The sequence below is a fragment of the Fusarium phalaenopsidis genome, assembly GCF_050370095.1.
Source record: "Fusarium phalaenopsidis strain FUZ10S chromosome Unknown contig_32298, whole genome shotgun sequence".
Classification (NCBI taxonomy): domain Eukaryota; kingdom Fungi; phylum Ascomycota; class Sordariomycetes; order Hypocreales; family Nectriaceae; genus Fusarium; species Fusarium phalaenopsidis.
The window spans coordinates 1,071,450-1,294,966 of record NW_028145407.1 but is presented as its reverse complement, the minus strand read 5'-3'; the positions used below and the strand labels follow the sequence as shown (position 1 = coordinate 1,294,966).

Genomic DNA, 223,517 nt, shown 5'->3' with positions numbered 1-223,517 from the left:
TGTGTACGCCAGCACAGTGGAGCAAGATTTCATCGAGGACGTGAAGAAAGCGCCCTTGAACCAACGGGCGTGGGTGCTTCAGGAGCGCGCACTATCACGTCGAGTCATCCATTTCACCAGTAACCAGATCTACTGGGAGTGCAGATCAGTAATTCGGGATGGATGCCTGTGTAATGCATGGAGGTGAGTCTGTTGCCCCTGATCCCCTCCGCACGCTTCCACCGAATCAATATATGTTATAATTAGAAATTTTCGAAACATTCAGTATATTCTGTTCAATACGTGCACATTTGATTGGATTGCTGACTGGGGATTGCGTTTGAATATTCACTTACTGGCGCTACTAGGCACTTGAACTGGCTAGGCGATTCGGATTTCCCTCGCACCGCATCACGACTTGACCCCAGTCTTTCGGACTCAATATTTGAAGACATCTTCATGACCTATTCGGGCCTCGGCATTACTAAACTAGAAGATAGGCCAATCGCTATTTCGGGGCTTGAATCCCGACTGGCGAAATTCTGCCGGACAAAAAGCGTGTTCGGCATATTCGCGGACCACCTTCACAGAAGTCTGCTAAGGAAGCGCTCCGGGGAGGTGATGACGCCGATAAGGTTCGAGAAACAGCGCGTACCATCATGGTCTTGGATGGCCTACTCAGGGAGAATCGAGTATGGGAGTCAGCGTGGCTGGCTCAAACAAAGTGAAAATTTGCGATTGCATGGCGACATCGCGTTGGGCGTAGACTGCCTGGAAGTCCTGGCCCCAGTTGCGCTGATCTCACAGGGTCTTCACGTAGGGAAGGACGAAACTCTCAGGGTCACGAAAAGTGGAAGCGTGGTTGGATGGATGAGATTCGACCAAGGCGGCGAGGAAGACATTCGAGCCTTGCACTGTGTGGTAATTGGCGAAGGGGAAACAGGTTGGGAGGATTATGTTGGCACCTCCTGGTCCGAAAGACTACCGCCTGACAAGTTCTTCTTCGTCTTGCTAGTGGTTCCTGCTCGCCCAGGGCCAAGGGAAAACCAGGAGGCTTACGAGAGACATGGTGTGGGGGTAGTTTTGGCGGCGTATGTATCATCACGCGATACAAGTTCCAAGGCAGTGGTGGTTTGAAGAATCTTCTGAATGCGTGTCAGCAAGGGATTTCGAGCAGGATCGGTCGTGTTAGAGTAGTTGTAGTCCACGGCCGGGCGGCTGTGGCTGTATGAATGCGTTCAGACCTTCTCTGCCAGAGACGGCTGGAAGCTCGTTTCTGAGCTGTCGCGACCGGGGAATTCTTCGCCGAAGAAGCCCTGTAGCTTCTGCCAACCACCTCTCGCGAGGGACAAGGGAGTAGGGGACAGGGTTCGGGGGCGGAGCGCTAGGTAGTGTGGCCCTCGCCAGCTACGGTCATTTACAACTTGTTACGTAGATTGAACTCAGTCTTCTTCATTTAACAATAGATGAAACCCTTCAGCAGCAGCTCGGATGCTTCACTATATAAGCGCATAAAAGAATTCCTCGTCTGGAAGACGTCCCCTACTACACGTTTCCAAAGATTCCTTGGGTTGTTGTTATCTTTGTGAGTAAACCCACAAACCCGCCAACCAAACACATCACACCACTGAATACTGAAACTTGAAAGAATCCTCCATACTTGTCAATCAGTGCTCCGTTCACAGGTGGGCCAATAAGGGCCGCAAAAGAACTGAGCGCCATCCCCATCCCCATATATGTCCCATTGTCGCGAGAGTCCTTTGTCACAAGACTAAAGGCTGCAGATGCTCCAGAGATAATCGTGCCCGAAGTGAAACCAAAGACGATAGCGTAAACAATCAGCGTGGGTGTGCTTTTGGTCTCGTTTAGGCAGAAGATGACGATGCCAGTGCTGAGCCCACCCAGTGCATACATATTCAGCCGCCCATACTTGTCAGCGAGAACACCTGGGATGATCCGACCAAAGGTTGAGGCCGCGTTGGTTATTGCCAGCAAATACGAGGCCAATGCTGGCTTCATGCCCCTTGTCACGGCGTATGTCGGAATGAAGAACAAGGGAGTGAACATGCCGAGGAACATGAAGAACAGCGAGCTTATCAGGAAAAGATACCTCTTGTTCTTAAACGCTTCAACAATGAAGAAGGATGTTGTCCTCGGCGGCAGGCGTGGTTTGACCGTCAAGCATGAGAACCCCATCAGCGGTATCATGACGAACCCCATGATACGGACTGACCAGCCGAATCCAATAGAGGAGTCGTTCAACATTTTGGACAAGGCGATTGGAAACACGACTCCGCCGATCGAGGAGCCGGAGACGACGACTCCAAACGCAGCAGCTCGTTTCTTGTAGAAGTATTGTGAAACAGCTGCAAACGCAGGAAGCTGCATAAATGCCATAGCTACGCCCATGAGTACGCCTTGTGCGAGCATGAACTGCCAATACTTAGTACAGAGACTAGTCATCATGGTGGCGAATATATAACACAGGGCGGCGGGTCGAATAACCTTTCATTGTTAATGTAAGCTTCATATCAACTGCCTGTCATGTTCTAGAACTTACCTTCACCCCAAAACGATCGAACATAGGCCCTCCTACGGCACCTGCGGCGAACTGGATGAAGGTCGACATGGATCCAATCCAGGCTACCTTATCGGCTGACTCTCCACGGAGTTGGTGAGTCATGTAGTACTCTTGCAGGACTCCAAAAGAATTGGCAAATCCAAGGCACGAGAAGAAGATGCATGCACCTCCAGTGGCCACAAGCCAGGCTTGCAGGCCACCATCCGGCACTTCTCCAGTGTGATTGGCATTAGAGGGTTCGGAAGAGATGCCCTTTTCTCCTGAATCAGTACCATTAGCGGAGTTGCTGCTGTGGCTTTCGTCTTGGTTGTGATTGCGGAGGTTGGTAGTCGACATGTTGTAAGTGGTGAGAAGGATAGGAGGTAGAATCAAACAATAATAAGTTGCCTAGTGAAAAGTCCTTATATGAGTAGGTACTGAAGATGAAGAACTACAAACATTCACAACCAAGATCCTTTTGCCATTTTATACGACTCTCGATCAAGAGAGATTCGGAGATGCAGTCCCCTAACTGTCGGCCAGAATCGGGGTGGAGCCGGAGTCAGGGATCGGAGTCGGCAAATGGCGGACCATAGTGACCCAAAGCGCAATTCCTGCCCCATCTCTTCCGCCTGAGTTGTCGCAAACATCAACATCAATGCAAGAACGTGTGTCAATCAGCATCGGGGTTGGGATTTCCGCTCCGTCTTAACGGACCGTAGCTCTTTCGTCTGAGGTCAATCGCTTACGCTCTTCAGAGTTTCATTTGTTCTCTCGGTCTGGATTAGCCCGAACCCCTGCCAACAACCTCCATCAAGATCTCAGCGATGAGTGAACCCGAACGTCGCCGCAGACGGCCAGCCGTGTACGCCAAACGTTCTCAAAAACTCTCGTCTACTAATCCGTTGCGTATTGCTTTAGTTCATGCTCTCTTTGCAGAAAACGCAAGATTCGGTGCAACCGAGAGGTGCCTTGCAGCAACTGCGTACGCTCCAGAAACGATGCTTGCATCTATGAGAACCACCCTCTCCAGGTGCGAGGTCGAGGCTTTGAACTCGGCCACTCTGTTTCGCACAATGCACCCACCATATCTACAGAGGTCCATGATGCATTCATGCCGACATCCCAGGATCAAGCCTCCAACACGAGCAGCGCTTCGACAGCTCCTAGTCATTCCGCAACACCTTTGGAGCCCACATTGACAAGCGCGTCTATTTTACCTACTCCACCATCCAGCCAAGATGTCGAGGCATTGAGGTCCAGAATTCGTCAACTAGAAGACCAGCTATCAAGGGGCCATCCGGGGTCCTCCCAGTCGATGGTTTCGACGCCCACCTCGAACATAGAAACAACATCATCACGAATAGGCGGCACCTTTCATTTTTACTCCGAAAGTCACATATTCGGTCGAGCTTTGCCTATCACACGTGGGATCTCACATAAAACCCGCCTTTTTGGGCAAAGCCATTTTGTCTACACAATGACGTTGGTGAGTGTGGTCATCTCTCCCGTGATACTAAACTAACAACTACCAGCTCAAGGATATGCACGAGATGCTTGAGAAATATGCGCATGGAAATTCTCCTATTGTCACCTACTTAATCAAGTGCAAGGCTTTGGCAAGGCTCATCAAGGCGCGCCGAGCACCTCCTTGGCCAACATCTTTGACGACTCAACTGCCCCCCAGAAGGGTCACAGATGAGCTCGTCGAATGCTACCTACGAACTACAGAGAGAGTCTACCGAATCCTCCATGTCCCGACTTTCCGAAAACAGTACGAGGCTCTGTATACCTCCCAAGACGATCCCGACCGATCTTTTCTCGTTCAGTTGAAGCTCGTGCTGGCTTTAGGGGCTGTTACCTACGACGAAAAGTTCTTGATGCGCGTATCGGCTGTCCGATGGATCTATGAGGCACAAGCCTGGGTTTCGGAACCAGAATTCAAGTCACGGTTGGGCATCCAGTACCTACAAACCAACATCTTGCTGTTGCTTGCTCGAGAGATGGTGCAGGTCAGTGGTGAGTCCCCTTGGGTTGCCGCTGGTTCGCTGTACAGAACCGCCGTGTCGATGGGCCTACATAGAGACCCTGTGCATCTGTCGAAGAGAACAAGGTTCGTTTCAGAGATGCGCCGACGCTTGTGGAACACTATTCTTGAGATTTCTCTACAGTCCAGCCTATCTTCTGGAAGTCCTCCGCTCATATCTCTGGATGATTTCGACACCGAGCCTCCCGGTAATTTTGATGATGATCAGCTTTTGGCAGACGATCCTGCGCCCCGGCCGGAACACGAGTTCACGGAGCTATCCATCGCCAGAGCCTTACGAAAAACGTTCCCAGATCGCCTCAATGTTGCCAAACTTCTAAACAACATCGGTTCCCAGGGAAGTTACGAGGAAACCTTACGAATCGATGCAGAACTCAGGGCTTCTTATAGGGCCTTGACCCAAACCCTTCACGGCTGTAAATCAACTCCCGGACGCTCGCCATCCCAATTTGAGCTATGTGCGGTAGACTTCATCATGCGTCGTTATGTCTCAGCCCTCCATTTCCCCTTCCTCGGCCCGTCACTCCACGAGACATGTTACGCCTTCTCCCGCAAGGTGTCAGTCGAAGCCTCGTTCAAACTCTGGTGCGCGGCATACCCTCGCTCCTCTGAGTCTTCCCTCGATACGCACTCCGACAATGGTATATTTCCTTCAAGCCGTTACGAATTCTCACGTTACACGATATGCGGTTTTGGTTTCTTTCGAACAGTGGCTTGGCAGGCCAGCCTCATCATAGCAATCGAGCTAAAGAATCAACTTCAAGAGGAAGAAAGCTTATGCCCAGCGCCGTTAAGATCAGACTTTCTATGTGCTCTAGAAGATTCAAAGACTTGGTCACTACGGTGCATCGAGGCCGGGGAGACCAACATAAAGGGTTACCTTGGAATTAACGTGGCAGCTGCGCAAATCCAAGGTCTCCTGCAGGGCCTTTCAGGGGATGCCTTGGCCGAATTCATGATCAGAGCTGGAGAGGCAGCCGAGGAGAGATGTCTGCCCATACTGGAATCTGCAGCAGCGGAGATGGAAACGGATGAAGTCGACCAAAGCCAGCTGCCCTCGAATGCAGTGTTTGACTTTGGTGAGGATTGGGACTTTATGGTAAGTTGGAGTCAGAGATCTCAAACTCCACGGGTTACTAACAAGCTGTTTAGATGTCTAATGGTATCTTTGATCCTGGTGACGGTGACCCCATGGCTTGGATGCTCTGATAAACCAATGCAATAACCCTCTCATTACCTCGACGGTAGTAGACACTAGTCATCACTTGAGGGTTGTTGATTGGATACCAAGACTATAATTCGTCTTGTTTCTCAGAGCTTTCAAACAGAGGAAGCTAATGGGCGAGTTAAACGTTTGTTGGGATAGTGTAAACCATCTGTCAAACTGGGTATCGAATTTCTTAAACCTAAATAAGTACCAACGCTAGTGCGAATTTCACATTAAGGCCTTCATAGCCTAATCTTTGCCTTGAGTAGAGCCAGAGCCTTCGAGTTGTTCTGGTTGATGAGCAACGAAATCAACTCGTTGCTCAGCATGATGGCCTCCAGCTCACCAGTGGTACCATCATTTCCTGGTTTGTCGCGAGACACTTTCTTTGCCTTCGAGTAGTATTCAAGCGCCAGGTAGTTGATACCCAAGAGTTGGTACAAGCGTCCAATGTTGTAATATGCCTCGGCTTTGGTGAAACCGTTGTTTTCCCCTTGATTCATTGATCCGAGTTCGGCGTATCGTGACAAGAAGGACTGCCCTTGCAGAAGCAGGTATTGACGATTGGTGGATTGACGCTTGAGACCGTAATGAACATACGCCAAACCCAGACTGAGGTTGACCATCGAATTATCAGGGTCCAATGCACGAGAACGGAGAAAGTAGCCTGCAAGGAAACATTAGTCTGTATCCTTTTGTTTTCGAAGTTCGGGCCATACCAAGTGCGTATGTGTAACTCGTGGAGGTGAACAGAATGTGCCCATAAAGCATGAGAACACAAGCATCAAGGGCCACCTCTGTACCTTCACCTGCGGCCGCCTTTGCCACGCTCTCTGTGTGGGCATCATCCATTGCTTTGATCTGTCGAAGCAGATACTTCTGGGCCGGTCCTGAAGTGTACCAAGAAACAGGAGATTGGCAAAGATTTGAAAGAAGGGCAAACATCCGATACGAGTCGGACATTGCACCCTCCCTCATCAACTGGCGGGCTGTCGCCACACATCGTTCTTCGTCACTTGTGTAGATAGCACAAACTAATCATATTAGCAACCTCAACCAAGACAGTTTTATCATTAACTTACCACTCCAGGCGACGTAGATCATGAAGCCATGTTCTGGCGCCTGGAAAGCTGTAGAGTCCCGGGCTGCCTCGCAAACCTGATATGCCTCGTCGCGTCGGTGTGCGATGGCCAGTCCAATAGCATAGTCGAGGAACAGATATAGCCAGTTGTTGAAGGAAATTCCCTGATGAGCATCGAGCTCCGATGTTCCCGCCTCACGGCCCTCGTGCCCAGGATGGGGAGCAAGAGCTGCATACAAGGTCAGTGTCCTGCACCTAACGGTCTTGATTTGTCACAGGCAGCCAGAACTTACTTCTTGCGAGTCTTTCGTACATCTGAGCCAGTTCCGTCTGCGGCTTATCCGCTTCATTCTGTTGGAGACTTTTCGGACCGAGGAAATGCAGGTATTTGTCCCAGGTGTAGAACTTCTTTAGTGATCGGAAGTCGTCCACAAGCTCTTTAGAGGATGCCATCCAAGCAGGGATGAGGTCGTTCCGACCTTCTCGTATCTGTTTCCGCAGGTCTTGGACAACCTCATACTGCTCAGCCAGCTTCACAGCGCGAGCCTGCTCCTCTTGACGACGTTTATCGGCGCCTGCTAGTCGCTTCGGTCGGTATCTTCGCGGAATAAGACGCCTACCAGATGCATCCGTCCTCCGAGGCACAGCCCCGGTTCGACGCGGGACCCGCCGATTTTGCTGGGCAGGCACTGCCGCTTGGCTCTGGTCACTGTCAAGATTTTGGTCTCGTGCTTCCCTGAGAGCCAGTGCCTCGGCAGCGAGAATCAAGGCCTCTTCGTCCTCTCTGGCCTTTTCATACATGTTGGCTAGCTCAATACGGGCATCGATCTGGTCTTCGTCAGCGTCGATGGCAGCGAGAAAGTATTCCTCTGCAGTTGCGTTCTCCCCCATCGCGGAATGGCATCGTCCCAGCTGTAGTAGAATGGTTGCGTCGGGGTCTCCAGGCAGATCTCGCAGAATTTGGTAGTATGAGATAGCGAGGGGAGTATGGCCTCGGTGGGCCAGTTCTTCAGCCATATCAAAGGCCATGAAGGGGAAATCGCTAGCAAACTCCTTTGTGTGTTCTAGTACAGGATCAAACCACCATAGATGTCTCTGTTGAGCCATGTCAGCATCTCTTCCAGCCCAATAACAAGATCACTCACCATGGCCTCATCTTCATCACCAAGGCGAAATCTATAGATGGCCAGTCGAGCACGGAGATCCCATGGAAACGATTGGCCGTAGAGTTCGGGACTCCAGGCTCCGGCTGTATACTCTGGAACATAGAGTCGTCGTTCATCATCTCCGTCCCACTCACGGTCATCCGACTGCCAGTTGTCCCAAAAGGTCTCGGCATCGCGACCCAGCAGCCACCTGGATAATGACTTGGCTTGGTAAATGGCGTCTTGATAGCGGCCAGTTGCAGCAAAAAGATCCACGTAAATCCCGATATCGTGCCAAGGGGCTTGCATGCCAGTTGAAGGATCTGATTTTTCATGGTCAAAGAACCGCTTGTAAGCGGCGATCGCGCTGGGAACAGCTGTATCGGCTTGTTTGTTGTCTAAGCATGCCTCTGCAAGCTTTCTAACGATCTCTAGATCGTAGGGGCGGTGCTTGAGTACGGTTTTGTAATCAGAAATCGCGGCCGCGAGATGACCTTGCCTATGACAGACCAAGCCCTTGCCAAGTCTGGCATCGATATTCGTGTGATCGGCTCTCAGAGCAGCTGAATAGCAGAGCCTTGCTGTATTGAGATTTCCCGCCTCATCGTCTCCAATTGTATCCAACGCAAAAGATGCACACTGGAGCCAACCGCTGACATCCTTGGGTCGAAGATGAGCAGCATAGACCATGGCCGACAGGGCCTTGCTCAAGTCGCCTTGTTCCCGAAAGATGGATGACAAGGTTGTCCATGCTTGATGAGTCTCCGCATTGATTCGGATGACTTCGAATACAAGATCTAAAGCGCGAGAGTAGTCGCCACTAAGAAAGGCCTGGTTCACTTTGGATAGACGTGCCGTGATATCTCCTCGAGGTTTTGCAGCTTTTCGCGGGCCTCGAGCTCCTCTTCCACGATAGCCTGCGCGAGTTGCGCCTGAGGGGACAACTTCATCGCGTTGGGTCGCCAGGAACTCTCGAACAGACTCGTCGAACTTGGCAATATCGCCCTCCAGCTCCTCCAAATCGGAGTCCGCATCCGAGGCATCACTCTCTTGCCTACTAACCGTTAGTATGAGAGCCCATATCGTTACTTTTTGAAGTCAATAGCAACCTCTCCATGAAGTCCTGATTCATCGATGCAGCCATTCAAAACCAGTAATGATACGGTTTTCGAACTTTGTGGCGGAAGCGAAAGGTGGTTGTTCTCAAGGTTTGCTCTGAAGTGAAAGATGTTTGCAGCCCTGGCGCACAACGTGTGGCTATACTGTGGCGGTAGGCTGTGGCTCGGCTAGCAAGCACGTGAGGACCTGATCCTCCACCAGCACCCAAGGTCAACGACGATGTCATGTCAACCAAGCAAGAGATCTGAGACCAGGATTTAAATATTGAAACAAATTCAGAATTAAACAAAAGACGTTACTATCTACTACATAATCGCTCGTAGAAACTCGTAGTTTTCATGGTTCAAAATAAGAGTTGATCCGAGTACAATCGTCCACCTATTCACGCGCGCCTACAGTCCGTATGAAGCCGCGGAATCCACAAAACACCCAATATTGTAAAGAAGATGACCAAAGCACATTGATTTTTTGCAGGTCTCCGTATTTGCATGCCTGGTTCCAGTGGTCCTAGCCCAGTTTTCCGTCGGCCTTGGCTTCTACAATACGGGTTAGTTCATGACTTCGATCCAGCATGTTCTGGAAAGCACTTACCCTTGACCTGATCAAAGACCTTGAGCATCTTTCGGCGCGCTCCAAGAGCGTTAACACCGCGCTCCTCCAAAGCCTTGTCGTCCAACTCAATGAGCTCCGTCCACTTCATATCCTTCAGGTTGTCGGTATACTTATGAAGACGGAGGCTACGAAGCCAGCTTGGGATGTCCTGCAAGAGAGTTGGGTCCGTCGGGTCCTCTGGAGGCTTGGAGCTGCCTCGTCGTCCACGAGGGGACCGTCCGCGGACCATATCCGAGTGATCCGACAAGTAACCTTCGTGACCGCTCACACTCAGTCCTCCCAGGCTGACAGCCTGTAGACCATTGCTCATCAACGGTGAAGCTCCGTCATAAGCGCTCAGGAAACCGTTGTTCTGCGGCGAAGTAAACGGAGCCATATGGGGCAATCCAGTTTGCAGGGCAAGTCCAGGAGAGCTGGGTCTCGAGCGCTGGCTACCCAAGTTCATGCTCTGTTGGGCCTGGAGGGCCATGAGCTGCTCCCGGCTGAGGACTTGGCCGTGTTCGTTGATCATAACGACGTTGGCGCTGGGAAGGTTAATTCCAGGCTGAGGACCAGCAGAGATCGGGGCCTGGGCATTTCCAGGTGCACCGTCGTTGGATCTAGTGCGACGGTATTTGCGAACGTCATCCAATGCAAATCGGTTGTTGACCGTAGAAAGGGCTGCAAGCTTCATGGCAGTAGCATTGGCAACCATATCCGCTTGCGTTCCACCAGTGTTGGCGGTGTTGAAGGTACCAGTCATAGGCGTGTTCACCATCGAGGCCCAGTTGCCACTGCTGGCATTGTATGGGGAGAGCAGCGGCAGATCCGCAGGGTTCTTCTCGGGCGCAGTGAGCGTCGTGCTCTGAATTGTGTTGTTGCTTGACAGCTGAGGACGGGGGGATCGAAGGCCACTCGACGGTGCCGGCTGCACAAACTGGCCCATGGGAGCCTGGGTGGCCGAACCCTTGGCGCTTGGCTGATCTGCATTGCCAGTGCTGTTCCAAGGCGAAGGAGAGCTGACAGGACCAGCGTCACGGTTGTCCTGAGGTGCGCTGATGGACGGGGCAGCCATCGATGAGCGGGGATCCAGGGCAGCGCTGTTGCGATTCGAAGACGGGGGGTTACCCGTCTGCTGGGTGAACTTGGCCTTCTCGGTAGCAATGGCAGCAGCAGCATCGGGAAACATGGCGCTAATGGTAGATGGGTCTAGGCCCGAATGTCGCTTGTTAGACGGTGCGATAACCGAGTTACGCGACATGGAATTGCGGGCGGAATCTACATTCAGCTTATTCATGGCATCGCTGAGGCGATTCGACATAGGGTCTATCATGACGTTCCAGGTCAGTCGAGGCGCAATTCGGGTGACGTGGTATCAAACAAACCTTTGTCGAAGCTTGCAGGGGAGAGGACCCCTGACATGGGATGGTTCTTCCCCATCTGCTGGAGGACCTGAATGAAGAAGCGGATCTGGACCTGGGTTGTCTGCTGCAAGAGAGCATACAAGGCGGCAGTGCGCTCCGCCTCGCTCAGGACGCGGAACCATTGCTCAATGGCGCTGAGCTCGTCCTTGAAATCTTGATCCAAGGTGGCAGCAGCCATCTCCTCGAGTGTAGTCTCGTACTGGTCAATGTCGGCGATCCACTGCTGCGCAATCTTGTCCTGCGAATCGGACTCCGAGTTGCCTGGGCCCAGGCTCTGCTGGGCCTGACCATAGAAGTCCGACGAGGGCCGGATGCGACTGGCCGGCGATGGGCCGGTGAGAGCAGCCATATCGGCAGATGCGCGAAGCGAATGGCCAGAGCCAACGGCTCTGGAGGAGGGAGGTCGCAGGGTCGAGGCAGTATTAGCCTCGGGCGTGCTGTTTCTGTTTCCAATGACGTGGTTTCCAGACATGTTGAGCATTATCGAAGCGGAAAGGTCTCGGCGGGAGATCGGTGCGAAAAAAGGTGTTGCGCGCAGACTCGTGGATGACGGCGGCAAGCAAAGATGTTACACAAGAATCGTGTCTCGACTCCTGCAGTGACCGGCTGACCTCAAAGGAGTTTGGACTTGAAGTAGGGCAGCAAATTATGGCATTTCTGCCGGCGAAGAGCAGCGCTGTGGGTGAGGTTAGCAAAGAGGGTTGGTTCAGTAGGTTGTCAAAGGGCCACCCTGTTGGGAAGGCCTGCCAGTCTGGTACGACTTAGAGGCGCCCGCCTGGAAGGGAGAGGGGGAGAATCATACCGAGTTAAACGATGCAGGTGGGCAAAGAAGGGACGAAGTCTGCTTCCAGGCAGGCCACAGATATCCTTATTAAATCCCGCCGCTGTAAAGTACGGACCGGCGTCCTCTAGCGATAATATCGTCAAAGGACAGTGGGATGTCGGAGCAGAGGCTGTTCGTGTTCGTCCTGGACTATTGAAGGCCTCAGCCCCTGTGCTTACCTAAGGGAGTGGTGCCCGCTCAAGGCCAAGCGAACCGACGCCAAACCAAGCCGTGGCCAATGAAAGTTGTTGCCTGAGGCTTTGGAAGACGTGGCAGCGGGGGCTTGTCGGCAGTCCTCGACTGAAACAGAGACAGGGGGGCCAAGAATGGATTCAACAACCCGGCCTTGTATTCGATAAGGGTCATCGCCAAAGGCTTGGATGTTTTTTAGAAGTCGGCAATACTAAATTTGGCATTTATTGCGGATGTACGGAGTACCTAAACTTTACGACGAACTAGAGACCCCGGCCGTTCATCCTGGACAATTAAGCGGATGTTTCATGATTGTGGTTCTTGGATGACGGACGGTGGAAGCGAGAGCAGGGTATGAACCAGCCCCGGAACCATCTGATACCGCTCGCGAACCTGGTCACAAATTGGCAACGGCAAGCGCAAAAAGACGGAATCAGCAAGATATCACGGAAAAATTCACCACGGGATTGCACCAGTGCTTGGGCTAAGTAGTTCAGACGAATCCATGCCGTCTCGTCTACCTCCGTGTTCGTGGAAACATAGCAACACCGTCGGCTCGGGACCATCACAACGCTATTCGCCAGGACATGTTCGCATCAACCACCTTTTCAACAGGCTAACCGCATGGTATTTCCTTCGTCCATTTGCGTAGGTTCTATCGTGTGTGTACCGTAACCGAGCCTTGGGATCGTTCCAATATGACGCCTCCGATTTCCTTTGCCGACATTTTAAGCACTCTCGCGCTTGCCCTCCTTGACCTCCTTCTATTAGGGTTGTTAGCTCGCTGCCTCGCACGGATATTTTCGACTTCGGTCGGAGTGGTGGGCATACCAAGGCCTTCATGTTGCCGTGAAGAGCATGTCGGTGGTTTCGTCGGAACTTGGGGTCAGTGCCCTTCAGCGAGGGGTAACGAGAAGTCTTGGGCTTCTTGATACTGTCCGGGGGTCAGCTATGAACGCATCGTCGAGTCGGAATTTGAGAATGTACCCGTTCCGGTGCGCCTTGCGCGACTGGTTGTGCTGCGAGGAGTTCTTGGACTCTGCAAAGTGTCAGCGATTCAAGTATTGACCAGCATCTTCATTCCCAGTTTGCACGTACTCGCCATTGCTGCTGTAGTTTCCCTGTGTCGGACGGAGACGGATCACGGAGTTGCGAAGTGAAAGGCAGATTTGTGTGCGATTTCTTGATGACAAGCCCTAGACGGAAAGAGTTGTGGGGCAGGTTGCTGACATAAGGTGGGTTGAGTTGCCCTGCGTGCCCTGCTCACATGAGTTGTCTGAGTGAGCATGCCTGAGGCTACCCATGCCTGGTGGGTCTGCATGCAGTCTGAGGTTCAGGTCATCGTTGCTTGATGGCGAGAGCAACTAGGTTTAGTGAACAAAGATCATCACATTGAAAAGGTCTGGTCTAATTCTCCTACACTGGGCATTCAAAGGCTGGCTATCGCTCAAAAATTCTAGAAAGGGGGCGGGCAATTCAATAAGTGCTTCTCCGCTATCCAAGTGGACGGTCATTGCTCCCGTTCTTTTGAAGCAAGTGAAATAAATACAACCATTCGTTTCTATTCCCAAGCCCATTCTCCCAAACACCAATACCATCCCTGGTCCTGTTATTCAGTTCGTGGTGGTCACCGGCTTGGCCGCGACGCTGTGCGCCACCGCAGTTGCGGAAGCAGCTGTTGCTTCTGCAGTCTTGCTCAGCTTACTGAAGCGGAGAGACTTGAGATAACGGATGAAGATAATAAACATGAGTTCCACTCTGTGTGAAGATAAGGTTAGCTTTCGTATGAACAAGAGCAGTAATGATACTCACCTCTCCTTTGTGGTCATCAGGATACCCTGCACGAGGAATCCCTTCAAGATTTGGGGACCAATGCCCTTGAAGAGACCCAAGACACCCTCGTGCTGGATAATGAACTTCATCACCTCCACGAAACTGCCGAAAGGCTTGCCATTGCGAGCAGGAGGTGGCTTAGATTGAAGGCCGACCTTGGCTACAATGAGTGGCTGTGTGGCAATCGTTGCCAGAGCCTTGGACATGGCACCCAGGACTGGAGATGGGTTAGATGGAAGCTCTTAGGTGCGTCTAAGCTGCAAACTTACGAAATGCTTCGGCTGGCCTCAAGGTGGTCTTGCCTGGGAAGAAGGTATCCTTGAGTCGTTCATAGGCACCGTAGGTGATGGCGGGATTGACGACAAGCACGAGACTCGCCTTCAGGCCCCGCCACAGACCCGACACACCATCTGGGCCATCGATGACCTCGCGCGCTGTTGCGAGGAGGCCCTTTCGATCCTCCTTTGTGGCTGTCTGCTGACGTGTCGTCACCACGGCGACAGGGATGGTGAAAATCTGGGCGATGGAGCCAGCGACGGCTCCCAGCGCAAGCTCCACGATTGTTGAAGGATGCACGTCTGACCCGCGCGACTTGAAGTACAGAGTCCTGACGATAGTGTACCAGTAGAAGTAGGCAAAATTGGTTGACGCGACACCAAGCAGGGCACCATTCATGCCAGCGTAGAGTCCCTTCACTCCGTCTTCGGCTGTGATGCGCGAAATCGCATCCCATGTGGACTTGTAATGTTGTTCGTCGGCGTCGGTAGAGCCCTTAGCAGCATCGGAACGGACCTGGACTTGAAGTCGAGTCTTGACGCTGCGCAGAGACGGTGTTAGTTGAGGCGACGAGCTTGGGGCAGAAATTTGACTTACATGTCGAGAGGGTATACCAACGCGTTGGCGAGAACAGCACCAGTCGCCCCGGCCACGGCGCGGCCCCAGGGGGAAATTGTAGGCTTCGATTGCGCAGCCATGACGGTCAGTAATGAAGCTTTTCTTGAAGCAGGCGACAGGTGAACGTGTTTCCTCGATCAACGAAGAGGCACAGTTGGCACCAGTGTCTGTCGCGAGCTTAGACTTGATGTTCACCTGGGTCCTGGCATCATTATCAAAAGATAGGGCGGTCCGCGACCGGTCCGGGGCCGAGGTTCATCTGGCACCGGTTTCGGCAAATCGGGGGCCCGTCCCGCCCGTGACTGGCCCGCAATAGGTACCTCGGTTAGTGGCTTAGAGGGGTGAACCCGCGGTTGTGAAAACGCCATACAACGGTGCATCTCGCTCAGAGGGAATACGGATGCCGCTCAACCTCAAACTAAGAATGATGTAAGGAGCCTTTGCATTTTCGTCGTCCACCGAGAATCACCGAACTGTCCCATGTTGATCCATGACGTTGAGGTTTGAGTTGCTCCTTACCTTGGGCCAGGATCACATGGGTTTTAGTCTGTAGGACCTCAAACTGCCTCCTAAGTGCATACTTATTGCATAACGCGCGACAAAATGCTCCGTAACTAGGAGTTCATGTGGTCCTCTGTAGCTTGTGTTTGTGTTGGAAGAGAGCCCTCTCAAGAAAGGAGCTCAGGTGGAGACAAAAAGGGGGCTATGAACACGGCAGCTCAGCCATTGCCAGTTCCTAATGAGCGAACTGCCCCACCGCGGGGTTCTCCAGTCTCGAGCGTGATCTCAGCTCAAACGTCGACTGAGCTTGTATTGTGAGCAACTGGACGCCATGGTTCAGTAAATCGGCGATGGAGAGGAGAGCTCAGGTAAGCCGCACTTGTCGATTTTATTTACCCTGGCCCCCGGCCCCTGTGGTCGGGTACATTCTACGGCAACCTACCACCACACCAGCACCAACGTCATCCGACTAACTCCATTCCAGGCTGCTGAGTCTCTCATCGCAACATCGAGTGGCCAAGCGGCCCTCGATTATGCCATTCAAGCGGCTGATCTATACATGCGAGCAGCTGGAGAGGCCGCTACCAAACGAGATGCTACGCGTCTGCGGCTGAAATGCCAGCAACTCATCACTCAGGCTGAGAGGCTCAAGGCCGCAATCACCGGTCACCAGCCTACACAGCCGCCCAGTCTCCTACAGCGAACCTCACGGCTTCATGGCAACTCCTTCCCTCCCTGGTCAGCTGAGCCTACTGAAAAAGACTTTTCACTCCCCTCGGGCGATGAGCCCTTCACGTAAGGCTGCGTCTCCAGCCACCCTGGACCCAAATAATGCTAAACTGAATTCAGTGACGAATCCACCTTCACATTATCACCCAGGCAGGCCGCTACTTTCGGTGGGTGGAAACGCCCACGAGAGCTTTATGAAAATGGCGGGACAGATGGCGGTGTCTTCATGAACTCGGAAAACGGCTGCGATCTGGTGCAAGACATGACCACCGATTGTTCTGTCGTTGCTAGTCTATGTGCTGCCATGCGCATCTTAACTGGTCGAAACTCAGTAAAGTCGCTGAACTCGCACGTCTTTCACTGCAGCTAACCAGCTTCACTAGGTCCTGTCATCCGTCCTGTTTCCCTTTGACAAAGCCAAGGGTGTCCCCAAATTCTCTCCTTCTGGCAGATATGTTCTTCGGCTACACTTCAACGGTTGCTTCCGTCGTGTCGTGATTGATGAACGTCTCCCAGCTTCGACGACTGATCGAACTCTTTACGTTGTTGATCGACGCAACCCTCAACTGATTTGGCCGGCACTTTTAGAAAAGGCCTATCTCAAAGTGCGAGGAGGCTATGACTTCCCGGGGAGTAACTCGGGCACCGATCTATGGGTGCTCACAGGATGGATTCCCGAACAGCTCTTTCTTCAAAGGTTAGCATTAGCTCCAACCATTTATATCTCTTCTTCCCCTCCCAATAGCTCACCAAGAAGTCCCAACTTACGTTTTCATAGGGAAGATCTTGATATCGACTCAGTGTGGGAGAGAATCAAGGCTGCTCACGACTCTGAAGATGTTGTAGTCACTCTGGGTACGGGACGTATTTCATCTGAAGAGGAGGATGTTCTAGGTCTGATTGGAGAACACGATTACGCCGTTATGGATCTCGACGTCGCTGGTGATAGTCGAAGGCTCTTGGTCAAGAATCCCTGGTGTAATGGCCCGGTCTGGAGAGGAGGTGCTTATCACGCTTCCATTACCGACGATTCGGCCGTACAGCCGACCGATCCCGAGTCCGCAAATTCTCTTCTCGCAGCTGGCTCGTTCTGGATGTCGCTTGAGGATGTCGTCCAACATTTTGAGTCCATGTATCTGAACTGGAATCCCGGGCGCTTCTCCCAACGTCAGGACCACCACTTCAATTGGAAAATGCCATCTCCAAAGCTGGCTTCCTCATTGGTACGCAACCCCCAATATTCACTGCAGTCACCCAAAGGTGGCGAGGTCTGGATTCTTGTCAGCCGTCACTTTATGGATGCCGAGTTGGAAATTGCTCGAAATAGGACCGACACCATGGCGGCGGTCTCCGGACAGCTCGGGTTTATGAGCATCCTAATCTTCGACAACAATGGCCACAGAGTGCAAGTGAGTGATGGTGATCTATACCGGGGGCCATACGTGGACTCGCCCCAGACTCTGGCTCGCCTGGATGCAAGCCCGATGAAACGATATACAATCGTCATTGACCAGCACGAATTTCCTCTTCCAGAGTATACCCTCACTCTTTCGTTCTTCTCACAAGACCCGCTGAGGGTCAAAGAGGCAGGTGACGCAATGACGCACACAAAGGAGATTACAGGCTCGTGGACCAGAAGAACCGCAGGTGGCAACTCAGCATGCACGACATACGGAACAAACCCCCAATTCAAGCTGTCGCTTGCCCAGGCGAGCCCTCTCTCCATTCTGCTCTCAACCGACATGCAAGACGTTCATGTCCACATCGACCTAGTGTGGGCCAAAGGGAAACGAGTTCAGACGCTCAAGGCTCGGGATATCACAGGTTCATCTGGCGAGTATCGCAGGGGCTGCGCAGTGGCAAACATCACCCACGTCGATGCTGGGGTGTACACCCTGGTGTGCTCGACATTCGATGCAGGTCAACTTGCCGACTTTGCCCTCAGGATCTCTTCCATGACGCCCGTGACACTCGAGCCTGTCCCTGCCGATGCTGCTGGAAGACTACGCAAGACCTTGACACCGTTCCAGCTGTCAGACGGGGAAGAGGTCAGGCGGGCGCAGCTCTCAGTGTCCTGGTTGACCCGTATGAGTGTGACTGCACGAAGCGTTATCCAGACAAACCTAGACCCTGGGAGTCGGCCCTCGTCCACGCTAATGGTCCGACTCTCTGTGGTGCATGGCTGGGCTCCGGAGCGAACTACCATCGCGGTTTCTGGCGAGAGCGAATATCAAGAACTCAAGTCAGTGGTGCGAACCCCTGAGCTTGATATGGAGCCTGCTCGACTACAGCGGGAGGGTATGTGGCTAGTGGTTGAGACTATGGGCACGAGCCAGATTGGAGAATGTATTGAACTAGAACTCCATAGCGATGCACCCGTCAATGTTGGCCGCTGGGAACTTGTCTAAATATATGATAACGAGGTCAGCGGCTATGGAGATGACAGTCGAGCATAGTGGCCACAACAGACTAGTTGTACTCAGGGTTACCAAAACAGACTGCATATTGGTAGGATGACTGTTCGAAATCACGTCGTGCGTGTCAAGCTTGGAATATACTATGTGCTACCTCAATCCAACGCCTCTTAGGCGCCAATATGGTACTCCATGAAGGTCGAAAGCAATGAAACCTGACCCAACCGGGTATTTGAAATCCTTAACGCCTTGTCTTGAATCCTCCGCCCACATCACCTTGAGATCTTCCGGCAACGTCCGCAAGCCGTTGCTCATCCAGTCCATGAATCATCAACGTATACTCATACAATGCAAGGGAATAAGAACCTCGTCTGTCTTCAGACGGGCAAAGCCCGGGCAATCGAGAACGGCATTCTGACCCCAGTGCTATGATGGCGGTCCGCGTCTTCTCCGGCCACGATTAGGACCGTCTGGTCGTTGAGCGAGTACATCTCGCAGTAACGGATCGTCCTTGTCTTTATCTACGTGATGGACACGAACATGCCTAAGAGTATCCAGTTAGTTTAAAGCTCAGGACACAGGGCGTCACCAAGACGTCAACTCAGTGTGAGGAAACATACCGTTGTAAATTATCTGGACGAGGGTACTTGTGCTCCCTATCGGGACAAAATGGGCACACATAGCCTGGGGAATCGTGGACCAACCCGTGCCTGATCATCTCGTTTTTGCGCTTGAATCCTTTGCCTCCTTCGCTTCTCGGACACCCCTTCACTGGGCAATAGTGCGGTCGTGCGGATGAATGAACGTTTGCGTGAGAATTGAGAAGATACTGGGTTTGAAAGGGCAAGGCTGTGCATCCCGCAAAATTGCATACGTATGCTCCTGTTCCTGTGGTAGGCTGTGGATTTGTGATTCCATCAATGCTCATGCGGTCGGTAATAGAGACAGAGGTAGCGGGAGTTGAGACAGAATGATCGGTGCTCGGTGTCTCGCCGGCATTGCTACTACTGCTGTAGTCGGTCCCAGGGCGCGGATGTGTATTATTCGCAGCGTGGAAGTGTATACTTGAAGGGCCTGTCGAGTGTGGGGAGAGGGTCCGGAAGCCATCTGGTGAAACGGGAGATGATGGAAGGTTAGTGGATAAGCTAAACCGTGGAAGATTGCCGCCTGGCGATGACGCAGGAAAGGATGTAGCTGGCCCTGAAGGGGCTGCAAGGTCCTTCTCGGGTATACGACCAGGCCCAAGATCCCTAATTTCGCCCAAAGCTGAGCGGAGGGACGGAAGAGACTCTTTTGACTCTCCAGGCGAGACGTACCCGCCATGAAGCGGAGGGAGCGGGCCGCTCGAGGTAAGGTGGGGTGAGGTGACTCGAGGAGCAGAGACATATGCCGCGTGCGTGCCTCCTGCTGGGGATTCATCGTGAATGGATAATTGACCAGTTATATCGGCGATCGATCTAGGAGCTGAGGGTGATATTGGGACAAGCGAAGCGGCTTGAAGAGCATCTGCAGCAAGATGCCGAAGCGAAGGTCGGTTCATGGTGCTATTATCGACGAGCCTCTCTTGACGTGGCTCCTCGTCGAAGCTTTCTTCTTCGGCGGCTAGGCCTTCGCTTCCAGCAAGACGGGCAACATCCGGATCGCGCCCGTTGCCGAGATAAGCTACCAAGACAGCATCCCCTGATGTAGGGCGAACCTTGTGGCGATTAGACTTGTCGCGACCGTCGATGAAGGTGGGACTAAGACTGACTTGAGCTGGAGGGATATCTGGGGGAGGACTCGGAGAGGGCTCGAGTTTGGGACGAAGCGGGGCCATGAGGGGGCTGCCTCGAGGTACGACCTCATCCGGGTCGTATGTGTCGACAACGAAGCCAAATTGTGGTTGTGATGGCTGGTGCTGCTGGTGCTGCGTGGCCGTGGTCATAGTTGTCGCGTCGACGGCGGTCGTTCAACTCGCCATGGCCCCTCACGGGGTGGGAAGCGTGAGGCACAGGAAGGCGGGTTCGCTCGGGATTTTTGATAGGTCGTGATATTTGCGTGTCGGATCTCGCGCCGGAGATGGTGTCGCGGGCAGCGCTCAAGTGCAGGTATCAGACCAGGGCAATTTCGACTAGGCCGATGCTGCAGAATGATGAATCGATCGATCGGCGGAAGACACAGCCACGGTACGCAATCGAGCGGTTGACGAAGGGAAGGGCGCGGCGAGAGGCAGGCGAACTATCCGTGCTGGTTCGCCTTCTGCGAGCGGCCGATGGGTTTGCGATAGAGCGGGTAAAACGAGGCGGTTCAAGGCGATGCCAGAAGATCGAGACAGACTCCGCAGGTGCGAATCGAAAATATGAAGGCGAGGCGACGGTCGATGACAGATATTATAAGCGCCGAATCAAAGACGATTGATTTGCGGTGTAATGCGGTGAATTTGAGGCGGAACGCGATAGTGTGTCAGAGGTGTCGACCAGAGAAGAGTATAATTATCATGCTCGTGAATATGCGCACTATCTCGGAAACTGTCCCTTTATTAAACCGCTGCTCATTTCAAATACGTTTGCGCGATGACTGTGAAGAGGGGAATTCAGAGGGCATCCAACAGTATTCGGAATGGGGTGGAATGGGGATGGTGAGATGGGGCAGGGCAAGTCAAGCGCGAATGTTGAACGAGAAATACCAGGCGGCAGTGAATGCTAACGCCAAGACCTGTAGGTGCGAGTCCACGGAACAAGGTGAGCGAAGGGGTAGGTACCTACCTGATGTATCGAGGTGAATGGCCGACGACGAGTGCGGGTGAGATGAGGCGCGTTGACAGGCGGGATCGTGTACGAGGCGAATTTGAGGGGAGACCACAGTAAATATGGGGGAATTGAGTGTATTTTGCTGTTCCTGGGAGCCCTATCTCTAGCATGCTACTGGATATGGAGTATGCCTCCACTCCTTGACTTGACACCAGATTACGGGGTTTGAAGCAGTTAGAGGAAGCACTTGCCACTACGCAGGAAGGTACAGTAAGTACAGTGCCAGAGACTAACTACCTATTACCTACAGCACTTTACGTACTCGACCGCTTTGTGCCTGCGCCGCGGCTTGATGCTAGGATTGGAAAGTGGGAAAAAGGGACTTGGCCGGGGCTGGGGTCCCGGGGAGGTAAGAAGGCTGGGGCGACGACTTGGATGGGTGATGGATGGAAGATGGGGATGGGGTAAAGGTGGTAATTCGGCCCTTGGCTATCTGTAACATGTGGTAGGTCGGCTGAGAGCAGGGGGTCCCCGGATGGGGCTCTGCTGTTATTGCGGCCGGGGAGGGAAAGAGGGCCGACAGACAGCGGTACTTCTCTGCCAGTCTCCGTCTGGTTGTCTGTCGAGCGTTTAGTCTAGTGCTGGCGACCTGAGGGCGCTAGCTTGGTTATGTACAGCTTGTGCATTATTGACCTGTCCCTAAAATGACCCTTCTCCGCGTCCAGTCAATCTCTTTTTTTCTTGACCGACCTCGCAGGCGTCAAGCGACTGATGCGAGTGATCCCATCGGGACTGTCTGTCACCCACCTCGTGGTATCGCCGACCAAGGTGACACGGAACTCCTTATCCGCCCGGCGTCTTCTCTCCAGCAGCGCTGCGCTGTGCTGATAATTCAGGGCAGAAATGACCTCGACCCCCCGAGCATTGCGTGTTTTTGAATGCAGAGAATGGGTCAAGGGAGCCATGAGCAATGGGGAAATGGAGCAATGGGCAATCGAGCGGATGGAGCAATGGATGCATCCGCCGAGGCCTCCCCCCTCTCTTCCCCACCAGGGTCATCGTCTAAGCCTCAACGTCCACTGCCGTGTCGACATGTGTGTGCGGGTGTGCGCGCGCGAGAGTGTGTGTGATGCGTGCGCGATGCCATGTGGGCTGGGTAGGTAGGTATTCCTGCTTCAGCCGCTTTCTTGCTCCTCAGTTCTCGTCCTCTCGTTTATCTGCTGCTGTTGTTCCTTTTTCCCCGATGATGCGCGCGTCATGGCGGAACCCTTTGCGGCTCACAAGCCTCGGGCCGTACGGAGCGTGCATTCTGTGCTTTTTCTTCCACGCGTGACAACCCACACACCATCCATCCCATCCCATCCCATCCCATCCCATCCCATCTGTCGGCGACGGGACAAAAGAGCCGCTTGATAACCACTGCCCATTTTGACTCAAAAATATGTCGCGCACCCAACGCCCTTCGCGGACTGTCCCGTCAGAGGAACAGCGCATCCGCTAATTGGCCCACCCCCAAGGACCCCAGAGACACGTCTCCACCGCCTGCCCCAGCCGCACGGTGGATTCTGGACGAGGGGAAGTGGATCGAATGTGTGTTGTGGGGTATCTGTCGTACTGTTTGTCATACGTCATTCACACTGTACAGCGTTCAGGGACCTGTCGAGTTGCAGAGACAGCGAAAGCGCTGGCCCGTCATTGGACACTCCACAAACCACCCACAGAAGCGGCTCCCCATCCCGAAGTTCCCATCTTCCGCACCCTTGCCATCCCAGCTTGGGTGACCGACCGCCCATTGCCTTGCCGGCCGCGGGAGATTTCAGCTCTTCAGAGGAAATTGTCGAAATTACCTGCAATGTGTTCTGCCGCAGTCAGCTTCTTCGCCCATATGTCATGTCTGGGTCGTTTCAAGTCTTTGGTCAACCGCCCGCTTCTTCTCATTTAAACCCCTCTTGAAATGGCATCCCACAAGACATGCCGAATGTGGGCGGCATCAGTTGACATCTTGTGCGGCTATTAGGTTCTTCGTCGGGCACGCGAAATTGCTTTGCCTAGACCTAATTCGAGTGTGCCCCGGGTCGCGACTGACTCGGTTACCCCAGAGTGGCTGGAACCCATATCGCATCCAACTGTCAAACGACATTGTCTGGGGATTGAATGAGACGTCCAACTCGAGGGACCGCCAGGGAAATGATCGGTCGGTGTTCTGTAGATCAGCTTGCGTCTGCAGACCATCTTCGGGTACGCACATGCAGTTCATTTCATTAGCAATGATGTACTGAACATGGTGGCAGCCGTTAGCTCCAGCCACGGGTGTGCCTGAAGTGGCCATCAAGCTCATTCCTCTGAACCTTCCCGTCGCTGACAGGCAGGCGCCGAAAATTCGCTACGTATTATCGTATCTCAACGCTCGTATACCACCCAACGTTCTCCCGTGATGCCTTCATCTTTTTGCCGTCTACCTCTGAGCATGGCATCCATTCTCAAAAACTCCGTTACAGAGGCTACCTGCGGCTCATTGTACGACATATTCTCCACCATGGCAGCCGACAAATGCCGTCCATTTGTGCGCCGATGGCGGACCTCCACGCCTTGCCCCGCGCTCAGCTCGTCGCCGAGATTGTGAGAGATTGTGAGGCTTCATTTTCTCAAGGGCTTGACAACGTCGTCCATCCCTGTGAGACATTGGTTGAACCAACTGCATATCGTAAAGCATTGGCATATCTTCATTCCCGCTACGAACATGGCTCTCCCGGAAACAATGAAGGCCGTCGTTTTTGACGGTCTTTACAAAATCTCGGTGCAAGACCGGCAAGTTCCCAAAGGTAAAACCGCTTGATTTCACGCAGACCCTAGCACAAGTAATTATGCATATCTACAGCGGCTACTAACTAACTGCATCAACCTAGTCCGCGATGACCGAGATATTATCATCAAAGTACACGCCGCTGGCCTCTGCGGATCGTGAGTGCTCAATGGATTACCAACTACAACTGCCCTAACCTATACTCATAGCGAGCTTCACATCTATCGAGGCCACCAGCCCTCTGACACTGGCTTCATCATGGGACACGAGTTTACTGGGTCCGTCGTCCAGGTTGGCCCTGCCGTCAAGACCATTAAGATTGGCGATAAAGTCGTCGCCCCATTCACGGCTTCCTGGTAAGTTGATACTGCCATGATGTGTTGCCAAGGTGTCCTGACATAGATCTCTAGCGGCAATTGTTTTTATTGCAACAGCGGCTACTCGGCCCGATGTGTCGAGAGCCAGCTGTTTGGCTGTGAAACTCTTGACGGAGGACAAGCTGAGTATGTGCGAATCCCAATGGCTGACGGGACTGCCGTGAAGGCTCCGGATACCATTTCAGACCAGGCGCTCCTCCTCATGGCCGATATCTTCCCCACTGGGTTCTACGGGGTCAAGAGCGCCATGGAGCTTTGCCCGTTACAAAATGTTCAAGATGCTACCATGGTAGTTATAGGTTGCGGACCCGTTGGGTTGTGTGCTATCCTAGCTGCTACTCATTATAAGCCCCGCCATCTATTCGCCATCGACAGCGTCGAGAGTCGCTTGGAACAGGCCCGGAAGCTTGGTGCTGAGCCTCTCAACTTCGAGAGTGACAGGGCTGGGCTGGAGGCTCGAATCAAGGAGGTGACCAATGGACGCGGAGCTGATATGGTTGTTGAGGTTGTCGGTCAATCACCCGCGTTGAGGACAGCGTTCGACATTGTGCGACCCTTCGGCGCCATCAGCAGCATTGGCGTCCACAACAAGGAGGTACGGCTTCGGCTCAGGACGTTGGTCTAACAGTGAACTGATGATGATTTGTGTAGATTCCGTGGACGGGAGATGACGCATATACGTAAGTTGTCCCAACTTCACGGTCACCTCTGTAGCCGTCGCCGTGAAAGGCTACCAGGCTAACCGTGATGTAGGAAGAACATCCGATTACAGATGGGCCGGTGTCCTGTCCGAAGCGTTTTCCCCGAAGCCCTTAAGCTGCTCGAGCAGAAGCAAGACCTCATCGGGTTTGTGCTCCATCGACTGTCGATATGATCGTTCCCAAGCTAATCATGATGATAGCTTCATGTTTGACCATGTCATGCCCCTCTCACAGGCGCCTGAAGGATACACTCTTTTTGAGCAGCGCAAGACCCAAAAGGTGGTCTTCACCCCCTGATAGATGAGAGAGGATGGAAATGGACGACAATATCAGTTTTGTCGTGGCTTGACCATGCCCTCATGCATGATGTAGTAGACGACAGTGGAATCGTTGTGAACCGTCGCCAGTACGATCCTCTTCTCGCGAGGACCGCTGTTTTCGATAGAGTCAAAGATTTCCGAAAAGGCCTTGATTGTCCAAGTCTCCTCGGGATGTACCGCCAAAACCCACTCCAACTCTGGTGACTGGTCAACAGCCTCTCCTGTGGCCTTTTCGCGGTCTAGGGCAGCAATCTGGTCGTCAGGGTGAATGTAGAGCCGACGGGGAGGCAGGCCCCTGATCAAAGGCCGGCGACCCGTAGTATCTTGAACCTTGAGAGAAGCCCAATCATGCTGGTGCTGGAGGTTGTATAAGACGGTTGAGGTGACGTTGGCAACCGGGTCACTTGAACGATCCATATCGGGCTGGGTAATTTTTCATGCGGTAATGCGACGTGTGCCAAGTGAGCCAAGGAAACAATTCGCGAGTTGAATGGGCCAAGTTTTGCTGAATACGTGGAAGAGGGCGAAGCAGTCGGGGAGGCCGTTAAGAGGGAAAGATACTGGGTCCTATGGTGTGAGAATTTGACAAACGAATGGTGGATGCGAGCGAGGTCCGTCGGAGTCAAAATATAATACGCGTAAAAAAGCGAGACTGATGCAGATCAAGGGCTTGCGAAATTTGGCTTTTATTACGGGTCTGAAGGGTACTTGACTCCGGTGGGGAGAGTACTTTGTCGTGACCTGACACGGAATCTCCCAGCGGCAGTCTGAGAGCCGAATCTTCACTTTCCAATTAAATCCTGGTCTTTGAGCCGCGTGTTCTACCCTCAAAGTAACTGATCGAATCCTCGGCCTTGATGTCGCCCCCGTTTTAAGCTTTCCTTGGTGCTCACCGGCTTGGCGTTATCAGCGACACCGAGAGTCGTCGCCAAGTACCCGGCCCGCGTACGCAAGTAGTGCGGATTAGACTGCAAGCATCGCCCTTTAAAACTGACCCAGTTCCCCGTTGCTGGGTGCGGAGCGCATCATTTCATCATATCACGGCCTCCATTCCCTCTCCTTTGCCATTCCTGCTGCATCTCCAGCTGTCGCCTTTGCTCGCTTCATATCGTCATAATTCATCGTTTCGCATACGTTACCTACACTGCCCAGCCTTGGCTAGGTGGCCAAGGTGACAAGAGAGCACCGCCACGATGTCGCCCCCGAGACGGCCGTCCAATAATGGGACCGAAACCGAAACCGAGCCCTTTCCAACCATCGACGAGACGTCGCCACGCTCAGACAACACAGATCCTCCGTCGCTTGTAGAGAATCGACCGGCTGCCTCTTCATCCTTAAGCGGACGTCTTCGTCGCGTCTCTCAGAGCTTCGAAGTATCAGGCCCTCCTGAGGGTTTCATGGCCGCGACGGGAACCATCGCATCCTCAATCTTCACTCGTCAGGCCGCGCCACGCAGAACCTCGGAGGCTTCTATCCCAATGCAATCGGGTCCCGCCGCCGGTGGTCCATCGAGACAAAGCACATTTCCCGTCGTCAACGAAGAGGCGACCTCTGAGGAAAAGGCTAGCACGAGTGCTGCATCCACGAAGAGAGATGGGGAACCCGACGCTGCTGCGCCGTTCCCCAACGGCTACCATTTCCCTCCCAAGCATACATTTGCTCAGTCGACGAAGACCGGTTTGATCGCCTTTTGGAATTACTTCCTTACGCCTCTGGGCTTCTGTGTTACTATCTATGGCTTGAACGTTGTGGCTTGGGGAGGCATGCTCTTCCTTCTCCTCTGGTATGTATATCATCACCTTCATCATGAATAAGCGCTAATCAATTACAGCAACGCCGCCCCTGCCATGTGCCACCCAACTTGCAACGACATCAACTCCCCCAGACGAAAATGGATTGAATGGGATTCGCAGATCCTCAACGCCCTTTTCTGCGTTACTGGTTTTGGGCTCGCTCCCTGGCGATTTCGCGATCTCTACTTCCTCCTTCAATACCGAGTAAAAAACGATACAGTTGCGCTCCGCCGTCTGGGTGGTATTCACCGAGGATGGTTCCGGCTTCCAGGTTCTGAGGATGTTGACGTTAGCATCGGACCAAAGAATGTCTCCAGCTTACCCGAATTATGTTCATCTATCTCTGTCCCCTTCCCCGAGGATAAGATACCAGACGCTCCCCTCACCGGTCGACGAGCCCCCGCTACACCAGTCTGGAAGATGGATGCTGTCGTTTGGCTGATGGTCTGGAACACCTTTCTCCAGTGCGTCTTGGCCGGCTTCATGTGGGGCTTGAACCGATATGACCGTCCTAGTTGGTCCACTGGTCTTTTCGTGGCACTCGCATGCATCGTCGCCGCTATTGGAGGAATCATGATGTTTATTGAAGGAAAGAAGGTCAAGGGCATCGAAGGAATCCCCATCAGCGAGCAAGACATGCAGCAACTGCAGGAGGACCGCGAAAGGGGCGTTTGGCACTTCAACAACATCAAGGACAAGGACTTGGCGGAGAAGGAACAGAAGAAGGCCAAAAAGTGAATGTCTTTTGGAAAAGCGTGTCCGAAATGGCGTAGGCGCACATTGTCATATTCTTTGGGTAGGTAGTTGTCGCTTCAGATCTTTTACGCAAACATCTACAGAGTATTGTTTTATCGGTTGAACACAAGGGGTCGGAGCCAGGTAGCTCGACATGTCGGTAGCAGACATGCATGTGTCGTGCACCAAACAGATCAGAAAATGAACAAGGAGGATCCAGTCCGTTGCATGTCGTTGCACTCGTGTATGTTGTGATGCCCTTCTGTTAGATAATGGATCACCAGCTGAAACCATGAGTGGCCATCTTGTCCTCGACAGCCAGTCAGCAGACTCAATATAGTGCCGGTGAGCATGCTCATCATTAAGTCTAAACGTGCATAGCATTAATCAAGGCAACTATCAAGGCATCCTTTCACGTTGAACAAGGAGCTTGAGCTGGGTGGTCTCTCTCCTATCACCGTCTTTCGGCCCCCACCGACGTCCGATACGCTGGCCCCGCCTCACGGAGCTACGTGCCTGCCACCTCCGGCCTCATGACGCGCTCCATGTTACCCGCTGCACCCACCGTTCACCTCTATTTAACCTTTGACCTGCCTTGGTCAGTCATCGCCAGCTCTAGCCGCAAACGTGCCCCCGAAAGGCTTCGCCCAAAACTTTTCATCCCCCGCGATCATCTTAGAACCATCTTCAGCGTCTCCACGCTACCCGCCGTCTCTCGAAACCGACATCGCTCCTCCCGACCGCAGGCCCCCGCATCATGGGCCTGGCTTACAACACCTATCTCAACAGCGCCAAAATCTATGGCTGCAAGACGTGCAAGGCGCACCTCGCCAACCACGAAGACATCATAAGTCGAGTATGCACTGGCCCCCCTTCCATCAGCACACCGCCGGGCTTCTTCCCTCGGAGCCAGGATTCGTTAACACCAGGACAGAACTTCCGTGGTCAGCATGGTAAAGCGTATCTCTTCCACAGCGTCGTCAACATCGACACAGGCGCCCCTAACGAGCGCAACATGACGACCGGCCGACACGTCGTTCGCGATATTACATGCCGGCAGTGTAAGGAGACTGTCGGGTGGAAGTATGACAAGGCCTACGAACCCTCCGAAAAGTACAAAGAGGGCAAGTTCATCCTCGAGGCTGAGCTGCTTTGCAATGTCACTTGATGGATCCTCCGTAAGCGAGGGGTTTCGCTGGCGTGATTGTGGACTCAGGTTTGCTATTGTGGCGTCGTCTCTGGGTCCTATCGGTGTCTGGGTCTCTTTTGGATGGAATAGCATTGCTCTTTCACTTGTATGGCGAACGGGGTTTGTACGTTTATTTCAGTGGTTTGATTCAAGCAAATTATTCCTGGTGGTTACATTGAGCTACTCCAATTCACACCAATATCCAACTCCCAATGCGCCGATCCAAACATGCAAATGCCGTATCCGGGAAGCCGATCCGATGTTGCCGGTCTATCATACCAATCTATGATGGTGAGCATGACTTTAGCGGTGCTCGATCGGCTCCTCAGGAAGAAGCTCTTCGATCTCCTCCTCCACCCTCAAGCATTCAAGAGGGGGCTGGACGATGCCGTTGAACAAAAAGGTGAAGTAAACAAGCAGAGCGAATCCAACAATCTGGAGCCACTTGAACGTCTCCCATCCCAAGCCAAGCGAGACGATCCAAATGAACAGAGTCCTGCAAGTGTCGATAGTCGACCTAGAGGTGGCACTGACGCTCCGGGTGACCGAGAGTCCAAAAAAGTTGAAGCCACTGGGTTCGGTTAGTTAAACAAGTATGTGAATGTCAAACAGTAGGCCGCTTACCCAATGCTAATCATGATGAGAATGCTCGAGAGCAAGATCTTCTTGTTCCCAATCATCTGGTGCCAGCCCTCGACCATATCAAAGTAGCCGTACCGGCCGGCGGGGGTGGAGCCGATGGCCGCGTGCAGGACGACCATGGCCAGGACTGTCACAGTGAAGCCGAAAATGCCCTCCCAGCCAACGACCCTGATCGGTTCAATGGGGGAGTTCTCCAGGATCCATTCCTCGAGCACGAACTGGGTCGCCGTAAAAATCTGGGCGCCGGCAATGAGCAGAACGCCAATGACAGCCCTGGCCGCATCAGAAAGGCCGCTGTCTGTGACCGAGTCCTCATTAGGACCGTCCATGGACTGCTCCGGCTTTTCATCTGGCCAAAGAGCACCAGCAAGTCCAACAACTGCCACTCCCAGGACGACACCGACCAGAGAGAGCCATTGGAAGAGGCGGAGGTGGCGCTTGAGGAAGACCACGCTGAAGAGTCCGACAAACAGGACTAAGGCGCCTCGGGTCATTTGATAGATAGAGGCAGCAACCATGAGAAGACCAGCGTTCATCAGGGTGGTTCCGCAGATATCGCAAATCGCGGGCAGCGCAAGCAGTAGGATCCTATGGCCTTTGAGGATAGACCGACCGTTGTTAAGCAGCTTTGTTCTATCATTGCTCTCGATATCGGCGGCAGGGTCGTCATTTTCATTCGTGTCGACTGCCTGGTAGCCCCGTTCCGCTGGTGTTGAAGTGCCGGTGAACCGACGCCAAAGAGCCATGATGCCGACGACGAGCCAGCAGCCCATTTCACCAATGAACATCTGCGCCGTCTGCAGTACAGGCTGGTTGAAGAAGGCACGCTTTCTCGGATTGTCATCGGGATCACAGTTACGGACACATTGATTGTCCTATCCAAAGTTAGCCAAGCTATCGTGAATGGGAGCTCATCGCGTGCGGCGAGGCCGGATGCCGATATCGTCATACCTGATACTTGGTCAACAGGGTGTTGCAAACACCCGTCAGTAGCATCATGGCTACGAGAAATGGGATAAGGCTTCTGGACGCCATGATGAAGGGGCGGCCGGCAAAGGGCGGCCAAGATTCTGTGGTTGATTCTTGTCAAGAGATGATGGGAGATTGACGATGGATGGATGAATGGGAGAGGTAGGTAGCACGGATCGACCACTGGTGGAACAAAGACGGGGGAGCTGATAAGCTCTGGGAGCGTAGGTACGTACTGCACTGCTTGAGGTCCCATGAGAGACTGCCTGGTCCAGGCTCCCGAGGCGCGGCCGAGGCTTGCGTGGTGTTAGTCTGACCCCCGAATGCGGAGGTCTCGCCCCGTTAGTTGCATGCCCTCGCAACAGAATACACGCTCACACCTTAAGGTACTTCCCATTCAGTGCTCCTTCTGGGGCGCCAATGTACACTGATGCGGGAGGCGGAGGGGCCACTGAGCGGGTCTCCCAGCCACCTCTCAACTCGCAGGTGACCTTTGGGAACTCCCAGGCATGTTATTGACCAGCCGAGCATTCTATGTCAGCCCCTTGCTTACTTCAAATACAAGCATTCCCCGAGCTGACTGCCGTTGATTTCACTGCATTCAGCTGAGTCGCTGAGATGCAGTGCCTTAGCTTTGCCACATGCCGCGCCCGACTTGTGGCTGCTTGACGGTGGACCTATGCTTAGATGTGCTTAGCGCCAACATGATGGTCAAGTGATCAATGTTTCTGAGTCAAGGCAGGACAGAGTTGGAGATTGGGTCATCTGCCGACTCATTGGTCACAAGTGCCTACTATCATGAGTGAGAGCTCCAACGATAGAGACAACACATTCACCGTCTCGGGTATCAATGCGCGTCGTCATCCAGTCTCGTTTGAAACGCGAACTACGCAATGACGCATCAAGGTGCAACCGAGCGACACCTCAGATTCCAATAGTCCTGTGAGGAATTGAGCTCAACCTCCACTATACCAGCGCGCAACTGGTGCAACGTGGACGAGCCCTGCACTTTCAACACCGAAGCCTCATGGACAATACTTCCTAGGACCATGAGTGATACGAATTAAAGAAATCATTCCACGTTGGGAGTGCCCATTACAGCCTTGTAGCTGGCCCGCAAAAGAGCGTATATACCACCTCGATCTAAAAGTACAAGTACATGAGAATTGATCTGATAATTGATCCTTGCTTAGCAAGACGTCCCAGATGGACAAGAAGATCTCAAGCACGTGTAAGTGCTAGAGCTGAGAAATGAGAGCTTTGGTAAGCTCGATAGTTCGGGAGACCGATCGTCGGGGAACTTAAACTGATTGGCAGAGACATCAAACTCCCCAACACCGTTCACTTGCTCATTCATTTACCACGTAAATGCTTCCTCGATAAAGTCGATGCTGGATCGGTCCTGGCGGTTCCGCACGGCAAGGCGGACCTCGTCGCTCAGAGCACCGGGACCACAAACGGTGACAACCATGGCACCAACCTGATGCTCCTGCTCCATAGCCAGCAGTGTGTTGATGTTGGGTCGTCCCGGGAACATCTGCACAGTCGACGAAGGGCTGTGAATTTCCTTGGTAGATCGTGGCTGGCTGACGAAGAGCATGATTCGGAGGATATCCCTTCTCTTTTCCATGCCCAGAATCTCGGTCATCCAGGGGCGGATCCACTCGAGGTGTTCAGGGCTCTGGATTGTCCAGACGAGCAAGATTCTTCGAGTCGCCACAGTGCCCTCGTTGTATCCATTGACCAGGTGCTTGATGTAGGGAACAGGATGGGTGACGCCCACTCCACCAGCGAACAGAACAACGGTACCGTAAGAGTCGAACGAGTGATGGCCGCCGTAGGGGCCTTCGGCGAAGCAGGTAGTCTCCAATCTCCCACCGGGGGCGACGAGAGCCTTCTGGTACAGAGTGTTGGTCATTCCAGTCCTGGCACGGATGATGAAGGAGACTCGCTGCTGCTGCATCGCCAGCAGATCCTGGTTCGTGCTCGCTAGCCTCTCATTCTTAGGGTCATCAACACCGTCATACCAGGCAACCGAGAAAGGGTGAGACTGCCACAAGCTGATCGATGGGATGTAGAGGTAGGCGTGCTGTCCAGGCTTGGCATTCCAGGGGCGGGCTAGAGTCGTGGTCAAGCGAACAGCGTTTCCGGGGAGTGCTTCGATAACGGTCCTAGAGCGTGAGCCACCAACGTGAGAGCGAATGATACGCCACAGACGCCAGGTTCGGTCGAAACTCCAAAGAGCTATGGCGGCATACAGGTAGCAGAGCCATCGGTAAAGAGATTCCTTGGCCACAAGGTGGTAGTACAGGCCAACAACGGCGGTGACAGCGACGAGAATGTGGAGAAGCTTGAAGGTCTCATAGAAGGCGTGTCGAAGCGGGCTGGAGGCCTGGATACCGAGGAAAACGAAGGCGCAGGTGGCCTGATAGGAGTAAGTAACTTGACCAAACTGGCTACAAACTGACATATAGTCAGTTCTCACTCGAGGTGGGGCCAACTCACGATGAATCCTGGAAGGATAAAGGCTCCTGAAGGAACGGTGAACGTCCAGCCTGATCCGGCATAGTAGGCAAGAGTGTGTGCAACGGCCTCAAGAATGACAATACGGCCGAACCAGCGGTGAATCAAGTTGTAAGTGTCAAACGAGATGTTCAAGAGCGGGATGAGAGGGTTGTTTCGTCCAGCTAGCAGGAAAAGGGGGACCTGATATTCAGTCAGCCAGACTCCGGGCTGCCACACAAGCCAAGATCAATGATACACTGATCTAGATGCTTCATAGACCTGACAAGAGGGCCATACCATGTTGACAGTGGAAAGAACACCAGTTCGGTTGCGGATAACACCGGCAACCGCCGACATTTCACCATCGAAAGGGATATCGACGACACACCAGGCGACATTGGAGGCGAAGTAGGCGATGAGGAAGAGAAGCTGGAAACGAGTGGGCAGAGTACCGACGTTGATAGCGCGGCTGAGCTGGATCTCGCGGTTGTGTCTCTTGCTAACGACGGGGGCGTAGAGCAGGTGGCGCTTGAGAGCGGAAACGTTGGGTGAAGGAATGGCAAAGTAGCGCTGCTTATCGTTGTGCAGGCAGGAAACATGTCGGGTGAGCTTGATGATGCGTTCGCAGACCTTCCAAATGATGACAGCGACCGAGACTGCACCGCAGACGATCATGAGATAGTCGGAGAGCTTCGTGTTGACGGCCTCGGCGGCATCCTTGGCGGCCTGCTGTTCGGGGGTGAGCTTGTAAGCTGCCCGGGGCAGCAAAGAGTTTCCGGCACTCATTGCGGCGATAGAAGAGAAACGAAACGGAAGGAGAGGACGAAGTGAAACAACAACAAGGAGAAGAAACAAGGTGTAGAGAGAAATGGAAACCTCCCCGGGAGGAACGAAATGACGACGGCGGGCGAGGGGAGGAAAGAAAAGAAGAGAAGAAGAGAACCTGCCACGGCGGGAAAAGGAGCGTAAATAGGAAGTGAATGGATGGAAGCCAGCTCTGAGCCGTCTCTGGGAATGAACAGACGACAGAGAGATGCGGAGGTTTGCCGTGAGCAAGGGTCAAGAATTAAAAGCACGGGCAGGCATGGGTATGGGTATGGTATTGAAGAAAAAAAAAATGGACCGTAAATAAATTCCCCAGCAATCATGGCACAAGCAGATCATGCCTGCCCTCATGTTGCATACCTCCAGCTGCGAGGACGCGTACTGGCAGTATCAGTGAGCCGCCTGCGTCGCAGTGACAGCCCCTTGCTTTTCTCTCTCTTGTGCTGGTTTCTCAGCTTGCCTTCGTCCCATCATACACACACACGCAGGCACACGCAACCGGTAGCGCGGGACCCAGTTCCAGCTGGGGCCACTAACTAGGCCGGGCTCAGGGGTGGTTTCAAGATGCCCATCGAGAAAAAATCAAGATTGCTTCTACCGAGCCGGTTATTGGTCTGCCCAACCTCTGCCACCTATGGCTCTCGCAGCTAGCCAGCGTCTACAGAAGCAGGGAGGGATGGGCGCCGCCTCCGAGTGGCGGACGGACCTCCGAGAGTGGCGGGGCGGGATGGGGTCCTGAAACAAGGGCATTCCCCGGCATCTGGGCGTTTGTGGCGCGTCCTTGGGCATGATGTTAAAACGCACCTCAATCTAAGCTGCTGCTTTGCTTCTGAGGTGGCCGAGGCCAACGGAAAAATTATCTCGAGTGCGGTGCATACAGGTGTGGCCTGTGCGACAATTCGAGATGCATACGCGTGCCGTGTGTGAGCCCTCTCCGATAGGTACTAAAACGAGCAACATGGGCCAATTGCAGATCCCGTCTCAGAGAATTGCTTCGCGAGCTTCACGGGGAACAGGAACGGCGGTTTCAAGTGGCTCCAGCCCCACAATGACAGATGCTGTCGTAACCAAGACTTGGGCCCCTGAGGCGAGGGGGATGCTGTCCAGTCAAGGCCTGAGACAGACACTGAGACGTGCAATGATTCGCGGCGGCCAGACGAGCCTCAATTCAAACTTTGTTTTGATTGTAATTGTGTTATCAAGCCACTCAGGGCATCCCAAGCTCGTCGTCGTCCCAGTCAAGCCCGGCCGGCAGATGCATATCTTCATCTTGCTTCTCCGATCTGCCCCTGCCGAGCTTTTCGGACCTGGCCCCTTGACGGGCCCGTGTGCTGCCCGCGCGCTTGATCCTCTTCATCACTTTTACGGTCGTTGTGCCTCCGCTCCTGCTGCTTTTGTTCCCACCGTTCGTGCTTCCTCTGGGATCCCCAGTATAGATCCCAATCCCCCGTGCTGGTAGCCGGGCCTTGACCCCGTTGCAGTCCTCCATCTGTGCGCAACCGCCAAGCTCATCCTCGCTATCTTCCATGTCCATGTCCATGACCGTGGTTACGCTCGTATCATGCTCCTCCTCCCCATCGGTGGTGCCCGCCTTGTCGTCATCGTCCTTATCCTCGTCGCTCCCCACCGAGCTGCTTCTGTCGCATCTGGCACTGCTACTTTGGACGGGCCCGTTCCATCTAGGGCCGTTGACCCGGTCTCGTCCATCTTGGTGTAGATCTGTGCCCCTTTGGCCCCTCGCTTCCCGTTTATTCTGATGCTGTCTCGGCTCGCCTCCTATCTTTGGCTCAGGGCTGGGGAGCACCCATTCGCCAATGCCCTCTTCCCATCGCCAGCCTGAAAACATGGTGGTCGTCTCCAGAGTGCCCTTGCCCGCTGCGGGAAGGCTCTCAGCAAAAGCAACATCTCGGAGGTCCTTTGTTTTCTGCGCCAAAACAAAGGCCCCGTCCGATCTCAAACCGTCGTGAAACCAATCGGGAAGCCCAAGACCATCAAGAGTTGCACATATCTCCGATAAGACATCGTGACACGCTAGTCCACATGCTCGTCCCCGATATTGCGCAACGAAGCAGGCCATCAAGAGTGTTTGTCGGTATTGCCATCGGGACGGCGTTCCGTTTCCAACTGTCAACAATCTGGCGCACTCCTGACTCGCCTGTTGTTTCGCTGTCAGATCGATGACATCGCTGTCGATCATAGCCGTAGCAATGAATCGTGCTAGAGCGAGAATAAAGAGACCATTGCTTCGAAACGCTCCACGACGCTTCTGTTGCTGAACCACGCAACACTCGAGCACGTGTAACATCCGTCGAGCACCTTGTCTCCTCCGCGGTCCTGGGGTGTCGCACCTCTCGGTACCTAGTGTCCACGCTGCCGCTGTCAGTGCAGCAAGGACACTCACCAAGGTCTGCTGTTCTGGATTTTTCTCTGTCCCTGTTTTCTTGCCCTCGTGCAACACTAGTTGGTCGATAGCTGTACAGATAAAGTCGATGGCTGAGGGCGCTGGGCTGCTGCTGTTTAAAACTTCGATGCCTCGAGTCCAGACAACCTGAAATGCCCTTGATGTCAACCAACTCAGCGATAGCTTTTTAGTACGGACAAGGCTTGAGAGGCACTCAAAAGATGCACCGAATGAAGGTTGGCTATGCAGGCTTTTGACTATAACGCCTAGTGGCTGAACCGTGCTGCTTTCCACAAGGGTGCTTGATGAGCTGCGAGGCGCCGCCAGGGGGCAATCGAGGCTTGATACGAGCCGTGCCGCTTCCTCGCTGGACTCGAGACTGATGCAAAGCTCCGCTAGCAGTCGTACAAAGGGAGGCTCAAATAACCCCTCTGATACAGCTCCGGCCAGGAGAGACAAGGCATGTGCCCGGACGACCAGTTTCAACGGTTTCCAGCCGAGACCTGTCGCACCAAAGCCCTCAAGTTGTCCGTAGAGTTCTGTCGATGCCTTGGATGACTCCCATTTGAACCTGGTGCCTTCTTCCTCTGCGATCTGCTCGTCCCAAGCCTCTATGGCGGCCAAAGCAGCCGGAACCTTCTGGAGACACATGCCTAGAAGCGATTTGGGGTGAGTTATCTGCGATAGCGGTTCGGTCGATCGAAGTAAAGTGTTCATCCATCCAAAAATGGCCTCGTAGATTCGAAATTGGCTCTCAGGGACGATCCGGCGGAGGGATTGTAGGTCGGCAACAAGAGATGACGAAGACGGGTTCGCTGATTCGGACTTGGTAGGCAATGGCTGAGATGTTGCTGACTGCTCGCGAAACTTCCGCAGCAAGGGCGTAGGGAAGTCAACCCGTCCCTCCCCTGGCGATGAGCGGTCGATCTTCATCGCACCGAGAGTGCGGACGGAACGAGGAGGCGTAGATAGTTCTGCTGTTGTGGGCTTTGTCTGTACTGGAGCCGAACGGCGTCTTCCATATGTGTAGCGCACTCGTTTTCGGGCTCCTGTGGCGTTGTCATCGGTGTTGGGTCGTTTCGTTCGAGTGCTTGTTGTCCGTTGTTGGGCTTCGTTGACAAGCTTTCGTAGGGCTACCAAGCGACATTGGAGTTGACGTAGGAGCCGCTGACATCGTGCTGCAGTCCAAGGTTGAGACTTGTCCCCTGTTGAGCCTCCAGCCATGATGCGATGGGCTGACGGCGAGGGGACAGTAAGGGCTGGCTCCTCCATTCTGATATGGATGCCAATATCCTAATGAACAGAAACTCGAATGTAATAGCGAAAGATTAACGCTTAAGAGGTGAAAAGAAGATTCTTTAATAAGATCAAAAGCAGTTGACGATAAACCCTGGACAGATGATGAGTGCTATCATGAGTTGTTGTGGGTGGGATAAAGAACTGTGGTCATGGCCAGTATCCATGTTTACTTTCTTCCGTTCCTGGCCTAGCGCTACCGAGAAGCATCTGGGGATCCAGCCGCCGGCCTCGGTGGATGCGCCGGCGCGGGCCCTACCCAGGAATACCCGGACTGTACCTTGGATACCCGCAGCATCGCTAAGAAAAAAGAGGTATTTTTTCTGTCGCGTGCCCAATGCCCGGGTACTCCCAGAGTCCGGACTGTAATGCCGGGGCATTGCCGCCGCACCACAACTCCAATAGCCGTCAATTTTTTTTCCTCCTCCCCTTCGTCCCGTCACTCCATCCATCTTTTTACTTGCATCGACGAACAACGTCGTTTCAATTGTTTCCCTCTTCTGCCAGTGCATATCCCATGCCTGGTTTTCCCCCTCCTTCACCTCGTTCCATCTCCCCCTTGTCCGTTTAATTTCTCCTACCCCTCCATTTTCAACATGGCTTCAGACCCTACTCCTCCCACTCCCGCGCACGGTACGTATTTGATGCACAAACTAGACCGCCCTTGTCAATGCCTGTCAAGTCCAGGGTCTTGTTAAGTCCTGGGCTTGCTAATTGAACATGCTCTCGGTTCTACTACTGCTTTGCCCATTGCCATTGCTGCTTTTGCCGTGAGCGGGGAGCTAATTCGTCTTGTAGTGGATGCGTCCGAGGAGCCCGAGAACACCATGGCGGCCGAAGCTCCAGACGTCGATGCCGGCGCTGAAGGTACCTTGCATTGTGCCTCTCAATGACGATTAGAATGGCATGTCTAACGCGTCTACAGCTTTATTAACTCTCACCATCATCCTGCCCGACGCCAAGGCCAGCAAGATGCAGATCATGGTCCGTCATTCGGCTTAACTGGACCCCTCCACGACCCCCCGCTCACCAAGATATTCAGGTGTCGTCTCAAGAACAGGTTCATGAGGTCCGCCAGTCCATCATCGACCTTCCGTCCGCCTTCCAGTACACATGCTTCCACCTCGAGTTTAACGGCGAGAAGATCAACGACTTCATTCCCCTCGCCGAGATTCCTGACCTGAGCGCAACTCCCGAGTTCCACCTCGTTCAGGACCCATACACCGAGAAAGAGGCTCGCATCCACCTTGTGCGCATTCGAGAGCTCATTGGTGCCGCCGGTGACCGATCAGACACAACCCAAGGCCTGCTTCCCGGTCTGTCCCTCTTCGAGACTGTCGCCAGCGAAGCCCAGGGCAGCACTGAGGAGTCTACTGAGGAGCTGCCCATCAAGGACTACGACTTCCAAGCCGTGCCCTCACTTACCAGCTTGGTTCCCCAGCCCACCGAGCCGGCTCCCAAGACGGTGAAACAGATCGCTCTGTCGTCCTGGAACCCCCCTCCTCCTCACCTGCGACAACGAGGTCACCTGCTCTACCTCGTCGTCACCACTACCGAGGGTGAGCAATATCAGATCACCTCCCACGTCTCCGGCTTCTTCGTCAACAAGTCTTCCAACGCCAAGTTTGACCCCTTTCCTCGGCCAGCGCCCAAGGGCCAGTCCGCTCACTCGCTGCTGAGCTTGATCGAGCTTATTTCACCTTCTTTCACCAACACCTTTACCCAGCTCCAGGAGTACAACAACCAGCGAGACCCTCTTGCAACCTTCCAGATTACCAACGCCATCCCGGCAGCTCCTTGGGTGGTGCCTTCACCTAGCTCATCTCTGTGCACACATCTCCCCGATCCTACGCGATCTCAAGAGACTTATCTGCTCGCTGGCGTCGAGAACACCGACACTCTTCGCGATTGGAACGAGGAGTTCCAGTCGGCCAAGGAGCTTCCTCGTGAGACTGTGCAGGACAGAGTCTTCCGTGAGCGCCTGATCTCGAAGCTTTTCGCCGACTACAATGATGCTGCCACCCGTGGCGCTGTCATGGTTGCCCGTGGCGAGATTGCTCCCCTGAACCCTACAGAGTGCAAGGACGCCCAGATCTTTGTCTACAACAACATTTTTTTCTCCTTTGGTGCTGATGGTGTAGGTACTTTCACTTCCGAGGGAGGTGATGAAGCTGCTCGAGTCGCCACCGGCAAGGATGTTGCTGGCGTCAAGCTTGTTAACCAGCTCGATATTGAGGGACTCTTCACTCCCGCCACCGTGGTTGTCGACTATGTCGGAAAGCGAATTGTCGGACAGAGCATTGTGCCTGGAATCTTCAAGCAGCGCGAGCCCGGTGAGAACCAGATCGATTATGGTGCGGTGGACGGAAAGGATATTGTCGCTGCTGACGAGCGATTCGCCCCTGGCTTTGCCCAGCTTTCCAAGGCGCTCAAGGTCAAGAAGCACCCTGTTTGGGACAAGGAGGGCAAGCGATTTGACCTGGAGGCTAGCGTGGAGACCAAGGGTTTGATGGGTACCGATGGCCGCAAGTATGTGCTGGACCTCTACCGCATCAGCCCTCTCGATATTGCTTGGCTTGACGAGGATGGTCTCCCTGAGGATGGCGACGCCTACCCTCACCGGATGACTGTCCTGCGACCTGAGCTTGTCGACTCTTTTGGACGATACAAGATGAAGCAGTGGGTGGACAAGGAACTCGCTCGTAGGGCCGAGGAGAAGAAGCAAGTCGAAGAAGCCAAGGAGAACAAGGAAGAGAAGGATGGTGAAGAGAAGGAGGAGAAGGAGGAGAAGGAGGAGAAGGAGGAGAAGGAAGGCGAAGACGAGGCTTCCAAGGCTGAGAAGAACCTGCCTGATCTTTCCGACTTCAAGTTCTCGCTCAACCCTGACGCTTTCAGCGGCCAAGTGCCTCAGACCGAGGAGGAGAAGGCCGAATTTGCCGCCGATGAGGCGGAAGTCAGGGCAGCCGGCGCCTATCTGCGCGAGCAGGTTATCCCTGAGTTGCTCCGCGAGCTCTCCGATTCCGATATCAGCTTCCCCATGGACGGCCAGTCCCTGAGCCGACTCCTGCACAAGCGTGGTATCAACGTGAGGTATCTGGGCAAGGTGGCCGAGCTCACTAATGACGGCCGGCTGCGCTGCCTGCGCGAGATTTGCGTCCAGGACATGGTTGCTCGTGCTTTCAAGCACCTGTCTGCCGTGTACCTCCGCCATCTGCCTGTGCCTATCGTCCCTGCTTGCACTGCGCACCTCCTCAACTGCCTTCTTGGCCACAAGTTCAACTCCAAGCCTGTCGCTGAGATCGACCCTTCTCTGCGAACTCTCTACGCTGATGCTGATCTCTCTTTCGAGAAGGTCACTCCCGAGAGCCTTCGGGAAGACATTGAGGAGCAGATTCTCAAGCGATTCCGATATGAGCTCGATGAGGACTGGCACAACCAGTTCCGCCCTGTTCAGCTCCTCCGTGAGGTGTGCCTGAAGATCGGTATTCAGGTCCAGGCCAAGGACTACGCTTTCGCCCCTGAGGCGGCGGCTGCCACCCCTGCCCCAGCTCCCAAGGCCCCTCAGCCTGCCGCCAACGGTCAGACCAACGGCGAGTCCAGCAAGAAGAAGAAGAAGAACAAGGCCCGTGACTCTTCTCCTCTCGAGGCTGCCGCTTCCACCAACGTCCACACCTTCAGCGTTGACGACGTTGTTGATCTGGTCCCCCTGATCAAGGACTCTTGCCCTCGCAGCGCCCTTGCCGAGGAGGCTCTCGAGGCCGGTCGTATCTCCATCCTCCAGAATCAGAAGAAGCTTGGCCAGGAGCTCCTGTTGGAGTCTCTGTCTCTGCATGAGCAGATCTACGGAATTCTGCACCCCGAGGTGGCTCGCGTCTACAACAGCCTGTCAATGCTGTATTACCAGCTTGATGACAAGGAGGCTGCTGTTGAGCTTGCCCGCAAGGCCATCATCGTCGCCGAGCGAACTGTCGGTGTTGACTCGGCTGAGACCCTTCTCAACTACCTCAACCTGAGCCTGTTCCTTCACCAGGTTGGCGACAGCAAGGGCGCTCTGGTGTACTCCAAGCACGCCCTGAAGATGTGGAAGGTCATCTATGGCCCTGGCCACCCCGACTCCATCACCACTATCAACAACGCCGCCGTGATGCTGCAGCATCTCAAGGCTTACCACGAGTCCAGGCTCTGGTTCGAGGAGTCACTTCGAGTGTGCGAGTCTGTCTTTGGCAAGCAGTCAGTCAACTCCGCCACTCTGCTCTTCCAGCTGGCACAGGCTCTTGCCCTTGACCGCGACTCTAAGGGAGCCGTCAACCGCATGCGCGAGTCCTACAACGTCTTCCTTGCCGAGCTCGGACCCGAGGATAAGAACACCAAGGAGGCCGAGAGCTGGCTGGAGCAGCTCACCCAGAACGCTGTCTCCATCGCCAAGCACGCCAAGGATGTTGCTGCTCGCCGACTCCGATCCGGAATCCGATTCAACGCAACCGCCTCTCAGGCGCAGGCGCAGAACGCGGCGGCCCCCGGACGCCCTGGCCCGGGTGCGCAGGTCGACTCCCGCAGCATTGATGAGCTCATCAAGTTCATCGAGGGTGGCGAGCAGGGGGCTAAGAGCTCCAAGAAGCGACCTAGCCGTGGAAACCCTAAGAGGCGAGGTCAGGCTGGTGCCCGATAAAGGTCACGCACGACTGTTTACGAAGATCTCTATGATGCTCCATGTGGCTGAGATATTGGCTCGCCGCTGTGTACAAGTAGATGGGCGGGAAAGTAAAACAAAAAAGGCATTCTGTATATTGTGGTAGTTGGCTGGTATGGATACGGAAAATGGACCTTTGAGGTGGGCATGGGATGGCGGATGGACGGCGGCGTGGTCAAACATACTTGCATCTCGAGGCGCGGTTCCAACTTATGTATATATGACACAAAAAAAAGGCTCTAGGCCGCTGGGCGAGGACGATCTTCACTCTTACACATGGCGATATTCAACTCTGGGCGTGGTTTGCCCGTTCTTTTTTGCATACCATCTACCACTATGAACTCGCGAGTGAACCCATATTGGCAGCATGCACGCATTGTGAGCAATACGCCAGCCAACCTAACTCAAATCCCTGACCCAGCATGTATTCATCAGTGCATTCCATTCGTCTCCGTGACACATTCTCAGTACGCCAGTAATCAGGGACCACCTCGCAGTAGGCCAGGCAGCTCAAAATGTACATGGTTCAAAGACCAGCTCCGACCCCTTCCCGTTATACAAAAAACCAATAAGACCTAGTTATGAACATTTTACATACGCCCTTCCAAAATGGATGCGCCTCTCCCGACGGGTGCGTGGTAAGAACCAATACTCTGAAAGCCCCTAGAAGCATCATGTTAGCTTGTGATCAGAGTGACGATTGAGCACTTCAAAACGTACTTGCTAAGATCAAACCCTCCTTCCTCCTCGACTTCAGCTGGTTCAGTGACCGGGTGTGGGCTGGACCTTTGGCGACGTGATGGACTACTTGGAGGAGATTTGTTTCCACGGGGAGGACTGCTGCTCTGTGGTGGCAGGTCACCACCAGCCTTTGTGGGACTTATGTCATAACCCCCAAGCGGTTTGAGAGGAGTGCTGCCAATGTCTGCGTACTTCCAGAAAGGTGCTGGTGAACTTGTCGGCATATGTTGACTGGGTCGCTGTGCTGTACTTGGAGGCGCGAGTTTAGGATGGACTCTTGGTGGTGCGGGTGTGACGAAGGATCCCCCGTCTTCTTGATACGAAGAGGTGAGCGTGGGTGACTGAGGTTGGTATACTGAGAATGGCGAATCCCTTCCGGGGGTCTTCCTGGGGCGGGGCAGTGGACTTCCGTCGATAGTTAGAGTGGCGTTTCTCCCAAATGATCGATCAGATGGCCGGTCCGGAGTCGATTGTGCGACCGGTAGCGATGACCTTGGAGGTGGTGAAGCTGGGGGCGAGGCTCTTCGCTTGCGAGCAGAGGGAGGCTCTCTTGATGCCATATCCCTGGGACCATGGGTGATGTAGGCGAGCTGGCTGGGGGACGAGGGCGCAGACGATCCACGATGGCCGCCGCGACCAACACGATAGGCATTCCGCACCATCTCCTCTCTAACTTCTGGGACAATTTGCCATTTCATGCCCTTGCCCGGCTCGTCTGTGGACCGAGCTACTTTGTCGAACGCCTTATTCAGAGACAGATTATGTCGGATCGAGTTCTAGGACTAGTCAGCAACCGAATGAGGGGTAGGCCCTTAGGACAGTTCTCACCTGCCAACCAGCAGCTTGCTGGTGACGATAGTAAGCGTAAGTGTTTGTAATGTATGTATAGATGCCATTCAAATTGAGCTTCCCGTCGGGCGCGTTCAGGATGGCTTGTGTTATCATCTGAGCGTAGCTGTATTGGGGCTTAATGTGCTGATTCTCGTCCTGGCTTAGGTCTACTCCGTTGGCCCCGATCATTACGGCCGGAGTGCTTGCGGCTGGTGATTTCGAATGGCTTTGAGCTGACGGTGGCGTGCCTGGGCGCTTGTATTCCGGCGGGGCCGGGGCGATGAGGGGTTGCCGGCGTGATGATCGCGACTGGGGTGAGTCTGCACTGAGGCCGGCGCGTTGGAGGAATACGGGGTGGACGTTGAGAGGGGAGATCTCGGTAGGAAGAACGAACATCATCTCGACGTTGCCAATCTCGATGACTTCTCCGCTGGTGAGAGGGTGGGCGTGACCAGCCTTGAGCGGTTGGTTATCCACCTTGGCACCGTTGCGGCCTTTGACACGGAGGAACCACCTCTCATCTTTGGACTCGAAAGAGATGGTAGCGTGTTCACGCGACACCATCTTGCTGGGGCCCAGATCAATGTGTACTTGGTCATCGTCGTCGGCTCCGGAGGCGGCGGCGTGGGATGCATGCGAGGTTTCGGGTGCTCGGCCGATATTCACGACCAACTTGGTGATGTAAAAGGTCCAGTCCTGGGCAGTAACCTTGGCGTAGGCCTTGACTCCGTCTCCGTTGGCCTGGTGGATAGCATTTGCGTGGTCTTTGCTGGCCTGTACAGGCTGGTTCCGGAGGTGCTGTGCGATCTGGGACACCAGTTGGTCGCCGTCGGGCGCGGGGGGTTCTTCCTCTTCTTGGACCTGCGTGAGAAGCTCAGTTGTCAGCGGGAGCGTGCGGGCAAGGCTGAGGCCGCGATCAAGGCAAGGCGCAGCCAGGCAGACGTTTCGTTTGCAACATACCTTCTTGCGACGCTTTGCTGGGCGGGTAGGTGAAGACTCTTGGATCTCGGCGGGTGATGTGGCAGCTGCTTTACGCGGTTCGCGACGAGCCCTGGAGGCCCTCTTGGCCGAGGGCGGCATGATGCAAAGGCCGCGAGAGTGCAGCTGCAAAGAGAGGATGCGTGATGGACAAAGGACAGAGTTGAAAGACGCAGCCGACGACAGTTTTCTCCTTGAACCTGTTTTCCGTCGCCCTTGGGGTCGCTATGGGGATGTGGGATGAGTCGTGTCGTCAATCAATGTATCGCCAACTATAGCAAATAAAATGCCCTTTAAAGTTCGTACCGCGTTTTCGCGTTGTACTTAGTGTCAGTAAGTGGCAGGGCCGTGACAGGGCAGGCGGGCTGGGATGTGGGTTCACGCCCCGGTCAATCGCATACTCGGACCCCGCTCAGTGCATGTCGGCCACTCACGGCACCACACCAGCAGCACGGTCAGCAGAGAATGAGGGCTGAGAGTGGCTGCATTTGCCTGTAAGGGGGCGCCAGTGCGGGCGAGCGTCAGCGGGAAAGCAGGCGGTTGGATGGTGCGCCAAGACTGATGTCTTACGTGCGTCTCAGGGGATCAGTGTCACTTAAGTGAATATCGCGAGACGATTTGCCTGCGATGTGATGCAATACAATATTTTTTATCGCAAGCCCAGCCTCGTGCATGTCACTCATTCATCGTGACTATTCAGGGCAAATTCGCAAGAGGAAAATAAGCACCAAGGGAGCCCCTCATTGCGCATGCATTGAGAAATATTTGTTTTCCAAATAAATTGCCTGATTTGGTAGTTCCCTCTTCCACTTTAGCAGCCCGGTACAGAGGCGCACAAAATTCGAGGTCAGACGTACTGTACTCAGGAGTTGGACCCACTCTTCAAGCATTGGGATTCTGCCACCACCGCGTTTGTGCAGCCTCGCCGCGCCTCGTAATAGCCAGTCCGAAGCGACTCTCTCACTCTGAGTTGCTCAACCTCGCTGTCCTCTTCACACCACAACAAATACCCGCGATATCCTGTTTCTTAGGCCATCCCTTACCTCCTTCAACCAGCCATCGCCAGTATTCGTTTACATACCAGAGTCCCAGCGCCCTCGCCTGCACGGCGTCTCCCTTGCGCTACCCTTGGAGAGAGGCTTGAAGGCCTGGGCTGCAGCAGAGTACCGCTGCCTTCAATCACACCAGCTGAATCGCTCCCTCGACCACGCCTTGGCTTCCAAGCTCTTCGTCATCACGCCGACCTCGATCCCTGCTCCGATCGCTCCCACCCTGACGTTCCTCACCTCCGGCGCCGAATTCGCCGACCTCGACAGGTGCCTCTTGCGCCGAAGCCATGACTACCGATCAGGCTTACGGCGTCACGCCGCCCATCTCGTCACAGCTCCCTACCGATGCGGAATTGCGTGCCACTGATGCTCTCCTCGAGGAGCTGAAGCGTCAGAAGACATTTGAGAGTCCGGCAGACACGGCTAAGAGGTAGGTTTCGATGGTGTTGTGCAAATTCTAGCACGGGGACTGACAAATTTGGCTGTAGAGAGGAAGTTCTCGCGTCGATTCAAAATATCACCAACGCGTTCATCCGTCAAGTCGCTCAAGAGAAAGAACCCAAGAACGATGTCCTCATCCGCAATGCGCGAGGCAGGGTCTTCACCTACGGCAGCTACCGACTTGGTGTTTACGGCCCAGGATCCGATATCGATACCCTCATCGTTGCGCCCAAATACGTCACTCGGGACGACTACTTCAAATACTTTCCCGATCTGCTCGTTTCAATGGCCCCCAAAGATGCCATCACCGGACTGGCCGTTGTGACAGACGCCTTTGTGCCCATTATCAAATTTGAGTACTCTGGCATAAGCATTGACTTGATTTTCTCTAGGATCATCCAGAAACAGCTCCCTCCCGAATTCAAGGATCTCAAGGACTCGGGCCTACTACGCGGGTTGGACGAGGCAGAGCTGCGATCGCTCAACGGAACACGAGTGACGGACGAAATCCTGACATTGGTACCCGAGCAGAGCACCTTCAAGCTTGCGTTGCGCGCCATCAAGCTCTGGGCACAACGACGCGCCGTCTACGCCAACATCATGGGTTTCCCTGGTGGTGTAGCTTGGGCAATGCTTGTCGCACGTGTCTGCCAGCTCTACCCCAAAGCCACGCCATCCGTCATCGTCAACAAGTTCTTCCTCGTCATAAGCCAGTGGCGCTGGCCGCAACCTGTGCTTCTCAAGCCCATCGAGAATGGGCCACTTCCCGTCCGAGTCTGGAACCCAAGAGTAGGTCAAGAGTCTTGTCAGCGATGCCCCCAAGAGCCCATTTCTAATCCTGCCTTAGCTATACAAGGGAGATTCGTTTCATCTGATGCCTGTCATCACCCCGGCCTATCCCTCCATGTGTGCAACTTTCAATATCACTCGATCCTCTATGAGGGTCATTAACAGAGAGCTTCAGCGAGCGCTCCAGATATCCGAAAGCATCATGGTGGGCAAGCGTCCTTGGAGTGATCTCTTCGTCAAGCACACTTTCTTCACACAGGGTTACAAGTATTACATCTCTGTGATTTCTTCGGCCAAGTCCAAGGAAGACCACAAGATCTGGTCTGGTTACGTTGAATCCAAGGTGCGAATGCTCGTACAGAAGCTGGAACAACATCCATCCATCGCGCTGGCCCATGCATTCAACAAGGGCTATGAGCGTCATCATCGGTGCCATAGCGATAAGGAAATCGCCGCCGTGCAAGACGGCAGCCTTGATTACTTGTGTACAGATAAGACAGAGGAGACGCCTGTGGCCAAATCCGAACCAGCGGTAGCCGAACTGCCCATCAAGCCCGAATCTGAGGAGGACAGCAAGCCCATCAAGTCCGAACCCGAAACGACAGAGAGTGACGGTGTCGCCAAGGTTGAAGCTGTCAAGTCTGAGCCCTCTGATGAAGTCAAGCCTGTGGCACCCGGTGTGACTGACGTCTACACGACAACTCACTACATCGGCCTTGAACTGAGCGGAGGTATGTTTTGAGCGTCTATCCTTGATTGCGGGGATGCTGACTTTGCAGGTGCCAAATCTCTTGATCTATCTTACCAGGTTGAGGAGTTCAAGGAGCTCTGCACCTCGTGGCAGAAGTACAAGGATGAGCTGAAGACGACCGTGTCAATCGGCGTGCAACACGTCCGGAAGTAGGTTGCAACATCACAGCCCAGATACCAGCGCATCCTAGCTTGCTGACTTTCACACAGCTTCAACCTGCCAGATGACGTCTTTGACGCTGACGAGAAGAAGCCCCAAAGAAAGCCTGCGGGCGCTAAGGGCGCGGCAAACGGCAAGAAACGCGGACCTCCAGAGGTATTTAATTCTTGTCGACGCGATCCCCCCTCGGTCGCCAAGATGCGTCGTCGTCGACGGCAAGGCCCCTCAAGCGATGGGACAAACTAATGGATCGATAGGAAAACCCCCCTCCCGCAAAGAGACAACAGGCCTCGGTTGCGGCCGCTGGCTGAGTATACCATCTCGCATCCCCAGAATGTCTTCTTGACAGATGTTGACTCGAAAGAAGTTGACTTGACTCTGTGTGAACCACACAAACACACTCTCGAAATCCTGGCAAGTCCATAAAAGGCTTGGCATCGTGGCTTCACAAGCCAATAACCATACTAACATAAAACAAAAAGAACAAAAAAAAGATAAGGGGGGAAAGACTTTCTCATCTTGACTGATCTGCTTGGCTCGGAGGGCTCGCAGGTGCAGTCACAAATATCAACCCATTGCTGGTGGCATCACGTGAATGACAGGTTGAATAATTCACATTAATACCTATCTCAGCAGAGGCACGCATCGTATCGCGTGCAAAGAGGGCAACTAGCCTAGACGACAGTCGCGCCTTGCGATGACATGACGAGCCCAGGGGGCGGCGTTCCGAGGGCTCCGAGCACTTCTTTTTGAAGCATTTGAGCAATTCCATATTTGCTCCTGTAACTAGGAAGATCGCTTTACTAGATCAATACAAGCGTGTTTGAGGCCTAATGGGCCTCATCAAACTCATTCATCGAGTGTCACGTCGTGTTGCAAAGACCAGTGTGCATGAGTTGCTTGATCCAGCCTGAGATGATCGACGGAATGGATGCCAACCAAAGGCTATTCGCTCTAAACAGCATACCTGTTGGCGGCTGCATCATGAGCACATTGCCATGGGGCCTTGTCATCCATATGGCAACATCCTCTCACAGATCGTCGTCGTCCTCATCGCTGCCACTGAACCAACCTTCCTGGTAGGCATCCGCAAGCTCAGCCAGTCCGTTACTCAGGTCTTCTCTTTCGTTGAGTGCCACGAGCCGTGCTGATTCAGACCGCAAGGTCCTGATCCGCTGTACCATGGAGCTATTGGTGGAAAGGGTGGTCTGCACACCAATGTTGGGTTGCCCTGCGGCTCGAGAATAGATCTGCGGGTAGGCATCCAACAGAGGGAACCGGAGAGATGAATCGTATCTGGGCAATAAGAGTCAGTATGTGTTATCTTGCAGGGCATACAAATGGGTGTTACATACTTGCGAACAACGGGGTTGCCAATGATTGGGCGTTCACCCTGACCGAGGTGTCCAGCTTCATCCCGGTCTGCATTCTCCAGAGGATCCAAGTCTCGGCAGGACAGGATCGCGCCAAATACGTGCTTGTGCGTATCCCATTGTTGAACATGCTGTCTGTTCCACTGTCGTCCTACTTGGAAGAAGTCGACATCGATGCGGCTGTCTTCGGGGGCATCTTTGGTGGTTGCCAGAGACATGTGCATGCTCGCCAGGGGCTGGTTGCCAGCCGCATTCAGACTCTCGGCCAAGTCGTCTAGAGAAGCGGGTTGATCAACAGAGCCCTGTGTCAGACGCGATGGCAGAGTGGCAGTCTCTATTCCTGCCGCCATAAGAGCAGATGTGTGCCATGCCGAGCGGCGATCCATTGACACACCAGCTGACAAGTCATTTTCGGGCAGAGCCAACGGTACCAAAGTCGAGGCTTGGGCACAAAGTTGCTCAACACTATGGGCTAGGTTCGCCAGTCGTAACTGGCGCTTAGCTCTGGGGATGTCGAGCAGGGGACTCTGTAGACCCCAGGTCCAGATGCAGGACTTGGGGAACTCGTCCCGCAGTGACTCAAGATACGAGGACGAGAAGCCACCCCAAGCGTCGTCTATGGTAGTAAACACCTGGATCCCCTGCAACCGGTCGCATTCCTCCGCAAAGGGTCGAAAGTCTCGGTCCACGAGCTCATGCTCCTTGTCGAGGACGGAGAACAGCTCAGTGCCCATGGAGAAGCGCTCAAAGGGCATGGTTGTGGAGTTAAGCTCAAAGTCATAGAGCTGGACCAGAGACCGAGGGTGGAAGAAGACGCGGGAGAAGTCAGACCAGTATCTCACAGTAGAAGTCGTCAGTTGGGGAGGTTCTGTGCCTGCGTCCAGACTTTGCTGGTAGGCGCTGGGGTCGATGGGCGTCTGCTTGTGGACGACAGATTGTCCTGACCTAGGAGTTGTAAGCCTTGGGTCCATGCCCTTCCTGAGCAGCATCTCACCATAGAGAGGCCGCATCAACCTCCGACTCTGCCTCATAGAGGGCATTGATCTTGCGCAGAGAGCCAAAGCCGCCTTTGAGGTCATAGATGACTGTCCGTGGGAGAAATGTTTCAGAGCCATCAGCACCTACGCCGGCTCTCCAGTGAACATTATGATCCACGGGTGACGTTTCGTCCGTTAAATACGTGAAATATGATTCCTAACTTTGTGTTGGTGATGCCTCGTATCTGGGCTCAAAAACTGTTCTTACCTGAGCATTCCAAAAGTGAGTGGCCGCATAGTTACTCAGCTGGCCAAGCTGGAGACTGATAATCTCACGCATCGGATATCGTCAGTATGGAGAGTTAAATGAAATAAATAAGTATATCTCATGCAAAAAGGTCTGGAAATGAAAGGACGAAGCGACAAATATTGCCACCATGCACAGCTCATAAACTCAATAATCAAGCATTTTCACATGGTGTTTCCATAATCTTACCCTACACAAACGCATTTGGGTGGGTGGGAAAATACGGCATTTTGTTAGCTTATCTAATCATGTCACCAGCTGCAAGCACTGTAAAGGTCTAGATGAGGGTAATGAGTATCAATCAACATGTTATCGCGTAATTTGCTGCCTGTAAAACATATCTTGGTGTACCTTATCAAAGACATGATCTCTTAATTGAGCATAGTCAGTCAAGGGAGGCGCATTATGTCATTGGAGAGGTGGCACACTTACACCACCTTGGATATCACGAGACTCAAAAGCAACAACTCACCTCGCACAACGACCACCTATCTACCTCTCTCACCACGAATCACCCTTACAAAACGAATACAAACCTGTATACACAATCACAGCAGGAGAAATGTCCCAAGCCACTCCAGCAGATAGCAATACCGGCAACACCGGGTTCTGGAAGGAGCTCGAGTCTTGGAAGACGCCTGAGGCCAAAGAAGTCGGTCCTCCTGTCGAGGTCGGATCCAAAGCGCCTTGGATGGCCGAGCTTCGCCTTCCAGATGGAAAACCTACTCTGGTCGTCTTCCTCCGTCACTGCGGATGTCCCTGTATGTGTATCCTGATCTCAACCCATACCCGCTAGTATCCGCAGCTCAGCGCTCACCATCAACCAGTCGCCGAAAAAACCTTCAAGTCCCTCGCGACCCTCTCAGAAGAACACCACCAAGTCCACTGCATCGCCGTCTCCCACTCCTCGGCGGAAGCCACAGATCACTGGCTCCCCCAGGTCGGCGGCAGCTGGGACGTGGACGTGATCATTGACGAGGGCCGCGACATTTACGCCAAATGGGGCCTCGGCATCTCCTCGACATGGCACGCCGTGAACCCGGTCACGCTGTGGTCCGTATTCAGCCTCGGGAAGAACGAGGGCATTTGGAACCGGCCGACTGAGAGCGGCTCGCGGTGGCAGACGAGTGGCGCTTTTGCTGTGGACCGTGATGGCACTATCCGATGGGCTCATGTTTCTCGAACAGCGGATGACGTTCCAGATCTCCAGGCTGCGGCCACTGCTCTTGGATTTCCACCCAAAGCCACCAAGAAGTCCCACTGAGACTTGAGTCAAGAACCATCTTGTCCGATATGAACTCGGCAATAGGTCGCGGAGCGTGGGTCCTCATGCCATGGCAACTATAGGTGCACATTTGCATATAAGAGCATTATCTACCTTCGTTGACACAATTCTCGCTAAGGAAGTTCTTGAAAAGGGGCACTGTGGCTCTGCTAATGCGGCGATAGAACCGCTTCCATGTGAGAAGCGACCCCTAGGAAACGTCACTCAGTATTACTGATAGTAAGGGAGATGTGCTCACAGGGAGGACACGGCTTTCTACAGTGTTCAAGGAGGCTGTTCTAGTTGAATAATCTCAGGATTTCTGGCAATACATTCATCATTAAAGCAAGGGCATATGTAGTAATCGGTCCAAAAGAAGTAGTGTATTTGGGGGTATCTTGAAAATCCGGCACACATCGTTTCCAACACCCCTACATTCCATCAGGCTCACAGAGGAACCTGTGCATATCCCGGCCAACATCATTTTCTCGTAGTGATGGCCTTAACAACCACACCCACCCTTAAAGAGGCAACAGCATGTTCAGCTGACCTACCTCCATCCCCATCCTTTTCGTCCCGACAATGGAGCAAACGCCGTCTGCCCAGTTGGAGTGAATTAGTCGAGAAAGAACCAAGCCGATCAAACCGAAACTGCTCACCATCTCCAGCGCAAACATGCCCTTTTGCTTGAGTTTCCCCCCTATCTGCAACAGCCCAAGCGGATCTTGATGAGTAGGCGTCTTGGTGTTTCGCTTCTTCGGTCGTCGTTGCTGGTTCCCGTCCGGGGTAAGTCGTACAAGGGATGACTCGTACGCAGGAGCGTTTGAGTTCGACCTTTCCTCCATCAGATGGTAAAGTCGTTCCGAGTGGAGACTTTGCCGTAAATTGTTGGCCCAGTTGTACAGCTCCAGTCGTTCCCAGCTCTGAGATTGCCGGAAGGGGCGCAGCCTCAAGGCACTCTGAGGAAGGGTTCGAGACACCATGCAACCGCTGGAAAGAGCACTCTGAAGAAGACTATCGCCATGGTCACGGCGCCACTTGACGCATTTAATAGCTGCAGCATGGCGTAGCCGAGCACTACCATCCAGTGAGAAGATGTGGTCGACGAGCCTGCTCAGGTCGGTCGGGACAAGGGGCGGGTTGTATTCCGAGTTCATTAAGACGCTGGCGTCCATGGTATCGTAGTCAGTTTGAGTTTTGGTCGAGATGGCGTACACTCGAGAAGCTTCGTCGGATGGTTCAGGGCCGTCGAAGGAGAAATAGTCGATATTTTCATTGGCCAACTGCTTCGCAACTCGCTGTCTGATGTGCTCAATCTCTTCTGCGGCGAGCTCATCAGCACGTGTTAGGACGGGTATAACGTTGGTCATTCCCTGAGCGTGCTTGATATATTGCACATCCTCCCGTGTAAGACCTAGAATACATTTAGTAGGCTTGGCCATGTTGTCAATGAAGAGACTCACCACTGTGGGGGATAAGATAGAGCAAAGCATCTACAACTGGGACACCTCCAGAGTTTACCAGAGCCAGCAAATCAGAATCCGCCATAGGCTTGCTCATGAGAGATGCCAGGTGAGACTCGACATAATGCAGGTCCCGCCATGGCCCCTATACGAGTTGTCAGCACAGTATATGGTACAGCCGAGATAATGTGAGAGCGTACAGAAGCGCCGTGCTGATGCCTGGGGCTTTCAACAAAGCAAACATTTCTATCCAGGACATCACCAGTAGTTGAGATACGTCTCCGCGTAGTAACTGTGAGGTCAGAGTCGGATCGCCACCATGGATGAGGCCTTGAACTGGCATATGTTTCAGTTGCATGCACTGTGCTGCTGTTCTCTATTGGGTCCATGTGGACGATGTGCTCGCAACGTTGTGCCAAGGTCTTGATGAGTGAGGTTTTACCAATACCTGAAATATGGTTAGTCTCATTCAAATGTCGTTACTTTCATGGCTAGTCATACCGTTCCGACCTGACACCATGATTTTTAGCTTGCCCAGTGACTTGCCCACTTCGGAAAAGGGACGACGGCGTGGCACCGTCAGGCTGGGCATGATTAGCTGAGGGATGGAGTTGTCATGACCCCGGTTGTCAGCCATGCCAGTCTCTGGCAAAGATGCGTCGTCTTGCAGGGAGTCGCTTGGATATTCGATGGAAGGACCAGCAAGTGAATAACTCCGAGAGGAACCACTTAGTACAGATTCGGGTCGTGAGAGGCCGATCAAGGACGGAGTGCTCGATCGTGAAGGGAGAACCAAGGGATCCTGCTCGACTATCGATTCCTCTGATTCCGAGGTTGAAGATGGAACCTTGTCGGTGCGAGCGGGTGAAGGCCTTCGGCGCGGGGTTGACGGCTCGCGTGCGCTACGGCTGCACTTGCGACGATCGGCTTGCTGGCGGAATCTTGGACGAGAGCGATCTCGGCGAGCGTCGAGGTCGGCCTCGCTGGTGATGAAGCACGAGGTGGGAGCAGTCGAGGGGCCGCAGACAAGACTGTCTGGCCGGCCTGGGCGACCCGAGGCTTGGTTATTGAGGGGGTGGTTCGCAGGCAAGACAGGTCTCATGGTGCAGAGGGAGGCGAGCTGGCGCGCGATGCAGGGATGCTGTTGGTGTATATCTGGCAAAGGGAGGGTTGTCCCATCTACAGCACCTCGCCGGCGAGAGACAGTAGCAGGTGGGCAAAGAAGCAGTCAGGAGGAATATCACAGGACGAAGGAGAGCGAGTTGCAGTATTTCGAGTTGAAGTTAAGGAGTTGTCAAGTCAGACACGGGAGATGCGGGAAAGTAGCGTAGCTCGATGACGATGGCTTGATATCGCAAGGGGGTTATGTGATAGCGCTCCAGCTGGGCTGTTAGGAGACACGGGGCATGGGGCGATAAGCCATCTACACCATACTCGGCAGGTGGGGGTGTGTGGGGCCCGACTGAATGGGTGCGCGTGCGCCTATGTCGGCGGCGCCATTCGTACTCTGTTGAGTGATGAGCGTGGCCCGTGACATTGGATCTTCCATCTGGTGTTGAGATTGGCACTCGGTGTGAATAGTTGACACCCTTGCACGCACTATATCGCTGTAGCGGGTCAATAACCTTTCCCCTTTCGCTGTCGGGTCCATCCCTTCGGCCCCTCAGAGGGGCTGCTCTGCTCTCCCCCTCCATCTCAGGCGGCAACTACGAGGAAAGGCTGCGCGAGTCGGAAAGCGACCAGGGCGAGAAAAAAAAGAGGGCGACTTTGCTACTCCGTCACCAACACCAGGCAGCTCCAGGGAGAAGGAAATCATCTCTTGCTTTCTTCTTTGCTAATTTCCTCATTCACGGGACCCCCCGACTTCCCTTTGACACCGTCTACAAGTGTTCGAGTCCCGAGTTCCAACCCAAAAGTCAAAGTCGGTGACACGCCATTCCTCAACCGCCAGCCGAACATCCACCCACCGCTCGCTACCCAAACGTTTGCTATTGCAGCCTCACCCTCTCTTTTATCCACCAGAACCTCTTTGCGCAGGGAGCGATTCATCATGGACGGAAAGCGACATCCCAGCTCGTTCCAGCAGCTCGAGAAGCTCGGCGAGGGTACCTATGCCACGGTGAGTTTGCGCTGATCATTCAAGCTTCAACCCCCCGCCCTTGCCCCATCATCCACCACACCCTGTGTCGCTGCTGGTTTCTTCCTGTACGATGCGCGAAACCAAGAGTCTTGATTGCTGATGCATTACGCGATACAGGTTTTCAAAGGGCGTAACAGGCAAACTGGAGAGCTCGTGGCGCTCAAGGAAATCCATCTCGATTCCGAAGAGGGCACCCCGTCGACCGCCATCCGAGAGATTTCCCTTATGAAGGAGCTCAAGCACGAAAACATTGTTGGACTGCACGATGTTATTCACACCGAGAACAAGCTCATGCTCGTCTTTGAGTACATGGACGGCGATCTTAAAAGATACATGGACACCCACGGTGAGCGAGGCGCCCTCAAGCCTGCCACCATCAAGTCCTTCATGTACCAGCTGCTCAAGGGCATTGACTTCTGCCACCAGAACCGTGTCCTTCACCGCGATCTGAAGCCACAGAACCTGCTCATCAACAGCAAGGGCCTGCTCAAGCTCGGTGACTTTGGCCTCGCCCGCGCCTTTGGTATCCCCGTCAACACCTTCTCCAACGAAGTCGTCACCCTATGGTACCGTGCCCCCGACGTTTTGCTTGGTAGCCGAACATACAACACAAGCATCGACATCTGGTCTGCCGGCTGTATCATGGCCGAAATGTTCACCGGCAGGCCGCTATTCCCTGGAACCACCAATGAGGACCAGATCATCCGCATCTTCCGCATTATGGGGACTCCCACAGAGCGTACCTGGCCCGGCATTACTCAGTTTCCCGAGTACAAGCCGACTTTCCAGATGTACGCCACCCAGGACCTCCGGAACATTCTCCCGGCCATTGACTCAACCGGTATCGATCTGCTGCAAAGGATGCTCCAGCTTCGACCAGAGTTGCGAATCAGTGCCCACGAGGCCCTCCAGCATGCTTGGTTCAGTGATCTGTTGATGCACCCCCAGCAACAACAGCAACAGCAACAGCAAGCTCTTCAGGCACAGGCCCGTGCCTATCCCCAGTCGGTCCCAGGCCAAGGTTTCGACGCCTACTAGATTTTTTGGACAAACCGCAGCGCTTCGGCGGACTCAGCTTGGGCGTATTCACAAATTGCTAGCTCTGTCTATGTACTCACTGTTTAGGCTCCTTGGATCTAGTTGCGTGGATGACACAGCAACCTCAAAACTATGGAATTATTATGTAACGAATGCAAGCACTACGGCGTTCGGGGTCAGCATGGATTAGAAAGGGGCGAGAAAGAAGTTGGATCATGGTGGTTGATTGATGGCAGCGTGGCTGGTGTCGTTATTACTTGCTGTCGTCGTTTGACAACCAACCAGAATCAACTAATATCGAGTTGCGAAGGGCGACTTTGCATTTTCTTTGGCATGGCATGGGATTCTCTTTGCTTCAGCGAACTGGACGAGCTTATTTGTGTTTTGGGATTTTTACTTGTTTCTCTTTTTCTGTTCAGTGTCTATTAACAAGACTCCCATCAACGGGGCTCTTGTATTTCTTCTTGTGAGGATCTTTGGCCCATGTTTCTGCCAGAGCAGCTGTGCCATCCTCTTCGGCTGGGAAGCCTATGCTCTCTCTCAACTTTTCGACTTCGTCCCTTACACGCTTGGCTACGGAGACCCTGAGCTCCCTGGCTTCTGGACTATCCCTGAGCAACTCTGGGTCTCCCTTTTCAACAAGCTTCTTCCATGCCGCTCGCTGGTGGCCAAAGACTTGGTCAACATCTGTTGGCTCACCTATCACTATCCTAACCTTGTTTCCGATGCGTGGTAAGAACCTAGGGAAGCCCCTATCCTCGGCCATGATGTGTTGAGTCCCATGGACGAACATGGGGATGAATTCAGGGGCCGGGTCGCTTTCGAGGATCAAGCGAGATACACCCCACTTGAAGTATCGTAGTCCACTATCCGGACTCTGGTGGCAACAGGCCTCGGGGAAGACGTGAAGCCAGGCATTTCGGTTGGCTGAGAAGGCGGCGGGTGCTGTGAAGCTGTCGACACCATTGGTAGAGAAGAAAAGTGGCTCGGGGACAGGAGGAGCTGGTGTTGAAGGTGGGATTGTGGCCAGAGCCGAGTCTGAGGCTGTTGACCAGGATGATGGAGATGGACCGGAGAGGAGCTTGATAGCTTGAGTCATTGTTGGCTGGTATAAGCCGCCATACGGAGAGTGCCATAACCTATGAGTGGGAAGTACTTGGCCAAGCATGAAGAATGTTGACGTGGCCCTGTACTGATCAGCCTTTGCGCACTCATCGAGGGCTTGGCACTCACTTGTTCTTGAAGCAAATATCGTGGGCGCCGAGGCCCCATCGCATATTAGCACCGTCAAAAGCGTAGCGGAACGGCAAAATGCCCCAGATTAGAGGATCATCGAGTCTAGAGAATGGAATCAATTCATGGTCAGTGAGAGTAAAAAATGTTGCGTTTCAATGAGATTTCACATACACGGCGACATGGTTACACACTGTCAGCAACCCGCGCTCACGGCCTTGAGTTTTCCGCCGCTCTAGCACACCCAGCAATCCATCCAGCCCTCGCACTTCAAGGTCGTTGAGGCCATACATGAACCCTCTCGTAAGCATACTGACACAGCCCATTAGAGCCGTTGAGGTCATGCGCCATGGCAAACTCGGCTGGGCGGGAGGAGGATCGGAGTCGGACATGACGTCGAAGACGGGCTGGCGAGAAACGTGAGCTAGCTCACGCCTCGTCCAGCAGCAATTGAATAGAAGAAACCCCGTTCAATTGGGTGAACCGATCGATTCGAGTTGGCGAGACTGAGTTATACAACAAGTATATAATTGAGAATAGTTCTGCGCGACGGGGAGACGCGGACTCATGACGGACCCACTGCCAACTTTTTCCGGCTTACCCTATAGAATAATGTGCTTCGTCCGGGGGGCAGCTCATCGACGTCTTTCCTCTAACCTCGACATTCATTTCTCTTATATCTCCAACAACAGTTGTTCTGAACTTCAAATTCGCGACGGCGTCCTCTTTAATACCCTTATACTATAATTGACACACGAACCTCCTGATCGCGACATTCAAAAGAACAAGTTCCTCCTTATCCTCGAAGCAAACATCGACGTCACCATACAAAGCGGCTCTCATCATGTCACACAGTACGTTCGATTCCCGCCTTCATCTCGAACCCCCCAGTCGACTAACCATACAAAAGGCAAACGAAACACCTCTCGTCCCGTCTTCACCTCGCACGAGCGCGCCCTCGCGAAATCACACTGGGCGTCGTCCTCAGCCCGTCTCCATCGCGACTCGTTCCTCCCCTTTGGCTCTTGCGGTCTCTGCCTCAACATCGCCCGCGATCCCGTATCCTGCCGTCGCGGCGACATCTTCTGTCGCGAGTGCGCCCTCTCAAACATCCTTACGCAGAAAAAGGACATCAAGCGCGCCGACAAGGCCCGCGCCGCGGCAGAGGAGGAGGCTGCTAAGCTTAGAGCGCTCGAGGACGAGCAGGATCGCGAGCGCACCGTCGCGGATTTTGAATTGACGCAAGCTGGACTGGACCGAAAGAGCAAGGGACCCGTGGCGAAAACGGACGATGCGACTACAGATGCTACAAGTGGCGAGAATGCATTAGCTCTCGTAGGGACGAAGCGCAAGTTCGAGCTTGATCAAGATGAGCTGGATCGCATTGCACGAGAAGACAAAGTCAAAGCGAGAAAAGCACTAGACGACGAAAAGGTGTGCTTTAACAGATGTACCCCCATGTCGCTATCCCTGATTAACAAATGTTTTCTAATACAGGCCGCTAAACCTACGCTCCCTTCCTTCTGGACTCCATCACTTACTCCAGATGCCCAAACAAGTAAACTCCCTCCTGTCGTCAAGAAGGCAAAGACGGTGCCGACTTGCCCGGCATCATCGCCAGACGACGCCCACCCGATAACCATGCAAAACCTCATTACAATCAACTTCAACGAGGAGGAGACCTCGACCGGCAAGCAGAGAACGTGTCCTTCATGTCGCAAGATGCTCACCAACGCCTCCAACCCCATGATGGCTAAGCAATGTGGGCACGTAATGTGCCACAACTGTGTGAAGCAGTTCATGCTCCCGTCCACCAAGAAGTCGTCTTCAGAGGACGACCCGCCCCTGACCTGTTACGTCTGCGACGTGCCTCTGACTTCCAAGTCCCAGAAACATGAAGGAGCCAAGGGCTCCTCGATTCCCGGCCTCGTCGCCCTCCGGTCCGAGGGAACAGGCTTCTCGGCCCGAGGAGCCAGCACCGTGGAGAAGTCGAGTGTTGCCTTCCAATGCTAGTCCATGTCAGACCCAGTCGAGAATCCATCACTTCATCCGCAGTCTTCGTTGCCGTAGGTGAGGTAGCAGTACCATGAACCACACCCGAACGACAAACCTATGAATGACCCCTTTGGTGAGCATTGTTAGGCCATGGCTGAAGAAGCTCTTGAGGAGCTCGGCGCGGAGCCCTGCGTACAATGCTTGCAGGCCCTCGGTTTTGATGATGCGAAGGATGACCCCAAATATGCTCTGGTCCAGGAACTCAACCATCCTTCTTAGGATCCGTTTCGTTTTTGACTTCGCCTCTTGTCCTTTCTCATCCTGCTCTGCCAGGTCGATCGAGCCGCTCGCCATCTGTAGCCGTGTCTTGCCCGTCTGGAAAGGATAGGTGACGGCGGTGGCGGCCGCCTTGCTCGTTGCAGCAATTAAGAAAGCGATCCACGCAATGGGGAAATCTTCTTCCTCCAGTGCTGGGATAATGCGCGCCGCAAGTCGCCGATTGACAAAGAAGGTGATGCTGGGGTTGAGCGTAAGAACCAGGGTAGCTGAATAGCCAGACCACAAGCCAAGGAGACCACCTTCTCGCCGCATTTCAGTCAGGATCTCCCTAAGCGACTGCTCGTCCCCCAACATCTGCTTTCGAGTGACCACGTTGGAGATGGGAGTGGTTAGGGCTCGAGCGCAGGCGCCTGCAACAGCGCCAATAGCAAGTTCCTCGAGAACTTTTGGCGTCCGGTCTCGTCGACGTAGGTAGTTGTAGAACCCAAAGAATAGAAAGCTGTCCAAGACAGACTTGGCCACGCTCGTCCCCAGACCACTGTATAGGGCCTTGGTCCCTCCTTCATTTGCCGCAATTCCTTTGAAGGCGGCAATGATTCCATCGTAGTCGCCGGTAGTGTCTGCAGTCTTGCGTTGCGCTTTGAGCCGGGTCGTTATCAGATCGAGCGGGTAGAGAGACGAGGTCGATATAGCTGTCCCGATGGAGCCTGAAACGGCATGGCCAAGGGCATTGAGGGCCTGTTTGGATGACATCGCAACGGTGCGCGCTGTCTCGACTGTTTGATCAGTGTTGAATCAATGTCGTTATTTTTTTCTTCCAAGGGCACACGCGGTCGCGTGCGTGATGAGAACCAGCGATCGCGAGCTGCGAGTTGCAAGGGTGGTCGGCTCGCCGCCATTTGAGTACGACGTCATAGCCTAGCGCCAATCTGACTGCACCTCGGCGCCGCCCATTCTGGACTCGCATGTGACGTTTGTCCGAGGTATGGAAAAAAGACGACTTGAGACAAACGAAGATGCCTAAATGTCAATATAGGTCTAGATAAGCCTTAGATAGAGCTACGATGAGTCGTTTGCTCTGGTTGTTCGAAGTATGAATCCAAGCTTGAAACCAGCGAAGCTCTCCCGGTGGGGACATGTAGTCGATTATCCTGTCTGGCGATCGTCGTCCTGCTCGATGCTTTCCAGAATATGGTCCACTTCATCGTCGAAAAGATCATAGCTCGAGCTTTGGGGGCCTTCTGGAAGTGACTGTGCGCTGAGATTGGCTTATCTTCAGACCCTATGCCCTACTCGAGACAGAGGCCTGCCGTTGGGGAGTAAACGTTGCCGATGTTCGTGCCCCGAATCCCACAACTCCTAGGTCCAGCTCCCCTGGAGCGTCCTCACTCTCCTGCAGTCCAGGATGGCCCTCGGGGAGTTTTTGCGCACCGAAGCCACTCACGGCGAAGATGTTGGTTCTGCCACCATTTGTAGCCATCTGAAGCTGTTCGTGCAGCCTGGCAAGCTGGTACTGACGTTTGATCGGCGCGAAGGTGGGCTGCGGAATCACGGGCTGGGGTTTCCAAGTAGCCAGAGCGCCCATCACGGCGGATGTTTCCTCATCCGAGTCGACAGGACCGTTATTTGCGTCGTCCTCGTCCTCTATGGGAGCATTGGCGTCGAGTGCTGCCTCTGGATAGGGGAAAGGAACAACGATTAGCCGCGTCTTTCGATGACTAGGTAGGAGTTGATGGGGACTCACTTTGCTGTTTTGCTTGGTTCTTCTTCTGGTAGGCAGCAAGAAGCATATCGTATGGTAGAGATCTGCCAGCAACAGCACGTTTGGCGCCCATACTGTGACTCTTACATGTCAAGGACCTCGCACAAGGCTGCCCGTTGGGTAATATAACACCACATTGTCGCTCCACGTCCACGGGGCCTGGTGTATATGGTTAGCTGATCCTCCAAAAAATGTGTCGTAGGATTCTTACCTTTTGGTTTAGGAACCTTGGCCTTTGGCTCGTCCTTCTTCTTCTTCGTCTTAGGCCCCTTGTCTGGATCGCCATCGGCCTTCCGTTTCTTGCCCTTCTTGTCGTCGTCAGGCTTCTTCCCGGCAGCCTTCTTGGCGGTTTTGCTTCCAGTGGCCTTCTTTTCAGCTGATATTCCGTCTTCGTCGCTGTCATCGTCGCCTTTCCCTTCACCATTCTCCTCGTCCTCCTTGCGTGCTTCCTCTTGTCTTGCGGCCTCCTTTGCCCTTTCTCTGGCTTCGCGCGCCTCCTTCTTCTTTTGCGCCTTTTCCTTTTTCACTCGGAGACACTGCGCAATGTGTGCTTTTGCCGCCGTCTTTAGGACGCTCTTCTTACAGTGTTTGCATTGTTGGAGGTCGGGGTTGTCTTCGAGGGGTCGGCCGGTCGCAAACGTTTCGTGCGCATTTTCGTCGAGTTGGTTCACTACAGGGCCTGGCGAAGGCGCTCCTGTAGGTGAAGAGGTGCCGTTCTTCTTCTTATCTTTGGCTCAATTAGTCCCTTGTGCCCTGAGAGCTTAGACACGACATCGGGTCATACCTTCCGCAACACTACCGTCCCTCCAGTTTCCCGGCTTGCTGTGTTTGGGCGGGAGCTTCTTTAGCTTGACGACTCCATTCTTCTTCTTCTTCGATGCAACCTTGATCGTGCCGTCCTCGCCTACATGATGCGCTTAGCATAACTTCGTCACGCGCCTGTGGCAAGTCGCGTTACCTTTGCGAGCGTCAGACCCCATACTGGGCAGGGAGCGATGTACTGAAGTTGTTGGGCTTCGAGCGATGAGGATGAGTCGATCCGGGAGAGTTTGCAGTTGGATATAATGATGATCGAGAAACGTGAGATGTCCTCGGGATGGTCGTTACGATAAGGCTATGTGTTGAAGTGGAGTTGACTGTGACATGGCAGCCTTGCGGAAGCGGCTGCAAGTAATGCACGTGCTAACCCTGCGGGCCGCACTATTTCTCCGGGGGTCTAGTCAGGTCCCACTGGGGAAACAAGCCTTTTCTGGGTATTTAATGGCGATTGTTAAGAGAGAAATGCCACGTTTGCTGCTGCTGGTTTTGGAGATTTTGCGAGGGAAGAATTTATCTCTTGCGATGAGGTTTAGCCAACTCGGAAGAAGGTTTGCTGAGACCACCGCAACCCCATCACGTGGGATGAGCTTATACTGGTGCCTGGCATTTCCTCGACCCGCGTGCCTATTTACAATTTACAACCTTATTGATACTATTACGGTATAATTTGTAGCGGCTGCAAACCTTGTTAATGAGTTCTTGTGTTTTTATAACTTTAGGATAAGCTTTAGTTGTACCGCTGCTGTGCTATTTCTGTTGAGTTGCTCTCCTAGGCCATCATCAAGACTTTCAATCAAGAGGACAATACCAATTTGATACTGTGTTCTTATGCCGTGGATGGGTATTGTTTGTTTCCCATCTGCTTGCTTAGGTACCTAGTTTGGACACTTACATGGTTGTGAACTCGTCAAGTATGAACCCCACATGCATTGCAGGACTGTCGCGTTTGCAATCCATCTTGATCGTGCCTAAGACCCATCGGGCTTGCTCAAGGCAAGTACTCGGTCGCAATCCATTTTATACAGTCCTTTTTGTGGCGGTTGATCAAAAAGTTATCGCTTGGAGCATCATAGCTATGAGCTGTGGTGGTCATGTCTCGTCTTCTTTTATTTTCCTATATACCCTTCGTCATGTCATAAAGCTGATATTCGACAATGAGGATTTACTAAATGCAGCCTCATTCACACTGATGCCAAGTAACCGAGCCAATATGCTAAAAATACATGCCAAAAGATGGCCCCCTGAAGCCAGTAGCGGAGTTGCAGCAACCCAACAAATGAAGATAGTATTGTGCCCACATCCTGTCAAACCAGGCCATAACAGGCCGTGTCCCAAACAACTCAACGCCTGAGAAAGCACATAACACTCTAAACGTCGCCGACTGTGGTACAGCTTCCAGCTTCACGACCCTCACGGAAGCTCCTGATGCCCATGCCTGAACCACCGTCCCCAACCCCCAAAAAATCACCAAGAATATGCGCCAGATTGTGCACCCAAAAACCCTCAGCCGATGCCATGCCCTTTACCTGACCCCCTTTGCCCTGCCTTTATTCATATCATTTTCTGGTTTTACCTTGACCGAGTCTCGATGTGATCTCATAGAGTCCATCATGCACTTGGCATGGAGGATGCCTAGATCGCTCCAAATGCACTCCATCACCCCAATAGCCCAATCCCAATATGTATCCAAAGAGCCAGGGCCACAAGCAGCAGCCTGTAGGTGGAAAAGAACGATCGGAAGACCAGCCGAACCTGAGCCTGCTCCTCCCATATTCTCCACTGGTATCGCGAATTTGTCGGTAAGGAGGGGGTGTCGCCAGTGTGTCGGTGTGCTGATGAGAGTATCTCGAGCCAGGAGCCGAACTACCTCGAGCCGATTTTTGTATTCGGATGTCGTGACCAACGGTGAACTAGATAACGGGTGACTCGTGATGAAGTCTGCAATGATCCGGTTGAGCAAGGTCCTCGCCCAGCGGTAGTGACCCCACATTCGGGCGACAAACATATCGAAGTAGATGTGGTATTCGCCCTCGAAAACTGCGGCAGGGGGGAGATCGTCTGTTTTCTCGGTGTGAAATCGCCATGTTGGTCCGAGTTTGCGGTCCCATTCCGCAAATGCGGCGTCGATGTCCAAAAGCTGCTTCAGCGTCGAGGTTGTATGTGGCCGACCATCGCTGAGAACATATGTCTGAATATGTGTCGATAGTTCGATAAAGCGGCAAATCAACATGCCTAGGTCGGCAGCTGGCCGATCGGGGGGGTCAAGAAGAGCATAACTGAACGTAATCCACTCATAGAACGGAGCAGGCAGAGGAGTAGCCGACATTTGCGCGGGGATGAACTGTGGAGGATTTATCAGTCGAGCGTTCGAGAAGTGTTGCGTAGATGCAACTCACAAGGCAATAGCACATCTGTAACATAGCCCGAATACCAAGGGAGGCTACTTCCGGTATAGGTAGCCATCTCCGTAGCAGAGCAACACCTCCCATCACATGAGCATGTACGTGGGCGATGTTCTGGTTTGCTCCCTTCACCAACTGCACAAGGCGGTTAGTCAATGACTTGATGGTAGAGAAAGCACTAGGAGAAAGTGAAAGAATATCAAGCTAACCATGGGGGAGGAAGATGAAGAAAATTCAGGGGTGAGGGCACACACCTCGAACATGGCAAGCATGACGACGGAGCGCATGGTAACCTCAAAGTCCGGCGTCACCGAAGTCTGGATGAGGCGGCCGGTCTGCTTCAGGGCCATTCCATATCTCTGGCGAGCAGTCGTCATCAGATTGTGATCACCCCTGAGATTCGACAAGCTGGCGAGACCGACAGCGGCCATGACATCCTGTACTGCGGGGTCCCATAGCCATTCGGTAGAAGAAAGGTCGCCTGGGGTCTTAGGTTCGTCAGGGTGGCCGATGAGATAGCGGTTGATGTAGAACTGGACTCCCTGTTCTTCGAGGCTCGGGTCGACGGGAGTTGGAAGGCGTAGCGGTGGCACAACGACGACTGGCTGTGCTGCCGAGGTTGAAGAGGAGGTTTGGTGATATGAGTTTGGTGATGGAGGAGTTGGTGGTGACGTTTGATGGCTAACGAGTGACGAAGGAGAAGTTGACCAATATGCGGTGGATGAAGCGCTGGAAGATATCGCCGATGAGGGAGCGGAGTATGGTGCCAGCTTGGTATTAGTCGATGTGGAACACGACAGGGTCGGAACAGAAGAAGCGGCAGACGCAGAAGTTGATGCACTAGATGAGGCTGAAGAGCTGGACGAAGCTTGCGAGGTCATTTCTGAGCCAGATTCGCCAACACCCCATTGCGCGTGTGCCTTTTGCATCACCTTGCTGCTCTCATCGCGAAACATGAGAGACAGCTGGTCGCGATAGCCCGGACACCTCTTGCCGACGCGGATACATTGTGAACACTCTGGTTTTACCTTGTCACACTGAATGATGAACACTAGTCAGCCAAGAAATAGAAAGATTGTGAGAGGGAGTTGTCGGCAATGAGGCTGATAGATGTCATGCGACTGCCTTTGGCGCGATTCAACCGCGACAACGTACCTTGATGCGTCGCGTGCGACAGTTTTGGCAGCCCTGGGAGGCTTTCCCGCAGTACACCATGGTGATCCGGGGTTTTGCGGACAACGACGGCGCCCTGCCGAGAGGTGGACGCCGGCGATCGTCGGTAGAACCGGAGCGGTGAGGTCGGACACACGGAGGAAGCGGAACCGGCGGGGAAACAGCAAGCGGGAGGACTAAGAACCCACGATTCCGAATGCAGACAAGACCCGTAGCGTCGGGAGCGCAAGAGCACCTCTTCAATCAGTCTCCACGGTGAGAAATCCAGCTGTTGACCGAGTTTGAAAGATGGCGTGTTCAGCTTGTCCGCTGCGATTTTTGGAGGCACGCGTCCTGTCAGGCTTGAAACAAGAGGGGCGGCGAATCGTATCGTGAGCCCGCTGAGTGGTCTTGCTGACTGAATGGCCGTCGAGGCGAAGGTCGAAGGATCCGACACAGGCAGAGAGTGAAATTCAGGAGGCCGAAGAACCATTAAAAGAGGCTGCGCCCATCACGAGGAGCCTACGCGATCGAGCGCGCGCAGTTGGAGACCTCGTCCTCGTTGCGACGAACGCCGCCTCAGCCCGCCAGCCACTCACCTTGGGCTCAGACCCAGTCGCTCACAGCGCCTGTGATTGACCCTGCAGCTCACTTCCTCCAGGTGATGGCTAACGCGGATGCACCCAACGTCCTGGCTAGCAGGATGTGTGCGATGGGTCCTTCTCCCGTTCCCCTTGCACTTGCTTGGCCTTCGACCTGCCCGCAGCCCGTTTGGCCGTTGTCGGTACGCTCCCGGATCAATCGCACTCGCTCTCCGTGCAAGCCCGTAATGTTTCCGTCTTTGTTGCGGGGCCCCCGGAGCCCAGCGTGCAGGAGGCGTAAGGGGAGGTATGTAAAGAAGAGGTGCGCGGGGTATGTGGCTATGTGTGGTTTATTATTCGGCACATGTGAGTGAGCCTCGCCTCGCCTAGGTCGCCTGTGATTGCGAAGACACCGAGTCAAGCAAGGGAGCGCACAGGGCCTGGTCTCGTCCAGGTCCAGCTGCGAGCGAATGCGGAGAAGCGAATAGGAGGGCGGGTGATGGTAATCAAAGTGAAGCAGCGAAGAAAGTGCAGTCGCAGAGTAGCAACAGAAGCCAGAAAAGCAAAAGCGCCTCTGAACATGTATAAATTCCAGACGTGGATGCAGGGTCAGGAATGCGCAAAAGGTGAAAGTCGCAGTCCAGACGGAGACGGAGTCGGAAGCCAGGAGGTGCTCGGACTGGCAGTGGACCCGGAGTGACACAGGCACCGCGTCCTCGGAGATGGAGTCCCGCACACCGGCGCAAGCTATGGATGGTATTTGTTTATTTATGTACTGTGTCTATTCTAGACCCCGTCAGCACCAGTGTATGAAGGTGAAGTCGGTGTGAAGGCTGACGATCTCTAACTTGTCACGTCCCATCATGACATCCATCGTCCACTAGCATTGACAATCAAAGATGCCAAACCGCACGGATGTCGATACCGAGACCGCAGGCCGATCCGAGCCTGGAAAAAATCTGCCAGGCTGCTTAAAACTAGACCTTGCGGATACGAACGGAGGAGCTCCTATTCGCACATGAAATACCTGAGGTGGTGAGGGGGGGATCATGTTGGGCGGGACCTGGATGACAGGGACTGCCTGGCCACCAAGACTCGGGAGTGGACATTCTGAGCCATGGAGAATAGGAGGCGGCAGCGGGAGCAAGAGACTACACGAAAAGCACAAGGCTTGAGAGATAGGGGTCAACGAGACTGGTTGACGTGATATATCACAGCCCCAACAAGAGTTCAAGCCTTGATTGTAACATGGTGGCAGAGGCTCAAGAGTCGAGGCGACCTCAAAAGTCAAGGCGAACGAAGTAACCCAACAGGGGTCAGGGCCTTTGATAGCATTCTTATTCCGTGGCCGAAGTCGGGATCTCCTCTTTAATTGTTGATACGGTGAGCGTCCAAGTGCTGACAAGATAAGTATGAGATACGTCTGTGAGATGATGTCCGATCTTCTCACCCTACCCATTCTTTCACCACGAGTCGAGTACAGTACCAAACTTGCGATCCAGACACCCCAGCCATATAACCTGAAACAGACCTCGCAGGCCTCTAGTCGTCACCTGGCTTAATATTGACCAACAACACATCAAATGGGGTCCGGTATCCAGCTTACACGTATACTTTCTCTTGGCACCACGTTCTAGTCTGCCCAAGCGCAGTCGACGATGGCGTTGATATGGCTTCTAGAACCAAAGTCAACATTAGCATCGCATGTCCTTCTCGCAGCCCTACTACCCAAAAAACAACCCTCCAACCGGGAAGCTGATGTGCATTCCCGCCCTTCTCCTGGGGGCCAAGAGCCGGGACTCGGCCGAGCAGGCTCTACAGGGCTGCATGCTCGCCGCTAACACTGACGACGCTCGCTGATTCGCAAGTGTACGACCGCGTTTGATTAACGACCTGGCGGAACGAGACAGGTTAACTGTCTCTGGCTAGATGACGTCCGAGAGCCAATCTCTCTGACACTGTCGCACATGGAAGCGGAACATTTCGCCCTGGAATCGATTCATCGGTGGGTTGAGCCAAGCGTCCTGTGCAGGTCGAGGGTAGGTGAGAGACGTGTATCGCGACATGCGCAAATCATGGTATTGCACATGTATCTTCTGCTCTGACCCTATTGGAATACCTAAAGATGACTCCCTTTATTCTCTAATGTTACAGATCGTGGTTTCTTCACACACTACGAAAACTACAGTGCTGTGCAGTCCGTAGTACATCTTTGTGATGCTCAACTCAAACCGGTCCCCATATGTCGATGACGTACGTAGTTGACGTATCTCGGTCTACCCCAGATCTTTGTGCCCACCTTGGCAGGTCGCCTTTGCTGACCTTGCACCAGAACCAAACATTTCAGCCGCCATCTCCAACACGGGCATGGCCTTGCTTGGTCAAGGGCTCGGTGGAGGGCGGCGTAACGTCATACCCTTTTTATGGAACCGCACTTTACATCATCCATCCAACTCGAATAGCTGAGACCTCCAGGACGCGACGGCTCAACGTGCCAGGACCCTGTTGCATCTGTCGGCCGCGGCGTCATAATCCGTGCCGCCACATACGGGATGATGTTTGTCCTACTCAGCTCTGCCTTGAAGAGGCCCGAATAGCTGTTGAACCGGCATGTGCCGTGTACTGTAGTTACGTGGAGAGCACAGCTGTACAGTACAGTAGCTACACCACCCCTCGCACCAACATCCAAGCCAGCAGGCCTGACGACGTCAGCGCTTGTTAAACCTCCCTTCCTCGATTGTCCTTGACTGTAGATCATTCGAGCTGCATTTAAACTTCAGCTATTCCCGTGATCTTCTCTTCATTTCCATACCACTTCAATTCCTTTTATTATACCCCAGTACGCACTCGATTTGAAACCAGGAAGCACCCACCTTCACCACGCAAGATACCCCGTCAACTTACACAACAATCCGTCTGATACCCAAATTCCTTTATAATCCACCATCAAATACACCATGGAGACCATCAGCAACGCCGCCGCCGCTGCCGCCAAGGCTGTTTGGGGAGAGAACCAGCCCCAGAAGGAGCCCGTCTCTGGAGTCCAGGGTGATACCGCCAAGGGTGAGCCCTACGACGCCGGTAACCTGGGTAAGTTGTCTACTCTTAACACTCCCTAGGCCCCGACCCTTGAAAGACCACCTCGCTAACACCCATTCAAGACACCCCTGCCCAGGAAAAGGTAGAGCAAAACTACAACGAACGGACCCTCGGCCAGGAGGCTTCTGCCCCCAAGACCGCTAGAGTTGAGACACCCTCCGGAGAGGCTGCTGCATTTGGCGCCCAGTCCAAGGATGCCCGGGACACCTCCGCTGGGCAGAACGACACTCGCAACCCGGAGCGTGTGGGTCTAGAGAAGGAGAAGAACACCGACCTCGAGGACGTTGATAACACTTCAGAGGGTAACACCGCTAAGCTGGGCGAGGGTCCCGGTCCCCGCCCTGTTGAGGTCGTCGCCAAGGAGAAGGGGGGCGATGCCGGCCGAGAAAGACCCCAGGAAGGCTTCTCCGAAGCGCCCCGTGAGATCGGCTCCGAGGGTGCTGCTGCTACTTCTTCATCCAAGTCCGAGAACCAGCCCGACCCTGCTCAGGATGAATATGTCCATGCCACTGGCTTCGCTGCTGACGGCGGAGACTTTGACGCCACCAAGCCTGGTGCTGGACGAGAGGCTGACCGTACGTTGACTTCTACCCATGCTTGCTTGATAACTGTCTAACCCTTTCCTAGGCCTCATGGAGGAGAAGGGTGTCCACCTTGGGGAGGAGTCCTCTTCCGGCTCGCACTCGCATAAATCTCACGAGAAGCACTCTCACGATGACAAGCACAAGGACAAGCCCAGCCTGGGCGAGCGCATCAAGGCCAAGCTCCACAAGCACTAAACGAGGAGTGCAGGGCTATGAGAGAAGCATATATGTTGTAATGACGAGAATGATATCCCACACGGCCTCTTTGTATTGCCCTCAGGTTGTTCGCTGTTGATAACCAGGGCCGTGTACATGCAGTTTTACCCACGTTTTAGCTTGAAACCACTCTTTCGAGGTGGTATTGTTCAATGAAGGCTGAGGCACAGGCTGCCTCCTGATTATTCAAAACACCAACACTCGAGATTACGGAGTCATGTGCCATAACTCTGCTGATGCAGGAAATATTGATCCCCCTAATGCAGCTGCTGGAACATCTCGCTTCGCCTCTCGTCACCTTCAGGTTATGCCCAACAGGGCTTGTCGTCCCACCCCGTTGCAACCCCAAGACGGCACGGCGGGCCTGCACGTTCGGGTCGGGGACTGGGGGCAGCATGGATCGAAGCTGGGGTATGGGGTTTCGAGCAAGGGCAATGTTGCATGTTTGTTTCTTCTCAGCCCGGCAGAAGGATCATTAATCCTCAGATAGGTAGTATCATCCGGCTCTATGCGCCATTTCGCCAACCTTTACCCACCCATCCACACTATCTTGTGTATGTCTTCGCAGTCGAGGCATCCTCCGCTCTCCTAGATGCTTGCTTGCTTGCTTCCATCATATCGTATCATTCGACCTTCTCCTAGATCCGTTCAGGTATATTCAATCCTCGTGCGGCCAGCGTACATCGTCCCATTGTCACCATCGGCCACCACTGAGTTTTCCCCTTCCTCCCGTCAATGTTGGACTCGCCTCCTGTGTTGGAGCTCCCCCTTTCCCCTAACGGGCTCATTTCCAGTCCTATTAGTGTGGCTTCCGAGTGTTCACAACCTCATGTCTGAACATGTCGATAAGCCAGGTCATCGAGTAGAGACCACGATCAGAGTTGCCCCCATCAGTCTCGTTGACACTCCCCACTTCAATGTCCCCACGCTCTAGAACCCCTGCTGCCAACATCTACCACACCAACTTCCACGGGCCGTCTCCCGACCAAGTTTCGCTGCGTTGTGCCGCTTCGCGCTCTAACGGGATGTGGGCGGCGCTGCTCACAGCGATGTGCGCCGTGTGCTGTAGCTAATCTCGTCCATCGCTGGTTGTCGGGATCGCGGCTAGGATCACAATCACACCCATCCCGGCTTGTTTCCGATCCATTTCCAAGGTATCGTAACGTGGATAGATGCGGTTGCATCGACGTCTCGGAACAGTTGCAAGGGGGCACTGCTTATAGGAAGCCAGACTCGGCAAGAACCCTGCAAATCAACAACAAGTCAGGTAAGCATTTGTCTCTCTTCATCTTTACCAAGGTCTCCAGGTAACTACTCCTGAAGAGACCTCCGACGCGGAGCCAGCCAGAACGGCTTATCAGAAAAAAGAAGGCACCCCTCCATACGACGCGGGAGTATTCCGCAGTTCAACATACCTCACAATCTTCTCATCCTCTCGCTCACGAGGCTCGACTTGCAGACTCTTGTCATACATCTCGTGCACATCACCAGCTGCCTGCATGTTGTTCAAGATGTAGTCTTGCAGCTCAGGCACCGGCTGCAGTGAGTATCCCACGTTCTGGTACTGCTGAATGTCTCGGATGACCTCAGCAGTCTTAGCACGTTTGGCAAAGTTGATGAGGTTAGTCTTCTTGATGATGGATGGAATACCATCCTCGATAAAGGTCAGGTCGGTTAGATAGACACCTTTGTTGGTTGTGAGCATTGTGATCTATCATCTGCATCCATAGCAAGGGGGGGATCCATACCGAAGAAAGGGATACAGGGGGGGTTGGCCGCATGGAGCGCTTCTCGGTACTCGCCGAAGTTCTTGGTGCTTGCCATGACTCTCCGCATTGACTCCAAGGTGGTGTGCGTTCGCTGGGGCACTTGATCCCATGTACGCTTGAGACGAGCAATGGGTGCGGTACCCAGGGCCGAGATGATGGAGGTTAGTGTGGAGAAGTTGTTGAGCGCACGGCAACGCTGCCTGTGTGTTAGCTTTGTTCCAAGGGGCTCGCTTGCATTCTGCACCACTTACATCGGCAACAGACACGAAGTGCTTGATAACAACCACTCGCTTCTTGACGTCCATCTGCGCTAGGATCATCTCGGCAACCCAGTTGGTCATTTGGTTCGAGTGGAGGATGAGGGCCTTGACGTTGGGGGCCAGATCAGGTTCGCCTTCGCCGATCTTCTTTTGCCAGGTCTTGTTCAAGCACTCAGTGGCCTTGATCTTGCCGTAGAGTCGTGATTCGACTATTGTGAGCTGTCGGGCGAATTCCACCACATCGATATCCAGGAACTTGAGCTTCTTCATGTTCTTTGGCATGATTGGAGTGGGGGTGTTTTGGTTCACCGTCTGGATCATCCTTCGAGCTCCAGCCTCCTTGCCGCTCAATCTCTGATCCAGGACTGCCATCAGAGGTGCCGATCCAGGGGTCTCTGTTGATTTGACGGTATCCTTTGCAAATGTGTAAACGTCCCGGATAAGCTGTTTGGACTCCTCGTTGTATTCTTCCATCCAGAAGTTGTCGAACCAACTCTTGAGGATATTGACCACTCTGAAACGGATGAGTTTCTGCTTTCGGTCTCTCCACATCTCGTAGTCCGCTTGTGTCAGGCCTTCGGGTGGTTGAATCCCAAATCGTTTTACGAGGAGCTCGAAAAGTTCTCGAGCAGAAGTGAAAGAACGGTAGGTGAGGAGGAAGGTGTTGTTGAAGTTCGAGTCAAGCTTGTCATGGCGTGTGAGCTGCTCAACAAGGGCAAGTAGAGAGCCTCCCTTGACGGTAGGTGGCGAGGTCTTGGCATCCCAAGATACTTCATGCTCGAAGTCGAGGAGTAAGAATTCTGGTGTATCCTCTGTGACTGGAACTTGGGGTGAAGGATCTTCGCCAAAGATCTTCTTGACCTTCGAGTAGTCGCCCTTGCGGAAGTTGCCTGGCGCAGGATCTCCTTCGGTGAATGACTGTGATGAAACCAGTGCTGGTCTCACTGGAGCAGTCCTTGACTCTGTTCGTTGGTGTGGGCGGTCGTATGGCATCGTCTCACCTCTTTGTAGAGGTGCCCGGGTGAAAGGTTCCTCGTGAGGCCGTTGGTCCATTTGATGCTGTTGCATATTAATCTGAACTTGTTCAGAGAGAAGTTGTAGAGAGAATCCGATATGCGAGGAGTTTGTTTCCAGTGCTCGTGCGCATGATCGAACATATTCCAGGCGGTTTTCCATCGCTTCACCTCGAACCTCAGTCCATTCATCAGCCAGGGGACCGGCAACGGCTTGGCATCCCAGGATAAGGTCAGAAATGTTGTCATAGAGGCTCTGCTTATGAGTGCCAAAATCGGATAGTTGAGGTGTCTGGAAGCTGTTCCCCAAGGATGACAGATCAATGGACTCAATCATGGCAACCCATTGCCTAAAAGTCTCCAGCACTCTGCCACCTGCAAAACAGACGTTGTTCCCAATCACTTCGTGTCTGTAGGGGGTGATGATCTTTTCTGGCACAACGAGGCTCTTGTCGAGTTCGCGGATGCTGGATACGAGAATGCGCTTCTGTTCATCAAGTCGTTCAAGCAACTTGTTGTCCAAGATAGCTGTTGGCTCCACAACACCCTCATCGTCCTCGAGGAAGTTGGCGGTTATCTCGTCTCGAGGGCCTAGTCCGTTGTTTTGCCAGCTGCCACCAGTCGTGCTGCCAATGACAAAACCAGGGAAGAGACGAGGAATCTCCTCGCCGCGTTGTTGTCGAGCGACTTCCACGTAACTGAACACACCCAGAAGGACACCGTCGGCTTCTTGTAGACATTTCTGGATGGACTCGGCATTGGGCCAGTCGGCGGCAGCAATGTGGGAGGAGATAACGAGCTTCGAGAACTTGGACATCATATCCCGGAAGTGAGGGTAGAGGGCCTTATTTGTTGAGATGATGGATGGCTGACCGGAGTGATTATCGGTGGTTCCAGAGCCAGCGGCCAGGAGTAGTCGTAGGTGATCGGAAATATCCTCGGCTCGTGCTACATATTCTGAGCGATTATTGTTGGTGATGGCCTCACGATACCTGTCGATGGCACGCCTCATGTTGGAAACAAGAAGAGTCCAGCTGAGCGAAGGTGTAGATCCGTCATCGAAGAATGAGCGAGGAACGGTGGCTGTCGTTGGAAGATTATAGGTAGTGCTAGTGAACGAGGTAGCTGAAGCAATGTTTGGAACCTGGCCGGCGGCAAGATGGCCGTTCGGCGAAGTGCCATTTCTTGGGCGACCAATGGGTGATGCGCCATTGATAGAGTCCATGGATGTTGAAGGCGACAGAGCACCGAACGAGGCACGATTCCGGAGCTGCAAGACAAGTGTTAGCGGCTATATCAACTTCGAGCGGGGAATATATGTGTCGTTTAAGCACCTTTGAGCGTCGTGCAAGCCTCGAGGAGTCGCCTTCGGCTTCAGACGCTGAAGTCAGCGACTCGTCGTCTTCGTCCTGAGTTAAGCCGCGCGCCATCATCTCAGGGGGCGGCCTTGTCTTATCAGGGATGTTAACGTTCATTCGGTCTCGCGGGCCGGTCTCGTTTGCGGAAACGGGGGACTCGAGGGGCAGTTCCATGCTGCGATCGCCCGTCATCATGTTGTAGTAGAATAGGCGGCCATCGGGGGTGGCCTGCGGAATCCAGAAGTCGGCTCTCGAGCTGTCGCCTCCATCAGTGCCCTCGAGCGGAAGGCCCACAGGCATATCCTGTTCAGAGTCGTCGTCTTGTTCGTAGTTGTCGTCGTAAATTTCAGCGTCTTCGGCGTCATCCTCAACGTTCTCGAGAGCGCCATTGTGGGCGGCGTCGGGCAGGTCGTCTGGGCTCGTGATGATCTGACAGTAGTTGCTAGGAAACCAGCCTCGAACGCCGTTGATGACACCATCCCACCAGCCGCTCTCGAGCTGGGTGATGACCTGGATGACATCGCCTTCGTGGAAACTGAGACTGGTGCGGTCGTCGGCCTCGTAGTCGTAAAGGGCGCGAACGTACATGGTCCCCATGGGGGCGGTACCGACGATGCCGTTCATGACGCCCCAGGCGGGATCAGCCCGAGTCGAGGAAGAGTGTTGATCGGAGGCTTGAACGGAGGCAGGCGTGATGCGCGCGGACGCGGACGGAGAGTCGCCGGAGGGGTCGTGGATAGTGCGCGAAGAGTGGATACTTGGCGGCACGGCGGCGGTCTGTATCTTGAGCATGTCGGGTTGCGGCGGCCAAGCTCACCTCAGGACATGGTCAAAAGCGGCAGGCCTATCGCTGATCCAAGGATGCCGAGTTTGACGATAGCAATTCGTAGCACGGCAAAGATGGCGCAGCAGCATACCACGAAGCTCGTCTCGTCAGGAGTCGCAGGAGACGCGGGAAGTCGCAGGCTCGCTTGGAAGGCACAGAGAGGAGGACGAGAATCCAGGGGGGGTTAGAGGGGCGACCACACTGGGATCAGGCCTGGATGCGTGTGGTGGGCGAGGGGCTGAGAGGAGGAGGGCGGCGGCGGGCGGTTGGCTGAGACCAGACCAGAATGGACTGAGCAGGTCGGCCGTAGTCGTCAAGGCGCTGCTGCAAAAAGACGGTATAGAAGAGGCAGAGAAAGGCCAGTCAAGGCTACCGCGAGCAGAGGACGATTTGCTGGAGGGCCTACTGGAGAGGCATTGACTTGGCCTCTGGAGATCCGAAGCGGACAGCTCTGGGGTTGCTCAGGCCGTTGTGCGTCGTCTCGGAGCCAGGAAAGGGGAGTTGGAGCTTGTTGTTGCGAGTGTTGAAGTTGATGTGGGAGCAACGGACCCGATCAGAAACTAAGGAGGGGTTCTATTCCGCAGCATCTACCTATGGACACCCATCCATACCCAGCAGCGCGGATGGACACTAACAGCCCAGCTCAGGTTCAGCGACACGACACGACGGGACAGAGGCATTCAGCACTCCACTCCATGAATTTCTCCACTGGAAAATTACCACCTCGCGCCCCGATGAAACCTTTCCTGTCCCTGGATGGACTCTTTTTGGTAACCGGTCGAGTTTCCAAATTTACTACGTACAAAAGTATGAGTGAGGGATCAGCAGCTTGGAGTTTGTGGTGACGCTTCATTGCGCTGGCAGTTGGATCACCCAGATATGACGGGCTCCAAGAAGCTGGAAAGCTAATCGTCGTCAGTCAGCCCAAAGCGCACATCAATACTTCAAGACTCCGATTGCTCCAAGACCGACCAGGTGTCAGTGCTCGTCTCTTCTTGTTATCGAGATTAGACTTGCTGTTTCTGAACCACGGTCCCGACGGCTTGAGGTCGCTTCGCTACCAGGATAACGGAAAATTAGAGGGGACAGCGGAGTTACAACCAGAGGTGGTATCAGAGAGTTACAAACTCCCTGAGGGAGGTATGGTATGCACCTCAAGGTCATTGCTTGCGCTCGGAACCTCAAACACACAGACCACGGGTGGCCATGATTAAGGAGGCGGGGGAGCGGTGCAGAGGACCGCCGATCGCTCGCCTTTCTTCTCTTCTTCTTGAGCTACTCAGGTCTTTATAATTCGCAGAGCGAGTGACCTGCAGACTGCAAGTGATAATGCAACGACAAGTCCATTGTCCAGCCAGCGGCCTCAAGTGACGTGCTGTTGCTTGACGTGCCCATCGTTCATCGCGATGATGTGCGATTCCCGCAGCCCCTCCACCACCACGTCCATGCTCTCCTGATTCCTTGCTCAATCCGGACGGACCCTGCGATGAGTCAGCATCTCAATAGATCCATGACCGGGAAGCTTCCGCGGACGGTGCAATTTACGCCGTAATGCCATGGCGACCAAGTCGCTAACGAGCACCTAACGGGAGGACGTTGCTGTCAGCCTTGTCTCTGCTAATCTCCTGATAGGCGCTCCGTGTCGAGACCGCTGGGTCCCAATCTCGCACTCATCTCCCCGTTTTCTGGACGGACTGGTTGCCTGAGGTTGTGGTCTCGTAACCCGCTTCCCCCACTCTATCGGAGGGCCAACCAGCCTGACCTCCCAGTGTTGACACTGTGCCAGTCGTTTTCCCTTTCCTCCTCTCATTCCCGGTGTGGCTCCCCTGATCAATTGTGCGTCGAATTCGTCCAGGACGCGCAGTTCGATCAAGACTGTTGAGGCCACGGTACGATTAAAACCCAGCTGTGCGCATAAGCTTTGGATCCCAGGGTTGCATCCCGTTGACCGCTTTACGCTTGGCCAGGAGTTGGTATTACGAGAAGGCTGGAGAGAAAACAGCAGCAACTCAAAAAAGACAGAAATCAAAAGAGCAGGAGAAAAAGAACGCCAGTGAATGCACTCCACCATCCATCGTCTTGACACCACGTGGAGCACGCCCCAAACCATGGCTCCCTACTCCGGGAGAGTGCCGCGGACCCGCCCGCTATAGCATCAAGATGGACTAGCCCCGTTGGCGTGGATCATCTAAAAGTCAACCAGCGAGGCGAGTTCGTAACCTTGGTTCTACAAACGCAAGGGTCGGAGAGGAATTTGCCCTGGAGCGTCGCTTCAAACTCCTTCCAAACCTTCACACACTCATGATACCGTTGGAAGAAGCGCAGCATGCACCGTCCCGACCCGGCCCGCTCTCCTGGAGCTAATTCCGATTACCAGTTGCGGACAGATAAACGTCTCGCCCGTTGATGCGCGTCTTTATCGTCAACAGTGCAGGCATAATCATGTGGTTTTCATGCTCCCCCACAAGCTCGGCCCTCGGGTGTTATCTCACTGCAGATGGATAGAAGCCCCTCATTGCCCTCCCTCCTCGAGACGACGACATCCCCCTCCATTTCTCGCCGGGTGGATTTCGCTGTTGGATCCTTTCGGGCGCCAGTGCCGTCCGACCGTTGCGGGGTACGGCAGCATAGAAGGACAAATAGGTTGCAGATCCGAGGGGCCCGGACGCCTTGGAGGGGCTCCAGTAGCGCATCTCCCAGGTTTCCATTCTTCCACAGCGAGATGAACCCTTCTAGCTCGCAATCCGTCGCCCTGGAGCTGACGACTGAGATGGACGTTCGGTTGTACTCCTCGACCAGCGTTACCAAAGCTGCCATTCCTCTGGTTCTCTTGCGCTGTGGCTTGCCCCCTGGCGTTGTGGATACGAGAATGGATCACTCAAGACGCAGCCCTCAGCAAATACGGCAGAAACGGAGCTCATCTCTCACCGTATCTCAGCTTGTCGGTCAGAAGTGAGGCCGAACGGAGGAGTGCCATTGTCCTGGAATGGACCCGTCAATGATCGCTTCTGCTCCTGTCGATCCCGCGGGCTGGATTTATCGTTCATGCCATGGCAGCTTCAATGACGGAGTCATACATGTATTTTCCCGTTGTGGGACCCGTTTGCACCTCTCCAGTGCTTGCCACACTACCCAGACTCTGGTCTCTTTGGCAATCTTTGATTCATCCCTTGCTCCCCTCGGGGAGATATCATTTCCATCGAGAACCCCTATCTTGTGGGAAACGGAACGACCGATAATGGGCGATTGGTGTCTCCCTGGATTGCAAAGAATGTTCACCCAGGGGGGAAATGATCTGTACTTGGCCTCCTCTGGCCCGTGGGACATGGCTCATCCGTGTCTGTTTTCGTTGCTTTGGTTGGATGAAGCGATGTTCCAGAACAGTATGCATGGGTGCCACGGACTGATAGATTGAACCTTGGTGGCTACGGCACATGAAAAAGCTGAAAAGTCCAAGTGTTCCATCCACAGTGATATACCCATAGGCTGGTGATATAAAAAGGTCGATGAAATTACCCCCGATTCTGGAGATTAAAGCGACCCAAGGTCGGTCTAAGCGGCGAGCCGTGTCGATGTGGAACCTGACACTATGCGCGCTCCATCAGTAGACGCAAGTGATACGCCGCAAGCCGCGAACGCGTACAGTGCATATTGTGCCGGCAGACAGGGGGACCCAACGCGAGGCCGGCCGGACAGTCTCACCAGTCTCCCCGTGTAGCCCGTCCCCACCAGGATAGACGTGCTTGACCGGGGAGATTCGCATCAAGTGGGCCGCGGGATGCAAGGCGCGCTCACGACTGGTCATGATCCAAGGCCTTGCGCCGGTGCTCTGGGAACGGGATCTCTTGACAGGCGGCCGTGTCATGACGCTACACCTGAATTGCGCTGGTGGTGGAGGAGGGAGGAGAGCAGTGCTGGGAGGTCGAGGCCGCACAGCGAGGTTGCAAGGCCAGAGCAAGAACAGAAGCTCCCCTCACCAGACAGGCCCGGTGATGTAGTGCTGGAGCTTTCTGGAGCTTCCCCGCCTGATCGCAACAAGCCTGACCTCGAAGATTTGACGATTTTCCGATCACGTTCCCAAGATCTGGCTGCTTCTGGATTCTGGGCCGATGCGCGGCGGCAGGATACTGGTTCTCGTCTCGCCTCTTGCTGTGTCATCGTGGTGGCCAACGATTATGTGCGGTGTCTCGTGCCTCGTTCCTTGCCCTCTGGTCCTCCACGCTCCTTGGTTTGGCTCACACCCCTGCCTCATTGCTGACTGCTCGCTGGTTGTTTCGTGGCCTCGCGCACCCCCTGGTCTCCTGGTTGCCCTTGCCATGAGCCCCGGCTTCTCTCGTCCCCGTGGACTCTCTGGACCGTGGATTTGTGGGCCGTGGGCCTCGGACCGCCAGCCTTTAAGGCGGACTCGACGGATCACGGTGGAGAGCCGTTCCCTGTCCGTCCGGCCAGGTGTCTCGACACCGACATTGACTCCGACTTTTGCTGGCCGTCACCGACTCAAAGATTCGCAGAGAGTCGACATTTTGCCCTTGACCGACGATTTTGCGAATGGGACGGCGCCTGCAACTTTGCGTTAGGGCCTGCAAGAACAAGCAAAACCGCTTCCCCGTCCGGACCCTCATCGGCGGGCATGGTCTCCATCGTGTCCACTGAAGGAGGAAAGAAATCGCAAAGAAAGCAAAAAAGGCGGAGTCAGGGCTTGTGCCGGGTGCAGGAACTCTCAAGCAGGAGCAGAGTGCTGACTGCAAGTATCTGCTGCCTCTCTCGATGCCCAAGAGTACCTCTGAAGGGGAGGGAGCATGTACTTGTGTCTCGTACCTCGAATTGTCGTACCTCGCGTGCCGGCCGTCGTGTCTCGGCCAACGGCCAGTGCTGCTTTAATTGACGGGGCCTGTTGGCCGCTCTCAGGCCAGGTTCTCCTGACAGAATTTTCACCCTCGTCACTCGTCCGCCTTGCCCACAAGCTGAGACGCTGCTCGCTACGTCCGTAAAGGGCTTAGAGGCTGAGGGCTTGAGAGGGACCGGCAATGGTGCCCCTCGTCGCCCCTCCACTGAAATGGCCCCGCTGCTGTGTCAGTGGATCCATCTGGTCGCAGTCCAGCGCAGCGCACTCGTTTGCTGCGTTCCGCCCCAGAGGGCAAAGGGCCCGGTCTTACAGGGGGGTAGGGAGGGGCCAGCCGGCCTGGCACTGCTGATTGCGCGCTGAAGGGTGCTGCTGCATAGCGCTGCATTTGTGCTGTGCTCACTAGCCCAGGTCAACGCGGGCGGCATGCCATCCATCTGGACGAGCATCCATGGATGGTGTCTGGCGGGGTGCTCGGTGTTGCTTTGTGCTGTCCAGTCCAGTTGTGCGCTCGCTGTGCTGGCACGAGTGCCCAGCCTCAGCAAGTGGCTCTCAGCCACCCCTCCTCTCTCCCTCCCTGGGTCGCTTCTTCCTCCCTCGCGGTTTCCTCTTCTTGGTTTTCCAAGTTCCCCTCCTCCCCTCCCCACCCAGAAAATAAGTGCCCCCCAACTCCCGGGTCACTCTCCCCTCCGGATTTCTCCCCCCTCTCTTTCCCGTCCGCCCCTCTAAGTATTCTGCGCCTTCTCCTCGCTTTTCTTCCCTCCTTCTTACATCCCCCCATCACCACCTCACCTCTCAACAATCATCACGCACCAATCCGCCCGTCTCATCCGACCGGTGTACAGCTTCGACAAGGCCATCCAGAGCCCTCAGATATATACCACCCACACAATCCCGCCTTTCCATGATCAACATACAATCATATCCAATGACCATCATTACGCTCGAGTCCACCGCAGTCACCCTTTAAACCCCACGGGAGCGCCGCGCAAGCGAGGAGCTAGCAGTCGAGAGCGAGAGCGAGAGCAACAACCTACGAACCAGACGATATTCAACCATCGTGCTGTCGGGCCCAGCCTAATTGCCCGATTTCCGAGCGCAACTTTGCCGTCGTCCTGTGTCGCCATCCACCCACGGAAACGCGACTTGACTTCGTCGAGATGCCCGGTGCAAGCGTAGCAGTCCTCCCGCCCCCCGCGGCCTCGACAGCGTCCTCGCGAAAGGCCTCGCTGGCACCCGAGCGCAAATACAAGTGCCAGTTCTGCAACCGGGCCTTTAGCAGGAGCGAGCACCGCAGTCGCCATGAACGATCACGTATGTGCCACCCCCTCTCGCCCCTCGTACCAGCCATCACCCCACGTCCCCTCCTTCACACTATCTCGCTCATCCATCCGCTAACCATACCGTAGATACCAAGGAGCGTCCTTTTAAGTGCATGAAGTGCCGGAGTACCTTTGTTCGTCGCGACCTTCTTCTGAGACACGACCGTACTGTCCACGCCAAGGATGGCGGCATTCCCCTTCACAGCGATGGCAAACGCCGAGCCGGCCCCAAGACTCGAGCTATCGGCACACCAGCAAAGTCATCCATCGCCATCGACAGTTCGACGCTAGAGCAGATGGAATCCGGCGCCGACAGTATCTTTGATGTAGAGGCCGCCGCCATGCTCGTGGCAGACCTACACCACAAGGCCACTGCGGCGATGCGCGAAGATCATTCCTACGAGGATAGCCCGTCCATGGCATACTCCCCACACAGCTCCTCAGTCATGGAGTCCACAGTGACATACCCATCTGGCGCCATCGCATTGCCCCAGGTTCAGTGGGACGGCTTCATGTCCCAATCAGTGACCGAGCCCAAGGCGCACTCTATCACTTCAAGCACTTCTGGATCCTTCGAATCCCAGCAATCTTTCGCCAGCGGAACCACCTTGCAACCTAACTCCAACCAGCTTCCTCCCATCGGCGGACAGAACTGCAACGGCCTTGTGCCAGCACTTCAGTCAATGATCAACTCATTACCAAACTCCGCCGCGGGCCCTCCTTCTCCCTGGGTCTCAGAGTCATCAAAGTCCGGTTACAAGGCACCCGAAGTGATGGGAGATGACGAACGGAACGCAATTTTGGATCACATTCGCAGCGCTGACAGCGAGCACGCCATTCCCGAGGGTTTCCGTCTTCCTGGCCTGGGCTCCTTGAACCGTTATCTGTCGACTTATTTCGGTCTCTTCCATCACCACCTGCCATTCCTACACCCCGCTTCTTTCCACCCTACCAAGGTCTCTCCACCATTGTTATTGGCAGTCCTCAGCATCGGCGCCCTCTACGCCTTTGACCAAGAGCAGGCTTACATGCTACACATCGGCTCCAAGGTTCTTGTTAACCAGTTCCTTCAGAGCAAGGAGAACTTCAGCTCTCGCAAGTGCCCTCTGTGGACCATGCAGAGCAATCTCTTGAATATGGTGTTCGCCAGCTGGAGTGGTGACCCCAAGGGTCTTGAATGGACGTGCTCAATTAAGAGTCTCCTTGCCAACATGGTTGCTGGCAACAGGTATGAGCTCAAGCTTCGCCAGGAAGCTCGCGGTACAGCCAAGCCAACTCGCGCTGAGTGGGTTGAGGACGAGGGTTGCCGTCGTACATACTACGCCGTCTACATCTTCTTTGGTCTGCTAACTCTGACCTACAACCACACCCCAGCCATCAGCTTCAGCGAGTTCGAGGACCTTCAACTTCCCTCTACTGAGACGCTGTGGAACTTGCAGGTTTCAGACGAGGCGACATGGCAAGAACACCTCAAGGCGTCGACTACTGTGACCTTTATGGAGGCACACGACAACCTCTTCCAGGGCGAGACTCTCCGATACAGCACATTCGGAACACGCGTCATGATCAATGCTCTCTTCCTCGAGGTTTGGTACCACAAGCGCAGCCCCGAGGCCCTTCAAGACGTGGTTACCGAGTACAAGCTGCGACTCGCACTGGAGACTTGGGAGAAGTCTGTCGACAAGTGCGAACCTGAGGCCTTCCCGGTTCCCATCAGCGCCCCCCACAAGGGCCATCCCTTGATCTTCAACGCTAGGGCCATGTACCGCAACGCCCGCGCCCGTCTCGAAGTTGACTTGAAGGCGGTGCAAGAGGCACTGCGCTACCATGACCCCTATGAGGTTGCCGCAGCCATGACGCACGCTCGGGATCGCGTGAAGCGTTCGAGTGAGATGATCAAGGTCATCGAGGAGTGCTACAACTGCCTCGAAACAGTCGTCTCCCAAGGAGTTCGATGGATCGCGCGTGTATCGCCGACCAACTGGAGTGTGGAGCACGCGCTCTGCGGGATGGATCTGATGATCATCCTGTCGTTGTGGCTGTATCGCCTGGAACATGACGAGGAGCCCGCGACCCAGGAGGAACTGGCCATGTACAACAAGATTCGTCAGCTCTTGATCAAGGAGATTGATGAGAACTACATGTCTCAACTGAGTGCAGTTGTGGCACGACTTTGGGGCTCCATACTTGACGAAGTTGTTGTTTGGGGGTAAGTCCGTTCGTTATCAATATTTGTGACTGTCTAAGTGCTAACGTCTTTTGCAGTATTACACGACTTATGGGCGAGTCTTTCAAATTGCATTCTCAGGCCCTCGTTGGCTATGTCGACGACCCTGAAGCTTCCTCGAATGTCAGCACCCCGTCTATGACCTCCCAGGGGGCGGACGAGGACAGCGTGTACTAAAACTAATCGGCGATGACTGAAACGACATTTCCTTTGTACGCCCATGGCTGGGTTGGGCTTTTCCTTGTCTCCTACGCATATACCTCTCTGTTATTCATTTGGCCTGGTCTGGTCTGGTCCGGTTTGGTTTTCATCGTTCTCTCTGACTTCCTCGTTTCCGGCGCGAAGGGCTCAGGAGGGGGTTGGACTCGTCATCTCTCCTTGCACATCTATTTCCTACGGTTATTTCATTATCTCCTTGGCGATACCCGAGACAGGGCGGGTAATCGCAATGTCCAAAATCTATTGCAGGTCTGTTGGTGGGCACATTGGGTGCCCTTTCTTCGTCTCTCTTTTCCTCAGCATGATTTTAAAGGGTCAAACGGCATTAATCGGGCGGGGGTCAAGGACGGGGATCGGGAAACGGTTTTGACATTGGGCTTGCGCCCCGGACAGAGGGAACTGGATCATTTGCGCAGTGACAGCGCATGCTAATGAACTGCGATGGCAGGATGATTGGCTGGTCCAAGAATGGCTGGTGTCGCCTTCTACTTCCTCTGTTCTATATGCTAAGGCACCTTTATTGTTTTTAATGTCTGCTGGTCTTTCTTTTTCGGCTCGCGACCTGAAGGCTTAGTTCTGCTCTGGTCTTGCTTTGATTTGGCTACGATATTCTCTCTTCTCTTCTCTTCTTCACTGTTAACCTTTTACCTTTTCATCTTTTTTTCCTTTTCCTTTTCTTGCCTTGTCTTTCAGATACCTTGTTCGATATACAGATTGCTTTTGTTTTGCGACCATGTGCAGCGAGAGCGGCATGGACTGGGACACAGCTGAGTATCCATGGACAGGGACCGGTCGCCCAGCACCGCACCGTCGAGAGGAGGCTGGCCCATTCGCTCGTGTAGGCATAGATGATTAGTGTTTGCTTGAATAATCAGCACCTGTCAAACATGACCACTTCGATATTTGTCTTGTGATGTAGGAATGCTATGTTCAATGAGGACGAGGCGTGCCAAAGGGAGGTTGTAGCCGTGCGGGCAGTAACAGACAGCCTGAAGATGGCATAACACAGGGACTTGCCGATCTCAGTTAGTCGTGAAGCTCCGGCAGTGCTGGAGAGAACAGAGCTCCTCTATGCAACACAGTTTGCTAGACCTCCGCCCTCCAACAATACTATAGATAGGTAAGGTAGCTAAGGTCGGGTGATCTTGCCTGCCTTTAATCAAGGCCCTAATTTACATGCCCTTCCCAATCGTGAAGGCTCTGGTGTAGGCAGGTACTACCCAGGCCTAGAAGTGAGTAGGCTTACCTCAAGTCGCTCAACCTCACAGGAAGTTGCCCTCCTTGGCAGCCCGGGATTCATGTCTTGCTCCTCTCTTCAAGTCCATGACTGGAACCCTCTTTGCTTTCAACTTCTAACTCTGAGAGGGATTCAATTTTGACAAAAGGCCAGCGCCAGCCTCTGCCTTCGGATTGACTAGACCCTCTTGATCTTTGTTTGTCATTCCTGTGCCCACTCACGATGTGGTATCCAACGATCCTTCTTGTTGCAGCGAGTCAACTCGTCTCCGGCATCTGCGAGTGTGCATATTCAATTGTAGATCTCGACAACCAGCAACCCATCTTCTTCACAGACTACCTGGAGACCGACTTCACTCGCCTCCCTACCATCTCACAGAACAACGACTGGGTGCGGCAACAGTTTACTGTCTCTGCCGAGGATGGCCGAGGCGATTACGGCAAGGCTTTCAAGCCCGAGAATATTCGAACTCGCATAACAGAAATGAAAGGTCGACAGGACGAAGAAGCTGGCCTCCACCTCCTTGTGGGTAGTGTCATCGATGACCATGGCGCCATCTCAGGGAGTGAACTAGACACCGAGAGACAAGACCTTCACTGGGGGTCATTCCGGGCTGGTATGAAGTTGACGCCGACCAACGGAACATGTGCTGCGTTCTTCTGGGTAGAGTTGACCCGATCCTAGGGATGGGCATTTGCAGCTGACGGGAACTAGTATTTCAACGACACCCAAGAGATTGACATCGAGTTCCTTTCAAGGGAGTTTGACCATGACAAGGGCATCTATCCCGTCAACCTCGTAGTGCAGTCGAAGCAGTCGTTAGAGGGTGGGTATGATGCTAGTAAAACTGGAACTTACAAGAGAGTCAACTTGGATTTCGACCCAACGGATGCCTTTCACGAGTACCGATTCGACTACACACCAAACCGGGTTCTGTTCTACGCTGACAGTAAACTTCTCGCTCGGATGGAGGGGGGGAATATGCCATCGGCTGGTGGTCATCTCATTCTTCAGCATTGGAGCAATGGCAATCAATGGTGGTCAGGGGGGCCGCCAACCGAGGACGCAACAGTCACCGTCAGTTATGTCAAGGCCTACTTTAACTCATCAGAACCCGAACACCAGGAGGGTTCGAGACAAAAATGTTTGGGATTAAAAACAAAAAGCTCGACAGTATGCGCAGTTCCTGACGTGACGGAGCAGAATGCTTCGTCTGGTGGACGCTTCTTTATTGACGACGAGACCTCAGATAAAAAGGATAGGCAAGATGAAAACAATGCTTCAAGCCACGGAATTCGAGGAGCTACGATTGAAAGAGATATTGTGCTGGCTTCTGTAAGCATCTGTATTTTTCTCTCTCTGAAAGCCGGTTGGCATCTACTATGAGAAAGCGGCAAGGGTTGTTCAAGAATCGGGTTGAAGGGGATAGGTGGCTTTGAAGCAAGTTGTAGAGAGTAGTTTGCAATTGAGAGAAACATGTCAAGCCCAAACCTAAATCTCCGAGACAAGAGTATTAGCCGAGCCTGCCTATGTTCAACGCCACACATTCAGCTTGTCTTAGAATTGAGGTGCTGAGGCTGGCTGAGCTATATGGATCTAATGTAAGGGAAAACTTGGAACCAGTGGCAGCTGACGTAGTTGAAACAGGCCGCAGGAGCTGAACGACTTGGTGTCCAACAAAACTGGGCCTAGACCAGGGCAGACAGCTGGACAGGGTCAAGAAGGAGGGGTTTCCAGGTCCATGGATGGAATGGGTATAAAGGTGGTGAGGGGACGATTTGTTGGTAGCGAGTTCATCGCATTCCCAGACACTTGTCAGGTACCCGGATCCATCTACTATCTCCAGCTCATAGAAGTTGGATAGCAATTCGCCTACCATGCCCTCTCCAGAATTTTTAGACATTGTTCTTGAGAACCAAACTGACTCACCGGCACTCTTTGCACACATCACGGGCCGAAATGACAAAGGCGTCGCTGTGCTCCTCGCCGACGGTCAGACGTTGCACCAACCTGCGTCACCCTCCGAGATCCTGCAGCCCGTCGGAGCGGACCATGGGATCCCGATCGGCGGACCCGGGTCGCGGCGCAAGATCCGGATCCCGCGCATGTATGGGGCCCGGATCTGGTTCTGCAAAGGCAAACCGCTGACATTCCTGCTCAACCCTGGGCCGGCTATAGTGGAGCCGTCGGTGATGAACCCGACCGATCCCAACTTTGATGCCGACTGGGGCTTCTGCGAGTTTACCTTCAATGATTTCCAGTTGTTCGTCAATGTGTCATATGTCGATTTTGTGAGCCTCCCGATTGCGCTGAAGCTCGAGAACGAGGCCGGAAAGGTCACACAAATCCCGGGCATGCCAAAGAAGGGTCTTGAAGATGTGTGCGCCGGCCTGCAGCGCCAGGCCGCAAAGGACGGCGCGGGCTGGGAGAAGCTCATCGTCAAGTCAAAGGCTGGGAAGAACATACGAACCTTGAGCCCCAACGCAGGGAGGGAGCTTCACCCGGGTCTGTTGGAGGGTTACTTTGCTCCCGCGGTGGACGCAGCATGGGCCCGATACGAAAAGGAAGATCTAGTGATCAACACACAGTTCGACTGGGGAGACGTCAAGGGTCGCGTTCGTGACGGCAAGCTGGTGTTTAGCAATGTGGGCAAGGACAAGTTGACCTTTTCTTTCTCCAAGCCGTCAACGCGGGACATTCTGTCTTGCAGCACGGGGCCGTTTGCCGCCGGGGAGGGAGTGTCGGCGGCGCAGCTCAATGTCGGGGCCCGGCTCGCGGCGGCGCTCAACCGGGGGACGCTGGCCCGCAACGGCCGGCAGCCGGAGGGGGAGCGGGTGGAGGGTTACTACGCAGATGAGAGTGTAAGGTCAAACCACTACTCTCGAGTTTGTCATGAGGTGACGATCGAGGGGAGGGGGTATGCGTTTCCTTATGACGATGTTGGTGCCACCGATGGAGTTGATCAGTCTGGGTTCTTGAATGACGAGAGGCCCAAGGTGTTGACAATCACTGTTGGAGGGCCAAAGTGAAGGGGATAGAGAGAGGACATAGTGGGAGACAGAGAGAATGGAGGTGAAGACAGGCAGAGAGATAGGAAATGGATGTTGTTGGATAACGTTATAGACCCAGATACAGCCACAATGATTTACATAATGTTTGAAACGTGCACCACCGCCCATTACTAGCAACGTTTCGACAAGGCTTATATCCGTATTCCGTATTTCCCGTAGTCTCGGGTCTGAAGCCATTTCTGTTGGGCTGTTTCGGCACATGGCCGCCGTTGAGCTGCATTAAACTAGGCAGGTCCAAAGACGGGGGAGACGCCTTCCCATCCTTCCACACAATGAAGCACCGCCTCTTCCTCTTCCTTCAAGGCTCTCCTCCTCCATCACAACCAACAAACAGAGGCTGCGTAGATCACGGCCCGAGTCAAACTTGGGGTTATGGGCCCATCTCGTCCAACCACTGCCGGGGTGCCTTCGGTATATGGCGATTCCTCCGTGTCTTGACAGCTATCCATTGGAGCAGGCCAGGCCAGGCAGGACCCATCAGTCCCGCAGCAAGGGTTCTGCTCCTCTTCCTTCTCCTCCGAGGAGCTGGCTCAGATGGCAGAGTGCGTGTCCTAGCCCCCCTCTCAATCTAACTAATTTACTTATGTATCTGCAACGTAGCGTAGGGCTGCGTCCTTCGGCTGCTTTGTTTCTCGTCGGCCGACCAGGGCGGGTACAACGGGTGCTGCGGAACTTGCCTTTGATTCAGCTCATGGACCTTTTTCAACGGCGCTAGGTTTCTGTTTCCTATCGAGGTGGACCCCTGCTGTTGATCAAGGACCGTGGATTGGGCTGCTGCTAGCTTTCTAATGCATGGCCATGAGTGAAGTCGTCCGCACAGCCATGCTTGCGCCTTGCTGCACAACCAACAAAGTTGCACCACATCCATGGCACATCTGATCGTCTTAGGACAGACAGACAGCCCTGGGGCTTTTTGTTCTGTCCTTACAGGGCTGGCTCTTTGTGCAAGTACTTAATCTTATTCATCACTTCCCATCTTTTAACCGTCAACCCATGAACGCCAACTCTCGTCATTCGATTTCTTCACTCTCGTTGAGCTCTTTTGACGATTGACGAATTAAGCCTGGATATGGTCTATGCCATGTTATAGCACTTCGCGGTCTACACCGTCTTCTGGAACTTCCTTTCCCACATCCACCACGCCGAACACCCTGGCTGACAGCCTGCTTTTCTCGTCGTTTATCCCCAACTAGGAACTCGTTGGTCCTCACTGTTACCGCTTTCAGGCTTGCAGACCTGAGACAAGGAAAATATACAGCAAGCAGAGGTCTAGACAACCAACCACCACCAATCAACGTCCATCATGCTACAGACTTGACAGAGCCTCTTCCCTCCGTCTTTTGCTACCCCCCGAGACTCGGCCTTGCAAATACTAGTCAGTCTTGCTTTTCTCACCCATCCGATCTCAGCTGCCCCGCGAGGCGACGCCTCGTTTGTCTGTCGCCATGGTTTACTGCGGGAAGCCCTCAGGGGGCTGTTCAAACTGCCGCCTCCGCAAGATCCGCGTGAGTTAGCCCACCATCGCTGCCCAGTTGATTCCCTACCTCCGGAGTTGCATTTCTCTCACAACCCGCTGGCCCACGTCCGTGCTAACATGAGAATTCTCTCTATCAAGTGTGACCAGAAAGAACCCTCCTGTGGGCAATGCGAGAAGCGAAATCAGGCCTGCCCGGGCTACCGCAACCTCGTCGACCTCATGTTCCGAGATGAGAGCTCTCATGTTATCAACAAGGCCGCCAAGACACGTTCTCGACCAGTTGCTGGGAAAAAGACACAGCCCACCGCCCAAAGTCAAACGTCGACATCTCCGATACCCCTGTCCTCCACCAAATCCTTGTCCAAGTCATCCCCAGTTTTTGTGTCCGAATCAGGTTCCCTTTCCGGCCCTGCGTCCGCTCCCGCTTCCAAGGCTCCGACAAAGCGATCCCGGAAATCTACCACCCGGTGTCGGGCTCCGGTCCTCTCAGCGCTGACAAACAATCCTAGTCCATCAGCCTCCGAGTCTTCAACTGAGAGTCTGGATGATGGCAATGGCCGTTCTTCGGATCAAGCCCTCTTGGGTGACGCTTTGTCCTCTGAGCTTCAAGAACAGGGAACTGCCTTCTTCTTTTCTCGCTACGTGACGGCGGATTATGGCTGGTCTCAGAATTATGCCTTCATGTACGACGTATGGAAGCCCCCAGACTCGAACCAAGCTCGAGTCGATCCAGTGACTGTCAGCATGACAGCTGTTGGTCTCGTAGGGCTATCTCAAGTCACTGGTTGTTCCGAGACTAGGACCCGAGCCCAGCAGAGCTATGCCATTGCCCTCAAGCTAACTCACGACGCCCTTCGCGACCCAGTTGAGGCGGTAAAAGACACTACCATGCTGGCTGTCTTGATCCTTGGTACCTATGAGTTCATCTCTGGATATAGCCCGCATACGATGCGAGCATGGCAGGATCATGTAAGTGGTGCTGCTGCCCTGGCACGCATGAGAGGCCCTGGGCAGTTTCAAACCAAAGCAGGTGTTCGCATGTTCCTCATGCTTTGCCATACTGTTCTCATCAGCTGCATTCAGAGTGGTCTTCCAATGCCGCAGACTTTGATAGACCTCCGGCGAGAGATTCCCCCTGTATATCAATCCGGCGGACCGGCGTGGCTGGTCGCAGAACCCATCTACAGGGCACTGCAGGTTCGGTACGATATCAAGACAGGCAAGCTCGCAACTCTCGACGAGATCGTGGACAAAGTATCTAGCGCCGATGAAGGACTCGCTTCCATTTTCTCCAACCTACCGGAATCGTGGAAGTACCATCATGTCCAGCTGACGCAACCGGATGCTCGAGTCCTCGGAGAGACATGTCATGTCTATCAGGGACTTATTCAATCTACCACATGGAACGTTGCCCGGGGTATACGGATACTTCTGGCCGAAACCATGATCGAGCAGCTCTGCTTAGCCATCAGAGAAGATGATTTATACGCGCTCTCAGATTGCCATCGCAAATCGCTTGCCAAATCGATCACACTGCTGGACATGCTTGGAAAGGCGATTGTAGCCAGCGTTCCTCAACATCTCGGCGTTGTTAGCATTCGGGATGTGCATAATCTCGGGGGAGAAGGGGATGCGGTGGCAGTTCCTGCGAAGAAGCAGATCTGCTGTGCTCGACTTGCCCCCGTTACACATGAAGCGCGAGCCAGGTCCAAATCAGAGCCGACGACCGGCGCCACGGGGTGTCTACCGCTATTCGATCCGACACGGTCCAAAGCTCAGAGCGATAATGCAGAGCGTTTCATGAGCCTCGCAGGGGCCAACCACACTATTGTCTGGCCCTTATACGTCGTTGGCATGTCGTCGGCCTGCACCCCTGAGACGAGACAGTACGCCATCGATAGACTGCAAGTCATCCACAAGGAGACCGCCCTCGAGCAGGCACGAGTCGTCGCAGGACTGTTACAGGAGAAGGTTGCGCCACCTACGATCAGCACGGCGCTGTTGGATGAGCTTCCAGCTGTCGAAATCGGAGCCCTACCTGCCATGGTTTGACTTGCCATCCATTACACAGCCTATCAGCTCGGCACACCCATAATCAACGACCCTGCCTATTATGTTCTATAGTTTCGTATTGTTGTCACACGAACATATGCGACCGGACGTTGGGTATTCACACTATACGCCGTCGCCCTGTCCCTTTAGCAACAATCTCTGAAAGATGAGAAGACTTTGGACAGACATACTAGAGTTTTTAAAGACAATATAATGCAAATCCTTGAAAGAATGGGTGTCGATGTCCTTGTTTACCAGTTGTCAAAGTTTCCGAAGCCTCTCCCCTTGACCTTTTTGCGTGCAGGCTCCTCCCATGTATCAACATCGTCCAGGTCTGCCTCGTTTGCTGTTGATGTGTTTTGCTGTACCGCGGCCTGGAGATACTTCCCAACACTCTCTTTGGCGCCGGTAGACTCGATAGTTCCATCGTTCCGTATCCGCTTGCCGGTCCAGGTCGTCTTATCGTCATCAGTGCCTCCCCTTAAGCGGATCTCCTCCTGTTCCTTAGTCTGACGCTCCTGCTCCTTCTTTTGCGTTTGGAACTCGGCGAATGGGTCGTGAAAGACGACAATGTCCTTGATGACGATCTTGTTGAGGGGTCGGTTAGAACCGTCAGTAGGAACATCCTCCATCTTGGAGAGGACATCGAGATTGGCGACCACGCGGCCAAAGACGGTGTGTTTGCGGTCCAGATGAGGTGTCGGCTTGTATGTAATGAAGAATTGGCTCGAGTTTGTGTTTTTGCCCTTGTTGGCCATTGAGACTAGAGACTGCGTTAGCTTCATGCAAGAGACAAGCTAATGGGTATACTCACTTGTTCCTCGAGCGTTATGAGTATGGGGACCCTCAAACTCGTCATCAAAGTACTTGTTCCAGATACTTTGTCCTCCTCGACCTGTCCCTGACGGATCGCCGCCCTGAATCATAAAGTTGGGGATGTTTCGATGAAAGGCCACGCCCTTGTAAAAGCCCGTCTGCGACAACTTGATAAAGTTCCATACAGCCTTGGGCGCAAACTCTGGATACAGCTCGATGGTGAGGTCGCCCAAGTTGGTTTCTATTCTGGCATAACCTGTCGTCTTGACACGCTTCGGCTTGAGCATGTACTCTTCATCCGTCAGTAGAGCCCTCTCGCCACTCGTTTCAGGCGTTAGCCCTGTGCTTGTGAAGCTGGCGGCGGCCTTTCCCGTGGTATAAGCAGCCGAGTTGGCTGCCAACTTCTTGTCCTTGATCATATTCTGCCTAACAGCGGTAGTTGTAGCAGCAGCGGGCTTGGACAGAGCTGTTGAGCTGCGGTTAACATCGCCACCTTGCTCTCGGGCCTTGCGCGCCTTGTCCACCGCCGCCTTTGCGCGCAAGACCTTGTCGCCCATGCTTCCTAGTGCGTTGGAGTTGATGTTTCCGGCCTTTCGTTCCTCCTCTTGGTCCTTGGTGAGTTGCGCCTCGTGGCCATCCTTCAGGTACTTGAATTGGTCCAAGTTACGACTGGCCGCGTTCTGAGGGTCTTGGAGGGTGATAATGTCGGCGCGTGTAAACTCCTCGTCGCTCACAAGGTCAACCCACATCTTGGCCTTGATGTTCATGCGCTCGACCGTATCCCAAGCAAAGACGTTGGCGGAAGTGTCATGACGGATCGCGACGATGTGTGTGTTGTCGGTAAAGACCTTGTATGTGACGGGGTCGATCAGGTCGCCCTTTCCATCGCTGAGACCAGCTCCGAGCGAGTCTGACTCCGAGTTTCGAGCGAAGTTGAGACGGATCAGGTCCTTCTTCTGCAGGGGCTCGCCGTTGACGGGGTTCTGGTTGGGGTGCTTGTCGAGCCAGGCGCCGATGACCTCAACATCGAAGATGGTACCGTCGGGTGTGCACACGGGGTTCTTGAAGGGCTGAAGGCTGGCGGCGCAAAAGTTGAAGGGGAGGCGACGGAAGGAGGCGTTGCTGTGTTGGTTGCGAGAGGAGGCTCCAGCACCGACGCTGGCGGAGAAGGCGTCAGAAGAAGACCATTCTGAATGGGTGATCTGGAGTGCAATTGGAGTTAGCGAATGCAACTATTGAAATGAGATGATGAAAGCGCTCACATATAGCTTGTCTGTTCCTTTACCCATCGTTGCGTTAATCCAAAACTACCAAGTCAAGAGGATGATCTGCCGTCGATGAAGCTATAAAGATGAATTTCGCATCGCGAATGATGCGCCATGCTAACCATGGTACCTGGGGCTTATCGTTATCGGGACGACTGGCGCGATCGACCAGCCAATGGCAAGGCAGGAGCCTACGGTTTCTCCTGCCGCCGCTGCTGACCTGGCATCACGGGCGGCCAATTACGTATACGTGGATACCAGGGTATCTTGCTCCCTTCAAACCGCGAGGCTCCCTCCTTCTCTAATACCTGCGTCTTCTACATACGAGTCGAGAATCGATACCTTTTTACTTTCGAGATATTCATCGAATTCTTTTGTCTTTAGGACCTCCCCCGTCGCGCAGAAGGATCCCTTTTGGCCGGCTCGACATGCTCCATAAATTGTAGAAGCTGCGACGCCACCACTTAAACGTCCGTCTCGAAGCTCCCTAGCTCTCCCTCTCTGTCCTGTCCTCGCCTCGACCATCATCCAACATCACACTCTCCTATCTCCCCACTACTTGTCCCGAAGCTTCCGCCGCAACAACGACGACGATATATCGAACATGAGGTTCCTCACGGGACTACTCGTGCTGGGCACATCCCTTTGGACTGCTCAAGCCTACGAGGTTGGACTGGTACGGTGCTATCGATCGGATCCTCGGGCGCAAGTTGCTAATGGTCCTTAGAGCGAGAAAGATGGTTACCAGGAGTTCTGCACCGGTAAGCTATATAAATCAAGCTCATCGCGCAATTCGATCTAACATAGACCAGGCATGTATAGCCGAAGCTCATGGGGCGGACCCGTCGATCCCTTCATCCTCACCAAGTTCCTCAACACCAGCCAGTCTAACGACAAAGATCCGATCGCCAGCTTGGTGATATTCGAGTGGAAGGACAGGGGCCTCGTTGGAGTACAGGATCCCGATAACCCCGCCAACGTGAGCATTCGCGCAAATACCCCCCAGTCTCGGCTCTCATCTGACGTATCCATTTAGCGATTTGGAGTCTGCAGGGACGATCTGATCAAGCAAAACTTCTGTAACGAGACCGACAAGGGCAAGTTTATTCTGGCCCCCGACGCCGACAAGAGATCATCAACTTTGATCCTCACCAAGGCCGTCCACCTCAACAAGGCCACCCCGATCAACTATGCCATCAAGAAGACCGGTTACTACTGTGTCTTGACGGGCAAGTACAACACCGAGAAATACGATGCCGTCGTCGAGTACCGCAACGCCTATGGCGAGCTTCAGGCCACACAAATTCCCAAGTTGCCCTTCTATGGTGGAATGACTATCCTATATGCTCTGATCGCCGTCTTCTGGGGCTTCTTGTACTATCAGCATCGTCATGACATCTGTAAGCGCGTCTTTTGACCATTGCGCTGGCTCTTGCGCTAACATATCCTAGTGGCTGTGCAGAACTACATTACAGCCATCTTGATTTTCTTAGTCCTCGAGATGCTCATGACTTGGGGTTTCTATGGTTTGTGACCTGATCCAGAGGTTTACTAGCCTGTGCTGACGCGACTTAGACTACCAAAACCGCAACGGCGCCAACATTGGGTCCAAGGTTTTGCTTACCGTTGTTGGAGTTCTCAATGCGGCCCGAAACTCGTTTTCCTTCTTCCTGCTGCTCATCGTCTGTATGGGCTATGGCGTGGTGAAGCCTACACTTGGTAGAACCATGATTTGGGTCCGATGGCTTGCTGCTGCACACTTCCTGTTTGGACTGGTGTACTCCATCACCAACCTCTCCATCACTCCTGAGACCGCAGGTAAGAACTTATCCTTGACCTTTCCTGGACCATTCTTCTGACATACTCCAGGCCCCTTTATCCTCCTGATTGTGCTCCCCCTGGCTGGCACACTCACTGCCTTCTATGTATGGACACTCAACTCTCTCAACTTCACTCTCAAGGACCTCCGTGAGCGAAAACAGCACGCCAAGGAGGCCATGTACAGGAAGCTTTGGTGGGCCATCCTCATCAGCGTCCTGGTCATCTTTGGATTCTTCTTCTTCAACAGCTTCACCTTTGCCTCTTCCAGCGACCCTGACTTTGTCCCCTTCCACTGGAAGACGCGATGGTTTGTCCTTGATGGCTGGCTGAACATTGTGTACTTGGCGGACGTTGCCTGGATCGCTTACCTCTGGCGCCCTACTGCCAACAACCGCCGCTTCGCCATGAGTGACGAGATCGCCCAGGACGATGACGGCAACTTTGAGATTGGTGACATTGGTGTCCCTGGAGAAGATTCAGACGATGAGGAGGCTCAGTTGGGCAAGCCTCAGAACAACTCGCAGGCTTCCAACGGCCTGTCGTTCTCTAGCTCGTCACAAAGTGCCAGCCAACAACGAAACACTCGCACAGCTCCTCGCGAGTCACTAGAAAACGAGACCATCTTTGCCATTGGCGAGGATGGAGACAAGTTTTCTGATGATGGAAGTGACGACGAGGACGCGAAGCTTGTAAAAGGCAAATAAAAGAAGCCGTAGGGGCAAGGGACAAGATTGCGCATGACTGACAGCTGGCGCATCTTTGTATACAAGTAGGTACCTATGTGATGGGCAACAATTCTGGGACTGGTGAATGAATCGGAAGTTTTTGTGTGTTTTTTGCTCTCTCTCTCTCTCTCTTTTCCATTGTTATCTTGTATGGCCTGGGTTGCGTGACGTGTTACATAGTGAAAAGGATAGAACCTGAATTTTACACGACTCCCTGAGTACCTATACAATCCATACCGATTTTGATGGGTTTACACGATAGTACATGTGTCTTCTTTCCGCCTCTTGAGACACCATTTATGGCCGATATCTTGGCTGATCCGTCATGTCTAAGCATTGACATCGCCTCCAAATCCAACAGGTCGTCTTCGTCCATCGTTCTCTGGTAGAATAGCCAGAGCCTTGTAGAGCTTGCCCATACCATCAGGCCCCTTGTCAACAAGTCTCTTCCACGCTCCATCAATCTTGCCAGCAGTCTCCTTGTCGACGCCAGGGGCCTTGGTCAGCATCTCAGCACGCTCACGAATGCCCATCAGCTCAAGGAAATCCCCCTGGTTAATGGGACCGTGGACCTCGACGCCCTCGCTCGCCAAGGTGGCCACCTCGGCAATGGCAGTAAAGTCGACGTCGGCGCTCAGGTCGACGAGACCTGGGGCGGAAAAGGGGCTCACGCGACGGTGCTGGCGGATGCCGCGGAGGGAATTGATGGGGATGGTGTCAGAGGTGCCGTAGTCAAGGATGAGAGCGGCGCCGCTGGGCTTGGGCTTGGGATGCTGGGGAGAGCCGCCGATGCGAGCGGCAAAATCGGTGGCGTAGATGGAGGCATCTGGGCACACCTCGATGACCGAGTCCGGGACGTTCTTGAGCTTGCGGTACCGGGGTGAAGACTCGGGGAGGAAGCGTGAGTGCCGCGTGGTTCCCGAGGAGAGGATGAGCTGGAACTCGGGGGGAGGCTCATGCTGCTCCGACTTGGGCGTGCCGAGGTCGGCGTGGGTTGCGCCGGGAGGAGTTGGCGATACCATCATCTCGCGCCACTCCATGGTGGGCTTGGTGTCGTGTGACGGCTGCTGTGGTTGAGGAGAGGCGGGGGACTTGCTTTGTGGTAGAGGGGCTGGAGCTGACTGGAAGCTGTGGATGGGGAGGGCGTCAAAGAACTCGTGGGCGATGATGAAGGGTGTCTTGTCGGGTTCTGGACAATATGTTAGAAAGAGTTCGTTATAAGTTGATGAGCGATACTCACCGATGGGAATGGACTTGATAGTGTCCGTCCAAACAATCTGCTTCCCATTATACTTGCTGGGACTATGGAAGCCAGCCTTGGACTCTGATGATGAAGCATCCGGGCCACAGAGAAGCTGCTTCTGGGCGTCCCTCAGCTCGCGACTCGCCTCGACCATGTAGATGGCGTCAATACTGTTTGACATTGCAGGGAACCTCTGGATCGTCTAGAAGCAGATCAGTAACTCTTCTTGAGAATATGACAGAGGCAACCACTCACCCGAAGCATGTCGTCCATCAGAGTACCTCGGCCAGGCCCAACCTCGATGAGCTGCACGCCCTGCTTGGGTCGACCTTGGCTGATCCATTCAGCGAGAAACCAGATACCAATGAGTTCTCCAAAGATCTGAGATATCTCTGGTGATGTCACAAAATCGCCCTTTGCTCCAAACTGATCCCGTCCTTCGCCAATGGCTCCGGTGTAGTAGCCTCCAAGATCGCCCGTCAAGCACATGCGCATGTAGCTCGCCAAAGGAACAGGTCCGGTTGTCTACGATGTCAGCCTGGTTTATATAATTGAGATTTGGCATTCTTACAGAGATGGCCTCAAAGAGCTGCTTGGCCAAAGGCGTAGACCACTTCCTCTCACCCTCACCCTCGCTTTGAAACCGTTGAATAGTCGATGAGAAGCTTCTAGCAGCTCCAAAGCTAGGCCTCTGTACCCAACGACTTCCGCTGAGCCTCGCAAGCGGTCGAGCGCTGAGTGGTCTCATCATCTTCGGGGCCTGTCAATTGTGCAGGGTTTTGGTGAGGTTCTCATTGAGAAGGTGCCGGCAAGCACATGTCAAGCGCCAATGACGATGCTTTTCTTGGAGTTGAACAGCCGCTGCTGATAAGATAAGACAAATTCCCCGAGCTCGCAGGGAAAGCTCGAGCAACCCCAACTCTTTACATGCAATAACACACGAATCGATCGCCTCATTCAGTTTCGAATCTTGGAATAATTGAAGACGGCCTCTTTTACGCTACCGCATCGATCAATCACGCGCTCCATATCCCGTCATGTCAAGCAAGTCGCGGTGGGCAGACACCGAAGAAGACGCCCGTCTCGACGCCAAACTCAAGGAAGAGAAGCGACGCAAAAAGGCAGAAAAGGCCCGCAAGCTCGAGGCGGAGAAGCAAGCGCAGGCCGCAGCTGCCAGAACATCGCTCGACGTCGACGATGACCGGCCTTCGAAGCGACGGAGGATCACGCCCGAACCTGGTGCTGGCGCCAACGAGAAACAACCCCCCGCGAAACTGCTGCGATTTCCTGCCGGTGGCTGGTCCAAGTGCAGGAGCGTCGAGAACTACGAGAAGCTGAACGATATCGAGGAGGGAACCTATGGGTGGGTTGCGCGGGCGACAGACAAGGCTACCGGCAAGGTTGTCGCGCTGAAGCGGTTGAAGCTGGATCCAGCAGATCGGAATGGCCTGCCGGTTACGGGGCTGCGTGAGATCCAGATCTTGAAGGATTCCCAGCATCGCAACATTGTGTCCATGGTGGAGGTTGTCGTGGGAGACGATGTATCACGACCAGACAAGTACGCGCCCTCTCCAACCGTCGAGACATCACAACTAACAAACCCACCTCGCAGTTCCCTATTCCTCGTCCTCGAGTTCGTCGAGCACGACCTCAAGAGCATCCTCGAGGACATGCCCGAGCCCTTCCTCTCCTCCGAGGTCAAGCGCCTCCTCCTCCAGCTCACCTCGGGTATCGCCTACCTCCACGACAACTGGATCCTCCACCGCGACCTCAAGACGTCCAACCTCCTCCTCAACAACCGGGGCCAGCTCAGGATCGCCGACTTTGGCATGGCCCGCTACGTCGGCGACCCCCCTCCCAAGCTCACCCAGCTCGTCGTCACCCTCTGGTACCGTGCCCCGGAGCTCCTCCTCGGCGCAAAGTCCTACGGCGCCGCCGTCGACATGTGGAGTGTCGGGTGCATCTTTGGCGAGCTTCTCACCCGTGAGCCCCTTCTCCAAGGCAAAAACGAAGTCGACCAGGTCTCGCGCATCTTTGAACTCTGCGGCGTTCCCACAGATGAATCTTGGCCAGGCTTCCGTCGTCTGCCAAACGCCCGAACCCTCCGCCTCCCCAAGACGGCTGCCGCATCCGGCTCCGTCGTTCGCGCCCGCTTCCCGGGCCTCACTTCGGCCGGGGCCGGTCTACTAGCCGACCTCCTATCACTAGATCCGGACCGCAGGCCGACGGCGCGCGAGATGCTCCAGCATGAATACTTCCGTCAAGACCCAAAGCCCAAGCCTGAGAGCATGTTCCCCACGTTCCCAAGCAAGGCCGGCCAGGAGCGGCGTCGGCGACAGGAGCCACATGCGCCTGTGCGCGGCCAGGCTGCGTCTTTGGGCGATGTCGACTTTACCGGCATTTTTCAGGGGCGGGATCGGGAAGAGAGGGGAGCTGGATTCCAGCTACGGATGGTGTAAGATGCAAACTCCATATCCAGTCATGATGAAAGTGACAAGGTTGGGAGTTGCCAAACATGTAACGACACATTGTTCTATGCCGACATAAATAACCATATACCCACAAGTAGACTAACGTTAACATGCACCCCATGAACCATCTTCAATAGAAGCCCAAGCCTCATATTGTAGATCCATGTCAGATCACAGCACAATGACGGGGCAATGACGACGACTTGATACCTGTGCCAAATTGTAAAATATTTCCTTGAAAACAAACTGTTTCGTTCGGTAATCCTAAAGACCGACGAGATTAAGATGTATATAGAATCATTACATGATTTACTCTGTGGCGATCAGATCATGAAGCATCCAAATTGGAGTTTTTCCCGTCCTTGAGCGGTACCTTCACCTTAAAATCATCCCTCTACTAACGCCCTCCCCAGAAGCTTCTGAATAGCATGTCCAATGTGAAAAGGGAGCATAATTATGCCCGTTCGATGCTTGCCCGCCGAATGAATACGTGAACCCGAAAAACTAACTCCAAACCAAGCGCGAATACAAGCTGATTATTGCAGACCGAGGCCGGTGACGAACCAGGTGAACGAGGCAATCGTGACCAGAGTCATGGACAGAACCACAGCGATGCCGCCATGGCTGAGACCAGGTGCGCCGTTGCAAACATCGCAAGTCCACTCGCTGTATGGAACGTAGTCTCGGGGGGTGTACATGCCGAACTGGAAGGTCCTGGCAACCGAGAGGTAGCCTGGGTCGGGGACATCGCTGATACCCATATCAGAGTCCTTGATGATGAGAGTGTAAAGGCCAACAACAAGGGGAGCGTTGACATTGTTGGCTTGCTTGCCCGTGTCCCAGGTGTAAGAAGGGTTCTTCTCAAAGGTTGTGTTGGCGGCGAGAGTGTATGTCTCAGCATTGGCAGAGCAACTGACGAGCACGTCGATGGCAGTGGGAGTACCCTTGAGCGAGGTATAGTTCCAGCCAAAGGTGGCATAGTCACCAATCTTGTACAGAGGCGTGGGCTGGAACAAGGTCTCAGGAGTCTGCATGTTCACACCGCCAGCAGGAACATCAAAGGAGTAGCTGGTTCGAGTAGGCTTAGCATCCTTGGTGTTGGTCTTTCCCGTCTCTCCCTTCTTTTTGGTCTCTTTTCCAGTTGCCGAAGTTTCCTCGTCGGTGTTGGTCTTGTCGGACTCCGAGTCATCTGTTCCCGTTTCGACCTTGGCGGTGTTGAGGTTTGTCGTCTTGACCTCCTTGCCAGTCTTGGTGGCCTCTTCCTGGGTTGTGGACTCTTCGTCCGCACGAGGCTCGAGGAAGCCGGTCTCTTGTGGCACTGTGACAAGTTAGTGTCTAATTTTCTCGGGTGCAAGGGTGCTGACGTACGCTCTTGCCGAACCACATCTCTAGCAACGACGATCGAGTCGGATTGGAGGAACCAGTCAGGCCATGCTGCAGTCAGGGGAGCGAGAGATGAGACGCAGACGGCCAGCTGGACGAGGCCCGAGGCGGGACGCATGATGGGCGATGTGGATGGATTTGTCGAGAGAAAAAGGGAGTCGAGGTGGTTTGGGGGAAGTGGCTACAGCGGTCGTAGTCACAGTGCTCTCGATAGAGGTTTACAAGCTTCGATGATGGAGAGTCGAAATGATGATGATGCCGTTGTTATGAATCGTGATGCCGTGTCACAGGAACGAGAATGATGCGAGACAAGCAAAAACGGGTGATCCAAGTCGACAGCAGGAAAAGCGAGTGGTATGCGAATGGCGAAGCGAGTGTAGTAAAATAGCAAAGTGAGAGACAACCAAGCTATGATGGTCGTTGCCGTTGACCTCCAAAACGCTGGAATGGATGAATCTCGAGAAGAATACAGAAGAGAAAAGCGAGAGGACAGGCAGCCTGAGCAAGAAAAGCAAGCGGACAGGGAGCGTGATGGATGGAAGGAAAGGACACGGGAGGGAGGAGCGGAGGATGAACAAGGGAAAGCGTTGGCGTCGTGTTGGCCCAGCAGGAGACCCGGACAGCCCATCCTGAATGAAGGAGCGAGACAGGGGTTGTTTCCCATCCTGCGTTTTCATAGGCTCGCCGTTGCACCAAAGCACTGCCCGGAGGGTACGTACCTCGATTGACTTCGACCAGCGTCTCCTTTTTGGGAGGGGGCCCCGGCCGTTTTTTCTAGTGGACGTCAGCGGTCCGTAGCGGTTTCTCACAGGGCCTCAGTGGCGCTGGCCTCCCACGAGTGTGGTAGCACAGCCTGGTCGAGACTGGCGGACAGCTGAGGAGAAAAAAAAAGAAAACAACAATAAGCGTTCAGCTCTGTCTGACACGGCAACCCCTGATCGAGGTTTATTTATCTGAGCGTATCCATCATTTCTCTACAGCTCTATCATACTTTCTGAGTTGCAGCCTTCCCCTCATCAAGCTCTCACCAAGTCGATGAGTAATGACCACCACGATCGCAGGCCTGTGACCAAGCAAGCGACCGCAGGCAAGTCAGACAGAGTTTCCTGCGTGAGGTGCTGGCTGGCTGGCATGTTCGCGAGCTGGGGCTGGGTTGCGTGTGTGGCCATCTCATCTCCACGGATGGCTGACACCTGTGCCAAATTCGATTGGGTGGCCCGACACGTGATCTCGTGTTGTTCGCTCTCCCCTCCTAAAAATAACCTGTGATCCCGTCTCCCGCTCCCCGCCGTCCCCGTCCCAGGCCGGAGTCCCCTAAACCCAACCCGCTATTCTCGGTAATCATGCACTAAACATGGCTCAGGGTTCCATCAGCAAAGCCAGATTTTCTCTTTTAAGCCGGGCCTTCTTCTTTTTTTGCGGGTGTTCAAGATGGATGGATGCTACCTGTCGTCGTCATCATGTGCTTCTCGTATCCTTTGCTGATCCCAGATGTCGTGTACCACGACAAGAACATGCGCTGCTGCCGAGTGAGAAAAGCCATTTGCCTCTGCCATGCCTTGCCGTGCCGTGCTCTTCCTTGCCCGTTGAAGTCAGGCGCGGGATGACAGCCTGTCTGCTGTCTCGAACTAAAAAGATCCCGCCGTTTGCTAGTCTCTGTCAACCGTTTTAATCCTCCGATGCTCTAAACGCAACCTACCAGGTTACACGCTGCCCGGTGTGATCCGATGGCACGCTATTGACTCAGGTTTGTCGGGACATATCAAAGGTGATTGATGAAGGACGAGTACTTAGATGCCGCTCTTTCCCGTCGTTTCATCGCAGGGGTGATGTGGAAGTTTGGGTTTCATTGCAACGAGACTCGTCCCGCATGTAAAAGAAGCTATCCATACTTTCTGATTTCGATCACATGACAGCGTCAACAGATGTATTGATATCGAGCATCTCTGAGCCATGACTTGTATTCGCCTTTATGATTACCAAGATGAGTGTGCTGAGTATATTCCAGATACCATTGGGTCAACATATTTGATACCAATCATACAGGGTACCTTATCATGTCGCAGCAGGCACATCATCTGCCTCCTCAACTTATATCCAACCATGATGTACAGCTACCCCATGAATCGACTTGTTTGTTATCATAATCCAAAGTAATAAGTTCGAAACTTGCAGATATGATAAAACAAACAAACAAGTGTTTGCTTCACCCGTCCCATCAACTTTATCCATCTGTTCCGTCAATTACCGGGGTCATAAAATGCAAGAGCGACCAACAAAACAAGGCGGCGGATGGCAGATGACAGCTGGCTGCCAGCAGCGGCACGTGGAATTTTCATGCTCCCGGCGTTTGGTTGAACTGATACAAGGCATCAAATTTCTGCCAGTTTGTTTGCTGCTGTCAGGCACTGCCATAGCGCCTCGTCCTCCAGCGGCACCTGGAAGATAAAATCAACACGGGCGCTGCCATCGTTAATTCTCTCCTTTACTTTTCCATATCATCACTTCAAGAGAAAAGGCGTCTTGATCAGTAGTGACCAGGCGTCAACATGAGTTCTATGCAGTAAGTGCCAAGCACCTCACCTTCCTATTTACGAGTGCTTTATCGACACAATCATGCGAATGGCGCTCCTGTAGCAGGAATGACTGGGACTCAGTAACTAACTACCTATTTACTACAGGGACCAGAACGTATGTTCCTTCTCGAGCCAAACCTCATACCGGAATCTTTCCCAGTCACCAAGCTAACCTTCACCCAAGAACTCTCAGGGCCCAGGGGTTTACATCTCTCAAGCAGAATACGATAGACTAGTCAAGATCGCTCAGAGATACGGTATGGCCTCAAGGAATCACAATATTCAGATGCTCACAGAGCTATCAAATACCCCAGAGAAAACATGTCTAACCTTATCTATTAATAGCTTGCCTTCGCCAGAAGCTCGTCAACCAAGGGATCAGTAATGCTGCTCTTGATGTACGTTTTAAGGATCCCAATTACACACTCTCTCCGTGAATAGGCGAATTGTTTCGCCTTCCTGCATATGGAACCCTGCTAACTGGCTCCAGCTGCTGAGCGATCCAGATCCGCTTGCCTCGTCCGGGCATTCTTATCAGCCTAACTCTAGTGGCCACGCATACAATCCTCAAGCACCTCCTTACCAGGGCCATCACCAGACTGAGACCAACAGAGAATGGCCTCATCCCGATACCGACCCCTTCCCAGTCAGTCAGTCGCCGTCTGTTGAATCGCCAACCGAGCCATGGGGCCAGGAACCCAAGTCACCACAGGGTGGCAACCGGTACGATCCCAATCGACGATTGGAGCGCAACGCCCATAGATCAGTCCGGCTGTTCAACCTCCCTTCCGGCGTTAGACGTGGTGATATCACTGCAGTTGTTCGCGGGGGTCCCCTTCTTGAGGTTTATCTTCGCCCGAAGGAGCATACTGCCACTGTGTCGTTCATGTACGGGGATGATGCTGCCGCCTTTCTTGAACGTGCCCGGGAGCATGGCTTGCGCATCCGTGGCGCACCAGTGAGTGACTCGCCATTCCTCTAGGATCCGCATCGACTCACTTTGATAGATCCCCGTGCAATGGAACGAGCAGCAATTTATCCTTGCACCTCATGTCTGCCATCAGATCAGCCGAGGTGCCACTCGCAACTTTGTCATCCGCAACCGGAATCCCAACCTCACTGAGGAGAGCATTCGGGCAGATCTTGCGCATATTCACAATCTCCACGTCCTCAAGGTTGAGTTTTTCAGGGATGAGTGCTACATCAGCACCAACTCGGTCCACAACGCCATCTTTGCACGAAACTGTATGATGAGCCGACTGTAAGTTGATTTGCCCTGAATTACGGCCGTCTATTTCTTAGGTGGCAAAGGAGCTGACAGATGCTCTCCTGCAGTGAATACAAAGGTTCCCATATTGAATGGGCAGCCGATGAATGCGCTCAGCCCCCAAGAAACTTGCCAACACAGACCAAGGGTTCTAGGCCCGGCATCGTGTCGAAGCGTAACTTTTCGAGCGGCTCCGCGTCCTCGAGTCAGGTCGCCAACCGCTTCCAGGTGCTGGATGTGACTGATGACAACGACGAGGATGAAGATGATAGCGAGGATGACTCGGATGACGAGGACTATTACTGATTCCATTAATGTTTGTCTATGTGTCTGCTTCCTGTCGAGGCCTAGATGGAAAGCTCTTTTACGAGATACCCTTGTACGATTTGCCTGGTTTTCAATGGCATTTTAATGTGTTTGAGTTTGAGAAATGAGATTTTGATATGTAAAGCCCCTTTCCGTAGTTGACCCCTTTTGTGCCCCTGGATTCGTGCGTGGTGTCATTCATCAAGGAAAATCTTGGGTTTCCAAAACTCATTGTTCTTGTGGGATTCGAACATTAGATCTCGCTTCTCGGAGTTCGTCCGATCTCTTGATCGACTTGTAGGCATCTAGTCTCAGCCTTATGATCAGTGACCATCCTCCCAACATCAAGTCACCCACATACACACACACACAATATTGATATTGCCAAGGCCTCACCTGTCGATCTCACTTCTACGGAAACAGTCAAGAGAAATGGCAAAAAATAAAGGCCCAACAACGACAGGCGCGCTCCACCACCACGGATCGCACGCTATGGCTTGACAGCCTCAGGTGTACCGCCTTCCTTCAGGTGCTGACGCGCCTTAGGATGTGGATCCTAATCCTCATCACTATCTCGCAAGATATGACCACTCGACCAGTCGGAGCCGCCTTTGTTGTTGGGTGACAGAGGGACGCAGATTTCTGGTATATATACCTACCTTGGTCGGAGTATCCTACGTAGGGTGGTCGGCGCATGCGCAAAGAAGGAGGTGTGATGCGCAATGCCTTGAGGCGTCCTCAACCTCAGTCACTCAACCAACCCACAGCCAATTGAGTTCTGTACTCACGGTTTTCTTTCTGGCATATTTAGCAAGACTTGCAAGATTCATTTGAGTCTTTCAGTGCCATGATCTTCCTTTTGGGCCATTTCGCGCATCTTGGTTGACCCCCTTTCTTCGCCCCTGGCATCTACCATGTACCAGAAGCGACTCGAGCAAAACGCTCTGCACCAGCGACAAGAATGTGAAGGATTATTAGAATAATAGAACCAGAAGATGTGTTATTCATCTCGTTTTTGCGTCATGGTTAAGGATACATGGCCATTGTATCCAAATCCTTGGGCGAACACCAAGCCCCATCGTCAGCACCTCCATTGCGAGCAACACTCTAGCATCCCAGCCTCTTTGAATCACGTTCTTTTAACTTTTTATACATATCTTGAAGAAGCGCCAGTGTCTGATAGGTCTTTCGAAAGACCTGCACTCGCCAGAGCCGGAAAGGGGGAGGCGAGCCCCTCAAACACTCATGTGGTGGGAGTCAGGGGATGTGGAACACACATCAATCAAAGAGAAGCAACAGGATTCGAACCCAAGAACTCTGGCACAAGCAAGACTGAGGCAGGGTGGAGCCTAAGACTGAGGCCTAAAGTCATCCTAAAGCTCAACTCCAAAAAGACGCCATTACGGTGCATCACCACGCCTCATACCTCACCAACTCCCTCAAAAGATGAACTTCAACCACACGTAACACAACCAAAAAGAAGTTTAAAATCCAATGAACATCACCAAAAAGAAGCAAAAAAAAAGAAGCGCGTAGAGGACAGGTGCCTCGGTGACATTGAGCGCTCTCCGAACCCAAGCCCTGATGCATCGACATGCCCACCTTATATCAGCGCACGTCGCCGTCCCCGATGCATCGGCCATCTTGGAGATCGCACCTCGTCAGGAACTGCTGAACAGTCGCCGCTCGGCCACTTTGACGCCTGTCTGTTGAGGTCCCTGTCTTTGGAAGTGATATATAAGGGTATGCGCTCCGGAGCTGGCCTGGCAGTGCCGTGGTGTGCGTGATTCAGGGGGAGGAGGTTATCGGCGAATCAGAAGCATCTGGGATGGAAAGAACCCGTTTGATTGATTAAATCTCCAGTGTGGTCTACTGTGGTTGAATTACAGAAGTTCTTGTGCTTTACATCTCGATCACGCATCCAAGTGTTCATCGGCATGGGCGTGATAATCCAACATCTCCCTGCCTTGGCGTCCGCTATATGTGCAAGCGGGAGAGAATCAGGTCTTCACATTCGAAAGAATTATATTTCTCAAGCTGTCAACATACAGCAATGGCAAAAAACATTATTATCATCTTGTGTAGCCCCTATTTATACACACCCACCAAAGATGTTAGCCACTTGAGGATGCCTCCACTACATTAGAGGATGAACACTATCCTAGAGGCATATGTTATAGTAAATTTGGTGCAATTTTGGAACGTTTTCAGCATGTTCAATGTTCTCTGTCTCGTCGTAGATGCTACTACCCCTAATGACCGTGACGCCAAGCACAAATGCTCGTGAGACTTCCCCAGTTTCAACCATTTTCTAGATTCTTGCTCTTAGGAAATCCAGATGCATTGCGCCTTGCTGATGCGTATAGCCACGCCTCTACCCATATGTGAATATCCAACCGAGGCCACCCCTTAGAAACATTCAAGCACGGAACCTTGACCTGTCACCTTTCGAGCCTAGATTTGTTCACCAACATCTAATCCAACACGGCGGCTGAAAATATTCAATCAATTGCGCCTCAAAGCACACTCAAGTTGCGAGAAATGCATTGTGAGTATCTAGATAGTAGGTAACTAGCCACCTTCGCGACCAAGACAGCAAGACCCCGTTGAATATGCTCCCCCAATCCTAACTATACTCCAACGCATGATAAAACAAAATGCCCAACGTTTGTCTCACCGGTTGGCGCTGTTGGTAACAGACTGCAGGTAGTCTAGCAAAAAGGTGCGCTCCGCGGGTGAAATTGGTGTCTGGCTGCCGCGGCGAGAAGGGGGCAGGTTTCCAAGCCCCGGCTCGCCGGCGCCAGAAGCCAAAGAAGCAAGACGAGATCTCGGCGTTCCCGCGATGACCTCCTTTCCTTTAGCTGCCTCCAAGCTGGCAGGGGATGGTTGTTTTCCAAAGAGAGATAGAAGTTGTCGTTTCTGGTCAGGCCCAGACTCACGACGTTGGTTGAGCGCAGGAAATGACGGTGTGACACCGGGACTGGCTCCCGCCGGCACAGGCTGCAAGTGACCAGCAAGACCACTGGGCGACGCCTGTGAAGTTTGTGGAGATGCTGTGGAGGGCCCGCCAACACGCAGGAACTGGTCATTCTGGCCTCGCTGAAGAATACGGATAGGCTGGGCGGGCTGAGAGGTGGCCGGTCCTTGGGGAAGAGGGCCATGTTGCTGCCCATAATCTGCCCTTCCTTGAGACCCAGGGGTACCAGACTGAGAAGGCCGAGGGTGGATAGACAACGCTTCCAGAGAAATGGACGGGTTAGTGTCTGCGCTGGCTCGCGAGGAAACTTGAGCCTGCCGAGCATCTCCACCTGCTGAACGGAACAATTCGTTCAGCAGGTTTCCAGAAGCAGGCTGACCGCCATGTTGGGGCGCCTGGGCGTGTGGCTGGGCCTGATCCTCCTTGCGAAACATGCCGAGGAGAGCGTTTCGGTGGTTATCGGCGGGCGGCCCAACTTTGGAGCCTGGAAGTTCCTTGGGACTTGGTTGAGAGCGATTGTAGCCACCTAGGATACCAGCTGTATGCGGGGGGACTTGTGGAGGTATCTGCGGTCCGCCAAAGTTGCTGTAAGCAGGTGCTGGATTCTGGCCCTGGTAGCCGGGGTTGGGCATTTGAGGTTGCTGGATGTTCTCTTTGAGCTGAGCTGAAGCGTTTGTACCTTTGAAAGCGTTCAGAAGCGCCATCGACTGTCCGTTCAACTGGGGCTGTCTTGGAGGCTCTACAGGAATCGGGGCTTGTGATGCCTGGTTGGAATATCCATACTGTCCTGTCTGTGGGTTGTTGAATGGCACAGGAGCACCGGGATAGTTGGGCTGATCGCCCTCTTGGAATACGCTCCTGTTGAAAACAGACCTTTCCACCTGAGGAGGAAGTGGCTGGGGATGTACCAAAGGAGCTTGGTTGCTCTTGTACTGCCCCTCAGGAATAGGATATTGTTGGCTGAACGGCTGTTCGTTTCTCGCTTGCTGTGGAGGGGGCATATTCCACCGGGCGACCTGGCTAGGCGAGTAAGGGAACGAGGGAGGTGGTTGCTGAGTGGTGATGGAAGGCATATGGTGATGGTTATGATGATGGGGTGTCCGAGGTTGAGGTGCCTCACCAACCGTCATGTCCAGAGGAGTGTGAGGTTGGTAAGCCCCTGGTTGCGGCACGGCGTCTGCAGGTCCGCCCTTAGCCTGAAGAATAGATAGGAGAGCACTGCCTTTATCCTGTTGAGCAGGAGCTGTAGGTGCCTGCAAGCCCTGAGTGGGTTGCTGTATCTTCAGCAGCCGATGAAGCTCCTGTTCAGCACCTTGATGTGTGTCTATGGCTGGCGCCTGGTCGGCAGTTTCGGCACCGGTGTCGGTCTTCCATGCATCGTCCTCAAGATGAGCTTCGTCAATAGCTCGGTGAGGGTGAGAGCCACTGGCCGCTTTCCTCGCATCAATCTTCTTCTGCGAGACGACCCATTTCTTCAAGGGCACCAAAAACGGAGCAACCATGTAGAACTTGTTAGCGTTGGGAATAGCAGCCGTGTCCTGCTGTTGGTTGTTCTTCCGGCGGAAAGCAGGTAACTCGGACAGGTTGTACCATTGAATCTTGCTGATCTCCTTCCTGGTTTTCGGTTCGAACTTGGTGTCCATCGGGACATTGCGAAAGACGTAGAGCCTCATATGCTGTTCGCGCATTGCAATCTCGATATACTTGGGTCTATGGTCGGTAGGCACCAACCCAGCGGCTCGTAGGTCCAAACCTGTCTCTTCGTAGACTTCTCGAACAGCGCAGTCAAGATCATCCTCATCCTTGTTGATCTTGCCTCGTGGAAAACTCCAGTTGGCGCCCTTCTTCCATCCCTTGACTAGCACAGTCGAGTCCATAGCCTCGTTCAACAAGATAGCACCCCGAACCGGAACTCGGGTCTTGTATTCGAGGAACTCCTCAAATGCCTTGGTGTGGTTTTCGACAGAGAAGTTGGCCAACAAGGGGCAGTGCTGGAAGATGCGAAGGCAAAAGGTGCGCAGCGTCATGGACGGCAGGGTCGGGTCGAGTGGACGAATAAAATCCTCGTAGAACCACTGAGCTTCCTCGACTTGGAAGCATATCCGCGCGACGGAGGAGAGATCCTCCTGCGGGAGGTTGATGATGAAGCGGACGCAGAGGTCGTCCAGCCCTACGGTTTTTGTGTCAGTTCCTGTTTGCAGTTGCGTCGCCAGCAACACATACAATCCTCTAACTGCATCTGTGATTCGGCCATGATAACGAGCTCCCCCAGCGCATACTATGGTGGGATGTCGATTTCCTTGATTTCTTCCTTGTTTCTTTCTTCCTTTCAAGACTTTGCGAGACGGCGATGGGATCGTAGCTGTGAAGGCAAGCTGACCATGGTTGAGGCGCGAGAGCCGGGATGACGCAAAGAAGAACTGCGACAAACGAAAAGACGCGCGCGGTCGTCGGAGTCGCAAGCCGCCAGCCGAAGGAGATGGAACCTTAAGAAAGTGGAAGCGGGTGATGGGGCGCAGCGTTCCTTGTGATATGCGGGGTTCGGGAGACAATTGCTATAGCCGAAATCGTCGACGTTGGATGCGATTTGATGTGTTGTTGTCAGGTTTGACAGCATCGCATCAGACCAGTGAGCCAGCCAGATCACAGACAGACCAGACCAGACCCATCCGCGCCTGCCCCTCTAGAGCTGCCCAACGATCAGAGCTTGGGGGCTGCGCCACCTTTGACAGTACTCGCCACGATTTAGGCGCATACAGCTTGTTGAGAGTGGCGGTGCAGGGCCTGGACTCTGGATCACAGCAAGCTCCCTCCTGTTGCATTGAACGCTTTTCGCGTCGTTTCAGAAAGCCAAGTTTTACGGAGAACGCCAGCGCACGCGTGATCGGCATTGCAGCAGTAGAACGGTTTAGTCTGTGGTGTTGAGCCAGTCAACGCTTCCAGATCGCAAGGGTTCGCCGTGGTTTGCAGGTTCCAGAAGTTTGGGTGGTGCCGTGATGGCTGGAAGGGGCACCAGTAATTACATCATCGCCCAAGGCCTCCGGGCTGCCTCACCGCAGTCATCCCATCATAGGTGCTGTTTAAAAAACCGGTAATCCACGAGGCCGCGCAGCCTTGATTGCACAGGTAGACTAGCATCGATCAAAAAGGCTGGTGTCTCTCTCAAAGAATTCTTGGTTTCTGTGTTTCAACACTGTGCCTCGTTTTTTGGTTCCTGCCACGTTGAATTCGACACAAGCGCCTTGAGAGCAAACGCTCCTGCCAGCCATCGTCCGGCCTTGGTCAGCATCCGATACGAATCAACTATAAAGATAGACCGCGCTTGGCTTTCGAAGCAGAGTTCATATTGGTTCTCATAGACAGCAACCATGACGTCCGCAATCGCCAAGATCGTCACCAAAAAGATTCTGGGGGAAACCATACAGAACAAGTTTGGAACTGAGGTAAGAATCCTTCCTTGGCGCTCACATTCCCCCGCGGTCATGAAGGCTAACCCATGCAGGACCCTTACTTTGAACAAGTCCCGGCCACTCGCCTCAACGGAACGCCAAATGGCAAATTCAAGAAGCGCAAGAAGGCTCTTCCCCCGGGCATCTCTGAGCATGATGGCAAGGTCTTGACCAAGGTTAAGCGTCGAGCTTATCGTCTAGACCTGGCTCTCTTCAGTTGCTGTGGTGTCCGTTTCGGCTGGGGCAGCGCCCTGGGCTTGATCCCTGCGTAAGTTGCCCCTCGTAACCCAGGAAGCATGATGAGACTAACACAGAACCGGATAGCATTGGTGACGTCTTGGACATGCTCATGGCAATTCTCGTCCTGAAGACATGCATGCAAATCGATGGTGGACTTCCAACCTCTGTCAAGGCTAGGATGATGGTCAACATCCTGTTCGATTTTGGCATTGGAATCATCCCATTCATTGGCGACCTTGCTGATGCCGCATTCCGGGCCAATACCCGCAACGCGGCTCTTCTCGAGGCATACCTCCGTGAACAGGGCAAGGAGAACTTGCGCAAGAGTGGACAGCCGTTGCCAGCCGTTGATCCTAGCGACCCAGAACATTTCGATCGATTGCAGATGCAAGATCCGCCCGAATACGTTTCAAGCCCGCCGTCAAGGCATGAATCCATGCCGGATAGACCTCCACGCAGCCGCGAAGGCCGTCACAGTCGTCACCCGAGCCAGCCAGAGCCAGCACGGGTCCGCGAAGGCCGTGGATTCTTTGGTCGCAGCAAGTCTCGGCCGCATGATGTCGAGATGGGCGAGGTTAATTCCGGGTCACGAAACCATCGCCGGTCGTCCCACCGTAGGGACCGACGCTAGACCCCGGATACTCGGAGTTATGCATGATAGAGTCGGAAGAGGGACAGGCTGACGAAACTGGCGGGTCCCTGTGAGTCAGATTCTCAAGGGTTATTCACGATGGACAAGGCGTTTAAGATAATGTTTGCATGGACCACGGCCTTGAGGCGCGTGTGGAATGTATCATGTGTGAATGAGTGATGTACAGTACCAAGCTCTACGACAAGACACGAGTTTAATTGACTAAAGTGGATGCCAGCGCGTGGGTCAGTGTCGACGAATTACATGCGAGAGCAGGATCTGATAAATTTCCTTGGCATTCTGATCGACCGAGCAACTGGAACCAGCGGAACACGAAGAAGCAAAGCGTCAGAGCCTCGAGCCTGAGCCATGAGCTGAGGGATCGGTTTATCCCAACACAACCTAGTTCGAGCCCTGGAATTTCCGTGCCCGGCATAGCTCTAGCAACCGGAGATGCTTGGAGACGCGCCAACCTAGCTGGTATCGTCACATTCGGTCGTCACCGACTCGAATGCGGTGTGACCCTGTGAACGCGTCTCTGGCCATTGGGGGGAGATGCAGAGCCGCGGAAAATTGGCAATTAGACACCATCAGCTCCAGAGACCGATTATTTGGTTTTCCAAGCACTCTAATACACCGTCTCAGAATTGAATCATGTTCTGCGACCCCTTCATGACCTCCACCGCCTCAAGACCTGAGTCGCCCGGGTGAGCTCGGTCCCGCTGGGCGTCATGCCCCAGCTGCAGCCCATTTCGCATTGCCCCAACGACGCGAGATATGTAAGGATGTGCTGATTGATAAACCCGGGCCCCTCCATGACGCCAGTCAACCCTGACCAAGCCTGAATAATCCTCCCTTGCAATGAACGCAGGTACAAGGCAGTGGAGATGGAAAAACAAAAAGTACAGCACTTGACCTTGCCAAAGACGAACGTGAAGCTTGTCGAAACGCGTCTTTACGCGTCCCATTTGGCTCTTCCATGCTGGTGGCTGGAGATTCAGATGGTCTCAGCGGACGTCTTAGCGCCTTGGCGCTGCTGGTCTCTGCCCCGAAAGGCACCGAAAACCCCTGGTTCACCCAGTGACGCGCAGTGACACCCCAGCCGCTAGCGCCTTAATTGACCCACAGGCCCACCACGCAGAGAACTCACCGCGACGCGTTCCGATCCACGTGATAGCGCATCACCGCTATACAAAAGCCCATCCCGTCTGCCTCAGCTCATATTTCGACCAGATCATAAACCACCGCGTCCACATCCTCTCCCTTCAACAGTACACAACGCATACAAAGCCTTTTTCGTGTTTCCGCCTTGTCTTGCCTACATTTCGTTCCATTTCTTCTATTTGACACATACAAACACCACAATGGCTGCGCAAGTCACCCCTTCCAAGCAGGTTAGTGACGTCGACGACGGTTCACCTCTTCTCGTTATACAAGGGCAATTGATAGCTAACATGATTGTCCAACAGGCTGCCTCTGCCATTGAGAACTTCAAGATGGAGTCTCCCGCCAAGAAGCTCGACTTTGGTACCTCCAACAAGGAGAACCAGACCGCCGGTATCGACCTGAAGGCCAAGTGGGAGGAGGTTAAGAGGCAAGAGAAGCAGGTCATCCAGGAGAAGCAGGAGAAGCCCACTGTGGCTCCTGGCATCAAAGCTGAGGAGGCCGATGAGCCTCTTCTCCAAGAGAACCCCCAGCGTTTCGTTCTCTTCCCCATCAAGTACCATGAGGTATGTGACGCGTCCGAGACGCGTAAAGTGGTCCCCACCCTAGACCCCAATACTAACACGCCACAATAGATCTGGCAGATGTACAAGAAGGCCGAGGCCTCTTTCTGGACTGCCGAGGAGATTGATCTGTCCAAGGATCTCCACGACTGGAACAACCGCCTGACCTCTGACGAGCAGTTCTTCATCTCCCACATCCTTGCCTTCTTCGCCGCTTCTGACGGCATTGTCAACGAGAACCTTGTCGAGCGATTCAGCGGCGAGGTCCAGATCCCCGAGGCTCGATGCTTCTACGGCTTCCAGATCATGATGGAGAACATCCACTCCGAGACCTACTCTCTGCTCATTGACACTTACATCAAGGAGCCTTCTCAGCGAACCTACCTCTTCAACGCCATTGAGACCATCCCCTGCATCCGCAAGAAGGCCGACTGGGCTATCCGATGGATCCAGGACAAGGACTCGTCCTTTGCTCAGCGTCTCGTCGCCTTCGCTGCCGTCGAGGGTATCTTCTTCAGCGGTGCCTTTGCTTCCATCTTCTGGCTCAAGAAGCGTGGTCTCATGCCTGGTCTGACCTTCTCTAACGAGCTCATCTCTCGTGATGAGGGTCTTCACACCGACTTTGCATGCCTCCTCCACTCCCACCTCAAGGGCCGTGCTAGCAAGCAAGTCATTCAGGACATCATCACCGATGCCGTCACCATTGAGCAGGAGTTTCTGACTGAGGCTCTCCCCTGTGCCCTTCTCGGCATGAACGCCGACCTCATGAAGCAGTACATCGAGTTCGTCGCTGACCGTCTCCTGGTCGCCCTCGGCAACGAGAAGGTTTACAAGGCCACCAACCCCTTCGACTTCATGGAGAACATCTCCCTGGGTGGCAAGACCAACTTCTTCGAGAAGCGTGTCGGTGACTACCAGAAGGCTGGTGTCCTTCACAGCGCCAACAAGAACACTGAGGAAGAGACACCCAAGGGCGAGAACGGCGGTGACTTCACCTTCGACGAGGACTTCTAAATGTCTCGTCTCACGTCGTTTTCTTTCCTTTGGCCTGGGCCTAGTGGACCCAGGGGTACGCGCACATATGAACATATACCCTGTCTTACTTCCTTTTTTGTTACTCTACACTGAGACGAGCCTCGGGGCAGCGATACTTGGCTAATTACGATCGAGGCCAGTCCTGAAGCTGGATTTGCTCAGACCGGCACAAGGCGTTTGGGGGAATTGAACTTTGGGTGGATGAAAACAGCATTGATGGTTTAATTGTGTTTATGGATGACGATATTACTGTAGCACTCGATTAGAGATGAATTGATTAGATAAATAAGCCTGCAGTTCCTCGTGCCTCGATGCTCTCCGTGATGAAATATGTATGAAGTTGTGTGGTAGGATGCTTTCTAGCTGAAGCCCAGTCAAATATGAAAGTGGATGCCCCGTCATGATTTCAAAAAGAGGTGGTATTTCTCAAAGATGATATTCCTGCGAAGTCGTGTAAATATTCCAGGACTTTAAGGTCAAGATGTGTACTTCTAATCGTGATTTCTTGCGAAATCTATTCGTCATCTCATCAGATATCCGATCTCAGCTCTTTTAAAGATAGCCGTTGTCACTAAGAGCTCGAGTTTTGACTACATCGCTCAACATTTAACCACCTCATTCATTTCTTGCCCTTCTTCTTCTTCTTTCCACCACCACCTCCACTTTGCGCCGCAGGCGGTTGTTGTGACGTCGCGGCCTGCTGCTGCTCCTTCTGCTCCTCCTCACCAGCGTCCGCCATCGCCACCTCGGGCACGTCGGGGACGGCGGCCATGCTCCTCCCCAGGCGGCCGAGGGAGGCGTGCACGAGGCGGGAGACCTCTGCGGCCTTTGTGGTGCGGTACTTGAGGGCCACGCCGCTGACGGGGTCGTACGTCTTGAGGATGAGGCTGCCGCGCGGGGGCTTGGCCGTCGCTGCTGCATCGTCGGGGCGCGAGGGCGCTGGGCTGAGCGAGTACTTTGTGGTGATGCGAGTCTGGAGGGCTTGGTGGTTAGCTATGCGCCGTGGGAGATGAGGACGGTGGGAGGACGTACGGTGGCGGGTCGGGCATCAAGGAGGGCGATGGACTGGTCGAGCCATTCTTGGCTCGTCTTGAAGTAAGGCATTGTTGCGTGTAGCCTCTATGGCCGTCTCGCGGGGACGTCGAGTCGGTGTCGTGTGCGCAATGAGAAGCGCAACTCGGTGAGAATGGGCGTCCGGGCGGGATACGCGAGGACTGATGGGCGGGGCAGCAATTGCCTAATAGTAACAGGCCTCGATCCACTGTCTTTCAATGTGGCAGATTGTTCGTGGCTGTGTGGTCGACGTCGACGTCGTTGCGATGTGGGCTAGAGGAGGAAAGAAGATGGATGAGGTTGGAAGTGGGATATTCATGGTGGGGCTGGGCTTGAGGGGAGAGTTTAGGCGCCACAACACCACAAGAGCCCGGCCTTGTGTGCAACCTTGACGTTTGTTGAGCTTCACATTCAGTATCCGAGCTTACAATATCTCATACTGGAAGTACAAAGTGCAGATAAATAGATATTGATGGCTAAATAATGGGTGCGGCCTCTTCGATTTAACTGTAGTAATTCCTCAAGAGCTTAATGATTACCCATCAAGTATCTCCCCATCATCTTCTGGTGCAATCGGGGTATCCAGTGCCACCAACGGCAGAACAGTATCTCGAACCTCAACGTTCGCCTTCTGAGGGTCCGCCCCATGCTCAATCAAAACCTGGCCAATATCCTGCCGACCCGCCCTCACATAGTGCCACAGGGCAGGGTGTCCGTCAACCACCACATTGATGTTCTTGGCTCGCTGACAGACCATGTGTGCTACCTGAGCCTCCTCCCTCGCATACAGAGGGTTGCTGCCCCTGAGCGTCAGATTCATGATGGGGAGGTGCTCGATGCGTCCTTCGTAGGGGCCCTCGTCGACATCAGCCTCGGCTCCGGCGTCGAGTATAAGCTTCACAACCTCCTGGTTGTGACCTGGCCTGAGCGCATCAGCGAGCAACAGTCTCTTCCTACCCGTGCTCGTATCTATAGGGTTTGGAGAAGCTCCAGCGGCCAGGAGGAGCTTGACAGCTTCAACATGACGAGTCAGAACAGCGTTTTGAAGCGGATTGGTTGTTCCAATCTTTTCTGCGTCAATATCTGCACCGGCTTCTTCGATGAGAAACTTGATAGTCCCTGGGAAATCCTGGATTGTGTGCTCTGCTCTCACAGCACCCTGACCTTGCGACAGGTTGAGTTCGTTCTCCCATTTACGGGCTTCCACTGGACCTAGGGAGATGAGATGGCATAGCGACGTCTCGTCACTGTCATGTGGCTTGATGTTGACGTCGGCTCCCTGTTCGATAAGAAGCCGGGCCTTGATTCCATTAGCCTCTTTACTTCTCTCTGGAACTCGTCTCTGTAACTCACCACGTCCGGGTTGAGCGCGTACGCCAAAGCAGGGAGGTTGGCCCCGTCCAGGGTATTCGGATGCACTCCCTTGCTAATCAGCAGTTCGGCGATGGCAGTATTTCCACGGAGGCAAGCAAGATGCAACAGAGAGGAGGTATCCTTCCAGTGCATGTAGCCATGCGCGGGGGTAATCGCGCGCCTCCTCGTAGCCATACGATAGCGCAAGCTGTATAGGTTGTCGTTGTTAAAAGGCTTCATGAGCTTGGCAGCAAGATCCGTGCAAACATTGGAGAGAGCATCCAACGACCTCTCAGCTGTCCCCAGGGCACCGAACCAGCAGGCCCATTGAAGGGCGATGGGCATGTCCAGATTGCGAGGAAGCTTGAGCGAGTCTGTGACGTCTTGCGAGTAGAGGCGTGGGAGAGTCCGGACAGCCAAGACACGGCATGTTCTCACGATGCGAAACATGGACTTGTAGTAGTCCCGAGACGTTGACAGCTGGTCCAGTATCAGAGCCAGAATCTCGGGAGGCATCACTGCCTGGTTGTCAGCAACTGTAACCTCCATGCGTCTGGCACAACTCACCGGCCAAGTTTGGACGCCCGTCTATTTGATCGCCAGCCTGCTCAGTAACTTGCGGCTCCATGATGAGGTGCCTATATCTTTCAATGGATTAAATAACGAGGTGTGAAGGAGCGAGGATGCTGCCCAAGTTGTCTTATTTGTGGTGGGATAGAGAGAGTAAGCTCGGTTGCGTAGGTTCCAGGTCTCACCAACCCCGACCTATTTTCAAGACCCGATTGGGTAATACTATGGATGCCGGGTCTAGCATGGATGCTTTATTCATTCATACGCAGGTTACAAAGTGGCCTGATAGGGTAAATTCAGGTTTATTGTTGCAAGGTCTATATACAGGCTCTTCCATTACATTCAGTGTCAGTCATCGCATCCCAGATCATGATTCATGGGTATCTATTGTTTTCCTTTCCGTCAAGCGTTCATGGAGATTATTTGTTTTCCAACTTCTCAAACACCCCATCCTATCGCCATCCTGATCTGCTTCCTCATGCATGGGGATCAGGCAGCCAAAACACCAGCTCCTGGTCAGCCGTAGCGAAAAAGTTGAAGCGAGGGTTGAAGCCTAGCACGGATGCCTCCCTCTTATCAGGCAGCGTCCAGTTTGGCTCGAGGACCTTGTTGTCGCCTGGGGTAGCCATGCTATCCCAGACCAACACATCCTTCTTGGAACCGCTGAGGATATAACGGCCATCAGGGGTAAAGCAGCAGTCACCACTGCTCTCAAAAGTAGTTCCATCAGTCGAAGCGCCAGATACTGCCTCGCCAACCGCCAGCCGTCTTGTTCCCCCGTTTGGCTTGCGCAGGTATGCTTTGAGCGTGCCCTCAAAGGCGTCGAGCAGGAAATGTCCATTACCACGGGTTCCAACAAGCAATGATTTTCCATCATTAGAGAACTCGAGTTTTGTCCACCCCTTGACGAGACACTGAGAATCCACCCGCCGGCACTGCTCCACAACATCGACCGTTGCGAAGGGGGCCTTGTCGTAGTTGCGCGCATCATAAAGCAAGACCGTGCCACTGCTTGGGCAGGCCACGGCAAAGACGGTACCAGAAGGGTCGTATGCGGCGAGGTAGGGGGATCGGAGGAATAATTGACCTTGGCAGTTCTTGGTTTGCGTGTCCCATAGGCGCACCGTATTGTCTCGGGAGCAGGAGATGAAATTGTCGCTTCCAGGGTGGACGGACAGGCAAGTTACGCTGCCTTCGTGGCCTTCGAAGTAACGAATGAACGAGTTGTCGTGCGTCGCAAGGTATCGGATCGCATCTAACAGCAAGAATCAGCATTACATGTTCCGCGGAGCCAGCCTGGCGAGGTGAGGTCAGGTACCATTTTGCTTGGTGCTGGCATAGATGATGCTTGAGCCTGTGTGAGTGAACTTGGCGAGCTTGACACCATACTTTTTGCTGAGCAAGCTCTTGTCATGACGACCCTCCTTGACATTGTAGATCTGGATCGTCTCGTCGCTGGCTGAGGTCATAATAAGCTCGCCTTCGTCGTCGAAATCGATCGATAGCACATAGGGCTGAGGGCGTCCGTCCTTGATATCATCGCGGCGAAACAGCTATGGGAAGCGTAGATAGATTAGAACTCAGCCTCGGAAGATGAACAAAGGGTCGTACCTTGGTAGGACGAAAGTTGGATATCACATCGGAGAGGTTGGAGACGGAGGCGGTGGCGCCAATGGTGCGATGAATGTTGAGGGAAGAGCCGTTGGGGGTATTCGACCGGTCGATATCCATAGGCGTGGAAGCCATGGTGGGCTACGAGGCTGCAGGCGCAGATCGAGGTGCTAAGCTATGCCAATGAAGTGAACAGCTCGAGGGACAAAGCCCACGGAGCGCGTGAACGATGCGAGGACCCAATCGCACAGATAGCAAGGGTTGAAGCAAAGAACCAAGGGCTCAGTGGCCCAGTCGCTATGAGTCAAGGTTCTAGCGCATGCGAAGCGTATGTATCGAGCTGGGGGTGACGTCTGGAGGGCGGGTTCGCGGTTACTTTGGCCCGAGTGTGATGGTGTTGATGGATGGAATTGGATCTTTCCGCAGATGGAGCTAACCACGCCGAGAGCCAACGGCAGCAGCTGGAGGGGTGCAGGCAGTCTCAGCGCTGCGGGGTGCAGCCCATAGGCGATGGCCATCGGAATGGAACCTGGAACCTGAAGGCCGCCACGGCTTGCCCGTCAGGCTGTGGACCCCTGAAGAAGCGCTCAGGCATGGAATTAATCCCACTGTAATCCCGCTGCCACAAAGCTCTGTAACATGTCACAAGGTCCTGGGAATCAAGTCTCTAAGCATGGATCTGTCGACTGATGCAATGCATCTCGCTCGAGCGGATGCGATACTGCCTGTAACTGCGAAATGGTCGTGTGCAGTTCAGCACAGGCAGAGAAGCAATCCTACACCCGAATCTACTAAATCGGGTTCCTGGAGCGTCACATCTGCACAACCGCCATGAGCCGTAACAAGCCGAGCTTATCCCAATGGTCAATAGCGCAAGACGAGCCATGTGTTGAATCGCCCACGACAGCTGTTCTGCTGTTCCCCTTGGCCCTAGCGTGGAGTCTTTTCTTCTTCCTCCTTGCTCAACGCTTCACCAAATCAGAGCTCGTCATTTGTCCCCAGTCAAAGGGGGAGTGGTCCTACTGACGCAAGGTGTGTGTGGCCCTCCCCGTGGGCCCGCTTCCTCCCCCGCGAAAATCGCCGCCGAGGTCGGCACCTCGTTTCCCGGCCCCGACCCCGGCGCGGGAACAGCAGCAAAGAAAAAAAAATGCCCCCCCGAGATTGGATCGCGGTTGAGAACAACGGGTACTGCAGGACCGCCAGTACCCAGCCCCAGGCAGGCTTTGGGCATTGAGAGTGTGTGCCCGGGATAGAGGCATTGCATCGGAACGGTTCGCTAGAGATTAGTCGGCTGGATGAGTCCCGATCTTCGTCAGCGGGAGCGTGTCTGACAAAGGCCTTAGTAGATCCCGAGTCAGATATATCCCCTACCTGCCCCCAGTCTCACTCACCCTTCGAGAAGCTTGGTTCGCGTACAGCCCACGTTGTGTACTGTATGTACCTTTTTAGTGTAATTGCGCTGCATGTGGTACCTCTGCGCTGACAATTTCTCGTGCTGCGATAGGGTCCGAAGCCGCCGGTGACGGCGTGAACCCTTCTTTTCTGCGCATCTTCCATCCCAAAACTTCCTCTCGCTTGCTCACTTTTCCTTCTCTGCTCCTTTTAATCTTCTCGGATCTCTTGAGCTCCTCATTGCGGCCAATCGTCGACACAGGTTCTCTCTCCCGAGCTCTCCGACCCCTCTAGGGAACTTTCCCTTCCTCTTCCGCTCGCTTCCCTCTTCCTCTACTCGACCGTTGGCCGCCTCCTTGCGTCTGGAGAGCTCGGGGTCATGTCGACGACCGTTGGGTAAGAATACCTGCCTCAAGCTCGCCAGGATGTCTTCTATGGCATTTGAGGGTTTCTTATTTGCGACTGTGGCCTTTTCTCGTGCTAACCGCGTCCCTCTACAGCGCTTTTATCGCCGGTGGCATCGCCGCTTGCGGCGCCGTCACGGCGACCCATCCTTTTGAGACGGTCAAGATTCGGTAAATTCTAAACCTCCAGAGTCTCGTCGCCCGTCGAATTCAATTCCAGCTGACTTGCGACCTTCCCTTTGTAGCATGCAGTTGCAGGGCGAGCTCCAGAACAAGGGCCACCAGCCTCACCACTACCGCGGCCCGATCCACGGCGTGAGCGTCATTGTGCGCAACGAGGGTGTCCGTCGCATCTACCGCGGCATCGGCGCCGCCTACATCTACCAGGTCCTCCTCAATGGCTGCCGTCTTGGCTTCTACGAGCCCATGCGCCATGGCCTCGCGACTCTCTTCCTCAAGGACGGCAAGGCCCAGAACCTCGGCATCAACATGTTGTGTGGTGCCTCGTCGGGCGTCATCGGCGCCGCTGCCGGCAGCCCCTTCTTCCTCGTCAAGACCCGTCTCCAGAGCTACTCCGAGTTCCGACCAGTTGGTACCCAGCATCATTACCGAGGCGCATGGCATGGTTTCAAGTCCATCTACGGCAGCGAGGGTATCACCGGCCTCTACCGCGGCGTGCGAGCTGCTATGATCCGAACCGCCTTTGGTAGCTCCGTTCAGCTCCCTACCTACTTCTTTGCGAAGCGCCGTCTTGTTCGTCATCTTGGAATGGAAGAGGGTCCCGGTCTGCATCTTGCTTGCAGCGCTATGAGTGGTTTCGTCGTCTGCTGCGTCATGCATCCTCCTGGTTAGTTCTGCCGGTTAAACACTTCTCTACAGTCACTAACGCTCTACTCTTACAGACACGGTAATGTCCCGTCTCTACAACCAAAATGGAAACCTGTACAAGGGCGTTATCGACTGTCTCTCCAAGACAGTTCACTCCGAGGGTCTCTTTGCCCTGTACAAGGGTTTCCTGCCTCATCTCGCCCGAATCCTACCCCACACCATCCTGACGCTCAGTCTGGCGGAGCAGACGAACAAGCTGGTACGCAAGGTCGAGGATCGCATTCTGCCCAGGATGGAAATGGCAGCTTAAGGTGCTGTTGCGGGAGAGTTGAGTCAGGCGAGCGAGGCGAGGTCTGAGGGCCGATTGGATACCAGAGCATAATGGCTCTTGTTACGATAGGAAGGGTGGATATTTCTCGAGTACTATTTTACATGGTCACCTTGGTTAGAAGACGGGAGCATCTGGCATTGCCTACCTTACCTAGGCCATGGATCGGGCAATCAAAAGGCGGCGCGGCGCATCTTGGGGGGTTTTCAGTCATATAGACACAGAGACACCAGAATAAATAACGGTGCTTTTTTTATTGTTCATTTCCAAGCTCCATTTTCATATAAGCCTCTGCTATCCGTGAATGGATCGCTTACAACCATAACACAGCCGGCTCACGCCGCCAGAACCGGACCCGTGGCCGGAATCATCCCCTATGTCGCCCGCCCATCGCGAGTCCCCTTCAGCATCGAGTGACATGCCGCAACTTCCACAGAAACTGTTCCCCTGCGAGCGTTCTAGCTTCCCTGTCGTACGGACCACGTTGGCGACGATACCCGAGTATCCTTCCTCGACGCTTTGAAAGTATCGCGCCATCACCTCCTCGATGCTCATATCCTTGTGCGAGACAACATTGGCTGTGGCGTCCGCCTCATTTAATGGCACAACTTCCTTGAGTGAAGGTACAAGCTCGATGTATTGTAGCATCTCGTTGCGAAAGATCTCTCGCAAGGGATAGTACACGGGAAACTCAAGCCGGCTGGTCTCCTGTATAGCGCCGTTCGGTGTCGCCTCGTACTTGCACACCGTGGTCATGCCATCGGCGACCTGCAGTGGAACTGCAAATCCTCGCCCATTGGCAACCTCCGAAAGTGTCAAGGCGGCGAGGGCTGTGGTGCTGTGGCCGAGCAGAAGTGCTGAGCAAGAGCGCTCTATGGCCGTGTGAAGGAGGAGATGACGGACAAGCTGACGGAGGATGTCGGCGCGCGATGTGACGGTGGGAAGAGCATCGAAGAGCCTCCGGAGACGGGCGGCTGGGTCTTCATCTGGCATACCAGCGTCCAGGGGTATGGTTGACCAGTCTATGCTCTTGACAGAAAGGACATCTGTGAGAGGCACACATTCGAAGGTGGCATGTGGGAAACGCTGACGATACTCATCGAGGAGCTTCCTAGCAGGGGACTCCCCCTGTGGTGGCAGATCCGTGTCGACGTGAACAATAATGGGTTCAAATGGTGATGATGCCTTATTTGTTGAGTGGCGATGGGCTGTTTCATCAAGGATCTGGGCAAGAACACTTGATGAGGGACCAAATGAAAGACCGGCCAAGTATCGGCGATGAACTGGTAACCTTGAGACACGGATGTCTTTATGCATGGCGCCGAGACGCTTGATCATCTTGTTGACGACATACTGAACAAAGCAGTCGCTGTGAGTGAGTCAGAGGGTGCCTCACAACGACAACTTGGAGAAAGGCCTTTGTGAAACTGGGGGGTAGTTACCGGCATGCAGGATCCTTTCGCAGACTAAACGGAGCATTCTCGGCCTTGCACCGCTTGCAAGGCCGGCTGGTGTCGGAGCTGGGCATCGGGGTCGGGGTCGGAGACGGAGACGGGATTCGGGTGGCTTATACAGGGTAGACCGGACTTGTCCGTCACGGACGTTGAATCTTCGAAATAGAGCGTTTAAGGCCTCGTCCGTATAGCATAAGAATTTTATATTCTAGTTCATTGCCTTGAGGGAGGGGTAGAAGTGTTTGATGGGTCGGTTGGGCAGCAAGAAGGCGTGATGGAGTGAAGTTTGTGAAAAGTCGAAATTTTCGCCGCCGCCAACCGCTTGAGCTTACACACACAACAAATGCATCGCAAGAGTCAGTCATCGCCAAGCGTATATCTATATCATTACCAGCAAAACCCATATCAGTAAAAGAAACAGACCTCGTCCTGTGCAACCTTTTCTTCAATAGTTACCAACAAATAGAAAATTGATCATTCTATTATCTTGTCGTACTCAATTACACGTGCAAAAGGCGGCTCACTTGTCTATTCAGTCTCTATGTAGAAGTATTCATTCATTTGAAGGAAACCAAGTCAAGAACACGCCTTGGCTCATATTGCGGTTATAATCTTTGAACTGTAAGGTAGGTAGCTTCAAGCAAAATTATGCACCTACATGTGAGAGAAATATTAACCCTACGAGTTTGGAATCAACAGAGATCGTTCGGCATCTAGCATCTATTTTGTCCTTCAATCGATTCTATGTCGAGTTTGAATGTTATAAGAAGCCCAATATGCTAGTTTCAAGATCCAAACAAGCTGCCAAGTACATGGCCATTGAAGTACTCTCGTTCCTTGTTCCATGCCTTGACCAGAATCTCCTTGCCCACCTTGACCAGCTCGATGTTCTGCTCAGGGGTGCCCCATCCCGGCGTCTGTGAGCCGAAGCAAATCAGGTGAACGCCGACGTGGATGATTGTGCGGTAGGCAAACTCATCGTCGACCGCGCCGTAGCCGTCAGCAAATGCCCTGATCAACCACTCGCCAGCGTCGATATCCTTGTATAGCTTCAGCTGCCATAGTTCGGCAATCATCTGACCCAGGTCGAGGGGTCGGACGCCTAGTTCTGCTAGCTCCCAGTCGACAATTCTGATGGGAGTCTGAGTGCCCTCTTGAATGGAGACATCAGGCAGCAAGACACTATTCTATGATCAGCCATCTTCTAATCAGACATCGTTGCATCTTCGTCCAACTTACTTTCCGGTCCAAAAGTCACCATGAATGACGTTCAGAGCAGCCTCATCCTCGAGTTCCTTAGCAGCCAAATCGCTGATGCCCTGAATAATGTCCCTTGATTCACCAAAAATGGTTGGGTGCTGATCCACCTTCTGCAGTAGCTGCTGATAGTTAATCATGTTCTTAAGAACCTGCATCTCCTTGTTCCCTGCAAAGACTTCTCGAAGCGCAGCTTGCCCAGGCTCCTGGCTCCAGGAGTGGAACGCGCGGAGCCAAGCGCCGAGGCCGTGGCCGAGCTGCTCGCACTGGGACTTGAATAACTCGGGAGTTGGGGCGGCGTAGTGCTTGAGAGCATAGTCCTTGAGGCTGACGGCGTTGGTGAGATACTCTTGGACCTGAGTGTTGGTTTCTTTGTTGAAGTGATACACGGTGGGTGTGGATATGGCGCAGGACGGTGTTGTTGCTGGAGGGAGGGCAGCAAGATGGACGAGAGATTCTTGCTCGACGGCCTGTGGAAGCTATTAGAACGATAATGGAGGTGATTATTTGCACGAGTATACCTACACATCGTGATGTCGTCAGAGGAAAAGCAGGGTTAGTGGCAACATAACCTTCACCCTGTTTAATCACCACACCGTCGGGGTATTCTGAGGAGGGGTTCTCGAGGGTGGCATGATACATGAAGTTGGCAGTACCACCCGAGAGTTTCGTGAGCGACGAGACGGCGAACGGTGTCCCCTGAAGGACCTGTTTCACCTTGTCTTGAATCTCGTTCTCGGTGTTGGCCATGATTGCGGTGTTGGTGTAGTTGGTTGAGAGAGATTCTGTGGGGGTGACACAAACACGGCTCAGAAACAAGTTACTAAGGAATTGGCTGATCCTACAATGGAACTCAAAGGGATGCTTTTGATACAGTGATGCAATTGATATATAGACTTATACCCTACTACTTATATACTGTTTTTCTGAGACTGGATACTGTCAATACGGCCACTGGTGAGTATGTAGCTGCCGGTGATGCCGTAATTTGCAACCAACCAAGCCTGTGATTCGACAATGGCTGCTGGGTCGAACACTCGCCGATGACTCAACAAAAGTCGTCAAAGGGCGTTTGCTAACCAGCAACGGCAAGAAACAAGATGCATGCGCAAACCGAGGAAAATCAGAAGCAGCCGTAGGGTAAGTTAATATCATTGATGGAAGAGCCGCTCATGTTTGCCCCTGTAGCAGCAGTGTTTCGCCTTGTCGCCATGCCCTGAACATCCCCCCCACCGGAATAGTTCGATACGACAGGCGGGCGACAGGGAACAAGGGCCCTTTCGCTCTCATAATAACCGCTAGTTATCGTCTCACAAACCCATGGGTTGGGAGAAGCGCCCTGTATCAGAATTAGCAACCGACCGACCGTCTGGCCGGGCCGGGCCTTGACCTTGGCCGTCCCGTTTTGGGTGTGCGCTCGGCCGGCCACGCGCATGCAGCCGCACGACAGTCATCAATGGAGAGAACTCAAAGTGTCACTGCTTGCTTGCCTGGTCAAACTTACAAAGCCAGGGCGGATCTCCTGGTCTCGGGATGCGCGGACATCCATTGTTCGCTGCCTTGGTCAGCAGCTGCACAGCACAGCCTCTCTTCGTCCCAACATTAGGAAGAAGTCATTCACTGAGCAACCCCCAACGGGCACTGCCCGAAGGATTGGATGTCATCGCCGACGGGTCATGGAGGACGAGGCAAAAGACGTCAACTGGCGGTAGGTACGTAAGACTGATCCCCGGCGGGCGCAACTTGGTCAGGGTCTCGACCTTGCGCCACCTGATGTAATGCCGCCTGGAGCTGGAGCTGGAGCTGGAGGGAGAGAGATCTGCTGGCTTCAACCCCTCATTCTTTGAACTTACGAACACGGGCTCAACGTTCATGCCTAGAGTCGAGTAGAGTTCTCATGTACCGATGCTCCCGTCCGAGCTTGACAAGCCCCAGAGGCGACGCAATCTGCACCCAGAACTGAGCTCTAAAATACAGTAGCCTAGAGCCAGGTAGCTACTGTAATGACAGATTGATCTTGTGACCTGCTTTTCCCGATCTCATTTCTTCATGGCCGATTCACAGTCTGTGACCTTGACGCCGCCTCGTCCGCCCGCATCCGGGTCTGTCGACAAAAAGCACAGAGTGATTCGACACAACCGCCTCCTCGCCGAAACGCCCCGGCCGCAGAAAAGCCTACTTGTACCAATGCATGACGGAGGGTTCCAACAGGTACTCTGGGGGTACGCTGCCCCAAACTGTAAATACTTGACCCAGGGTTCAATTTTAGCAGCGATGCCAAGTATAGCCCTGTCTGGGCGCTCGTGCTGACAAGTACCTGCAGATCTGGGACTTGGCTTTTTTCTTAGCTAGGTTCCAGGTGCTTAGCAGGTCCCCCCCCGTCATTCATTCTGGAGACCATCCTGCGACAAGACAACCTCCGCTTCCATGTCGATCAAAACACCTTCTCCTCCCCTTTCTCTCGTCTCGTCCCGTTTCGTTACATTCTCGACCTTCCTTGCTCAGTAAAAGCCGCATTCTACACTTGACCCTCCAGTTCTTGCATAATCATTCATCCCCTTCATCTCTTCTTGCCACCTCTTTTGCTTCACTTCCAACCTACTTCTCTCTCCTAAATCTTGCTTCTTCAGCTCCTGTTGCTGTGCCTCCGTATTCGTACTCTAATAAACAACAACATCCCCCACGCACGCTGCGACAAACCAAACCAAACCACACCCACTATTAGACTGCGAAACCACTTGATCCAGACTCATCTCACCCGTCTCACCACATACGCTGGTATCACGTTCCACGCCCACCCAAATCGCCGCTTCGTCTTCCACCACCTTCTCTTCTCGTACCTGGATCCATCCTCCGTCCCAACGGTTATAACCCAGCGTCCATTCGCATCCCTGCTTATAACCCCATCCCTTCGACTTCGACGGCCGAGGGGCCAATCCTTCTTGTCGCAACCTTCACCGAGCCTTTTACCTCCATCTACTGCTGATTTCCCGATCGACGACTATAACGATTTTTCGAGCGCTTCAATCTCTTGGTCTACGAATTTTTTGGACATTGCATTACCCTCGACCGTGCTTCCTCCGCGACGTTTCTATCCTGCCTCATGCGCATGGCATCGCTGTCACCCTCAGCCCCGAATTCAAATCATCCAGCTCCAAGCGAATAGTCAACCATGGCCGGAACACTCGTCGAGCGCCCTGTGCCTCAGATGCAGGCTTCACTCAACACCAAGTTCGATTTCTCTGCGCGACCTCGCAGCCATTCCAACATCGAAGCTGCGTTCTCCCCCGTAAACAACGATGGCTGCTTCGACTTTGATCGTGTTGTGAAGAGTGGTTATGTGCAGAAGCGCACCCAAAAGACCAAGGTATGTACTGTCCTGAGCGTTCTCCTTGGCAATGTTCCGAGCATAACCCTCGTGTGCTCCTGACGGGTTGCTCAAGTCCAACTGAGTCTAACCTCTGATTATAGAAGTGGAAGAGCGTCTTCCTTGTGCTACGACCCAACACCATTTCCCTGTACAAGACTGACAAGGAGGACCGTTTGCGACACCAAATCTACCTGTCCGATCTTACTGCCGTCGCCGAACTCAAAGACCCCAAGCACAAGCGCCAGAACGTATTTGGGCTCTTTTCGCCGTCCCGCAACTACCACTTCCAAGCGCAATCTGCCCAGGAAGCCCAGGAATGGATCGCCTTGATTCGAAAGGATGCGCGCATCGACGAGGAGGAAGACGAGATGTTTCTGTCCAGCCCGAGGGTCACGCGACAGTCCCTGGCTGGCATGAACCCAGTCCCTATCAATGGTTCTCTGGATCGACTGGGCGAGAACGAGCGTTTCCTTTCGAGCTCTCCCGAGCCCCTGGCCACGTCAACCTCTAAGTTCGGCACTTCCGGGGGCAGGAGGAGATCATCCATACTCGAATCTTCCGGTTTGTCCGGCGCGGAGTTTGCGTCCCACTCCGATCTTTCCGATACCGAGGGTCTCCGTGTCCAAGATACATCATTCGAAAGCTTCGCCGTTCAGTCGCACACCAGCCTCCCTCCGTCAGGCCCCATTCGCCAGCCGGGCATGGGTATTCGCTCCGCCAGTCAGACCAGCGTGTCCAACATTGACCAGGACCCAGACCGTGTCATCTGGCAGGGCTGGCTCTACTTCTTGCGCAACCGTAGCGGAATGCGCCAGTGGAAGGACATGTGGGCTGTACTCCGCCCCCGTAACCTTATTCTCTACAAGGATGAGTCTGAGTACACAGCTCGCTGGATCCTACCACTTTCCTCGATTGTCAACGTTGTTGACATGGATCCCCTGAGCAAGAACAAAAAGCATTGCCTGCAGGTCATCACCGAGGAGAAGAGCTACCGCTTCTGCGCCCACGACGAGGATGCCCTCGTTCGTTGCATCGGCGCCTTCAAGAGCCTACTCGCCAAGCGCCGTGAACTCGAGGCCCGCGTCGCAGTGGCTTCTTCATGACCAGAGGCCAGTCGACCATGAACAATGAGCAATAAGGCCTATGTGCCACGGGCCTCGACGAAACAGTAGCACTCTTGACGAATTACGACGCCCAACGTTTTCTTGTTTCTGTCTGATAGCGAACTACTTGATCTACTTGTCTACCTTTTGTTTAGCGAGACTGGCAAAAAGAGGAGAGATATCCATGCTTTTGGAGGAGTTTTCTTTTTTGTTTGTTCCCACATAGCGCCTGTCCATACGCAAGACCTGCTTCATTTTGTATCCATAGTACATACCTATCAATGATATCCACCATACCTAGCACCGTTCTCTAGCATTCCCAGAACACACCATGTTTCATAGTCCCAAGATAGCATCCCAGTATCCCAAACGCCGGCCGACTCTCTAATAATGCAATCTCAAGACGGTTACAACGAAACCCAAGCTAGAAATGAACTGTAAAACACCAAGATTACCAAGACGGCAAGACATGCAGGAACGTGTATGGATCGTCGACGCCGGTCGGGCCCAGCGCTCTGGGCGTTGCCGCATGAGCCAAGAAATAATAGCATGCGAGTATGTCACTCCCAGCCTCCAACCGCTCATCAGAGTCGCCTTGGCGTTAGCCGGGAGGGGTGTATGTCTTGGCTTGTTGGCGAATGAAGCGCGAGGGGAGGTGTATCAGTTCTCCCGTAATACGGTCAGTAGTACATTGACTCGCTGACCATCATCCTGGAAGTGATTGAAGATAAGCCTACTCCATCTTGTCAATTCCAAAAAACTCGGCATCGAAATTGCCGTGCTCCATCAAGTTAAACTCGTCGTCGTCATGGTCATTCATCAGGTCTTCGAACGTGGCATCAGCCACTCCATGACCCCCGAGACCGGCACCGGAGTCGATGCTGCCGAAAATATCGTCGTCGTCGAACACCGGGTCAAGGGATTCCGTCTTCATCTCCTGCGAGGCCGCTTGGGTGTCTGTATTTGCTGAAGGCTCTGTCTTGATGGACATATCACCAGAATGTCCTGGCGGTGGTGGTGCGGGGTTCGCCTGGCCACCGGCGTTTGTGGGCAAGAGGTTGTCGAGACCCAGGATATCGTCGTTTCCTTCAGTAGGAGCAAATGTCGTGAGGTCAAACGACGGCTCTTGGGTGGTGGATGGATTCTGTGACTCGTTGTTTGGGGCCAGAGCGAAGCCCATGTTGGTAAAGTTGAGCTCCGAATGAGGCATGTCCCCCGTGAGGTCCATCGTATTGCTGTCCAGAGGCTTTTGGTCCATGTTTGGCATCGGGGCCATTGGTGCCGTTGCGGCTGGAGCAGGGGAGGCGCTGGTTTTGATGTGAGCAGCCTCACCAAGGGGATTGGGATGCATGGGCGCCACGGGCTCGTCCTTCATCATCACATCCTGCTGGCCAACATCCGGGAGTCCCATACCCATATCGGGAAAGGGGGCCACAGGCATGTTGCCTGTCATATCGGCCATGGGTTGAGCAGCGGGAGGGGGTGGTGATGACTCAATATCAATGACCATGGGCGATTTGGACTGAGGCTCAATAGGCTGAGGGGCCTGAGGTGCCGGTATAGGCTGTGGTAGCTGACTCTGCTGCTTTTGTTGTCTCTGTTCCTGTAACCTCTTGAGGTCACGCATCAAGACGGACTTGGAGTTGATCTTTGTGGGCGTGAGTGCGAGTGTCTGGGAAAGGCCAGGCTTTTTGAGGCTCACTCACGATATCCCATTCTAATTCATTCAGGGCAGAATGAAAGGTATGAATGGTGTCGGGCAGTTTAGACTTGAGTGCACCATGAGGCGGTTGCACGCTGCCCTGCGCATCTTTCCGTGAGGCGCGAAGAGCCTTGCCAGTTTGAACAAGCTGGGATATGAGTGGTCAGAAAGAACGGCTCAACAACAAGGCTTAAATCGGAGGTGGGTTTGAGATCCTTACAACGTCGTTGACCATGAGCTGTAGGACGTCCAGCGGGTCCTGGGGTTTTTGGGACGCCATTGTCAAGGTCAAGTAGCCGAGGTGCTTTGAAAAGAGCAGGAGAATAGGCCTTATGAGAAGCCTCCAATTATCTGTTCTTTAAGCACGTCGTAGATCCAAGAGGTTGCAATGCAAGATGGGTTGTTTGTCTTCGAGGTTGAAATCACAAAGGTGAAGACGCGCCCCCAAAGCTTAGGCCATCTAACGAAAGTGAGTTTGGCGGAGCGAAGTCACGTGCGCCCAAGATTCACTGTCTGCACTTGGAAGTTGTTTCACTTCTAGATCGGCTTGTTAGCGAGGAAGGCTTGGATAAGCACATAAGGAAAAGAAATATCTTAGGTATCTTGGATAGCAATGATATAGTGCATATACTTGAACTGGCTAGTTCGCCCTGGTTGTTGGGAATGGTTCCCATGAGAGGAGGGGCGGTGATGATTGTGCATGCGTTTGCCTTTACGGAGCACCTCTGAAATGAATAGTACCGAGTAAACCGGGCATTTTCTTTTTGATATGTCGCTTAGGATTTCGACATGATATACAATCTGTATGAACCCCCACTATTTACGAAAATCTACCAGTGTGATATTATCATCGGGTCGAGGCAAGCAAACGTTGGCAAACGACGACTTCTGACGCCAGCCACCATTCAACGCGGCGCCGGAATATCACTTACCGCTCTTCTGCAAACGACTGGAGAGTTCATCTATTTTCCCGCGGGATATGTTTACCAGGGTTGATATCTGAGGCGGAGAAGTTGTCGAGGCAGACTCCGTCACGCCATTCCTGCTTGATACAGCCATGTTAGTTGACTAGCGCTGGTGCCGTGGGCTGGTTGAAGACACAGCAAAGCCGTTGGAGTTGATCATGTTGGAGAATGGAGTTTGTAAGAGAAGTGGCACAATGAGTTTAGCCATAGCTTATGGCTTCTCGAGGCTAACTACTCACCTTCGTATCCCACTCTTGGCCCTGTCTCGTCGTCGTCAACTCCCGCCCGCTTCTCGACGCCCCATGGTTTGCGCTTGTTGTCTCTCCTCTCACCCCTTCACATCCTTGACCATGTGATCGAATCAAGCGTGAAGAATGTCAGGACAACCAATCACTGGTCATGGCACCTGCAGGGGATGTTGGGTTGGCAGTTGAGGTGGATAGTCGGTAAAGGTCACCGATTGATACCAGGCTGTTAGTATGTGCTGTACTGTATAGAGGACTGTGCGAACTTCCAATGAGTGGTGGTAGTTAATCTGCCCGTGCCCCTCCATCGCCTGCGCGCTTCTTCCTCCCTCTCTTCCCTTGCTTTCCCGCCAGTACTAGGATTCGAAATCTGTCTGTTGGAGCGGCTCTTGCGATTTTCCTTTGGGCTTCGTCTGGTTCCTCTCCTGTGTCCGATTTTTCTTTCTTCCTCATTTCCTCTCCTCGTGCTTTGTCGCTTCTCTCTCGTCCGTCTTCTACTGCGCATCGATCGTTGCTGCAACTGCTACCTAACTCACCACAACTTCTGAGTCTCTCTCGCCGTCCCTCCAACTTCAAATCATCTGGTCGTTGTCTCTCGTGCGGTTGCTGGGCTCCGATTTGTCACGTCAGGTCGCAAGGTACCGCCGCGATTCTTTTGGCTGCCCGTTGAGCGGCTCACCAATCTCCCCCACGTCTCACGTCCACTGGCAACGTCTCGTTGGCTTCCGCTCAAGAAACCCGAGCTCTCGAGCACCCCTCCTCTCCAGCTTCTCTTTGCCCTGCGCTGCGTATCGCATCGCATCGCAAACACTCGGTCCTCTGCGGATTCCTCCCCGAGCTTCTGGGTTTCCGCTCCCACTTCCCGCCTCCCGTCTCCCTCCCGTCGTCAGATCAGACCCCTCTGTGCCCACCGTGTCACTAGCTTCCTCGCCGAGTTGACCCCTGTCCTGTCAAACGCTACAAGGTACATACTGTCACCGACCGCCGACTGCGCTCCACCTCGACCGACCGACTACAGCTCATAGGTAGCCTTACCACCCTATCTCTGTCGTCCATCCTCTCCTGTTCCTCCCCTCCAAACCGCCCGCATCCTCCGACTTCTCCTCCACGACATCCTCGAGAATGGCTGACGCTGGCACTCCCTCCAACACGGCCCAGCTGCCTCCTCCGCCTGAGCCCAATGCTGGTGCCCAGGGCTTTCAAGGCGGCCAGAATGGCAGCCAGGCTCTTCCTCCTCCGCCTCTGCATATCCCTCAGAACACCAACCCGATCCCGACTGCCATCACTTCGCCCAGGTCTGGCGATCAGGGAGGCATCATGTCTCCCACCAGCGCGGGGGGCTTCCGCCGTGCCGCCCCTGAGCCTAACAAGCGCGCCCTCTATGTCGGTGGTTTGGACCAGCGCGTGACAGAGGATGTGTTGCGTCAGATCTTTGAGACTACGGGTCATGTCCAGAACGTCAAGATCATCCCTGACAAGAATGTAAGACCTGAGCCCGTTTCGCCGCGGCCATAGAGCTGGGCGCTACATCATGGAAAAAGAAAAGGCGGGCTAACCAAGAACCTTGCAGGCGCGGGGCTACAACTACGGATTCGTCGAGTACGATGACCCTGGTGCTGCTGAGCGTGCTATGCAGACCCTGAACGGACGACGGGTTCACCAATCGGTAACACATCACTGGCAAACTCGTTGGAGGACCGAAGCTGACACGTAGCGCAGGAAATTCGAGTCAACTGGGCGTATCAGTCAAACACGACAAACAAGGAGGATACTTCCAACCACTTCCACATTTTTGTCGGCGATTTGTCCAACGAGGTCAACGACGAGGTCCTTCTCCAGGCCTTCTCTGCTTTTGGTTCCGTCTCTGAGGCTCGTGTCATGTGGGATATGAAGACCGGTCGTTCTCGAGGTTACGGTTTTGTCGCCTTCCGGGACCGACCTGATGCCGAGAAGGCCCTGAGCTCCATGGACGGCGAATGGCTGGGTTCTCGAGCCATCCGATGCAACTGGGCGAACCAGAAGGGCCAGCCGTCCATGGCTCAGCAGCAGGCCATGCAGGCCATGGGCATGACCCCTACCACTCCCTACGGACACCACCAATTCCCAGCGCATGGCGTCGCTAGTTACGAAGTCATCCTGACCCAAACCCCCAGCTGGCAGACTACCTGCTACGTCGGAAACCTCACCCCTTACACAACCCCCAACGATGTTGTGCCGCTGTTCCAGAACTTTGGCTTTGTCGTCGAGTCGCGATTCCAGGCCGACCGTGGATTTGCTTTCATTAAGATGGACACACACGAGAATGCCGCCATGGCGATCTGCCAAATGAACGGATACAATGTCAACGGCCGACCCCTCAAGTGCAGCGTATGATTTGCCCTACCTAATCAAGCCTCTCCCTGAGGCCACCCATGATTGTACGAGATAGATGACTGACATGTGTTTGCAGTGGGGCAAGGACAAGACGCCCAACCCTCAGGGAGGATTTGACCCTTCTCAGCCATACAGTCCCCAGAGTGCTCAAGCTCCTCAATACCCGGGTACGCCTACCTTTTACCCCCAGTATGGTGGTGAGTGTGAAGCGTGAGCGAGCAGGCAGAGCTTGTAGCTAACAGCGATGGAATAGCCCAGTACGGCGGACAGCCCGGTAACTACGGCGGCCCCCAGACTGGTTCGCCGGCAGGCTACGGAGGATCCCCGATGGGATACGCTGGCCCCCAGAGCGCCGGAGGCTACGGACGGGGCCAGCAGCCCCCCAATGCCGAATGGGCGCAGCCTCGCCCCGGACAAAACTTCAACAACGGATTTGGCGGTTACCAGGCCTAGGAGGCAAAACGAGACCAAAGCAAGACGAGAAGCTAAAAGCCGGACGAAAATGATGACCAGGGATGCAAGTGTTTGTCATTTGAGATAACCATACTCTGGGCATTTCCTCCCTTTGCCTGTTACCCCCCTGTTTTCTTTCCACATTTCCGAGGATTCTTCTCATCAGCTTGTCTTGTTGATATCTATCTGCTGGCATTTTCAAGTTTTACTGCCTTGCCTACAGAAGGGGAATTCTGTCATGTCCCTCCCTTGTTTCTGGGGAAAGAGGTGGTTATGGTTTTCTCTCTGTGTCTCTGTCTCTGTCTCTGTCTCTGTCTCTGTCTCTGTCTGTTTTGCTTACAATCTACTGTATGCATGGATCCATGTTTTTACTTCTCTTCTCTTTTCGTCGACAAAAGTCGGGAGCGCCACATGTTTCTCAAATCTCTCTCTATCTCTCTGTCTGTACGAGCGCTAATCCCAGGATACCATCAACGTTTCACCTTAGCTTTGCGGCATTTGGGTCAGGGACCAGTCTGGCATTTCAATTTTCCCTTATCTGACGAGGTTATGAATGTTCCATCCAAGTCTTGTGTATCTGTCCTGTCAATGGAGCGTCTGATATTTCAGTGGCTGGCGAGGGGGCGGCAATTCCATTCCATGGATCATTATTTGTGTATCTAGCGGCGAGATTTTCTTAACGGATTTTTTCCTTGTCCCCTTTATTTTCATTTTTACCTCGGTACACGGCATGACGGAGAAGCGAGCAAGAAGAAGAAGCCGTTGTAAAATTGACGACCCAAGAGATGGGGAGGCGAGTATGGATGTGGGGAGTGAGAAGGTGCTCAGAGAATGCTACTCTGAACACAAGGGAGTCTCGGGGAGCTTCTACGAGAGGAGGCAACGCAAGATGAAATGAGAGACGAATGAATGAAACAACGATGACGAGGGGCGTTCTTTGGCGAATGCAATGTCATATTCTGAGCCCTGGCCTCGGGATTGTAATGAAAGAAGTGGTCTTAATTAATGCATGGACAACTGAATACCAAGGCAGACAAGGCAGACGCACATGGGGTGGGAGATGGATGCCCAGCTGGAGAGCGCGAGTGTTGTCTGGGTATCTATCTATTCCCTTCTGCACATGATGCAAGAGACCGACTACAACTTGGAGCGATCCAATGGAAGTCATATTCTGATCTGATGCTCGCTGTTGTTGAAGATGGGTTGCGTCTCGTGTCACCAATTGATACCTTGATACCTCACGAATCTGTATTACAACAGGGGTCAAGTTTGACTTCGGAGCTCTTTGAGTGAGACATGTGCAAGTGAAAGACGCAGAAGAAGTTTGGTGAATACCAGCAGTGAGAGAAATGCTTGGAACAGCTGAAAGGTGAATTACCTTGGTCCATCGGCGAGGGCGGGTATGGCATGGACACGAGAGCCACGTACGTTGGGCCGAAGATGGTGAGCTTATGAAACGGGGTTGGGACGATTTATGGGCTGCTTCTGGGGCTTGGGAGGGCCTGGGCGTGAGGTGCCGTGAGGGTTTGCGGGGACCGTTTGGGATTGTGAAACTTGTTTTTCTTGCCCTCGTTCTCTTTCCATGTCTTTATTCTTTTGAATACATGCTCGAGGAAGCAGGGACAAGGACGTCATTGTTGGTTCTTGGTAAGGCTGGCTGGCATCAATCGGGTAGAGATGCTTGCCTGGATGCAGCCGGGGGGACATCATTTGGATTTCTCAAGAACCCTGCTTGGACGTCGTGCCGTGTTGGCAGAGCATTTCCGGATGGACCCAAAGCCAATTCTTTCTTTGGGCAAACTCGATGGAGCTGCTGGTATGACAGAAAACGCAGTGCCAGCAAAGAGGGGGAAGAGAAAATCATGGAGATCGGTTTGCCACGATGTCGGTCAAAATCACCGTTTTGCTGCCACTCTTTCTTGTTCGTCGTGTAGTTATGCCAATCCACGCAAGCATCCCCATCGCGAACGGCGTCAAGCTTGCAGAAAAAAAGGCGCCAGTGAGCGCTGATTCGTGACGACGCACGCATGGAAAAGGGATCGTCTGTCTCTCTTGGCCGCCGACCCATGTTAGTCCGCCGCCGCCGCCCCCTCCTCCCCTTGTGGCCGCCGCAAATCTCCCATCGTTTCTCCAGCAAGGAAGCGGACGAACGAACGAACGAACGAACGAACCTTGCCTGAGTCGGTCCCCCGAGGAGAGGGCTGGGCTGAGCTGGCTGAGGGGCGCGGCTTTTCGGCGGCTGGGCATGGATCAATCCAATGGATCGATTTGCTTGGCTCGGCTCGAGGTTCCAAGGTCAGAAGAGTCAGAAGAGAAAGAGTGAGAGAGGTCCGGGCTTCAAGCCCAACGACGTGAAGCGAAGCGCCCTCTGTCAGCAGCCCAGCCCGGGTACCTGACCGAGGAACGAAGCGAGGGCTTACAGCAGGTTGGAGGGATGATAATCAAGGGTCTTTGGGCATTTATTCCTGCCGGATTGCCTTGTTTTTTTTTCTACGTCTGTTGTCATGTCCCATGCGATTGCGTAAGGGTAGCATGTCTATCAGACCAAGTAGACAGGCGACGTACGTCTTGTATGAGGGTCTGTGTTAGAATGGAGACCTAGGTAGGTATCGTCCCGTCGGCATTTGACAACCACTCGAGATTGGATCGTGGTTGTATCTGCGTGCTGTGTGCACAGAGTCAGTTGGCGCTCTGTTTGGTACTGGACTGGACTGGCTGGACTCCATGGCAGTAACGATATCCTCTGTAATACCTCTACCTAGTCATCAGTGGCTTTTCCCGCCGTGCTCTTGGTATCCATCTCTTGACGTCGTCCTTCTCTCCATTGCTGGATGCCGTCTTTCTCATACTCGGGCCGCCCACTTGCCGCCTTCCTCGTCTGGTCTTGTCTCATCCTTTTTCTCTGAGTGAGGGACAAATTTTGTGTCCCCCGGGTTGGCCGCAGCCGCAGTCTTCTCACCTTGTACCCTCGCATTCTCACATCCGCATCCGCCTCCTCTCGGTCTCGGGCTCTCTCACCATGAGTAGTACATGCGCTTATTAACCTTTCCATTTTACTCCCTTTCCTCTTTTTTATCGATCGAGAACCCCAAAGCCAATCTTGGCGTGCCGTACTGTACCATATCACCACCTTCTCGTCATCTCGCCGCCTCTGCGTCATCCTCGTCTTTACCACCCTCATCCACTGATTGACCGACACACACGCTCTCACGCTTCCCTCCTCTTCCATACCCACCCCCGGGCCTTGGGCCTCCACTGACGACTGCCCAATCCCGCCCCCTCCCGCCCCCAGAGCCAGACAGGACCAGAGCTCCAATTCGTACGTACATACGTGCTGCGCGTGTGCTGTTCTGTTCCGTGCTGGCTGTGCTGTGCTGTTACGGTACTCCATACCTGCCTCTACCTACCTGACCTTGCGCGCTGGCTTGCTGGGCTGGTGGGCTAGTTAGCGGGCACCTCACGCTCTACGCGACCGACGGGACCAGCCTGAACCCAACTCCAACTCCAACTTGGCGACTGCATTACACCCCGACCCAACCAGCAGCAGCAGCCGCCAACCATCCATCCTGTCTACCCAGGTAGCTAGCTACACTACCTAGCTGGGTCAGCCAGCCTCTCCTCCATCTCTTGCTCTCATTTTTTCCCACTCCTTCCTCCATCATTCCCTCGGCGGGATCTTCTCGACGCCGACCTTCATCGACCCAGAGCCGATAACCACGCATTCCCCCATCCCCACTGGCGACGACAATCACAACAACCGCTCCCCCGCCGCCGTTGTCGACCACTTCCTCCGACCACTTCCTCGAACCACCCCGGCGACCACCTTGACGCTGTCGCCTCAGCTGCTCGACTCGGCTTCCGCAGCTGTCAGCGCCATGGATACCCAGTGGCAGGCATATCCCGCCGCAGGCTCGCCCAGCTCCTCGAGAAGACACAACGGCAACTCCCAGGTGCCCCGAGACTACACCTCCCAGCCTCCTCCTCCTGGCGGATACAAGTACGACCAGTACCACGGCGGCGCTCCCGTTCATCCAGGCGCTGCTCCGCCCGCTTCTGCTCCTGCTGGTAACCCGGCCGCCTCCCCCATTGCACCCCCTCAGATGCGCGACGGCAACGGCGACGTTGCCATGCACGATGCTCACGATGCCCACGCGGGCATCAAGTACCCCATGAGGCCCCATCACCAGTCTCACCTGTCGGGCGGCCGTCCCGTCAACCTTCAATCTCCCCAGGAGCCCTCGTCTGCTACCCAGCGATACTCTCCCATGGAGACCTTGTCCCCCACCTCGCCGTATGCGCCCAAGTCGGGTTCCAGCAGCCAGTTCACCAGCCCGACCTCGCAGCGACAATCACCTACACGCCAGGACTACTCTCAGCCTCCTTACTTTCCCAGTGGTCGCCCGCACCAGCCAGGCCAGCAGCTACCTCCCATCAACCCTTACGCGTCTGGAAACCCCCCAGAGGGCTACCCTTCGTCTGTTGTTGCCAACATCGATGGCGCCTTTAACCTAGATCCCAAGTCTCCTCGCAGGCCTGTGCCCGTCAGCAGAGGCCCTGTGCCAGAGTTTAAGAAGCTGAGGGCTCCGTCTGACCTTCACCCCAAGGTCAATTCGCAGCCTCCGTTCCGTCGCGCCAATCCCGAAGGCGGCTTCATCAGCGTAAGTTTTTTGCGGTCTCCCGCTCGTCCGTATCACTCCATGCTTACAGGATTGCGCAGCCTCTTCAAGCTCTGACAGTTCATCTGCCTGCTACATACCGCATTTGCAACCCAAGCTTCAAATACGAATCGTCGCGCAATCCCCGTAGAGTCTTGACCAAGCCTAGTAAAGGTGTCAAGAACGATGGCTACGACAACGAGGACAGCGATTACATTCTCTACGTCAACGACATCCTTGGTTCGGAGGAGGCGGGTCACAAGTATGTCGCAATACGTTCCTCCAACTATCAGGCGCTTAATATTGACCTTTCTAGGAACCGTTACCTCATCCTGGACGTGCTGGGTCAAGGTACCTTTGGTCAGGTTGTTAAGTGTCAGAACCTCAAGACCCAAGAGGTGGTGGCTGTCAAGGTCATCAAGAACCGCACAGCCTACTTCAACCAGAGTATGATGGAGGTTTCAGTACTCGATTTGGTATGCGATGAGAACCCACTGGCCATAGTTCACCAAGACTAACCCTGCAATCAGCTCAACACGAAGCTCGACAAGAACGACGACCATCATCTTCTGCGCTTGAAGGACACATTCATCCACCGTCAACATCTTTGCTTGGTGTTTGAGCTCCTCAGCGTCAACTTGTACGAGCTTATCAAGCAGAACCAGTTCCGAGGACTCAGCACCACTCTGGTCCGCGTCTTTGCTCAGCAGCTTCTCAATGGTCTTGCACTCCTCAACAAGGCCCGCCTGATTCACTGCGATTTGAAGCCCGAAAACATTTTGCTCAAGAATCTCGAGAGCCCTATCATCAAGATTATCGATTTCGGTTCGGCTTGTGACGAGCGACAAACCGTGTACACTTATATCCAGTCCCGATTCTACCGTTCCCCCGAAGTTCTGCTCGGCCTTCCTTATTCCTCCGCTATCGACATGTGGTCCCTGGGCTGTATCGTGGTGGAGCTCTTCCTGGGACTGCCACTGTTCCCAGGTTCGTCCGAGTACAACCAAGTGTCGCGAATCGTCGAGATGCTCGGCAACCCGCCTAACTGGATGATCGAGATGGGCAAGCAAGCTGGTGATTTCTTCGAGAAGAGGCAAGACGAGTTTGGTCGACGGACATATCACCTCAAGAGTATGGAGCAGTACGCCCGCGAGCGCGGTACCAAGGAGCAGCCGAGCAAGAAGTACTTCCAGGCCAACACTCTCCCTGAGATCATCAAGTCGTACCCTATGCCTCGGAAAAACATGAAGCAGAGCGAGATTGATCGAGGTAAGTCCATTGCATGCGGGTACTGCTTCGACAGTTACTGACAGGTACAGAAATGAACAATCGCATCGCTTTCATCGACTTTGTTCGGGGTCTCCTCACTATCAACCCTCTGGAGCGATGGTCACCACAGCAAGCGAAGCTCCATCCTTTCATCACGCAACAAAAGTTTACTGGTCCTTTTGTTCCACCCATGAACCTCAAGTCGAGCTCGCTGAACCGATCACCGGCGCCCGGAACTCAGCAGCAGCAACAAGCCGAAGCACTCAGCAAGCAGCGTGCGCAAGCGGCGCAGGCACAAGCCGCCTCGGCAGCCCAGGGAGCTTACGCCTCGATGAATTCGGGACAGTACTCTCAGTCCGGCCATGTGCAATCGCAGATGTATGGAAACAACTCAATGTATTCTCCTGGAGGCAGTCATGGAAACATGCCCTCAGCGTATGGCCAACAGTCGGGTCAGTATGGACCGATGGTCATGTCCCAGCAGCCTCAACAGATGGCTCAGGGTCAGTATGCGCAAATGCCCCAGCCCAACATGTATCAACAAGGAGGCATGAGGCAGCAACGGCCACGTGCTTCGACCATGGAGCAGCAGCAGAGCGGTATTCCTGCTGCCATCCAACGAGTGGCCAGCCACCTCGATCCCAGTCAACCAATTCGGTTGCAGCCAAGCCCGGCGTACTACCCACCAACTGGAGAGAGCCTGGCAACAGCGGCGGAAAATGCCACTCGAACAGGGGCCGGACGAAGGGGGAGCCGGGTGCAGCAAGGCGGTCGTGGAAACAGGGACTTCATCCGGAACCTGGAGGAGCGTACTCTCGAAGAAGGTTTTATGGGCAACCAGAACACCTGGCATTGAATTGGCCTAACGATGGACTAGATGTCCGCGCCAACCTGTGACTCGAGCGCATCCACTCGCTAGGCGAACATCCGCCCCCGACGTCCGATCACGACGGCATGGCAAACGAGCCAGAGCTCATGGTTGGTAGTTGAGCAAAGCCCTGTGGTAGTTCTAATGAGCTAGGAGCCTCTTTCTCCCCTCCTCGATGCTTGGGGCGCCGACAAGACGAGACCTCAGCCCGTGCCAAATTGACCTCAGCGTGACGCTCACAAGCAAGACGCGGCGGCAGTAGCTCGGGGAAGGAAGTCAGGGGCTTCGAATATCCGTCCGGTTGGGCATTTCGATGCCGAGGACGCTTCCAACATGCCTCAAGCGAGGATCACAGGGGAGCTGGAAAGCACCACATCCGGCCTCCAGTTCGACAGGAGTCGGATGGGAAGAACAGTTGCCTGCGGGATGGACGGGGAGATTTGTTTATGCATGATTTCTTTTGCTTTGACACGAGCGAGGCATGCCTCGACACGGCTGTTATACAACCGGGCACGCTCCCGGTGGTGGCATACTTGATTGTTGTTTGTTTATAGCTTGGGGAGAGGAAGGGCTTGATGACCGAGGGCCGAAACGTTGACGGGGTTGAACGAGATCGGTAGAATGCCGCTCAGATCGCCTGCAGCGATTTTACCCTGGCTGTAGATATTGTTATTTTTGTTTTGGTTTGGTGTACGAGGACAAAGTGCGCTTTGCATAGCAGGAGAGGGAGAGCTTCTTGGGTTGAGATTCCCAATCGTGTAGTTGTACTGGTGCGTTTTGCTGGAAGGGGATGGGTTTCTGGGGTTGAGTCTTGGGAGGATAGGTTACGGTATAAAACATGATGAATTGCCCCTTGCCTATGTTTCACGTCTTGCCTTGGACTACGCCTCTTTCAGCTGAACCTTGGCATCGGTGAATGCCTGTCGCTTGTCTCTATTTCCATCAATTCCAGAATAGCGCTGCGACGGCGCGTAGCATACAAGAGATTGACTCCAAAAACGCCCAGCCCCAATATCACACACCGTGGCCTGCGTGACTGCCCTCAAGCAGACGACCTGGCTTTTCTAATGCTACAAAAGACCCGAATGGCTTCTCCCAAGGACGATTTGAAAGATGAATAGACAAAAACAAAGAATCGAGGTCAGGCGACAGGATCATCACCTTCCGCCACGGCCCCTTTGGCCTCCTCGTCCTCTTCGGTTTCCACCAACAAGCTTGTCGCTATAGAGCTGGTCGGACCGTGAAGAACTGCCGTTGGTGTTGGACGTATCCATCAGGTCGGGAAAGCCCATGGATCCATCTACAATGCTGTCGTTGTTGTTGGGCTTGGGCTGGCGGGTGCTGCGAGGGCCACTAGGGGCGTTGCTGGGGGCGTTGTTTGAGGGGGCCGGTTGGGTGCCACCGATCTTGGGGTAGACCTTGATGATTCTGCCGTCGGCCTGCAGGGAGGAGGTTAGACAAGAACAAGAGATGAATTGGACATGGGGAAACCTACGGTTTTGTCGTTGAAGGTCTCAATAACACGTTCGCCGCCTTCGCGCGATGTAAACGCCATCTCAACAATCATGATGGGTTTCGACTTGACGATCCGGCAGCTCACCATCTCGCCACCCACAGGAGTCATGGCACTCTCGATGTCGGCAGCCGTAGTGCCAGGCGCAAAGTTCTGTGCCATGACCGTAAAAGGGCCCGCGAGGCCTCGGATGGTCATACCCATAGGGCTGCTGCTGGCGGCGCCGGCTGCACCCTTGGGCTTGATGATGTTGACCTGCTGTGGCGCATTGGTCGATGTGTCCATGCGATCGAGGGCAGCGGACAGGCGCGCGGCGCGGCGACCTGCCCTCTTGCCGGCGGCGCCGGGGGCGGTGATGCGGGAGCTCAGGGAGCCGCGATCGTCACCGTTGATGGAGTGGTGTAGGTCATGTGTCCATTCGCCGTTGACGTTGCCCGGAGGGGCGGGGTTTGGCCGGATGCCGATAGACGAGTTGCGCTGCTATAACACGGAGATGGGGTTTAACACGGATCCTTGCGATAGGGCAATGGGAGGGCGTTGACGAGGCCGGTGGGTGAGTGTGTGTGTACCTTCTTGACGCCGACGCGGCTTGCTAGCGATGGGCCGGGGGCGGCCTTGAGCTTCGAGGGTGCGCTCTGGCGGCGGTTCTTGGAGAAGATGCGGTCGGCGAGGGCTTCGTTCCTCTTTCGCTCGCGCCCTGTGAGGGGAAGCCAAGGTTAGATACGATGTTGGAGGTCTGCGGGAGAGCCTTGTTGTCGCTTACCCTCTTGGATGATCTTTTCGAAGTCTGTGGCGACCTTGGCCATGATTGTAGATTTGGCCCGACTGGAGGAATGATATGACAGATGAATGATAGTCCCGAAAAGTCAGGCGAAAAGAAAGGAAGGATGCTCTGAAGACTGATTGTAGATTGTTGCTTGGTGTCTCGAGGAACCTGAAGAAAAGAAACGCTGGTTGGGATTGCGACCGCGAAGCGCGTCTCTAATTGGAGAGTCTGTGTGCTTGGGAATGATGCAGGGGGGAGGGGTGTGACTTTAGGAGACTCGCGAGCGGACCCGCGCGGCTGAGAGACGTCAAGCGCGTGTGGCGCGGTACGTACCTTTTGGGGGGTTTAAGTGATAAGATAAGATAGTGGAATTTTTAGACCCCGGATTTCATGTCAAGCAAGCCTCTGTTGGTACTTGGCTCCCGCCTGCCACCTTCAACAACCAGATTCTAAGATCTTGCTCTGGCCGAGAAGATGCTATCCTACGGTACGTGTTTGCGCAGGACGCTACATGCCGTCCCGCGGCGGAGACCGGCTCTCGAATCGACAACCCTCCTTCAAGCCCGTCCCCTCCGACAGACGATCCGGGCATTCAGCGCTGAAGCCACGACCACAACCTCGCGGATGCCGAGCGGAACGAATGTACTCAAAGCTGAAATTGATCTTGCTGTCAAGGAGCAAGAGGAGGAGAATGGCGTCTCGGAAAAGAAAGCTAGGGAACGACTGGAGCGCAACGTCCTGAAGGAGCTCCATTACCTTCAAGATCCGTACAAGATTGCGGAAAGGGTCCAGGCGGCGCTCGAGAAAGACAAATATGACGAGGCTCTGTTTATGGCGCAGAAGGCTAGCAAGGACTATGCAGTCGTGGTGTCCTGGAACCACTTGATCGGTTACATGTTGAAGAAGCAGCAGCTGCGCAAGGCGATAAAGCTATATAACGAGGTAAGTAACACACATGTAAAGCATTGTCGCCCTGGTACTTTTCTGACTCGGACTCCAGATGAAAAAGCGTGCCCAGGAACCCAACGCTCGAACTTACACCGTCATATTCCGCGGACTTGCCGAATCAGAGCACCCAAAGCTTGCCGTGGCCGAGGCCGTGAGGATATACAACAAGCTTATCACAGATCCTCGCATCACGCCAAACTCGTTTCACCTCAACGCCGTGATCAATGTCTGCAACCGGGCAGGGGACTTGGACTCCATGTTCTCCGTCCTCAACACTATCGACGATGCGCACCGGCCGCCGACGGCTTACACCTACACAACCGTCATTAACGCCCTTCGATACAATGCGGGGACTGGTGTGAAGGACTTGACGGTTACCCAAAAGAAGGCAGATATTGTGGTTGCGATCCGACGCGGCAAGGCCGTGTGGGAGGAGGTCATGGACAGGTGGCGAAAAGGACTCTTGAAAATCGACGAGCCGCTGGTATGCGCCATGATGCGCCTGCTCATGCTGGGTAGCACACGTGAGGAGAAGATGGAGGTATTCGATCTCCTGGAAGAGACGATGGGGATCCCCAACTTGACCAGAAAGGATGATGGCTCAGCCTCGAGCACGAGTGGCAAGAACGCGAGAAATGGCAAGGAAGTTGTTTCAAAGGGCTCACACGCTACCCCCGGCCGCAATACGTTGGCTGGCGTGCTCACAGTTCTGGGAATGGCGCGCCTGAACACGGTTGGTATCAAGTACTGGAACCGCTTGGTACGAGATCACCAGGTCGTGCCAGATCGGGACTGCTGGACGCGCCTGTTTGTCATGCTCAAGGCGGCAAAGGCCAGTGCTCACTGTACCGAAGTCCTCGCCATCATCCCTGACGACTGCATCGACGCCCAATTCTTCCGCATGGCCATGGAGACGTGCATCGCCGACAACATCAACCTCAACGCCATCAAGAACTCGACCCGCGCCCTCGACGCCATGATGAAGCGTCTCCCGGTACCCGATCCCCACACCTTGCGCCTTTACCTCCGGGTCTCCCAAGCCTCCCACTATCACCTGCGCAACCGCTCCAACGAGGGCGACGTCGAGGGCGCCAAGCGTGACTACGGCATGCAGATCGCCCAGGCCCTCGACCGCCTCTGGAAGCCGTACCGCCAGCTCCACGACCATTACTTCAAGGAGGTCAAGGTCGAAAACAAAAAGGACCAGGGCATTCTATACAACCAGCAGCGCGAGGTCATTGCCCTCGCCCGCTTCATGTACGGCTCCTACAACAAGATCATCCAGCAAGAGATGCTTCCCGAGGCGGACCTCAAGGAGATCCGCCCTATCGGCGGCCGCATCAACCGCGAGATCCATGCCTTCTTTCAGGACCGCGAGCTGCACGAGCCCAAACTACGCAAGCTGGGCCGCAAGTCGGCTGAGGATGACATGACGGGTTACCAAAGCCCCTATGAGATCGGCGTCCACTGGGACACGACGGTGGCGGGAAAGCCGCTGGAGCTCGAGAGGGAACCTGGGCCGAGGCGGGACCGCGAGCAGGGCTACAGGCAGAGACGTGACGAGGGGCGTCGTTCTTACAGATCAAAAGATCAAGACTTCCGGGGAGAGCCCCCGAACAACGATGCTCGCGGTCGACGTGCTCCTATCGAGTGGTGATGGACGTCTATATGACTGAATGCCGGTAGAAAATGTGCTGGAAGGCACTGGGACAAACTGGTTGTTGTATAATATCAAGCCATGTATATTAAATGTCGACATGAAGGATAAAGCTAGAGAAAATGGTCGGGCAGGCAAAAAGAAGGCGTTTAAGAGAAGGAGACGGATTTTTGTCGTGTACGATCTGGGGCTGTATGTTTAACACCACTTTCAACTTGGGTGTCTCGACACCACGCACTGAACTGACATAGTATGACTGAATGCATTCTAAATCTAGAAATACTCACAGATAACTTGGTGCCTAGAGCTATTTTTGATATATACATTTTGGTCATCCTAGAACTAATGCATGGTCATACCATTGGATGCCATGGTCTGGAACGGAGATCTCGATTTGTCTGAATCTGTATTGCGATCGAGTAACACACAACTCGGACGAGCTCAGCCTTGGGCCATTGGAGATTGAGAAGCAGCAACCAAATTGCGAGAAGAAGTGAATTTAAAAAGAGCTTTCCTGGGGTTAGTAATGAAAATGTGTTCTTTCTTCTTGCTCGACTTGAGCTAGAAGAGAAGAGACTGGCTTGAATTGATTCCCTTTCTGTGGACATTAAGTGCAAGGATGTCTACCTTGAGAGGAACTAGGCTATCTAGTGAACATGGTTTGGAGTGCCAATGCATTGGTTGTGGGGAGAATGCTCATGTTTTGAGAGCAATATGTCTGATTGTGCAAAGCGCCATACCCCTCCACCACATTAGTTTGGAGTTGCCAAAGAGACACGGTCGGTTGGCACTAACACTGGACAAGTCGCGTAAAGTGGGAGGTCGCGTCACAGCCAATGACGCTAACTCTTTTTGTGCTGACTTCTATCATGGCTGTTTATGCACACGTCGCTTGTGCAATGCAAAGTACCTTTCGTAGAGGGATACTTGAGCGCACCGCCACACTTGTCATCAAGCTCCTATTGGCTGCACCCTCTGTAAAGCACTTTAAGGGAAGCCCCACCATTGACACGGGCAACGCGACAGTGAGAACGCGCCTTGACGCGTTGGCCTGGCCACTTTTCTAATGACGGTTGCCATGCCAGGGGATCGAGGACCTCCACCCTCCACTTCTCATTGCACTGTCAACCATCTCGAAATATTGTCGATATTGACACTGCTCTTTGGACACGATCTCGAATATCTACTGATACAGAAATTCCGAGCCTCATTCCCATTCAATTGCCTTTCTGATATGCCATCGGCCTGAGGCTCGCAGTCGCCATGTCTCACAGGGCCAAGCTCGCAGAGCTCAAGGCCCTTCGCCAGTCCGGCAAGAAGGCCTTTGACAACTACAAGGTCAACGAGGTCGACAACCTCTACGACGAAGTCGACGAAGACGGATACAAGAAGATCGTCCGTGACCGACTAAACGAGGATGACTTTGTCGTCGACGACAACGGCGAGGGTTACGCAGACGACGGCCGAGAAGAGTGGGATCGGGTACAAGCCTACGACTCGGATAGTGAAGAAGAGGCAGTAGTCCGTGGGCGACCTAGCAAAGCTGGTTAGTCCTTCAGCAGAAGCTGCTGCATAGTGCCATGATCCATGTGCTTACAAGACGTGCAGCCAAGAAGAACCGCCAACAGGAGCAAGCAAAGCGAGACGCCAATGACAAGGACATTAGCGAATACTTTACCAAGGGCGCTGGCAGGACACAGCCCAAGCCTAAGGTACATATTCCCTCCGACCATAGATATGTTATTAGCTTCTAATCTGTACCCAGGTTGTTAGAACTAAGGCCGACGACGATTTCCTGACGGATCTACTGGGCGAGGTTGATAACAATATCCCGGCCCCCGCTGTGCGCATCTCGGCGATCGAGAGATCAGGCGGACGCCGCAAGGCCAGGGCACTATCGCCCGCTCCCGAGCCCATCCCCAAGAAGAAGAAGACCCTCGACACTCGGCTACCATCTCCCCTACCCCCAGCTGCTGATGACGACGACGGCTTCATGCCCCCCGCCGCCGACGATATCTCAGATCTCGAAGTTGCCGACATTCCCATGAGTGAAGGACCAGCGCCATCCTCACCCGCCGCCAAAGTCGCTCAGAGAAAGGCTCAGGTTAAGCAGGAGCCCAAGGACGATGAAGACGAGGACATGATGGAAGTTGCCCACGCGGGCACTATCGCTGCAACCAGCGTCAACTTGACGAGTTCGAGGCCGATAAAGAAGATCATCAAGGCGGAATCCTACCCAACCCCTGCCAGCTCTTCTCCCGTCAAAGCCAATGGCGCCGCTGTCGACTCCACATCCTGGAACGCTCTCACAGAAAGGCTCAACGTGGTATCGAGCTCACCAAGTGAGACCAAGGGTATCGGCAAAATCGATCACAAGGACGCCGTCGAGGAAGATGGGAGTCTCAACTTCTTCTGGACAGACTACATGGAAATCAACGGCAGTCTGTGTCTCTTTGGCAAGGTCCTCAACAAGAAGACAAGGTCATACGTCAGCTGCTTTGTCAAGGTTGACAATATCCTGAGAAAACTATACTTCCTGCCCCGGCAGCATCGAGTGCAGGGCGGAGAGGAGACGGGCGAGGAGGTTGAGATGTCTAATGTGTATGACGAAGTCGACGAAATCATGACCAAGATGAAAGTGGGAATGTACAAGATCAAGGCCTGCACCAGGAAGTATGCCTTTGAGCTTCCTGGTGTTCCTAAGGAGGCCCAGTACATGAAGCTTTTGTACCCATACAACAGTAAGTCCCACGCCATCATCATCTCAGGCACTAGCTAACACTTGTTTCTCAGAACCCCCAGTCGACCCAACACCTGGTGAGACTTACTCCCACGTCTTCGGCAGCAATACTGCCCTCTTTGAGCAGTTTGTTCTCTGGAAGAACATTATGGGCCCCTGCTGGCTCAAGATCGAGGACGGTGACTTTGGCAGCATCAAGAACGGCTCACACTGCAAGCTTGAAGTGTTGGCTGAGCATCCCAACATGATTTCTGTCCTCAGCGACTCGGACAACCTTGACGTTCCACCATTGACTCTCATGAGCGTGTCTCTAAGAACTGCCTTCAACTCAAAGGACAACAAGCAGGAGATCCTGGCCATCAGTGCAAGGATATATGAGAAGGTGTCACTTAGTGATACAACGCCAGCAGAGAAGCTCCCATGCCGAACATTCACTGTAATCCGTCCCCATGGTCAAGGATTTCCCCTGGGCTTCGACCAGCTTGCAAGGAAGAGGAATAGGGGTTTGATTGTCCTGAAGAAGCAAGAAGCAGATATTCTGAGCTTTTTCTTGGCTCAGATTGATGTTGCTGACCCCGACGTTATCCTCGGACACCAGTTGGAAGGAGTTGACTACAGTGTGCTTCTCAACCGTCTGCATGAGAAGAAGATTCACCAATGGTCCAGGCTCGGCCGGTTCCGCAGGACCCAATGGCCCCCGTCTATTGGAAAGACTGGCGGCAACGTCTTTGCGGAACGTCAGATCCTCGCTGGTCGTCTTCTCTGTGACCTTGCCAACGACGCTGGCAAGTCTGTCATGTTCAAGTGTCAGTCGTGGAGCTTGACCGAGATGTGTAGTCTGTATCTCGCCGGGGATAACCGACGCCGCGAGTTCGACAATGAGACTGCTCTCAGCACCTGGGCCAAGGAGAAGCAGGGCCTCATGGACTACATCACGCACATGGAGGCAGACACACATTATATCGCTGCTCTCGCCATCAGCGTCCAGATGCTACCCCTGACCAAGGTTCTCACCAACCTGGCAGGTAACTCGTGGGCCCGAACACTCACCGGAACCCGAGCTGAGCGAAACGAGTACATTCTGCTCCATGAGTTCCATCGCAACAAGTACATCTGCCCAGACAAGCAGACCTTCCGGGGCCGGCAACGTGCCGAGGAAGAGCAGCAGGAAGAGGCGGGCGATGCGAAGAAGAAGGACAAGTACAAGGGTGGTCTCGTCTTTGAGCCTGAGAAGGGTCTATACGACAAGTTTGTACTTGTCATGGACTTTAACTCTCTGTACCCGTCCATCATTCAGGAGTTCAACATCTGCTTCACGACCGTGGACAGGACAGCTCCGGTAAGTTGACACTGGTTCTTCTTCCATATTATTTTTCTAACCCCCTATGCAGGCCGAAGATGAGGACGCAGTTCCCGATGTGCCTACCAACCAGGAGCAGGGTATCCTTCCCAGGCTCATTGCCACTCTTGTCAGCAGACGTCGACAAGTAAAGAGTCTCATGAAGGATAAGAAGGCCACGCCTGAAGAGCTGGCTACCTGGGACATCAAGCAACTGGCGTTGAAGCTGACGGCAAACTCCATGTACGGATGTTTGGGCTACACCAAGTCTCGCTTCTATGCCCGACCGCTGGCTGTTTTGACAACCTTCAAGGGTCGTGAGATTCTTCGGAGCACCAAGGAGCTTGCTGAGAGCAAGTCCCTGCAGGTCATCTATGGTGACACTGATTCCGTCATGATCAACGCCAACGTGGACAACGTTGCCGACGCCTTCAAGGTGGGCAACGACTTCAAGAAGGCTGTCAACGACCAGTACAAGCTGCTGGAGATTGACATCGACAACGTCTTCCGCCGCATCCTCCTTCAAGCCAAGAAGAAGTATGCTGCCATCAACCTCGTGGAGAAGGACGGCAAGTTTATCGAGAAGATGGAAGTCAAGGGTCTTGACATGAAGCGTCGAGAATACTGCGCCCTGTCAAAGGAGATCTCCAAGCATCTCCTAGACGAGATTTTGTCTGGAGATGACACAGAAGTCTCTATCGCCCGCATCCACGAGTACTTACGTGACATTGCTGGCAAGATGCGTGAGCAGACGATCCCTGTACCCAAGTACATCATCTATACGCAGCTAGGTAAAGCCCCCAAGGAGTATCCCAACGCCGACTCCATGCCCCAGGTCCAAGTCGCTCTTCGGGAGTTGGCCAAGGGCAGGACGGTCCGCAAGGGTGATGTCATCTCGTACATCATCACGGGCGACAGCAAGAGCTCCGAGCCCGCCCCCAAGCGAGCCTATGCTCCCGGCGACTTGAAGGCGGATCCTACGCTGCTCCCCGATGTTGAATGGTACATCGGCAAGCAGATCTTCCCTCCCGTCGAGCGTCTCTGTGCCAACATTGTCGGTACCTCGACCTCACAGCTGGCAGAGCAGCTCGGACTGGATATCAAGCGGTACAGCTCGTTCCAGACTCAGCAGAACAGTTCGAGCAATGACCTCGAGATCCACCCCCTGGATTCTCAGATCCCCGACGAGGTTCGCTTTGGCGACTGTGCCCGCCTCTCCCTGCGGTGCCGCAAGTGCAAGGCTAGCTCCACATTCGAAGGCCTCGCCGCGTCCCCTGACCGTGTTACTGCGTCTGGCGTCGTCTGCGGTTCCTGCGGTGCCACCATCTCGACCTTGTCCATCGTGGCTCAGCTGGAGCACGCCATCCGCACTCAGACTACCCGCTACTACGAAGGATGGCTTATCTGCGATGACTCTCAGTGCGGCAACCGTACCCGTCAGATGAGTGTCTACGGCACCCGCTGCCTCGGCCCCAAGGGTCTCGCAAGGGATTGCCTGGGCCGCATGCGCTACGAGTACACCGAGAAGGCCATCTACACCCAGCTGCTATACTTTGCTAGCGTGTGGGATGTGGACAAGGCCAAGGCCAAGGCTCAAGCGGCTGACATGTCGAGGCAGGATCGCGAGAACATCCTCGCCCAGGCTGAGCACAACCGCGTGCGCTTCGGCACTGTCAAGGGTGTCGTAGACAAGTACCTCGAAAAGTGTGGCCGGCAATGGGTAGCTATGGACACGCTGTTCTCGAAGCTGGGCTTCAAGCCGCTGGCGTAAGGGCTTGTCTGATGTGTGTTTATATGACGACGGCATGGGAAAGAAAGGCTGCGTGGATCGGCAACCGGCATCAGGAGTCGGAGGAGTCTTGGGCTCATGGGCTTTGGGTACATGTATAGGATGAGTGGGATTGAGGGATTTCATCTACTACACCATGGATTGTAATGAAGGATCGATGCAAGCAAGGCTGTATTGTATGTATAGCAAGCGCGGATGGCGTTTAGGAGTTGAAATAGATGACCTTGCCAAAGAACAGGCAGCCTCATCTAGATGATATGAATGATTGAGTTGGCGTGGCTGTTCAAGTCAAATTATATACATCTGCATATAGACTCGAAGAGCAAGTCTCACAAGATCAAGTTATTTCCCCATCAGTATCGTATCATCGCGTCACCATGCAAGACTTCACAAATATCAGTCGAGAACAGGGTTGAACAAATATGTAGATTTTCCACCACTACCGGCTCATGCTTCCCTAGAAATTAGATGATATACAGCAAATGCATCATAAAAGACCCTTCATCAAAAGCTCGACCAGGTCAACCGCCTCTATACAAAGACACCAAGGGGAAAAGACTGGCTGACCAGTAATGGCCAGACCAGTCTTCTCCTTCTCCCCTTGGCACAATGCATCTGCCCACGAGGCACGGTGACATGAGCCCTATAGTCATCATCAATCATGGTCTTCTTTTGTTATCCCTTCCTTGTCTGCCTGCCTGCCTTGGGTCCTTGAACTTGATGGTTCCGTCGAGGTAGTTGCAACAGCAGCTTCTCGAGGCCAGCAGAGGGCGAGTGAATGCATGGCCAGAAGCTGTCGTCGCGTTCAAGGTGACAAGAGGCTGAACACAGTCCATCTCAACGTCGATGGATTCCCTTTGAACCCTTATCCCTTCCCTTCCCTTCCCTTCCCTTCCCTTCTCCCTCGTTGCTCCGAAAAAAACAAAGATTTTTCAACCTCGAATCCCTTAACACCTCGTCCACCGCCCACCTCCCCTCCCCCCCCACCCTATCGCGTGTGTATGATGTGATGGACGTGACGTAGTGAACGTGACGTTTCTCCACCATCAACACTTCCCCCGTCCATCCTCTTCCGTGCCCCCCCAAAGAAAGCCAGAGACATGCTGGCAAATATCGACATGAAACTGCCTCAAGCCATTAAGCTAGAGATCCTCTGCAATATTAAAGGAACTGAAACACACACGCACACACACGCTGGGGGGGCATGTTCTGTTCAGGAAAAGGGGGGCCAGCCGGAAGAAGGTTGGATGGATGAACGGAGGACGGTGAAGTGAAGACAATCATGATGAAAGAAAATCCCAGTCCGAAAAAGCGTTTCGAAACGTTTGCTATTGCCCCTCGCGGTCGTGAGAGGCTGGTCCGTCTGTCTATTGATTGATTGGGAAAGGTATCATATCATGGGTTCAGAAAAAAATGCGTGTCGTGCGCAACTTTTGGGCCACGTCTGCCGGAAAAGAAAAGCCTGTAAATGCAAGAAACACAGCCCCGCCGCCTAGTCTATTCTGCTCTGCCGAAATGCAAGACACCGAAGGAAGGAGGAATAAGAAGAACAAGCGAGCCTTTTACTCGCTCTCCTTCTTGTCGCTGTCGGCAGGGACAGCCTTGGACATGGCGGGCGAGGCAGACGTAGACGGGGGCGAGGCTGGGTGGTCATTATCCATGTTTGCAAGAAGGCTGTCACATGTTAGCTAAGTCATATATGTTCCCCAAGAATTAAACTCACCTGAAGGTATTAGAGTGTGAGGTGTTCTCCCGAGTGGGAGGAGTGCCAGTACGCGACGAGGCACCCGAGTCTTCGCCAGGTCGGCCGAGGTAGCCACCAGGGCCCATACGTCGGCCGCTGTTGCTGCGAGACGACAGCATCGAGGCGGGACCAAGAGAGATGGGTCCGCTCGAAGTTCGGTTGGCCGAGCCCTTCAGACGGCGCAGGTCGTCCATACCGACCTGGTTGCTGGTCTGGCCACCGTATCCAGACGAGAAGTTGCGAGCATCGCCTCGTCCAGCTGGGGGACGACCACCGCCTCGCTGGTTGCTGCGGGCAGCCTCCTGTGCCTTGGCAGCTTGAGCGGCCTCGGCCTCGGCTCGCACCTCGTCCAGAGTCTTGGGACCCTTGTTGGTCTCCTTGGAAACCCAGTTGGCCTTTCGGAGATCGAGAACATCCATGAGCATGAACTTGAGTCGGCTGGGAAGCTCGGGCATGTCCATCATAGTCTGGATGCGCTGGAAGTAGGCGTCCATCATCGGGCGGCCCTTCTCAGTAGAGTCGAGGTTGGCACCAATGGTGCGGAGCAGCTTGCTAAGCGACTCAATCTCAGCCTCGTCAGGCACCCCGTTATAGTCGACGAGCTTGTGCACACACTCGTGCATGATTCGCTCAGTAAGCATGCCCAGCTTGTACAGCTCACCAATGAACTGAACAAGGCCAAGACCGCGTCGCTTGGCAGCAGCGGCGGCATAGTACTCGTCAGACATGAGGGCAGCCTCGCCAGCCTTCTTGCCATCCTGGTCCTCGGCCTCCTTAGGCTCGGGAAGGTTGACACTCCAGCCACGCTCGAACTCCTCCTGACATCTGTTGAGGAGGTACTTGCGGAAGAGGTTGCCGCCGCTGACAATGTTGCCGTTCTTGTCCTTGATACGCTCATCGCGCACCTCAGGGCTCATGGTCTCAAGCATACGCTTGCAGAACTTGGCATACATGGAAGCCCAGTGAGCCTCGTCAGTCGCCTTCTCAAAGGTGAGTTGAATGACCTGGCGGAGAGTCCGGCCGTCAGACTCGTCCTTGGACTGAGATGCAATGAGCAGGATCTGGTCGGCAATCTTGTCGAACTTCTCAGGTGTCATCTTGTTGAGAGCAGCCTTGACCTTGCGCTGCACCATCTCGGGCTCGAGGTAGCCACTGGCGGCGCTGGCACCAGCCGGACCAACAGCAGCGGCCTTGCTACCCACGCTCGTCGGCTTCCAACCGTTAGCAGTGACAGCAATGGGCTTCAGCTCTTGGCCGGCTGTCAAAGGCATGGTCTTAGCAGCCTGAGCCTCCTTAGCATCGACACCGCGAGGGCGGCCACTACCACCACGGCGGGAGCCAGTGCGGGGAGAGCCGGGCAGGTGAGCCTGTGACGAAGTTCGCTGGATGGGGCCACCAGTAGGGAATCCACTGTTGGAGCGGCCAAAAGAACCAATAGAGCCAGGGCGACCCGAGTTGGACATAGCAAATCGCTGGTCCGAGCTGGTGCCCGCAGGGAGTGTTCGGCCTGGAGGAGCATTGAAGTTGCCCATGCCAGGGAATCCACCGCCAACACTGACGTTGCCGCCACGATGAGAGCCGCCGCGCGCACCGCCAGGAGTGTTGGTCCTCGAACGGTCGCCGTCGCCAATCAGAGACTTGACCTGCTGGCCAAACTCGAGAGAAGGCTGCTCAGTAAACACCTTCTGGAACTGGAGCAAAAAGTTGGCGTCGTACTTGAACGACTTGCCCTTCCTGGCCACAGCTGCGTTAGTAGCTGGGTTGGGGGACATGATGCCAGTTGGGTAAGTGGCCAGCTCATCGACTCTCAAGAAACGGGCCGACTTGAGAGACTGCAGAGCAGCGCTGGGCTGCGCGGGCTCAACAGGCTTGGTGTTGAGGGGGGTCAAGTTGAGAGCAGCGGGCTTGGCTCCACGCTTCTCGTGCTTCTGGGTCGTGGATTCAGCCGCAGAAGCAGGCTTGTCACCGATCTTCATGCTAGCGAGCTTGTCGGTAACCGACTCAACCTTGGCGGCCTCGGGCTCCTTGCCGCTTCGCGCCTGGGCGAGGAGATCAGCAACAGACATGGCAGGCTTGCCAGATGACTCGGTCTGCTGGCGTCGCTTCTCCTTCTCCTCTTCCAGACGTTCCATTTCTCGCTCCTGCTCACGAAGCTTTCGGTCTTCATCGGCCGCATTCTTAACACGGTCCTTCTCCTCCTTAGCCTTAGCAGCAGCCTTCTCGGCCTCGGCCTTCTTGCGATGCTCCTCCTCAGCCTTCTCACGGCGAGCGTCTTCCTCCTCCATCTCACGGATCATGCGCTCAATCTCGTCCTCATCAGGCTCATCCTTCTTGACGGGCTCGGCGGGCTTCTTGGCCTCTTCCTTTGGTTCCTCAACCTTGGGCACAGCCTCGGGAGCCTTCTCCTCGGGGGCAGGCTTACTCTCAGGCTCAGCCTTGACAGCAGGCGTAGGCTCGGCCTTAGTCTCGGCGGGCTTCTCAGCGGGCTTCTCGACCGGCTTCTCAGCAGGCTTCTCAACGGGCTTCTCCTCAACAGGCTTGGGCTTCTCCTCCTTCGGGGGAGCCTGGGTAGCCTGCTTGATCTTTTCCTTCAGCTCATCCTGGATCTCCTTGGCAGTCTTGGGAGTAGCATGGCTGTCAGTGCGGCCGTGAGAGGGGGTAGAAGACTTGGGAGGAGGTGTGGGGGCGGAAGCAGCAACGGGAGGAGTCTTGGACTGCTGGATGCTGGGGGCGGGGGATGAGGGTGTCTTGAAGGCTGAGGTGTCGATCACCTCGCCGGCAGCGTTCTTGATCTGAATGGCGGCGCTCTTCTTAGGCACCTTGACAAAGCTGCTTGCCGTGGGTTGCAGCGAAGACTTCTGGGGCTGAGGAGTAGAGGACACGATGACAGGCTGGTTTTGCTGGTTCGCGCTGGAGGGTCTCTCAGGCTGAGAGGGCGATCGGGACATGCTATGGCTCTGTTGGTGGTAGGGCGGAACAAAGGTCTGGTTATAACCTGGAGAGTTAGCCTGGGGAGGGGCCATGTAGGGCATGTTGTTGTAGGCGTAGGGCATCGACAGAGGTCGTCCGTAAGCGTCCACCTGCTGGGGCTGCGGGGGGTAACCGAAGTTCTGGTTTTTCAAAGTCAGCATGTATTCAAAGAAGCCACCTTCTGGCGACAAGTCGATAGGGCGCTGTTGATCAAGCACAGGAATATGTGCCGGGGGGTTTCTTGTAGAGCTGCAAGACGAGACACGCCAGGTCTTCATGTCGTCCTCACGCCAAGGCTGATCTGTACGTTTACTGAAACGCCGACGCTGGTTGAAGTCGTTGCCATGCATGTCTCGAGTCGAGTCTTGTGGGCGGCCGACCTGAACAGACTTTTCCAGGTCGGTGCGCCGCGACTTGTTCTTTTTTGCATTTTTGGGGGGGTGCTTGTCAACTTGGGGAAAGGGGAACTGTACTTGTTGATGCTGAGGCGCCATGGGAGGCGGGTAGTGGTATTGAGGAGGTGTCTGCATGGCCATGTTGGGCTGCATGCTGGCAGGAGCCATGTTGGGTGTGTTCGGCATCGAGGGCACGAGAGCCGGGCTTCGGGCGGGTTGAGGCGAGTTCGGATACATGGTTCGGGGTTGGGGTTGGAAGGCAGGAGGCATGCCTCGACCTTGACCAGGACCGTTGCGGAATTGGTTGTTGGGGGGGTATCCCATCTGCTGGTTATAATTGTTGCCATGAGGGTTATAGCCCCGGCCACGTCCACCCTGAGGCTGAAAGTTACCTCGGCCGGCACCTTCGCCTTGCGCAGAGTGTCCCGACTCGCGTCGGAAGTGAGCACCGGGCTGTGAGTTTGGATTCGTAGGGACAGAGCCCTGTCTCATGTGGCGCTGCAAGGTTCGAAATGTCAGTACTTATCTACGTCCAAGGTTCATTGATGAAAAGAGGGCCAAAAAGTGGAACACTAACCTCGCCATCGCTACCGAGACTACCAAATGTCATTTGGCCGCTAGCCTGCTGGAGACCGGAAGGAGGTCGGCCACCGCTGGCAGAGGGCTGAGGAATCGGGGAGGGGGAATGAGCAGGCGAGGGAACTCGCGCGTTGTTGCCGGGGATAGGAATGGGAGCAGCACTGCCGGTCTGAGGAGTGCTGTGAGCCATGGCGGGAGAGTCGAAGCCGAACTGGATGCCTGACTTGGCACCGCCGACGGGGCCACCGTTGGCAACGAAGCTGTTGGGGGCGTTGGCAGCCATGGTGACGGAGCTCTTGCGAGAGTGATCAGAACCGTTGAGGTTGGCGCTGCCGCGAGCGACGGCAGGGACAGCGGGGGTGACGGCGGGCTTGCCGTTCACAGGAGACGACGAGGCGCCTTTCGCATTCTGCGCGGAGGACGACGATGAACCGACCACCGCAGGAGGGTGGGATCCGGTTGCGACTATAGGAGCCTGGGCTGTCTTCTTGGGCGCACCTGCAGCGGACGCATAAGAAGGGGCCGTGGTCGCAGGGGTGTTTGTCGCCGGAATGGGGTTCTGCTGGTTGGCAGACGACGTCATATGGGAGTTCGTGGTCGTTCGCGATGGGAGAGTTTGTGGTGTTTTTTTTTTTTGTGGGCGTCGAGGGAGAAAGCGGAACAAGACGACGCCGGGGGCCGGAATTTGTCGAAGACTCGAAGGTGCAGCGGGGCAACTCTTGTTTCGACAAGGACGACGACGATGTAGTCGTTTTTGAAGATCGCGATCAGAGACGGATTCTGCGCGAAGAGAAACGACGGGAAGGGTCGAAGGGGCTGCTCGCGAGGAGAGTCGACGGGAGGCAGGCCGGATCGATCACAGGCGAACAAGGAGTGAAGGTCGTACCGACGAAGAGGGCGCTCGTAGACGTCTGAGACAGGCTACGACCGGCGCGGCGGCGACTAGAAAAGAATAGGAGGGGTGAAGGAGTCTCTGTGGTGATAATGACACAGGACGAGATCCAATGCTGATGCAAATGGAACAGGGTCGGGTGAGGATATTTCCACCGGACCAGGCTGATTGTTGGTGGTGAGGATTTTAGAATCAGCAAAAAATTTTGGGCAGCAGGATATGATATGGAGAGGAAGGGGCGAGGGGGGGAGGGGGAGGGCTAACTCCGAGAGAAAACTTTGGGCTCTGGACACTGTGTGTTGCCGCCCGCTGGGCCGGGCGACTCGGTGGATGATTTAGGGCCTGGTGCGCCTGGCTAGGGGCGCTCAGTCACTGTCGCGACGGCTTGCCATAGAGAGTTTTAGGCTGCATCAGACAGTGTGATTTAATGCCAAGAAGGTACTGAGCACTGTGCGTGGGGACCGCTTCCACGCAAAATGTCTGGGGCGGGCGGGAGGTCCAGCCAGAAAACTGAGGTTAATCAGGGTACATGGCTCGAGGTACCACCAGGAAAATGTCCACCCATCCATCCATTCAATCGAATCCCCCCAGTTTGCTGGCAGAGATAATAGGCCTGCGGTACCTAACCAAAAGAAAGACGCCGCATAATTAACGGGCTCTCCGTCCATTCGCCCACAAAAAGCACTGGCATAGACGCGCGCAGATCCCCACGGGCAGGGCACGCTAACATAGATAAATTACTCTCTGGCCTAAAAGCTGGATAGCCTGAGACATGGGAAATTTCCCAAAATACGTACGTACGCACCCCAAGGCATGGCATGGGCAGCGAGAGAGACCGGAGGCCGGTGGTACCTGATATCAGGGCAGAAAGTGGTACCTGGCCTGGCCCGGCACGTAGGGCGATTCTGCTAAGGTTCAACTTGAACCTTAACATTTCACATGCAAGGTCAGAGCAAAACGTCTTGAAGGTTGTTGGATACCTCGAGTGTAATTTTATTCAACACCAGCCCAGGTAAATCAAACAAGACAATTCTGTTCAAACCATTGATGCAGCAGTTCGTCAACATTGGGTTTGACAACTTCCTTTTCAAATCATGCCATGACTTTTATTTATGGTTTCCCTTACCCAGCAACCACGCAAGGCCAGACATCCGGGACAGATCCCGATGGGCCGGCCGGTAGCCACTATCTCCGAGAAGATACCGCTCTCAGATCATGAACGAGGGCAAGACAATGGGTGATGGAAGCGGTCGTCTCCGAAGAACTGGTCGGCGAGGCTGAGAAATCACGTCAAAGCTTAGTATGACGAATCATCGTCCCCCGGGCATCTACAACCCATCACAGCATGCTGCCCGGGCGATAACTGAACATGCCACAGAACGGATATCCCAGAATCACCCACCTGCGCGCAGGCCCAGGTATCAGGTCAGCCCGCAAGTTCGAGGCGGCAATGAATCATTCTGCAAAGGAGTCAGTGAGTGATGCTGACGAGGAGCACGAGCCTGGGCCAGTCGCTGGCGTTTGCTCTCGAACCAAGCCAAGGTCGACACAGGAACGACACCAGGGAACATCAGGGGTAACAAAGGGAGAGAGGGCAGGTGAGTGAATCGATCTAGAAGGACTCGCTTATCAACGCCGCAAAGACGTAATCTGCCAGTTCCCTTTGCATTTCCCGTCTCAGAGAGAAAGGGGGCATGTTTATGTTTCCCTTGAAGCTTGTGGGGGTTGTACTCGGCGCCAACATCTACACTATCAATCGGTGCCCTTGGATCCTGCGCCACGGGCACAAGAAATAAAAAAGATGACCGCTGCCGCTGCTGCCTCTTTCTTGTCTTCCCAAGCAAGAAAGTAAGTGACTCACCGGCTGCTGGTTCACATCGTTCCGAGCCAGTCAGTCTGCAGCAGTGTCAACTAATCCGGTTTGGATCCCTCCAATCCCCCTCCAGAGACGCATCTCTAAGCGACCCAAGCCTCGATGATGCCTGGCCGTCCCTAACCAACATGCTGCAGCGTTTTCTTGATGACCCATGATTTCTCGTTTATTTTTTTTTTCTTGTTTCCTGAATCGGCAAAGCCCGAAATATCAAAGCATCGGCATCTCTGTGCTGGCAGTAGACATCCATTCGCCCTCGGGGATTTCTTTGCTTTTTCCCAGGCCGATTCTCGCAAGCACCGTCTCCCGGCATTAATATCAAAGACGTCGGGAAAGAGCGCCAGAAGGAAACAAAGAGGCAAAAAAGAGTTTTCTTCTCTTTTCTCCTGCTACACCAACAAGCTTGTTGTAATGACTCGTGACCAACCCTCAAGATGACCCGAAAATGATGACAACATCCACGGCCAAAGAAGCTACCTTTTCTGTCAAGGCCCGAGACACGCAGGACATAACCCGCTCATCGCGGGATGATCCGCCTGTGGTCTGCCGTAATCCTCTCCCAAAACATTGAGCCGTCCGTCCACCAACGCGGGAGCAAGAGAAGTTCGGGCTCCGTTTGCAAAACGAATAGGCTACCGCCGTCAATATCAATCACATCGTCGTCAGCCCCAGAACACGAGCCAGCCATTATTCAGACAAACAGCCAGTCGCTTCATTCCATCCATTCCCCTATCATTGTGACCCTCCCCCAAAAATAGGCAGACGCTCCTACGACTCATTTACCTACCGAATACGAACGGCTTATTGGGATTGTTTGCTCCTTTTCCATTCATCCATTGATTGCCCGTCTCTTCTTGGCCTAGGAGGGTCATTCCAGGTCGTACACACTTACACATCTTGTCCATTGTCGACGGGACGTTTGCTCCCTCCCGCTCGTTCATCCAAGATGCCTGCCTGAACCCATCCCTTCCCGTATGCCTAACAAGTGCCTGTGACACTGACACTGACGCTGCCAGCGCATGCCATGGCTTTTTTTATGAGGCAAGGAGGAAATCTGGGGTCATGGGCGGCCAATCCCGCCAACATCCCTGACCGGGTCCCGGCTGATACTTCAAATCTCCCAATATTGAATGACCCCTGGTCCCCTTGACCCTTGAGCCTGTTGGATGTCTTTTGCCGGTTGGGCTGCCATGTCAAGCCCAAGCAGACCGCCGTCAGTCAGTCACTCGCTCAGTCACCTGACCATGATGAGACGCAGTCTTCCCAGTGACGCTTCATGTGCCCCCCCAAGCGGATTGCCATTACATCGGCCTATGATGTAACATGATGTACAAAGAATCACTGATCTTCAGAGCCAAACACAAGACCAAAAAAAAAAAAATCGAAAAAAGTTCGCCAGGACCTGCAGGTCTGCCGATCACCCGCACCCTGGCCCCCCGGCCTGAGGCGTCAGCGTTTGGCGTCATCCAACGGCGTCACATCTTTTTGTCAGGGAGCATATACAGAGCAAGATTCGATAATTACAATACACAACATCACCTTGCCAACAAGAAGGAATCATGGTAATAATGGGGAGAGTCCAAGGCTCAAATCTGTTGGATTGACCCCAGCTTCATGCTATGGAAAGCCTCTTGACAAGATCCTATTTATCATGCGCCGTCCCAATTCAATAGTTAACAAAAAGACGAGTCCCCCGTGACTTTTCAAGCATTCAACCTTCACTCTCCTTCTCGTACTTCCAAGATGTCTGCTTCGACATCCTCTTGACCGTCTTCCTCGCCGTATCCTTCTTCAACCTCCTCAACCTCTTCGATAATTGGCTCGGGCATGCCACCTTGTTCTGTCTCTAGCTGCTTGATTTTGGTGTTGGTCATTTCAAACACGTATTGTCCCAAGTGCTCGACTCCTTCCATGGGTACTTCACCCTCTACAGCGCCATCTCCTTCGGCTGCATCCCTCTCCGTTGGCCACAGCTCTCCCGTGACAAGCATGAGCTTGTCCGGTCTCTGCAGCAACTGGTCAAAGGCAGGGCGTAGCTCAGGGCATGCTTCAAACACCTCCCGACGGCCAAGGATGTATAGACCGAGTCGTGCTCGGGATAGGGCCACAGTCATGCGTCGCACATCGCGCAGATAACCTACTCTTGACGTTCGAGTGAGAGACAAGATGATATCTAGAGTTACAGTTAGTACCATGTCTCTAACACAAGCTAAGGGGTCAACAACTTACAGTCATTCTGCTCGCCCTGGTACTTGTCCACCGTAGCCACTGCCTTGGGGAGACCAAAGATTGGGTTTCGGGCACATCGATGAGACAACACGTCCTTGACAAGCGCCCGTTGACCAGCGTAGGTCGTAAGGATGGTGATCTTCTCCGCCGGGTACCCGAGCAGACGCATGTACTGGTAGATGGCCACGGCATACTCAGCCTCTCCAAGGTTTTGGATGAAATGTGGCGTCGGCTCGGCCTCGCCGCGGCCCTTGTAGTCAGGCACGTTGATGAACTGGTAATCAAACTTGAATCCTGCGTTGGCCTTGACGAATTCGAGGTTGGTCTGCACGCTGGGAAGATTGTCCAGGTTCGGGTATCGCCACTGATACAGACTGGCAATCGAGGCACGGGCACGTCCCTGCTGGTCGAGCGTCACGGTGGGAACGCCGAGTCGGACCAGCCGGGAGAAGAGAGACTGCTCGAGGTTGGCGTAGTGACGGAATGCAAGACTCTGAATGACTGGTGAGTTTTGGAAGTGATCACCGCAGAGCACAACTCGCTGAAGAGCCATCTTGCCCTTTTGAGGCTTCTGCATCGTCAAAGGCAAAAAGGTCTCGATCTCTGTGACCTGGGCAGCCTCTTCCATGACCACGTTGTCATAGTGGAAGCCGAGAGAGGCAATCTCTCCTCTCCTGATGGCCGCGCGCGTCGTCGTCATCGCGATGATCCGCGCCTCGCTCGTAAGCAAGTAGTTGGCCTTGTCTCGGTCTCGTCGAAGAATCTCGAACGGCAGTGCATCGGCCAGCTCCGAGAAGATCTTGGAGATATGATGATAACAGCCCTGGGCGATATCAAGAATCGTCTCTCGGTCGCCATCAGCAGGGAAAAGAGGTTGAGGAGCATCGGAGAAGTATGCATGGAAGGGGAAAGCTTCCACAATCTCAGCCACGCTTGAGGCGTCGGCGCTGGCGATCTGCAGGAACTTGTTCCATGCAGGTACAACGTAGACTGTGTTGAAATAGCCAGCGGTCTCTGCCGAATTCTCGTGAGCACCGGGTGCGCCGAGGCTGGCTGCCAGCTTCCTCACTTCGAGGAGATAACGGTCCCGGTTCTCAAGGAAAGATTCGACACGTCCATGCTTGCTGAAGTTGCCTTCGGTATCGAGTTCCTCCTCGCCATGTCCAAGACGCAAGAGATGTCGTTCGTCAATGTCCAGAGCAACAATCTTGGCGAATAATTGGTTGAGAGCCTGGTTGCTATGCGCAAGGAGCAACGTCTTTTGCTCTGGGTAGTTGTGGTAGATATTGTTGATGACCTGTGTGGCAACATCTGTTTTTCCCGTTCCAGGAGGACCAACAACAACGGTGAGGCCGGGCTGTGTGCCTGATGTGATGGCCTCAACCTGAGCTGGAGTAAATCGCACCGAGTTCAGTCGAGGTGCGTTGATAGGATAAGGCCCGGGGTTCGAAGGCTTATAGCTCGAGACTTTGAGGGTCTCGATCTCAGAAATGAGCGCGGGATCGGCGTCTCGGCGTCGCTTCTTGGATGGCTTGGTCCCCTGAGGCTCCTCTACCTTCTCAACCGACTCCAACACGTAGGGTGGCCCAAAGCTACCAGACACTTCATCGCCCGGGTCAATGATCTTGCCAGGCAAGCTCTCAGTCAAGTGCTGCCAGTCGAGGAATGTATCCCTAAAGTCTACCCTCCGTTCCCGGTTGGGCAGGTTCTTGTACGTTGCTCCAGCAGGGTCGCCGTAACCGAGGAAAACCTCGTGGAGCCAGGATGGCAAGGGAACTTCAGACAGGACAAGGCTTCGGATGGACTCGAGCACCGGCTTGAAGTTGTTTTCCCTCCTGCCTCGTCTTAGAAGTAGGTTGACCTGGCCATAGATGTCTGGTTTGCCAGCAGCTGCCCGCTCAGCATCCTTGCTGTATGTTTGAGGGTCCAGCTTGAGCTGGATGCGACGCTTCTGGTCAAGATTGCCTGCTCCATCTCGGACTTGACGGCCCTTATCGTCTGTAATCTGATGAACTTCGGCGGCTCGGACAGTGATGACACCAAGCCTTTCGGACTCGGTCAGAGCATCGCCCCCATTGCTAACCGACTTGGCTGGTGGCGGTTCAATCGCAAGCAAGAACACCACATCATCCTGGCGGAGAGAGTCCCATTCTCGGCGAACGCCATCTCCCAGTCGGCGAACGTCAAATGAGACCTCTGCGCGCACCATCGAGGGCTGGTCGCTTCCAACAAGGGGTGGCACAACCTCGAGGATCGCCGGCTTCGAAATCGGCATTGCCATCTTTGAGAATCCACCAAAGTTTGTCTCGCCGGGTCGCTTAGATTCAGGACGCAGCCGTCTCAAGGCCGATTCAATATCTTTGCGCACTCCGTAGAACGCTTCGCACCGATACAAGACAAGCGCCCTCCACAGAAAGTCACCAACAGATAGATATTGAAGGTTCAGCTTCGGGAGAGCCATGGGATGTGAACCGTCATAGTTCTCTGCCTGCTGGAAACTGTTGTCGAACAATGCCTGCTCCGTTGGCGCCAATGCCATATTTCGAGCCGCCTCCTGGAAGGTCTTCCTGCGCTCAAAGGTGGACAAGAGCACTTCAAGGAAGAACTTACGGTTAAGGGGGATGTTCAGGCTTTCCGGATATGTCGTTCGGAGGCCAAGCAATGACACAAGATTAAGAAGCTCCTCGTCCGTCAGGGGCTCAAGAAGAGATTCCAATTCCTCCCTCTGATCAATGGCGCCGTAGTTGGACAGAGCCAGCACAGTCAACTTCTCCTTGAAATGTTTCAAGGCGACGCGCTGCAGCTTCGCAAGCGATGCGCAATGCTTGTCATATGCCTCTGTCTGGCTATGTTGGGCTCCTGTCTGATCATCGATGGTGAAGTATGTATAGTGGGAAAAGAGGGCGTGAAGGTCACGAAGGAGGGTGTTTTCTTCATCGTTAAACATTGGCGATAGCCGAATGGCAGAGACAAGGTGAAGATCCTTGATCAAAGAATTGACATAACGCCTTGTTGGCAGCTGGCTCTGGAGATCAGACAGGAATTCTGTGAATCGCTCACAGTAGAGGACTTGGTCTAGCACATGGTTAGCTTAGGAAAGACACACAAGATCAAATGTTTCTTACCAGCTTTACTGTTCTCCGTATATAACAGGCCCAAGAAATCAAGAAGGAGAGTGTAGAGCCATGACCGCTCAAATCGGAGCCGAGCTTTGTTGGACTCGTCGGCAGCATCATATCGCTTATGCGCCGCCTTCCAAGCTTTCCGTAGATGCGGGAGTTGGTCAAGACTAGCCTCGCGTGCCGTCTCAGTCGACAAGTTGTGCCAGATTCCAATTGAGACAAGAGGAGCGCATTCCTTTCGGACAAGGGCGCAGTCGAGGCTCTGGAAGGCGTGAATCAGAAAGCATAAGAGCTGGGCTCGGACGGTAACAGAGAGCGTTCGGTCGAGCATCATTGACAGGAGTCGTCGAAACAAGGAAGAAAAGTCGGCGGGTCGATCCTCGAAAAGGCCTGCAAGCAGTTAGTTGCAGGTTCAGCAGATGTACATGGCCTACTTACTCCATGTCTCAAGGTGTTCCCGTCGCTTCACATTGGCGATGAGCGCAATCAACAAAACGTGAAAGTTGGATGCTTCCTCGGTGTATCCTGGCCAAAGGTAACTAAGAAAAAAAGGGGTCAGCATCTTGCCAGTTTTCCAATCCAGGAGCAGTGCGCATACCTCTCCAAGGTCTGCAAGCTCTCGAGGAGCAAGAGAGACTTGTACTGGAAGCCCTCGCGCTCAAGCACCTCCCAGATGCTCTGCTTGAGAACATCATTCTTGACCTTGGGCTTCGCTGGCTTCTTGCCCGACTTCAACCAATGCTTTCGCGCAAGCTGCACAAACTGGTGCTCCTCTTCCTCCACCTCGGCCGGAGTCGGGCGTCCATCAGTCGTGTCGCGCTGAGGCTCGCTCTGTTTCTTCGCCTTGGCAGCGCCGCTGCCTTTGAGCCGCTTCACGTTTGGCATTGTCGAATCTTTGTCACGTCATGGGCCGTAGAAGATTCGCGCGAGGGAGCTCGAAAGCCAAGATAGCGACAGCGCCAGGAGTCGCGTGACCGATGGAGATTCGAAAAGAAGCTGGAGGTGAAAGCTTGGATCCTGGAATTCGGGATGTTACGCCTCTTCATGCGTTAGCAGCTACCAGAACTTAGGTACCTCCATCTTTCTCCAAAATTTCAGCCTCGCAGGACCCACGCGACGCGGCGATTGGCTCAAGCCACACGCCAGGTAATGTTAAGGCAGGGATACTTCCGTTTTGGTGCAAGAACAAGCCCCAGACAGGTCTCGAGGCTCTTTCAGGACTTTGAGCTACCTCGCGCGACATGCTCAGCCTTCCAGGCTCGTTCATCGAACCTCCAAATCTCAACCACACATCAACCTGATCACCTTAACAAAGCAGCACTTCCTAAAGGCTCCCGGCAGCTTCATATACCCCAGGTTCTCGCAGCGACTCTTTCGTATCGAATCGGCCACGCGCATTTATCCTCGACCCTTTTCTCGAGCCGACGTCTCGTCTCCATGACAATTTGGACGACTTCCTGCCTATAACGCCGCCTTAGTCGCACAAGATGGCGGTGCTGGGTGCGGACAATCCGGCTGCGCCAGCCGTCGCGGCTTTCGATGCGCTGCTTCGGGGGCTTCTTGCAGAGGCGGAGGGGGTGAAGGAGGTGTCCACCATCGAACCCGCGTTGAACAAGTCCGACTTTGACGATCTATCCGGACGAGTATCATCAACAGCGGCTCAACTTCCCCAGTTGGAAGGCGACAAAGACGCCAAAGAGACCAAGGCAAGACAATTCGGCATCATCGAAACTGCCGCTCGCGATATCTTCAGCAATCTTATTGTAGGACCCGACTTTCTTTGTGATCTGCGCGCCGCGCTGACCAGCCTACCTAGTCAACCACCACCATCGATTCTCCCGACTTCGTCAAGGTGTGGAACCTACTCGATATCCTTTCCATTCTCTCCGATGATGGGCAATGCGACCCTGCTCTTCTATTTTGGTTGGCCGAGGAGCTACTGGACAGCCAAACTATCTCCGGATGCCGCAAGATCTTTGACTTTCTTGAATCGAGACGGGAACGAATCACGGCCAAACACTTCAAGCAAAAGCAGTTGATCATTCTGCGGAGTTGCAACGAGCTATTGCGTCGACTATCCCGCGCTGAAGACACCGCCTTCTGTGGCCGGGTCTTCATTTTCATGTTCCAGAGCTTCCCGCTTGGCGACAAGAGCTCAGTGAACCTACGGGGCGAATACCATGTTGAGAATGTCACGACGTATGAGACCACAACAGCCGAAAATGATTGCAAAATGGACGTGGATACGCCGACTGGAGACTCCAAGTCAACATACAGATCAAACGACGCCAAGAAGGGAGACAAAGAGAAACCCTTGTCGACTGATGCGCTATACCCCTTGTTTTGGTCCCTCCAAGAGAGCTTCAGTCAACCAAAGAGACTGTTTGAGGCTGCAAATCTAGCATCTTTCAAAGAAAGTCTTGGCGCCACGATGAAGTTCTTTCAAACAATACACAATGACTCTAGGCGAAGTCTCAAACGCAAGAGGGACGCCGGCGAAGAAGACGAGAACTCCAACGCTTTCAATCCAAAATACCTAACTAGTAGAGATCTATTTGACCTCGAGGTGAGTCTGCACAGTTCCTCATACCCCATCAAATGCTCACGAGCCGAATAGATTTCCGATCTGTCCTTCCGCCGCCATGTGTTGGTCCAGGCCCTCATCATCATGGACTTTCTTCTCTCTCTGTCTTCTCAAGCGCGAGAGAAGCTCTCATCGTCTCTAGCCACGAATAAGGCCGTCATGTACGGAGACCAAACGTTGAGCGAGGAAGATGTAAGCATCGCAACGACCCTACCTCGCTAACACCTCATCTAACACTTGACAGACTAAATGGGCAAACGACATGAAGAAGACAATTGCAGACTATCTCCGGCAAGGCGCTGACGGGCCATACTTCTATCGAATGGTGGAAACTGTGTTGGCTCGAGACAAGAACTGGGTTCGATGGAAGATTGAAGGCTGCCATGCCATCAAGCGTGACCCCGTCTCCCCGGCAAGCTTCGTCGAGGCAAAGGCCAATGTTCAGCGCATGGCCACCAGCAAGCGATTAAGAGCAGTTCCCATGGGCTCCGTGTCCCTTGACTTTCTCCGCGAGGAGGACGAGGAGACGGCCATGGATCGGCTCAAAGCAAAGGAGAGATTCCAGGTCCCAGACCTGGACAGCTTCAAACGCAAGATTGCTGACGACGACTTTGAGATCGAGATGTCCAACAACCCACAGGCAAAGGCTGCCGCTATCGCCGGCAAGGCTAGCAAGAGCTGGAGGGCACTGCGCATCGCTGCCCGCACGAAACTGGCTGCATTCGACAAGATTGATGATCCCCAGAACATCAATATCGTGTTTGAGGAGCTCACCGAAGCTGATGACGACGTTGAGCCCGCAGCTAGCGAAGAGGACATGCCCAGCAACCGAGACGCCATCATCATCTCGGGTCCCGCTGGTGTTGGCAAGTCTACTGTCGTCAACAAGTTGATGGAAGAGCGCAAGGGTGTGTTCGCAACCGTGATTCGGCATACTACACGTGAACCCCTTGACGGAGAGGTCAAGGGCAAGACATTCCACTTTGTCAAGCAGCAGGAGTTTAACCAGCTCCGTGACGGTGACCGCTTGATAGAGGCTGGCACTCGCGATGGTGTCGACTACGGAACAAGCACCAAGGCCATTGATGCTGTCGTGGAGGCGGGAAAGATTCCCATAATCGAGCTGGGCCTCGAGGTAAGGAGACATTCAATCTCTCCACCTTTTCAATATGCTAACTACCCCCTTACCAGGCCACACAGTACGCCAGGGACATGGATTTCCAGGCTCGCTACATTCTCATCAAGCCTTCTAGTCCTGAAGCTCTCGAGGAGCGGCTCAAGGCTGCTGGCAAGGAAGAGTCGGTCATCCAAGAGGCCGTCAAGAAGCTACCCACAGAGCTCGACCCAGCTAAGCTAGGTGAGCTTTTCGACAACACCATCGCAGATGACGATGTGGACGCAGCAGCCAAGGCACTTGGAGACTACATCTACGAAAAGGGGAACTCGGACGAAGACACCGCTATGAAGGACAATGAAGAGGCTGCAGATGCGAAGGAGACTGCCATGACAGACGCATAGATAGCATGCAGAGAGTATCTCGGAGTTCGTTTGTGTATTTGTAGAATTGGTTCAGGCACTACTGGTAATGGGCAAGATGATACCCCAGAGATTCTCGCGTTGACCGTTGGTTCTTGGGTATTAGCCTCAGTATTCTTGAGCAGCACGGATCACAGGAGTCATATTAAATGGACAGAAAGGGAGGCATGCGCAGAGTAAACAAAGTCAATTCAAGTCACCACAAAACCGAACTAAGTGAGAAACTAGACTACCGGCCAGCAAAGTGCAAGTACAAGACGCATTACACAAGCCTCCCAACAACCAGTCTCGAAAAATACGAAGCAGAGTACCGTACGCACAAGAGATCCACGGCTGCTTTGGGATTTTACTCCTCGTCCGAAGACTCCTCGTCGGCCTCGGCAAGCCAAGTCAGGAATGGCTCAGCAGCCTTGCGGACCTTCTTGGAGGTAGAAAGGTCAGTGTACTTCTTGCTGGCCTTGGAACCCCACTTGGTCACCACCTCCTCGCTGACGAGGTCGTAGTGGTAGTACAACTGGAGGATCTTGACAATGGACTGGAACATGTCAGGGTTGTTCTCAGCCAGAGTACCAATGAGACGCTCAGTGCCTCCAAGGAGGGCCTTCTCGTGGCGTTCAGAGGTGATAAACTGTAGTGGGTTAGCATCTACCCATGCCCCAGACGGGGTTATCGATTTTGTACATACCTGCTTGAGCATGCTCGAGCGCTTAGGGATCTGGGCAACAATGTTCTTGTCAAAGATGGTCTGGACGAGAACAAGAACGCTGCGGTGCTTGCCCTCAATACCCAACTCCTTTGCCTTGACATAGATGTCGATGGACTCAACCTTGTCAATGCTACCCTTCTCTTGGGCCTGGGCCTGGATCCAGTCACCAAGCTCGTCATAGACGGTAGGGCCACCCTCGCCGTCCTCATCTTCGTCATCGCCAAGGTTCATCTTCTGCTTGAACTCGCCAGGGAGCGAGGCTTGGCGGGCCTTGACAGCCTCCTCACTCATGTCGACAGCCCAGTCGTTGTCATTGACCTCGACCTCCTTGGGAACCTCGGGGGCCTCGGCCTGCATCTTCTGGAACTCGTCATCGCTACCGACGTCCTCGTCGCCGTTGTCGTTGGAGCCATTCTCAGAGGCTTCATCACTGCCCTGGCCGCTGGTGCCGTTGGCAGCGTTGCCGTTCTGTCGAGCCTTCTTGGCAGCCCGGCGCTCGGCCTTGTCCTTCTTGCCCTTCTTGGGCTGGTTCTTGAGGATGAAGCCGCTGAGCTTCAGGCGAAGGTCGACGTCAGTGCGCTGACCACAGGCCTTGCAGTCAAGCAGGATACGGTCATCCTTGATGACAACATCGGTCTCGGGGTTCTTGCACTTCTTGCAGAGAACGAACTTGTTGATGAAGCCATCGAGGTGGTCCTGAAGCTTGGCAGCGTCATGGGCTCCGTTGATGATCCAACGGTCGTCCTTGGGATCGATGTTGGTCTGAGCACCAAGCTCGAAGCCAAAGAACTTGATTACATAGGCACCGGGGCGGGCAAGCGAAGCGGCAACGCTGCTAAGGTTGACGACAACGGTCTTGATACCGTTTCCCTTGCCTTCAATCTTAGTCTGCAGACGCTCCATCTTGTAGCGATAGAAGGCGTCGCTGACATCGCGGCGGACGTTGACGAGAGCCATGGTGACGGTGTTGAGTGTTTGTCTGAGGAATAAAAATTGACAGGGCGGACGAGGCTGTTAGGCGAAGCTAGTAGTTGATGGGCTCTTGAAATGACGAGGGCGTCATGAAGAGGCTTGGTAGCAAAGGGTAGCGAGGATGGGCGGAGCAAGAGGGTTTCAGTGCTCAAAATGACTTTTGATTGACATGTGGCAGACCGGATGGATTCGCGGATGCTGAAGGGCAGGCATAGACAATTCTGGTCTCTAGGACTTCAACCGTCGGAACTGATGTCGGGGCTACAAGGCTTTCGCGGTATGCGAAATAACTGCAGCTTGAAGAGGTGTCTGAAGACGGAGAGCTGGTCGTGCTGATACATAAACAGCAGTGTGCCTTGACGGGGATATAAGTGTTCGGGGTACCGATTCCGGGAAGGCGCGCGACGATGACCGACGAGAGATGGTGCTCCTAGGTCAACGTGGGTTGTGCGAGTTGGGGAGGAATCGAGTCGAGGGGGCAAATGAGCCAGGAAGCGGGGAGGCAGAAAGAGTAAACGATGCGCGCTGCGACCGACAAAGTCAGCAGGCAAAGAGTCACGAGTATAATGCGCTTAGCGCGAGAGATGTAAGCGTGTAAGGAGAAAAGACGATGGCTGAGCGAAGCGAGTTTGCTGTCTCAGAAGGAGATGCAGAGTTTGTGGTGTTGAAGGAAAGGAAGAAAAAAAGAAAGCGAGAGGAGAGCGAAGAAGACTGGAGTTAAAAGAAGGAGGGGGCGATGTTAGGGCCGACCAGGATTTCGGGCATAGATCGAGAAAGAATGGGGCAGGCGGCAAAACACGAAAGTCAAGTCAGACAGACAGAACGAGAAGTCAGTTGCGACTGCCTCATTCACTGTGCGGGAAGGTTGGACTGAAACGACTACCTGCCTACCTGACACATGGAAAAAAAAATCTACGACGATATTCTTGTCCTTTCGGTGGGAATCTGATCAAGTTTCATGCATTACTTCACAATTCCCTCTTTGGATTCATCATCTTTTCCTCAGGCATAACAGAATCACGAGATGTCCCTCTGCGCTCCAGCGTATCGCCGTACCTGTAACGCCAGAAGACTCCACTGCGAAACAGCCGCCCCAGGGGCCAAGGGTTCTGGACCGCTTCCCCCACCAAGCCCATTTCAGCCTTTGCACGCACTGTAACCGAAGCCTCACTGCCTATCCGGGCGCTGACTGGACTGGAAGAGTTGGCGACGGTTGCCTTGGGCACGCTGTCATGCTGCAGCCGCCAACTGGTCGACGGGACGGCCGGCAACTGCAGGGAAAAACGGCTCCTCGCAGTTGGGCGCCTGTCCTCCACGGAGCAGTCCCCGCCAGCTGTCATCCATGGATCTCGGCACGACGTCACTCATAAATACCGCCTCGGGGAATTCGGATTTAACTGGCCATTGTTCCAACAACAAAGGCCACGGCTTGTGTTTGTTACTCGCGATATTGCGCTATGGTCTAAGCATGTATCCCAAGATATACATTGCGCGTCCCTCTCAACACAGGTACGCATGTTCGTCTACCAGGTTCACGCTGTTATTACCCGGGTTCGAGTTTGCCAACATCATGAGGTTGGCGTGATGATTTGGTGATATACCATGGCACGTCTTACACGAAACCCTTAGACCAAGGGTGCCCCCAAGGAGCCCCTCCCCCCGCTCCTGTCAAGGTCTGTGCTGCCCCGGATATCACGTTAGGTCCAGAACTCCGTCGATGAACCTCTTGTCACTAGTGCAAAGCCCTAGCTGGGCTCACCAGGTGTTGCCCTTTCAAGTCGAGGATGGTGCAAATGTGGCAGTGTTTTGTGCTACCTCTCCTCCCAAATGCATTCCGCCGTAGTGGGCAGAAGGGCATCACTGTTTCTTCTCTTCCTCTGTCACGGGGACGAATCTGAGGAGACATCGCTTTCCAAGGGGTCGCGATGAGATGAGCTGGTCGTCCATGACCATAGATTCGCTGCTCATCGATTCATCTGGCTCAGTTTCATACTGCGAGTAGACATCACGCAGCAATGTCTTCATCTCTGCCATGGCAAGGCTATTGGGTTTCGGCTCTGTCAGCACATGTTCATATCATGCCAAGACACGGATACCACTCACTGCTTTCCGATGCATCCTCGCCCTCCGCTGGAGAAAGCCCACTGAAGTCGTCGTCGGTCGGCGTCTCCTTCGGTCTCAAGCCATCGTTCAGGGTAGAACTTGTCGGGATCGGGGAAAACGTCGTCGTTGATTCGATGAACAGAAAAGGATTGACAACTAACCACCGTCTTTTCTGGTAATGAAAATCCGTCAATGACACGGCCGCCCTGGGGAACATATCGAGGAAGAGACATGGGGATAGCAGGGAAGCACCGCAAGCCCTCGTTGAGTACAGCGTCCAGGAGAGTGAGCTCATCAAAGGGTGCGTTGGGATTGTTTCGAAACTCTTCTCGGAGGAGACGCTGGTACTTGATGGATCGAGGTTGCGAGAGCTCCCACATCAAGAAGCAAAGAACATCGCCGGTCGTATCAATACCAGCCGCCATGTGATCGAGGCACTCGGCTGCCATGTCGATGGTTTCTAGGACGCTATTCTTCTCCTTGAGCCGGTTCAACACCGTGAAATCAGCTGCACCATCCTCTTTGGCATTCTCAATGACAAAGTTGTCGGCCAAGGGGATAGATCGAGGCTTTGCGAAGCTGGCAAGTACATTGGATACAACTCGATGGAGAGTTGGGCTGTAGTGCTGGACCAGCCGGTCTCGGTTTTTCTTAGCCTGTTTACTTCTCACACCGTTATTCCTGGGGACGGCTTACTTTTCAGGCTGTCATCAGCGGCTACCTGGTGCATCATCTCTTCATCGCCCTGGTTCTGCAAGCAGTTGCTGCCATATGGATGGAAGAGCTGGTGTGTGACACAATCACAGGCATAGGCATGGAGCGCTATTCCGGTCAGCATTTATTCACGGCCAAATCGTTTCAGTGATTAACAAACTCCTCTGCGACATGTTAGTTCTGACTCTGCCAGATCAGCGGGTCTTTCTTACAAACACATCGGCTGTACCATCAGGAGAGCTAACACAGCGCTCGACGAACTTCTTAGAGCGCACCTGTATCCCAGCCAAAGGCGCAGTTTTCATCACATTGCTGTTGGCGTATCGATCACCGATCATCCTCCTTCGCTTTGCGTGCTAGGGCCAGCCATTAGCTACAGCGCATGGGATACACCGTGATAAGACTAACGTCGCCCTTGTTCAGCGTAGAGAACATGGTCCTGAGTCACGAGTCAGTGTCATTGAAGGATATTGTGCTACGAATATCTTACCGCTTGCCATAAACCTGAAAGAGGTCATAAAACTCGGTCTTGTCATATCCACTACCGCCGGAGCCATAGATCTCCTTGAGAGCAGCCGCTGAGGTGAAGGACACCTCATTAGGTGCAACACGGACAACCGGGCCATACTTTTTGTGTAAGTCATGGAGGTACATGGTACGGTTTGCACCGAGTTCGTTCCATTTCAACACGAGCGAGGTGAAGTTGGACACAACCGGGCCGGGCACCTTTGCCATGGCCGAGGTGAGGCGGACGACGACATGGATGACAAGGAGCAGAACAGCAGCCCCGGCAATGAAAGCCGGTGACAGGAGCAACATGGTTGGCGATCTATTCGATCTCGACGACGGATCATGCAGGAAGTGAGTTTGTCTAACTTCTGCGGAAGAGGGAGTCTAATAACCTCCCGGCCAAGAACCGGACCGCCCTTCTTATCACGAGGCGGCGTCCGAGTTATCAGCACTCCGATACGGAGCTTGGAAATCTCCAATCCGAGTCTGGGGAAGGCCAATAACTTGTCTCGCTGTGGGGGATTTAAATACCGAGAGCGGGAAAGTGACGCCCTTTGGGCCGTCTTTGCCTATCGGTTCTCGCTTGTCTTCCTCTTGACGGGTTTCTTCTCCACATTCTGGGTTCCCCTCCATTAGTGACGCATCGCGCCCCCGCAGAGTCTCTTGTCATTAGGGCCAACCATTGGGTTCTTATTTGCAAATCGAAAAGGCATTGCCGACCGGAGGCTACTCTGAGCCGCCGGGATCTATCAATCTCGGGCCTGACTGTTCATGTATGACTGACTCTGCAGATTTTCGTATCATGATTTTCATTACTCGCTACACCAACCCCTTGCTACAACGCCCACCGCAACCTGACTCCAGCCGATACATGCCCCGACATCCGGTCCCCCAATGACAAAGAACCATGGAGATGGCTCAACAAATACAACTCCTGTTTCGAGCTGGCATCAACCCTATAGGTCCTGTTTGCCGTCCTTGCGCCCTCCTCCGCCAAACATCCCCGTGATCCAACTCAGCCCGGGAATCTGCATCGCCGCCGCAGGAGGATATTCTTTGCCGTCAATCTTTGTGCGCGGGGTGCAAGTGCACCACTGGGACTCTGGCACTCCATCGAGTACCTGTCGGACGTGGCTACCACATCCACGCCAGGACTTCTTTGCTGGGATGTTGGTCAGCTTATCGCAAGACTGGAGTTGAGGGTGTTTCGAGACTTACAGCAGGTTGAGCAAGTTGCTCCAAAACACATGATGATGTTGGGTGGGTGGTTGATAGATGAATGGATTGTGATACGTGACGGGGCGTGGAGACAGGTGAGATTGGTGGATCGTCGATATAAGCTGCAAGTTCGCAAGTTGATTGCCTGCTTGGCTCACGGACAGTAAGCTGCAGGAACTAGGAGGAAGACATGCATTTATTATCCATCTCCCTATTTGACCGACATTTGTGATTTGTCCTAGGGCAAATTCAGGTCGCCGACCTTGTTTTGTAGTAGACCCTCCGGATGGTCGCCGACCTCAAGTGAGCTTACCCTAGACCTCAACTCACATCTGCTCGGGCAATATTGAGAATTCATATCTATGATGGTATAAGCCCCTCTGCTCGGGACATTTTGTGCTGTAGACAGATAGAATCTGGGCCCCGTGCCATTATTTTTGTTTGGGCTAGCTGCCCTTGGGTTATTGAAGTGTCCATTACATCCCCTACCATGGATCCCAAGTGAGTGAAAAAGCGGGTAGGAGCTGAAGAAGCCACCCAATTGAGCTGAAGGCCATGGTCCAACCAAGGAAAATCTTGCACTGGAAATAGAAGTGCCAAGAAAATCCAGACAAATATACATTGCAAATAGCGCCCGCTGAACCCCGTACATAGGCGTTGAAGGATCGTGGAAAAACTGCCGCACGGCAGCCACCAGATGTCGTGTCAGCACATCCCTGTCTGGCAGGAAAGCTTGTCAGGTAGGTTTCTATTCATAGCAGCTTCCATCGGCGAGCAGGGGTACGCACAGTTTCTCGAAATTAAAAACACGTCAATTTCCATGGGGAAAAACAGGCTCGAGATAGAGTATGACAAGGGAGACAGGTTTCTGCCCCTGCTTTTTTCGATGCCGATCCATCGTCCCATCTAAGCCTCGACTGAAAGTGAGGAGATATCATCTCGGTTCATGCCATGCCGGCCCCCAAGGACCTGGGCCTGCTGAATGTTGTTGGCCTGGGTTGAAAGCGAGCTCCAAGCCCGCAGGCACAGCCTCCATGGGACCCCGCAGAGCGATGGATGCAAGACGTCTGAGACAGCGTCCAACAAACCATACAGGACGAGGCTGAATGTGCGTGATAGATAGATGACATTGGCTGAGAATACGCCTGTGACTTGATCTCATAGGCCCGGCTGCTTGCTGACACGCCCGAGGACAGGCCTGTGGGAAGCTTCGAAAGTGTGGATGAACTCCTCACGCGCCGAGGTGAAGAAGGGCTGAAGATTTGCTGACCATCCAGCCATCCAGCGCCAAGGAGTGACCTCATGGGGCCCCGACGAGGAACCCAAGTCGTGCTGCTTTTACCGCCAGAGGATAAGCGTCCAGTGTGATTAGTCCTGACTGTCAATTTATATGATACATCAATATCTGCTAGGTACATGTCAGGAGCACGGCAAGATGTATGCCATGTCATGAAAGATTCAAGCCAACAAGTACCCAAAAGTCGATTTAACATGCCAGACTTACAAGATGGGTAAATTACATACCGATAGCCTTCGCCCTCCCTTCCATGATCAAGGGTCCTCGGTGAGAGCTTCAAGAGCGGCAAGGACGCTAACCTCAAGCCGTCGAGCGCCACTGAGAGAGTCCAGGGGGGCTGTGCTGTAAATAATCCAATCTTTGACGGCCGAGCTAGGCCCATTTGACAGGGGACGAACATGCAACGTTCACCTGGACATCTGCCATGATAGAGAGCTTTCGATAGTCCACGACACCACCCTAGTAGTTCCATCCATTCGTATCGTCCCGTCCAAGCTGCCGGACCTCCACCTCGACCGTCAGCGGCCCGTCTACAGCAGCTGCTCCAGGGATCTAATCTTGGGGGGCGTCCAGCCCGGCCAGCCCAGTCCAACTTGCAGCGGGTTCCGGGGCGCTGGACATCCACAGCGGCGACAGCGGTTTAGCGATTGAGAGAGAGCGTGGTTTTTCCCTTCTGGGGGTTCCAACCTACGTACTGCACTTAATTACGCGGGCAGGCTGAGAAGGTGGTTGACCGTGTCCATCCGTTGGGCCCATCCCATCCCCGATCCCAACAGGACCCAAGAAACCGTTTCTCCTCTTTCCCATATCCTTCCCGTGCGTGGCTGTCCAATCTCTCCGTCCTCAACTGCTCGCTCGCTCGCTCCCCGCGGACCGTCTCTCTCCCCCTCCCCCAAATACCGCCGTCCAGTCCGCAACTTCAATCGCAGGATGCCGAGCTTCGGTCGCCTCGGCAAGCACAGCAACCGGTCCTCGCAGGCGCTCGCCTCGTCAAAGACGCCAGCGACGACGACGACCCCGTCTGCGACGAGCGGCAGTGCTGCGACGGGCGCTCCAGCTGCGACGACCCAGGCGACAGGCCACCAGCGCCAGCCGAGCCACCAGCAGCAGCAACAGCAGCAGCTCCTTGACGAGGCGGACTCAGCCGCCCACAGCGCCCACAGCGGTCACGGCTTCGGCCACTCGCACAACGCCAGCGCCAACGCCAGCAATCCTGCCAACTCGAGCGCGACCCCCCATTCAGCCTTGTCGTCGTCCCATAACACCGCCTACAGCTCGAGCGAGTCTTTTGATTCACGGCAGCCCTCCCACCTTTTGCAACAGCAGCACCAACATCAAGGCCAGCAGCCGTTGCATCTTCAACATCCCCAGCAGCAGCATCAGCCTCAGACACCGTTGCTGCCCTCCCCCTCCTCCGCCTCCGCTGGCGGCGCCCCTCCCCCGCCGCACCTCTATAGCTCGCCCTCGGCCGCCAGCAGCACCACCGGCGCAAACATCAACAACCCCCCTTCTCTGCAGCAGCAGCAGAGCTCCAATCTGTCGGGCTTTGACGGCCATCAGTCTCACTCGGACTTTGTAGACCCTGGTTTGGGCCGATCGCAGAGCATCCGCTACAGCTCCGCCACACCATACGACATCGCAACCTCGTCGGTCGACGATCTGAATAGCCACGCCGCTGGGTACGGCCAGGCTCCTCCTCCTCCTGCTCAGCAACTGCAACCACCGCCGCAGCAACAGCAGCAACAACCTCAGGCGACTCCTCAGAAGCTCTCGACCCGAAAGTTGATTAAGGGCATCTTTTCTGGGTCCAATCGTGGGGCGTCTGACAGCCAGCACCACCACGGCATAAGCATCGGCCACGGTCACCACCATTCCTACGACAACACTGGTGGCCTTGCGCGCCGTCCCTCCAAGCGGGTGAGCAATCCACCGCCTTTCCTAAACAATCGCTTCTCCTATCCTGACCACAGCCTTCCCTTCCCTTTCCTTGTCCCATCACATCTCACCCTTCCATTTCCTCTCCCCTCTCCTGCGTCTGCATCTGCACAGCTCCCCTTCCCCTCCCTCAGCCTCACCCTCCCAATCTTACCATAATCAATTCACTCTCTGCCTGTCGCCCAGAACAGCACAGCACAGCGACTCGACAGGACAAGACCCAACCAGCAGCCACAGCTTGCCTAGCCCCGGGTCCAGACCCGATCCAATCCCCTTTTCCCTCCCCAGCCCAATTCGCCCAAGCCCAACCAACCCCAACTTGTGAATCCTGGCTACTATTGGCGCCAGCCGCCATCCCATCCATTGCCTCCGCCAGCCCAAGCTGAGTAGATCCAGCAGGTCCAGCAGGTCCCCGACAACCCACAGTCCCCTTATCCACCGCAACTCTCGTCTCGCCAAGGCCTCGACGACATCAATGAGCATTACTCTGCGCATGACTCTAACTCGCATTCGCCCTCGCAGAACTCTCGCATCTCCCTGCACAACACCATCCGCCAAGTCTCTGGTGAGGTAGACCAGCAACAGCACTCGGCCAACTACGAGGACGTCGCCTATCGCCAGAACCAAGCCCCGCCCCAGCAGCAGCAACAGCCGCCGCCGCAACCCCACGTTCAGGTACACCCCCAGGACCAACAACCGCAAACCATCTACGAAACGAGCGTTTACGACCAGCAACCGTCTCCTCTTAACCCGCCGCAGCACCCGTCGTCGCAGCAGCCCTACCCTTACCCGAACTCTCAGCAGCCCGGTTATCATCAGGGTGGCATCCAAGGTGGAGATTTGAGAACAGTCCCAGCTCATCTTGGCACTGTTTCCCAGTTTCAGAATCCCGAGACGGTTTCGCAATTCTCGCATGAATCGCCCATCACCGACCCGGATCAACGTTCGGCCAACCTGCAATCAGCGTCTACTTCACCTGCGGTGAATCACTCCGTCTACATTCAAAACCACGGCTCAACCACGAGCCTTCCCCCCGCACAGCAGATCACCCCACAGCCGCAACAATCGGGCATGGCACCACCCGCTGGAGGACCTCCCCCGTCTCGCCGTCCCGAAGCCGACAAGCTGCGCGGCCAGGTCGACCCCCCCGCCGGCCCGCCCCCCACTTACCGTCACAGCACCTCAATGAACAATATGAACCCCCTGCCCCCGGTGCCCCAGGGCGTCGGCCAGCCGCAAGCCTACCAAGGCAACCGCCCGCCGCAGTTCGAGGGAGACCAGGGCCGCGACAGTCCCCAGCCCGTTTCCGCTGTCCCTGCTGAGCCGGCCGGGGATGACAAGTCATTCAAGGACCTGCGTAAGTGACCCGTTGAATGCTGTGTGGGTCGACCACGGGAGCTTGCATTAACCTTTTGTAGTTACTAAGTACAAGAACGTCAAGCGACTCTACTTTGATGGAAAGGCGCAGATCGACGCACTCACTGGGCAGATTGTCCACCTTCAGAATGCCGTAGCCAACCAACGTATGTCGCAGTCGCGCACTGCGCTCGACGACAACGAATACTCGACGCGATGGAACCGGCTCAATGGCGCTATCAACAACCTCTCCTTCAACATCCGAAAGGATTGGCGAAGCGTGCCGCAGTGGCTTGTTAGCTACGTCAGTGCAGATGCGCTCAAGACAGGCAAGGCTGAGATGACGGCGGTCGGACGAGCCGTCATTTCGCGCTGGTTGATGGAGGAAGTGTTCAACAAGTGCTTCCACCCAGGCCTGGATCCGCAGCTGAGCCAATCACTCAAGGAAATTGAGCTGAACATCCGGCATAACGCATACACGATGACCAGCCAGGAGGAATTCGACGCTCTCACCAACAAGGTGGTGAACTGGCGAATGACGACGCTGGAGGGTCTGCACCGTCAATTGAACTCGCCCTCGACTGCCGACAACCGTACCGCGTTCACGGCCAAGGCCACATCCACTCTGACGGCCTGTCTGTACCAGTTCCTTAACAACCCGCCCCCGGCGGGCGTGGAGGGTAGCACGTCGATGATTGTTGAGCTCGCCGTGGGTATCGCAGCCAACCTACCACTGGAGAGCCGAGATGTTGCTATTACATACCCGCTCCCCGGAGAAATTGTTCAGCCACGTGTGATGGAGGTTGAGAAGGCGCCACTGCCGCCTCTGGAGGGTCAGAAGGAAGATGGTGAGGATGATGACAAGAAGAAGGAGGAGGGTGATGATAAGAGCGGCAAGGCCAAGACTGGTACGTTAATCAAGGCAAATCTGGGTGCGGTTGGGGAGGACAACGATTCCTCGAAGAGTGTACGGACGGATGCTGACATGGATAACTTTGCAGTGGCGGTGCCAAGTGATGCAAACCGGGTGCGGTTTGCAGGATTCATGGCTTTGGAGGTGAGAGGCAGACAGGTTCTGTGGAAGGCACCAATCTGGACTCTGTAGGGCAGATGAACTGGACCAGGTGCTCTGAAACGGAGAGGAATGGTGATCAGGGAAAAGGAGATAGACGCGTTGCCGTGATGAGAGAGCGGGTTTGTAGATATCCGGGGATACATGATGAAGCAGGTTGCGAGCATGGCATGGATGCAGAGGTCAGACTGCTCATGGCAAGCTGGCCTGGGCAGGACTGAAGTTTTACGAAAGGCACGACTTGGCATGCGAAGGATGAAGAAGGATTTGGACCGCGATATTGTTCTATGTGTATGAACTTGACGAGGTGAGCAGCAAGGGAGGCCGCAAGGTTTCTTGTTTCTTGACTGCAGTCTTTTTTACATATACCATATACAGCCCGAGTTTGGAGCGTGTGGGGAAGTAATTGCATGCAGTAGAATGAGTGTATGTCTGAATAGAAGACAAAAATTCATGTGGCATTGGAGATAAGAATGCGCCTCAGCCAGTAGAGAACCTAGTTGCTGTACGTCCCAGGTGATGGCGGATGACGAAAACAGGGTCACCTACCGGATTGGGACTCTACTCAGGATGAGTCGACGGGGAGCAACTGGGGCTGAATCTAACGAGGCTGAAGGCGACCAACAGAGGGAGGATACAGTAGCGCCGGAGGTGGTGCCACAGCGGGCCAGGCCAGGGCAGATTGTGAAGAGTCATAGAGTTGGTCCCTGCAGAGCAAAATCTAGTCGAGAATTGGTGAGCAGCCTGCAATAGTGGCAATGCCATGGATGAGTCACCCCTCGGACAGCCCAGAAGGGCATACTGATGATACTCATCAGATTGATTGATGATACCCACCTACAGTAGGCTAGAGGTTAGGTTAGGTTGAGACTTTCAGGTGGGGACATTAACTCAAGTCCCTGAGGTACCGAACCTTCCTAGAAATCTGAAGTTTCTGTGACGAGTTTCGTCCATTACATAAAGGGCGGGCAGGAGCTACGAGGCCCAGAGAAAAAAAAAACCCAAACCTCACTCACCACATCCACACTTTCTCCCTCCTACACAGCGACAACAGCCAAACCCTACTTCTATTTTACCTCTCCTCCAAACCTTCAAAATTCTAGTCACTACAGGTACCACTACTCAGAACACTTCAGCAATCATGGCGGTGCGCGCGCAATTCGAGAACTCCAACGAGTATGTCGTCTCTTTTTTTTTTTCTTCTCTCCCCGCGGCGAATGAAGCTCTTGATCAACCCCGCCCCCGCCTTTGCCTGATGCGCACGCATCTCGCTCGCTCGCTTGCTTCGAGATGGCCTCAGCTGGGTGATCGAGGCTACATTAAGAGATGGACAATCACACGGTGGAAGTAATCATGCTGACTTTTATTCTTCTAGGGTCGGTGTCTTTTCCACCTTGACCAATTCCTACGCCCTGGTCGCCCTAGGTGCCAGCGAGAACTTCTACAGGTAAGCTTCATGATCCTGGCACGAGCTTCCCAACTTCATGATGTGCTGACACACGTAGTGTCTTCGAGGCCGAACTCCAAGACATCGTTCCCACCGTCCGCACCACCATTGCGGGCACTCGCATCATTGGCCGCCTCACTGCGGGCAACCGAAAGGGCCTTCTCGTGCCCACGACCACAACCGACCAGGAGCTCCAGCACCTGCGCAACTCGCTGCCAGACTCGGTCCGCATTCAGCGAATCGAGGAGCGCCTCTCGGCTCTCGGAAACGTCATCGTCACAAACGACCACATCGCCCTAGTCCACCCAGACATTGAGCGCGAGACTGAAGAGATTATCGCTGACGTGCTCGGCGTCGAGGTGTTCCGTCAGACCATCGCCGACAATGTCCTCGTGGGTAGCTACATGAGCTTGTCCAACCAGGGTGGTCTCGTCCACCCCAAGACCCCCATCCAGGACCAGGACGAGCTGTCAAGTCTGCTCCAGGTTCCTCTTGTTGCCGGTAGTGTCAACCGCGGTTCGAACGTGGTGGGCGCCGGCATGGTGGTCAACGACTGGCTCGCCGTCACCGGTCTCGACACCACCGCCACCGAGCTCAGCGTCATTGAGAGCGTCTTCCGCCTTGGTGAGGGCCAGGGCCCCAGCAACATCAACACCAGCATGAAGGACACCATGGTCGAGTCTTTCTACTGAGCCTGTTCTATGAATGGCTCTGTTTTTTGTTCTCGAAAACCTGGACGCTACTGCTCGGAGAGAGTGGGCGAGCTGGGTTGGGTGTCTAATTGCTCATACTGGTTTTTGCTGTTACTGCCTTGGTTACTGATTGGGAAACTCTTGGGGCCTGGTGTTGGGATGTTTTGATTCTGTTGTTGGCATCAAGGACGAGATCTTCATGATGGAATTATATGACATGATATGAGATGGGGATGACCAACCCTATTCTCACGGAATCAAGAGGACCGAAGAGATGGCGGGCAGCGTATCGTCCGATCTCGGGCTTTGACACGCTTCGCAAGACATCTCTTTGAATCCATCTTGCTGCTGGTTGCTGCATGGAAAGGCGTTGTTTTTCTCTTCTCGCCCCCTTGTCTACACGGCTTCTCCGCCTGGCGAGGGCGGTGATGTAGAAAGAGAAGCCTGTGCTATTGTTAAATACCCCCGGCTTGAATGCAATCGTCGTCACGACCCGCAGTTGATGTTTCTTTTTGCTTGGTACTTGTGACAATTGTGAAGATATGCATCTCTAACTATCAACGTGACTAGCTGAGATGAGACAACTCTTTTCAACAGTATCCCACTATAACTGGCAGAAGGACTTGTAAACCCGACGTCGACTTCTTACTTGCCTTACTACGTAGTAGGTGGTGAGAGCCTGTGAGGTTCTCAATTGCCAAACACCCCGCTTTCACCGCCTGCCGCTTCGGGATGCACCACCATACCCCACCACAATTGTTCAAGATAGCTTCAAATATCCAACATCAGAAGCGCAGGCAGGCCTCAAACAAGCCCTCTCCGGTCTCTTACCGTTTTCTCACTCTCTAGATCAGATCGCGATGTCTTCAAGCGACAACCCCCAACACCTCGAGCCCTCCAAGCTCGGCACAAAAGAATAGTCCGCCTGGCCCTTCCTCCCCCCACCATCTATCCCCCAAGTCTAACACGTACCTGTCTAGCTGGGACAACCTGTACACGACCGAGATAACAAACAACACCGAAGACCCAAGCGATATCGGGACCGTGTGGTTCGACGACTCTGACGCCGAAGCAAAGATCCTCGAGTTCCTCGAAGGCCTCCTCGAACCTGAAGACCCCGACAGCCCCGCGCTCTCCCAAGACAACACCAGCTTCCTCGACCTTGGCTGTGGAAATGGTTCCCTCCTCTTTTCGCTGCGTGAAGAGGACTGGACAGGTCGGGCTCTAGGAGTCGACTACAGCCCAAAGAGTATCTCCCTTGCTCGACAGATCGCCACCACCAAAGAATCTGAAAACGTCGAGTTCCAAGAGTGGGATGTGATAGCCGGTCCCTTTGATACGGTGCTCAATGGCCCACAGGCTGACGGCTGGGACGTGGTGTTGGATAAGGGAACCTTTGACGCTATCTCGCTGAGTGACGAAAAGGATGCTCAGGGCCGACGCCTGTGTGAGGGATACCGGGAGAGGGTGCTCCAACTGGTCCGTAGGGGCGGCATCTTCTTGGTCACGAGCTGTAACTGGACCGAGTCGGAACTGCGGAGCTGGTTTGAGAGACGGGATGGGGAGGGCTTTGACGTTGTTGGGAGAGTCGAGTACCGGACATTCAGCTTTGGCGGTGCCAAGGGCCAGACCATCAGCACCTTGTGCTTCCGTAGAGCCTAGATGAAAGAAAATGTGAACCAAGATAGATACCCCTTTGAATATCTCATGTCTCGCCCCTCGTCACAATCGTGCTGGCTCCAGCACCTGGTCACTAACAGTTGATATCATTCACTTCTGCAAGCTCTGTTTGTTATCATACATTGATATTTGGACTTGTTGATCGGCGCCTGGACTACCCTGCCTGGCCGTCTCACCAGCACCTGGATGTCTGCCCACGCCCGACCCTTCATCTCTCGTCCTCCGCTTTCTCTAGAGGCTTTGCGTGGATATCTCTTCTCAACTCATGTCTTATCCATTCCATCCTCCTCAGTCCCGGCCCAGGACTGCCCGGTCCGGCTTGTGGCTTCTAATATGCAACGTGTGGTGGCTCATTGGCTCCCTTCTCTCTGGCGATACGGACGTAACAAAAACAGACCAAAAAAAATCTGCCGCGGCAACAATTATTGCTTCATTACGTCTCTCATCTATGGCGATGTATTCATGGGCTCTCCGCCAGCAATGGGTCCCGTGACAGCAGCTGCCGCTGTCGTAGCAAAGTACCGCACATCCACATCGTCGTCCTTCTGCAGCTTGCCTAGGTTGGGCACAACTCTTTGTTGAATCAGCTCCATACCTCGCGGTGAGGGCGTGATCTCGCTGCCCTGCTTCTCGAGGTCGTGCAGGGTGCCCTCGTCGGGCAGGCGTCGGAGCACGTCGATCAGCACTGCGTACGTCTTGGCTACGTTGAATCGGATGTTGGGGATATCGTCTCCAACGAGCTTGTCAAGCATTGGGAGGATCGACTTGGCGATGACGTCCATGCTCACCACGGTCGCCAGGGTCTGAGAACATGTTAGTCGCGCCTCTCGCGCACAGGGGTAGAGCCGTTCTTACAGAGATGGCAAAGCAGGTGGTCATTCTGTACAGGTAGTTGGGGTGGTTGCCCATGGCCATGACCTTGGGGATGATAGCCTCGCTGGCCCATTCCACGCCAAACACCTCGGTCAACTTCTTAAGGTTGTGAGTAGCAGCCTCGCGGATCGAGAAGACCGTGTCTCCCAGCCAGCCCATGCACAAGTTGCTGAGCTTCTCGTCGAAGAATTGCACGCCGAGCTGGCTGGCGAGGAGAGGGATGTATTCGATAATGGCAAGTCGCACTCGCCATTGCTTATCCTCGGCCAGTTGCACGATAGCGGGGAGAAGCGATTGTGAGAGGAGATCGATGCCAATGACTGGCCCATGTCAGTACGCGGCTCAACTGCAAGATTCATCTGTATGTCTTACCCTGGTTGACAAGCTCAAGCTTGGAGATGATGTGGAGCCTAACCTCCGGAAACTCGTCCTTAAGCATCTGAAGAAACATGGGAAGAAGGTGGTCAATGGTCCTTTGGCGCATGTTAGCATCAACGTCGCGGCGCAGAGATGTAGGTGCCATACTCTTGCTTGCCGAGAATCGGAGCCAAGCCGCTGATCTGAGTACCGAGGGCAGCACGGACGTGCTGGGAAGTGTCCGAGACGAGGTCCTCGATGCTGCCCATGATGTCGTTGAGGAGAACGTTGCGATCCACGAGAGCGCAGAAGCCGGGGATCTGGCCAGCGATAGCGGTTCGGACCTCGGCCTCGTTGTCCTTGAGGAGCTTCACGAATGCGGGGACAAGATCTCGCGAGACGACCTCCTCGTCAACTGCCTTGGCGATCTGTAATCATTAGTACCAAATAAATGACAACCCGGAGAGCGCAGCAAACCTTTTCAAAACGATCGGCAATCATGTATCGCACCCTCCAGCTCTTATCCTCTATCAAGTTGCGTAGGGACGTCAGGAGGACGCCGTGACTCGACTGTTGCTCCTTGGGAACGGCCTCGGCAATCGAGATGAGGACCTCGACCGTCAGTAATCGAACGCTATCTTGGTCGTCTTGTGCAAGATGTTGGAAGAGGGGTATCATTTCGTCGACGACGATAGCGGCAGGCATCTCCTTGACGAACTTGGCCAGGTTGGTGGCAGCCTGGCGACGAACCATGGGGGTCTCATCGTGGACGAGCATGCCGAACTGTTGGCGCAGCTGTTCTTGGACAGGCGGGGAGACCTTCTTGTAAGGGGTTGTGAAGAGACCGCATCCCGAGACCTTTGATGTGAACCAATCGGCCTTGGCGAGGCGGATCGTGAGGGGGATGAAGTACTCCTCGACTTGTTGGGGCGAGAGCTCGGAGCAAATCTTGTTCAGGGACTCGACGGCCTGGATGGGGGGTCAGCGCGGCAGGAGTAGGGCGATGGAGGTGGATTCTACCTTGTCGCGCACGACGGGCTCCTCGATAGCAGCGAGGTTCTCGAGGGGCGACAGCAGGACGTGACCCCACTGAGCACCACCGACATACTCGATAAAACCACCGAGCTCTTCACTCAGGGCGACGAGGACCTCGTCCTCATCCTCCACGGACTCTGAATAGTATCAAGGTTAGGGGAAAGCTCTTTTTCATCGTATATTGGTGAGCGGGGAGGTTGGCAACCGAGACTGACCATCGAGGAAGGGGATGAGCTCCTCACGAGTTCGTTCAGCGCCGAGAGCGAGAGCAATGGTGGAGAGACGGTGGATGGCGTTGAGACGGAGCAAAACATCGTCGTGCTGGGGAGAGAGGGTTGCAAGTCAGCGGAAGTCGTCGACGGCGGGCGGGCAGGCACAGGAGCGAGCGTTGCAGCGTGGCGTCACCGCCAGACCATGGGCATTACCTTTAGCTCGTCGATGAGGACGGCGATAGGGTACAGCTCATCGCCAGAGTTGGGCGCGTCAGCCATGGCGAGGGGGGGCGGCAGAGTCGCAGATTTATCAAGAAAAAGAGCGGCAAGGTCGACGAGGATGCGGGATGGTCGTTAGGGAGGGAGGAGGAGGTTGATGATTGCGGGTGGATCGCGTGTGTGGTGCGTGGGCGGGTGATGCAATGATTTGCGCGGAGTCCCAACACACGATTTTTGGCCCGACGAGGAGGGCTGAGAAACCACCAGGATGAGGGAGGGACGAGGCCGCGAGCTCAGCGGAGGCGGTATCGGAGGGGGAATGATGCGGATAAGGTCGAGATGGAGGCCGATATCAGCAGCGTCGTCAAAGATGTACGGGCATGTGAATCAAGATGAGGGAGAGAAGAGAGAGAGAGGCAGAAACAGAGACAGAGGGAGCGGGTGTGGAGTGGGAGGTTTGATGAGCGAGGTGGTGGTTGCTGCCGATAATAGCGGGTGAGCTGTTATGGGGGTTAGGTAGGTACAGCAGCAAGCAGGCCTCAGCGTAGTGGCATTTTTCTCGTCGACCGCCTGGGAGTTGGTGATTGGCGGTCCGCTCTTCAGTGACGGATGCCCTGTGCTCGGGCGGGCTGCCAACTGGAAACCAGGCTAGCTGCGAGTGGACGAGGCGGCAGCGGCAGCCACTGAGCACAAAGGAACGCTGCCCTGGAGAGGGGCAACCAGGCGGCCGAACAGGAGAGGTAGGGATGAAGGGTGTGGCTGAGGTGGGGTTTCAAGTGGCTCCTCATTTCATTTCACAGGAAGGGGCAGCTCTCACCTTCGGTCAGCGCGTCAGGTACAGTGTGGCTGATGATGTGGAACAGGGCAAATCTGTTTCTTGACAAGCATCAGGAACCAGTGTGTCAAGACATCTCCATCCCAACTTCTTTCTTTTTCTGCGATAAACTGACACATACGGTACGGGTATGTACGCAAAACTCAAAACCCAACACGTTGGATGCATGTAAGGCACTGGAGCATCATCAGACGTCACCACCATATCAGCTCAAGCCCCGAACTTTCAAGCTCCAGTCCCCCGCCGTCTCCAGGGCTACCTGGCACAAGCATGATGTAACTCCACGATCCTTGGCAGCTTGATCACCAGGGGAAGCACCCGAGACAGCGAAGAAGGGCCAGCGCTTTGGACTCGAGAGAACGGTTTTAACATATATACTTGACAAATTGGATGAGAATTATAGACACTCCAGACATCTAAGAAATAGATATGATCGCCAAACACTCGGACTCATCACTCAGTCCACCAGACAGCAATGCAAGGCGAAATGTCCACGTCCCTGAGTTGAATTCCTCCCCAGATTCAATGCCCTCTCCAGCCACAGCGGGCAGCCATCAGCGGCTCGGCGCAGGAGCATTGATGATCCGATGAATTTCACCCCGCCAAATCGCCAAGCTAGCGCAGTACCCACGCCCTCTACTGCCGTGCACCGTTTCGCAGTGTACCCCGGTATCCTAGCCCATTTCCTCCCCGAGGCGCATGCACCGAGTCGATCAACTACATCCCCCAAAATTTCCTGTGACTCAGTGCAATCCACGCCTCAAGCCCACGTCCCACGCTCGACGGAAGCCCACCTCTTGCCTCCAATTCACCGGACAAAGGAATATCGGCCAGAGGACACGCCGCTGAGCCCTCCCGCTTCATCTCATCATGCCTACCATTTCCGTCGACAAGTACAAGCTTTACGAAGCCCTCGGTCAAAAGTGCGAATGCCCCTCCTTCTTGTCCCCCCACCATCACCACTCCGACCTCGCCCAAGCTCGCGCCCGACTGTTGTGCTGACCAACTTTTTGCGCCTAAAATAGATTCACGACCGAGGAATTCGAAGATCTCTGCTTCGAATTCGGCATCGAGCTAGACGAGGATACCGAGAATGACGACCGTCCCATCGTCAACGGCGAGCAGGAGCCCCCGCAGCTCAAGATCGAGATTCCCGCCAACCGATATGACATGCTCTGCTTCGAGGGCATTGCCCTGAACCTCAACATCTTCCGTGACCGTATCGAGGCGCCCAACTACCGCCTCGTTGAGCCCCCGAGTGGAAAGCTAGAGAGCATTACCGTCCTGCCCGAAGTTGAGCAAGTCCGGCCGTACGTTTCTGGCGCCATCCTCCGCAATGTCAAGTTCGACAAGGACCGCTACGAGTCCTTCATCGCCCTACAAGACAAGCTTCACCAGAACCTCGCCCGCAATCGAACCCTCGTCTCGATTGGTACTCATGACTACGACACACTTCAGGGCCCCTTCACATACGAGGCCCTCCCTCCCAAGGACATCAAGTTCATCCCCCTCAACCAGACCAAGGAGATGGACTCTGCCGAGTTGATGACCTTCTACGAGAACGACAAGCATCTGGGTCGCTTCCTCCATATCATCCGCGACTCCCCCGTCTACCCTGTCATCTATGACTCCAACCGCATTGTCGGCTCCCTTCCTCCCATTATCAACGGCGACCACTCCAAGATCACCCTCGACACCACCAACGTCTTCATGGAGATCACTGCCACCGACCTTACCAAGCTCGAGATTGTCACCGACATCATGGTCACCATGTTCTCCACGTATTGCGCCGAGCCCTTCACCATTGAGCCCGTCCAGATCATCTCCGAGCACAACAACCTCACCCGCGTGACCCCTACTCTGAAGCCGCGAGTGGCCGAGGTCGAGATCGACTACCTCAACAGCTGCACTGGCCTCAGTGAATCCCCCGAGAGCCTGTGCAAGCTTCTCTCCAAGATGGCCTACATCTGCACACCCTCCACCAAAGACTCCAACATTCTCGAGGTTGCTATCCCCCCTACCCGAGCTGATGTCCTTCACCAATGCGACGTCATGGAAGATCTTGCTGTGTGCTACGGCTACAACAACCTTCCCCGTACTGCCCCTACCCGGAGTGCCACTGTTGGTGCTCCCTTGATGGTCAACAAGCTCAGCGACATTATCCGCACCGAGGCCGCCATGGCCGGCTGGAGCGAAGTCATGCCCCTGATTCTGTGCAGCCACGACGAGAACTTTGCTTGGCTCAACCGAAAGGATGACGGAAACACCGTTGTCCGTCTCGCCAACCCCAAGACTGCCGAGTACCAGGTCGTGCGGTCAACACTTCTTCCCGGTCTTCTCAAGACCATCCGTGAGAACAAGGGCCACAGCGTGCCTATGAAGATCTTTGAGGTTTCTGATGTCGTCTTCAAGGACGAGTCCCAGGAGCGCAAGGCCCGCAACGAGCGACACTTTGCCGCTGCCTGGTACGGCCGGACGAGCGGTTTCGAGGTGGTCCACGGCCTCCTCGATCGTGTGCTGCTCATGCTCCGCACAGCTTTCATCACCCATGAGGAGGGTCTGGTTGGTAAGAGTGTCGATTTTGATGTGAAGGAGAACCCTACCAGGCCCGATGGTTACTGGATCGAGGAGCTCGATGATGCCACCTTCTTCGCTGGTCACGCTGCTTCCGTGTACCTTCGTCTTGGCGGAAAGGAGAGGCGTATCGGAGAGTTCGGTATCTTGCACCCTACCGTACTGGAGAAGTTTGATTTGAGGTGAGCCCCTGACACCAACTTGAGACACATAACCTATACTGACCTTGAATAGATACCCTGTCAGCACTCTCGAGATCAACCTCGAGGTCTTCTTGTAAGAGGTCCGCATTTGAGGGAGTGTAAAACGTGAGGGCAAGAGAAGGTGAACGGGAGGTCGAGTCGATCTAGAGGAGGATAGTTGAAGCTCGAAAAGACCAAGAGAGAGGATACGAATCGACATGTAGAAAAGGGACGTTTCCACGCTTGGGACGACGTTACGAGATAGACAAAAACTACAAAGAGAAATGACATCAAGACAACCGCCACGCATCCACGGACGGAGTCAAAGGTCCTATTCACGCTGTGCAAGATGAACTGGATACACCCCCTGAGATAGGGGTCGATTGATGCGTCTAATCATCCACCAACCTGTGCCCACCCGCGAATCATGCAGCCTCCCACAAAACCTTGCCCAACAATGCTGAACGCCATAACCCAAAGGCTCAAGACTACCGCTACGAAAAGAAAGGCCAACAAGAACGCCAGCTAGAGACGGCCAAGGTGGTGTGAGGATTCACGATGGAACCCGCATGAGGCTCTGACTTGACCTTGGGCGCTGAATACTCGTATCATCCGATGTTGCCCTCAGACTCATCTCGGAGGAGGGCTGTGGTACTCCAGGGGTGTGGCAGCACGCATCCGGCTCCAAACTCGGTTTGCCGCTCTTAGGAAGACCCCCCCCGATGGAGGAATCCGGAGATTCAGCTTCGCGTTGCTGCATGTTCTGCCACTCGTCGCCGAGATCGCTTGGCACGCTGCGGAAGCTCCACCGGTCCGAATTTATATCGGAGTCTGTCTTCAAGAGTGGCAGCACTGGTGTCACGCTGCGAAGTCGGGGGCAATTATATCGTACGGATTCATGGGTCTCGACGATCTTATATGGAACAGAGTCAAACTCCGGAAACATGACCTCCTATGTCATCTCGCGCAGCTCCTGGTCGCTACGAGTGGGCGCGGGGGCTGTGCTCGATGGCGAAGGGTCGGAAGCATGGGCTAACTGAGCCAGCATTCCTTTCCCTAGGTTGAGACCTGCGATGCCGTCTCGGATGGTAGCAAAGGCGTTAGCGCTAGGTTCAGCAGATGCGCTCCGCTGTATCGGTGAACGTCGTGCTTGAGGAGTCAAGGCCTCGTGTGCTGTCTCAACCCCAGTCAGCACAGAAGGAGGCCCGGAGATTGACTTGGAGCTTGAGGTTGAGGTCCTGGGATCCTCCTCGGCCTGGATGACGCTGGGATACTGGAGATTTGATATGGCGGTTTGGCGGTCCGTTTCGGCAGCAGCAGCGGCATTCAACGCGCCATTCATCTCGTCTTCGGTCCTACCGAACACTTGATGCCACCATCTAATCTCCTTAAGGCGTGGCAAGATAATCCTCTCCTTGCCCTTGATGTGATCATCAACGGTGGGGTCATAATCGGGATTTGTGAACTCGGGTTTCCGACAGAGGAAGTAGTCCCAGACAGACGAAGTCCGTTCAGCAGCCCGGGCGTCATGTCTTTGCTTCTCACTGTTGAAGAGGAAAGTACCGTATTGGCACGAATATAGGTGATATAGGAGACGACGCAAGAACCGCTCATTGAACTCGAAACGTGTCTTGTTCTGGCGGATAAGCTGGTAGGTGCAGTCGAGGAACTGATGGAAGACGGGGCTGACCATCTTTGGGGTCGTTGCTTCATCATCGACGATCTTTCCAGAGGCCGTCTCACTAACGGCAGCCAAGTCTGGATCTTCCTTGTTCTGGTTGAAGAACCGTTTTGCGCCGCTGAGAACATTCTGGAAGGCATCGGCCCTGCCATCATTCTCTCCTGGCTGGACCTTGGCACCAGCAAATGCGTCCTTCTGGACCGTGAACCAGTCCTCGTGGTTCAAATGGCCAGATCTTAGCCTAAACATGTGGCCAAATGAGAGCCAGTCTTTCTCTACGAGGACAATAAAGCCCTCGATGGTACGGTAGTAAGGGTCCAGCATGATTTGGGCCAGGGCGCTGAGCTGACTTGTGCGATCCCAGCCATCTGAGCAATGGATGAGGACATTGGAGTGGTTGATACCAATCTGTCTCGTGATGATAGCCGAGCCGTCTAGAACATTGTGGATGTGCCGTAGCCAACCGCTCTGGTGAAGTAGCTCTCTGTTCGGTGGCAGAGGTGAGATGTCGGCGTCCTTCAGGGCGTCGACGACCTTGTTGAGGGAATTTCGCATGACGTGAATATTCTCGATACTAAGGAAAATCTTCTGGGCGGACTTGTACTTGTCCATGTTTTCTGAGCCCATCCCCTGGACCTGATTGACCATGGCGTTGATGGTTGGGCGAGCATCTACAATCAAGTTGTACTGCTGGGCACCATACACTTGACGCTTCCCGTTGGAGTCAAACACCGCTGCCGATTTGGAGATGAGCTCGTCCTCATAACGCTCTGTTTCGGAGAGCTCTGGGTTCAGTGAGGAGCCTCCGATGGATACATCAGCCTGGCTCGACAAAGGTGTAGAATCCCCAGAGCCACCAGGCATCCAAGCAGAGAATGATGCCGCCACCAACTTCTCATCTTGAACATTCGTTTTCCTGGTGATTCCTGAGAGAGGTTGCGAGCTTCGAGTAATGGTGCAGTTGTTGATTGGGTGAATATATGATAGCGCCGGTATACGGTTCCTGGAGCGGAACTCCCTAGCATATTTGAGTACGTTATCCGAGATGTTGGATGGAACAACCAAGAGTGCGGGATAGGTGTCGCAAAAAGTGTAGTCCTTGTTGATATGCGTGATTCTCCAGCCCCTGTCGGGTAGCTTCTCGCTGATCCCCTGCCGTCGGAACTCCGCCTTGGGATCGTAGAATGACCAGCCGTTAATGTCCCGCTCATTCCTCAGTGGCTTATGACTGAAAGCGTACAGCTTCTCTACCGTTCCGAGCTTGCAAGTTCGAGTTTTGATAAACTCAAACGTATCGCGTGCGACGTTGCTGTCGGTAAAGTTGAAGGTTACGAATGTGAAGTCGCGGCATCGAATGCGGATCGATGGGGCTTGCCGAGACCCAGGAGGAACGGGCCGGAGGGCGCAGTAGCAGAGCATCGGGTACGTAATCCATCGCTCTCGAACCTTGGGATGCCCCCCAGAAGGCTTTTGTGATGAGGGAGCTGCAGGGTCGGCAGCCTGAGACTGGTCGATAGGTGCACAGAAGACAAGGTGGAAGTCGGTCAGGCGCAAAGTGCCGTGGGTCATCTGGCCGCCGTAGATGCCCTGCACGCCTTCGATGATCTGCACACTTTGTTAGAAAGGTGAAGGGCGACGTCAAGAAATAGTCGTGACATCAAAAAAGGAAAACGCTAAAGGAGAACGGTCACGCGTACCTTTCGAGCCTCCATCTTGGCCAACTGCGGAGAGCGTCTCCAGAAAGATGGGTTACAAGTCGTAGCGGGGAATCTTCCAAGTGAAATAAAGTTCGTTTATCATATACAAACTGTGCTCCTCGGGAGAGCACACGCGGATCGATATGGGCAAGCCAGAAATGGAGCCGCAAAGGGAGCTCGGCGTCCGAGTCGATGCGATACGAATAGCTCGTGGCCGCGGGGCTGGCAGGAGACGAGCAGACAAGAATGGCGGCGGAACGACCGGAGGACAAGACAGCTATAGAGCGGGCTCTGGCATATTCATGTAGAGGGGAGAGTCAAAGTTTATCGAAGAATAAGAAAAAAGAGACAAGAAGAGACTTTGTCCTCGCGTCGAGCCAAAGTTGGATCTCCCCGTCAGTGAAGAGTTGGGCGCCTGCAAGTTTAACAAGTCCAGTCAGGTCCAAGCTGAGGTGAGGTTGGTCCATCATCCATCACAAGCCACAGAGACTGACGCCTGCCTCTAGCCTCTAGCGCGGGGCTCACCAGCCACGGGGGTAGACGTCAGGGAAGGTGGCCCTAGCGCTGGGAACTGTCTGGGCAGATGCGGGCAGGGATGATGGGAATGGAAGTTGGATTCCGTGTAATTGTTTCCCCGAGCTCCGTGTCATCGACTCGCACCCCCGGCAGCATTTTAGGGTCCGCCTTACCCAATCGGGAGACTTGTGCGCTCAGTGCCCGCTTGCCAGATTTAGGGCTCAACCCACACCAAAAAATTGAGAGAGGGCCGAACAAACGTTGTGAGTGAGCGAGGCTTCGCCAAATCCACCTCCAGTCCCAGGATCGCGAATCTTTCTCTTCAGCCCGACCCCAACCCTCTGCTCGCCAACAGACAAAGAAGACAAAGTCCTTCGACACCAAGTCTTACAATTCAAGATGGCTCACCCCGGTTCTCAGATGTGAGTTGTGCCCTGCCCTCTGCTGAATTGCGCAGTCGTTGTGTGTCGTCGATATCGCCGTCGCCATCACCCCGCCAAAGCTCGCACACGAATTGATGCTGACTTTCTTCTCCCTTCCAGCTCCAAGCGGAGAAAGTTCGTCGCTGACGGTGTCTTCTACGCTGAGCTCAACGAGTTCTTCCAGCGCGAGCTCGCTGAGGAGGGCTACTCCGGCGTCGAGGTCCGCGTCACCCCCACTGTCACCGACATCATCATCCGAGCCACCCACACCCAGGAGGTCCTCGGCGAGCAGGGCCGCCGCATCCGCGAGCTCACCTCGCTCATCCAGAAGCGATTCAAGTTCCCCGAGAACTCCGTCTCCCTCTACGCCGCCAAGGTCCAGAACCGTGGTCTCTCCGCCGTCGCCCAGTGCGAGTCCCTCCGCTACAAGCTCCTCAACGGTCTCGCCGTCCGACGTGCCTGCTATGGTGTCCTCCGCTTCATCATGGAGTCTGGCGCCAAGGGTTGCGAGGTTGTCGTCTCTGGCAAGCTCCGTGCTGCCCGTGCCAAGTCCATGAAGTTCACCGACGGCTTCATGATCCACTCTGGTCAGCCCGCCAAGGACTTCATCGACTCTGCTACCCGCCACGTCCTCCTCCGACAGGGTGTCCTGGGTATCAAGGTCAAGATCATGCGCGGCTCCGACCCCGAGGGCAAGGCCGGTCCCCAGAAGACTCTCCCCGACGCCGTCACCATCATCGAGCCCAAGGAGGAGCAGGCTGTTCTCCAGCCCGTGAGCCAGGACTACGGTGCTAAGGCCGCCCAGGCCCAGGCCGCTCAGGACGCTCGGGTGGCCGAGGAGGAGGGTGCTGAGGAGGCCCAGCCTGCTGCTGAGCAATAGGGAACCTAAGCCCCTGGCTGGGAAAAGCCATCAAAACCAGATGAGGGGAGATGGGAGATCCAAGGGATGAGGGACGGAGAGGTCTACTCAGGCGTCAATTGATCATTTGCATCTGCTAAGGGCACGGACGGTTTCATTCTTGCTTGTAATGGTAGGCAAAGCATAAAACAAAAAATGAGACCCGAAGATTACGAAGACGCGTGCGAGACGTGTCTTCTGTCTACCAATTCTTTGCTTGACTGGGTGTATTTGTGTGTGCTGTGTTGAGACCAGTGTCCCGTCGAGGCTCCATCCATCCTTGGGTGGCCTGGATTCCGGCAAATCCTTACTCCGTCAACTCCTGAATGACTACCTACCCAAGCTAACCGCTTCAACCAACCATTCGACTTCACGTATATTCTTCTGCCATCTTGCATCTTGCTTGATCGTGATAATTCTTCATCTATAGTACTTCTTCGCTCTCCGTCTTTTCATCAAATTCAAGACTGAGGGGGATATCACATCCTCAGTCCCCTCCCCTCCCCAGGAAGCCCTGCGACTTGAAAACAAAAATCTACAATCCCAACCATTCGTGTGCCCTGACATTCTTGCTGCGGTCGTGCTCGCTGCGTTCTCCGCCCTCCAAGTAGTAGTATAAACATTGACTGTCCAAGACCCCGTAGAAAAGGGTCTTCCGTCACAACCCCCTTGACTCCCCAATAGCTCATGCTCCTTCGGTATCGTACAACGAGGACGTGCTCTTAGACCCGATACAAATTCCGCCAACGCCGCCCAAGACCGTGTGCCCGTAATACTCCAGTAATGATAAACAATACATCTCGTCCTGCCCCGACCCCGTCCGCAAAAACGGTGGTGGCACCAGCACCTTCGCATGCCGCTGCGTAGCAGTGTATCGTCCATGAATGCATCTACCCATGCTCCGAGAGAAATGCCCCGGTCAAATGGTTTCGGAAATGTACAATGCCCTTCTCGGTAGATGATAAAACAAGATGGAAAATAGCGGCAGAGCCCCAGGAGGAATACCCTCGAGGGGCTCTTATTCTTATGCTGAGTCGAACGCCTTGGCCTTGTATTACCTATCACCAGACTTGTTCCGGTTGTCGAGCTCAATGCTATCACCATAGCGTGCCTTGCCGTTTCCATTGCCGTTGGCATGTCGCATTTCATCGTCGCTGTCCTCAGCGAGGTCCGTCAGACCAAAACCTGCAGCCTCTTCTTCGTCGTATGCGCGAATGAGACCTTGTCGGTCTCCATGCTGGCTGCTCATGCTGTGGCGGGACGGGTCGGCGCTCCTTCTCGCTGACATGCTCAGACGAGTCTGTAGGCCAGATACCATGTCCGTACCCGTGGCATCGCTTCCTCCTCGTCCGGCAACCAGCTTGTGGCCGTGGGGGTCGCCTCTCGAGAGGTTGAGGAGGTAGACGCCGGTGAACGTGGTCAGGAATCCACAAATTAAGGAGAGTGTGTTTGTGGGGTCGGTCGTGTTGAATCCGCTGAAGAGGATGAAGGAGGCGCAAAGAGTGGCGGTGGTAAATGTGACGTAGTAAAGAGGGTTCACACTAGCATGCCCGTCAGTAGAGTTCACATCATGTATAGAGTTTTCACTCACATATTGGTGGGGAAGCAAGCCAGGGCCTTGTTGAAGTAGTTCATCTGTGTCAAAATGCAGACGGCTGTAAGGATCATGAAGACGTAGGTCGAAGGGTGGGTGAACTGGTTGTGACCAGCAAAGGTAAGCTTCAGAGCAATACCGAAAGCCTTGACAGACATGACGGAGATTGATCCGACGGTAGAGCAGATAGAGAGGTAGATGAGGGCGTTCCTCCTGCCGTAGACGGGGGCAATCTTGTAGATCATAAAGACGGCAAATGCGACAACAGCGATGGCGTAGAGAAGGAAGCCTAGGCATGTCAGTTTATTGCAGCCTACCCCAAGTCCCTGTAGTTGACTCACCAGGCTGGATAGCATAGTGTAGAATTTGGTCAATCGTCTCAATCTCCTCGTCTGGAGGCGCATGGAGGACGATAACAACAGCTCCAATCAAGCAGATGGCGCTACCGAGCTTGCCTAGTGTTCCCAGCTCCTCATTGAGAAAGTAAGATCCAAGCACGGCACCGATGAGCACACTCAGAGCTCCAAGAGGGGTGACGAGGATAGCAGGGGCAAAAGCGTATGCGGCAAAGTTGCAGACTTCTCCAAGACCAACTAATCTTCAGTCAGCACAGCCGTCAGCCTCGACGCAAATAGGAGACACTCACGAGTCGCAATACCAGCCCACCACAGGGGATTACGCAGATATACATATCCATCGCCCTCAAAGCCATGTCGCTCTTCCGCTTGATTCAATCCCTATTGCCTAGTCAGCACGCCGCCGAGCAGAAAGCGCCTAGATTGTGCCGAGTATCATCGAGATTGGTGGGCGCGTTCGGATGCGGTAGCTGGTAGACGGACCTTTTTTGTAATAACGAAACTTGTTCCTGGCGACTGTCAGCTGCGGCGCGCCTAGATTCAGATCGAAGGGTTCACTCACCAATGGCAAGAGCCGAAGCCATGGCAAGAGCCAGGCCGATATACCTGGTGAGACAATGTCAGCATTGGAATCGGTACAGGAGAGTCGGGCTATAACAAAGGCCCGAACAAACGTGATCTCAAGGGAGTAAGGCCACGAAGGTGGGACGCGACGTACTTGTCCTCAATCATGATGTATAGCTAGCGCACAACAGCGACAAGCGCGCAGAGACGACCAACTGCAAGTACTCCCTAATGCGCCTAGAATAATGGTTGGAAGGAGGCCTGGACGTAGTGCGCCGGGCCGGAGAAGGCGAACGAGAAGGATCGTTAAAGGTCGGCGATGGCTCGCACCGGGCGAGAAGGCCGGTTAAGTGCAGAAACGAGTGTTGAAACGAGAGGCGACACAGAACAAAGGCCGAGGTTTATTGCAGAGGCATCAAGAGGATTGTCTAACTCGTTGGTGATTGATTGTTCGTCGTGGTCGTCGGTAACTCGGTGGTGGTAGATCAAAGAGTCGAAGACCAGTGGAGGAGGTTGATGTCTAATGCAGCTGGTCTCTTTGCGACGACGGGGGGATGGATCGATTGACGTGTCTCGTCGACTCGTGGTCAAGTTCGTAAATTCTCGTCGAAGGAGGAATCGTCAATGTCGTCTAGTGCAGGCCAAACGAGAGAGGCTCGTGATGCGCAGCGGCAAGCAGTAATAATCGGAAAAGGCAGGGGGAGTGAGAAAAGGGACAGCTTGGCTGGTTTATCGAAGATCGGTAGGTTTGCTGATGGTGGATGTTGGGTTGGCGTGTTCGTGTGGGAGAAGGTTCGGGGGAGGAGCCAGACCAGACCAGGGGGGGCCTGAAGGAAAAGAAACACGAGGCGGGAGGCAGCTGGACGGACAGTCTCTCAAGCTAGCGACCTTGGCCAGAGAGGCAGAGCAGACAGAGCCTGACAAGGGCAAAAATCACGGCCGGGCCAGTAAAGCCCAAGAAATGGAGAGTGGTGTGTGGGACATGAAGTGTGAGAGGCTGGGTTCCGGGGAGTCGAGGTACATCAGTCACAGTGAGTTATAGGGCACCTCTCAGTGGTCTCGCAAGTACCGTCCCTACTCCCAGGACTGGGGGGATCAAAGTTCACCACCACTGGACCCGACCTCAGGTTTCAGAGGGCGCCAGCACTGGGTGGAACACGGCCCCCTGGCGTCCCTGGCGTTAGGGGACCCGCCAGCTGTGAGGGTGGAGCCGTGATGCGGTGGACCCTGTTTTTTTTTCCCAGAGGAGGGCAGGCCCAGTTCCAACTGCTCCTTCCATGGGCAGGTGTTCTTGGTGGTGGGCTTGACTGATACATGGCCAGCCTCAGGCATGATTCATGACAAAGGGAAGGTGCCAAATGGAAGCAGGAAACACCAAACGCCTCGACATGAAACCTCGTGCGGACACGCAAATGCCCAACGCAAACAACTTGCCTGCTGCAACATTATCATCATCATCAGCCAATCGTTCATCACCTTCCAAGATCATCCATCACACGCTTCTCCCGGACTCTTCAAGATTGCGGGCTTCCGAGGCCGAGGCTCAGCTCAGACGGGATAGGATCCTCAATCGAGGGAGCGAGTGGTCCATCCTCGCCCCTGAACTAATGTCGACACACGCAAGAAAAAACTTGTACATCAGACGCTCGATGCAGGAGAATCACACTCAAAATCCACCACCAGGTTGCTTATCACAGACACGCCATTTACTTCATCTCATCTCCAGGCAGACGTTTTAACTACCTATCTCATCAACCAGAGAGCTGCCATCTCTCGTGAAATTGGCCTTGACGCGTCGTCAGGCAGTTTGTCCTTTATATATGACTTAGCTCCCTTTGGCGTTTCATTCAAGGGGGCTCATCCCTTGGCATCCAACTCATCTTTCTTTCCATCCATCGCGATGACCCCCTTGCTTTCTTCACAAGCCTTTGGAAGCTCCCTCTTTGTCTCTGTCTCTTTTCTCTCTCTCGCTGGCGCCCTTGCCGAACAGCACCGCCACACCTTTTCCCGTTCGCCCCCCAAGCCTGCATTCTCGCTATGGCCCGCTGAAAACTGTCCTCGTGTCCGCGTCAGCAGCCCCAGGAGCAGATCCAACACGGGTGTCTCTCAGCGGGCAGCTTACTTTTTTTTCCATACTTTTTTTTTTTTTTTTTTTTTAGCAACCGTACTCGGTGGTGCCGTCCTCAGCTGCATCACTTACAGCGAGCTATTGAAAAGCACCAAGACGGTCGAGAACGCCTCCCAACGCCACCTCAACCGAATTCTCTCAATCATGAATAACCTCAAAACTCGGTATTGCTCTACTGTATGCAAAACTGGCAGTTTCCAGACACACACGTGATGGTGCCGAGTTTGACTTGAGGCCAGCTATCTTCATCATGTCCCTGATCGACGCGGCTAGCGCTTAAGACCAGGGATCCTTCCCTTCCAATACCTCCGGTCGAGACACCACAGGCTCGATATGTACATCCGGACGACTGGATACCACATACGTAACAGTGCTCACTCTTGGGCCCATGCCTTGTCTGGAGCCTTGTATTGCCGACCCATCGCAATTGACTCCATTCCTCCCCAGCGTCAGCTCACTTCCAACCACTTTGCAGATGGAGGAGGCTGCTTCTATAGACGCCCAGCCTCCACTGTCAGCAAACCAGTCAGCCTCAACGTCAGCCACACCGGGAGCATCCATGGCCTTGTCTCTTGGTCTTCCGAGTGCTGGGCTGGAAGGATCCTAGTCGAGGGTCACCTCAGTCAGGACCGATCTCTCAGTCGTCACCCGCGACCCCTGTCTGCTGTCAGAAGAACTGCTACCCACGTCTTACAGCCAAGCTTTTTGCTGCCTCGTTACACGACATCTGCCAACCGGTCTGGGCAAATAGGAGATTGACCCAGATTCCCATCTTAGACATCCATTCGTTCATATCTACCAAAAGACAAGTCCTTCAGGGGCATTGCTAGTCAAGGTAAATCAATTAGATGTCGAAAGCAAGGGGCGGGATCCTCGGTATTGGATCCCACTCCCCTCCTTTCCATGACTGTTGGCTACTTGCTCAAATTGACGGCTTCCCAAGCCCAGAACATCCTCCTCAAGATCAACCTATATAGAAAGGAAGTGGTTAGAAACACCGGGTTGTGCTCCTGCAAGTCCCATCTACAAGTTAGATCCGCAACAGGAACGCTGCCCATCCCAACCAACCCTTGGCCACCCACAGCAGCCTCCAACAGAGTATCCCGTAGCTTCCGCAGAGTTTTGTCTCCAGCCCAGCCACCAACGCCCCATTCCATCCCGTGAACCGTATCGTACAAGACCAAACTATCCGTTGTCTCTTACCGGCCAGACTCGCCTGTTATTTTGCTGAACTACTAATTCGGAAAGGGAAGGGGAAGGGGTATCGACGAAACCCATCATCGCAGACGGGTATGGAATCAAGAAAAACAAATCGCCATGCTGTCGATGGCGAAAGGGGGTCATGGTCCAAAGGCGTGTGCAGTCGTGTGCATCCGATCAAACCATCCTGTCAGGTTAGTTGCTGCGAAACTCGCACCTACCTCGAACCCGTTGTGCGACTGTTGGGGTTTCAATAGAATCGGGTCCATTGTGTGTTGTTAGAGAAAGTCGTGTTTCTTACCACCAGAAAGAGGCCAAGCTGCTTGCATCAAGAGTTGGCGATTAGACCGCCAAGCTAGCAGCTATCCTCCTCGATACATCGTCGGCAGTTGTCGCTTCTAGTACAGTTGAGAACAAGCGTGTGTTGGGGGTCGAGTCGGTTATTGTTAGCGTGCGGACAACATGGTTTAAGGTCGACGACGCTTGACGTCTGTACAATGTTAGCCAGGATCATCATCGAGATTTTTTTCTTCATCCGTACCTTGTTCATCTTCCGCATCAACCTCATCATCATCTCCTCGTGCTCGCTTACCAGCGGCAGACGGAGTGCTGGGTCCTTCGTCGTCTACCTCAGGCTCGTCTCTCCAGTCAATTTCGTCCAGGTCGTTCTCTTCGTTGGGTCCAGTCTTCTCGACTGTCCCTTCTTCAGTCGCATCCACGCTGAGGTCGACGTTGATAGAGCCTGTCTCATCTTCATCCTTGAGGGTCGCTGTAGTGCTAGTGTCGTTGGTTGTGGCATGAGCAGCCTCCAACTCAACAACTTGCTCCTCGGTCGCTGCATTATCTCCTAGATCCACCTCATCGTCATCCTCGGCGCCAACATCCAGCTCCAAGTCCGCGAATGGGTCGGCTTCACTGTCAACGGGTGCTGGAAAGAATTCGTTAGTGTCTTGATATGAAAAGGTTATGCTAAAATCGGACTGCGAATGGGTATGCTTTTTGTGGTCGTGGTCGAGAAATGACCTCTCAAATCTTGTCAAGCCGTGCTTGGTCTTTTGTTGGAGTCCTAGACTCAGGCGGTATTCCGCCTCTTCACGCTCGTGATCTTCAACAAACTCGGCAACACAGGGGGCGCAAAGACAGAAACCAGGGTCATAACAGATAAAAGAACTGGAAGAGGGTGAGGTCGCTTTACCGTTTCGCTCCGAGTGCTCATCCTCCGCAACTGCATCAGGATGATAGCTGGTTTCTGTGACTGTTTCGTCATGGGTCCCGGCATTGGTGGGGGGTTCGGTGGTGGGCTCGGTAGCAACATCGTCATCGCCGTGCTCGTCTTCTGCGTCGCCGTGTGCAGTCGGTACCTCGACATCAGTATCCAGACCAGCTTCCCTCGAGTTCTCTTCGTCATGTTCTGCGGTTTCCGCCTCGTCTGGTTGCCCCTCGTCCTCTGCGCTATCGAAGCCATCCAACTCCTCATGGAGGCCATCAACTGTATTGTCAGCTTCCATGAGGGCGGAAGCAGCTGGCATGGGCGACTCGAAGAGATGGATAACCTCGTCGAGGCCTTTGCCCGCAGTGGCACTTTCAATCAGAGACTCAAGCCGCTTCTCTGTATTGGGCTTGGTGAACAGGTAGGTATAAAGCGTTTTTGACCCTTCCGGATCCTGATTCTTGACCAGGAGATCAAAGATCTCGACAATTTGGCGGAACGTCACATTTGTCATGAGTTCGCCCTGCGTTGACTGTTTCCTCTTGTTAGCACATCTTCGTTATCAAGCTCGGGACATTCTTACCTCGGCTAGTTCAAGGCCAAGCTCATCGACCTGAAATACCAACTCATCTTCCTCGGCGATCTCATTTTCCAGTTCACTTCGGAGTCCAGCCAAAAGCTTCTCGAGTGTTTCATCAAGAATGGATGTGTCGGTAAAAAAACCGTCCGAGGTAGCCGAGAACAGGGGGAATTCATCTCCTTTATACTGCACTGTGATAGCAGGAAATTCGGTTTCTGGCTTTGCAGCCGAGTCGTCTCCAGTGGCCGAGTGATTATCATGCTCAAGATCAGCTGTTTCACCTTCAGGGTGCTCATCCACATCAACTTCAGCTTCATCGTAGGTGATGTGTTCAACATCTTCGGCATGTTCAGCGTCGTCATGATCCGCCTCGGCCTCATTCGTTGCGACCTCTCCATGGTCGGCCGAGTGCTCGTCATCGTATTGATCTCCATCTTCATAGTCAGCTTCCTCAAGATTGTCAGCAGTCGCATCTTCGGCACTACCGAGAGCGACTGCCTCGTAGTTTTCGGGAGCTGTTTCCTGCTCGTGTTTCCCGTCATCATTCTGGGTAGATTCTCGACCTCTTGCCTGATCTGCAGGCTCAGTCTGAGCCTCTTGCTCATGTACCTCAGTAACATCTTCAGGCTGGTGGGCATCATCAACAGTGTCGCCAGCGACGGCATCTGTGTCAGACACTTCCACGCGATATGCATTCACACCCTCGTGCGGCTCTTTTGGGGACTCATTCTGCGACTCTTGGTGCACCTCTTCTTGCGGTTCCTGTTGCTCCGCATGATCTTCGACCTCATAGTCAATCTCGTGTGCAGATGCGTGGTCGTCTTGGACGTCTTGGTTCTGGTTGCCTGCCTCTTCCGATATCTCGACGTGATCGACAACTTCTTGCGCGCTTCCGGCGGATGTCGCTGCCTGGTTTTCTGATCTGTGCTTCTGGGGCACCGTCGTCTCGCCCACATCTTGTTCCAAATCGTGTGCCGTCTCCTCGACGTCGTGCAGATCGAAATCGACGTCTTCACTCATGTATCCGTTTGTTTGGTAGGCTTCGTGGTTTGCGGTATCGATACCCTCCTGCATGTCCCGGTCCATAGCTTCCGTGTTGACAGCATGATTCTCGGGTTCCTGGTCGTGCTGGTCAAGCATATCCGTGTCAAAGTCGATAATGTCGTCGTCCACATGGCCACCTAGGCCGCCGGGTTTTGCCATGTCAATATCCATCTCGATTTCCGTCATGTCTGGATTACCAGGCAGATGAGAGCTCGTGTGCTCGGGGGATAAAGCGAATGTGGTGGGGTTCCAAGTAGATCCGGCGAAGGACCCGGGAGGGCAAATGTTGCTTTCTGATGACTCGGATGGCTAAAATAAGGCGACTGTGTGTCAAAGGCGAGTACTTAAATCGTTTCAAAGCGGCAAACGCGATGGCTTGAATCAAAGTGTTGAGAGAAGCCGAGCTGTGTGAATAGAAACGGAGCTCAGGATAGTACGCGACATTTGACTGAGGGGGGGATGGATGCTGTCGAGAAAATGGGCGCGCGTGCGGCTTCGTTTACGCTTGATCCTCAAAGTTGTTATTGAGAGAAGAATGAAGATGGTTGAAGACCAAAGAATAGAGAGAGGCTGTTGAGAGTTTGATGCAGGCAGGCATTCACGAGTGCCGTCCGTGACTACAGTGCATGTGGACCCCCTGGAGAGGCTGACTGGACGTCAGGGAGGCTGACGCTTACCCATTACGGCTTAGCGTGGGGTAGCAGCACTTGTGAAGGAAGGACCAGTGGCAGCTCCTGCCCGCCTTCCAGGTGGCCGTAAGAGAGGTACGTACCTCTCGACCTCCCACCGACTGGAATATTGGCCCGCTCCAGCTGTCCAGGGGAGACGAACAAGTTGGACTGGCCAAACGCAACAACACCCATCTTGCATCGCAACCACCGAAACATACTCGAATTAGCCAGCCAAGATGGTGCGCATCGCCTGTACCTCTGGTCGTCTCCTGCCCCGCTTGCTGATTCCCTCTAGGTCGTCCTCGCGGCTTCGATTTGCACCCGCGGAGGGAAAGCTGTCCTCTCTCGACAGTTCCGAGAGATGCCACGATCGCGCATAGAAGCCCTCCTCGCCTCGTTCCCCAAGCTCGCCGACAGCGGCACCCAGCACACCACCGTCGAGCAGGACAATGTCCGCTTCGTCTACCAGCCCCTCGACGAGCTTTACATGGTGCTCATCACCAACCGTCAGTCCAACATCCTTCAGGACATCGACTCCCTTCATCTGTTCGCCCAGGTCGTCACCAGCACATGCAAGAGCCTCGATGAGCGGGAAATCGTCAAGAATGCCTATGAGCTCCTCAGCGCCTTTGACGAGCTTGTCACCCTGGGATACCGCGAGAACTTGACCATTAGCCAGATCAAGACCTTCCTTGATATGGAGAGTCATGAGGAGCGGATCCAGGAGATCATTGCACGGGTAAGCAAACCTCCAGCTCCCTCTGGATCTCTGCCGCCCCTTTCGTTGGTTTCAGTATGCTTATACCTCTTTAGAACAAGGAATTGGAAGCCACCGAGGAGCGGAAACGAAAGGCGAAGCAGCTCGAGATGCAGCGCAAGGATGCCGCTCGCAGCGGTCGCAGTGGTGGCATGGGCGGTGGTGGTGGCATGCCTCGAACTCCCGTCTATCCCTCGTACACCTCTACTTCGCAATCGAGCGCTGCCAATACCTACGACTCATACGAGGCTGAGAAGAACAAGTCGTTCAGCAAGTACGTATCGCCAGAATACCGACAACCGATCGTCACTAACAAGATCCAGGCCCCTCGCCCCCAAGGCCAAGGGTATGCAGTTGGGCAAGAAGTCCAAGACGACCGATATGTTCGAACGAGTACGAGGCGATATGGGCGGCGAAATTGACGATTCGCCCCTTGTTACACCGGCGCCCGCACACCACGTTGAGACCCCCGAGCCTCGCATCTCGTCGACGCTTGATCGTGATGCTATCCACGTCACCATCTCGGAGGCCATCACAGCCAAGTTGTCTCGTGAAGGTGCCGTCAACTCGCTATCCATCAGCGGTGACCTTACTCTTCGAATCTCGGATCCTAGCTTGACAAAGATCAAGCTTGCTCTCCACGCTGTTCCATCACACGGAGCCCAGTTCCGCACCCACCCCAACGTCGACCGAAATCTGTTCAATGGCTCCAAGGTCATCCAGATGAGCAACACTGCCAGGGGCTTCCCCGTCAACAACGCCGTCGGTGTCCTGCGATGGAGGGCTTCTCCCAAGGTGGACGACGCCAGTGCCTGCCCCATCACATTCACCGTCTGGATCAACAAGGAGGCGCACAAGTACAACATGACGGTCGAGTACGAGCTGACGGGTAGCGATGCTCTGACTGATGTCAGCGTAATCATCCCCTACTCTGGAAGCGAGCCCAACGTCTCTAGCTTCGATGCCACATATGATGTTTCAGGTGATGCTGTCGAGTGGACAATTGGCAATGTGGATGAGGAGAACCCCAGCGGATCGTTCGAGTTCGAGGCAGAGTCCAGCGACGAGAACGACTTCTTCCCCATGACAGTGCGGTTCAACAAGTCTGCGCCATTCATTGATGTTGATGTAAGTTACCTTGACTTAAAGCGCAGAGTGGCACTAACAGCGGCAAACAGGTGACTACCGCATCCCTTCTGGAAGAGGATGAGGAGGTGACGTTCTCCAAGGAGGTCAAGTGTCACGCAGACAACTTTTTGATTGAGTAGATAGAGCCCAAAAGTCGTTTATCTTTGGGAAATGGCCCAGCTTGAGGCCGGTCTTTAAAGTGGCAGGCTATGTCTTGAAAGTAGGAGTAGTGACAGGTATCAGGAGTGTCCCGGGGGCTTAGAACCTAATGGCGCAACGACAATATGGATCATTTACGTGTTTTTGTGATGCCGTTCAAGTTTAATTATGTTATGACTTGTATACATGTGCCTTGTTCCAGTTGAATTCTTGTCCTTCAGTCGTATGGTCAAGCTGTGAGGGTGTCAAATACAGTGTCAGTGGTGGTTTACGCACAGTACGCTCACTGACCCAGCCTTTGACGCCTACTGGGTAATTTTCAACTTACACAACATCCAAGCCATCACGGGCACTCGCGATATCCATTCACGATTCAGCCACGGATATGGTATATCCATCGACATTAAATCCGTGCTCTAGACCGGAGCGGTAGAAGCCATGGCTCAAGAAAACCAGCTCGCGCTGTTTAGCGAGACCGAGTATCAAGACAGGGTGCCCAACGAATACCCCGTGAGCTGCCCAACTCTTGATCTCTCGGCGACTTGGGACGCGGCAGGCAGGAATATCCTTGTTTACAGGCCGCCCAGCCAGGTTGTGTCCAAGATCCACCAGGTTGGCGCGCCTGGTGAGAAAGCTCCAGAGGCGCAGGCCGTAACCTGGAGATCTGATGGTGAGTCGGCTCTGCCCTGATAACTACGTAGAAATCCTAGATGAATAATATCACTAACTCTTCAAATAGGCCAGTTCCTTGCAGTTGGGTGGAGCGATGGTTTTGTGCGGTTGATGGGCTTGGAGAACAACAAGGCTGCCCATCACATCAAAGTGGGTGAAGGACCAGGAAACAAGATCACTCACATTGGCTGGTCCAGCAACAGCATCGCCGACAAAAGCTCCAGCGCGGTATCTCGAGCTCTCAAGAATGGCTTGGAAAAAGACCAGTCGTTCGGCGAAGACGGACTGCCACAAGACCTGCCACGGGAGCTGACCTTTTTGGAGATCGATACAGCTTTGCCCAAGCTCAGTCCTCTGCCAAGCGGGAGCGCTGGGGCAGGGTATGTTGCTTTCTTCACTCGATGGACACAATGTATGCTAATGTGCCCTTAGCGAGGACGCCATGGTCTTCACTTTGCGATCAGGCATAGACTTCCTCTTCCGAAGCCCGAAGCCAGAGGAATATGACAAGGTCAACATCATGATCATCGGGAGCAGCGATGGAAAACTTCAACTCAGTATTTATGACTCCTTCATTATCGGTAGCTTTCTGTGCCCAACCCTTGGCCCTTCGCCAAACCCGCAGCTGGTTCTCCATACCTCACATCCACAGGTTTCGACTCAGGCTTTACTCCTCGCAGAGAAGCCGATCGATGCAGAAGACGTGCACCTGGTTCCGATGGATTTGCCGTTCATCTCATCTTCGCCCATAAATCTCTCGCTTCTGGCATCCAAGTTGACAACCCTGCAAAAGCTGTTGAGATATCTCAAGCAAACACAACTTCACCTGCAAGTCGAATGGAAGAATACGCGAGAGCTTCCGACAAGGTTCTTGAGAAGCATTGAAGGCGACCTCGAGAACCTCGAGGTCGGCCCCCGAAGTATTGTCCCAGCTCTATATCACTTAGCCATGACAGGACACGCATATGAGCCTGTCCGTGAATGGCTGGTTGAGAGTCTCGCTGAGCGGGTAAGTAGTACTTGATAAACTGGCTGGGTGCACTAGCTAAACAACATAGGGCCACAAACGCTGGGACAAGGCTGTAATGTCAGGTCTAGAAAGCCTTCGAAGCCTCGTACATGAAAACTTCCTACCTGCCCTAGACCGCTGCGGGATCATCCTCAGCAGATTGCGAGGCCTAGCGCAGTTTCACGACGCCCGAGACGATATCGGCTTTTCAGCAACGCAAATCAGCCGTTTGATGGACGTCATTGGCAGTCTTAACTTGATAGGCCACAAGATTCTAATCTACGTCATGGACGAACTCGACAGCTTCAAGACGTTCTCGACGTGGCTTCGCTTCCAGATCGACCGCCTTGCTTCGTCCAGCTCAGTAAGCGAGGAGCTCACGGAGAAGGAGGCGACTATGGATACAGAAAAGGTCCTCGCGTATATTCAAAACTACCTGACGGATAGTTCTCTGAAGGTATTCTTTGATGAGATACAGCAAGAGGACTATGAAGCAGATTGGGCGCATATAGAGGATGTGCCAAGCCTGCTTGATGTACTGGACAAGCAACTGGCGAAGATGGAGAGGGGAGAGCCCAGCATGAAGGCTTTGCCACATGTTGAGTTCCTTGTTGCGTTTGCAACGACGTGGGCAAACCGCGTCTTCGATGGCATTGCAGAAGCAAAGAGGCGAAGCGTTCGGTTTGGCAAGCCCATCAATTTATCGATCGGGCATCCCATCTCACAGATGGACATGAGGATGTGCAAGACAAAGACTCAGGTATGGCCGTTCAGGGATATAACTGGGCATACTCTTACTTACCACTATTCTAGGGTGTGAGGATCATGACGGCCTTGACGTCCAAGGAGACAAAGAGTCAGGGTAAGTGCACAATTACCACCATTCTTGGGTACGATGAATTCTAACAGGCTCAAGTTCACATCTTCTGCGCTGGAATCGACATTATCAACGGCATCAGCTCCAACCAGTCCCCGACGAGTTGCTGCATTGATCTCGGTTCTCGTACTTTGGTCGACTTTAAATTCCTCAACGATGAGACTCTTGTCATTCTTTGCAATGACCAAGGCCAGTTCCTACATCTTGTCCATGCTGGGTGTTCAATGGCATACTAACATTCAATGCAGACAATAAGCACCATGCTATATGTGTGCCTGTCCAGCCAGACAAGCTTCCGTACAGCAAATATGATGCCGAGAATCAGACTGAGACCTCTCGTGTGTCGGCCGGTGACCTCAAGACGTATTCATTCCCCGAAAACTCGGTGCTCAAGCCACTGCGCATGGAGGCTTTTGACAGGAACGAGACAAGGGGAGAAATGCCAGCGAGGATTTGCTTGTTGGAGAGCAATCGAACCGTCCTCAAGACCTTTTCACTTCCCAGCTCTTCAGCTTGAGCAGATACATATCAAGGCTTTGGGTATGGCTCAACATTGTGACCAAAGGGGGAGTTGGGGTTGAAACGGAAAGGTTGCAGAAGCAAATCTTGACAGTACGCTAGCATAAACTAATTTACAAGATAGAAAGGAAGCACAGCCAGTGTCGACTTTTGATTCGAGATCCATTGGCAGCCAGAACATCCACCCATTTCACTGCCGCGGCTTGGTGATGTCAAAGAACTCTGTCAGGCCCTCGACGACAGCCTCGACGTTCATGTTGACCAGGGGCATGCTGTCGTACGAGTCCTCCTTCATGATGGCGACGAGTGCCAGGTAGCGGTCGACCTCGCGCAGCATGATGGGCTTGTTACCGTCGTGCAGGACGAGGCAGCTCTCGGCGGTAGGGCAGCCGACCTGGCTCTCGATCGGGGCGCTCCAGGGCTCACCCTCAAGGCGGCGGCGGCCGTCGTCGCTGCGCTGCCAGGTACCGTAGACCTCTGTGATGTCGATGATGACGTCAATGTAGTCACTGCAGATCTCGTAGCTAGCCATATCGGCGGTGGCGCTGTCGGTAGCAATGTAGATCTTCGAGAGCACGTCGAACAGGTATGCCTTTTCGAAGCGGCACGTGCGGCAGAGGTTAGTGAGCATGGACTCGAGGGTTCCCAGGCGGGGGATGAGCTTCTGGATGACCTTGCTGAAGGCCTCAAAGATGGAGTGGTTGTAGATGGAGGTGAGGTGGAAGGTGACAGGGGCATTCTCAAAACCATGGTCTGAGAGCTCGTCCTGGATTCGGATGGTAATGTCACGCTGGATGTCGAGCTTGTAGTCGTCCGAGAGGCCATCGACCTTGTGGATAAAGACCTCGATGTTGATGTTGGGGTACGTGCGTTGGAGGAAGAGGATGGTGGTGTTGAGGCGCATCACGGCCTCGAGGTAGTCATCCTGAGCGTCGATGACCCAGATGAGGGCGCCAATCTCACTAAAGATAGCCTCGATATCAAAGCCGGGGTTCTCAAAGACGTCGATCTGACCGGGGAAATCCCAGACCTGAAAGTCCATGAACGATCTGGAGGGGTATCGTTTAGTCGGTGAAGGATGTGTGTAAGATGTGGGCAACTCACGCCATGGAATCCTTTTGAATACGAGCCGTCGACTCGAGGAATAGGGTCTCATTTGGTGGCAGCTTGTGAAAAACTACGCTCGAGATGGACGACTTTCCACTCCTACAGCGTATTGTCAGCGATCGAGAAACTCGTCTTAAGTGTAGCACCACGACATACCTTCGCTGGCCCATGAGAAGTAACCGGGGCTTGCCCTTGGCGGCAGGGCCGGCATTGGGGCCGGGGGTTGAGGGCTTCTGTGCATCCTTGGAGGATGCCGGGGCTCCTCTGCGAGACTGTTCATAGAGACGTTGAAGATTTAGCTGGGCTGGACTACTTCCTGTATCGTCTGCTTCATCTGAGAGGGTGAGGTTTTGGATAGGAGGGCTGAGAGACATGGTTGGGTATATAAGCACGGGGGTTCAGGGCTGATAGATGGTGTTGCGGGTTGGAGGGTCAAGAGCTGGGTGGAAGAGCACTACTCTCTCACTCCAAGGCGAGCATCGATAGATTTTTGTTCACTTGTTCAAAACAAATCTTGACAAGATGCAGCTCCATCTCTTTTCGTCTCTGCTCTTCATCAGGTGTTGACAGCTGGCAGGCGCTTCTGTCGGTGCCCATCTGTGCCAGACCGACAGATCAGACACCTCATCACCTCCCGTCTTGATTGAACAACTCACAGCGCCGGACAGAAAACTTGGTTCTCTACCGCCCAGGGCAAGGGGGTGGGAAAGATGGCATCGGGCAGCGGCTCGCAGCCGTGAGGCCCAGTGGGAGGCGGAAAGGCTGCCGGTCTCGAAACCCTTGGTACCCCTTGGGCCACGACAGGCTGTTCATATAAAGCCTCGAGCCGTATACAGCACAGGACGCGTACACTTTGCTCGAGGTTACACAAGGCCATCCACGGCGCAGCCCGACCAAGCGAGCCAATGTCGAATCAGTGCGAGCGAGCCCGTCAAGGCTCTGCCATGGTCACCGCAGTCACCCATATTGTGGCTGCCGACGACCGCGCACAGGCTATGGCCGGCAGATCTGCGTGCTAGATAGGACCGAGATGCACTGGCATGTCGTCGTTGCTGGTCACACGAGGGCTCAAGCCGGCTCTCCAAGGTTATCTGTCGCCCACTCGAGCAACAGGCAGGGGAGGCTTGTCAGCTGCTGTGACAGGCGGCGGGAGAGCTCAAAAACAAGGGCAGACTAAACACGAATAGTTCATCTTACCTCCATCACTGTCTTGAAGAGCCCAAAGGTCCAGAGAGGTCGTACTGTGGCCCAAACCTCCCGAGGCTGAGGCTGGAGAGGCTACTGCGAGCTGAGTGGCTGGCGTATCCAATGTAAGAGATTGATTGCTTCTTGGTTCGAGGGATGGGCGGTAGCGCAAAATGGTTACTCCGGAGGTGATGTCCTATATAAAATATGGTCTTGGCTACTGGAGACGCCTGGTATATGGCCGGCGAGGCTCGTCGTCGAGATATGCAGAGGTTGGATGTTCATGAGAGTCAGGTTGTGTGTGTTGTGTGAGTTGGGTCCAGCGATAGGTAGCCCAGGTATCGATAAGTTGATTGAGGGGTCCGGGCCACGAGCTTCAGGTGATAAATGGCGCTCTTGGCCCCCGCAGCCCACTGAAGCACTGCACCGGGCCTCATGCAGCCCCAGCGCCTTAGAGCCTTATTGTCCCGCCATTAGCGTCCCGTCGGGTGGCATAAAGTCACGAGGTCGTGGGCGAATCATGAACCTTTCCTCATCTCGAGTCTATTACCCTAGAGCACAGTATCTTCACATCTGTGACTTCACACTCTCCATTACCTACTTTAACTATTACACTTCCGGTATTATTTAGTCTTGTCCTTAGGCTTTTCCAACTGGGTATTATCCTTGCATGCCCTTGTTCTGCTCAGGTTGTCTCCTTCGTCTTCAATAAACTCGACGACCGGGGAAACAGTGCTTGCATGAAACTCCTTCTCCTCTTCATCGTCGACTTCTCTTCAGCTGGCTCAGGTTCATCCTGTGTCACATATTTACTCGATCTAGCTTCCTCGATCGATCTACTCCGTGCTATTACCTGGGACGAAGAGGCGCCTGCTATCGTTGCTGCTCTGCCCTTCATATCTGAATAAGCCTGCATCCACAACCATTAGATCATTGACAATTGGCCAGTTCCATCTCAAAAGATACTCACCTTGCTTGACCGGCGTTTCGGCGCCTTTATAGAATCTCGATGCTCGACCGGGGCCTGGGATTGCTCTATCGCCTCTGCAATCTCGCTCGCCACCGTCTTGCCCTTCCAACCGGAACACTCATCTGCAACGGGGACGAATCTCAAGAACCCCCTCATGGCTGAGACCCCTAGGGCCTGTTCCATGTGTCTCTGGAGCATAGCATTGTTGCGCTTGTTCGTCGCCGTCTGTGCATAGCAAGCCAGTGCTTCAACCGTCATGATGTATGCGGGATCGCAACTCCCTCCGAAAAGGATACACGCTCCATGCTGAAGTGTCACCACGATGGAAGACACTGGTCGATGATATCTCAGCGCGAGATGCTCGGAGAGTTCAGAGACAAAGGTGTACTCGTCATTAACCTGCAAAAACTCCTGTCAGAGATGATCTTGAGAACAGAGAGGCGGGATCCCTTACGATGACGTTGGTCTTTACCTCTGCCATGACAATCGATTCGTTTCGTACTTGATCTTCCGGGCTCAGAGCGGCAAAGGCTTCCTCGAAGTAGTCGCTCCGTGGCCTCGGAAACTCGGGCAAGGAATACTTTCTCGTCGCCTTTGTGATGTCACCAGGGGGCGGACTCTGGACATCTCTCGTCGGTCGTTGATCACCTTCTATGACAGGATCCAGGCTTGGCTTGCTCAGCCTCGGCTTGATTCTTCTCTCGCCCCCTAAGAGTCTCGGGCTCGACAGCCTCCTGGGGAGGTCTTTGGCTTGCCGTGTCTTTGCATCCGCAGGCTGTATCGAGTCCCCTCTGGCGTGATGAGGGATGTTCATCACCGGCGCAAGGTGCATCGGGGGCATCATGGTATCTCCCGGTATGGAGTCGACTCTCCAGTAGCGCTCAGGAGGAAAGAAGGTTGCTCGAGCTGACACCTGGCCACTGGATGGCAATACGTACAGCTTTTGTGCTGCCATATAATGTCATCATGGCAGGGTTGGGCGGTCCGCTGCATATCACAAGAGACTGATAAGTCTGAGATTGTTGACGGCCAGTGCGAGCAGATATATCGTCTGTGGAAGCAATCTGTCTCGGCCACTGCAACTTGGCGCTGGAGCAATCAGAGGGAGCAATCATCCCAGACGCCGTCTGTGGTCTCTTCCGGAGGCGCCAAGAGGGCGAGGTCAGACTATGGGCCGTCGTTTTTTTCGTGTTGCCATTCTCACGTTACAGCTTCTGCAGGTTTCCTACGTTTTCTCCTCCCTCATCTCAACCCAAAACCGACATGTTACGCAATCGTTGTGCGTTTTGAAACAACAAGCGACCTTTTTCTTTCTTTGCCTTGTCCACGCCTGTCTACCCTCGATGGACGTAGCATCTCATTGTAGTGTCAATCGCCGACGCCCTCAGCAGAGAGATTGAATGCTACATACCTACGGGTACATGTACAGGCATCTTCCAGGCGGTCATGCATTGCGGCCTGACCCACTGGGATCTGAGGGATGCCTCGTGGCAGCCGGTGCTTGATCTTGGGGCCGAGGTGCTCTTTTCTTTTTCCTGGCGGTGGTTAATCTCCCCCGTACGGGTATGGAATCAGGCTCGGCAATGGCATCGAGATTCGGGGCCGACTACCCTACACCGACCGCCGACACTCTTCGGTTTCGATTCACGATCTCTGCTTGATCGGAAGCGGACGTCATCTCCGTCATCCGAATGCGAGGCACTCGTTAGGGGCATCCAGATTGTCGGAATGCATGCCTCACAGCGTGGCTCCGCGGGCGTGAGCTTGGGTCTTGGGTCTTGTGGGCGCGCTAGGCATGACCGAGTCAAGTTTCAGGCGTGTATTTGTTTTGTTTGCTCCATCCCATTGCTTGCTTGTCTCGGGCGCAGCTTGCAGGTCAGCGCGCAGGACTTTGGGATTTGTTGACTACTGATACTGATTCTGGAATATGACCTGTCAAGAAGGGCAAAGGGCCTAGACCTTGTCAGTTCAAGAGTCGAGACCCGGTCAAGTTCTATGCCAGCCATATTCCACCCCCCTCCCCCCTGTAGAGTCTAATGCTTAGCTTTCACCTAGGCGGGCTTGGAAACCACCCTTTATCAACGGGGCCTATCTATCTTGCAGGCTGTCGAGGCCGGAGCCGCGATATAGGTTATGTCTGTAGATGTAGTCCCTGACTTTGCAGTTGGGGATCCTGTGCACCACGTCAGAGCAAGTTGGAGTTGTCCAGATGTTGAACCAACATGTCATCCAGACTCGGACTGCCTTGATCACCATTTGGCTGTCGATCGAGCCTCTTCACCTCTGTACAGGCCGGTCTCGCGTCTTGCTTCAATAGCAAGCGGGTCTTGGTACTGCTAATGTCTTCGGTGACATGCTGCATCTTTCTAAGTCCAGCCACCGAAACCGTGGCACATGGCGTTGCAAAAGACATACCTTGTGAAGGATGTGTATGTTATGTCTCCACTGCTTGAGGCTTGCCAATGCCGGTTCGGTCTCAGTTCCCTGGCGCTCCAAGGCGAAAAGGCCGTATCTGCCGAGAATATGGTCAAGATCGCGCTTCTCCCAAACGCCAGGCGTGGACATGGTCTGAACCAGATCGAGACCAGCCAAGAGGACGATTTTGGCATGTCTCTTGGTTTCGTCGTCGCACTCGATGCCTCCCATGACCTTGTTGATTTCGTGGTCAACATGATCTAGCACTTGGGCAGTTGGAATAGTAGTTGGACTCTCAGCCTCCCAGGGGTCGACTGTTAGCCAATCGTACTCATCCTCTGCCGCGAGCTTGCACATCTCGACACGATGATGAGCGGGAGCCAACCCCTGTTTCTATGGGAAAGGTAAGCGCGGCAGTCGAAGGTTATCAATTAGATGTACCTTGTAACCGTCAGATACTAGAGAGGGCGTTAGTTGAAGAATGGGTCTACACGTGGAGATAATGCAACCTACCAGGACTGAGAACCCCTCCTACGACTCGGAATCCTGTGAGGCGTTAGTAGTGAGAAACTAATTGCGACGTAAAGAATGGGCTTCCCCGCTGATGTTGCATAGTCTCGAGCTACTACGGCAACGCATTAGCAACTACCGGGAGTGGCATCTTGTTTGGTGATAGCGCACTATCAAACATCTCGAGATGTGCTGTAATAGATGTTAGCCTTGTCTCTATTTAACTAGCTGGGTCGTCGACCGGATAGGACGGAATAGATGGACATAAAGGGTCATGCCTTTGGTGATCGGGGAAACTGAAGTTGTTAGCCTACGGGGAAGAATAAGAAGAACAAGTTGACCGACATGAACCGCATGCCAGCAGCACCAGCGGTACCCGATCCTTTGGACATTTTGTGAGCCCTAGTGAATGGCGTCAGCTCTTCAATGTCTGTAGAACCTCAGATACCATCATTCATACGGTCAGAAGGAAACTTGTAACCAGAAGGCGTATGGCCGTATGCCATGTTGATTATCGTGGATGATGTGGCGATGGCAGGTGATGAGTCCAGCCGTCAAGCCCGAAAGATGAGCTGTCGTTTTGTTGCAATGAGCCACAGTCTGAGTTTGCTGGGGAATGTGTCAGCTTGGGTTGCGAATCAAGATACGCATGCAAAACTCTGTGAACAGATCTCCGGATCCGGATAATTAAAAAGTTGTCGCCAGAGAAACGATTACTTGGACGTCTATAATAGAATAGATGGATATCTACAGACCAGATTAGAGAATCTAGTAGCTTAGAGATCAACGCAAGGATCTAAAGCTTAATGGGCACCAAAGGTTGAGGCCTGTGTCCGTACAGCCATAGCCTCTGTCGGAGCAAACCTAAGGTTCTATGGGCTCAGCTAAATGCGTCCATGGTTTTGGCGCTTTTACCCATGCGCTCTCACTGTGAATGTGAATATTTCCGGCGTCAACAAGCTCCTTGCAACCTTTTCCAGCCAATCATGACACGCACGAGAGGGTTTCCGTGTTTTCATGCCTCGCAAGCGGAGCAAATGGATCTCGCAAGTATGTCCGTTAAGAGCAACATACAAGATCCACCTTGCCCTGGTCAACATCACATCTCGCATTTCACTCATCCTGAAAGCAGTTCAAGTTCGGGTCGTGCAGGTCTCGTCAATTATTAAGGAACGCCAATAAAGCAGCATAAAATAGCCCAAGAGTCGAGACCGACCCCCGGCCTCCACATCTCCCCTCACACCCCTCCCCCTTCTCCAAAGAAAGTCCCTCTTTTCATTCTGCACACGCCACCGGCAGCCAAGGTGATGGATGACCTCGACCCGGGCCTTTGGAACCCGTACCCGAGAGTTCTAAGACATCGCCGGGCTTCCCGTCTTGCGTCCGGGCCCACGTGCGGTCAGGTCGAGCTGTCTCCGTAGCATGAATTGATACGCCGACAACCCCAGGATTATGACCTCGACGGGCACCAGCAGCACTGAGAGGGCCACGCCAGCTCGGCTCTGCTTGCAGAGCGTGTCAAAGTGTGGCTGCGTCGTCATTGCGACGTTCTCCCACCGGCAAGACCAGCTTTGCAAGGTGTCGACCCCCGTAGACGCGTTTACCGCATAAAAGAAGGACATGGAAATGATCGCAGCGATTAGAGCCACGATTGGTGGCCCGAATGCAAGAGTCATTTCAACCCCAGTCTTGTTGCGCATCTTTTTCATCACCACCGTTAGTCTCGAGACGAAAAAGCAAGCAGAATGGGGATCGGTGCCTTACAGTTGGGACTTTGCTGGCGACTAGTGAGATGGCATTAGCCACCATCACCAGGGCGCTGCAGACCACCAGGGCCACCGTAGGGCGCATGTCAAAGTTGGTCGGCCACAGGGGGAGCAGGAAATCGCCGGGGACATGCGTGGCGTTGTAGACGGCGATGGAATCTGCCGAGACACCCAGGATGGTGATGCCGGCGGCGAGCCCAAGAACTGTCAGGCCCAGCCTCGCGCTGTCGGTCAGGCGGAACATGCGAGACTTGGACTCGAACTGGGCATCGTCCATGTCGGCATCGAAATTGGAGGCGGCCGAGATCTCCGTCTTGGAGCCCGTCGAGATGTGGCTAAGGGTAGGATCCATTGTCACTAGATCGACTAGAGGGACTGTTTGAGGAAAGGTGCTGGAAACAAGACGACGAGGAAAAAGAAAACCCGAGACCCGCCCGAGAGAAGAGACAAGAAGGAGACGAAAGGAAAAAGAAAAGGAAACTGAGGCGTAAACACAGGGAGACTGCTGAGTTGTTGACAGAGGAGTCAGTTCGTGGGGATCACAGATACAGATATATACACATCTGGGGAACCATCAATTACTGCTCTCTCACAAGAGCCGGCGCTCTCTAAGCGATGAACACCAGCACTATGACGTCCTCAACACCAATGGGATCGAGCAGAGCATGGTGATAGCACTGAAGCGCCCATGCGAGCAATGTAGGCTAGGCGCGCTGACCGGTAGTATGAATGTCCTAAATTGACTGCAACCTCCCGTTCCGTTTATGTGAGAGATTAGCATCGAACCGTGTTGCGGGATTGGCTGGGCGATCAGCGTTCACAGTCGGTGCGATTGTGAGGGTGTTGGCCATGGGCGCTTAGAGCAGACATTGCCCAATCAGAGGTAGCCAAGATGGTTGGCACCGGCAACTGTTTCAGTCCTTGTCAACCGTTGGCGCGAGCGGCTATGTGCGTCCGTTGTGAAGAGGAACAGGGAGATGGCCAACTAGCGGCCATTGGAGTTAATCCGTCCATTGAAGGCGTCGACGGCCGTCCACAGCGTCGTAGTTGCATTGCATAGGAGGTTTCTCGTGTGAGTGGAGCGTCACGAAATGGCTCCTCTGCAAGTTGAAGTAGAAAGCGGACCCTTGAATCGATAGTCACATGGCTGGGCACATGACCCAGGATGGAAAAGACAAGCCACAGGTGGCAGCCACAGCTTGGCAGCTTGCTTGCCAATGCACGTGAGCCACTGAAAAACAGTTTGGGTGACACAACCGATGCGGAAGGTGCTAGCCCATCAAGCCCCATGGCCCTTCTTTCAATTCAAGAGAAGCCACAATGTGGACCCCGAAAATCTTCGGCCAGGGCATCTTTTCCCAGCGACGAGCATCGCAATGAATCAATCAATTCTCGATGCAACGTCCTTTCTTTCAGCTCTG

General features: G+C 54.0%; 74 protein-coding genes across 74 annotated transcripts; 34 read left to right on the top strand and 40 right to left on the bottom strand.

The window, feature by feature from the left end:
• Positions 1-1,524: 1,524 nt before the first annotated feature.
• On the bottom strand, positions 1,525-2,896 carry LRP88_06982 (major facilitator superfamily domain-containing protein; the record flags this gene model as incomplete). The annotated part of the gene is made up of 2 exons (XM_083243519.1): positions 1,525-2,484; positions 2,540-2,896. 2 exons carry the CDS (start codon positions 2,894-2,896, stop codon positions 1,525-1,527), a joined length of 1,317 nt encoding a protein of 438 aa, XP_083100743.1.
• A 1,123-nt stretch (positions 2,897-4,019) lies between these two features.
• Positions 4,020-5,795, top strand: LRP88_06981 (uncharacterized protein; the record flags this gene model as incomplete). The annotated part of the gene is made up of 4 exons (XM_083243518.1): positions 4,020-4,028; positions 4,081-5,227; positions 5,405-5,685; positions 5,739-5,795. The coding sequence occupies 4 exons, from the start codon at positions 4,020-4,022 to the stop codon at positions 5,793-5,795; spliced, it is 1,494 nt and encodes a 497-aa protein (XP_083100742.1).
• A 240-nt stretch (positions 5,796-6,035) lies between these two features.
• LRP88_06980 (transcription factor TFIIIC subunit TFC4) lies at positions 6,036-9,364 on the bottom strand (the record flags this gene model as incomplete). Its single annotated transcript, XM_083243517.1, has 6 exons — positions 6,036-6,460; positions 6,513-6,827; positions 6,879-7,103; positions 7,168-7,969; positions 8,020-9,107; positions 9,268-9,364. 6 exons carry the CDS (start codon positions 9,362-9,364, stop codon positions 6,036-6,038), a joined length of 2,952 nt encoding a protein of 983 aa, XP_083100741.1.
• A 281-nt stretch (positions 9,365-9,645) lies between these two features.
• On the bottom strand, positions 9,646-11,625 carry LRP88_06979 (RNA-binding protein VTS1; the record flags this gene model as incomplete). The annotated part of the gene is made up of 3 exons (XM_083243516.1): positions 9,646-9,674; positions 9,730-11,055; positions 11,115-11,625. The coding sequence occupies 3 exons, from the start codon at positions 11,623-11,625 to the stop codon at positions 9,646-9,648; spliced, it is 1,866 nt and encodes a 621-aa protein (XP_083100740.1).
• Positions 11,626-13,781: 2,156 nt separating this feature from the next.
• Positions 13,782-14,975, bottom strand: LRP88_06978 (mitochondrial carrier domain-containing protein; the record flags this gene model as incomplete). Its single annotated transcript, XM_083243515.1, has 4 exons — positions 13,782-13,926; positions 13,981-14,218; positions 14,271-14,818; positions 14,875-14,975. 4 exons carry the CDS (start codon positions 14,973-14,975, stop codon positions 13,782-13,784), a joined length of 1,032 nt encoding a protein of 343 aa, XP_083100739.1.
• A 771-nt stretch (positions 14,976-15,746) lies between these two features.
• Positions 15,747-18,533, top strand: LRP88_06977 (uncharacterized protein; the record flags this gene model as incomplete). The annotated part of the gene is made up of 5 exons (XM_083243514.1): positions 15,747-15,764; positions 15,881-16,191; positions 16,276-16,456; positions 16,509-16,822; positions 16,904-18,533. 5 exons carry the CDS (start codon positions 15,747-15,749, stop codon positions 18,531-18,533), a joined length of 2,454 nt encoding a protein of 817 aa, XP_083100738.1.
• Positions 18,534-18,965: 432 nt separating this feature from the next.
• LRP88_06976 (uncharacterized protein) lies at positions 18,966-20,463 on the bottom strand (the record flags this gene model as incomplete). The annotated part of the gene is made up of 2 exons (XM_083243513.1): positions 18,966-19,083; positions 19,160-20,463. The coding sequence occupies 2 exons, from the start codon at positions 20,461-20,463 to the stop codon at positions 18,966-18,968; spliced, it is 1,422 nt and encodes a 473-aa protein (XP_083100737.1).
• Positions 20,464-24,008: 3,545 nt separating this feature from the next.
• LRP88_06975 (chaperonin 10-like protein) lies at positions 24,009-25,446 on the top strand (the record flags this gene model as incomplete). Its single annotated transcript, XM_083243512.1, has 7 exons — positions 24,009-24,090; positions 24,175-24,229; positions 24,281-24,427; positions 24,482-25,043; positions 25,100-25,128; positions 25,202-25,294; positions 25,350-25,446. The coding sequence occupies 7 exons, from the start codon at positions 24,009-24,011 to the stop codon at positions 25,444-25,446; spliced, it is 1,065 nt and encodes a 354-aa protein (XP_083100736.1).
• A 32-nt stretch (positions 25,447-25,478) lies between these two features.
• Positions 25,479-25,886, bottom strand: LRP88_06974 (tRNA-splicing endonuclease subunit Sen15; the record flags this gene model as incomplete). Its single annotated transcript, XM_083243511.1, has 1 exon — positions 25,479-25,886. The coding sequence occupies one exon, from the start codon at positions 25,884-25,886 to the stop codon at positions 25,479-25,481; it is 408 nt and encodes a 135-aa protein (XP_083100735.1).
• A 776-nt stretch (positions 25,887-26,662) lies between these two features.
• On the top strand, positions 26,663-28,000 carry LRP88_06973 (uncharacterized protein; the record flags this gene model as incomplete). Its single annotated transcript, XM_083243510.1, has 2 exons — positions 26,663-27,252; positions 27,301-28,000. The coding sequence occupies 2 exons, from the start codon at positions 26,663-26,665 to the stop codon at positions 27,998-28,000; spliced, it is 1,290 nt and encodes a 429-aa protein (XP_083100734.1).
• A 754-nt stretch (positions 28,001-28,754) lies between these two features.
• Positions 28,755-29,165, top strand: LRP88_06972 (Yippee/Mis18; the record flags this gene model as incomplete). Its single annotated transcript, XM_083243509.1, has 1 exon — positions 28,755-29,165. The coding sequence occupies one exon, from the start codon at positions 28,755-28,757 to the stop codon at positions 29,163-29,165; it is 411 nt and encodes a 136-aa protein (XP_083100733.1).
• A 324-nt stretch (positions 29,166-29,489) lies between these two features.
• Positions 29,490-30,863, bottom strand: LRP88_06971 (uncharacterized protein; the record flags this gene model as incomplete). The annotated part of the gene is made up of 3 exons (XM_083243508.1): positions 29,490-29,757; positions 29,811-30,703; positions 30,780-30,863. The coding sequence occupies 3 exons, from the start codon at positions 30,861-30,863 to the stop codon at positions 29,490-29,492; spliced, it is 1,245 nt and encodes a 414-aa protein (XP_083100732.1).
• A 1,291-nt stretch (positions 30,864-32,154) lies between these two features.
• LRP88_06970 (ferric reductase like transmembrane component-domain-containing protein) lies at positions 32,155-34,088 on the bottom strand (the record flags this gene model as incomplete). Its single annotated transcript, XM_083243507.1, has 3 exons — positions 32,155-33,222; positions 33,303-33,503; positions 33,600-34,088. The coding sequence occupies 3 exons, from the start codon at positions 34,086-34,088 to the stop codon at positions 32,155-32,157; spliced, it is 1,758 nt and encodes a 585-aa protein (XP_083100731.1).
• A 1,246-nt stretch (positions 34,089-35,334) lies between these two features.
• On the bottom strand, positions 35,335-37,179 carry LRP88_06969 (uncharacterized protein; the record flags this gene model as incomplete). The annotated part of the gene is made up of 1 exon (XM_083243506.1): positions 35,335-37,179. The coding sequence occupies one exon, from the start codon at positions 37,177-37,179 to the stop codon at positions 35,335-35,337; it is 1,845 nt and encodes a 614-aa protein (XP_083100730.1).
• Positions 37,180-38,420: 1,241 nt separating this feature from the next.
• Positions 38,421-42,493, top strand: LRP88_06968 (translation initiation factor 3 subunit CLU1; the record flags this gene model as incomplete). Its single annotated transcript, XM_083243505.1, has 4 exons — positions 38,421-38,457; positions 38,623-38,691; positions 38,750-38,808; positions 38,867-42,493. The coding sequence occupies 4 exons, from the start codon at positions 38,421-38,423 to the stop codon at positions 42,491-42,493; spliced, it is 3,792 nt and encodes a 1,263-aa protein (XP_083100729.1).
• Positions 42,494-43,104: 611 nt separating this feature from the next.
• Positions 43,105-45,166, bottom strand: LRP88_06967 (fork head domain-containing protein; the record flags this gene model as incomplete). The annotated part of the gene is made up of 4 exons (XM_083243504.1): positions 43,105-43,177; positions 43,235-44,031; positions 44,084-44,947; positions 45,047-45,166. The coding sequence occupies 4 exons, from the start codon at positions 45,164-45,166 to the stop codon at positions 43,105-43,107; spliced, it is 1,854 nt and encodes a 617-aa protein (XP_083100728.1).
• Positions 45,167-46,400: 1,234 nt separating this feature from the next.
• Positions 46,401-48,564, top strand: LRP88_06966 (polynucleotide adenylyltransferase PAP1; the record flags this gene model as incomplete). Its single annotated transcript, XM_083243503.1, has 6 exons — positions 46,401-46,543; positions 46,602-47,343; positions 47,402-48,074; positions 48,123-48,243; positions 48,304-48,409; positions 48,511-48,564. The coding sequence occupies 6 exons, from the start codon at positions 46,401-46,403 to the stop codon at positions 48,562-48,564; spliced, it is 1,839 nt and encodes a 612-aa protein (XP_083100727.1).
• Positions 48,565-49,284: 720 nt separating this feature from the next.
• Positions 49,285-50,943, bottom strand: LRP88_06965 (tubulin domain-containing protein; the record flags this gene model as incomplete). Its single annotated transcript, XM_083243502.1, has 4 exons — positions 49,285-49,549; positions 49,609-50,571; positions 50,621-50,820; positions 50,872-50,943. The coding sequence occupies 4 exons, from the start codon at positions 50,941-50,943 to the stop codon at positions 49,285-49,287; spliced, it is 1,500 nt and encodes a 499-aa protein (XP_083100726.1).
• Positions 50,944-51,472: 529 nt separating this feature from the next.
• Positions 51,473-52,174, top strand: LRP88_06964 (peroxiredoxin-like family protein; the record flags this gene model as incomplete). Its single annotated transcript, XM_083243501.1, has 2 exons — positions 51,473-51,671; positions 51,738-52,174. 2 exons carry the CDS (start codon positions 51,473-51,475, stop codon positions 52,172-52,174), a joined length of 636 nt encoding a protein of 211 aa, XP_083100725.1.
• Positions 52,175-52,695: 521 nt separating this feature from the next.
• LRP88_06963 (Septin-domain-containing protein) lies at positions 52,696-54,739 on the bottom strand (the record flags this gene model as incomplete). Its single annotated transcript, XM_083243500.1, has 4 exons — positions 52,696-53,588; positions 53,641-53,782; positions 53,880-54,085; positions 54,139-54,739. The coding sequence occupies 4 exons, from the start codon at positions 54,737-54,739 to the stop codon at positions 52,696-52,698; spliced, it is 1,842 nt and encodes a 613-aa protein (XP_083100724.1).
• A 948-nt stretch (positions 54,740-55,687) lies between these two features.
• LRP88_06962 (cyclin-dependent serine/threonine-protein kinase PHO85) lies at positions 55,688-56,815 on the top strand (the record flags this gene model as incomplete). Its single annotated transcript, XM_083243499.1, has 2 exons — positions 55,688-55,756; positions 55,895-56,815. 2 exons carry the CDS (start codon positions 55,688-55,690, stop codon positions 56,813-56,815), a joined length of 990 nt encoding a protein of 329 aa, XP_083100723.1.
• A 415-nt stretch (positions 56,816-57,230) lies between these two features.
• LRP88_06961 (lysophosphatidylcholine acyltransferase) lies at positions 57,231-58,440 on the bottom strand (the record flags this gene model as incomplete). The annotated part of the gene is made up of 3 exons (XM_083243498.1): positions 57,231-57,954; positions 58,049-58,153; positions 58,223-58,440. The coding sequence occupies 3 exons, from the start codon at positions 58,438-58,440 to the stop codon at positions 57,231-57,233; spliced, it is 1,047 nt and encodes a 348-aa protein (XP_083100722.1).
• A 452-nt stretch (positions 58,441-58,892) lies between these two features.
• LRP88_06960 (uncharacterized protein) lies at positions 58,893-60,061 on the top strand (the record flags this gene model as incomplete). Its single annotated transcript, XM_083243497.1, has 3 exons — positions 58,893-58,902; positions 58,959-59,482; positions 59,546-60,061. 3 exons carry the CDS (start codon positions 58,893-58,895, stop codon positions 60,059-60,061), a joined length of 1,050 nt encoding a protein of 349 aa, XP_083100721.1.
• A 27-nt stretch (positions 60,062-60,088) lies between these two features.
• LRP88_06959 (mitochondrial carrier domain-containing protein) lies at positions 60,089-61,075 on the bottom strand (the record flags this gene model as incomplete). Its single annotated transcript, XM_083243496.1, has 1 exon — positions 60,089-61,075. The coding sequence occupies one exon, from the start codon at positions 61,073-61,075 to the stop codon at positions 60,089-60,091; it is 987 nt and encodes a 328-aa protein (XP_083100720.1).
• Positions 61,076-61,604: 529 nt separating this feature from the next.
• On the bottom strand, positions 61,605-63,064 carry LRP88_06958 (deubiquitination module subunit SGF73; the record flags this gene model as incomplete). The annotated part of the gene is made up of 5 exons (XM_083243495.1): positions 61,605-61,996; positions 62,067-62,243; positions 62,296-62,811; positions 62,869-62,988; positions 63,043-63,064. The coding sequence occupies 5 exons, from the start codon at positions 63,062-63,064 to the stop codon at positions 61,605-61,607; spliced, it is 1,227 nt and encodes a 408-aa protein (XP_083100719.1).
• A 1,749-nt stretch (positions 63,065-64,813) lies between these two features.
• Positions 64,814-66,520, bottom strand: LRP88_06957 (Zn(II)2Cys6 transcription factor domain-containing protein; the record flags this gene model as incomplete). The annotated part of the gene is made up of 5 exons (XM_083243494.1): positions 64,814-64,841; positions 64,907-65,244; positions 65,300-65,440; positions 65,560-66,342; positions 66,461-66,520. 5 exons carry the CDS (start codon positions 66,518-66,520, stop codon positions 64,814-64,816), a joined length of 1,350 nt encoding a protein of 449 aa, XP_083100718.1.
• A 3,475-nt stretch (positions 66,521-69,995) lies between these two features.
• LRP88_06956 (uncharacterized protein) lies at positions 69,996-70,916 on the top strand (the record flags this gene model as incomplete). Its single annotated transcript, XM_083243493.1, has 3 exons — positions 69,996-70,128; positions 70,200-70,712; positions 70,765-70,916. The coding sequence occupies 3 exons, from the start codon at positions 69,996-69,998 to the stop codon at positions 70,914-70,916; spliced, it is 798 nt and encodes a 265-aa protein (XP_083100717.1).
• A 1,238-nt stretch (positions 70,917-72,154) lies between these two features.
• Positions 72,155-76,129, bottom strand: LRP88_06955 (ras guanine nucleotide exchange factor domain-containing protein; the record flags this gene model as incomplete). The annotated part of the gene is made up of 5 exons (XM_083243492.1): positions 72,155-72,182; positions 72,353-72,623; positions 72,686-72,902; positions 72,958-75,249; positions 75,329-76,129. The coding sequence occupies 5 exons, from the start codon at positions 76,127-76,129 to the stop codon at positions 72,155-72,157; spliced, it is 3,609 nt and encodes a 1,202-aa protein (XP_083100716.1).
• Positions 76,130-82,166: 6,037 nt separating this feature from the next.
• LRP88_06954 (uncharacterized protein) lies at positions 82,167-84,732 on the top strand (the record flags this gene model as incomplete). The annotated part of the gene is made up of 3 exons (XM_083243491.1): positions 82,167-82,320; positions 82,416-84,537; positions 84,594-84,732. 3 exons carry the CDS (start codon positions 82,167-82,169, stop codon positions 84,730-84,732), a joined length of 2,415 nt encoding a protein of 804 aa, XP_083100715.1.
• Positions 84,733-86,233: 1,501 nt separating this feature from the next.
• LRP88_06953 (concanavalin A-like lectin/glucanase domain-containing protein) lies at positions 86,234-86,695 on the top strand (the record flags this gene model as incomplete). Its single annotated transcript, XM_083243490.1, has 1 exon — positions 86,234-86,695. One exon carries the CDS (start codon positions 86,234-86,236, stop codon positions 86,693-86,695), a length of 462 nt encoding a protein of 153 aa, XP_083100714.1.
• Positions 86,696-87,888: 1,193 nt separating this feature from the next.
• Positions 87,889-89,040, top strand: LRP88_06952 (glycoside hydrolase family 64 protein; the record flags this gene model as incomplete). The annotated part of the gene is made up of 1 exon (XM_083243489.1): positions 87,889-89,040. The coding sequence occupies one exon, from the start codon at positions 87,889-87,891 to the stop codon at positions 89,038-89,040; it is 1,152 nt and encodes a 383-aa protein (XP_083100713.1).
• A 1,636-nt stretch (positions 89,041-90,676) lies between these two features.
• LRP88_06951 (Zn(II)2Cys6 transcription factor domain-containing protein) lies at positions 90,677-92,611 on the top strand (the record flags this gene model as incomplete). Its single annotated transcript, XM_083243488.1, has 1 exon — positions 90,677-92,611. One exon carries the CDS (start codon positions 90,677-90,679, stop codon positions 92,609-92,611), a length of 1,935 nt encoding a protein of 644 aa, XP_083100712.1.
• Positions 92,612-92,862: 251 nt separating this feature from the next.
• Positions 92,863-94,716, bottom strand: LRP88_06950 (PPIL2 family peptidylprolyl isomerase; the record flags this gene model as incomplete). Its single annotated transcript, XM_083243487.1, has 3 exons — positions 92,863-93,374; positions 93,426-94,629; positions 94,690-94,716. 3 exons carry the CDS (start codon positions 94,714-94,716, stop codon positions 92,863-92,865), a joined length of 1,743 nt encoding a protein of 580 aa, XP_083100711.1.
• Positions 94,717-95,296: 580 nt separating this feature from the next.
• On the top strand, positions 95,297-97,217 carry LRP88_06949 (lung seven transmembrane receptor-domain-containing protein; the record flags this gene model as incomplete). The annotated part of the gene is made up of 7 exons (XM_083243486.1): positions 95,297-95,368; positions 95,420-95,453; positions 95,505-95,671; positions 95,729-96,092; positions 96,144-96,218; positions 96,268-96,510; positions 96,562-97,217. The coding sequence occupies 7 exons, from the start codon at positions 95,297-95,299 to the stop codon at positions 97,215-97,217; spliced, it is 1,611 nt and encodes a 536-aa protein (XP_083100710.1).
• Positions 97,218-97,567: 350 nt separating this feature from the next.
• LRP88_06948 (S-adenosyl-L-methionine-dependent methyltransferase) lies at positions 97,568-98,976 on the bottom strand (the record flags this gene model as incomplete). Its single annotated transcript, XM_083243485.1, has 3 exons — positions 97,568-98,427; positions 98,479-98,683; positions 98,737-98,976. 3 exons carry the CDS (start codon positions 98,974-98,976, stop codon positions 97,568-97,570), a joined length of 1,305 nt encoding a protein of 434 aa, XP_083100709.1.
• A 542-nt stretch (positions 98,977-99,518) lies between these two features.
• LRP88_06947 (kinase-like domain-containing protein) lies at positions 99,519-100,940 on the top strand (the record flags this gene model as incomplete). The annotated part of the gene is made up of 2 exons (XM_083243484.1): positions 99,519-100,039; positions 100,094-100,940. The coding sequence occupies 2 exons, from the start codon at positions 99,519-99,521 to the stop codon at positions 100,938-100,940; spliced, it is 1,368 nt and encodes a 455-aa protein (XP_083100708.1).
• Positions 100,941-101,488: 548 nt separating this feature from the next.
• LRP88_06946 (uncharacterized protein) lies at positions 101,489-102,453 on the bottom strand (the record flags this gene model as incomplete). The annotated part of the gene is made up of 2 exons (XM_083243483.1): positions 101,489-102,270; positions 102,321-102,453. The coding sequence occupies 2 exons, from the start codon at positions 102,451-102,453 to the stop codon at positions 101,489-101,491; spliced, it is 915 nt and encodes a 304-aa protein (XP_083100707.1).
• Positions 102,454-104,951: 2,498 nt separating this feature from the next.
• On the top strand, positions 104,952-106,484 carry LRP88_06945 (RNA-binding protein; the record flags this gene model as incomplete). Its single annotated transcript, XM_083243482.1, has 7 exons — positions 104,952-104,968; positions 105,017-105,026; positions 105,096-105,168; positions 105,257-105,309; positions 105,402-105,869; positions 105,919-106,172; positions 106,334-106,484. The coding sequence occupies 7 exons, from the start codon at positions 104,952-104,954 to the stop codon at positions 106,482-106,484; spliced, it is 1,026 nt and encodes a 341-aa protein (XP_083100706.1).
• Positions 106,485-109,157: 2,673 nt separating this feature from the next.
• On the bottom strand, positions 109,158-111,715 carry LRP88_06944 (decapping enzyme complex catalytic subunit; the record flags this gene model as incomplete). The annotated part of the gene is made up of 2 exons (XM_083243481.1): positions 109,158-111,631; positions 111,685-111,715. 2 exons carry the CDS (start codon positions 111,713-111,715, stop codon positions 109,158-109,160), a joined length of 2,505 nt encoding a protein of 834 aa, XP_083100705.1.
• A 1,114-nt stretch (positions 111,716-112,829) lies between these two features.
• LRP88_06943 (DUF4112 domain-containing protein) lies at positions 112,830-113,781 on the top strand (the record flags this gene model as incomplete). Its single annotated transcript, XM_083243480.1, has 3 exons — positions 112,830-112,904; positions 112,964-113,178; positions 113,235-113,781. The coding sequence occupies 3 exons, from the start codon at positions 112,830-112,832 to the stop codon at positions 113,779-113,781; spliced, it is 837 nt and encodes a 278-aa protein (XP_083100704.1).
• A 1,364-nt stretch (positions 113,782-115,145) lies between these two features.
• On the top strand, positions 115,146-116,522 carry LRP88_06942 (ribonucleotide-diphosphate reductase subunit RNR2; the record flags this gene model as incomplete). Its single annotated transcript, XM_083243479.1, has 3 exons — positions 115,146-115,175; positions 115,251-115,511; positions 115,581-116,522. 3 exons carry the CDS (start codon positions 115,146-115,148, stop codon positions 116,520-116,522), a joined length of 1,233 nt encoding a protein of 410 aa, XP_083100703.1.
• Positions 116,523-117,162: 640 nt separating this feature from the next.
• LRP88_06941 (signal recognition particle 9 kDa protein-domain-containing protein) lies at positions 117,163-117,647 on the bottom strand (the record flags this gene model as incomplete). The annotated part of the gene is made up of 2 exons (XM_083243478.1): positions 117,163-117,516; positions 117,576-117,647. 2 exons carry the CDS (start codon positions 117,645-117,647, stop codon positions 117,163-117,165), a joined length of 426 nt encoding a protein of 141 aa, XP_083100702.1.
• Positions 117,648-118,131: 484 nt separating this feature from the next.
• LRP88_06940 (ankyrin repeat-containing domain protein) lies at positions 118,132-119,577 on the bottom strand (the record flags this gene model as incomplete). The annotated part of the gene is made up of 3 exons (XM_083243477.1): positions 118,132-118,896; positions 118,950-119,467; positions 119,517-119,577. The coding sequence occupies 3 exons, from the start codon at positions 119,575-119,577 to the stop codon at positions 118,132-118,134; spliced, it is 1,344 nt and encodes a 447-aa protein (XP_083100701.1).
• A 418-nt stretch (positions 119,578-119,995) lies between these two features.
• LRP88_06939 (WD-repeat containing protein SWD2) lies at positions 119,996-121,265 on the bottom strand (the record flags this gene model as incomplete). Its single annotated transcript, XM_083243476.1, has 4 exons — positions 119,996-120,707; positions 120,798-120,815; positions 120,888-121,072; positions 121,131-121,265. 4 exons carry the CDS (start codon positions 121,263-121,265, stop codon positions 119,996-119,998), a joined length of 1,050 nt encoding a protein of 349 aa, XP_083100700.1.
• Positions 121,266-122,901: 1,636 nt separating this feature from the next.
• LRP88_06938 (mitochondrial carrier domain-containing protein) lies at positions 122,902-124,064 on the top strand (the record flags this gene model as incomplete). The annotated part of the gene is made up of 4 exons (XM_083243475.1): positions 122,902-122,918; positions 123,023-123,097; positions 123,172-123,773; positions 123,829-124,064. 4 exons carry the CDS (start codon positions 122,902-122,904, stop codon positions 124,062-124,064), a joined length of 930 nt encoding a protein of 309 aa, XP_083100699.1.
• Positions 124,065-124,376: 312 nt separating this feature from the next.
• LRP88_06937 (uncharacterized protein) lies at positions 124,377-125,610 on the bottom strand (the record flags this gene model as incomplete). The annotated part of the gene is made up of 2 exons (XM_083243474.1): positions 124,377-125,451; positions 125,525-125,610. The coding sequence occupies 2 exons, from the start codon at positions 125,608-125,610 to the stop codon at positions 124,377-124,379; spliced, it is 1,161 nt and encodes a 386-aa protein (XP_083100698.1).
• A 711-nt stretch (positions 125,611-126,321) lies between these two features.
• On the bottom strand, positions 126,322-127,543 carry LRP88_06936 (kinase-like domain-containing protein; the record flags this gene model as incomplete). Its single annotated transcript, XM_083243473.1, has 3 exons — positions 126,322-126,718; positions 126,776-127,263; positions 127,319-127,543. The coding sequence occupies 3 exons, from the start codon at positions 127,541-127,543 to the stop codon at positions 126,322-126,324; spliced, it is 1,110 nt and encodes a 369-aa protein (XP_083100697.1).
• Positions 127,544-130,001: 2,458 nt separating this feature from the next.
• LRP88_06935 (PH domain-containing protein) lies at positions 130,002-131,266 on the top strand (the record flags this gene model as incomplete). The annotated part of the gene is made up of 2 exons (XM_083243472.1): positions 130,002-130,178; positions 130,268-131,266. 2 exons carry the CDS (start codon positions 130,002-130,004, stop codon positions 131,264-131,266), a joined length of 1,176 nt encoding a protein of 391 aa, XP_083100696.1.
• Positions 131,267-131,999: 733 nt separating this feature from the next.
• LRP88_06934 (uncharacterized protein) lies at positions 132,000-133,248 on the bottom strand (the record flags this gene model as incomplete). The annotated part of the gene is made up of 3 exons (XM_083243471.1): positions 132,000-132,914; positions 132,973-133,116; positions 133,189-133,248. The coding sequence occupies 3 exons, from the start codon at positions 133,246-133,248 to the stop codon at positions 132,000-132,002; spliced, it is 1,119 nt and encodes a 372-aa protein (XP_083100695.1).
• A 2,052-nt stretch (positions 133,249-135,300) lies between these two features.
• LRP88_06933 (uncharacterized protein) lies at positions 135,301-137,004 on the top strand (the record flags this gene model as incomplete). The annotated part of the gene is made up of 5 exons (XM_083243470.1): positions 135,301-135,660; positions 135,749-135,844; positions 135,898-136,545; positions 136,628-136,748; positions 136,805-137,004. The coding sequence occupies 5 exons, from the start codon at positions 135,301-135,303 to the stop codon at positions 137,002-137,004; spliced, it is 1,425 nt and encodes a 474-aa protein (XP_083100694.1).
• Positions 137,005-140,828: 3,824 nt separating this feature from the next.
• On the top strand, positions 140,829-143,784 carry LRP88_06932 (YAK1 family protein kinase; the record flags this gene model as incomplete). The annotated part of the gene is made up of 5 exons (XM_083243469.1): positions 140,829-141,662; positions 141,722-141,921; positions 141,976-142,135; positions 142,190-142,928; positions 142,979-143,784. The coding sequence occupies 5 exons, from the start codon at positions 140,829-140,831 to the stop codon at positions 143,782-143,784; spliced, it is 2,739 nt and encodes a 912-aa protein (XP_083100693.1).
• A 1,169-nt stretch (positions 143,785-144,953) lies between these two features.
• Positions 144,954-146,115, bottom strand: LRP88_06931 (uncharacterized protein; the record flags this gene model as incomplete). Its single annotated transcript, XM_083243468.1, has 4 exons — positions 144,954-145,235; positions 145,319-145,789; positions 145,879-146,006; positions 146,073-146,115. The coding sequence occupies 4 exons, from the start codon at positions 146,113-146,115 to the stop codon at positions 144,954-144,956; spliced, it is 924 nt and encodes a 307-aa protein (XP_083100692.1).
• Positions 146,116-146,699: 584 nt separating this feature from the next.
• On the top strand, positions 146,700-148,680 carry LRP88_06930 (pentatricopeptide repeat-containing protein; the record flags this gene model as incomplete). The annotated part of the gene is made up of 2 exons (XM_083243467.1): positions 146,700-147,017; positions 147,076-148,680. The coding sequence occupies 2 exons, from the start codon at positions 146,700-146,702 to the stop codon at positions 148,678-148,680; spliced, it is 1,923 nt and encodes a 640-aa protein (XP_083100691.1).
• A 1,263-nt stretch (positions 148,681-149,943) lies between these two features.
• Positions 149,944-154,530, top strand: LRP88_06929 (DNA-directed DNA polymerase alpha catalytic subunit POL1; the record flags this gene model as incomplete). The annotated part of the gene is made up of 5 exons (XM_083243466.1): positions 149,944-150,226; positions 150,289-150,392; positions 150,446-151,421; positions 151,474-152,759; positions 152,812-154,530. The coding sequence occupies 5 exons, from the start codon at positions 149,944-149,946 to the stop codon at positions 154,528-154,530; spliced, it is 4,368 nt and encodes a 1,455-aa protein (XP_083100690.1).
• A 1,580-nt stretch (positions 154,531-156,110) lies between these two features.
• On the bottom strand, positions 156,111-160,819 carry LRP88_06928 (uncharacterized protein; the record flags this gene model as incomplete). The annotated part of the gene is made up of 3 exons (XM_083243465.1): positions 156,111-156,222; positions 156,272-160,155; positions 160,235-160,819. The coding sequence occupies 3 exons, from the start codon at positions 160,817-160,819 to the stop codon at positions 156,111-156,113; spliced, it is 4,581 nt and encodes a 1,526-aa protein (XP_083100689.1).
• Positions 160,820-164,719: 3,900 nt separating this feature from the next.
• On the bottom strand, positions 164,720-169,237 carry LRP88_06927 (RNA helicase aquarius; the record flags this gene model as incomplete). Its single annotated transcript, XM_083243464.1, has 5 exons — positions 164,720-165,174; positions 165,231-168,305; positions 168,356-168,742; positions 168,791-168,891; positions 168,951-169,237. 5 exons carry the CDS (start codon positions 169,235-169,237, stop codon positions 164,720-164,722), a joined length of 4,305 nt encoding a protein of 1,434 aa, XP_083100688.1.
• Positions 169,238-169,839: 602 nt separating this feature from the next.
• On the top strand, positions 169,840-172,454 carry LRP88_06926 (THO complex subunit 1 transcription elongation factor-domain-containing protein; the record flags this gene model as incomplete). The annotated part of the gene is made up of 6 exons (XM_083243463.1): positions 169,840-170,115; positions 170,169-170,551; positions 170,819-170,918; positions 170,970-171,128; positions 171,181-172,071; positions 172,128-172,454. The coding sequence occupies 6 exons, from the start codon at positions 169,840-169,842 to the stop codon at positions 172,452-172,454; spliced, it is 2,136 nt and encodes a 711-aa protein (XP_083100687.1).
• Positions 172,455-172,818: 364 nt separating this feature from the next.
• On the bottom strand, positions 172,819-174,135 carry LRP88_06925 (translation initiation factor eIF5; the record flags this gene model as incomplete). Its single annotated transcript, XM_083243462.1, has 2 exons — positions 172,819-173,100; positions 173,158-174,135. 2 exons carry the CDS (start codon positions 174,133-174,135, stop codon positions 172,819-172,821), a joined length of 1,260 nt encoding a protein of 419 aa, XP_083100686.1.
• Positions 174,136-176,007: 1,872 nt separating this feature from the next.
• On the bottom strand, positions 176,008-177,786 carry LRP88_06924 (cytochrome P450; the record flags this gene model as incomplete). The annotated part of the gene is made up of 6 exons (XM_083243461.1): positions 176,008-176,191; positions 176,254-176,893; positions 176,950-177,075; positions 177,197-177,323; positions 177,376-177,406; positions 177,458-177,786. The coding sequence occupies 6 exons, from the start codon at positions 177,784-177,786 to the stop codon at positions 176,008-176,010; spliced, it is 1,437 nt and encodes a 478-aa protein (XP_083100685.1).
• A 3,136-nt stretch (positions 177,787-180,922) lies between these two features.
• On the top strand, positions 180,923-184,388 carry LRP88_06923 (uncharacterized protein; the record flags this gene model as incomplete). The annotated part of the gene is made up of 3 exons (XM_083243460.1): positions 180,923-181,909; positions 182,327-183,284; positions 183,346-184,388. 3 exons carry the CDS (start codon positions 180,923-180,925, stop codon positions 184,386-184,388), a joined length of 2,988 nt encoding a protein of 995 aa, XP_083100684.1.
• Positions 184,389-185,496: 1,108 nt separating this feature from the next.
• LRP88_06922 (translation initiation factor 6) lies at positions 185,497-186,494 on the top strand (the record flags this gene model as incomplete). Its single annotated transcript, XM_083243459.1, has 3 exons — positions 185,497-185,531; positions 185,731-185,802; positions 185,861-186,494. The coding sequence occupies 3 exons, from the start codon at positions 185,497-185,499 to the stop codon at positions 186,492-186,494; spliced, it is 741 nt and encodes a 246-aa protein (XP_083100683.1).
• An 860-nt stretch (positions 186,495-187,354) lies between these two features.
• LRP88_06921 (S-adenosyl-L-methionine-dependent methyltransferase) lies at positions 187,355-188,156 on the top strand (the record flags this gene model as incomplete). The annotated part of the gene is made up of 2 exons (XM_083243458.1): positions 187,355-187,413; positions 187,475-188,156. 2 exons carry the CDS (start codon positions 187,355-187,357, stop codon positions 188,154-188,156), a joined length of 741 nt encoding a protein of 246 aa, XP_083100682.1.
• Positions 188,157-188,620: 464 nt separating this feature from the next.
• LRP88_06920 (protein phosphatase 2A structural subunit TPD3) lies at positions 188,621-190,930 on the bottom strand (the record flags this gene model as incomplete). Its single annotated transcript, XM_083243457.1, has 8 exons — positions 188,621-188,977; positions 189,030-189,367; positions 189,420-189,520; positions 189,573-189,832; positions 189,882-190,373; positions 190,425-190,576; positions 190,655-190,760; positions 190,865-190,930. The coding sequence occupies 8 exons, from the start codon at positions 190,928-190,930 to the stop codon at positions 188,621-188,623; spliced, it is 1,872 nt and encodes a 623-aa protein (XP_083100681.1).
• Positions 190,931-192,575: 1,645 nt separating this feature from the next.
• On the top strand, positions 192,576-194,559 carry LRP88_06919 (phenylalanine--tRNA ligase subunit beta; the record flags this gene model as incomplete). Its single annotated transcript, XM_083243456.1, has 3 exons — positions 192,576-192,649; positions 192,731-194,461; positions 194,514-194,559. 3 exons carry the CDS (start codon positions 192,576-192,578, stop codon positions 194,557-194,559), a joined length of 1,851 nt encoding a protein of 616 aa, XP_083100680.1.
• An 854-nt stretch (positions 194,560-195,413) lies between these two features.
• LRP88_06918 (phosphatidylinositol-3-phosphatase YMR1) lies at positions 195,414-197,854 on the bottom strand (the record flags this gene model as incomplete). Its single annotated transcript, XM_083243455.1, has 2 exons — positions 195,414-197,747; positions 197,840-197,854. The coding sequence occupies 2 exons, from the start codon at positions 197,852-197,854 to the stop codon at positions 195,414-195,416; spliced, it is 2,349 nt and encodes a 782-aa protein (XP_083100679.1).
• A 900-nt stretch (positions 197,855-198,754) lies between these two features.
• On the top strand, positions 198,755-199,657 carry LRP88_06917 (40S ribosomal protein uS3; the record flags this gene model as incomplete). Its single annotated transcript, XM_083243454.1, has 2 exons — positions 198,755-198,777; positions 198,898-199,657. 2 exons carry the CDS (start codon positions 198,755-198,757, stop codon positions 199,655-199,657), a joined length of 783 nt encoding a protein of 260 aa, XP_083100678.1.
• A 1,072-nt stretch (positions 199,658-200,729) lies between these two features.
• On the bottom strand, positions 200,730-202,357 carry LRP88_06916 (magnesium transporter NIPA-domain-containing protein; the record flags this gene model as incomplete). Its single annotated transcript, XM_083243453.1, has 7 exons — positions 200,730-201,216; positions 201,267-201,558; positions 201,611-201,862; positions 201,916-202,006; positions 202,109-202,134; positions 202,188-202,231; positions 202,344-202,357. 7 exons carry the CDS (start codon positions 202,355-202,357, stop codon positions 200,730-200,732), a joined length of 1,206 nt encoding a protein of 401 aa, XP_083100677.1.
• A 3,627-nt stretch (positions 202,358-205,984) lies between these two features.
• LRP88_06915 (uncharacterized protein) lies at positions 205,985-208,522 on the bottom strand (the record flags this gene model as incomplete). The annotated part of the gene is made up of 4 exons (XM_083243452.1): positions 205,985-206,007; positions 206,059-206,445; positions 206,713-207,259; positions 207,311-208,522. 4 exons carry the CDS (start codon positions 208,520-208,522, stop codon positions 205,985-205,987), a joined length of 2,169 nt encoding a protein of 722 aa, XP_083100676.1.
• A 736-nt stretch (positions 208,523-209,258) lies between these two features.
• Positions 209,259-211,047, top strand: LRP88_06914 (coatomer subunit delta; the record flags this gene model as incomplete). The annotated part of the gene is made up of 5 exons (XM_083243451.1): positions 209,259-209,261; positions 209,318-209,761; positions 209,836-210,044; positions 210,097-210,907; positions 210,958-211,047. The coding sequence occupies 5 exons, from the start codon at positions 209,259-209,261 to the stop codon at positions 211,045-211,047; spliced, it is 1,557 nt and encodes a 518-aa protein (XP_083100675.1).
• Positions 211,048-211,504: 457 nt separating this feature from the next.
• Positions 211,505-214,141, top strand: LRP88_06913 (anaphase-promoting complex, cyclosome, subunit 4-domain-containing protein; the record flags this gene model as incomplete). The annotated part of the gene is made up of 7 exons (XM_083243450.1): positions 211,505-211,736; positions 211,806-212,118; positions 212,171-212,747; positions 212,797-213,507; positions 213,561-213,609; positions 213,664-213,830; positions 213,881-214,141. The coding sequence occupies 7 exons, from the start codon at positions 211,505-211,507 to the stop codon at positions 214,139-214,141; spliced, it is 2,310 nt and encodes a 769-aa protein (XP_083100674.1).
• Positions 214,142-214,333: 192 nt separating this feature from the next.
• Positions 214,334-215,624, bottom strand: LRP88_06912 (Gtr1/RagA G protein conserved region-domain-containing protein; the record flags this gene model as incomplete). The annotated part of the gene is made up of 3 exons (XM_083243449.1): positions 214,334-215,192; positions 215,248-215,349; positions 215,407-215,624. The coding sequence occupies 3 exons, from the start codon at positions 215,622-215,624 to the stop codon at positions 214,334-214,336; spliced, it is 1,179 nt and encodes a 392-aa protein (XP_083100673.1).
• A 1,496-nt stretch (positions 215,625-217,120) lies between these two features.
• LRP88_06911 (Tautomerase/MIF superfamily) lies at positions 217,121-218,237 on the bottom strand (the record flags this gene model as incomplete). The annotated part of the gene is made up of 3 exons (XM_083243448.1): positions 217,121-217,345; positions 217,406-217,804; positions 217,860-218,237. The coding sequence occupies 3 exons, from the start codon at positions 218,235-218,237 to the stop codon at positions 217,121-217,123; spliced, it is 1,002 nt and encodes a 333-aa protein (XP_083100672.1).
• A 1,073-nt stretch (positions 218,238-219,310) lies between these two features.
• Positions 219,311-220,177, bottom strand: LRP88_06910 (uncharacterized protein; the record flags this gene model as incomplete). Its single annotated transcript, XM_083243447.1, has 2 exons — positions 219,311-219,337; positions 219,821-220,177. 2 exons carry the CDS (start codon positions 220,175-220,177, stop codon positions 219,311-219,313), a joined length of 384 nt encoding a protein of 127 aa, XP_083100671.1.
• A 1,505-nt stretch (positions 220,178-221,682) lies between these two features.
• Positions 221,683-222,448, bottom strand: LRP88_06909 (uncharacterized protein; the record flags this gene model as incomplete). Its single annotated transcript, XM_083243446.1, has 2 exons — positions 221,683-222,030; positions 222,095-222,448. The coding sequence occupies 2 exons, from the start codon at positions 222,446-222,448 to the stop codon at positions 221,683-221,685; spliced, it is 702 nt and encodes a 233-aa protein (XP_083100670.1).
• Positions 222,449-223,517: the final 1,069 nt, after the last annotated feature.